The sequence below is a fragment of the Chanodichthys erythropterus genome, chromosome 5, assembly GCF_024489055.1.
Source record: "Chanodichthys erythropterus isolate Z2021 chromosome 5, ASM2448905v1, whole genome shotgun sequence".
Classification (NCBI taxonomy): domain Eukaryota; kingdom Metazoa; phylum Chordata; class Actinopteri; order Cypriniformes; family Xenocyprididae; genus Chanodichthys; species Chanodichthys erythropterus.
This window is the reverse complement of record NC_090225.1, coordinates 14,613,959-14,842,397: the sequence shown is the minus strand read 5'-3', so window position 1 is coordinate 14,842,397 and position 228,439 is coordinate 14,613,959. Positions and strand designations below refer to the sequence as shown.

Below are 228,439 nucleotides of genomic sequence, written 5' to 3'. Positions count from 1 at the left end.
TATTTATCCAGGACGTATTATATTAATTAAACCTGGTAGTAAATATATTTATAATAAATAAATGCTGTTTTTTTTTAACTCTCAGTTAATAAAAAACAATCCTGAACAACTGCAGCGAATCACCATATAAAAGATTTCTAAAAGATCATGTGACACTGAAGACCGGAATAATGATGCTGAAATTTCTGCTTTGCCATCACAGGAATAAATTTAAAATTTCAATTAATTTAAAAAAATATATTGAAATAGAAAATAGTTATTTTAAATTGTAATATTTCACAATAATTGCTGTTCTACTGTATGTTTGATCAAATAAATGCAGCCTTGGTGAGCATAATAGACTTCTTTCTAAAACATTAAAAGAAAATGTACAGATCCCAAACTTTTGAATTGTATTGTATTTCTCCAAGAGGGAACCTCAGAATTTACATTTACCTTCTATTTATTTTGCAGATGTTTTAATCAGATGTTACTTTGTGTATCTATACATTTTATCAGGATGCATTCCCCGAGAATCAAAGCCGTGACCTTGATGTTGTTAGCATTCTGCTGTACCAGTTAAGCTGCAGCGGCAGAAATTGATCTAGAGTGTCAAGTAAGTATGCAGCCACTCATTTGGCCACAAGGTACTGCTGCATTTGATCGTACATAAAGAAAATAAACACAATACATTAGGTGGTCGAAAATTTAGGTGCCAATACTTTGGGATTTTCAGACTGAACCAGCTGCACTTTTTCATTTAAATGACAAATCTGAATGTAAAATAGATTATTTTGGGAATGGAAAAACCTTGAAATCCTCTTTCTTGCTCATCATGCCAGAGGAAGAAGTAAAGCAGAGTTATATTCTATTACAGCAAAATCCTCAAGGACATGAAGGATGTTGATTTTGGCCTCACAGGAGGTGCTTTCCATTCAGCGCTCACATTAAAGCTATCTGTAAACCCTTCATCCTCACTTCTGACTCTTAAACATAATTGCGCTTGAAATGAACATTTATTTTGAATGTCAAGCATCATTAAGTAGAGCAGCATTTGTTCTTTGTACGCCACAAACTATGTTTCTAAATGTCTGTTGTGGTAGTGCCATCTCTATGGAGTGTCACATTATTTTATTTTTTTATCTAAAAATGTCCTTGAACATTGAAATATGCCCTTCGCATGATCAAAACCCTCCTCCTCGTGTTGCCTTACTTCTCCCTCCCTCTGTAATGGTTTAGTTCTTGCCTTCTCTTTCTTACCGTGTACCCTGGACAAGCCAACATGCTAAATTTAGAGGCAATTAGAGGCACCGTGGAGTTAGACCTGCATTGTGAATGCAAATACGTCCCCTTGGTAGGGCAAAGACAAGTAATAGTACCATTAAGGGACAAATTTAATGAATGCTCTTGCCTTTGAGTGTGCATATGGTTTCAGCCCAATTGTTATTCTCCAAATGTGTGCGCACTACTTTTGTTATTCTGAGTTAATATATATTTGAATCACTAAAATGTCCCATGGTTTCTCCATCCTGAAGTAATGGTCTCTTAGGTGAGACTAACACTCTGATTACAAAAGAATAACCCCCCTCTAGTTCAATGCATCTCAAAGCATAATGATTAATGTTGTAACATCTTTACCTCTTTCATTTTGAATTGTAGGCAATACAAAAGCTCGAGCGTTGAAAACTTTGTATTGCTGCGTTCAGTCTTAGACAACATTAATGATGTTGAATGGAGGAAGCAAAAGAAATTTCATTTCCATGCTTGATGACAAACTGACTGGATATGAGGTTCATTTTCTTCGACCTCAGGCCATAGTGTTGGGCTATGAAGCATGTTGTGACAGTGGAACTGCACTGCCGGCTTTGCTTCAATCCTTCACCACGTCACACTAGCAGAATTAAATTGGCTTTGGAGTTTAAAAATGGAGCTTGGCAGACAAGGGATTAGTGCAAAATAATGTGCATCTGGATATAAGCAGTGCACAGCTGGGGTATTGACAGCAAGAGACCTTCATGTTTTATATTTGGTTGAGCTTGACTGCGTTTGACAAAGCTATACCCTCCTCACACCATTGTACTGGTGTTGCTTTCAGCCGATGAGGTTGCTGTCCTTAGCTGTATTACAGCAGTTTGACCTAAATTCAAAATTTAAATATGCATTTCCTGTTCGTTGATGTTTTGGAATTTGCCACAGGATTCAACAGTCGCACAACAGAAGTCTTAATTAGTTCAACATAGGTTTTGTAAAAAAAAAATAATAATAATATTAATAAAAATTCTGACCAATTATTTTGCTATGAAACTGTCCACCATATTGCATCTAGATAAATATTATCGATATTATATAAATATACATCGAAAGTTTATCAGTTTATTTCAATCTATTGTATTTTTATACGTTCACAACATCGCTAAGATTTTTTTTTTCTTTTAAAGGTGCCCTAGAACCAGTTTTTACAAGATGTAATATAAGTCTAAGGTGTCCCCTGAATGTGTCTGTGAAGTTTTAGCTCAAAATACCCCATAGATTTTTTTTAATTTTTTTTAACTGCCTATTTTGGGGCATCATTAACTATGCACCGATTCAGGCTGCGGCTCCTTTAAATCACACGCTCCCTGCCCTCCGAGCTCTAGACTATAATATAGTGCATTTACAAAGTTCACACAGCAAATAGTATTTGTTTGGATGTTTACATTTGATTCTGAATAAGTTTGATAGTGCTCCGTGGCTAAAGCTAACATTACACACTGTTGGAGAGATTTATAAAGAATGAAGTTGTTTATGAATTATACAGACTGCAAGTGTTTAAAAATGAAAATGGCGATGGCTCTTGTCTCTGTGAATACAGTAAGAAACGATGGTAACTTTAACCACATTTAACAGTACATTAGCAACATGCTAATGAAACATTTAGAAAGACAATTTACAAATATCACTAAAAATATCATGTAATCATGGATCATGTCAGATATTATTGCTCCATCTGCCATTTTTCACTATTATTCTTGCTTGCTTACCTAGTCTGATGATTCAGCTGTGCACACATCCAGAACATGGGCTGGCATATGCAAATATTGGGGGTGTACATATTAATGATCCCAACTGTTACGTAACAGTCGGTGTTATGTTGAGATTCACCTGTTTTTCGGAGGTCTTTTAAACAAATGAGATTTACATAAGAAGGAGGAAGCAATGGAGTTTGAAACTCACTGTATGTCTTTTCCATGTACTGAACTCTTGTTGTTCAACTATGCCAAGGTAAAGTCAATTTTTGATTCTAGGGCACCTTTTGGCACCTATTGTTGAATCCATGATACATCTTTTTTCAGGATTCTTTGAATAGAAAGTTCAAAAGAAGAACAGCATTTATTTGAAAGATGTTGTAACCATATACATTTCTTTACTTTCACTTTTGGTCAATTTAAAGGGATAGTTCACCCAAAACTGAAAACTATATCATCATTTACTCACCCTTAAAGGATTAGTTCACTTTCAAATGAAAATTAGCCCAAGCTTTACTCACCCTCAATCCATCCTAGGTGTATATGACTTTCTTCTTTGCGATGAACACAATCTGAGATATATCCTGACGTATTCGAGCTTTACAATGGCAGTGAGCGGGATCAATGAGTATAAGCTGAAGAAAGTACCTCCATCCACATCTGTCCATCATAAACCTACTCCGGTACCATCATAGCTCTGGGGAGTTAATAAAGGCCTTCTGAAGTGAAGCGATGTGTTTATGTAAAAAAAAATAAAAAAAATCCATATTTAACAAGTTATGAAGTCAATAGCTTCCCCCAGATCGCCTTCCATATTCAAATTACGGAATGAACAGAATTGGCGTCACGTCAGTTAAGCTTTTTCCCTAAGTTGAATACGGAAGGCGTAGGATGCAGCGTAAGCTTTTTGAACTGCGAGAGTTTAACACTTTCTTAAGTTGAATACGGAAGGCGGTCTGACGGAAGCTAAATATTTTACTTCATAACTTGCTAAATATGTTTTTTTTTTTTTTTTTTTTTTTTTTTTACACAAATGCATCACTTCGCTTCAGAAGGCCTTTATTAACCCCCCGGAGCCATGTGGAGTATGTTTATGATGGATGGATGTGGATGGAGGCACTTTCTTCAGCTCATACTCATTGATCCCACTCACTGGGATCGTCGATCTTTATCACTGTTCCTGTAGCTCGCGAAAATAACAGAAATATGAGTACAAAAATACATTACATTTCTCCAGTCTTTGTACTGTATTTTTGTATTTATTTTTATGTTATTTTCTGGAACTACTGGGGCAGACAGATAAATGTAAATAGCCCACATTACGTCTGAGTCTGTAAACGGCCGTTAACAAGAGGCCAGAGACGCTGAAGACGGACGCGAAGAGGAGAAAATTCTGTAGCAGGCAGAGCAGCTCACTGTTCACGATGCTCGAAATATAGGAAGAAAATATAAATGTTGAATTGGGGGTGAGGGATTAGGAATTCATCTCTAAAAGGAGATCGGTCTTCAGGAAGATTTCGATGGCAATGGCATTTTATTTTCCTCTTCCGAATAAAGTAGCTAATTATTAGCGCATTTCAGCTTTGTTTACAGCGGTAACCAAGGAAACACTGTATCACTGCTGCTCCATAAGCGCCACCTGCTGTCAGAGAGTGAATCTGCGTCTCATTCAGCCTGCTGTTTTTTTTTTTCATGCCTTTTTTGTGTGTAGCATTTATAATTTCACAAAGATAAAGTCAGACCGTACTGTTTTTGCTTTAAATCTTGAAATTAAATCTAATTCAAATAAAAACCATGCTGAAAAATCCAGCTAAAACCAGCCTAAGCTGGTTGACTGGTCTTAGCTGGTTTAAGCTGGAAGTAGCTGGTTTTAGCTTGTCTCCCAGCCTGGGTTAGCAGGTGTTCAGCTGGTTTAAGCTGGTCAAAAGTCAAAACCCCTCTAAAACCAGCTATGACACTGACCAGGCTAGGAGACCAGTTAAAACCAGCTAAGCCAGGCTGGGAGACCAGCCAAAACCAGCCTGACCATCTTAGGCTGGTTTTAGCTGGATTTTTCAGGAGGGAAAACAACTGCTCATGCAACGTGCGTAGCATCTTTGTTTGGATTGTGATTAAAAAGCAGTGGTTCCCTCTAATTTGAAATGGCTATATATTTTTGTTTATTATAATAATATTAATAATAAATATCTGCAACCAGTATCAGAATCGGCCAATTTGCTTGTAAAAAAAATAAATAAATAGGCTAAATAAATCAGAATCTACATTGACCACGAAAAAAATACTAAATACAATCTGGGCTGTCTTTTTCTATGAAGTAGATCTTGTCTTTCAAAAAGGTCGAGGTCAGGGATCTTGGGCTTAAAAAGGTTGGTGACCACTGCTTTAGGATATTTATTAATATATCTCAGATTGTGTTCATCAGACAGAACAAAGTCATATACACCTGATGGTTTGAGGGCGAGTAAAGCTTTTCATTTGAAAGTGAACTAATCGTTTAACATGTTTATAGAAAAAGAAAATAGTTACAGCAGTGTATATGAATTCATTTTTACATCCTGTTTGCAACCTCAACTTAATTCAAATTTAAAAGGCATTCTCAGTTTTATTTCTGAATGGTGAACGTACCCTGAACTCTGTATTATCAAGCATAAATTCTGCACATAATATGCTTCAACTGCTTTGTGGAAGTGAGGCCAGTTGAGGATAGTGCATTTGGTGGAGGAAGAGAGAACCTGATGTATTCAATGACATGCCTGACCGTGCTTAGAAGCAATGATGCTTTTTACCTTCCTGCGTGTAAGGATAATTTCTGTCCACTTATCTTGGGTAAGTGAGATTAATGGGTTTCGTTGGTTTACATGTATTTACTATGTAGTGTATAGAATGAAATGTAATTTTTATAGAAGCACAGTCTTTCTGCTATGCTTTCACATCTTTTAGGTATAGGTATTTAAGTCAATTTTCACTCATTTGAATAAATCGGTGCAACGGACGTTTCCATAATGAACCCTGCCCAGTGGTTTATATAAAACATGACCTTGATGAGTTGAAGGGTGCAGAGCGTGCGGTCCTCCTCTGTGGACACCAAGAGGTCTCATGCCACAGGATGGTAATTAGTTCCATTTGTCAGTCTTTCATGAGGTTAATATCTGAGAATGGCCAGCCTGAGACTGGGACAGATGCAGTTGGCTGCATGGGGTAACAGAAGTACTTACCCTAGCCTTACACATTTAGAACACGAGTTGCCAGATCTGAATCTTTGATATGTTTCTTTAACCTTTATTTCAGTTGCTTTAAAAGGATAATTTACCCCAAAATGAAAATTCTGCCATCATTTACTCACTCTCATGTCATTCCAAACCTATATGACTTTCTTTCTCCAGTAGAAATTGGAAATTAAATTATGTAAATGATGACAGATTTTTGGGGGCACTGTCCCAAAGTATCAAAGTATGTGGCGGTACTCACCAAGAATTTTGTTTTGCTTTCTTTGGAATATTTTGAACAGAAATAACTGTGAATCAAAACAAAATAAAAATATTATCTCTGTTCCATCCAAAACTGTCAAAACTTGTGATTAGACAAACTAGTTCAGGTGTCTTATCAAAAGGAAAGGAATGTGCTTGGTGAGACACAGTTGTGCTTGTTTTGTTTAAAACAATCAAAATGAATAAAATTAATAGCATGAGATCAGTTAAGAGACATTTCTGTTGATGGTGGAGTTCTTGAGCTATACTGACAGGACTGTGGTGTTACATGAGACAAAAAGGTCTGAAAACACATCTCTGTTCAAGCCTCAGGGGTTTTGTCAAGTTTGGAAATGTTTAAATATTAATTTAGTAGAATCCCACATTATATCATTTTAAAAGGCTTTTGTTTTTTTAAATACCTTTTTTCTTTTCTCCAGCTCAAGAAGGGGTGTGAAACCGTAATGATTAAACCTGTCTGTGCAGTTGTTTACTTTGACCTCGAGCCTCTAACTGTGGCTCAATCATTTGAAATATTATTTTGCATTCTGTTGTATACATGGACAAAGCCCTCTATGGTTTCCTGAGCTCTGCCAGCAGCAACCTCCCTTATCTTGATGTGTAGGATTCTTTGTGTTAGCTTTTATCGACTCGAAGTGTAATTTCTCCAACTCTAATCTTGCCGAAAGTAAGCTTGAATGTCATAGATAAGCACTTTTTGGAAGTTGTTTGTGGCCTAGAGGGAATAATTTGGTATTCGCAGGCATTCCACCTTGGTGTTAGAGATGAAGTATAGACACTGGAATTTGTACAGAAGTGTTTTGATTCACTTCTTTAGCCGTGCTAAAGTATAGGATATTCGGAAAAGGGTACAGCAGTTTATCATGTAGGTTTTTGTGTTTTTGTCTTTCAAAAGAAACCATCCTAGATCTATGAATAATAAATATGGGTGTGTAAACATTTCCGAATTGGAATGGGCTGGAAGATATTTGGCCCTGTTTTCCTTATCTACAGTTTCAGGGTATGGAAGGAGAAAAAAAAAAAAAAACAACAACGAACAAACAAAGGAATTTTCAGATGACAGATTCAGGCCCATTTTTTTCCCCTCATTACATTGGTGTATTTTCACAGCTAAATTGCTTTTACTGGTGCATGAAATTTATAGACGAATCCTGCCTTGTCGGATCTGAGGCCAAATATATCCATATATGCTGTATATAGTGTTAGTTTTTGGAGGGGAAAAAATCTATTACACTGATGTGAAATATCCTGCAGCCACTTCTACACTCCACCTTGTACCTAATCTGTCTGGACATTGACTAATTAGCACAGGCCTCCGGTGCATTTTCCGGTCATGAATGAATTGTACGCATCCCGCTGATGTTCTTTCTCTTCCTGTGGTTCCCCATAAATTTATTCACCTTTTCTCTGCTCAGAATCCATGCATAACAATAAGTGTGCTGTGAGTTGCATCTACTAATCTTTGGTTCTTTGACAGTTTGTCTCAATGTATGTGGGAGCTAGGAAGAGAAGTGTGTGTGTGTTTCAAGCAGCAGAGTGGAAGAGTATTTGATCATGTCTTTGACAATGCCTGTGACAGTGACAGCCTGCACTGCTGGTGGAAAAGCCACTCTGACTAGAGCCTCTGCCAGCAGTTCTCGTTGCTGGCGGTGGGGGTGGTGGGTTAGGCGTGATGCTCTGATCTGCACAGCACATGGATGATGAGTCTAAATCTTTGGAACGAGCTTAAATGTACTGTAGCCCATTTCCTCAGCTGCGCTGAAGTCTTAACCAGCCGTTGAGTAGGCATTAAAGAGCTGAATGTTACATCTGAACCACTGTAGATGGCCTTGAGCAAGTTATAGCTGCTGGAAGTAAAACAATCCAATATGTACAAGAAATGATTGTGCTGCAGTCCAGTTGTTCATCTTTTCTAATTTTAGAACATCTTATTTACAGTACCACCACTAGAGTAAGACCAAATTTCATATTTTTCCATGCTATATAGCAATGAAATGCAAGTCAGTCATTATTAAAGCAATAAGCCCCAAGAAGCCATGGTTTACAGTGAACTCTGCTCCACGTCATGCCTAACAACGCCCCTTAGCTGTTATAAATTCACTGTAAACCACAGCTTCACTGGGCTTATTGCTTTTATAAAATGGTTACCACACAATACAAATATAAACTCGAAAAAATATGTACCAATGCAATTTTATGAAAAATAATCATTAAAAGGCTTTCTTCCAATGGAAAAAAAATAGTCCCTGACTGTTAACAGCAACAGAAGTTACATTATTACGCCATTATGATGGCAGTAAAGATTGGCTGCATCCAAAATCGCAGGTAGGTACTACATTTGAATTTAAATTTACTTCACAACCATTGGAAAAGTATGTTCTATATAGTACAAATGCATGTAGTATGAATGAATTCGGACGTACTACATCCACTATGTTTTTACTGTCACATGACCTACCAGCGTCAGTTACGTCCCCTTAAACTCAGGTCACAAATCCTCTCCCATGGCCTCATGGGATAGTAAAGTGTCCATCATATGCACACTTCAGAATCTTGCTGGAAGTAGTAAGTCATCTGGGTACTTTTTGCCTACTGTTTTTCGAATACTATGAATTCGGACATACTACTCTGTTCATATACTGTTTTTCGCGTATTATATAGTAGAGTAGTATTCAATTTCGGATGCAGCGATTGTCTTTATTAGCAAGGCACACAGTCGCAAAGACTTTTATATTGAAACTTGTGAACACGGAACAAGACGCAAATGACAAATGCTTTGACTAGCGCTGTCAGTGTCAGCAGGGCACGGGGAAACCCATTGACCTTTAAAAGGACAAGATATCGCAGCGGACATTCAAACTGATTTTTATTATGAACATAGGACTGACCTGAAGGAAAATGCTAAATTTGAATGCAGGTAATACACTATATCTCTTTCACAATACTCTTCTACATAAGTTTCAATGAACTAAATCAAGAGTGGTTTCTAAGACTGACGCAGCAACATACACATTCAGTGGCGCAGCGATACTTATGTAATGCGGTCAGCTGTATGTTTTCAGGAATTTTACAAAGGCTTCGAACGTGGCTCAACCAATCAGAATCAAGGTGCTGGAACTATCCGTTTTATAATGCAAAATAAATACACACCCTGAAGCGAATCACACTTAATGTGTCTACTTATCAAAGAAATAAATTCATGACATGAAATATTGATTTGAGTTTAAATTGTTTTATAATTTTACCTGTTTGATAATCTCCACAAAAATATAATCCATCATGTACAAAATTGGCTTTGCAACAATATTACAATAATATTAACTGAAGTTATTTTCACTACAATCGATAACTGAGATGCAAGATGGGGCCAGTTTTGTTTCTATGCAACAAGTCAGTGTGAGGCAGTGATGTGATAGAAGAGACATGAAAGTAGTCACGTTTTTTTTTATATATATATATATAAATATAAAATACAGCATTCCCATAGACAACAGCGAATATTTGATATCTATATTAATATCTGACCAACTCCATCTTGAGGTATTTTAAATGTTGGCAATTTTGTATGAATTTGTTTGAAGACATGATTTTAAGAAAAGAAAAAAAAAAAACATGAAGGTAAGATACCTAACCTTCAGTGGGATGTAAGCAGATATTTTTGAAAACATACGAATGAGATTGTACAAATTCACCAAAATGTCAAATAGTTATGAACTGCCACGAGTGTGAGCATCTGACCATGAATTTCACACTTGGTCAATCAGTATTCCAGACAGCTGTAGAATAAACAACGGATATCAAAGTCCAGCAATAGAGGAATCCATTCAAAGTCTGAATCCAAACTTTCCAGCTACGTGACTACAATGGAGGAGTTTAAATTACATGCTCTTGCTAAGCTGCATATTACACGCTTCTCTCTAATCTGTTTCCTCCTGAAGAGAGATCAGTCCATGGCCTCTTCTTTCTTTCAATAGTAGCAGCATCATCTCACTGCCTCAAAACAAATACATGCCCAAAGAATATCCCATTTACTTTGATTTACTGTATGAAGCGCATTATGAATTTTAATGCAGTGTTGTTTGATGTCATTATCCATGGATGCACACGCGTTTCCATTACCAGTTATTGGGAAGAGATGCAGGTATTGTAATAAGCAGCTGTGTACAGTAGCTGAAAAACAGAAACTTGCTCAATGTGTACTTAAATAGAAACACACATTGAGAGACTGAATCAAATTGAATGAAATGCAAGCATAGAAACAATCATTTTAGGATCTTTTCCATCATTACTCATTTATCTGTGATTCCTGAGTTCTTTCCTATTATATATATATATAAAGCTGATTGTACATTTAATGTTAAGTTAGTGTGAAAACACTTTAAATTAATTTCAAAGAGGAGTAATTGTTTTTTCTACTTGCCATATCAGCTTATTCCATCTGAGGTCTTAAAGAAAGTCAGATTGCAAAATCCATGCAAGGAGATTAATGGGTTCCTCCAAGCACACAATGTATGATCTTTCCATTAGTGAACTGGGGAAGTGATAACATTCTATTTACAATGATGTAGATTTCAGAAGGTATTGTCCTGCTTAACAAAATCCAAACAGAAGGTGAATCAAAACCCATTTATTCATTTCGAAGCCTCAGTCTTCCATGAAGACAAGCTATTGTAGTGATTTCCTTTGGATTTCTTATGCTGAATAGCAGCCCAGAGGGGGCCATTTTTCATCAAGTCTATAATATGGACAAGGCTTTGCTGTGGCTTCTGAAAATTTCTACTTTCGACCGTAGGTATTGGTTTAATTTTGATGTGCGTTGTTTTAATATTGCATTATCTGACTGACTAGTCTAACACAAATTGAATGGTCCCTAAAGTTTGCTTGACGCTTTTGACCCAAAGACGTTTATTAGACCCCCATAGCATGGGAGATGGTCTGCTAAATATAGTGCATTGAGATGCTCTTCATGAATTGAATTTGTCAGACTAGAGCTTGGGGACTTGATTCTCTCGCATGCCAACTAGCTCTCAAACATGCTTTGCAATTATGTCCAAGTCCCTGTCCAAGTATGTCAACAAATGCGTGATTGCGTTCACCCGTATTTAAACATTCCATTTAAAATGAGTGCCAAGATGTTGGTGAGAGGTAGTCTGTTTTTTCAAAAACCATGTCTCTCAAAACCACAGTGCCGTAGCCATCCATACTCATTAATCACGCTAGCTCGTGCTAATGTGGCGCCATCCCACCGGATGGGCAGTTCAAACTCTCATGAGGGAGAAAAGTGCAAATTTACAGTCGCCCCAATTTATTAATTGTACAATGTCATGACCTTTTCCCTTTAAAGCGCACTTCAGCTCAACGGACAAACGCAAGCCAAAACTTTAGCGCAGCACGGACAGATTACGCGTCTCTATTTGGAGCCCAACTGTGTCTGAAAATTAGTTTTTGACCTTGTCATGTGTTTCTTTTTTAATCTAGGCCTGGACTGATAGATTATTGCACTGCCTGCCAAGAAAGGGGGTAGTGTGTTTGTTTAGAAGGGCGGAGATGCGTGCCAATAGCAAAGTTCACCATCTCCCATGGCACTCCTTGTCTTTGAAAAATATTGCTGAAATTATAATGAATTATGGAATAAAGGAGGAGTAGATTTCACAAGGCCAGACTTCAAGATATGTGACCTCCATCAAATGAAGCGCAACTGAAGATTTCATACAAAACCAACCATCCTTAGATCTCCTTTTCCTCTTGTGATTTGAAGTGTGTTGTTTACATATACTGTAAAAGAATATTTGGGAGTTTCTTTAACTTTGTGCTCTTTTATATATCAGGAGTTGTTTTTTATTAAAGCTAAAAGATTTCAGATGTTTTATTTTTGTTGTATGATCGCATTAAATCTGCCACCTTTCAAAAGCCTTTTATGTAGCTATAGATTTTGTTTTACCCTAGAAAGCTAGACCCAGAATTTTAATCTTAAAATTAATTACAAATCAAGTTTTTAATGTTGTTTATATGTGGTGTTTTTAAAACTGCAGTGAAATAAAGACTCAATCCCACGGTTTGAAATTCCTGGTGTCTGTGACGTCACAAACTACCTTGTAACCAATCACATCAACGTGCAGGCGTGCTTTAGCATATCATTAACAGCGAACTAGCAGGGGAGTCTCGAGAGAAGCCAGGTTATCCAGGTATATTTTTCTGTTGATGAGAAAACAAAATTGTGTAGATTTAGCAATGGTGCATGTATGATGTATATTACTATGTTATGATGAACTATATGCCTTTCTCCACTTACATACTGAGTTGTTAAAGCATTTGTAAGGGTACTGATTGTTAGAAGCCATCTGTCTGACTCTGACATGGCGAACGGGAACATGGTTTGTGTAACATTAGCAACACATTATTAGCTGTTTGATACCATTATCAAGAAAAAGGCTAATCATGTTAATTATGTGTTCGATGTTGTAAAGAGCGATATAGTTGTGCAGCATTTACCTCAGTAAGTTGACTGAGCGGATCTCTGAGCTGACATGAACGAGTGGAGGCGGGGCTAATTTGCATATTCATTGGCCTGCATATAGAGGGTATGCATCGACGTCACTTTCCCGATGAAAACGCGCTCCCTCAGCTGGACTGAGTGGCAAAAGAACCTGCTGCGTAACTGGATTAATAGGAGAAACGGCGAAAACGCAAGTAAAACTAACGAATTACCCTAAAGGTTGGACTCGAAAGTGTTTCTTACAACTTGTCAAATAAACCTATTCCATGGATATTGACATGCAGCCAGGAGTCGTGTTTCCTGACATTTAACGTTATACGTTCCTGATTTGACGCTGGGGAAATACATAAAGCAAATCTGGCTGTGAATATTTTATATAACTACAACATAGATAGGTTTAAATCTGCTTAATCACTTATATCAATGTTATATCGTCATATTGTCCAGCCCTAAAACATATATAGTTTTACAGTATAGTTTTTGACAGTGTTGTTTATTTAAAAACACCCAATTGTGCATAATATAAGATGGAAAATATTTAATTCATGAGTCGTCAACATAATATATAACAATACAATATATAAGGTATGATTTTACCTCAAAATCCAACAATTCGACACAAAATGATAACTGCAAATCCATGTTTCTCTGCTGGAGTCCAGCTGTTTCTGTGAATTGCAGTGATCCATTTGCTTCTTTTTCTGTTGCTTTCTCTAGTTTTTAAATATATACCTCAGACTTCAGGAGGACTTCAAGAAAAAAATTATGGTCATTCAAACTTTAGCAAAATCCTTCTCCAACTACAAACAATTAAACAAAACTAAATGCCTTAACAAGAGACCAGTCATTGTCAACCTTAGCATTTTTTGACTCCCAGCTGCACTTGTTTCTACTTTGTGAAGTGAATGAACAACATGCACTCAAGTAGGAAGTAGGCCATTATGGTGGCTAGCTTTTTTTCCCTGACAAAGAAAAGCCAGTGGGAGTTTGAAGCCTTGGTAATACTTCAGTCCTCTTTGTGTATCACAGCACAGGGTTTTTTTTTTTTCTTTTTTTTCGTTCCAAAAATGCAAATGAACTTGGGAGACAGGGGCATTGGGAACTTATTAACGCCCTGGATTTTTTTTTTCCCCTTTTATGTCTCAGAGGATACAAATGAGTGGTTCGGACAGAAGAGGAGAGTGTCAGTAACCTGTACTGCTGTAAATGAGTCACTTATACGTCTAATGGGAGAGCTCTGAGCTACTGCCTCGTTCCTTCCAACTCCCTCCTGGCACCTCCGAGTAACACACTCAATTTTTCATGACATCCGGGACGATGAGTTCATCAGTTTTAAATGGGACATTTCCTCAATATTACCTCTTTTAACTAGGCTGTTTTTGGCACTCTTGCCTTTTGTGAAGAGAATATTTGAAGAAGAAAATAAATCCACAGTTTTTGGCTATCAATGAATATTCATTGTTGTTATAACTTGAGCTAAAAATGCTAAGATTCACTGTTTCAGAAATAAGAACGACTGCCAAACAACTTCCAAATAAGAAAATACCAATTTGAGAAGGCAATCTCTTACCTGTCCTGTTCAGACCTTTAAGAAATGGTACCAGTGGACAGGAAGTGATTGTCCTGTTCATCAGGGGTCATAGGCTTCTGGGCTAGTGTGATCTTTTTTTAGACTAGTTTGATGTCTGGGTTCACAGTGTTCTTTCTATACGTCTATATCATTATTCCCACTTCAAATTATTTTTAACTATTGAGGCCTTTGCAATTACCTTTATTGCATGCAGCTTCTGCTGTCAATTTGAAAATGTATTTATCTGAATAAACTCATTGAGAGTGTCATTACATGCATACACTATATTTGCTTTCATACTAAACAGAATGTCTTGTTACTATGTCTTATTGCTTTCATTTTGGTCAGAATCTAAGGTTAATTAGAAATGCAACGGGTTTTCTGTTAGACTAATTCAAAGAAAAACAAGATCATTTCACAAAAATGCATGTAAAATGTAATTTTATATAATGCAGCATTTAGGTCTGAAAATTTCTGCAGTGTTATGAGGTACAGTGTCAAATTTACTTTCTATAGCTTGTGTTTAGAATTCTTAATTGCATTAATTAGCATTGCATTTCAGGCATAACGGGCATTCCTCACAATGAGCAGCATAAAAATTTGATATTATTTTGCGCAATGAGTGATGAAAAGATATTTAGCAGTTATTTTTCATCACAGATAATGTTCATGTGCAACATTTAATAGGCAGCTAACGCTCAATTATAGGCTCAGATATGCTAATGATGAAATAATTAGTTTCAAAATGACAGGGAAGTCGTAAATTCACAGGACAAGTTGAACGGAACGATTCGGATTCTGGCGGCAGTTTGTTTCTTAATGATAGTGCAGATTTCAGAAACATAAAAGACTCTCATTTCATCCTCAGAGGTACATTTCAAAGTTTTCCAGTGAGATTTATGTCTGAAATTACTCCTGTAATAAAATAATCAAGGGATGTAATTAGATTTCCTCATCCATAAGCATTAATGTTCTGCACATTTTGTGCAGAACTTGTGGCATATTTTGTGTAGAGTGGCATGAGCAGAGGTCAATAGGGCACAGAGTGTATTCTTAGGAATGAAAACAAACAGCCACGCATCCACCATAACCCCCCGGCACCCACAATGCATCAGGCTGGCAGTGGTCTCCTCTCTCTATCCTCCCACACGTTTCTTTTTCAATTCGTCTTGCAGGCTTAGAGATAGGCACTGGCAATTCATTGCAGACTAGCATCATTATGCCAGTTGTACATGCCTCAAATACTTCTTAATAAGTTGTGTGCCAGTATCACTGTGACGTTAAGTTCAGAGTAGGGGGTTTCTGCGATGGGCCTGAATCCCCAAAGATGTCCTGCTGTAGCTGCAGGAACAAGAAAACAAATGAGCTACTCGGTGTTCCCCCATTCATCAGGAACATGTGCATTTCTGTTCTCTCTGTGTTTGTCTTTCTTTCCCTCATCTTTCTTTCTCATGGGGTTTGGTTTACACATCATCTCAAAACCAGCCCTGCAGACACACTTCTCCCATGGGAGACTTAAAACTATTTTTTTATTCAGTGGCACAAACAGATTTTTGCACGTTTCCTGCGGTTCTGGTCCAATAAAGCAAACAAACATTAGCTTGCTTTAAACTGAAATTACAATCACACAACCTATATGATTTTAAGTGAGCCAATGCTATTTTATTGGCTCCTTATTTTGTTTTGGAGGTCTCATACAATAGCTTTACATACATCCGTTTTAATTTGATCAAATACATTGTGGCATCACCTCTTTTCTTGTTTCAGCAGTTCAGAATTGATTCTTTCTTTTAGAAGACAATAACTTTATTTGTTGTGCATTCACAAACCGCTATTTTACACACTGCATGAATTCGAAAAAGCCTTTTAGGGGCACTTTAAATTTTCACCTAACTGGTTTTGCTTGCATTAATGTGTCAATGCCTTCATGTATTGTTCTCTGCATCAATTCAAAGGTTGGCCTCAGGTGAAGATGTAATGTCTGAAAAAATTTACTTTTAATAGTGTACTCTCTGTAATAACATACACATTTTGAAACCCACCAAGGTTGTACTTATTCATCACTTTCAAATTACGCCAAGGATATTCCAGGCGAAATCAGACCCAGCTACCAACTATGTCATTTTGGAAACAAAGCAATGAACATCTTCACTTTGAGGCCAGTTTAATTCAGACCTCAAAGAAGTAAATTTTTTAAATTGAAACAACATCTTAAATAAAACACACTAATTGCGGCACAAGTGGCTAAACGTATCATGTCCATGCATGAAATGTGAATGCTTTTGATTATGATTAATTACTAAATTTGAAGCATTCGTAAAATTCAATTTGAAATTCATACTGTAATCGACTGTAATCTTTAACTTGAAAAGCAAATTTGAATGTTATAGATGTCATTTAAATTCTAATTCTAATTCAACTTCTTGTGGTTTGTGGCCAGTTCGATTCAAATTCCAAATCATGAATTGAAAGGGGGCTGCCAATTTTAATATATATATAAATATATATTATGTAAAAATGATTTCCCAACCCTATTCACAATGCTCAAAAGCATTCAATTCAAACAATTCCAATACAGTCCAACTGAAAAAAAGACAACTGAATGGCACTGAACGATTATTTCCGTACCAGATAAGAGCAGAGGTCTGATATGAATCTAATCCACCTAAAAAAAAAAAAAAAAAGTTTTTTGCTGAGCTTCACTTTATTTCATTGTTAAAGGTTAATTATCTCTACCCTTGATTTGATGTGGTAAAGTACACTTGCTCATGCTGATTTATGTATGATTGTCTGCTAATCGACATCTCTGTATCGTTCATTATAGGAGCTGCTGGTGTTGTTTTAAACACCTCTCATTTGACAGAACAATTTCCAGGGACTGTGGTGTTTAACAAAATTTCATACATGTTTCAAAAATAGATCAAGCTGTCAGTATACTGCAAAGAATATACTACATGTCAGTAGTTGTGAAGCAAACTAAGAGGAGGTCATGGAGGGAGATTATTTGAAGTATTTGAGTAGCCTAAAAGCAAAAATTATTCAATTATGTTTTGATAATACATTTTATTTATTTTTTATTTTTTTGCTCATACTAAAAAGCAACTAGCAGAGACTTTTAAATCACAAGTAATAAACACACAACAATATAGTGTTTTACTACGACAGGCAGCACAGTTCCTCAACAAACCGTACATACCGGCGTGATGAATACGATCCTCAACTCAATACTTTGAATGTTGTGATCCTATCAGATTTATGATAGCAACCTGATTCGCAACAAAGCACTGTTCGCCAGAGGAGAACTGGCCCCCCGACTAAGCCTGGTTTCTCCAAAGGTTTTTTTTCCCCTCCATTTTAACACCTATTTGCTACGTGTTTACCACCTGATGTCACCAGTTGAAGTTTGGGTTCCTTGCCGCTGTCGCCTTTGGCTTGCTTAGTTGGGGACACTTGACATTTGACTTGACATTCGATATTCAACAGTATTCTTGACATTTATTCAACAGTGCTTTGATCTGCCTGCATTGACACTATTCTTTAAGAGCTGCTGTGCAGCAAAAATTATGTACCAGTTATCAATGTAAAGCTGCTTTGATACAATCTGCATTGTAGAAAGCGCTATATAAATAAAGGTGACTTGACTTGACTACTAAAATAGTGTTTTACTAGCATCAGCAATTGTGCATGCGTATAACTAAGGCAGTGAAACTCTTCAGTGACCCAGAGTAAACAGTGCCTGTGAGCCGCTCTGAAGATGATCTCTTCAAGCCCAATGGGCCAATAACATTTCTCATACATTCTGCTCACCTTTAGACACTGCTCTGGGCTGTAGAGACAGACTGCTGTGATTTAACACAAAGGATAAAGAAATGAATAACTGCTCCAGCCAAAGAGCACAGCCATAATCCTCACTAGCAAAACAGATGTTTGTGCTGCATTCAGATTAATGACCGTTACTGTACGTCCTACTGCAAGATCATCTGCTGTTACCTCAATAAGAGCAGCACAGTTCACCTGAGAAATCTACCTTTCTTTCTTTCTTTCTTTCTTTCTTTCTTTCTTTCTTTCTTTCTTTCTTTCTTTCTTTCTTTCTTTCTTTCTTTCTTTCTTTCTTTCTTTCTTTCTTTCTTTCTTTCTTTCTTTCTTTCTTTCTTTTAATATTCATTCATTCCATACTTTAATTCTATAATTTCTTTTCTTTTGTTCTATAGATTATATCTGTTTTCTTTAATTGTCTTTCTAAAATATAGTTCTTCCTTCTTTTAAATCTTCATTCATTCATTCATTTGATTTATTTATTCCATACTTACCATTCTATCATTTCTTTTGTTCTATAAATTCTTTTTCTATAATTGTCTTTCTAAAATCTCCATTCATTCATTCGATTTATTTATTCCTTCTTTTGTTGTATAAAATCTTTGTTTTCTATAATTGTCTTTCTTTCTTTCTTTCTTTTTAATCTTCATTCATTCATTCCATACTTAAATTAATTTCTTTCATTTCTTTCTTCATTCTTTCATTTCTTTTGTTCTATAAATTCTGTTTTCTATCATTGTTTTTCTAAAATGTCTTTCTTTTTTCTTTCTTTCTTTTAATCTTCATTCATGTAGCGACTTAACTCAAAGAGGGAATATTAATAATTATCCATAACTCATTATGATTATTAATTATGGTCAATTGTGAATATTTGAATCATTTAATCAGATTAACTTGATGTAGCTATCTTAAAATTACAATCAATAAATCAGTTAATTCTGTGAACACTGAGTATTGATTATTAATTAATTCTAAGAGAATGATATTTTTCATGGCCACAGAAAAATAATTCTTTCTTAGCATTTACAGTGCTTTGTAATAAGCATTTACAGAGCAGGTAATAAGATCTGATCATTTAAGAGGCAATCTATTGCAGACACAGAGTCAGAACCAAATATAAGTTTTATTAACTAAATCACGAACACATATCTAAACTAACAAACACATAACATACACACAGCTCACACACATGGGTAAAAATGAGCAACGATAGAGTTGAACCGGAAGTGGGACAGGAAATTGAGCAAAAACAATCTGGAAAAGACCATCAGTTTTCTCAGTAATGAAGCACCTTTGCTAACAAAGGTGGTTCACAAATTAGTACTAAATCGTTGTTTAGTGTTCAAATGTACGATACTTACAAAATGCCTTTAGGTTGAGGAGCATCGTATTTGCAGGCTGAGGAGAAATCCTTAATGATTTGGTCTGAAGTTGTAATCAATATCTTCTGCATTGGATGAAGAAATATGAAACAACTTAAGCTGTTAATTTGACTCTTAGTGGAGGAAGAGTTCTTTCTCTCTCTAATAGATGAGCACATGGCTGGGTTGCAGGCCTCGGGTTACAGGCCGTGGCCTGCTGAGGCCACACAACCGGAGATTCCTTGAGTCCGTCCAAGAAGCAAGAGCGAGAGGGAGGGGCATTGTGCACCGGCTTTTAACCTCTGGTCAAAGTCACACCTCTTAGGGTTGACCTGATCAATGATAAGGTTGAATTTCCGGGCAACAGCATTCCTCCTGTTGGGGCTTTTACAACAAGCATGATTAAACTGGCTGAGTTGTTAAAGAAGAACTATTAGAATCTACTAAGATTCTTGTAATACTGATGTTTTGCACAGGTATCGACATGTCGTATACACAAGCATTTAAATCTTCTCGATACGAACCCATAGACACTAAACATGGCATAATTGAAGTTACAGTACGTGTATCATAAAACATGTGAATAAAATACTGAGTACAATACAACAAACTAATAATGGATACCATTTCCTGTGGATATGCATGTTCATTTATAGAACAGTCTGTTTATAAATGAAGGCAGGAAAGGTCTGTTTTTAGGCTTTGTGTGCCTTTTCTATGGGCCTGACTCAAAATTACTTTTGGATGCCTGTAGTTCTGCATAGCTGCATATTTTCGGATCATAAAAGTCTTATCTGATCGTGTCCAAGAGGCCCTTGCCCAGACTGGTCTTCTCAGGGGATGGGGACAGAGTGAGTTTAAAGATTATTTGTTCAATATGACAAATAATTGTTGTTACAATTCATTCATTCCATGCTTTAATTCTATCATTTCTTTCCTTTTGTTCTATAAATTCTTTTTCTATAATTGTTTTTCTAAAATGTCTCTTTCATTCAATTTATTCATTCATTCATTCATACTTTAATTCTATAATTTCTTTTCTTTTGTTCTATAAATTTTTCCTGTTTTCTATAATTGTCTTTCTTTCAATCATTTTACACATTCTAAAATGACTCTTTCTTTCTGAATGCATGACGATTCCATTTTTTTTCTTCTTTGGACTCTATTTGTTTAGAATATTGCCAACACCAAGGTATTTCGGTGGTGGTTTGGAAAGTGAGAAACACGTTGGTAAGAATTTAGACACTTTAAGTACTTCTGTGTGCTTTATGCAAATGATTTCCACAGGGGAAAGGGTGAGACTGTCACAGATACACCACACCGTTCTGTCTACAGCTTGTGAGGCAGCAACAGATACAACCACATTCTGAGCCTCGTGTCATGAGGAAAGAGACATTAGCAAACACTTTGTTCAGAGTTTTCATCCAGCAAGACCGTAACGACTACAGCACAGTCTTTGTGTCAGAGAAACAAAAGCGGATTGACCAAGTTCTGAATGTCTGGCCCAGAAAGGCAGAAGACAAACTTACATTTGTAACAAGGTTAAGCTCAAGAGAGCAAACATTCATTTCAAGGTTCCTTCGTCTGCATGTTCCACATTGTTAAGGTCCTTCTGCACCTACTTCAGAGCCTCATCTGCATGTTCCAGATTTTAGGACCCTTTGGTGCTTTAGGAGATCAGCATCCCACAGAGCTTCACGTTCAAGGCTGCTGAAATGGATTTTGGTTCCTTTCCACACTGCATTGTCACCCAGAACATCCAGTGGAAGATATCACTGCCATCGGACTGCTCACATGACCATGTGGAACGTAAATATCACTTAACCAAACCTCTTTCCAGAGACCTTGGCATTGTTGTATATTAACAGTATATGATTTTCTAATTTACATTAGAGGTAATAATGCTGATGCTAGTTAATGATAATCTTTCTTTATTTGTTTGATGCATAATAAGGTTCTTCACCTTATTAGTTTCAGAGAAACAACAGTTTATCTTTCTATAAGATAATGTAACTCTATCATAGCCACACCCAGCTTAATCACTTGTATTTTATGCTTCTTATGCACTTTATGCCTTTATCATTCATGGTATTCATTTATTAGTTGTGTTATTTATTACTGTTTATCTTTTTGTTAATAAAATATATTTGATTACATCTGTGTCTTCCTTGTGTTGATAATACAGAAGAGGCTCTACAAGTTAACAATATCTCACCAATCTTTCTGATAAATCAGCTGACCAACTCCCTCCAGTTTACATTCATTCTAAATGATTGAACAGCCCCCGGTTGGGAGTGTTCTCATACTGCCAGGTTAAAAGTCCTTGACTGGTGCCCCAAATTAAGAGGGGGAGGTGTGGTCCTCTGATGTACTCATAACCATACATTAAGTGATGTGTGATCAGCGGTGATGTTCCTTCCTTCCTTTCTTCCTTCCTTCCTACTGTACCTACCTACCCATCCACCCACCTACCCAACCTACCTACCCACCCAACTACGTACCAACCTAACCATCCACCTACCCACCCCACCCACACACCTGCCTATCCAACCTACCTACCCACCAAACTACGTACCAACCTAACCACCCACCTACCCAACCTAACCAAACACACACCCAACCTAAGCAACCTACCTACCCAACCTGCCTACCCAACCTAAACACCCACCCACCCAACTACCCACCCCACCCACACACCTGCCTACCCAACCTACCCACCCAACCGAACCACCCACCCCACCCACACACCCGCCTACCCAACCTAGACACCCACCCACCCACCCAACCTACCTAACCACCCACCCAACCTACCTACCCACCCAACCGAACCACCCACCCCACCCACACACCCGCCTACCCAACCTAGACACCCACCCACCCAACCTACCTAACCACCCACCCAACCTACCAACCCGCCCACCCAACCTAAACACCCACCCACCTACCCAACCTACCTACCTACCCACCTACCTACCCAAACTAAACACCCATCCAACTTACCTACCTAACCTACCTACCCACCTACCCAACCTACCTAACCACCCACCCACCCACCCACTAACTACCCACACACCCACCTACCCAACCTAACCACCCACCCACCCAACCTACCTAACCACCCACCCAAACCAACCAACCACCCAACCTACCCACCAACCCACCTACCTACCCAACCTACCTACCTAACCTCCCACCCAACCAATCAACCAACCAACCAACCTAACCTACCTACCCAACCTACCTACACAAACCCCACCCACCCACCTACCTACTTACCAACCTGCCCACCTACCTACCCACCCACCCAATCTACCTACCTACCCACCTGCCTAACCCTACCTACCTACCCACCTGCCAAAGCCCACCTTCCTACCCACCCGCCTACCCAACCTACCTACCAACCTGCCCACCAACCTGCCCACCAACCTGCCCACCCACCTGGAATCTGTTTCATAAACAGGACTTCAGGAGCATCTTCATGTAGCACAGGTTTTCCCACAGTGCAGTACGGCTGTTTTCCTCCTCTGTCTGCTAAATTGAGCTAAGTGATAATTGATTGATAACAGTCCAAGGACCAAAAATGTCATTGTCACTATCAAATTGCACGAAACGCTCATAGCACTGAAGTCGTCTTGACAAAATTAGAGAAAAAGAAAAAAAGAAAAAAAAACTGCTGGTAGTAAAAGTGGGAGTGGACTTCTTGAGGCTGTATGTAAACTGTTCATTATTCCGCTGGGGTTCACTTCATTAACCTCTCAACCATATGACCTCCACAGCACATTTGATTAACTTCACTCCCTAACTCTCTCATTTCAGTAAGCCTCACCTGCAGCGCTGCTGTCAGAACCCATTAAACCTGCAGAAGGAGACGACATCTGGAATAGAGATTTGAAAGGAATCAAACTTAAAGGAAAGGTTTAATTTATTTTCATTATTGGGGAAAGCACAACAGTTTATATCCACCTTATTTTTAAAGTAAGAGCGGACACAGCCAATTGTTTCTTGCTTCTGGTGTCAGTTGTTTTGAAATCTACAATGGCATGTACAAAGAGTGCTATTGTTACAACCTATCAATGTCAGTTGTAACACTATAGAAAACATGGATATCTTGATAAAAAGTACTTATTTTTATACCAACCCCCTAAGAATTTTAATTCAAAAAGGCAAAAATATTGAAAATAACTATATATATTACTCTAAAACAGCAAACAAGTTTTAAAATTCACTGAACAAATACATAAAACATGGGCTGAGTATTTAAAACATAACAGAATGGGTGTGTGTGTGTGTTGTCACAGTTATGCCAAAATTGGCTTACACTGTTCCCTTTTTATTTAGTCTTTGTGGGCCCAGTAAACTGGAAGCAAACGGGCCTCCAAAGTAGTACGTAAATGTTAGGCTATATCTCACATTAAACGAGAGAATCTGCTGATTCAGGTGATACCAGATCGGTCCTTTAACATCCATTATCCCAAATCAAATTATAACCCACAAGTGAAATTAATTTTCTACCTCAGAATAGTTTTTTGTCCTTTAAATCCTTTCTATTTTTGCTCCACTGTGCCATATTGCTCTCCAGTGTTTGCAGACATTAAATTCAAATGAACTGCTTTTTTCTTCTTTTGCCTTTGCCATATTTTTACATCATGAAACCGAATGAAAATACGTTAATTTGTAACAGTCTGTCAGCAATACAAAGCTGCACAAAGGAAAGTTCCTTTCACTTTGTAGCCGCTGGAGTTCCACAGCTCAAGAAAGGACATGTGAAATTGATTCCATTTTCCCGTTACTGGCTCCTTTCCCTAAAGATTCACTTTTGGGCATGTAATTAATTTTAATTGGAATGTGATGTGATGCACACAGAAATAGCAGTGGAAGAGCGGGAGATCTAGCGGCGGCAGCCTGTCTGTCCCCTTTTCTTAGCCGTGTGTGATGCATGTTCATTTGAATTATTCCCACCTTGATGATGATCTGCTTTTAAAACCATTTAGCCCAGTTCAAACAACTGTACACAGAGTAGATGCTTTCTCTCCACATAACGTTGCCATCCAAAACACCAGTATAGAAAATTTGATTTCCCTTTTTGAATACCGTCACATGTATTAAATCAGAGTGTGACATATCAAAAGGAAGAAAATGGAGGGCGGAAAGGTTCTTTTTAATAGAGTGAATTTCAAGAGTGGAGTCCTCAGAGGATGCTGGGAAGACATAATGGCACTGACAATCAACTGGCTGAGTGCCTTCCTCGTTCTCTTTTCATCGGCTGGGATTTGGGGGATGCCTGTGTCTGTGTCTGTTTGAACCCGACACAGAGCCGGGGAGTCAGCTCGACTTAAGTGGAGCAGAGATAAGCACCAGGAGGCCGTGTGGAGACCCAGTTACCCATAATCCCACAGACCGCCCTGTGACATTGATAGATTAAAAGAAAAAAAAGGAAATCAGTGCTCATATGTTCAGAGCTCAATGCTGAGCTTGTTGTGGCTGCGAATTAATACATCACAATATAAGTCTTTAAAGAAAAAAAAAAACAGTTCCATGGCAAGATAGCAACCGTCACAGCTCTGTCTGATGGAGGTGTGATTGCTTTTTTTCTTCCTCTCAGACCTTGCACCTTTAACAAAGTAAACAACGGATTTAAAATCGCTTTTCCTTTCTGGGTACTTGTTTATCTCTGTGAAGGAATCTGATTGCAGTGCACATTGCAAACATTCAGCTTTTTCAATAAACGTCACATCCACTGCATCTGAATAGATGCCTCATTAAAAAAAGAAAAAAAAAGTCTCCAGATAATTTTGTTATGACATGTAAAACATGATGGAACGCTCATAAACATGTCCAAATCCCCAGTTAAATGAAGGTTACCAGACATCCTACTGTCAGCTTTGATATTATAATTACAGGACAAACTACTGCAAATATGTACATATCTGTAAGGTTTATTTACTTGCTGAAAATGTTGAAACTAACAGCTTTAACGTAGGTGTCATCTGAGAGCATCTGTTGTGATATATCACAGGTATGGTATGTTCCTCTTGATGTTTTCATATTTAAATAAAACTGTAATTTGCCAATGTAAAAACCAACAGGTATAGAGATACTAAAATGATTTCTGCTACTATATCAACCTAATTCTACCTTCCCCTCTATAACTCTTTTATAACCCGATACATTAAAGAAATCTTAATAAAGAGTTCAGTACAAGTTAAGATCAGTCCACAGCACTGATTGATGTGTTTAAAAAAAAAAAAAAAAAAGAAGCCAATTCTGGGTTAAAGTGAGGCACTAAAGCCCAAAGTATAGTTAATTTTTTACCATAGACAGTAAAAGAAATTACGCGTATGCGAGGGTCAGCGTGCAATGACGCAAATTTCGTCATCAGAAGAGTACGCGCACGTATCGCACGTAACCGCACGTACTTTTACGCGCAGGTCGCACATGCATTCATTTTTTTTTTTTTTTTGGCAACCATGCTCTGGGGCATCGATTCACAAGGTAGTCAAAGAAAAACTGCACAAACAGAACAGACAGGAATGCATGCAACATTGGAACCCTACATAGAAAAGACATTGTGCGAAGAGGTTAGAAAGTACCCTCAGTAGTACAACTCTAGCGTGAAAGAATACAAAGATGTTTACATGGGTTATAACAAAGACTATAGAATAACACAATGTCACTCGTATTGTTTTTAATGGGAGAAAGTGTAACGCGCAATATGGCGGAATAAGTCCCGCCTTCTAAATAAGGGCCAATCGCCGACTGGTAAAGTCATCGCGTCACTTCAGCCGGCCGCTTGATGTGTCATCTCTACAGGGAATTTTTACATTAATGTACATACATTTAACATTAAACTGGTTTAACGGCTGCAGTTCAGACAGTGTTGAGAATAAACTCGTTAAATTATGAGAAAAAACTCGTTAAATTTCGAGAAAAAAGTCGAGATAAAATGTTGAGAATAAACTCATTAAATTACGAGAAAAAAGTCATTAGATTATGAGAACAAATTCGTTAAATTATGAGAAAAAAAGTCATTAAATTTCGAGAAAAAAATCGAGATAAAATGTTGAGAATAAACTCTTTAAATTATGAGAAAAAACTCGTTAAATTTCAAGAAAAAAGTCGAGATAAAATGTTGAGAATAAACTCATTAAATTATGAGAAAAAAGTCCTTAAATTACGAGAACAAATTTGTTAAATTACGAATTTGTTCTCATAATTTAACGACTTTTTTCTCATAATTTAACTAATTTGTTCTCATAATTTAATTACTTTTTTCTCATAATTTAACTAATTTGTTCTCATAATTTAACAAGTTTATTCTCAACATTTTATCTCGACTTTTTTCTTGAAATTTAACGAGTTTTTTCTCGTAATTTAATGAGTTTATTCTTAACATTTTATCTCGACTTTTTTCTTGAAATTTAACAAGTTTTGAGTTAATTCTCAACATTTTATCTCGACTTTTTTCTTGAAATTTAACGAGTTTTTTCTCGTAATTTAATGAGTTTATTATCAACATTTTATCTCGACTTTTTTCTTGAAATTTAACGATTTTTTTCTCGTAATTTAATGAGTTTATTTTCAACATTTTATCTCGACTTTTTTCTTGAAATTTAACGAGTTTTTTCTCGTAATTTAATGAGTTTATTCTCAACATTTTATTTCGACTTTTTTCTTGAAATTTAAGGAGTTTTTTCTCATAATTTAACGAGTTTATTCTCAACATTTTATTTCGACTTTTTTCTTGAAATTTAAGGAGTATTTTCTCGTAATTTAACAAGTTTATTCTCAACATTTTATTTAGACTTTTTTCTTGAAATTTACTTTTTTTCTCGTAATTTAACAAGTTTATTCTCAACATTTTATCTCGACCTTTTTCTCGAAATTTAACAACTTTAATCTCGAGATGGTTCTATTTTTTTATTATTGCTTGGCCCTAATCCTCTTGCGTACTAGCATCCCGTCCCCTACATTAGAAATAAACGCTGAAGCTGCGGCTGAAATCGGTCACTTGTTCACACTATATAGGGGTCAGGGAATGATTAAGACAGTGTAAATATGCTTTCCATTGAGGTCAATGTAGCCTGGTTTCACTTTAGTGTCACGCAAACTCCAGCAGCGCACACAGTCTGTTCCTGGTCCAGAGACATGAGAGCACAGAGCTGATCATAACCACGCATCGGCATGATTTTGCTGAGTTCAACATGTTCCTGGGTCAACATTTTTGTTGATCCTGGAACAACATTCAAATTAACCAATCAGATTTTAGGGACAAGTTTACAGATTATGTAAAGTTTAGGCTTAAAATCATGAATTGGTGCTTCTACATCAGTGTTATTCATCTATCATTTCCCTCTGATTTTTGGGATAACTTCTGGGTAAGGTTAGGGTTAGGTTTAGGGGTAGGAATAGGGTTAAGACTAAATTTTCAAACTGAAATGTTGTTCCAGGATCAACAAAATATGTTGATCCAGGAACACATCTAACTCAGCAAAATCAGGATGTGCCATCGGCGCACCACAAAACTTATTGGACCCATTTGAATTCTGCACAGAATGCTGTCATTTTATATGGAGGAGAAATGGTCAGAGATTCATAAGAAACTGAGACTTTACCAAGCTTAGTGGCTCAGGCTGAGCTGTGATATAAACAAAAGGCGGACCCACTTTATATTAAGTGGCCTTAACTACTATGTACTTACATTTAAATTAATCATTTGATACAATGCACTTATTGTGTACATACATGTTTTTACATTGTACTTCTTTTTTAAAAAACACCTGCATGTAATTACATCTGTAATTGATTTCTGTAATTACATTTATAATTACACTGTTGACCCATCCCTTAACCCTTGCCCCTACCCTTAAACCTACCCATACCACCAAAGCTTTCCCTAACCTTACCCGTATATTGCAATTCAATATGAACCCAATAAGTACATTGTACTTATTTTTTGATGTAAGTACATAGTAGTTAAGGCCACTTAATATAAAGTGGGACCAAAAATGCTATTGGCTATTGTAAAAAAGGGGGAGGCGCTGTTCGATATGTCCCGCCCCATCTTCCTGTTTCAGATGAAATTGTCAACACATTGAATAATGCTGCGTGTTCCAAGGCACTTCTGTGGGCCTTTAAATCTCTGTAATATGCATCACAGTTTTTGTATGACTTTTAATTTAGAGCATGAGACAAATTTGATAGAGCTTAAAAGACATGGTCACTATGAACAATCATACTGTATATTAAAGCTACATGAAGATTGTTGAAAAAAGCTTTTGTATTCAACAGAGGAGATGTTCCAAATCCTTTTCCTTATATATATATATATATATATATATATATATATAAGATAATAATGACAGATACTATTCCTTTAATGGGAAGAGTCAAGTAGGCTTAAGTCTGTAGAGGCACAATTCAGATTAAGATATTTGACCGAAGCATAAAAAACTGTGATTTTTGTGAGATTTGGGTGCATGCACCCTTCAACAAGCCATGCCCTCACCAAAACTACTGTTTCAGCCACTGTTGAGCTGCTCTCAACATTTCAGCATTGTCATAGCTAAAAGTGTGTTGCACCATAACTGGGTTTGATCCTAATGCCTATGGACTGCTGTGTCAAAACATAGAGGGCAAATGAATTCATGAGATATGTAGAAGGGTAAAAATAATGATTTTATGGGGTCTTTATAATGAAGGTCGTGTGCTTTTTCTCTCTGCAGCATAGCGTCACACACTTGAGTTCTGGCTGGAGGGATCAAAACACATGACAGCATGATGTATACCCCCATGTCACACCGCAGAGAGTTCATGATCCATCACAGTGATGTGTCCTCTGATACACCAGCCTTTGCTTACGGTTTGACAGGTGGGATTGTTGGATCCCTGCACTGAATCGGCTTCGGAGGCAACATATTTTACTGAACAATCAATGACCAACCAAAAAATAAGAGAAAAGTTTGGACAATTCCTGCACATTCATTATGATTTAGTTACAATTACACCTCGAGGCAGTTGTGGCCTAATGGTTAGAGAGTCGGACTTACCGGCAGGAAATGTAGGTGGGGAGGAATGAACAGTGCTCTCTTTCACTCTCATTACCCACAAATGAGATGCCCTTGAGCAAGGCACCTAACCCCCAATCACTCCCCAGGCGCTGCAGCAAAAATGGCTGCCCACCGCTCCCGAAGTGTGTTCACAGCAGGGAGTTCAATACTCCCTGCTGTGTGTGTGTATTTTAGTATAATCCTTTTAAATGGCACCAAGACTGCTGAATAGAAGCAAGTAAATGGGTCATGAACAACAAAGCTGATTTGACACACGTCAGTAGTCATTACAAATGTTGACATGTCATTTAGGTTCAGTTTGAGTTATTTGTGTACACACATTCGTTTAATTTGCTTTGCCACTACAGCACTTTGAATATGACATGAAGCAATATAGAAACTGAGAAAAGAATAGAACAGAATACTGAAACGAAACACATAGAAACTACATAGAACTACAGACATTTCAACTGCAATTATGGAAAGAATATAGTTAAGCAGAAATGCATTTCCAGAGAGTTTCAAAAAGATGAAGACAAAGGCCTGTATTGATAAATTACTTAAAGCACTCTTCTCTTTTTTAGAAGGGATTTGTTTGGAAACCATTTCAGAAAGCCGCTGGCGATGGTAGTCCCATGCCACAGTCCAGATATCAGCAGATTATTACTTGCTCCGCCGAGCTGCTTTTGTTGATATGTGGAAATTCCCAGAGGGCAAGCGCCATAAGCTGTTGAAGTCGATTATGAGCTTGCATTGACCTCACCTTATCAATGTGGCAAGCCCTGCAGCCGTGTTTGCTTGGCTTTTGTCTCTTGAGAAAACACTGCACCTCAATTTCTGCAAGGAACAGAAGTGAAATCTCAGGGACTTCCATAAAGAGACACTTTGACATTATCTAACATCTCTCCTTTCCATTTGCTCATGGACTTCAGATCTCAAAAACACATTTACTCTGATATTTTTAGCATTATATAAATGAGCAAGAGGTCAGGGAGTTTTCTTTGAGTGATGAAACTATGTGGTTGGCCATTTGGTGAAGTAGTTGTCCTTCATGAATCTCTCAAATTTTAAATTAAAAATCTAACCTGAAGAGTAATGCTTTCAAGTCAAATATTTGTCACAAAACTGATGTTATGATGGCTGAATTCACCTTAAAATGAAGTGGAATTCCAGTGAACCCACTGGATATAACTTTATTGAAACCATGTCCTTGATTTTATAAGTAGCTGTTTAGGCAAGTTAGACTTCAGATATGCCTGTCTAAAAACTGGCCTGAAACAGTCCTTACAAAAAAAAAAAAAAAACATCTGAGAGATTTGTGCTGAGAGATTGCACTCTTATTCTGTTGCATATATATTATTACATTTATTTTAAACTTGGAATAAATGACATGGAGAAATTTTTCCTTAAAAACTAAAAGAACACCTGCAAGGATGAACAATTAACTCCTTTGGGGGGCTCATTTTGTGAAAGAACTCGAGAGTCGTGCGAGATCCGGCCATGGGAATAATTGACTCATTTTGAACCGAGCGAATGAAACTCAATTGACCGGTAATCTTTTCTGCTTGAACTATCTTCTTGACATTACCAATATTATTCATCTAGCAATGTCAAGAGGACAATTACCAGCATGAGTGAAACTGGGCTCTGTTATCCAAACCGCCAATGAGGACTTTTCAACAAAAAAAAAAAAAAAAAGTGAGCAAAAATTGAACATATGCTATATGCAAATTGCAAAATCACAATCAGAGATTCTGAAAGAAAGGGGGATGTGGATAAGTCCAGAAAAATATACAGATGTAAGGCTATTTTCTGTCCAAAAAGATAATGATATAAAGGTTTTTCTCAGCTGTTATTCATTTTTATCTGCTCAATATAAAGTGTTACCCAGGAGGATGAGCTTTTCTTTAGCTAGACAAGTTCCTCATTATTATTCTTCATACCAGCGCCGCTTGTGTCCTTGTATAGACACAGAACACATGTCAGGAGAGGAGTGATAAAGGCCACCTCCCAGAGAACATGAGCATGAGATCCAGGGAGAGAAAATGTTCATTTCCGCATATACACCACAGACGGTGCACAGGAACATTTTTGCTGTTTAACAAAACATATGAATGACTCGCTGATATTTGATACGCTAGACTCAGTTCTTCAAGTGTGACTCCTGTGCTTTATTCAGAGCATATTTAAGGACATCCATGAGATCTCTCAACAAGATTTAATCACTATATGTCTTCATATTTCAAACTAAACACAAGACTGTCTGCACAAGTTCCCATGGTAACGAGAAAGGGATAATGAAGGAAAACAATTCAGATACAGCTACTGATATTTTAAATTACAGGCAAGAATAAAGAAATAGGTTTCCTTCATATGACAATTGTCATTCCCACATGGCAGTTATAAAGATGAGCTCATTTCAATCAACAGACAGTTAAGTTACATAAAGCAGTGAGGTTATTTAGGAACCGCGTTCGTAGGTGTATTAGCACTAATTTGTAGACTGAGGTGCATTAATACAGTTCACGATTTAATTAGTGAGTCTGTCAATCAACCTAAAAAAATATGGAATCCGTCAATCTGCTTTCTAGTGCTATTTTAATGATGCTAGTTGCTACAATTTGTCATGTGTTATTGATACTAATTGTTTAGATTTTTTTTTTTGTACTGTTTTGTGTTTGCTTTTTTATTTTTTCATTTACTTTGGCGTCTAGATGGGGCACATTTCTCCGAGACGAGGAGACAAAATCCAAATGTCGTTATTTATCTTGTTAATTGGAGCACTGGCACTCTTGTGCAGTGTCTGTAATGCTGCTTTAATTGGTTGTTGTAAAGGTCATGAAGGTGATTTTCTCCATCTGTAATGCAGCTTTTAAATCACCAGCAGTTAGTGAAGATTTGGTGTATATTACAATATACTTTCTCAAGTATTCTTCACCCTCACAATGTCCGTTACCAAAACTTTTCTCAAAACTTCTTGTACTTATTTGTTTGAAACTGCAGAATTAACCCTTTCGCACGTAAGTTTCAAATATTCTGTCTGACCCCCCAGCGTGAGTTTTTTAAGGCGACCGTTATTTAGAACGTATCACTTTATGGTTTCCATGGTGACGCGTCATTGCTTGTTACGTGACACACCGCAGCACTGTATGACTGATGATCTGCTTTCATTTAATTTTTCCTTTTTTATTCAAAATATTCACAAATTTGTTAACTATAGCATGAAATATCTAATATTCCGATTGCCAAATATGTGCAAGTGGATGTGTTTTGCTGTTTAAACACCTTCATAATGATCGCGTTAGTTGAGCCATATGAGCGATGGGCGCCGCCATGTTAGTTTGCGCCGCACAGAGAATCGGATCTGTTGGATTTACAACCCGTGAATTTATCCACTTCTCCCGAAATGCATGAAAGTAAGTGTGCCGGTGAACTGGGGAAGAATAGAGTAAGCTTTTAAGTTACTTTCACAATGTGTATCTGATATGAATTAAACGTGTTGTCAAGTTATAATGGAAAGGGTTGTTATTTCCGCTTCTATAGACATCATTGTGTATTTTACAAACTCTAAATATATTGTTTTGTTAGTACTCATGTGCATCTAAATGTCTGAAACCTGAAAGGAACATTATTTGGTTGAAAACACTGCATATATGTGATATATGAAAAGCGCTGCGCGTGTCCGTCTCTGGTTTAGCGCCCGTTAAAGCGCGCACGCACATTTGAATTTGGCAGTTGATCACATAATGCACTGAACGTTCTAATCACACCGGTGTGATCGTACGCTTCTGGGGCCAGCCAAGACTGATCACACCGGTGTGATCGTACGCGTTAAAGGGTTAAACAGTGAACTTTAAAAAACAGTCTGGTGTGATACAACATCTTAATTTGTGTCAACATTTGTGGGATAATGTTGATTACCTTATAAAAATAAACTGGACTCACCCATTTTCTTTGAATTAAAAAAAAAAAAAGCAAAAATTAAGGTTGTTGTGAGGCACTTACAATGGAACAATATGGGGCAATTTTTGGAGGCTTTAAAAGTTTGTAGTTGCAGTGCTTATTCACCTGTTAAAAGTCTTTGGGGTTTTAGGCATTATATTATCATGTCAACAAAATTGTAAGTCTGATAAAACTAAAATCATGTTATCATGCGTATTGTTTACGTTTGGTTGCTATACTGTTGAAACAGTATTTTAATGTTTACCAATTACCCACATTCACTTCTGCAAAGCCCTGGGTATACTTAGTTTTTGTACACATACGCTAGTGTACGCACACAATCGAACGCACAGCCTTGGAATGTATACTTAAAGGATTAGTCCACTTTTAAATAAACTTTTCCTGATAAATTCTTCACCCCCATGTCATGTTCATGTCTTTCTTTCGTCAGTCGAAAAGAAATTAAGGTTTTTGATGAAAACATTCCAGGATTATTCTCCTTATAGTGAACTTCAATGGCCTCCAGACAGTTGAAGGTCAAAATTACAGTTTCAGTGCAGCTTCAAAGGCTTTAAACGATACCAGACAGGGAACAAGGGTCTTATCTAGCGAAACGGTCGGTCATTTTCGAAAAAAATACAACTGTATATGCTTTATAAACACAAAAAATCGCCTTGCATGTACTTCCGCTTTCCGCATTCTTCAAATGCTTCAAATTCGTTTAAAGCCCTTTGAAGCTGAACCACGAGTTATAACCGAAGTCCCTTTAGGACAAGTCATTTCACTCGGCGGCCATCTTTGAAACGCCTCTCGGGCATCCTGGGCATCATGCAGCTCCTATCTCTTTGAATGGGGAAACATCAAATTCTCCAAAACTGTTCGCCAACCTTACGATTAAATTTGATATTTGAAATCACAAATGAAATCTAACAACAACCGTCTCATAAATTTAGTCTCTAAATGCTCGAATCATGACAAAAAAACTATCTTTCAGGCTGGATCAAGCTAATGCGCAGACCTTAATGCAAGTCTCTTGGGAGGCGCGCGTCTGACTGTTTCTATAGTAACCGGTGATTCTAAAGGTGATGATACACGGGGCAACTTTTTGAGCAATGTTGCTGGGCAATGTTGCCGTCAACGGGCAACCTGATGAGACACAGGGCAACTAATTAGGGCAACAGACAGTTGGCAACAACCAATCAGAGAGGAGCAAATCTATTGCCAACTCAATAAATACTTTATTATAAACACTTGTTAGGCACATTATTTCAACTTTTCAAATATTTTCTTCATTTTTATTAAAAATAAATGCCTTTCCGATCTGATTTGTGACAGGAAAAGGGAGAAGAGCGAGTTCGGCAAAAGGCGGATTCGAACCCGCGTCGATCGCATCAAAAGCTATTCAAATGTCAAACGCCTTACAGCCTACGCTACTACAGACGTTGAAGAATCCCGTCATTTTAGTATTTAACTGAAATCATTCAATAGCTTCATTTCAGCATACACACATTACTTTCGGACAGTTGTTGGTATTTTAAGCAATATATGAGGTAAATTCCGTTTTGGGTTGACGCATGACAACTTACTAGCGTAAAAAGATAAAAGTTCACACTCCTTTTCTCCGCTCCACTGCCGCTGAGAGGCCGCCATCTTGTTTGAATTTTTTCTGAAATCTCCGAACCGGTCACGTGATCGGCTGCTAACATTCTGATTGGAGGATCTCAAAAAATTGCCCACAACCGATCTAACGTATCCAGTTATAAATTTGTTGCTCATTCTCAATGGGAAAGTGCCCAAGCAACGTTGCTCGGCAACATTGCCCGGCAACATTGCTCAAAAAGTTGCCCCGTGTATCATCACCTTTTTAGGGCAATTCGGTTGTGGGCAATTTTTTGAGATCCTCCAATCAGAATGTTAGCAGCCGATCACGTGACCGGTTCGGAGATTTCAGAAAAATTCAAACAAGATGGCGGCCTCTCAGCGGCAGTGGAGCGGAGAAAAGGAGTGTGAACGTTTATCTTTTTACGCTAGTAAGTTGTCATGCGTCAACCCAAAACAGGGAATTTACCTCATATATTGCTTAAAATATCAACAACTGTCCGAAAGTAATGTGTGTATGCTGTAATGAAGCTATTGAATGATTTGAGTTAAATACTAAAAAGATTTTTCAACGTCTGTAGTGGCGTAGGCTGTAGGGCGTTTGACATTTGAATAGTTTTTGATGCGATCGACGCGGGTTCGAATCCTCCTTTTGCCGAACTCGCTCTTCTCCCTTTTCCTGTCACAAATCAGATCGGAAAGGCATTTATTTTTAATAAAAATGAAGAAAATATTTGAAAAGTTGAAATAAAGTGCCTAACAAGTGTTTATAATAAAGTATTTATTGAGTTGGCAATAGATTTGCTCCTCTCTGATTAGTTGCTGCCAACTGTCTGTTGCCCTAATTAGTTGCCCTGTGTCTCGTCAGGTTGCTCGTTGACGGCAACATTGCCCAGCAACATTGCTCAAAAAGTTGCCCCGTGTATCATCACCTTAACGTATCCAAATATAAATTTGTTGCTCATTCTCAATGGGAAAGTGCCCAAGCAACGTTGCTCGGCAATATTGCTCAAAAAGTTGCCCCGTGTATCATCACCTTTATATCTCCTAAATAGAAGCTTATTCATAACCTTAAGGCTAACATATTCATACAAAAACCTAAAAAACTTACATTTTGATTTCAGTTTGACTTTTAAGTAATTAATTACTGCTTAAAGTCATTATAATTCAAGTCTTTAATAGTATAAAGTCTACATTTAGCTTTTTACCTCTGGTGATTGTATTTATGCTTCAAATAATCCAAAAGCCAATGGAAAAATTCTATTGGGGATTTGTTGAGGGAACCAGGGTGATGCTAACTTTCCAAAAAAATACGTTATCACTGAAGCACTCTATAGGTATGGTTCAGAATTTATTTACTGCTGCTGTCAGATAATGGATTTGGTGTTTAAGTCGAGATCACAAGAAAGAAAAACTATGCATGGCCTCTAGATGTTTAACGGCGGGCATAATAAAATGGCTCACCTGCACTTGAGCTGGACTGGCTGGCCTTGAGACTAAAGAATGAATTGGAGACGCCTAGTCTTGAAAAGTGCTGACGGAGGGGTTCTCTCATGGCCATGAGGCTGATTTTTCTAACGCATAACTACACGACTGGATGGGTGAACACACAAACTCACCAGGTTAAGTATGGAAAAAGTCATTGGGGCCCATCAACTGTTTGGTTACTGTCATTCTTCAAAATATCTTTTGTGTTCAGCAGAAGAAAGAAATTCATACACAACTGCAGGGTGAGTAAATGATGACAGAATTTTTTTTTTTTTAAATACACAAATATCAGAAAACAATCCAGGACAAGTAAACTACAGTCAGTATAGGCTTTTAATTAGCAATGGATAAAGGCATGTTAATGCGTGATGCTTACGTGTGTGAGTGTTGGTTCATGTGGTGTTGCTGCATATGAGAAAGAATCCTTAATGACGAACAGCTGGTGAAAATCTCACTGAATCTCATTACAAGGTTCTTCTCACTTCAGAGGTGCAGCAGCGCAATATACCTCAGGAAAAAGGGGAGATTTTCACATGCAGCTTTTCTTAATGTGTTATAAAGTATTCCATTCAGGAAACTTTACTATGGGTTTAGAAGATAACGTGTGTCGGAACTCACACCGTGCTCGTTTTAAATTTTTATCTTCTTCTCACAGAAAAGTGCATCACTGGTATGAAGGTGTGAGCCAAAATTTTTTGGAAATTTATGAAATTACCCCTGTCAGTGACATGTTTGAAGTTTTGCTTTTAAATCACTGGAGTGTCCTTGACTACAGTGAGATTTTAACAGCCTATTTTTAGCAGCTGTCACCACAAACCAGAGAAGGTTTGCCTTCAAACTGCTAAGTGCTCTCCATATGAACAATTTGCAAGCAACGTGGTGCTGGAAAGCCATATTGCGGCAGCTCTAAATACAAATCATGTCTGCCATTTGTGGGTTGTATTATCATGTGAAAAACAAAATGGCAAAACTAATATATTAATAATGGATGATGTGATTTATATGCTGTGGGATTTTAAAAGGAAGAGGGAAGTGTTGTTGTATTAAACCCCTGCATGTTCAAAGGCAAATTTAATACAAATCTGATCATAAAGTGCTATGTATGCATTTTTAAAACAAATCTCTGTCCTGGGTGTGAAACCTACTAAATAATTCATTTATTTGATTAACTCAAAAGGAAAAAGGCTGAGTAGATCATTATTAGAGAAGATAAATTCATGACAGTGTGAAAGAGCTTTATAAGATTTTGAGGAGGAAATGCTTAAGCTCCGATGTCTCTATTTGATAATTAGACACTTAGCCTTGTGCCAATATAAGTGACTAAGCATTCGTCACAAATTATAGTACACTACATATTTTGAAGTAAGCATTTGTCAAGGATTTACTGAAGGATGACTGAAATGGGCAGCTGGCATTCGACAGACTTGTTGAACCAAGATTACAGGTTACAATTTATGTAAGTGAAAGTGTATCTTAGGTTCATTCTGCTTAAGTTTTGTAGCACATTTTGATCTCTGCAGTAAAAACAAGTATTTCTCTGAAATGGTAGAACTTTAGAAATATGCTCTGCTCCAGCTCAGGCACTTCAAACTTTTTAATTATAAAGTGGTTAATTTACACAGTGACGAGAAAATTAACAGGATGCCTAAGATGATCAAAGATCCAAAGTTGCTCAGTGAGAATTAAAGTGAGAAATAAAGTTGAGCACTGAGAATTTGTCTACTTGAATTAGTCTCGTTTTGATATTATACCCATTTCAGTATCTAAAAACTAATTCAGGGGACCTTTAGTCATATATATATATATATATATATATATATATATATATATATATATATATATATATATATATATATATTGTTGTGAAATAAAAAATCAAGTTCTGAAATGCTGTTAGACTTTTTACTTGTAATTGTTATTTTATTGAGCTTGGATGACACACAAATTATGCCTATTGATTCGATATACTATCATGACTTGTCATAGTTTAACATTTTCAGTTAATCAAAAATGTATTTAATTTTATGTTCTGTTAATGTAAAATACATTCTGATGACGTGTAAATGTGTTTCATTGTTGAGTTGTATGAACACTTCTTTTAACTGCCTGGATTTATATTTCCCATCATGCTTTGCCCATGGCACTTGAAAGGGAGAGTAAATGCTAAAATTAAGTGTTATATAATGTTTTTTTTTTTTTTTTTTGCACAAGATTAATAGTAAGGGAGATTTAGCATTAATTAGGGTTTTGTTGTGCTAATTTAGAAGAGTTAATGTGTTAATGTGGGTTTTTGGAGAGTCACCATCATGGTGACAAGCGGTGCTTGGTAAGATCATGTTACTTAGAAATGCAGTTTTATTGTGTCCAAAAAGCATCTTCACCTTACTTAAAACATCATGTTGGATCAACTTAAATAGTTGCATTCATGCTGACAATTATTAAGTTCATGTTACTTAGAAATGTGTTTTATTGTGGCAAAAAAAATGTTTTCATCTTACTTAAAACATTATGTTGGATCAACTCAAAATATTGCTTTGAATTAATGTAATTCTCCCAATTGGCTTAAGTTAAAAATTCTAGTGGAAAAAGTTAACATTTTTTTTTTTTTGTTGAACCAATGTTTTATTTTTTAGAGTGTATTTTTATCAAATGGGATGGAAAGTTTTAAAGTAAGAGCAACAAACTATCACTACAAAATATCAGAATTCATAAAATCCACAGCTATTACTTACTGATGCTTGTGCTGTTTTCCCACCAAAGTGATGTCACTTCCTGAGGGATGATGCCATTAAGGGAGTGGCTTTTGTTAGTTAAAGGAACAAGTGAACTGTAATGAAAGAAAACTCACTAATATGATTTACATGTATGAAGAGTTTATCATCCAATATATTAAGACTTGATGAAGACATAAAAACGTCTTGACTGCAGTGCAGGAATGACTCGCTAGGTCCTGTAACGTCTCCATTTAAAGTTTTTTTTTTTTGTTTTGTTTTTTTGCCTTGTTCATTTTAAATAGTCCTGCAGTGTGATGGAATGTGAAACATTGCTTATAGGACACTGCAGTCTGGAACATTAAAATTCACTCTGAGCTCAACAGTTATAAATCGCTGACATTTGTGCTGGTAGCAAATAGTACAAATCCTGGAAAGACAGATTTGAATTTGATACTGTCAGAATGTGTGCAGGTAAGAACCTGTTTGAGCTGTCAGCTCATCCTAACATCCTCACATCCAGCCTGGTTCCCTGCCGGACCAAAAAAAGAAAAAAGAAAAAAAGATGAATTCAGTTTGATCATTGAAATTCTAATTTTAGACTGTTTAGAGATAAGACTACAGCTCATCAAATGACATTGTTTAAGCTACCTGTCTCCATCCAGGAGGAAGTATGCTGTTTGATCTAGTGCATTGTTGTTTTATCTCTGGGAAAGCTTCCACTCTAAAAGTTTAATTTTTAGATCAGTATTCTGAGAGCTGATTAATTTTTTGTCATTGCTTCTCTTCTCACTTTAATCATGAAACAATAATGTATATACTATGTAAATGTATTTTGCAAGGCAGTCATATGTTACCGTAACATTGTCACTGAAGCAGTTTTCTCAAGAGCACGACAGCAAAAAAGAGAGACGTCCAGAAACATGTCTGTTGGGCACTGTTGTCCATATCTTTTTGGGCATTTAAAGGGATCATATTCCTCACCACATTTTATTGTTTTTTAGCCCATTGATAATGTTAAAGAAGGTTCCTTGTAACACAACACGGTAATTAAATTTTAGTCACCATCTGCTTTTCTTTCTCTTTAAAGGTGCCCAAGAATGCTTTTACACAAGATGTAATATAAGTCTAAGGTGTCTCCTGAATGTGTCTGTGAAGTTTCAGCTCAATATACCCCATAGATTTTTTTAAATTAATTTTGGAGCATCATTGACTATACACTGATTTTGGCAGCACCGCCCCTTTAAATGGTGTGCTCCCTGCCACATGAGCTCTCGATTATATTACAGTGCATTTACAAAGTTTACACAGCTAATATAACCCTCAAATGGATCTTTACAAGATGTTCGTCATGCATGTTGTATTGTCACAATTATGTGAGTAAAGTATTTATTTTGATGTTTACATTTGATTCTGAATGAGTTTGAGGCTATGCTCTGTGGCTAACGGCTAATGCTACACTGTTGGAGAGATTTATAAAGAATGAAGTTGTTTATGAATTATACAGACTGCACATGTATAAAAATGAAAATAGCGACAGCTCTCGTCTACGTGAATACAGTAAGAAACGATGGTAACTTAAACCACATTTAACAGTACATTAGCAACATGCTAACGAAACATTTAGAAAGACAATTTACAAATATCACTAAAAATATCATGATATCATGGATCATGTCAGTTATTATTGCTCCATCTGCCATTTTTCACTGTTGTTGCTTGCTTACCTTGTCAGTGCACAGATCCAGACGTTAATACTGCCTTTCCTTGTCTAATGCCTTGAACATGGGCTGGCATATGCAAATATTGGGGTCATACATATTAATGATCCCAACTGTTACGTAACAGTCGGTGTTATGTTGAGATCCGCATGTTTTCTGGATGTCTTTTAAACAAATGAGATTTATATAAGAAGGAGGAAGCAATGAGGTTTGAAACTCAGTGTATGTCATTTCCATGTACTGAACTCTTGTTATTCAACTATGCCAATATAAATTCAATTTTTGATTCTAGGGCACCTTTAAATTTGCTTTATTTGATCCTTCTTAGATTTAAACAGGCAGCTTTTTGCAGAGTTAAAAAAGCCTGTATCTTTAAGACCACATGTAAATAGAGTCCCTCAGAGATGACATGTTTTTGTAGGCAAAACCCGGAAGCGAGTTAGCATTTTAGGACTTCCGGTTCCATCACCCTAAAGTCTGTGGGTTTTTTGAATAGGTTTTTGCTAAATCACCTGAAATAAGGTCTGTGGTTAACAAAGCCTTTAAATATTTTCATGTTTTGATCTATGACATAAAACACACCAGTTATTTTGTGATTTTTTTTTAAAAACCTTTATTGTATCTTAAAAATGGCAGTTGCTAACAAGGACTTCTTCCTTTGGCAGGGAATTTAGACATCATCATGACATACAGGACATGTGGACAGCATTTCTCATGAAAAAGTGGATAAGTATTCATACACAGCACAGATCATAATCAGCGAGCATGTTTATAAATAAAGTTGTTTTCTAAATAAAGTTTGAGGACGCTTGGTGATTGTGACGACGTTGATCCGCGACCATGGTGTGCTGTAGTCCTTTTATAGCCTACTGTTAGCTTTTTATATCTGACGACTTTATTCAGGCTTCAAAATGTATAAATGTTGTGTATAAGATAAGATTTTCTTGATAAACAAAATGTGTGTGTCATATCCCTTTGTTAAACACAGAGCTTATTTTTTGCGATTTTCCAAAAGTCTATGGGAAAAATGCATAGGCTTTCGATCGAGGGAACCAGTGTGCCGCTAACTTCCAGTTTGGCCTACAAAAACACGTCATCTCTGAGGAACATTTGTTCAGATTGGCTGGTAAGTCATACACTCCTAAAAACCAAAGCTCTTTTTTTGGCATCAATAGTTCCATAAAGAACCTATACCATACATGGGACATTTTCATTGCACAAAATATTATTTATAGTGAAAAAAGGTTGTTTAGATTAAAATGTTCTCCACGTTAAGAAAAACAATGGTTCTTTTAAGAACGGTTCACTGAAATGTTCTTTGGGGCACCAAAAATGGTTCTTCATGGCTTCACTGTGAAAACCCCCTTTTGTAACCTTTTTTTTTTTTTTTACCTTTATTTGTATGGTAATGTCCTGATGGTTGTGGTGTCACTGGCATAATGATTTCTTAAAATTCCCTCTTTTTTGTATTTCATAATCAGTCTAGGTAGAGCTTTACGCTGTGATGTTCTCTTTTAAATATTTTTTTTGAATGAGACAAATGAAAAGTGAAATGTGTTCTACATAGCGATCTGATATCATACAATGAAAACTTATGAATGGTGACCGCAGTGCATATACAGCTGAGCCATTTAAACAGTGAATATGCAATGCAATACAACTAGACGTTCAGACACAGATTTCCCCCCTTGTGGTAATAATACAGACATGATGAAAATCCCCAAACATTGCAGTTGACAGAGCGCCTCTCAAAGCTCCACTGCAGCCTTTTCCATGTGTTAGCTCCAACTTGCCAGATGCCAGACATCAGACACGCTTATTCACTGTCACAGCGACGGCCCTCAGATGCAGCGTAAGACAGGGGCTTTGCATTTTGTCGGCATCTCTGCTGCTGGGGACAGATTTGTGCAGGAAAGAACCCCTGTGACATCTGGCCCTTATGTCGGCAGTGGGCCTAGCTGCCTAATGAAGGGACATGCTTGTGCTTGGCACTGCAGTGCACACCATTTATTAACGTCAGAGAAAGTCACACCAGGGTCTGCTGCACTCTTTAATGATGGCACACTCAAGCTCACAGAGTTTGTGTGAGAAAGCTAGTCCTCTCAGACAGGCTTACACTTCATACATACTCCCCTGTGCTTGTAAAATGTGTTCCTAACTAATAGAAGATACATTCAGTATATTATATGAAATGATGCAAAGTTCAAAATATAGATCCAACATCAGATTTCTAATTCTACTTAAAACAGGCATTTGCTAATAGTAAAGGCCTTGGGATCTGCTTTCAAGCAGTTTACATCTTGCTCCAGCACACCTGCCAGTGATTTCCATTTGAAACTGTAAAGCCTGATGGGGTTCAGGTGTATTTGATTAGTATTGAAGCAGATAAATGCATGATGGGAACAGTTGCACAAAGATCCCAGCCCAAAGACATAAAATTTTCAGCTAAAAAAAGGAAAGCTTTTTATGCATTTTTGCCATTTATTTACATGACAACAGTGTTTTGGGGGCCTGAAAATGCAAACTTTCAAAAATGGGTTTCATAGTTATTATTTTTGAAACCGATAGAGTTTTCGTACAAAAAAAATGTGAAAACGGTGACGTCATGCGCATGCTTATTACATGTTTAGTCTATAGGCATGTAGTGTTTCTTTACAAAGTGACATCGCCAACTACTGGCCTGGCATGAATACAGCATTTTTAATCTATTTGCGGATCCGTATGAATGGAAACTTCCATTTTTAGTACATTTTAGTACATCATTGCTGTGTAAGGTACCCTAGAACTGAAGACTTCATGAGACATCATGCATTGGTACGCTGTGAAGTTTTATTATGTTCTGTGAAGTATAAAACTGTGTTGCCGGTCAGGATTTTATCAGTGTTACTTTTATGCATTACATTACCTGAGAGAATTCGCTTTTTACTGTGGTTCATATGAGTTCATACAGAATGTCGCACTATTGGTACAAGTGATGAGAGTCTCATTACCTGGTCTGGTGAGTGATGAAAATTAATTAAATAAAATCACTTTTATCAATTTATTCTCTCTATCAGCACATAGAGAGATGATAGAACTGCTAGATTTGCTGACAACAGCTGAGTGAAATTGGCAATAAACTGGTTTGAAATTGGTTTCAGAAATAAAAGGATTAAAAAGATCCTGTTTATATATGACTATAAAAACAATTATAGTTTTATTGTATCAGTTGAAATGCATGCAAAATCTTTGACAAGCCTACAGACGATTCTGTGCAAACTTTTGATTGGTTTCAGGGATATGCGTTGAATCCTACAGGCTTTCCACATTCTTCAAAAAGATGTTTCATTCGTAGTCATAAGAAAATTGAATTTTAAAATTCTGCCTGAGCTGTGCTGATAACCTCAAGGGCACTTAAGACGGCGTTAAAATGCCACTTAGAAAAACATGATTGGATGTTTTGAATTTTCATTACAAGGAGAAAAAGCTCAAACACATTCAGCTGAGGAACTCAAAGCATTAATGAGAATATGTGTTTGTCATAAGAGTTTTGGGCTGGATATTGTGTGAAATTCTTTTACTGTATGTTTTGTTTAACTGTTAAAGAATCTTTAAAGCCTCAGGCTTTGAAAGCACAGGTTCTGATGAGTAATGCTGTATTCTGACTTTGCTAGTAATGACATTCGGAGAGCAAACTGAGTCATTTGATCACAGATGTTACAGTGGCAGAAAGCACAGAAACAAGCTGCTTCTATAACCCCCAAAAATACAAGCAAAACTGTTTGTGTGGCATAAAGATATTTATAGGTGTTTAGTTGCAAGTAGCTGTATATCAAGATTTAATGCACCATGTTAAACCCTCCCATTTAGCTGTCATTGAGGTGACATAGCGTAGACAAAATATACTCCATCTTCAACAGCCATTTAATCCAATTATGTCCTTTTTTGTCCTGTGGGATAAAAAGATTATGCTAAAAGAGGATATATGACCAAAAAATGCAAGACCTTACAGTGCAACATTATACATGAGAAAGGATTTAGCTGTTATTTAAACCTGAAAACAATGTCAGGATCAACACAGCCTTATGTTACACCACAATATGTGGCATGCCTTATGTTAATTTTAACACTGTATTACCATATCTCTGAAGAATTCAAACTGGATTTTTAGATGTGATACAGCTTAAGAAAGGTATCTTCTTGGTGGTCTGAATAAGCCAATCCAGGAGTGAGGTCAGCCTCATAAGATACTGTTCAGCTTTGAATTTGCTGAAAAACACAATAAAAACATGCGTCGCAACTTAGTGTCACTCAAAAGACAAATTTCTATACATGTATATTTTTAACAGGGAAAAACAAGCACAAAAGCAGATCAGCACTGTATTCTACATCACTAAATAGCAGACACCTGTGCTTTTTATTTTAAGTTACTGTAATTTCTCATGCCGTCCTTTCCCATCTGTCACAAACCAAGTGTGTCTGTACAGTGACTTACACAAGATGTATACGCAGTGGTCATCTGTGCCCTGCAGTGATGTTCTGTTGAGGTCAGCTCTATTGAACGGCTGGGGGATCCATAGAAGTGAGAAGTTCAACGCTGTTGGGGAAAGAAAAGAGAGAGGAAAGTAATATATTTCATGGATTCTAAACACCAAATAATTCTAGTACACTTTTACATCTCCCAACAGAAGAACATTATCACATACAAGTAAGACAGCTCAAACACTGTGGGCTGAAACACATCTCGAGCAATGTTGGCAGTGACCTCGAGAAAGCACAGTTACATTGACAAGCGTCTGTCAGTTGGAAGCTGTTGTCTACAGCCCTGCAATTATCTTTGGTTTCCAGAACAAATCCCTCAGTTGACTTGCCAAGTGTGTAGTGTTACCATAATGGCAGAGAATAAGAGAGTGCAAGTGCACTCCTGCAAGCAGATGGTGTCATTGTATCACTGTCAAACCTCTGAATTTTCAGTCCGATTGAATTAATTGACTCTTCAATCTTCACTGATTTTGGTGCATAGCAAAAAGAAAAAAGAGAAAAAAAAGAAGAAAAAAAAAAACTAAATGAGACTAAGTTAAATTTGTTAAAGTGAATCATGAATACAAATAGTATTATGCATTATGAGCAATACAACACCTTATTCAAATCAGGGGGCCAAGGTTTGGCTTGTTAGCATGTTAGGGATGACGTCACTACCATACCTGGTTCTTTTTTAACCTAAAAAGTCTCCTAAAACCTAAAATCTCACTCTTTTCACCATGAAATCAAATGGGACAATTTTTTTTTTTTTTTCCTTTTCAAATGGAATATTGCAGTATTTATTATAAATGATTTATCTGTGCACATTACTATAACACTTTATTTTGATGGTCCTATTTAGACATTCTGTTGACTATGCAAGAATATTAGTAGACTGCTTAATATCTGCTAACACTTTATTGTGATGGTCCTCCAACAACGTATGTTTACTTGATTTTAACCAAAATGTTGACTTTACTACAAATTTGTAATTGTTGCTGAAATTTTTGAACAGATAGTTCCCATAACTAATGTAATTTGAGTAAAATTACAAAAAATTTTCAAGACATGCCAAGACATCCCTCCACACAGTGCAGAATCACACGGATTCAACGTTATGTTTGCAGAGTGGATCTACTTCGGTGAAATAATGGCTTGTTTACTCAGAAAACCCAAGTTAAGATCAATTAGTTTGATGTTGATTTTCCTTAAAAAAAAGTTTTTTTAATTTTTTTTACTTACCATGATGGTGATTCATGTTCCCTTTGGTTGGGCACTTGGAACTTTGTTAAAGATTTTATAATTCTCTCCATTTTGCTGCAGCCATGAAATCATTGTTTGTGGTTTCAAAGGAAGAGAAGTAATAAAATATATTTTTTTTAAGAGATGATCTGATTTCTAACTGAATGTTGTTTAGTTAAATGTTTAATTTATTGAGTAGTAATGTTTTAAAATGTTTGTGCTAATACTATGTTATCAACATCTTGTTAAACTTTTAATTGAGTGTCTGTAACAGTAGCTTACAGCTGACCACTTGAGCCACACACAGATCTCAACATTCAGCATGCAAACCACAACAATGGTGACAATAACATTTTATTTAAAGTAAATTAAGTACTCTCTACAGTTCTTCTTTCAGTTAGTAGTACTCTCGTGTAAGTGAACTATACTAACAAAGCTTTTGTCAGTACAACATACTATTCTTCTTTCATTTTACTTGAAGAAAATGTGGAAACCGATTGCACATAGTTTTTAAAGTCTACGTAGCATAAAATGGCAGATTAAAGCCATGTTGAGAATAATAGTATTTAAGATGTTTGTAGAACACAATGTAACACTGTTAGTTAAATGGAATTTCTCGTGTAATCTTACTATTAAATCTTAAAGTAAGATTAGTAAATATTCTAGAGTGTTAACTAGAATTGACATTAAACTAACTTGATATTTATTACTTAATTTACTTGGGAAGAGTTAGATTTCTTTACTTTTAATAGATTATTAACTTAACTTCAGTTTTCCCTTTAAGTTTGCATTGCAAAAATAAGGCAATCGGTTTCCAAACTTTTTTTAAGTAAACTGAACTTGTTAGAATGTACAGTGTACTAACCCTAACCCTACCAGTCTACTAATGTTCAACTAATAATCTAATGGGAGTTGGTTGACATGTAAGTGCAACCCGCTAGAAATTTTATGTTCCCAGAACATTCTCAGAACGTCCCCAGTGGTGCTAAGGACATTACCTAGTAACGTTCCCACTATGTTCAGAGTTCTTTTAAGGTTTGGGGGATGTTATTTGCCTTCACAGAACATTCAGGACGTTCTCTGAAGGTTTAGAGAACCATATTTTATTTGTGATATTCCCAGAACATCCCTGCTGCCCTTGTCAAAAAACTGAATTGAAAATTAGAGCTAAATTGACTAAAAAAAATGTGGCTGTTCAAACAAAAAGTCTTACAAAAAAAATGCACTTTGCCGGTAATTGCTGGATTATTATGAAACCTTTCTCTTTAAAATGCAAATCTCTTGCAGTAAGTCATTAACTGACAACAGCACATGCATGAGCTAATGTAACTGCTGTATCACAGCATCAGCAACTACACAGTTACTGCTTTAAAAAAAGCAACAAGCAGCAGAACATCAGTGTTTCTGGATCATCACTGACTGAAGCACAGATGCTACTGTTCAGCACAATGGTGACCCACAAAGCTCAGACGACAGAAACAACATTCAACACTAAAACATCTCTCTCTGCATCTTCATTTATTACAAATCCCTCTGACTTTATTTCTTTAATTCAAAATGTATTAATGGGTTGTTGATGTTTTATTGAAAAAATAAAGTTTGAAGTCACCGTTATGGAGGTAAGCACTTGCTTTTGCTGGGCTCCTGACCCTTGACATTTTAACTGTAATTTTTCTCCAACTGTTGTAACTGTGATTTAAAGCACATTTGTTACAAAACAAAATTATGAGGAAACAAAATCTGATCAGATGTATTTGGTTGGCTATAGATGATTTCATCATTGTCATATAATGGCTTTATTCCACTGATCTCTGAATATTGTATTCTTTTTACATGATTATAGCTCTATAATACTGTATAAAATCCTGTCCTGCTTTGATATTTTGAAAGTTTTTGTCATTATGCAGAAGTTATTCAGACAGGATCAACTCACACAGACATCAAGATTCAGCGTTTGAATCTCAACAATGGTGACAATTTTCAGATTAACCCTGATCATCACAAAACAAGCTGCTAAAGTCACAAAAAAGATTTTTGTTTATTGTCACCATTGTTGAGGTTCGTATGCTGATTCATGATGTCTGTGTGAGTCTAAAAGACACCGCTCAAAACTCTGTATAATGAATTTAAAAAAAAACATAAAAAAAAGACAAAACTAACAATGAAAAACTAGCAGTTAACACACTCAGAGTTTAGACTCAAGAGAAAATCAGGACACTCCATAATGCTTGAATCACCATCATTATATAACCAAAATCATCTGAATAGAATTTCTTTTGCAATTTTTACCGTAACAAGCGTGTTTTGGAAACACAGTTAAAGCAGCCAGAGAAAATCTAATGTTAAATGTCAAGAATCAAGAGCCCATCTAAAGCAAACACTATCATCCATAATGGTGACTTCAAACTTTATTATTTTCTATAAAACCTCAACATCTAACCTGTCACCTGGTAACGTTCCCAGAATGTTCAGAAACGGTCACGATGGGGGATGGGGGACATTATTTGGTGGACCTTCAGGGAACATTCAGGATGTTCTGGGAATGTTTAGGGGACAAAAATTACTATAGGATGTTCTGATAACTTCCCAAATGTCCTTTTTGTAACGTTTTCGCGCAACCATAAAATAACCAGAATAGAACGTCCCCCTAAACTCATATCGGAAACATTATAAAATGACCACAACAACGTTCTTATCTGACCATAAAATAATATAAAAAAATAATCAATATGGAATGTCCCCCTAAAGTCATATAAGGAACCTTGAACTGCAGTACTTTCATTACCAAAAGAGGACGTTGTAGGAACATCCCTAACGTGCTGTAAATGTCAGTAATTTTCGTCACCTTTAGAGAACTTTTAGGGAACATTGCGCTTGAGAACATCTCCTTCTACGTGGGAATTTACTTCTAGTCAATATAATGTCTAAATAAGACTTTCAAAATGAAGTGTAACCCATCATTATTATGATTATTTTTTTAATTCATGTGCCCTCATAATCTTTAATCATGACATGTTTGCTGGAGTGAAAGCAACCTGTCACTCACATGAGATCACGGCAATAGCGTACAACACTGATCCAATGATCCAATCAATTCCCGATGGACAAAATCAAGTCCTGCTCTGCATTTTTTCTTGTTCAAGAAGACATTACACTTGGATATATGTCACAACAGGGAAGAAAAGACTATCGCAACTTCTGTTTCATGCCAACATTCAAATTATTTGCATTTTCTGAAAAACAGTATATAATATCAATGATATACAAAATCAGTATATCACTTATACTTCATTACAGCACAGCACATGCAACTGCCTTTGAGAGGCTAATGGATTGATTCGCACAGTCATTATTGACCTCCTTGATACAACCATCATTTTCTACAAAGATTTCAATCAAAATTGTAATTAATCACTCATTGTCTTGTTTTCAAATGTCCTTGAATCACTGCAGAACAATTAACTTCCTAAAAAGCTATAATTTGTGAACAATTAAACAGATGAAGAGATGGGTGAGTGATAAAATGATTACATGAAAACAGGCGAAAACAACAAGGCTCGCTGCATTCTGAATTCACAAACAGGCGCTAGGCACTCTGGGAATGTGGCCCCTGGCTCACACAGTTATAAGCTCAGCATGAGAATGGCTCTGTGCAATGTGTCTGCCAAAAGAGCACCAATAATGCTGGAATCCATTATACTCCTATAATACTAATCAGTCTAACACCAAAACTAAACAGAAGCTATGCAAACATGGCTGCACTTTCCAGGTGCTATGTTCAGGAGGGACTACCGGAGTGTGATTTTCACTAGAGGAGACAGGATAAGCCACAAATGCATGTCTTCCTAAAGCATATGGAGTGTTTATTAAATGAAGAGGAAAGTTATCTATAATGAGAAGAGTGGGACTACAGCTAATTGAGATTCATTAAAAACTAAAGGATAATTACATTGTGTCTAGCATGCTGAATAGAATATTTCATTATCACACGATCAAGAGTGCTGTGGTTTCGAAGCACAGCTGTGATTTGGCTGTGGGTCGTGCTGATTCAGACCGACAGAATGATTGCGAGTATAATATTTTAACAACAATTCAGTATTGTTGATGATGATATTGAGTAACTCACATTTTACACACAATATTGCCAGTTACTTTGTCTATTCTTACTGCGACAGCTAAAGAGTCAAAGCAGTGCTTGAACTAATCACTTGAGTGATTCATTCAATGAAGCACTTACAGACAGACACTTGTTTTGTTCCTGAACGAATCGATGTTGTTGAAACAAATCAGTTTAATAAATGATTCACTCCTATTGGCGTATCTATGAAAACTACAGAAAGAGTCGCTGAAAAATTCACACCATTATTGCACAGAATGACAGTCTGTCTACTTGGAACATGCAAACATGGACAAATGAAAAGTGCTTCAAAGTCCCAGGGCTGTTGGGATGTTTATTAGCCCTCTTGGAATGCCACATGGCAAATCAAATTCGAGGAATGGAACTAAAGGCCTCTTTATGCCAAGAACTATAACTATAAAGTTTTAATAGTTGTTCTAATTCTTTGAGACTCTATAATGATAATATCATTGGAATCACTTTCAGAGCAATTTTTCCAGCTGATGAAAGATAAAAACATTGACAACAAATCAGAATCTACCTGAATGAGTTTAAACATTTAACAGAATGTTATTGTGCATTGGTGTGGTTGAACACCAAAAATGATAACTATAACAATAACTATATTAGAGTCCACACAAACGCATGATAATGTTATGTTTATTGTAAGCATGCGCTTCAGTCATGCCATTTGTCACTTTAAATGCTTGATCAACTTAAAGTTTGGTGAATTCTGATTGGCTATCAATGTTTTTATCCTTCATCAGCTGAAAAAAAGTTCTGAAAATGACTCCAATGATCCGTTATAGTAAAATCTGATTAAAACTTCATAGTTATAACCCACATAGAAGGCGATGTTCTCGTGACCTTGCGCAATGTTCCCTAAAAGTTCTCTAAAGGTGACGAAAATTCTGAACCTTTATAGAACATTCAGGACGCTCCTAAAACGTCCTCTTTTGGTAATGAAAGTGCTGCAGTTCAAGGTTCACAATGTGGAGTTCTTTTAAGGCTTGGGGGACGTTATTTGGTGGACCTTCAGGGAACATTCAGGATGTTCTGGGAATGTTTAGGGGACTATTACTATAGGATGTTCTGTTAACTTCCCAAATGTTTTCTTTGTAATGTTCTCACGCAACCATAAAATAACCAAAATAGAACGTCCCCCTAAACTCATATCGGAAATTAATTATCAGTTATTAAATGACCAACGGAGGACCGTGTGGGAACGTTCAGTCATGTCCCAAATATCCTCATTGTAACGTTTTTATGTGACCATAAAATTAACCAAACTGGAACATCCCCATAAAATCATATAAGGAACCTTGAACTGCAGCACTTTCATTACCAAAAGAGGATGTTTTATGTCCCAAATGTTCTGTAAAATGTCAGAATTTTTGTCACTTTTAGAGAGCGTTTAGGCAAAGTTGCGCAAGGTCACGAGAACGTCGCCTTCTGCGTGGGTGTTTTATAGAAAATAATAAAGTCACCGTTATAGAGGTGAGCATTTGCTTTAGATGGGCTCGATTCTTGATATTTAACATTAGATTTTCTCTGGCTGCTTTAACTGTGTTATCAAGACATGTTAGTTATAACAAAAAAATACAAGAGAAACTCTGATCTGATGAATTGGGTCGTATAGTGACTCACTGATCATCACCAAAGTCTAAACTGTGAGTGTATTAACTGTTAGTTTTGCATTAATTAATGCTTAGTTTTTTTTTTATTCATTATACAGAGAGTTTTGAGCAGTGTCTTTTAGACTCACATAGACATCATGAATCAATGTATGACCCTCAACAATGGTGACAATCTTTTTTTGACCTTAGTAGCTTGTTTTGTGATGTTCAGAGTTGATCTGTTTATCTGAACATTTTGTCACCATTATTGAGGATCATACACAGAATCTTGAAATACATGATCCTGTCTTAATAATTTCTGCACAATGATATAAACTTTTTTAAAATTTCAAAACAGGACAGGATTTTATGCAGTATCACAGGACTACAACAACATGAGAGAAAATACAATATTCACAGATCAGAGAATAAGACCACTGTATGATGATAAAATCATCAACAAAACCCATTTGATCAGATTTTTTTTCCCTCACATTTTTTTTTGTAACAAATGTTTTAGGACCACACAGTTACAACAATTGGAGAAAAAATAAAGTCAAGGGTCAGGAGCCCAACTAAAGCAAGCGCTTACCTCCGTAACGGTGACATCTATAAATTTGATAAAACAACAACACCTCATTAAGAAGATTTGAATGAAAGAAATAAAGTCAATACTGGTTTGTAATAAGTGAAGATGCCTGTTAGTATTTAATGTTCTGTTTCTGTTGTCTGAGATTTGTGAGGTTACCATTGTGCTGAAGAGTAGAGCCTGTGCTTCAGTCAGTGATGATCCAGAAACACTGATGTTCTGCTGCATGTTGCTTTATTTAAAGGCAGTAACTGTGTAGTTGCTGATGCTGTGATACAGCAGTTACATTAGAAGAGTTTGGTTCCAAAACGCAATAACTCCATTTTGATTAATTTGAGTAAAAAGGTGTTTTCTTTACCAAGAAAGTGACAAGATGAAAACCACTATTTTCTGTTTCAGACTTTCACATAGCATCTTTTGGTAATTAAAACATTAAAAATTCAAATCTACATTTTAATTTTTAAAAGTTTATTATAAAAACGTATTATTTTTTTTCAAAATGCAATTAATCCATCAATATAAAAGTTATTTTTCAAATTGAAAATACACAACAAAGAAAGTTGATTCACATATATGACAGAGTCTAAACTTTGGCAATATTTATCTTATATACAGACATTTTACTAAAATACATTCAGTCGTCGCTCCCAAAATGAATTCAATGGGTCATCTTGTTAATGTCATAAATTATTTGTCATTACCGATTAAAGAGTGTCTGGCGCCACCGCACGGTTAAATAAACACATTTGCCGAGTACATTGGTATTAAAAACGGCTTTTTAAAAAGCCTTTAATGTTTACAATGCGTGGAATGGTGCGCTGTGATTGGTTGAGAGCGGATATATCGCGTTCTGCAGAAAAAGGAGACTGGCGTTTGTCGCGTTTTGGGAAGAAAGGGAGAAAACATTACAGAATAACACAACGGATATCGCATTTTGCGCAAAATTAATAAATGACTTTTCAATACCGACCAGATACAATACTGATTTTGGCGGAAACTCATTTTTTTTGAAAATGGCGTTTATCGCGTTTTGGAGTCTTTTGTAAGACATTTAAGAAAAAATAGTTTTTGTTTGAACAGCCACTTTTATTAGTCAATTTAGCTCTAATTTTCAATTATTTTTTGACAAGGGCAGCAGGGATGTTCTGAGAACATTTCCAAATAAAATATGGTTCCCTAAACATTCAGAGAACGTCCTGAATGTTCTATGAAGGTCCGCCAAATAACGTCCCCCAAACCTTAAAAGAACTCCACATCGTGACCGTCTCTGAACGTTCTGGGAACGTTACTAGACAACGTCCTTAACACCAGTGGGGACGTTCTGAGAATGTTCTGGGAACATAAAATTTCTAGCGGGGTAAATAGTTATATAAATAATTGTTGTATAATATGATATACAGTAGGCTATTAATACTGCTATTATCTATACAAGTAAAGGCAGTCTATTTATTTTTCACTAAGCTTCTGTACACTTGTAAGAGGCAAGTATAATCTACAGTATATGTAACACGAATTACCTGGCATACAGCATCACAAAGACTGTTTATAAGCACTTCCTCAGCCAAATGAGACGGAGCCCCCTCACTTCTCACTGATTGGTTTTATCAATCCACATATCAACTGCAAAGCACCTGCAATGACAGGGAAAACATGTTACTCTGGTTAAACAGACACAACGTTTAAGCAGGGATATCCTACTCTTGGCAGCATAAAAGGCTGAGACTAGAGCTGGATATGTGGGAGGACTTTGGTTGGGGAAGCAGCTGATGATAGTCATACCCTCCTCAGCGATAATATTTGCGTCTAAAATCTTGCCTGAAGATAACATGAATATGACTAGTGTATTTTGTCTGACAGTAGTGGTAGTTGTCAAAAAATGAATAGCCTAAAATGCCTCAGAGGTTTCCTAGCCTCCAACTACATCATGTTTATACCCTGCTTATGATTCATGATCTACTGAAGGAGAAGCTGTATCTTCTTTCACTCTCCTCTACACTGACTGTCCGATGGTTTAAAATAGGTAATGATTACATCTCACATAACATTCCCAGGCTTAAATGAAAGCTACAAGCTTCATTTAAAAGAATTTAGTGGATTTATTTTTAAATCTCTTCATCGGCTGCGCTGATCATTGATTATGGAAAAGTAATGGAGGCTGGATTAACTGGTCTCTTTCTATTATCCACGTTCATTCCAAAAGAGTCCTCTGAAGAGGCTTAGGCTCAAACACCCATTCAGGCACAAGTCTTTTTAATTCTTGTACAATGGCTTTTATTGGTATTGTGGGATATCAACATCACAAGGGTATAAAATAATATAAGTCTACATTTGAAAAGATAAAAGGCCCAACAGACCCCTCATCTAACATTTCAAAGAACTGAACACTGCTAAGAAATCAGAGCTTGTCGATTTCTCATTTTGCACAGTTAGGAGCTTTGTGTTCTTAACATTTGTTTGTCTGCTCTCCCGCTGTGTAAAAAACCCATAGGAATTTAATTACATGACCAGCAAGTAACATCTTCAAGCACCACGCTGTCTGACAAAATCTTTTTAACTTATCCTTGTGTTTAAGATGGTTAAATCTGCATATTTATATGTTTGATTTAATATTTAGGTAGTTAATGTTGATATTTTTGATATTTTTACCCTTATGCTACTGATTGTTATGTAGAACGCTAAAGGCCTACAGACAAGTTATAAAGCTTAATAAAATGTACTGTAGTTAATCTTTAAAAAAATTGCCAATAGCTAAGGCAGGTGTTTTTATAAAAATTACAATTTTTGTTATTGTATTGTTGTGCAAGTGCCCTTAGTTTTTAATATCATAGGTATATTAAAAGTTGCTGTTTGGGCCACGACTTTACACAAACAAATAATTCCCACAATGCGAAAAGAAATGTGATGACAAGTCTAAAGCCCTTTTGTTAAAATGACTCTCCATCTCAGTCTCTCCACGTGAAGACCAACTGTCACAGAAAATGACAGTAATTTTCAACAGAGATGAAAATTCCACTAGTATTTGACAGCAAATTCAATGTCTTGTGTGTGAATACAGTCTCCCAGAAGAAAGCATCATGCATTAATCTGTTACTGTCACAGAAAAATGCAAAAAGATTGTATCAAATAAGACCAGATTAACAGAAAACTTATTGTAAATCCTGTTACTTGATACTAATGCTGCCTTCATGTGCTCTCGGAATTATCATAAATACAAGTTTCCTATATGTAAAAATTGCATATGAACACCCTTCCATTTTAAAACTCGAATGCGATGAGCTCGTAATCACGACTTCAGGGAATTATCAAATTTCCGATAGCCTGTGAAGGCAGTATAACTAACCCTGAATGCAACAAAGTGTCGGCCCAGATCCAGCCCACATCTGATCCGCATGTTATCCACATGTACCAAATGTGGGCCGGATCTGGGCCACACTATGTTGCTGTCTGGAAAGTCTCATTAATTCACAGCACATATGAGACATAACCCCTTTTTTCATGTTAAGCACCTTCATGTTTGCAGTTGAAATATCAGACCTCTTTCACTGTGGAACAGTGTTTAAGGACAAATGAGCTATATATCCAAGCTTCAAAATCCACTGCTGACATGTTCATGCCGCAGGTACAGCTGCAAAATCGCCACCTGCGTGCCACTGATTAGAAGATACTGCCCATTTTAATTAGCAAGCCTAAAGCCATTCAGTCATATCTGTCCACAAATCACAATAATATCATAAATGTTATTTAAATAATGCATAATCTATTTTTTATTCTATTTAATTATATGCTATTTTACAGAAATTAAATATTGCAGCTGAAGATTTTTATTCAAGCAGACCATTAAAGATTAAAAACCACAGCAGTGTTAATGCAGCTAAAACATCTTCACCATTGTTTCAGTTCCTATTACCTTTCCATTGTAAAATAAGCCATCTGATAGGCAATGTGATTTAATCATCCTTTGTTGCTTTACAAATGGTTCTCAGTGTGAAAAACGCATCTGTTTGAGCATGTTCCTGTCTTGTCCTTAATTAGACTATAAAACATGGCTGACCTCTACAAAAGACTTCCATCCATCAAGAGAACCAAAATAACATGACGATGGTCAAAATTAATAGATGAACTAATATATGAAGTTACAGCTTTGAATCTTTGAAAAAGCTTAAATTGATAACGAAAAGGTTGCGTTAATTGATTTTTTTTATTTGCTCATAATTGCTCTAGCAGAAAAAACCAAATGAACACTGTTTTAGTCTCTTGTTGCTGTTATGCTCCACATGTGGGGATCGCCTGCATCATAATTAATACAAAAATTGTTAATTACCCAAATGTTCAAAGCATTATTCCTGAAGGCCACATTTCACTCGAGGTCATACTGTTGCTTCTTAATATTTTAGTGGTGTGTGCAATTAATCTGTGCATAGTTTCACAAGTCTACTTCATACTGAGAGAGATTCTGTCTTCAAGCGATCCTAAAGGGATGTTTGTGTTAATTGCTAAATGGCTTATTAATTGTACTGTCACAACAAAACATTAATACATGCTCCTCACTCTGAAATAAAATTGTTTACTTTATTGTTTTCTCTTGCTAAAAGAACGCTCTGTGGTACATATAGGTACTTGGTGTTTCTGTTGTTACATGACAGATTTATGCTAAATGACTTTCATAATCCATCTGCCATGGGAAAATGGATGGACTTCCAAAATAATAAAACTATGTATCAAAGCAGGTAAGAGGTTGTAATAAACCCCACACAGAAAAGTCCCCAGAGTTAAATCAACTCTGCTCAGAGAACATATGGTCCCTCTCTACATAGAGTTAAAATAACACTGAAGCAGAGTTAAAGTTAATGAGATAATATGCTGTTTGTGGAGTTGTTTAATCAGATCTTGAGAGATTTAATGTCTTTTATCTTCAGTTGATTTCATCTAAGGCTGTTGCTGGAAGTCAGTTGTAGTTCTTGCGTTTCTCTTTAGTGATTTTGCTTGCTTGTTAACAGCAGGTGTTCATCATTAATGCTCAATCATCACTTAATTATTTCATTAATCAGTGTTACATTAACACTATATAGAGAGGGACCATATGTAATCTGAGCAGAGTTGATTTCACTCTGGGGGTTTTGCTGTGCAGTAAAAAGCAAATATATTCAACTAAACTATATTTGAATGCACCCGTTGTCATGCAGAGGCAATTTTGCAGCTTACCCAGTCTGATTCAATCCACTGCATCTCAGCTCACAGAGAGACTGGTACCTGTTGGAAGGATATACATACATATTTAAGATACAGATTTTGAGGCGATATTAGTACAATACACAAAATGAAGAAGAGACAATGAGTGAGACTACAAGTCAAAACAAATGTACACTCGCATGCACGATTAACAGATGGATTGAAAACAGTTTGACAAAGCATATGTTACTATCAAAAAAGTAAACCAATTTGTGGGGCTGGACAAAAGCTGTCAGAGCAGAATATGATTTGAGAGCAACCATCTTTTTCAGCGTTTCTGGTTAAAAAGCTTAGTTTAGCTGGTCAGGTATTAAAGATCAGTTTTAGCTTGTTTTAAAAGATGGATTGTTAATTGTTTAGGAAGTAATTTTTGATGTCACTAGTTAACTTTATTAGCGGATTTAGAGGGCCGAGGCATTTATTTGGGGTTAGTGAGGGCAGGTTTACTTTTTGAAGTATAAATAACTTAATTTATGACTGGCATTCGCAACATTAGAGTTATTATTAGGGTTACCTGCTTAACGTTTAGTCATCCTTTCGAAGTCTTAATACGCGTCAGCATTCAGTTCTAATAGTCACAAAAAAGAGTTCAGGTCTCTATGGGGCCTTCAATAGTGCTGATATTTAAAAGCATTGGTATTACAACACAAATGCAGCCTTCTGATGTTCATTAACATAAATAGCAGAAGAAAATATACTGTAGGTAGCAGAGATAAAGCAGTTTAACTGGATCCCATTCACTCCTGTGAGTGATGAAATATGAGTGTGAATATCAGCCATATTCACATTGGCTACAGTGGTTAACACCAAAGGCTGAAGGCACTTAGAACATCTTATTGGAATATGGGGACGTTCTTACCTCCTGAATCTCCATATCATTCTCAGAGTCACGTTAGTGCAGAAAAGTCAGTCCGACTTATTGTTTAATAAGCTGAAGCTTAAAGAGTGTGTTAAAAAAGATTCAATTTATTGATCTAAACAGTTGATTTCCATTAACATGTTAAACATTTAAATGACTAATCAAGAGTCAATGAACAATTTAGAGCTAAAGTTAAAAATTATTTAACAAAGTTTAATTCTATTAATGTAGCTTATCTATTATTACACAAAATGACTTGACAACGTCTCTACGGTTCCTTTTTGTGGCTTTTCTGTTAAATATATATATATAAAAAAACATATTAGCCATTTCCTCAGGTCAAACAGGCATTTAGTACTAGAGACAAGTACGTACCTAATCTAATTTTACAAAAATGATCTCATCCTTATTAACAAATTATAGCAACACAAGTTTAACAATTATAATCACCTATTTAGTGAAGCTTGCACAAGGCGCTTTACATCCTTTTTATTACATTTTTATGTACAAATACAAGCTACACACAAAGCAAAGCACTTGGATGTGGCTACGTACATAGCCAATTGCTTTCAAACCCATTACTGATATCAAAATTAAATATACAAACTCAGTATTTACCATCATCAAATCAAGAAGTATTAAGAAAGATGTTATGTACAAAATGAGTCTTTTCACTGTGGCGATACATTTTTTCCTTAGCGCAAAGATTTCCCAAAATCAGGGAAGCACAATGTGTAGTTAATTCCATGCTTTACATTTGGGGGACAAACAATGGAAAACTAAAGGAAGGAGCATTCAATGACAAAAGTACACTGCCAAATTCTGGCCAGAACTAATTTTCATATGGTATCTTACAAAGAAGTCAACAGTTTCAGATAAGAAAAGAAGGGACTGTGTAGCTTTTTCCCTCCAAGGTTAGGATGAGTTTAAAAACATGGTTGACCTATCACTTAAAAATCCCTTTTTAGATTATTTAGCCAATGCGGTTTGCATTGTATGGAGGTCACGTGATCTGGAGCACCTTTAATATCTACCATAGGGGTGATCTCTGTAGCCCCCTCGATTAAGTCTTGATGCTGGAGCTTTGAGGTTGGGCCGGGATGATATCCAGTCCTCTTCTGCTAAAAGTAAGATGATTAAAAAGGTAAAAAAATGTAGAAGTAATAAATAATCAGGTAAGACAATCTTCATTTAAAGTATCTGACAGAAAAACTGAATTTAACACAAGTGATATGTAGATGTTACAAAGTAGAGAAGATTCTTTAAATGGCTGAAATGCAATGCTATGACGATTTATCAATTAATGGATATCCCAAGGCCATGTAATTCCATGTGACATTAGCAATTTTTAATGCTTTTTTTTTTTATCAAAGCATTACAAAATGATAAACTGAGCACCAGCTGATCATCTTACACATACATTTCAATAATTAGTTTCAAGCTCCAGTCACACATCTCATCTTGGGCATGTTCACCTCGGTCCATTATCATAGATTTCAGAAATATACAATGTCACTTTGCCCTAATTATCAGTTACCAAAGGCAGAGCAGATGAGGCATGAACTCCTGGCTGAGCTCACAGTATGACCCTGCTGTCATTTAAATACAGTATGTGTTGGGAGCCGATGCTCCATTAGGTTCTCTGAGTGTGATCGCTGGGCCATTGAGGAAACAATCAGCACGCCTTCGGGGCAAAGAACCTTAACCTTCATTGTTGCTAACTACCGTTTCACCGAGAAAGGAGGAAAAACCATTATACATCATGACAAAATCCCTTACATTCCAGTACTTTGTGTAATGATCACTAACACACAAACAGCCCTCCCTTACTCACATTACACTTAATATGTTTTCCCCTTACATCCTCCTCACTGTGAAAAACTATCTCTGATCTTGGCAACTTACAATGATCCTATGGAAGTCTGTTTCTGCCTCTGAGTAAAAAACAAAACAAAAAAACAAATATAACATGTAATTGTAAGATAAAGTTATTTTTTTTTTTAATAAAATCACAATGTGAGATATAGAGTCAGAATTACAAGAAAGTCAAATTGCAAAAAACAGTCATAATTGTGATACATAAAATCACATAGCAAAATATAAAGTCACACTGCAAGAATAAAAAAAAAATCACATTTTGAGCATAACTTCTGAGATATAGTCACGTCACGAGAAGTCAAATTTTGATACAGTTACATTGTGAGAAAGTCACTATTGTGAGAAATGAAATTACATCGCAAAAATTAGTCTTAAATAAAGTCACATTCTGAGATATAAAGTCACATTGTGACAAATAAAGTCACATTTTGCGATATAAAGTCAAAATTGCAATATTGCTAGAAATATTCACAATTGTGATAAAGACATCATGAGATATCATAATAATAATAAAAGGTTGCAACTGAGAAACAAAGTCACAACTGGGAGAAATGAAGGTGCAACTGTGAGACTTAACACATTGTGCAGTATGAAGCCACAAATGCAAGACGTAAAGTCGCTATTGTGAAATAAAGTCACAAGTTACCTTTTTTTTTACTCTGAGGTGGAAATCCATATGATCCTAACTGACTAACAAGCAAAACCTTTTGTAACACACACAAAAAAAATCTTGGTTGCTAATCAAAAGGTGGCAAAATATCAAATCATTCCTTTTAACACAGACACTCCACTGCACAATTTGACACAATGCAAAATGGATGAGCAGGCACATATACAATGGGAAACTGGCATCAGTGGAGCACAACAGTCCATGCCAAGAACAGAGGGAATCCTGCATCAAATATAATCCAGAGAGGGCACATATTCAAAAGGCAAAGTATGGGCTGAAAGGCCATTCTGTCTCTCTTGGTGGGCCTCAGCAATGCCTCCAGCTCTCTACTGGCTCTGGTCCATGATTTCAAGTGCATCTTAAAACCCAGCCCTGAAGCAGGCTAGTAAGGTAAAATGGCAGCTGCTGTGCCCTGGGCCTCTGTGATTTAACAACTGGCAAATGCCGCTAGGTGTTTTTCCTTACCTTTAGCTCTGAAACATTTAACAGCAATATGGAAAATGAATGAGGCAAAGAGGTTTCTCACTGGTGTGGGCAATGTGCCATGACTGAGTTTCAGCCTGCCTGCTACGCGAACTACTGTTATGCATAGAAGATGTTTCTCTTTGTGGTGCACTATTCAAAATGGTTCACCTAAAATCCTAATAGTTTCCTAGTGTGCTAAAAGGAAAAAAAAAAAGTCTGAAATGAAAGTCATGTTGCTTTTAGCAGAACTGTAGATCAGATAAATTCCTTACCATAATTGTTATAGGTTTCATCATTATTGCCATGTCCATATTCATAATATTCTGAGACGCTGTAAGAGGAAAAGTATTTGTTATGAGACATTTTGACAGATTCTTAGAATGAAAGTACACATTAATTAGCTCATGTTGTGACAAAATGTCTTTCAAAATTAAATGTGCACCTTTTCGACTGGTTGCTGTAGTTGTCATCATAGCCCTCATAACTCTGGTCATCATATTCCCCGTCATAACCATCATCATATCCCTGAAATCACAGAAACACAAAAGAATAATTACAGAGGGAGACGTAAGAGGATTGAATCCGTCTCAAAGCAGTACTCTAAGTGTTTAGGGTTGAAAAATCAATGTTTAATTACACTGCAATAGGATTTCTCTAATAAATATACTCCCAGAGTGGTGGACTGGCACAGCTGAATCATGTCCAACAGAAAATATTGATCAGTAAGCGACAATTGTCTCATTTGCCACGTCTGAAGACAAGTGGATAATGCCTAGATCGATTCAGTATTACAGACAAAAGAAACAATAAACAGATAAAAAATGTATACTGAGATGTTCGAGATCCTACATGACTGGTGTCATCCATACATTTATTATTACTCTTTTTAGAGCTAACATTGATATTGAGAGGAATTATTAATTATTATCTTTACTGATGAGCAGGCAACATAATGAATGTACACATATTTTATGGTCTGGCTATAATGTCTGGCTATATATTTTGGTCTAATGGAAAAAAAAAAAAAAAAAAAAAAAAAAAAAAAATATATATATATATATATATATATATATATATATATAAAAGAAATTTACAAACATTACGACAAATACAATAGAGAAACAAATTAAATTAACCTACTGTATCTGAAAAACAAGTTTATTTACCATGTATACATTTATTTTACATATTTTGTGCATGTGATCGCGTGCAAGAGAGCGTGATTCCGCTTATCCCACCTTCACTAACTGCAAGTTAATCGATAACAAATTGTGATTGGATGGTAATTTTTGTTCTATGACTAATTTGATTGGACAAAACATGCTTTTTTTTTTCTTAAGTCAGGAAACTAAAAATAGAGCTGAAATTCGGGACTGCCCCAGGAAGTATGGTCACCCTATGAAGGGATTTTGTTTGAGGAAAGATGAATTTTCATTTTATGATGCTGTATATCTACTACAGGCCAAAAAGTCTTTAGACCAGTGGTATCAAACTGCCGGCCCGCGGGCCATTTATGGCCCACCCTCCCCCTCTACCTGGCCCGCAACTAATCTCAAAAATAAAACATAATCCGGCCCGCTAAATTATTATTATTCCCTAGTTGCTACCTGACTGATATGCAAAGAAAAAGTCGCCGTTCTATGGGGGCATTTACATATTGCGTCACATAAGCGGCCGCGCCGCATTCTCCTTTCCAATGCGCTTTCGCTCCAGTGGCGTCTGTCGTTGCTATGCAACCATGAGCCGCGCTCTCAACCGCGTCACTTCTATTATGAACGCGCTTGCGTAAATTATAGTAAAAGCACTCGACTTTAAGTCACGAGCGTCGATTTAAAACCACCGAAACGCATCCGATGCAACCATTAAAAGTTACAGATGTTCAAACGGCATCTTGGACAAATGTGTCTCAGCTGTGTGAGCGCAAGCGCTGCAGGTGTCTGTCAAGAAACAGAAGAGTGTACAAATGTATTCAGGGATTGTATTTGTTCAGTACAGTGTTGTTCAGTGCAAGATTTTAATGTTATTTAAGCTAACATAAAGTAAGGGAAAATACTATAATAATGTATGTAACAATGAGAGATTTTTATTTTTTGACAAAATAAAGTTGATATATAGGCTATAGCTCCAGTTTTTTGTTTATTTCTGACCCCACGCCACAAGTGTTGCTGGTTTTGTTCCTTAATTACACATTTTTTTTATTCCATGCACCTTGTTGGATGTGAGAAGTTGCACCAGACTATTGCAATTAATAGTATTATATTAGTAAGCTATATTAGTAGTATTATATTAGTAATAGTATTATATAATTATATTACACTCTGTAACAATGAGAGAGACACTGCTGTTTACATTTAGTATGGTAAATAAAATATTTATGGTATAGGTATTAAAAACATTTTAGTAGGCCTAATGCAAGTAAATGAGAAATAATGCAAAGAATGGGCTTCCTTTTTATGCAAAATATAATGTCTTATTCTTGAAGTATAGTTTCCCTTTGAAGTTCACCTTTGTGAACCTCAAAAAAAAAAATGCTGTATATCATGCTGTTCAGTTTATTTAAACAATTTATTTTGATTCAACACCATTGTATCAGGTTTCTGGTTTTGATTCATGTTAAATTGACCTGAAACGATTACTCTTTGACTTAACTTGATGTTTTCATTGAAATAACATGTTTCAATCAAGTAAACCCAACCAGGACTAAATCAAACAGGATTTTCACTTCCCTTCATGCTTTGCAAAGGGGCTGAACTAGGAGTGTAAATGTTGAAATAAAGTGTTATTTTAAGCAGTTTTTAGGAAAATGAGAAAATGGAAAGACTTTTTTAATGTTAATGGTTCTATTATGTTGGTATTTAAAAGTTTCTGTTAAGTAATCATTTTAGGGTTACCACTGTGGTGAATTGTTGCAGTTGTGCTTGGGTTGAGGACCTGCTAACAAACTTTCAAATTACTTTAATAAGAAAGTAATCATTGTGGTAGTGCCCTGGGTTGTATTTCCCAAAAGCATTGTAAGCCTATGTTGATTGTAAAACCATTGCCACCAATGGACTTATGATCAATTTAGGCTTTACAATGTTTTTGGTTAAGGCAGTTTAGGATGAATCCAGTATCACATCTAGATTTCTAACACAGAACATCACAAAAGTTATATAAATCATAAAATTAAACAAGAAGAATTAATTGTAAAAATCAATGTATATGAAAACTATTTTTTATTTATTTATTTATTGCTTTTTATTTATTTTCCAAATTAGTTGGGCTGACACTATTAAATTAAGCTGTGCCCAACCATAGTAAATAAGTTGAATCAACCTTAATAAATCAAGTTGACCCAACGTATATACATTAAATTGGAATAACATAATTGCATAATGCTGAAATAAAGCAACTTAATCATGTGGAAATCCTTTCCATAATTTTTTCATTCAAAGAGTTATTTTTTTGAGTGTAAGGACTGAGAGGTCCCTATTAGACCACAAAATGCCATCAGAAACACTATATTGCATTGATTAAAGTACCAATCTATTAGGTAAACTCCAAAGAATTTATAAATGCAAACTCTTAAGTGTTACCATTTTGTTGTTCAGATCCTTTATTAGGCCTAATCTGTCAGAAAAACCTGGGCGAGCTATTTTGACCCTGCCTATTCCCTTTACATTAAAATTCTGCACAAGAGTCTGGTTTTATGAGTATGAAGAAGGATTAGACTAAATTAAAGTCATGGATTATGCCAGGGATTATGTTGTTCAGGAGATCTAACACACAAGTTTCCTTCTATTAGTTTTTCCTCATGCTAACAGGGTCAGGGTTCTGTCCTCTCCCAATTGACCGGTTTGTTAACATTGTCTCTTGATAGAGTGCTATGCATATCTTAAGCAGCAGAGTATAGAAGAGGCAGCATGTTTTACTATTTAATGGCATATTTCAGAATATGTCAATCACACTAATACCAACAGCTCTCTAAGGAAATACATTTTAGTAGTACAGTGAGAGGAAGTGGCTGACCTACCCATTTAATAAGGTCATTTCATCAAGAGCAGTAAGAGTAGCTTCAATTTCAACACTCATGAAAATGAAGATGTGTCCTTTTTGTCTGCTATGACATTTAATGAAAGAACAGAATAGTTCGCCAAAAAATGAAAATTCTGTCATAATTTACTCACCCTCATGTCATGTTATGATCTGTTCAATGAACTGTTTGATCCAGAAAGAAAATCAGAAAAAAAGATATGAGGGTGAGTGAACTATTCCTTTAAATCTACATAATACGCCAAAAAGAAGTTGATTTTATGAACACATAAAAAAACACATTTATACCTCTACATGACACTGCAGTGCAGATATTAAAAATATTTTGGATCTTACAGTATGCAGAGGCCTTGTACTATGCAAACATTGTGTGACCAGGATATTAGTATAATAACAAAGTGCTGTTTAAAAGGTCCTTGTGCCTGACCTTTCTGACTTTACCATGCACTTACAAGCCGCTGCGTATAATCCGAGCAAGCTCTAGTTAATGGTGCTTGATCGTTACATTTCAACACTCATTTGAAAGAGCAATTAACTCTGGTCCTATTGAGCAAGCTAACAGGAAATAAATCAAGTGGTAGAGAGCACTGCAAGAGTAATTAATACAGCAGACAGCCAAAGGTCTTCAATACTCAGCTTCATTATCAATTGACAACCACCAACACCTCTTGACAGTGACTGATCTCTGTGTGGGACGGCAACTGAATATGATTCCTCACTGGAGAGCAGCAAAAGGAAATGAATGGTTGAAAATGATTTTTGGCTGTGGCTCCGTCTGCTTATTGAATGAAGTCTCTTTGTCTACCCTTTATTTCTCAACCAATTTTTCTGGCCTAATATTTTCAGTTTGAAGTATGAGCAAACATGGGCTTTAGGCCAATCTGCAGTCTGAAATATACTGGCATCCAACAGGCCATATATCTATTTAATGGTCCGTTCTGATTGTTGCAAACGGTGAAAGAACACATAATTCTTTCATAACATAATCAAAATGGGATTTCATTGCACATCAATTTTATATAAAAGGGAAACTGCATTTCATATCATGATGTTTAGTGACTAATAGGTTTAATGATGAATTAGGTATGTTCAGTTGACAACAGTTTTTAGGAATAAGGAGAATGAAAACAGAAAGACAAGTTTCCTTCTATTAGTTATTCCTCATGCTAATAGGGTCAGGGTTCTGTCCTCGTCCACTAATTGACTAGTTTGTTAACATTACTTCTTGATAAAGTGCTATGCATATCTTAAGCAGCATGTTTTACTATTTAACTCCGCGGACCCTTATACGGGTCCGGAAATACTTCATGTTATAATGTTTATGCATCCATTTAAAAGGCTTCCCTATATGGTATCATCCCATATTTGGTATCATTTGAAAGCTTAGTATCTAAACTTTACAGAGAACACCATAAATAAGAATGTTTTTATGATACATAAAGCAGTAAAATTGAGCTTACATATGCATTGGTCCCAGACACGAATTTTCGCGTGATGATTGCGAAGAAAATTTTCTATGATTTTTTTTTTTTTTTTTTCACAAAACAGTCAAGTCATATATCACAAGAAAGCTCATGTAGTTTGTTTCATTGTGTGACAATCATAGATTGAATGAACGTCCAAAGAATCAAGCAGTGAAATATGATAAAAAAGATAAGCGTCACATTTGAACTCCGATGACTGCTTCAAACTAGCCTGACTTCGTCATACTCATATTCTAGGCAGAATGTGAGTCTGATACTGCTCCATTGCACTTGAATTATGGGGCGTGTCTTAACCGAACCAGTAAAAAACAACAACTCTGCACTCAATTGGATAGACCTACAACCAATCAGAGCAACGCAGTAAGTGACGTATGTTGAACTTGTACTTAAACTTTTGCCGAATCCCGTTGGAAGGACGGCAAACACATCTTTCCCATCGACAAATGCCTTGATTGCGGTTCTTTGTTCGTCTTTTAAAATTAATGCACTGTCGATTTCTTTTATTACAGACGTGATAGCGGAATCTAAACATCTTACTTCTACAGCTGCAGTCATCGTTGGTGAAAACTAATTCAACCCAAGCGCTCTTTGATGACGTGGGTGGTTACGTAACCGCAGATAGCCTGTACATCATCGATTAAAGCCCGCCCTGGCAATTTGATTGGCTCGGCCTTCTGGGAGCCGAGCATAATTACTCCACAATGGATCGAGTCCAGACTGAACTTTCTGTCCAAAAAATGTTGTGGGCGGGGTTCGGGCTGGCACCCAGGCTAGCTTCAAACAGCTACAAATAGACAATATATACTATAATATTTATCATTGTCATGTAATTTCAAAGGGTTTTCTGTAAAATGACACTGGGATATTGCATTTATACCACTATATATGGGTATGGTATTTAGATTTGGGTAGGCAGAAATTACATAAAGTAATATTCTTCCCTTTAAGTGCATTTGAATAACTCAGGCAAAATTCCATGAAAACCCCATGATTTATTCAGCCTCAAGCCATCCTAGGTGTATATTACTTTCTTCCGCCAGACCGCCTTCCGTATTCAACTTACAAAGAAATTGTAATGCCTCTCGCAGTCCAAAATGCTATGCTACGTCCTACGTCTACGCGTCACTTACGCTTTTTTCGTAAGTTGAATACGTAAGGCGGTAAATTTTTTTAATATAACTCAGATTTTATTAGTCTGAAAGAAGACAGTAATATACACCTAGGATGGCTTGTGTTTGCATTCATAGCATTAAGGTAAACATTCACTAGTCAACTGCTCGACCAACCTTTAGAAAATAAATAACCACAATTAGGTAGTATATTAAATAAATTTGGATCATGAGTATCATTGGAAGTAAATTCTTTGTAAAATAACTATATGAACAAGTGTAATTTTAAATTGCTTTCTGAGTTTTCCCATACATTTCCATGCAAATATGTCAATTACCATGTGTTGTTTCATATGTGGAGAAATCATCACATATTCAGGAGCACATATTTCAAGAGAACAGATTTCACAGAAACAGATTTCTTTGCTTTAGGCAAACAAAACACCAAATAATCGAATCAAGAAAAATATTGTCTGTGGCCAGGAGTCAGGTTTTAATTTATTTAAAAGAATTCAAATATCTTACTACTTACCACCTGGAAATGCAAATAATTGATATCTTTATTCATATATAATAACAGCTCACTGAATTAAGACACTTTCCACCAACTCAAGAACAACTACATGAATATTTATAGAGCTAAAATAACAATTTAGAGAATCCTGAAAGCACAGGATTTGCCTGAAAGCACAATCGTTTGCAAGTACTAAGAAGATGGCAGCAGAAATGTATGGAGGCAGCTCTGTAATAAAGTAGGACTGTTTATTGCCAAAGATCTCACAGTAGAAATATAGGAGCACTTATTACTTGTTATATAAATTTTTACAATCACCCAAATAAAAGAACTAATTCAGTAAGATGATGACAGACAAGTAGGCTATAACTTCTAACCTTCAGAAGCCGCAATTCATGTAACAGAGTAATCTGCAGTGCATTAGCGAATCATGTTACAATAATTTTTAATAGGAGTTATTTATGCATGACAAGGAGCTCCGATTCAGTAATCACTGACCAGTAAATATACTGTTGCTCACAGAAAGCATAAGGATACAAAACAATTTAACCGCCACTGCAAACCATATAGCTCATGATATTTTCACAGCAAAAGCACAAATGCTACATTTTCCTATTTTTTATGCAGCTCTCAGACCTGAAATAATATGCAGAGCCTCTAGGCATTTCACATGCTTCTCTTCAGCAGGAAATTATTAAACTTCTTCTCGAAGGTGTATGTCGTACATCTGTTTTATTAAACGAGGGAGTTCTGCATGAAGAATTCCATTTCAATAATTAGTTCACCTCAAAAATGTCAAGTCAGCGGTGTAAGCGAGCCCATTGTTAAAAAACAATTACAGCCGTGGTGAGAACCTTGTGAGAACCGTGCGAGTCAAGCCTTTTCGCAACATTCTATTCTGCATGTTGAATCGGCTCTTGCCATGTGAAGTGGTGTGTGATTGCGTGTCTAAGAGGTTTACTGTGATATCCGAGACACTCAAAGGCTTCTTTCACAGTCATTGACCCTTTTCATTTATTTATCCACACTAAGCTGGTTGTGACCTTAGAATGAATTCTGTATGCTTTTTAATTGGGTTTTTGAACAGTTTGTACGTTAAAACAGTGACTTATAGATGGAAAATGGCCGTCATGTCATTCCAAAGACTTTTGTTCATTCTCAAAACAGAAATGAAGATATTTATATATAATGTATATGCACCCATGCATAAATTAAACACTTTTTTGCATACACAGTACAAAGACCATATCAAATATGGTAAACAGATGGTGAAATTGCTAACATTTCGGTGGAATGGACTTTCAATGGTGGGACAGAAATCAGATTGCATTAAAAGTATCCTCGTTTGTCTTTCAAAGATGGACTTAAGTCTTATAGGTTTGGAAGAACTCAAGGGTGAGTGAATAAATACAATTTTCATTTTTGGAACTATCCCTTTTAAACTATCCCTTTAAATTCGGAGTAGTTTGCGCACATCCAAAATTGGGAACATGCTTGTTCAGAAAAAGTCAAAATAAAAAAAATCATCACCCTGCTTTATCTGCTCTGATGAAACGTGCATAACTTGCAATGTTTCAACTAAACAAGGTCTTTGTCAGGCAATAAGAACAACATATATTAGGGGATTTTATATTCACATAGTAAACGCTCACACCCAACAAAAGATAAGGGCAATCAGTGAACAAGCCAAACTACCCCTTTAAACACTAATGTTTTCCAACAATAATTATTGTTCTCAAACATATTTCCCCATCTGCCATTGATCAAGATAAGCACATAGCTCTGCCCCATTCTAACACCATTGGTTGAGACCCTGTTGCTATGCTTGGCTGGTCGGGATAATCAAACAAACAAAATGTTTGTTGATCCTCAGTGTTTACACTTTGCAGCATATGCAACCTACAAATGACTTATAGCTAGTCTGCATATTAAGATGGGATGGGAGAAAGTATTTTAACATCAAACAACATACAAACAACGGCCAACAGATAAGAAAAACCGGATAATTGCAAATCAACAAGCAGCTTTGAACATTATTTTAAAATGTTAGAGCACAGATATCTATCTATGTTTCTGCTAAGCCACATTCAGAGGTTTGTTTATTTTGTGGGAAGAAAAGGGGTGTCAGCTCATAGAGGAGTGTCGAACTGGTTTGTAGAAGAGCGAAAAGCCCTCTGAGAAAGCACTTGTGATCTTTGAGTAAAGCTGTTGTGCTGAGAGGGGAGGAGGAGGCAGTCTGGCACGGCTCAGCTGATGTACATAAGAGCTGTGATTAACTGGATTCAAATGCTCACCAACAAAAAGAGCAGAACATTGCCACACAACAGTGGATATTCATGTGTCTTTTATTTTATACATTTTAAACCTGGATGACAGTTACGTTTTTGTAATGAATGCAGAGAGCAAATGCATCAAAAACTGCCTGACCCTTTCTATTGAATATATATATATATATATATATATATATATATATATATATATATATATATATATATATATATATATATATATATATATATATATATATATATATATATATAGTCTAAGCCCTGTCTGTGAAACCAGGCCTCTGTTTCATTAAAGAATATAACTGGCATTGCATATTATTTTAAGGGTTTGGATAAATATACTTTACATTAATGCAGTTTTTTTTTTTTAATCAAACAAAAAATCCTCTCCAAGTTTACCAAGCTTATATATTAATAATTATTGTAATATATGAATAATGTTATATTTATTTATTTAATATAAAAAAAAAATACATCAAAAAATATTTATAAACCAACTTTCCTATAATCCTTCAATACTTTAATGGCATTCAAAACAAAAAAACTCAACTTCATATTCAAAACAGGTTTGGTCTTTGTAAATTTAGCTTAATGTAGAAGAATTTTAATTATTATGATTATGCAATCTACAGTGTTTTCATTATCTAGTATATCAGCACCAAACTTCCCAAGATTGTTTGATATTACTGTAATATAACTTTGCTGTTATGTTAATCGTGCACATGTTACGTGATTCAGAAAGATATTCAAACCTCTAAAATGATACTTATCAATGAAATGTGAATACAATTTTCAGATTCAAATCTCTCTCGCTCTATGTGTTTTATGTATATAAAATATTAAGATATACATACTCGTATACACATATTTCCACAAATGTATATATAACTTGGAACTCCCAAATTTTCTAGGGAAAAATCCCTGAGGTTGAAGATGGGCAAGGTTAGATTTCCTAGTGAATTACTCATTTCTTAGTCCACTTTCCTCTACCTGTCTACCCAAGACCCAATTACTCACAGAAATATGTCCACGTTTTCCATGTCTCCCGTAATACAGAGGCTCTCCAGCAGAACTCAATTCACGTTGGTAATGAGTCTGTACTCTAACATTTCCCCATGCAGACAGACCAATCTGCCACAGCGCTGCACATATAGGACTTTTGCATTAGGCAAAACCTCAGAGGGAATCGAATCCATGAGATATTGCTTTTTTCATTAGGTTGGAGTTTGACGTTCACTTGGCTGAGAATTTTCAAAAATAACCTTGTGCACACCTGGGTGCAAAAAGTCTGCAGTGTGGAGGTGTTGTTCTACAAATGGGGAAAAGGATCCACTATTATTTGATAATAATGATAATAATAATAATAATAATAATAATAATAATAATTTAGAATCTATAATAGTCTATAATACTGATAACCAGGGCTTGAAATTAACTTTTTTGCTCACCAGCCACTGTGGCTAGTGGTTATTCAAAGTTACTAGCCACTCAGCATTTTCACTGGCCACACTTTCGACATTGATACCATGGTGGAAAACTGCCACATAGATATTTTTAATATTATCTCATAATTTGGCAGCAGATATATTAGGCTGCTGTCACTTTATGACCTGACACACAGATCAATTATACTGTTAGTACTGAGAGGCAGCTTTATGTGCGCGCACTTTAGGTGTGATCACAAAATCACAAAAATTGCCCAATACACGCAATCCCACGCCAAAATTCAAGCCATGTAACAGCAACAATATTCAGCAGGAGCAAGTGAAACGAGTGAGCGAAGGGAGGCGGGTTTGTGTGTCAACTCTCTGTCGGAGAGATGAGAGAACGAGAAAGAGCAGCTGGTATCGTGTATCTATTCTGCGGAAATTGGAAGCGTTTCAGATATATTTCAATTTTGATTTGATATTTTTGACAAAAATGTATATATTATATATAAATTTCAACCCACCAAGGTGGCTAGTAGGAGTGATTGCATTACACTGCTGAAATCCACCTGCATTTGGCGGGTGTTAATGTCATGCCCTGCTGATATTGATAGTCAGCTACTGACCGTGATCGCCAAATTCATCACCACACCCAGATAATAGTTAATGGAGTGAGCAGATGTTTTTCTTTTTGCACCATATGGATTTTTTTTACAGTATGTCAACATTGTGGACTAACATGTGGACTAGCTTTCAGTCTGTCAGAATGGGTTCTGTCTCCACTGATTTATTCAGCCTTTGGTAAATAGAAAGGCCATTCCTGTGAGTTCTTGTCCAGTTGGATTTGATTTAAGGATTCATAAACCTTTCTTCTGTCAAGCCTTTTATTTTGTGAGTGTGTATATGTGTTTGTGTGGGTGTGTAGGCAAGACTTTCAGGACACCAATTCAACTCTAGTCATGCAGTATAACATCAGCAATTGTTTACCAAGTTCTTGGTGTATAAAATGCACCACATTTAACTAAAACACATAAACACTCCCAAAAAAATCATTGTCATTAAAAACACTGAATCTTCACTTACATAGTCATCATATGATTTGTGTGTGGCCTGCAGTAGCGAGGCTCTGTATCCAGGGGTCCCTGTAGTTCCTCTGGTCCGGGTTGCAGAGACTCCTCTGGCTAGTGTGGGTGTGGAGACGGAGGTGCGAGTGCCCACAGTTCCTCTGGGTGCTGCTGCTCCTCGTCCAGGAGGAGCGGGTGGAGCTGCCCCTCCTCGACCACTAAAAACATAAGAAAATGGAACAATATGATTTTTAGCACAATTTTTCAGTTATATATATATATATATATATATATATATATATTACACATTTATATATTTAAATAAATAATAAAATACAACAAATAATAATGTCAAGAATTTAATGCCAACTAAGAATTTAAAACTCAACTTTATATTCAAACCAGTTTGTGTCATGTACATTTAACTTTGCCAGCCACAGCAAGAATTTTTGATAATTTTCACAAAAATTTCATGGCACCCAGAATATTTGTTGAATGACTATTTGAACATGCGAAATGTCAAAAGAAAGAACAGAGCTTCTGCTTTTAAACTAACAAACAAACAAAAAAATGTTTTATTCTAACATTCTTTTTTATCAGCATTGGAATGTGGGTAAAAAAAAAACAAGATTTTGAACAAAAAGCTGAGAAAAATAATATTTTTGTCAAAGACTACATTGTGAATAAGCAATGCTTTTATCGCTTGTGTCTGCATTTTGCCTGTGTTTTGATTCCGGAGATTCTTTCAGAAGATGAGTAATAGCGCCCCTACCATATAACAGTAAAAACACGGAAAGCCAGAAAATTCTGTCAGTAGCGTTGTTTCATAAACGACAGAAAATGCCATCAATGGTGGAGAAAGAGTTAATGTGAAACAATTGTATTTCTTCTGAATATGTAATATACAGTATAGCCACTATCTAGGCAGTTCAGTAAAAGTGTTAATTTGACTGTAGTCTATCACCAAATTTACCCATAATTGACATTACTGTAATATAACTGTTCTGTGGAACCACATGCAGTGACAGCACTATGCAAAATTAGTGCAGCACAACTCCAGTGTTTACAGATGAAAAATTAGCATTTTGTGTGAAGTCATTTGCTGCAGTGCTATAATAGTGGGCTGCTGTTAGCTAGTGTTTTCATCACAGACAGCCTATTAAAGCCCTGTGAACCATGAGTTTTCAAAGCTATTGCAATATTCACTGCCTCAGCTCTTTTCTTTCACAGAATTGCTCTGGTTATACACTATAACAGTGGCAGTGAAGCATGGCATCAAAAACTGACCTGTAGAACACATTGTTTCATTCAATACAATGAGAGACAGCTTTATTTTGATCTATGGTTTTGCTCCCTTGTGCTGCTACTGTTTTTTTTTTTTGTAGGATGAATCAAGGGGTAAAGTCTGTTTCTGGAGTAATATTCGACCTGATTAGAGCTGCAACATGGCAGATGGGGTTGGCAACACGGGTGAATGGCAGATGTTTCAGTCTGTCCAGATCCACATTTTGCCTATCCAAATTCAAAGATCCTACAGAGACTAATGGCCTCATCAGTGTTGTTTTTGCCATGCTGATTTGTGGTAATGACTTCTCAGGGCACCACAAGGAGCACATCAAGGGGAAGAGGCACTTTATAGCTGGCTTTATCCGTCAGGAACGGTAAACAGAAATATCATATTTTGAATCTATTATTACTACCTGAGGTAATGCAAGCTGTCGTTGTTGTGGGAGAATCCTAGAGGGATCTTCAATGGCTCCAGCAAGCCAGAACAAGGGCGGTGTGGAATTTATGAAATAAACATTAAAGACGGTTTAAATAATGTATGATGGTATATATAAGTTATGCTTTTGATGAGAACAATTAAAGCTTCACCTGCTAACCTGATTAATAACACTGAGCCTCAAGGCACTTTCATGATCCAACAGAGCGCAGATGTTCGGGAGTGAAAATTGAGCGTCTTTTAGAGTTGTTAACAGTCAGAGTTAAAGCGTTAGAGTGAACTGGATGGCTTCGGTTTCTTTAGAAACACGGACTGAGATTTTTTTTTCTTAATAATATTTTATTATGTGATATTGTATTGTTTTAATTACATGAGATCAGATTTCTCTATCTTTAAGAAATCTTAAAAATGTCTTGTTCCTTGGAAGAAATTAAGTCATTTTTGAAACGAAACGAAGATGAATAAATTATGTCATATCTGGATGTGCTATTCGCTTAAGGTTTCCATGATTCTTCAGAGGGGTGGAGAGGTGAAGCGACTGTACCGGGTGGAGGCTGTGGAGGTCAGACGTAAGCCACGTCCTCGTGCGGTTCTTCCTCGGCTCGGGTCATCTGAACCGTTTAAATAGGAGAGCTCACGAAGCTGCTCCTGCCTGATCTCATCATTGTAATCCTGTGTGAGGAAAAAACAAACCTGCCATAAAAATACATTTATATACCAAGGAAAAGGTGTTGTATGTGCATCTCATCTGACATGCCTCTCTTCAACCACTGCAAAAAGAAATGATCCAGTTGGATGCACATCTTGCAGACACCAGCAACCGAGCTTTAAATGCATTGCCAGACAACCAGAACGTTGGCAGGGAATGTTAAATATACTGCCAGAAAGTTTTGCTGACTTCAAACAAAAAATAAGGATAAAAAATGAAACATATTTTTGCTTGTTTTTCAGATGTGGAGGACAAGAAACATTTTGCATACATACTGACAAAACAACACCATGTGACAAGCACTCCAACACACACTGAAAATATGGTGTACAATGAGGTACCGGGATGCACACATATCTTTCATTTAGAGTAAGAGGAATGGTAGAAGCAGGAGAAAAATAGAGCACTGGCTTATTAACTTTGTTTGACATCAGCTATCAGTGCATTGTTGTGAAAGAATAATTCCACTTTCTGCATTTATAAAGTCCCTCTCTCATTTGATTGAACATGACAGGGCCCTGAATCACAAAGACGATTACAGAGTGGATAGCGCTTATTTTATTATCATGTCGCTGCCACAGGCAGATAAACAGAGCCTCATTTCCACCAGCCACTTATTTCCCTTCCTGTTTGGCACAACAGCTGTGTACAGGCAAATATCAGACTTGGCAGCTAAAGGAGAGTGGCCTTTCCACGGAGGTATGCTCAACAATCAATAAAGACTGCATTAGAGCTGCTTCTGTGTCCACTAAATGGACATTGTTATAAAATAAAAGTTTATAAAATATATACTAAAATATATAAAAATAAACTTTTGAAGCGACTCCCATGCCGGAGACCCAGGTTTGAGTACAACCTGAGGTTACATTGGTGCCGTGACCCGGATGGGAGTGAGGTTTAGGGGGTCGAGTGTCACGGAGGCCAGCTAGTAGTCTCTGTGCGAGTAGACCTCACTCCTCTGATCTCAAGAGATACTCTAGTGATTGACGCTAGGGATTGCAACCTTTAGCCTCCTTGTTAGAGCGTCCGACTTCCACGCCGGAAACCTAGGTTCGAGGCCCGTGCAGAGCGGGGCGGGCAGGACCTGGTTAGAGGGGTTACAAGTTTGTATGAACTAAAGCACTACATAAATATCCATCCACTGTTGTTGACCAAGCAGCCACAGTGCTAAATGGTAAAACTTTTGGAAATAGGACGAATGAGACAAGGGGGCGATCAGTCCACACAGTCCTCTGAAGATCATCTTAGTAGCTACAGAGACAATCACCAAAGAAATCCAAGACCCAGGAATTTTGATAGCTTCTGTACCGAGTTGAAAGGTGGGAGGTGTGGGTAAGTAAGGTGAAGTGTGTGGAGATTGTGCTTGGATCAGCACTAGCTAGGTTTTCCCTGTTGCCACGGCAGCCTGTGTCGTAGCACCTAAACAGTCTGACTGCATTCCTTGCCTTGAGAAATTAGGGCAACAGACAGATAGAAATGTATTTTATACTCATGAGATGTAATGAGCATTCTGATGGATTCATTATGTAGAGTGTCTCATGGTGAAGCTAATTATGTTCTGAATCAGATTTAATAAGAGCGTTAATGCATTGATTCAGGATATAAACAGGGAGTCTTAGAAACACCAAGTCAAATTGTGGACAGTCAGCCGGTCAAGCTGGAAAAAACAGAAAGAACTTGTTTTTGCTTCTCAGTCTCCATATGAGTCTCTACATCATCTCTGTATTAATGGTATATGAAAAAGACTTCCTCCTACAAAATCTACCCAGTTTCCCTCTTAATGAGACTACAGTCAATAGACATACAGTGTTGCAGCTGAGGAAAACCCACTCACACCTACTAAAGATGCTGCGTTTTGCATGATTCACTCTTTTCCTGTGGCGATGTGTGAGGTTGCGTAATCGTATTCACATAATGGGCTTTCTGTAGGCCTTATCAACAAAGGCTTGGGCCTATCAGTAGTCTAGGATGCTTTGTATGTTTCTTTTTTTAAAGACACATTTATACTATGTTAACCACAGCTAAACTGGAATTATAAAATTCATTCAATGGAACTTCACAATTCATAGTGGGATTTAAGCCAGAGCTACATGTATTCTGTGTGCAGCTTTATTGTATGAGAATGATATAGATTTACAAGCAAATCATCCTTAAAGTCTTTATGGTCTATCGTCTAAACTAGACAATAAAATGTTTGAAGTGATTAACTGAAATTACACCATATGGCCAAAAGCACCCGGACAAGCACACATTTAATGCCGCATTAAATGTGGCAGTAGAGAAATGTTACAAAATATTTCAATTTCAAATGAATGTAGTTCTTTTGAACTGTCTATTCATCAAATAACCATTACAAATGGTTTCCACAAAAATATTAAGCAGCTCAACGGTTTTCAATATTGATAATAATAAAAAAATGTTACGTATTAGAATGCATATTAGAATGATTTTTGAAGGAGTAATGGCTGCTGAAAATTTAACTTTGTCATCACAAGAATGAATTACATTGCAAAATATATGACATCAGAAAAAGGTACACCATGTAACTTTTGGCGCTTTAGCGGTTAATAAACAAAACTGCATGCATCTTGTGGAAGAACATTGTAGCTGATTATGTATATGAAGGGCCACGAAGGTACAGCAGTGGTGGATAAAGTACTCGAAAGCCATACTTGAGTAAAAGTATAGATATCTTACCAGAAAATTACTTTAGTAGAAGAAGAAGTTAAAGTCACTGTTTAGAATATTACTTGAGTAAAAGTTTTAAAGTATGTGATATTTTATACTTAAGTATGAAAAGTATTTTTTTTAAATTAAATGTACTTAAAAAAAAATAATAAATCGAATTAATTTCTGATTTGTTATGTTTCTGTCACTGCATGAGGAGGATACAGTTTAAATATACAATTTCGGTGGATAACGAATGCATAAAAGCGAACAAATGGATATAAACTAATGCAAATAAATGGTAACAATCATGACATTAAAAAGATTGTGTTTTTATCATATTGTTTTAACCGTTTGAGGTACTACTAATGTTAGCATCCTCTAAGCCTCAATGGAAAACATACTACTGTTCTCCACTAATGCAGCATCTAGTCAACAAACTAATTACTTTATAATGATATGAAAACGTACTGTAGTGTACACTGTATAACATACCGTTTTGTTATCTATGTTTTAAATCCGTTTTTGAAGTGTTCCGCTCTGTGCAGCGCACAGCCTCACGTCACGTGTCAAAACAAACTCCACGAGACATCAGCGATAGTTTTTATTTCGCCTCTAGAGGCCGCTCTCGTACTGTATAATGACAGCGCACTCTTCTCAGCCGCTACTGCAACGGACGCAACGCGGAAAATGAAATCAACCGCGGTTGTGCGAGCACTTGTTTGCTTGCTTGCAATCTGTGTTCTTCCGACTTTATTTTGCAGTAAGTAACGAAAATGCTTTGGGAAAATGTATCAGAGTAAAAGTATACATTTTATTTAGGAAATGTATTGGAGTAAAAGTAAAAGTTGACAGAAAAATAAAAACTAAAGTAAAGTACAGATTCTTCCAAAAATACTTAAGTACTGTAACAAAGTATTATTACTTTGTTACATTACACAACTGTCGCCCTGCCCGGTCTAAAATAGTCCAAATATAAAAACTTATTATAGGTGTAACATAGTGATTCAGGAAAAGACGAAAACATGGTTTGGAAGATGGATTCATGATGATCTCACTAATTTAAATTATAAAAAAGTTACATAGTGTACCTTTAAAATTGTAATAAGATTTTACAATATTACTGTTTTACTATAATTTTTTATCAAATAAAATTTATTCTTGGTGAGAATAAGACGTCTTTCAAAAACATTAAAAATATGTGCTTGTTGAGCATTTAATTTCATAACCACAGGCATCATTTGGGATTTAGGTCTCCCCTTGCTAACAACTTTCACTTTTCTGGGAAGCTTTTCCAGCAGATGTTAAAACATGGATGCTGGGATTTTCTCCCATCCAGCATCCCCAATGGCAGGTAATGATGTTGAGTGAGATGGTCTGGCTCACAGTCTGTGTTCCATTTCATCTCAGTGGTGATTTTAATAGCTGTTCAGGTCTGACCTTGGTGCAGATCAGTCGAATCACAAGTGATGCTGGAACAGAAAAGTGCTTCCCGATGCTATTGAAACAAAGTCAGAAGCAAACAATACACTAGAATGTCATGTGTGCCATAGCATTAAGGTTCATTTTCACTGGAAATAAGGGGCCTAGCAAAATTGTTAATTACAAAGGGGCCATGTAGTGAATTTGTAATGTCATGTCTCTATAAAACAAATGCTATGAAATATCAAGAAATATATTAATTCACATGGCTGCCTGGATACTATTAACACTTCAAAGTGCACCATCTTGAGATGCCAGCACACTCCTTTAATCCTGACAGGAATCAAGCGTTCTGACAAAGATAAATGTATAAACACATTCAAAGAAGGAAAGACGTCAAGACATTAGCTTCAAACCCTAATGGGCAGCCTACATATGCAGCTGCTTTTATGGCAGCATCCTAACTGAAATGGATATACACAGTTCCTTAAAATTGGGCTAAAAAAGGAGGCATCATAATTATGTCAGAAGCTTGCCTACAGAGGTAGCTCACTATGTTTTGGAACAGAACTATTGAGACTGAAAAAGTATCTGCTTGGTATTCCGCAGTGGGCATAAAGATAAAAAATGGAACACCACTTACAGAAATACATATGGAAGATGTGACCAGATCAGAGCTATGGATGATGCAAAGATGTGGCCCAAGAGGCTAAGAGCCTGCATAAGGTCCAGGGTGGGAAAGGTGAATATAGGGAATCTCTCCTTGAATGCTTCCTTCCTGAGGCCAAGACTTCATACTGCTACATTAATATTTATAGTCTAGACTTTATAGAGATATTCATTTGACACATTAATCACCTTTGAGAGCTCCAGGACTGGCTTTTTTCTGTTGAACATGACTCATTATTTATATTGCTAACAAGTAAGCTAGTGTATATACACTACTGTTCAAAAGTTTGGGTCTCAGTAAGATTTGTTTTTAATGTTTTGGAAACAAGTCTCATATGCTCACCAAGATTGCATTTATTTGATAAAAATACAGTAAAAACAGTATTATTGTGAAATACTATTACAGTTTAAAATAATTCTGCATTTTAATAAAATGTTAAAATGTAATTTATTCCTGTAATGAAAAAGCAGACTTTTCAGTATCATTACCCCAGATCCTTCAGAAATCATTCTAATATGCTGATTTGCTGCTAAAGAAATATTACTTATTATTATCACAGTGGAAAATGGTTGTGTTGCTTTGTGGAAACCGTGATACAATATTTCATACAGAATCGTATCAGATGGAATGGAATCATACAGACCCAAACTTTAAAATGGTGGTTATACATAAGAAACAAAATTAAAAAGAAAATTTATAACCTAGGGTGAAATTAATTTTGATAAGATACTATCAGAAACTAGCAACATTTTCGGCCAATTCCAACACATTAAACATTCAATTTTGTTAGGCTGATCTCCAATGTATATATTTAATCATATGCACATCTCTTTTTTCCCTTGCAATAAACATAGGCAAATTTATGCATGGAGGAGAGCACTAGAGTTCAGTATCGGTTGGTGCACTCATCTCATCTTTGCTTCCAGCTCACCATCTCTTTCAAGGAATTCAAGTATATAAACTTACTGGAACAAGGAATTTTTTAATCTCCTCCAGGGCATGGCTCATGCGGGAATAGGCTTCTCCAGGTGGTGCAAAAACTTCAATTAAAACATGAAGATCATTGCTCAAATGGGCGTATTTCGCCTCTCCACTTTTTCTCAGCTCTTCCTCCTAGAAATGGAAAAGCATCAAGTCAGGAATTCTGTGTGAAGAATTAATCATATCATTAATGAATTAAATAAAGAGTGCTTTTCTTCCCCCAAACCATATTATGCATATTTTGAACTGAGAGTGAACTGGAAAGGAATTAAAGGGATAGTTCGCCCAAAAATGAAAATTCTGTCATCATTTACTTACATGTATGTCTTTTCGAACCTGAATGACTTTTGTGGCACAATGATTGATTGACTGACTGACCTACTGACTGACTGCCTGATTGATTGATTGATACACTAGACCACATTGGTTTCCATTGTATAGCCAAAAAAAAAAAAAAAAGATGGGACATTTTTCAAAATATCTTTTTATTCCACATAAGAAATAAAGTCACACAGGTTTGGAACAACATGAAGGTGACAGAACTGTCATTTTTAGGTGAATTATCCCCTTATAAAAGAAGCTCTTTTTGAGATGATGTTCTTGTAATGTATTTTGACAAAATGTCACAGACTTTTTTTCTGGTGAATAATGGAACCTATCGACACCCTTACTCTGTAACAGAGATAATGGGTACGTACATACTGCAAATCATAATGCCTAAACCTACCCAAGGGCTTTTTGTCAGAAATAAATTGACACTGTCACCTTTCTGATTAAATCCTGTCATCGAAAGAACAGAAAAGGGTGATATTTCACAGATGTATTCAGTTTCTCAATTCTCTCTGATTGCTGAAGGTGTTCTGTGGCTCTTCACAAAACTTGAAACTTCAGAAAGCTTGTAATTACAGCAGCCAACATTTCTTTTTTATGTTGATTACCGTTCGGCTGTGGCTTCTTCTTAAAGACAGGAGGACTTTGATGTAGGGGGCCATTCATCGAAGCCTGATCACTGATGCAGGCCCTTGTAACCCCTTCAGCTTTAATAAACACTTACAGATTCCATCTCTCTATCATGTCAAAGTGACCCAAGCACTTTTTCCATCATGCTTTGCATGGACAAAAGGTCAGGAGACACTTAAGCTTTCATAACATTTCTGAGAGGTGCAATCATATTTTGTGGGGCTCCGGTATACACGAGCTGACGAACTGTGCAGATGAGATGGATCAGACGGTAATTTTGTGAGTAGACACAAATATATCTGTGTAGGCGCTGGCACTGTGGGTGTCTCCAGATTGACTTAAAATGGACAGACAGACAGAGGAGGAGGTAGGAGATGGTAAAAAGTCTGCCGCTCATTTCCAGTTTTTTGGAAAACTGTTCGTCAGATGACATTTGTTCTGTTTCAAGTCTGAAAGCTTTAACTTTCCTTTCATGTCAATCCATGAAGAAAATGTTCTGTTGTTTCAAAAGGTAGGTCTGTCTCCCAGGATTCATTTCAAAAGGCACTCAAGTAAGCATGTCTAAGCACAGTAGAATCCTTTTCAAATATGACAAAATGAAGGGTTCCTCATATTTATTCCGAGTAAAGTACAAATAGTGAATCTGACACTTATAAGCTTGACAGTTATCCAGTACCCCTATGGAGTTAAAGAGCTCAGTTTTGAAACATTCAAACAAAAGCTTAAGCTAAATAAAATCTACTCATAAAAGACAGTGCTGTTGGACATAATAAACACTGGATTTTATTTTACTTACATGAAAAATTAAGGATATGTGTTAAATGTTTGTGCTGTAACATTTGTATATATCCCCAGATTAAGATTTGAAGTACACAAAATGTCTTTCTGCATGGGGGTGAATGTACTTTCCTGAAATGAATTTTTGTTTCAGCCAATTCCCTGCCCTCAGACACATGCTGTCCTTTTACCTGCTCATGGAATCATTCCGAATGCAATATTTTTTGCTTTGCTAAACCCTGGATGTAGAGAGTCTTTTATAAGAAGACCTCAGTAGGACTCTCAGATACTGCACAGACAAATGGCCATAAAGATGCAAGGCAGACTCTTAATTTCATATGTATAACAAGCCTGTACCAGCTCAAGGTGACTCTTTATAATGGAATATGTTTGCATTAATGATTGCCTTTGGGATTTAAAACAATCCAACAGTCTCTTGTTTGAGTTCTGCCATAAATTTAAATAGATTTCAGACCACAGTTCATCTGCATTGTTAAAAGAGTGTGAAATTCCAGTGAAACGTGCGTTTATAAAACTTAAAAAACAACACTCTGCTTGTAGAAACTTCCCACACAGCTATTTGGAAAAAAAACAACAATGCATATTCCTGTCTCTTTTTTGTTTCTTTTGGAAACCCTTTTAGCATTTAACAATATAACACTGTAAGACCATAAGACATTGGTCTGGTTTGTTTATATGAAATTATTGCAGTGATGACAATATGCGTATGTTTAAAATCTGAGGGGGAATTCATTAAGAAAGGATTACGGCCTTAAACGCATTGTTTGCTATCTGCATTGTTTTAGCACACAATTCACTTAAGGAATTATGTAAATCAGATAATGGTAAAATTGGGACTATGTGCACAATGTGATTGCAAAGATGCAAATGTATAAATGGATGCAAGGCCACAAATACACAGACACATACATGTATCTATGTGTGCATGCAAAAGAGGAGATAAAAAAAATAAAACAACTGGCACAATTTATAGAGCTTAATTTATATAGAATGGAGTTTTTTTGTGCTGAAAAGAATCACAGCGCTAAAGCATATTTGTAGCACCTGGTTAAAACAGATTGCAGGTGCTATGTGAACAAGGCAAGGGTTTTGCACTGTGTACTACATTTCATTCCTCTAACAAGTTCTGAGCACTTTTCAGAGACCAAATGAGGGCAAAGCAGCTTTTGTGTAAATAATTCATCCTACACTCTCAGGTAACTGTAAATACATTTACAGAAATTTTCTGGTGACTTTGTAGAAATCTTCAGAAACAATTCTTCAGTTAAATTCTTATATTTGCATCATAAAAAAAAAAAGTACTGTTCTTGGTTGAACAACATTCAACACTGTTGTAAATATGCACGCATCAACCGAATGCTATAATATGCCACGTCTCCATGATTCATTTGTGCTTAACAACACCCCTTAATAGTGGTAAAAATCACATACTCGCTTAATGCATTATTCTATTTTATACTCTACATGAAAGAAAACTAATTTTTGTTTGATATGGATGTTTTTAATTCAATTACATTAAGTTACATTCAATAAAATGACATTAAAATGAACAATTTATTGAACTGGGGAATTCAGGAAGGTCTATTATGAGATGACAGGAGCAGCAAGCCGAGAAATATTACATTTGGAACGATTCTCTGGCTAGGTAAATGACCAGCATGTCTCTTAGGGCAGCTGTTTGGCTGAACATTTCACTCACCACCGCTCAATCCAAAGCACATGTTTAAAACAGATCCACTGAGAAAGATCCATATTGTGAACAGCTCCTTTATAACCTAGAGATATTGTTGATCCTCCAAACACTGATCATTTTTTTCCAAAACAAAACATAAGTTGTTAACAAGAGTCTGAGGAGTTGTCATATGAACATTCAAAGACCCAATGAAATCAAAACATGAATTTTGGGGAATGTCCATTCTGCGCCTACAGTATATGCGCTCATCCATCATTATGACTTTACATTGCGGATCTATTTTAAAAGTGGCTTTTCAACACAGTCCACGTTTGTATTTGACCAATTCGACTCTGGCTTTGGAATTTCAGCATCATTTCAGATTGGTCCAATGATTATTCCAGTTATGAATTAGTTATTGTCACAGACTTTTTTAATGCACATCTTTTATTCCTAATAAATTTACAAGGAGTTTCATCTCTAAATATGTTTCCATCACGTTTTATGTGCAATTTATTTTGTTGAATAAAAAGTATGCACCTCAGTGAGTGACATTTATTCACATCTTGTGCAATATCCTAAAATGTGCAAACGTAGCCTTTTTTTTCAGAAACGCATAGGCCTATATGCAACTAATTTAAAATACTGTTCTACAGTATTACATTATTCCAACCAGCCAAACTGCATGAATAAGTTTCAGAAACTCACTTTAAAAAGGACAGAGAAGCAAATACAGGTCAAATCCAATAGTTTATCGCTAAAACATGGCATTGACCATTTTGTAGTGGCATTTATTCAGCTTCTTATTGATTTTTTATTACATTTAGCAAGTTATTTACAATATGTAACAAAGATCTTTCATTGGTGTATGAGATGGGGGATGCCCTAAATTAAGGGCCCTGTGGATGTTTTGCAGACGTGCGCGTGAGCCTTTGAAAGTATACTCCTTGGCCGTGAGCATAGAAAGATGCATTCAGAGTGTGTGCACTGTCTAGTGGACTTTTGTTTCCAAGCACTCAATTCACTCTCGCATGGGCTGTTGTACACTCACTGTCCGTGCAGTCACAAAAATTTGGGTGCACGTGGGCAGGGCCCATATGCACGTGCATACCCTGCATAAAAAGATGATATGCCACTGTTGCAATGTCCGAACTAAAGCCCTTCTATATGTCCCCAACTTTCTGTTTCACTAGGAATTATGTCAACACAAGAAAGAAAACTGTGCTCAAACCATTTAATTATGTCTCATGGCTTTTGAGCTGAATGACAGAGAACAGGCTTTATTTTCAGCCAAATTACACAATTTGTGAGTCCATGTTTAATCATTTACCCACTCACTTATGGGCGAAAGACATTGACAATTAAATTTGTAAACTGCTCTTTTAAGCAAATATCATTCAGTTATTGTGCTAGACTGCTAGTCCTACTATGTGCTTGCTTCTTTACACAGGTCAGTGCGGTATTATTTGTGATATTGTTTGTGATAAATATTTCTCTTTTCAAGAATGTACAACGTCAGTAAATGCTAAAAACAGCAGTTCCTCCTCTATATGAGGGCATCTTCAGTCTCATCATCATCTCACACTTTGCTCTGTCAGCTCTGATGCTTGTTAGACTCACAGAAATGAAAGGTTTAAAGGACTTAAGGGATAAAGCACTCTGTCCTGGAATAAATGCAGTGTGCATAGCATGTAGAAGGTTGTAGAAGCCCATTTTCCTCCACATTTGATAAATCATAATTACATAAAATGTAAAAAATTATGATATACTAGGTAATAATATTAAGATAAAAAGTCACAAAATACTAAGATATAGTTATGAGATAAAAAGTAATTACGAAAAAACTCATAAAAATGACTTATTTCAACAGTTAACACTTGTTATTATTAATATTGTCATAATTATAGATGTCAACATTTTTTAATAATAAGTATGACTTTTTAATTATTTTTAAATATCATATTAATGACATTTTATCTCATAAAAATTACTCATCTCATTACTTGTCTCACTTTTAATGTCATATTATTTACCAAAGCAAGATTTATTTTTTTGTATGTGGTACAAATAGGCTCCATATAAGCTATTTTAGTTTCTTATAGACAGAAATCAACAAATGATTTAACACAGTTCAAATCAAATAGTTTTTAATCGCAAAGAAAGTTTGATCAAAAAGATTGTTTGCTTTAGTTCATAAGCAGTCAGGTTAGGTGTTTAATATCTGAAAATATGCTGGTTTAGTTATGGCATTTATGTTTACGAAAAAGTCAATGTCAGTAATAACAATTCCCAAAGTATTAATGAAACATTACATTTATCCAGTACACGGGGAGAAAAAAAAAATAAAGAGTTGCCTTACCTTGCCTTTATCCCTCATTGAACCCTTGCCGAGGATGGACATCTTTGCTCCTGTTTCCTCTTGTAATCTTTTCATGGAATTGCCCCTGGGCCCCAGCAGTTTCCCAACAAAATTAAACTGTAATAAGGAGAGAAAAGGCAATACTGTTGGTCTCTCACACTGCCTGCTTCCTAGATGGTTGCCTCAGTTACCTCACAGTCAATAAAAAAACATTCGAAATTAAGTTGGTTTTTCTCATCATGCACAAAACCAGTTACAATGAGAGAATGAAAAATTATTTTTTGGTTTAAAATTAAATCTGTGTCAGCCGTCGATCATTTTTACAGCTTTCACTTTTCTTTTTTTTTCTCGAAATTTGTCAGAAACAATTAAAACAGATGTGAGAGTCTACACCTGTTTCTGTAGGGCACTGTAGCCACTCATGTGTCTAATCGATGTTTGGGGTCAGTGGTTGGGCTCCGCTGCTTTCAGAGATATTATAACATGTACCAAATGCCAAAAGGGATCTTCAAAACGATCCAGGAGTCCATGCTTGAATGAGGCATAACATAATGAGTTCATTTCCAATGGGGATTCAAGTAATACTACCCAGATGATGAGCTATCTAGTAACTGCCTTGGGGCAGCAACTAACATTTCAGTCACATAGCAGATCAGCGGTCATTGAGAACACTTGGCCCTCAACATTTTTTTTTTCACCCTCTGTTGTTTTACAGCAACATTATAGAGTCTTACACATTGCAATCAGATTTGGGCTGCTGAGGATTGTCTAATGCCCATGATAACAACAAATCTTAAGTCGTCAATAAATGCTGCCATTGTAAGAAAAAGTGCCCTTGTATAAAATGGTGCATCAAATTCCCTTTATAACAGTGTCACTTCATCACTGTCTGCTCATGTTCAGTGTTCATCACTTTTTCTGATGTATTTCCATAATATTCTTAGCCAGCAGCCTCTCTAAATTCACTTTAGATATAATATGTTTTTGCGAAACTTTTTAAAACACATTTTTCATGGTATTTACTATAAGGACAATAAAACAGAGTAAGATAGTGACCTTTTGGATGTTGAAAACTACGGAGCCCCTAAAGGGACATGGTGGTAGAAAAAAAAATGGGAAGGAAGGAAATTTTACGTGGTGGTGGAAAAAAATTTGGGATGGGAGGAATTATTTTTGTTTTAATATTTTCCGTTCCCTCGCAAAGATGTTTTGCGTTCCCTCGCAAAGATGTTTTGCGTTCCCTCGCAAAGTTATAATCGTTCCCTTGCTGTGAGCTCGGACGAACACTTCCTCTTTAATGTCCCGCTGGCTGGCAGTAGTGTTTCAGTTAGTAACATACGTTAATAATGCACACAATGCGCGGCTCATAGAGTTTGAACTTGACTCAAAAATGAAGAAATGCAGTCAGTGCTTATGTCAAGCAGTTCAGTTGGCAATATATACACAGATTCGAGCTTCCCGGATTAATAACTCGTGTGCTAAACGTTATTAAAACACAAATGCAGCTACTTCCAATCATAGTAACCTAGACAACAAGCTACAACAACCCAATTTTGAGCAGGCAGGCAGCGGAGATACACGCCTGAAGGGACTGTCTGAAAAGTGCAAAACCCGAAACCCCTTTTGCTCATTTTATATTACGAAAAATACTCAGTAACGTCACTGTAACACACTGTACTGTCACCGAATTCAGTTCATACATCACTGCCCTTCTGCTGGTTATAGGTACACTTAGTTTGGCAAGTAGCACATAAAGGCCTTCTTTACACAAATGATGTTGGTAACGTTACACAGCTTACATTCCTACAACAGCTTTTGCATGATAATTGCTTACTGGATTTGATGGCATTACAATTTATTTAATATTTTTACCAATAACAGTGTAGTTATTATTATTTTATTTTATTTAATAATTATAATCATAAACGTTATGCTTTTTAAAAAAAATCAAACTAAGTATTGGGTTTTGCACTTTTCAGACGGTCCCTTCAGGCGTGTATCTCCGCTGCCTGCTCATATAGAGACATTTATTATAAAGCACATTTGAGGAAAATTGGGTTGTTGTAGCTTGTTGTCTAGGTTACTATGATTGGAAGTAGCTGCATTTGTGTTTTAACAACATTTAGCTAACGAGTTATTAATCCGGGAAGCTCGAATCTGTGAATATAGTGCCAACTGAACTGCTTGACATAAGCACTGACTGCATTTCTTCATTTTTGAGTCCAAGTTCAAACTCTATGAGCCGCGCATTATTTGTGTGCATTATTAACGTATGTTACTAACTGAAACACTACTGCCAGCCAGCGGGATATTAAAGAGGAAGTGTTCGTCCGAGCTCACAGCAAGGGAACGATTATAACTTTGCGAGGGAACGCAAAACATCTTTGCGAGGGAACGCAATCTTTGCGAGGGAACGCAAAACATCTTTGCGAGGGAACGCAAAATATTTTAAAAAAAAATTCCTCCCATCCCAAATTTTTTCCACCACCACGTAAAATTTCCTTCCTTCCCATTTTTTTTTTTTACCACCATGTCCCTTTAGGGGCTCCGTAGAAAACACACCTAAACAGGTCATTGTTTCTGATCATAATTAGAGAGTCCATGTACTGTACATATATATTTACAGGGGAGAATTTCGTATATATGAACTATATTAGCCTATTTGTTATATTTACCTGTTAGTAATGTCTTGATTACCTAATTCATGTTTAAATAAATTTATCATGAAAACAAGTTATGACAGTAACAGTGTAAATGATTATATTTCAAAAATGAATTGGAGTAGAAAATTAACTTTATAATTAGATTTAGAAGCTAATGCAAAACCTGCCTTATGTGCAGTTTACATGCTTTTTTTTATTTAATTATTATATCTAAAAATAGTAGCAACTGAATTTAGTAATTTGGGCTTTGTTGTTATTGTAACCTTTAAAGGAGACCTATTACCCAGCTAACCAAAATACGTGACTGTTACGTAACTGCAACGTAATTTGGTGACCAAACTTTCGTCGTGGCGACGTAACTAGTTACGTTGTGGCAACCGGAAAAGTGAAATTCCCGGATACGTTGCCACAACGTAACTTTGTGACGTTGCCAGTTAGTAACTGCGACGTCGTGGCAACGTTGTGTATCAATAGTTGTGTGCTGGTAATCAGTTGGTAATTTTTATATTTATTTGTTTTTCTATGGGCGGACATGCAGTAGTTTAACCTAATTTATGTCCTCATTTGCCCAAACTAATTTAAAGGCTATTCCAACAGCTGTGAATGATGAATGCAGACCTCAAAATGAATTAAATTCATTTATTGTGAAAAACACACATAACATGATCAAAACTCTAAATAAAAATAATAAAATACACTCAAACTATAAATAAAAACATATAGCCTACAGCGAAACATAAAATAAAAGCATTCAAGACATTTTGCACTCAGTATTATTAAAAACATATGCTATGCTAGCGTAACATTTTGCTAACATATATTTCAGACGATCAAGGAAAGATACCATATAATCACAGAGGTAAAAATATTAACAAAAGTACTTAGTAGACTGTGGGTAATGTTACTTAACTAATCTGACGCAGTTGTTGAACTTTATTGCTATAAAACTGACGAGAAACACGGAGAAACGTTGATGCTGTCCTCTCCAGCAGCTTGAATGTTTTCCCGGTTGCCATGGCAACTCTAACGGCCACCAGCACTAACGTAAACATAACAATAAAAAAAGGTTTTGTGTCTTTCCAAAGTTAACTTTATACATTTTTATAAAAGCCATTTATTCGTTGTCACCTCGGAAAAATAAATTCTTCTCTCAGAAAAATTAACTTCACTCATTTGTCAACATACTATGGGCGCGCGCGCACTCCATTTGTGGAGGCGCGCGCTGTATGTCACGTCACTATATAAAAAGCAGTCATCCATATTCTGACTTAGAAGGGACATTTCAGTCTTGTGTCTGACGTTTAATTACACATTTTAAATGGCAAATTCTGTTAATAATAACATATAAAGAAGGTGTAAATGATGGTGGTAATGAAATTACCAGCACATGACGTTGCTGTTACGTTGCCAGTAAGTCATGGAATGACCATTATATTACCAATATAGTACGTATCTGCAACGTCCTTGGTTTTCTTATAACGTTAGGAGAGCGTACTGACGACGTTGTGATATGGTAATTTGATGGTAATAATATTACGGGTATACAACGTTGTAGTTACGTTACTGGTAAGTCATGGAATGACCATTATATTACGAATAGAGTACGTATCTGGAACGTCCTTGGTAATCTTATAACGTTAGGAGAACGTACTGACGACGTTGTGAGATGGTAATCTGAAGGTAATGAAATTACTGGCATGCGACGTCGTAGTTACGTTGTCAGTTAGTAAGTCATTAAATTACCAAAAAGTACGAATACATTACGTAACTGTTACGTCGTGTGTTAGCTGGGTATGCCCCTTTTTACAAGAGGTAATTTAAGTCCCAGGTGGCCCCAGAATGTCTCTGTGAAGTTTCAGCTCAAAATAACACAGATTATTTATAAATCCATGTTGTAAATACTCATTTCTGAGTGTAACCAAAAACAAGCAGTTTTCATGCATGCGCCTTTAAATGCAAATGAGCTGCTGCTCTCCGCCCCCTTTCCAGTTCCTGCCTTCCTGAGGATACTAAAAAGACATCTGCTTGGTTTTGATTATCATCTACAGTATATCACGGTCACGCTAACGGACAGTGCAGTTCTTCTTCTTCATCATAAAACTTTTATTTTCTGCATGCGTTTTAAAACTATATCAGTTCAAACTTCTAATTTATCATTTTCTAAGCGCACACATCTCAATCACACACAGATAGCTGGCTGTCAGACAGCACATCTCGTGAGTATTAAACTAACTTCTCTTCAAACTCACATTTTTTGTTGTGCTTGAACTGTAAAATCCACATAAGGTTATGTCAAAAGCACACAAAGTTCACATAAATACAGTCGGTTGTTTCTGTGAACGTAAACAGCAGGGACAGAAATTGCATACATATTATGTTGTCTTCACGTGCTATAGGAAATTTGATAATTCCCACTTCTGAAATCGTGATTATGAGCTTATCTCATTCAAGTTTTGACATGAGAGGGCGTTCATGTGCAATTTTTTACTTGGGTAAAGTTGGTTTTATATTCGCACATTCGGACATTTGTATTCAATAGCCTTGTTAATCACACTACATTGGACATTCACAAGTAAATATGCCATTAAAACAATACTTGCCTATTTTGATCGACGGTGAAAAATGTTGTAAGTTGACAATCGTTGGTTGCCAATATCATGTCGCTGCTTAAAATTCGCAAACATTAATTTATTGCACATTTATTGGAAAGTCTGAATTTATCAGAAGTCCGAATGTGCGAATATAAAACCAACTTTACCCAAGTAATTTTTACCAAGGAAACCGAGAGCACGTGAAGACAGCATTAGATCTGTGGTGCATTCCCTTAAAAAACAAAACTAATCCACTGCATATTCAGAGGCTCAGATGTCAGGAACAAATGATGACTGTAATGTTCACTCTTACATCCAACAAAAAACCTTGTCGAAAAATTCTTGTCGCTACAGCTGCTCTGGCGTAGAGAAAATGGCAGACATTGTGTACAACTAGCTCGGGAAGGAAACTATAGGTGCGTTCACGCGGCATCGTAATTCCTGTAGTTACAAGATTATAGCTTTTAAAAAGTGTTCACGTCCTCGTAGAGCTCATAATTACAGTTTGTGAGCTGGGAGTTTTCTGAAAGCTCCCAGATGTACCACGTGGCCGCTGTAGATTCATAGGCGTTGATAGCGGTGCCATGGAAAAGCATAATTCCCAGTCCAAGGACGTGACAGAGATTGTATATAATGGGGAGATAAGAGGGTCTGTATCTCTTAACACTGGAGAAAGCTTAACGGCTAACTTAATCACGTGCGGCACCTATCGTGTAATGGCAGTGACGTCAGTCGCAACAATCTCTAGTCTGCCTTCTCTTAAAAAAATACATTTTTATCAAGCTAAAATCTGCATATAGTTCCCAACTAAAGTATTGTTTAGTGTAAAACATTCTGAAGATTGGCAAACAGGCTGTCCATTAATTAATTGATTAGCTATTTCCTCACAAAAGCTGTTTAATCAGCATAGTGAAGCCTCTCATCCATTGACTTCCATTCAAAAAACAACCTCTGGCGGGGAGCGGAGTGTTAGCTTTAGCCGTTACGCTTTTTTGGCTAAAGGTTGCAGGCTTGCCTTCCAGTAGCTTTGGACGTGACAGCTCCGAATTTAACGTCACGTGTTGTCATCTCGAGATTCCGGTAAATATGGTGCGTTCAAGTCTTCCTGGGAAGTTCGTATTTACGAGGTGGGAAATCGTGTGTACGACGGTAGGTGCGTTCAAGTCACTTTCGTCGGAGTATGATGGCGGTGTGCCTTCTCTAAATTAATTACACAAAATTACAACACTTCTGCTTCTAGAAAATGTAGAGCAAATAATGTACATTAGTTGTATGTTGCTTTTTTATGTTTTTTAATTAATTTATGAAGCTGTTGTAAACTTTATTGTTGCATATTACATTTTTATACTGTGATGCTATTGTATTTTTTGCTGGGAATCAGCTTACTTTGTTGTAAATAGAAAAGCCTGACAATTCACTGCTAAATACCTGTAATATTGTGGTATTTCGCCATGTTTCTGACTGACACGCCCCCAACTCGTACAGATCGGAGCTTAAAGAAAATTACGAGCTTCCCACTGGTATTTACGACATTGTGGTGGCATTCATGTCAGTTCTGCTCGTAAATACGATCTTTCCGACATGACTTGAACGCACCAATAGAGTACCCCAGGGATGACGTGTTTTTGTAGGCCAACCCGGAAGTTAGCGGCGCACGGGTTCCCTCGATTGAAAGCCTATGCATTTTTCCCATAGACTTTTGGAAAATCACAGAAAATAAGCTCTGTGTTTAACAAATGGTTATGACACTTACACGTTTTGTCTATCAAGATAATCTTTACAAGTTAACACAACATAGATTTTGAAGCCTAAATAAAGTTGTCAGATATAAAAGGCTAACAGTAGGCTATAAACGGACTACAGCACACCATGGTCGCGGATCAACGTCGTCACCATCACCAAGCTTCCTCAAACTTTATTTAGAAAACAACTTTATTAATAAACATGTTCGCTGATTATGATCTGTGCTGTGTATGAATACTTATCCACTTTTTCATGAGAAATGCTGTCCAAATGTCCCGATTTTAATGATGACGTCTAAAGTCCCTGCCAAAGGAAGTAGTCCCTTTTAGCAATTTGTTAGCAACCGCCAATTTTAAGACACAATAAAAGTTTAATAAATCACAAGTGGGTTATAACTGGTGTGTTTTATGTCATAGATCAAAACGTGAAAGTATTTAGAGGCTTTGTTAACCACAGACATTATTTCAGGCAATTAGCAAAAACCCATTCAAAAAACCCTTAGACCGTAGACTTTTACGGCGTTGGAACCGGAAGTCCTAAAATGCTAACTCGCTTCCGGGTTTTGCCTACAAAAATGCGTCATCCCTGAGGCACTCTATATGAGGTCGCGTGAACACAGCATGCCAGCAGTCGTGGGCGGGGCTTGAGCAGTATGACACCATAGGCTACTGCTCAGAAAATCAATCACAGCTTGTTAATGGACTATATGCACGGGTTACTTCCTGGTTGTCGTTAAGCCAGCTCGAGCACTTCCGGTGAAATGTTAGCTGTTCATTCTGTAGTCGTTGTACATCGACACAAAACCATCTATGGTTGACTTTTTAATGTTGTATTTATATTTTAATGTAGTCCTCACATTTACCTAATTTGCCAATAAACCAGTTTTATTGATTGCAATAAAGACGAAGCTATTGGGACTGTTTAAAAATGCCCTGTAATTAGACACGCACACACATTTTTTCCCAGCACTTCAAATGTTATTTTTAATGTGATGACCACAAACATTATTTGTTCATCCTTCTGAGATTGTCCCCATTGTAAAACCGAACGTTTAAAAATATAGGAAATTTAACATTTGATAGAAAACACTTATCTAAAAATAAAAAAGACAGTAATTAGCATTTTAACCACCAGATGGCGGCAAAGTAATATTTATTTGCGCACATATCAGCCATTTCCTCTAAACGTTTTTCACTTCGTTTTTGACTAAATATTAAACATTATAAAATAACTAGGTTTAAAATACATTTTGTCAATGTGAAGTATGAAATACTCACAAAATCTTATGAAAAACAATAACTTTTATTGGGAATTACACAGAAAGCGAGCACCGTGCTCTCCCTTTGTAATCACAGCAGCTGTCAGTCAGTGCAGTGCAAGATCAATGATTTCAGCACACTTGTGAAAACACACATTTATTCAATTAATCTAACTAAAGTGCACAATAAATATTTAATTTTTGAAGCTTTTTTCCACATAAAAGTGTGAAAACTAATGGTCGAATTGAATTTAGCCGAGGAGGAACATTGAGGTACGTCTTTATTTATTTTTTATGCTGTCTTGCGTTTGAATAACTAAATTAATGCTATGCCACACTATTTAAGTGACTATATTCTGATTATAAACTAAGTATTACACTACCGATGCTCAACACACCAGCAAATGACATCTCACCGGAAGTTTTCGAGCTGGCTTATATTAACGCGGAAGTTCTAAAGAACGCTCCGTGCATATAGTCCATTGAAACTATTTTTGGGAGAGATTTTTAAAAAAGGAGTGAGTGGATTTTTATCACACTGCCAACACGTTTATGTTCAAACACTATATAAAAGTGAATTTTGTATAATAGGCCCCCTTAATATTATAGTAATGTGTAATGGCTCCCTATATAGTTTGCATCATTAGCCATTTTAACCTTAAGAAAATTGTCATTATAATTGAATGTATTTAAACACAGAGGCACATTTTCAAAAAAACAGTTTAATAAAAAAGCAATTTTATGTTTAGGTTTCTCCCCCCTGCTGTACTGAACCAGTACCTAACCGTGACTTCAAAACCAAGGTACGTACAGAACCGTCTTGTTTGAGTACCATTACACCCCTATTATATAACAGTCTTTGTGTGCATGGCTGTAGAGATGTAAATTCTCTGCAAGAGTTTATTTAATTTTACTAACTAACTATATAAATGTAAGCGGTGTATGACTAGTTAACAATCGTGATGATCCCTAACTATATCTTAAATGAAGCATTCTGTGTGGAACACATTTGTCCAGTTGCATTATTTTGGAGAAATGGCTGTTTACTATTTGTTAGTTTCCAGACCAGTAAGTGAGACATTACTAAAGGAACAGAATTTGCCCTTCAAATATTTGCAAAGGTTAGCTGATTTGTGGTGGCCAGAATGAAACAGTTGGCCATAACACATGTTGACATACCCTGCCTAGCACATGGCTGGAAACTCCTCAACACATGCTCGTCCCAGCCAGGCTGTAGATGCAGCTGTAGGGAACTCTAGCTGGCAAAACACAGAAGAACCGTCACTGAATTTGGCCGGAGCCACAAAGCAAATGCAAACCGTTTCAGGTGAAAGGGTGAGGTGTGGGTAGGGCAGTATATTTAGCAACACTGCAGCACTGCGCCAAAGTGTGATGACCATCTCTCTCGGAGTGGAGGTGTGCCGCTTGCATCCTCTCCAATGGGGTGTGTATGACAGGAATACTCTGCAGCTGGCTGGGTGCCTCGGAGCAGATGGTTGCCTCAGCTACAGTGTGAAGATGCTCACTGGGCGGCTGCAGTGGAGTGGCCTGTTTTCATTAAGCTAATGAATGTCTGGAGTCACTCTCCTGCTCCATGGTGGGCAATTTAGGCTTTATTAGGGGGCACAGTTCAGTGCTGGATGAGGTTTGAAGCGATGCAAGCTGTCCCTCGCAGTCCCCGGCAGAGGCAGGCCGCAGAATGATGGGCATTATGCAGCACTGACAGGCTGAGGATGATAAACCTGACAACCGGAGGCATAAGTGTCAAACCGCATTGGCTTATTATGAGCAAATGTGGCTTCTAAGAAAGTACACATGGTGTGCTGTTGTGATGGAGACTAGATCACTAACCCACACTTCCAGAGCCTGGATCAATGTGTACGTCTGGAAACACTGCAAAAATCCTGTGAAAGCATCCACTGCAGTGTTTATTGATAACTGAAAAAGCCTGGATGGCTATTCACTGTGCTGTCATGCAGAATCACTTATTTTTGAAGCCCGCAGGTTTAGAGTGTGTGTGGCTGGCTGAACAAATGACTTTTCACACATGAGTCCCTTTGACAGGGACCTTCACCTGCGCTTGGCGCCCACTGATGTGCATTACATTGATTTCTCTGTCAAAATCTTTTCAGAAGCCATTCAAGACCACTGAGCTCTTGATCAGCTTCATATTGGCACGATCACCACCAGACACATTTTACCATCATCGCATACTGGCAGTCATCCTATCGGAGACATTTTTGTTGATTCGTCATGTATGCTGTAACTACCAAATATGCAGACAAAAAGCATATTTCACCCTATCTTTCTTTTTCTTTCATTCAAGGAACAAATATAATCATTAATATTTAATTTCCCTGCAAAAGCATAGGTGAAATTTGGTATGTTGGGTTTGGTTTAAACACACACACACACACATATATATATATAAATATATATATATATATATATATATATATAAATATATATAAATATATATAAATATAATAAAATGTAATATTGCCATAGACATTAATGGAAATGCCAGTGGATACCTACTCCATGTATCATAAACCTTCTTTTTTGCTGGGAATTAAGCCTGTGAGATCATCAAATGTCTTAATTCTCTGATGTGGGGTTTCAAAAATTTTGGAACTTCAAAATGGGTCAGACCAAATAAGGTTGAGAATCCCTGCACTAAGATCAGCTTTGCTTGTTAATTTAAACTTCCTCAGAAAGAGTCTTAAGAGTTTAAAATCTGTCTCCTACTCTCTTGTGTTCAACAATATCATTCTTGTGTACTTAATTTCATTTTGTGGGGCACTAAGAATGCTGTTCTAGAACATTTCTCTTCTGCTGTCCCAATCTCAACAGATGCAAATTGATGCAAATTGTTCCTCTATAGTTACCTAAATCCTTTTTTATTCTGCACTTTCATTCAGCAAAGGTGCTTATTCTTATTTGTCATGAAAAAACAATAGTATACTAATTTATTTTTGGTGCATCTCATCACATCAAAAAATGAGATCTTGAGGGGCACAGGCATAGTTTCAATCTACTGCAAATTTACAATTACTGAATATAATCTACTGTTTCAGCTAAAAAGACATCTGCTTGGTTTTGATTATCATCTTCAGTATATCATGATCACGCTCACGGACAGTGCAGTTCTTCATCATAAAATTTGTAATCTTCTGCATGCATTTTAAAACTATATCAGTTTAAACTTCTAATTCTCTTCACGTGCTATGGGGGTTAAAGGGGTCCAATAATGCTCATTTACAGGTTCATAATTTTTTTTGTTTGTTTGTTTATGGCATCTACTAGAATATGTTTAAGTCATTTCATATTCAAAAAACTCATTATTTTTCTAATAATTTACATTGTTGCAGCACCTGTTTTCACCCTCTGTCTGAACGCTCTGTTTGAACTTCTTTAAAACCTGCCTTCCAAAAGCCGGCCCTAGTCTGTTGTGATTGTCTACCACTTAAGGTGTATCAGCTGCTGTAAACACTACTATATATGCTAATTATGGCGTCAGTTTCGCTACATCAGTTCGAGTCTGATAATGACAGTTAAGAATATCAAGCTGATCAACCCAAAACACCTTAACAAGCACGACTTGTGCAGGGTCTTTTGGACATTGCGACAACACAGTACTAAGGCAACTCAACCAGACTTCACCCCTTTTTTTGTGTATGCCTTGGGCAGGAATTATTTAAATGAGGGAAACCGTGATGTGTACTGTACATTCCCAGAAGAAAACTGAAGACTACAATCTAAGCATTTCAGGGAGTTCAGAAACAATGCTTACTGATATGGAGAACGACTCTCTTTTGAGTGGACTTTGTGCTTTGTAACTTTGCAGACATGTTTGATGCTCAAACTGCAACATTAACTAAAAATTCAAAGTGTAAAAAAGCATAATAGGACCCCTTTAAGCAAAAGACATGGCTTCTTGTGTTATTTACGGATTTGGGATTCAGACTGTGCCAATTAAACCTGTAATTATAGACTCTACAGAAACAGCTACAGTCTGAATCTTATGCAGTATAAATGACTATGATGTCAAGGGCCAATAAACTTCTAAATGTCCTCAAGGCTGTTTCAGCAAAAATGGCACAAAAATCCTCCGGCTTCACATCAAAATGTTCTGCCAGCCAAAGCTGGCGAAGGGAACACTTAACATAACCATTAGTGCAGTTTGAGTTGGAGATTGAAACATAGCACCCTTGCCATAAGCTGTGAAACCAGATAAGATCCACAGATGGGGTTAGATGGCTACTGCCAGTGTAGCCAGCTGTGCTGCTAGCGAGGTCTAGCACTGGCTGATAGCAGGATTATTGTTGGGGACTAGGACTGGGAGATATGTAATAATGGCCAGGAGAGATGGCTTGGCCACAGTCAATGGACACAGGCATTAGCAGAGAATGGTTTAAACAGTGGCAGAGTGCTATGGTGTTAAATAGAGATGAGAGTCAAAGAGCCAGTGCTGGCTGTTAGTGAAGGCTAATGAGCTAGCAGAAAGAGGGAGAGCTTTGATACTGGACACTATTCAACAATCTTTACTACCAGAATAAGCCAAAGGGCTTTGTGATAATAACTAATAGAGTATTTGAATATATATATATACAGGGTGCGATTTGTGAAAAAAACAGAGGGGGGATGTTTTGAATTTTTTTGTTGTTGTTGTTGTTGTTGTTAAAAACCACAGTGGAGCTGTATACAATTTGTTACAGAAACATTTTTACAAAAAATCTTCTGATTTAAAGGTGCCCTATAACTTTTTTAAAAAAAGCTGTAATATAAGTCTAAGGTGTCCCCTGAATGTGTCTGAAGTTTCAGCTCAAAATACCACATAGATTTTTTTTAATTAATTTTTTTAACTGTCTATTTTGGGGCATCATTATAAATGAGCCGATTCAGGGCTACTGGCCCTTTAATTCTCGTGCTCCACGCGCTTGCCTTAAACAGTGCGTAAACAAAGTTTACACAGCTAATATAACCCTCAAATGGATCTTTAAAAAGTGATCGTCATGTATGCGGCATGCATGCGTCGGATTATGTTAGTATTATATACATTGTTACATTGTTTACATTTGATTCTGAATGAATTTGAGGCTGTGCTCTGTGGCTAACGGCTAATGATACACTGTTGGAGAGATTTATAAAGAATGAAGTTGTGTTTATGAATTATACAGACTGCAAGTGTTTAAAAATGAAAATAGCGACGGCTCTTGTCTCCGTGAATACAGTAAGAAACGATGGTAACTTTAACCACATTTAACAGTACATTAGCAACATGCTAACAAAACATTTAGAAAGACAATTCACAAATATCACTAAAAATATCATGTGATCATGGATCATGTCAGTTATTATTGCTCCATCTGCCATTTTTCGCTATTGTTCTTGCTTGCTTACCTAGTCTGATGATTCAGCTGTGCACAGATCCAGACGTTTATACTGGCTGCCCTTGTCTAATGCCTTGAATGGCTGGCATATGCAAATATTGGGGCGTACACCCCGACTGTTACGTAACAGTCGGTGTTATGTTGAGATTCGTCTGTTCTTCTGAGGTCTTTTAACCAAATGAGATTTATATAAGAAGGAGGAAACAATGGAGTTTGAGACTCACTGTATGTCATTTCCATGTACTGAACTCTTGTTATTTGACCATGCTAAGATAAATTCAGTTTTTCATTCAAGGGCACCTTTAACCTTGAGATTTGAAGTATTAGATAGCTTAGATATTTGCACCACTATTTACAATGACACTAATAATTTGTAATTTCTGATAGGAATGCAAAATCAATCGGTAGTTATTAATAGAATAACGAGACACAACCCTCTACATTCAATTTTTGATCACAGTGCATACACATACAAACCTTTAGTCCAAAAGTGCGCACATTTGGAGAAATACACGTTTACCTCAGATTTCGTTAGATAGAATATAAGCCTTGCCGTACACAGGGTTTCATAATTACTGAGGTCAGAAAATGTAGTTTGCTAGGGGTACGGGTGCACGCTCCCCGAGAAAATTTAGATTTCCCTGGTGTACATATGTGCATTTTTAATACGTTTTAAGGCCACACAAACACACACACACTACTGTTCAAATGTTTAGGGTCAGTACAATTTTTAAATGTTTTATTTTTTTAAAAGAAGTGCTCACCAAGGCTGCATGTTGTGAAATATTATTCCAACTGAACCTTTCTATTTGAATAAATTTTACAATATAATTTATTGTAACTGTCAATAACTGTGATATATTTTATCAGGATTCTTTTATGAACACAACATTCAAAACAACAGCATTAATTTGAAACTTTTAAGGTCTTTACTGTCTCTTTTGATCAATTTAATGTGCCCTTGCTTAAAAAAAGACTATACCTGAAAGCAGTAAGCTGTATGCCTGACTTACTTTACAACATTATTATATAAATATTTAAGCATATTTATGAGACAATGAGATGCACATACATATGTTATGCATTCTGTTTATGATATCCAACTAAAAATTCATGTTCCAACATTCTGAACACTGTGTTCAATGCAGCTCTAGAAAAGGTAACAGCCTGAGGAAAAGTTGATGATGGATTCCCTGCATTACAGAACCCATATTGAGCTCTGACACTCTGGGGCTGACAGCACAGATGCAGGGTAAACAAACAGCACATTAAGACCATCTCGGAGTCAGGAGGCTGACAGGTTAAAGACTGCTACCCATACAGATGAGAAGCATCCACTCTTCCCCAGACTACATTTCCCATGTTACTTTGGTGTTAGCTCTTAAAACGAACAAATGCCGTAGAAAGTTGGAAAGAAAACTGGAAAGTCACACATTTTTCACACAAGTTTTCCAAGCGCAAAAATATTTGTTTGCTAAAGATTATGGCACCAATATCATTCCGCTGGCTGCTTAGTGAGTGTGTTATCCCATGGGGTGTTGGTCATTTGAAACATACTGGGATAAGCCTTATAAACCGATTAGGAAAGAAGCCATATTCCCATAGGCTCAGTGTTTCTTTCTGTGACTTTCCGTCTCTCTCCAAATCTTGAACCAACAACTGTGCACCACAAGAAAACCATGTTATCTGAGCTCATGTATACAATTATATAAATAACCTTCCTGAAAACAAACAGAGGTGCCTCAGCAGGCTTTTAATTCATTAAGAAGATACAAGTTCCTCACTATTGTTGATTTTTATTTTTATTTTCCACCTCTGTGTTCTGTTCGATTTTGAATCTGTTCTGCGGCTTATCTATGTTAAACACCTTTGACAAGGTTGGTCGGCCTTTGGGACTAGGGAATTTTTTTTAACAAGACAACAATTTGATTATCTTTGTGTGCAGAGCTTGCCTACACCTCCATGTAAAGGTCATAAAACTGGAGACAGATAAGCCACAATCTACAGGGACAACAACCACCGGCGTTACTATTCAACGGATTAGTCATGTTTTCAGAACTAAGAAGGCAAACCTCAGTGGTAGATCTGTTAGCATCTCTTCTTGTTGCTTGGTTTAGACGAACGGTATAGGTAAAGCTGGATGTTTACCACAATAATAAAACAACATTGTGAATTCTTAATGCAACATTAACATGGTTTTATGAATCTTCAAGATTTCTGGCAAAACGCACTACAATTCTTGCCATTTAACGCTTAAAAACATGTTCACTTGCTTTCATTTTTCGCAGGCCTGACTTTCTTTACAGCACTGTAAAATATACTGTATAATGTAAAATTGATGGAAAATTGTAATGTTAAATCCTTGAAACCTCTGAAATATTTTAACATTGATGAATAGATCTCATCATATGTAATTTAGCATATTAATTTTATGCTAAATTAGATATATCCATTAATCAATGTTAAAAGATATGTGGTAAATAATAAATCGTTTTGCTTTATGTTTAAATAAAAAACATTTAATTCAGCTGGATAACGGTGGCCGTCGCTCCATATTTACAGAGTATGCGCGATCACTGAAAGTGAAAGTAAACATAAGAGCGCATTCAAACGCGATTTCAATACCCGCATTTTGAAAGCGGCTCCCTCATGAATGCAAGTATCTCTCAATATGAAAGCTATGTTAGGCTGGGCAGTGTAGTTGTAACCATCTCTTAGCTCTGTATCAACGAAAAAATTGGTCTTATTTGCACTTTGAATATTGAGAGTGTGATTATGGTTGTACTTATTGTAAAGTGCTACCTTAAAAATTAATAACAGTTTTCTAATCTTATTAAGCACAAACAGTAAGGTTTGATTTGTTAACATTAGTTAATGCACTGTGAACTATCATGAACTAGCAATGAATTACTATTTTTATTAACTAACATAAACAAAGATTAATAAAAACTGTAGCAAATATATTGCTCATTGTTAGTTGATGTTGGTTAATACATTAATGTTAATAAATGAGACCTTATTGTAAAGTGTTATTTATACTGTTTTATTTGATCAGTTTGTGGAAAGGAGTTCAGTTAGGAGGTCAAAAGTTGTAGAAGCTCATAAATCATGTACAGTAAGGTCTGAAGAGACTGAAATCATACAGAAGAGAAGTCAGTCAGTTGAGTTGGTGGCAAAACCTTTTACAGTGCTTGAGTATTGTTGTCTTTTACTGTATATGATAATTCATACTCAGAAAGTAGAACTGAAATGACATTCATTACAAGATGATTAGTTAAAACATTTCAAATACACCTGCACAATATTTTTTTCTAACCATGTATTTCACCATTGAGGATTTCTTAAAAATAGTGTGTAAAAATCTTGTCTCATTCTCGTCTCGTGAACTCAATCTCAAGTCTCGTCTCGTCTCGTGAGATACCTGTCTCGTCACACCCCTAATAAATATATATATGTGTGTGTATTATCATTATATTATACTCTATATCATTATTATAATGAACATTGTTATATCCTATATCTATAATATTTCTTCAGATATTTGTGATGTTATTCCATTCAACTATGACAATACAATAGTTCTACCTTTAAAGATTTCTTTATAACATGATTTGACATAGTGGCAGTTTACGTGCATCATTAAAATCAGAAAACGGGCTGAAAATATGGGCATTGCAGCAACTGCCTTGATCCAGGTGCTGATGATGCAAGTTTTTTTGCACCACTAGCATGTGCTGCTGTCTGAACATGTGTTTGTCAATTTAATGTTCAGCCCAATGGAATCAGGTGAATGATAGCATAGCTTAACATACACTCCGCTCTATTTTGATTCATCAGTGTGCACTGCACCAAAACAAGCACAGCGTTAACTGCGCCTCTAATGAGTCTCTGCACAAACAGATGTACCCATAGGACATTTGCTAAGTCTTAATTAGAATCCACTGACAAATCAGATGCCAATGCGGTCTGGCTACCTTATAAACCCACGCAAACACAATGAAGTACACTACAGTGTAAAGCAAGATGTCCCAAATGTTTATGCACATGTCTCAGTTATCCCTTCTGAATTTTGTTGATCAAAATAACCCCATTACCTATGTGAAAAAAAAAAAAACCATGGATATTCATAAAACAAATCTGTAGTGATGCTCAGATGTGCAGATACGCCCTTTGATAGATTGCCCAAATCCATCTCTTAAATCTAAATACAGTGGTTTCCATGGCGACCATGTCTTTGACTTTACTAGATGGTAATGTAGGTACCCCCATTCATCTCTTGGCTTCCCTGTTGGTCTCCCTCTCTCTGTGTGTGTGTGTGTGTGTGCGTGCATGTGTGTGACGCTCCTATGATTTCTATCAGTGCTCGCAGGTATCTGAGCTCTGTCAGCAGGGACTATATTTCATTGCAAACCACTGACTGCCCTTTTGTGCAAGTTATGGTAAATCAAACACTTTATTTGCATACAGATAACTGATGATAAATGAAAACTGTGTGTAGTTTTGTGATGTCACAATGAAATATATACAGATCTGTGCAAAGAAATAAAAGGAAGAAGAGTTGTAGGAGTAATGAAAACCAGGATAAAAATATCCAGTGATTTGGTGGACACCATCCAAAACACATCATCTAAGCATATTTGCTGACTTTTTCAATACAGTAGCAGAAACTGGACTCCAAACAAGATGAAGGAGGTAATGTAACACATTAAATTTCTCAATCACATAACTTAATCATGTCTGATTAGCTACAATGCTCAGCGCTACAAAAACACGTAAATAGAAACCTTTAGCCACTTTTCCATTGTTGGGCCGAATGATTCTAAGAACAGTAAGGAACGGTTCCAGTTATATTTCACTCTTGAGCTTGGTTTGGCAGGCATGATTACAAACTGTTCTTGGAATTCTCAGAATTCTTAATGAGCGTAGTGACGTCGCAATTCAGGATTGGTCACTTGTCTGTTGTCAAGTTTCTCTGTAGCTGAAGCAAAGTTAACGCAAGTTACTAATAAAATTGAAAGAAATATCTGATCATTAACATGGTCACTACTTACTGTACATCTCATATCGTCTGTTAACTCTTGCATTACCAAGGCAAAGACTGATGCATTTGTATTACATTCCAAAGAGCTCTGTTATCAGCCCCACAGTGGAAAATCAGATTGGCACAGAATGGAACGGTTAAGCAATGAGAATGGTTTGGTCCATGGAAACAGTGGAAAAGCAGCTTTTGACGCTTTCAAGAACACAAACACCAAATCTCTTTCATCAATATGCTATTATTATAGAGAAAATTGATCCTAGACCATCAGTTATGGGCAGCTTTTCCCTCTAAATGCAATCAGAAGCAGCAGCACTCTGTGGTTTGAGTGAGAAAATTCTTGCCCAGCCTTACACATGGTCCACTGATGCTTTTATACTTTAATCAGCTTTTTTTTTTTTTTTTTTTTTTTTTTTTTTTTTTAAGTTGCCAGCCAGCACCAGCAACAGATCTCTTTCATCAACACCCCCAAACCCAGTCCTATACCTCTTTCTGGGTTGACATTTCATTCTGTAATGTTATGCAGTTTTGATTTATATGCTGTTTAATATTTGATGATTGCGTTACTTTACATGTGCATAAGTAATGATTCTATCGTTGTTTCTGCTCCTTCTTCGCCTGTTGTTTGATCCCGGAGATTTTGTGCTATTTCAGAAGATGCGCCCTCTTCTGTATAACAGTGAATACATGGATTGCTGGAAAAGTCCGTCAATGGCCAGGAAAGAGCTACATAGATTTGAAGGAAATTCCTATGTACACTACCAGAGGACTACACAAAAACTCACATATTCAGAACATATTGTTTTCTTTATAAATCAATATTTTCAAACAATGTAAGTTTATAAGACAGTATGTAAAACTATGTGAAAAAAGTATTTAAAAGGCTACTCAATCAAAAGTGTAAACACTACAAGCCAAGTATACTTAGAATACTTAATTATATTTTTAAGTATATCTCGATCAAAAGATTGAGAACAAGTATAGGCCAAATATACTTTGTGACTTTGTGTCAGTATAACTCAAGTATACTTTAGTGTAATATTTCCAAGAAGTAGCCAACATAAAAAGTAGACAAAGTATATTTTCTTATTTTTTGTATTTTTATTAGAAGTATACTAACAGCAAACTTGAATAAACTTCTTTTTTTTTATTCAAGCTTGCTGTTAGTAAGGGAAGCATTGCTTAAATAATGCAATCATCAAAAATTAAACAGCATATAAAAAAATCTAAACTGCCTAACGTTACAGAATGAAATATTGACCCAGGAAAAGGTATAGGACTCATTTACATTTTGGTCATCATTCTGAATCCAATCCAGTGTTGTGTTGTGGGGGCAATTAAAGATTTTGAGAAAATGTTCAAAAATGCTGGCTGGCAACTTTAAAAAACAAAACAAAACAAAAACATTGGCACGTAAAGAGTTAATAGGAAAAAGCTACATTAATTCAATAACTGACTGTATTAAGCTGAACTTAAACTGAATGATTTGCAGCAGATTTATAGTTCCCAGCATGCTTTGCATCAGATTGTATAAGGAAATATATGTTGAAATTAAGTGTTATTTTTTGCACAAGATGAATACAGGGAGAGATAAATTAATGTTCTGCTACAGTATATTGGAATTTATAGGGACTTTTGTTATGTTACTTTTTTGCAGAGGTTACCATTCTGCAAAACCTCAAGGCTATATATGTTTCTTAACTGTGTACATGCAAATAGTCAGTTTTTCTCATAATAAGTTTATTAATAGCACAGTTATATTTAACATAATGTAAATGTTTTGTGCACCAAAAAGGACATTAGTAGTGGTCTGTGAATTATGAAAGAAAAAACTTAAATTGTTACAGTAGCCCCATGTTTCCCATACGTAATGTGGTGTTTTAATCAGTAAGATGCATACTCAATCAATCAATCAATCAATCAATCAATCAATCAATCAATCAATCAATCAATCAATCAATCACCATGACAGAGCCAAGTTGTACTCTCCCTTCATAACCATGAAGGGGATTGTGGACAATATAGGTTGCAATTATTAGAAAACTAACAGCATTCTTTAATAAGAATTAAGTTTTATATCCCCTGTCTTCTATAACTTTGTCAACCTCTCTCAGCACAAAGAAGCCAGTGAATTTAATATTCACTTAATAAAATCATTTAAACAGAGCCTGCTGTCAGTGCCACTGTAAATTCATGAATTGTTCTTTCATATTTCTCAATCGTTAGAGAAAGTGATATGTGATCATTTGGAGGAAAAAAATAACATGCCATGAAAGTATATTAAACACGTCATTGCATTATAGCACAACAGTGATGTGCAATTAATATCTTGTCATGAAAAACAAAGGTCTTTGAAGCAGTGGAGCAACGCATAAAAAGTCTCAATCTGAAATGATGCAGAGGAGTAAAGACTCAGAACAAGGAATTCATGTCAAGGTCAATATATACATTAGAACAAATAGCGAAAGGGCACACAAACTGCTATTCAAGGTACACAAGGCCTATTTTTCATTATGCAAATATATAAACTAAAGTTAGCCTAATTTAAAGAGAGGATCAAAGAAAGCAAATATCGACTACAACTCATTTATTCTGAGCTGCAGAAGAGATGCTCTTCCTTGGAGACGGTCTCATCAAGCATGATTAAACAAAACTCAGAGACAGTGCTGTCGTCACACACGGATTAATTAACTGCACGTAGATAAATCCTGGGGATTTGTAACAGAGAGCATAACATAAAGTCTAGACTATGTAAGCTATTATCTGTTATGGTCCACAAGTTCATTGATTAGCTGATTTTGAGGTTAGATGGTGTGGTTCTGAGTGTTAAGCTAACCATTTTTTTCTTTTTTTTTTTTTGTTGGCCATGTCAGAGAAATGGCTTGTAAATGCAGGAAGCACTATATTAAAGGGACAGTTCACCCAAAAATGAAAATTCTTTCATCATTTACTCACTGCTGAACACAAAAAAAAAATATTTGGAAGAACGTCCGTAACCAAACAGTTCTCGCCCCCCATTTACAACCATAGTAGGAAAAATGAATACTACAATCTGTTTGGTTATTGACATTCTTCCAAATATCTTTCTTTGTGTTTAGCAGAACAAAGAAATTCATACAGGTTTGGAACAACTTGAGGGTGAGTAAATGATGACAGAATTTTCATTTTTGGGTGAACTATCCCTTTAAGTTCAACGAAAAGTAAAAAAAAGTATACTTGTAAAATGTTTTCTTAGCAGGACTTATTTTAAGAGATGCACTGATATTAAATGCGCTGACACAATTATTTTGTTGTGTATTGTATTTTGTTACGTAATAAATGTTTGGTTATAACATTTATATTACGGCAGATAACCGATTTATATGGGTGATATTAAACATTTAAAACATTAAGACATTTGTATTAACTGCAAGTGAATTCAGCATCACAATATTATAACATTCAGTAAGAAAAATTAATATTCAATCTGAGATTTGCTCAATTACATTTTTAAAAAGTGTGTTATTAAATTATTAGTGTTTTAATGATTAAATTTAAGTGAGTTATGCAAAGGTAATCTAAATGTAAAAATAGGAGAATTCAAAATAAATAAATAAATCAACCAATACAGATTAATTAAAAGAAAAACATATACTGGCCGACTGTCTCAGATCCATAATAACCTAAACTTCTAAAATGAGATTCCAAAAAAATATTCTGGCATCTGAAAAATATAACTCTTCACAAAAACACATCTTTGATCTGCTTACATTTATGGGGAAAATACACCCTCTTATCTAGTAACAGAAACAATACGTAAGGTAAAATCAGGAAAAGCTACATAAACGACCATTAATATTAATCAATGCAATGACATTTTACAGATATTTCTCACATTCCAGGAATATCACAAGAGAACTTTCCCATAAAATTACCATAACTACAAAGCAGCCAAGATCCTCAGGAAAGAGGGATTTGGGAAAAACAAAAAGCCATTGTTACAACTTGAACAAGACATGTAAAATCTAAACCTAAGGCGTGTTCTTTGTACTCGTTTTTCGACAGCACAAATCTACTAAACCCATCAAACAGTCTGCGCATTTTAGTGCTCCAGGGATTCATTTCCTAAAGCAGAAACAGTAAAAAATGAGGGAGCATATGAGAAGCTCAGAAGCTTTATGGATCCGTCTGTGTGATGCTCATGGGCTTTTTTCCACTCATTTTCAAAGCATAATTTTAAAGCAGCACAGTGCTGAATAAAAGAGTGCAGTGTGCACTGAACGTGATAACGATAGAGTAGTCTGAAGTAAATAACCAGTTACCTAAAATAAAAACCCTGTTTCCACCTAAAATAAAGCACTGACTTTACTATTACTGAAAAAAACTGTGATTTTCAACATGTAATATTGTTTCCGAATGAATCAAACCAGGCAGTTCTGGCTCTTTAATGACTGAATAACTATAATCAAACTATCAGCAGATATCAAACTTAACCACTCAGCGCCAAATACGCTACATGTCTCATTTATGGCACGTTTAAATACCTCAGCTGTTGTCTGTGAATAAAACTGATCAACATAACAAATACAATTCTGCCTTGTGATGCAGCTTGAATCATAATCACACCGTGTTCATTCATTGACCGGAGGAGAACTGGCCCCCTGACTGAGCCTGGTTTCTCCCAAGGTTTTTTCTCCAATCTGTCACCTGATGGAGTTTGGGTTCCTTTCCACTGTCGCCTCTGGCTTGCTTAGTTTGGGAACACTTAAAGGTTTAGTTCACCCAAAAATGAACCTTCTGTCATTAATTACTCACCCTCATGTCGTTCCACACCTGTAAGTCCTTTGTTTATCTTCAGAACACACATAATATATATTTGATGAAATCCGAGAGGCACGTGACTCATCCATGGGCAGCAATATAATCACCACTTTCAAGGTCTAGAAAGCTACTAAAGACATTCTTAAAACAGTCGACGTGACTGCAGTGGTTCAAACTTAATTTTATGAAGCAACGAGAATACATTTTTGCGCAAAAACAAAACAAAAATAATGACTTTATTCAACAATATCTTCTCTTCTCAACTTCTCAATCTCATACGTTGTTTATGTCTAGAGCTTCCAGGTTCTACGTCAGAACGGCAACTCATTATTGGCTGTCTCCTGCGTCAGCATCACATGTATGGGTCATGCTGCTCACGTGTGCACCTTTGGCCTTCATTGTGCTTACTGTGCTTATTGCATAAACTGTGTAAGGATAATGACAGGGAAGAGAAGAGATTGTTGAATAAAGTCTTTTTTTTTTTTTTTTTTTGTGCTCAAAAAGTATTCTCGTCACTTCATAAAATTAAGGTTGAACCACTGCAGTCACGTCGACTGTTTTTTAACTATGTCTTTAGTAGCTTTCTAGACCTTGAAAGTGGTGATTATATTGCTGTCTATAGATGAGACCTATTCCTTTTGGATTTCATCAAAAATATCTTAAAGGCACAATATGTAAGATTTTTATATTAAAAGGGTGGTTAAATGCGATTTCACTTTTTTAACTTTAGTTATTGTGTAATGCTGCTGGTTGAGCATAAACAGTATCTGCAAAGTAACAGCGGTGAAAGTTCAATGCAAACGGAGATATTCTCTTTTAAAGTTATGGCAGTTTACTGCCTACAAAAACGGCCGGTTTGGACTGGTGACATCATAAACCCTCAAAACTCGCCCCTAGAAACGCGCAACAAAGTGGGCGAGGCCATGTGGTGCAGCATGTGGAAACGAAGAGTTGTGTACACCGGACGCGAGCGGCGCGGGGCGACGCGTCAAAAGATAATAGAACCCATTATAATCTGTGATATTTTCTACACTGGAAGCAGCACTGAAGACAGCTTCCAGAATCTACACGAGTTCAATGCTGGATTTGCACAAAAGCTATTACTGAAAGATGAAGCAGTTCCCACTTTAAAAGCAGAAGCTGCTGTTTATTGGCTTCAAACTGTAAGTACATTTTATTGTTTGTACATGTCTTTTAAACCTATAGTTCTGTTGCTATTTTTGATTGCATCAAGGACATATACAAAGAGCAACTCGTTTTTGCTAGCCAGTTAGCTAAATTCTACAAACACCAAAAAACTTCTATGTTCATAGACAAACAGTTGTTCATGCTATAAATTAAACGCTACCTTTACAAAAATGCGACTCGGTCATGTATTCGGCTACAGTAAAGCTTTAATCAGGATAAAACTGTATATTGAAAGCTAACAAACAGCAGTGACACCTTATCTAAACACTTTGACACAAATACAAAATGAAATACCATTCATAAACGTCCTTTAAAAGCCGCGATTGCGATTGACCCTTTTCATCTGGCTCTAATTCGGGCTCAATTTGATACAGCAATATGGACGCCATTATTTACATTTTGACTGAAGCAACGGATGGTAAGGGGCGTGTCGTTTCCGGACGCTTCAGCAAATCATGATACACTGGGCCAGCTACCAACCTGCTGACCAATCTGAGCACACTGCGTATTTCAGAGGGAGTGGCTTCATAGAAGCAGGAAGTCAAATGAGCCTTTCATATGACAGTGGAAACAGAGGTGTAGAATAAACGTAAAATATATGAAAAATTCGATTAATTGTGTACTTACACTGTACAATACTGCCGTTGCATTTTCGAGATGGCAAGGGCCTTGCAACAAACTTTGTCTTGACACCACTCAAATGTACATAAGACGAATCAATGTTATATAGCTAACATTAACATTTCATCATGTTATAGAGTATCCTCAGTATGATATTCTAATGTGGATCTAGCTTACTGTTAGAGTGCGTTCACACTTGTAGTTCGGTTCGTTTGGTTCATTTGGTCCGGACCAAAGAAGAAAAAAAAAACATTTAGGGTGCGTTCACACTTGTCATGTTTGGTTCGATTAAAACGAACCCTGGTGCGATTGCTCGGATAGTGCGGTTCATTTGAACATATGTGAACGCTGCCATCTGAACCCTGGTGCGCACCAAACAAGCGGGCTGAGACCGCTGAAAAGATGGGTCTCGGTCCGCTTCCAAACGAACTCTGGTGCGGTTCGAATGATATATGAACGCAACCCGGACCAAAGACATGTAACCGAACCAAAAACAGGAAGACGAGACCCTAAAAAGGACAGAATCCTCACGCATGTCGGTTTTTCTTGTCATAGTCGCGAGTTTGCCCATCACAGGCATCAGACGCGCATCTCCATGCAGCAGATCATTTGTGTGTGTGACAGAGGGATTCCCGCCGGTGTTTTGACTACTTTACACATTTTATAAGCTCTTCACGAGTTCCCAGCTGGCCAAAATACCATCACATGCAGGCTACGCACTGCTACGCACACACAACGAGCGCATTTACCTCAGAAAACAGCATTGTTTTGGATGTTCGGTAAGTTCCGTCTGAAAATAGGCAATACGTCATAAAATCCGACCAATCACGTTGTGAATGTATCCCTATGCCTGAAGGTTCGGTATCTTTTGGTTCGGTGATAAAATTGCCAATGTGAACGCTAACCGGACCAGGACTAAATGTTTTTTTTTTTTCTTTGGTCCGGACCAAATGGACCAAACGAACCGAACTACAAGTGTGAACGCACCCTTAGTCCTGGTCCGGTTAGCGTTCAGATTGGCAATTTTATCACCGAACCAAAAGATACCGAACCTTAAGGCATAGGGATACATTCACAACGTGATTGGTCGGATTTTATGACATATTGCCTATTTTGAGATGGAACTTACCGAACATCCAAAACAGTGCTGTTTCCTGAGGTAAATGCGCTTGTTGTGTGTGTGTTGCCTGCATGTGATGGTATTTTGGCCAGCTGGGAACTCGTGAAGAGCTTATAAAATGTGTAAAGTAGTCAAAACAGCGGCGGGAATCCACCCTCACACACACAAATGATCTGCTGCATGGAGACGCGCGTCTGATGCCTGTGATGGGCAAACTCGTGACTATGACAAGAAAAACCGACATGCGTGTGTCCTTTTTAGGGTCTCGTCTTCCTGTTTTTGGTTCGGTTACATGTCTTTGGTCCGTGTTGCGTTCATATATCATTCGAACCGCACCAGAGTTCGTTTGAAGTGGACTGAGACCCATCTTTTCAGCGGTCTCGGTCCTCTTGTTTGGTGCGCACCAGGGTTCGGATGGCAGCATTCACATATTCAAACGAACCGCACTATCCGAGCAATCGCACCAGGGTTCGTTTTAATCGAACCAAACATGACAAGTGTGAACGCACCCTAAGGGGTCTCGGTCTGCTTCCAAACAAACTCTGGTGCGGTTCGAATGATATATGAACGCAACACGGACCAAAGACATGTAACCGAACCAAAAACAGGAAGACGAGACCCTAAAAAGGACAGAATCCTCACGCATGTCGGTTTTTCTTGTCATAGTCACGAGTTTGCCCATCACAGGCATCAGATGCGCGTCTCCATGCAGCAGATCATTTGTGTGTGTGACGGATGGATTCCCGCCGGTGTTTTGACTCCTTTACGCATTTTATAAGCCTTTCACGAGTTCACAGCTGGCCAAAATACCATCGCATGCAGGCTACGCACCGCTACGCACACACAACGAGCGCATTTACCTCAGGAAACAGCATTGTTTTGGATGTTTGGTTGTTTCCGTCTCAAAATAGGCAATATGTCATAAAATCAGACCAAACACGTTGTGAATGTATCCCTATGCCTGAAGGTTCGGTATCTTTTGGTTCGGTGATAAAATTGCCAATGTGAACGCTAACCGGACCAGGACTTTTTCTTCTTTGGTCCGGACCAAATGAACCAAACGAACCGAACTACAAGTGTGAACGCACCCTTAGTCTCATGCAGCCAACAGACTTATACATAGAATACCATTACAACTTTCAACACACTCAAATGCAGTTTAGTTTGATAATGTTAGACCAAGTGAAACAGCGCAGTGTTACCTCACTATTTTAATTTGTCAAATAAACTGACCTGTATGAGTAGTTTTTCAGCACTTGGTCGGTAGAACAAAATGTCCTTATTCCTTTATATTCCCCGGGACTCGTGTGGCACTGATATCTGTCTCTCATTAGCAAACGTGCCCTCGATTCTCGGCCACGCTCTGCTTCATACCACAGTCATGTTAAAAACATGAATGCATTCACTCACTCACCCATTATTTCTCCATAAATATTATTATCCATTGGCATGATGACAAGTTCCATGATTCCATGCTCATTGACTGCGTCATCAATCTGTATAAAGCACTATATCAATAAAGGTGACTTGATAATTGCTGGAAGCCCCCATAGGAAGTCGAAGAAGTCGAAGCCCCCACGTTGAAGTTCAATCAATCAACAGACTTGGTGCAAAACTGATCATGTTGCTGAATAAAATGCAGCTCTGTTGGCGATGAGAAGCTAAAATTTCCTAACAGATGCATGAGATGCCAGCTGGTAAAACATAAAAAAAAAAAAATAGGAGTTGGAAAAAAACAAGAATAATTTCCTGATTACAAAATTAGGCAGAATAATGTTTGAACAGCTAGAAACAGATGTGGCATGCCTGTTACTCTGAGAGAGCCAGGAACCTTTTCAGCTAGGACAGAAATATAAGGTGTAAATAACAGATCTGCAGTGCAGCACAAATCAGAATCTGACACCATCTGGTTTGCTCCTGCCAGATACAGAATGCATTAAGTCATTACCAAAAGCACAGCAATGCCATAAAACTGATGAATTGCTTTTGATTCTCTTTGATCTCCATATGACTATACATTGATTTGGTTGTCACGTCATCACTCCTTTGTACGTTATATGGAGCGCTGAGGTCTTACCTTAGGATACTGCTGCACCGGGATCAGCACGCGCTCTGAAAGTTTGATGTTTTTGTTGCTGATGATATCCAAGTATTTCTTCACCTCACCATCTTTTCTCAACTCATCTCCTTCGAACTTTTCAATCTCTAAATAAGAGGAAAAAAAAAACGTTGAGGTCAAATAATGTCATGCTTTGCCTCGATCGACCCAGAAAATCAGGAAAAACTCAAAAAAGGCTTTCAGATCTTCTCAGCTTCCAGTGGAACATTTATTAACAACAATTAAATAAACACTCTGCGTAGAACGTAACTTGTCGGCGTAAGCCTACTAAGCCCTTATTCGCATGACAAACACAAATTGAAAAGCTGCTGCGCAAAACTGTAATATTTTGTGCTTGAGGAATTTTATGGTGCTTTTGAGAATTGAGCCGGAGACTTAACAGCCACACAACATTAAAGAGGCTTGAAATGAAGCTGTCACCTGGGTTCCTCCAGGGAACCCCTTCTGTCGCTGCTAAATTAATGCTCAGCAGAATTGAGAATTATGAACCTGTGCAACTCGTGTAAAACATGGAGTGGGAAAAGAAGGGAAGAGAAGTCAGCAGGTGAAGGGAGGCCATTATTTTTCACCTCCCCTCTGGAGAGACTCTCAGCTGCTTAAACCTACAGAAAACCATATTCTCTCGCTTTCATTTCTTACTGTATGTAGGAGCGAGGAGCAGCATGAAATTCATCCCAATGACTTTTCAAGTTTTAAGTTGTCCTGGAGCGTGTAGTGGTCATTTGTGAATACATCACAGGTTGTCTGTGGCAGTTATACAGCTCTTGTCCCCTTTATACATTTAACAGAAACTTAATGCTTCCTCTGTAATGATCACCTTTTTTCTAAATAAACTACTTATTGTCTTAAAGCTTAACAATAAAGTGCTAGAAAGCAATTATTTGCAGTTTAAAATATAATCTTTTAGAATTATGTGCAAAAACAGAGGATGAACTCGCACAGAAAAATAAATAAAATATGAGACAAGTTATTTTGAGTTTTTTTTTTTTTTTTTTTTTAGCCAGCTGGTCTCAAGGTGATTTTTAGAGGATGTATTGAGTTAGCTCCCCTCAAGTTCACATAGGCATCCTATCAGAGTAACCACAGGTGTAGTTCAGCACATCAAAAATGAACATGTTCCAGCAATTTTTGAAAATCAGAAGGTAGGCCTACTTTGTGCCTTTTAAAAATACCTTTTTCCTTCATTTCGAACAGAATATCGATAGTTTTATCACTTTAAACCAGTGGTTTCTCAACCTTTTTGACTGTTATCCAACACAATATTCAAAGATATTTCTGGTCTTATGACAATGTTGCTTGGTTTTAAACTTTTTTATTGATATATTAAATTAATTAACAAGGCCCTGTTGCACCTGGTAAGATGCATTTTGGTTGATCGGATCACAAGTGGACGAGGGAGACGCATACCCGTTTACACCTGGTATTTTATTCCATCTCCTTTGTCCAATTTCACCCACGTTTTTCCTAATTTTTTCAAGGGGAGGGTCTCTGGGCAGGTAAATGTATGGGCTTTTCAGATCTTTCAATCTAATGGACAAAATAAACCTGTGCAATTTACATATGAACATGCCCAGAGATCACAGAAAAACATACGGAGAGCATGAGCTTTCTGCTTTTGTTTCTTCAGAGAGTAGGTGGTCATTTGCGATGTTCGAACACATTCAACCACATAAGCGTTTACACTATGAAAGCAATCCAGTCGAATGCGTTTTCGACTACCTCTGGAAGTGGTTGAAAGTGGACAAGCTCAAAACGTTTTAACACCCCATTTACACCTGTATTTAGCGTCATCCACTTCTTAGCGTCATCCGTATTTAGCGTCGTCCACTTCTTGCATCTTAATACCAGGTGGTTCCAGAAGATATGTTCTGTATTCCAGAACTGTTTTCAACAGAGAGAAAATAAAAAGAAATCTGATCTCCGTTTACATCTTGGTTTTATGTATTTATTTTTAGCATTTTCATTTAGATTAGATTTTATATATTTTACTAATTATTAATTATTATTTATTTATTTAAATACTTGCGACCCACTTGCTTAGGCCCCCCTAGTGGAACCCAAGTTGCGTCCCAAATGACGCACTATACACTATGCACTTATACACTATGTACTTGTGCACTATGCACTCATCTTTGTAGTGCGTGAATTGTATATGTTTATTTTGTCATTTAACAACGGAGTACGATCCTCCCTTCCCCTCCACTATGTAATTAAAGCTGCGACAGTTGAGTGCATGAAGTGTCCAACATTCCACACTTAATTTTTTCTGTTAATTTAGTGCATCATCCGGGTATTTAAAGTGTACTTTTTCTTTTTGGAATTTTCAGTGTGAACACACTTCTGCACCATTTGTACTTAAAACCGTCATAGAATAGTGCACAAGTACGCGAATTGGGACGCACCTCCAGTCTCCTGGTTAAGAACCACTGCTTTAAACCAAAGACTATAGAATAACACAATGTCACTCGTATTGTTTTGAATGGGAGAAAGTGTAACGTGCAATATGGCGGAATAAGTCCCGCCTTCTAAATAAGAGCCAATCGCTGATTGGTAAAGTCATCACGTCACTTCAGCGGCCGTTAGAATCACCGGTTTCTATAGAAACAGTCAGACGCGCGCCTCCGAAGAGACGCGTATTTAGGTCTGCGCATTCGCATTAGCTTGATCCAGCCTGAAAAATACTTTTTTTTTTGTCATGATTCGAGCATTTAGAAACTAAATTTATGAGCCGGGTGTTGTTAGATTTCATTAGTGATTTCAAATATGAAATTTAATCGTAAGTTTTGGCGAATTTGATGTTTCCCCATTCAAAGAGATTGCATGATGCCCAGGATGCCCGAGAGGCGTTTCAAAGATGGCCGCCGAGTGAAATGACTTGTCTTAAAGGGACTTTGTTTAAACCTAACCTATTTTCACTTGAAAATCTTCTTTACTAACAAGAGTTAAGTTCCCGTTTGAGGCAATTCATGAACTGGAGAGTCACAGAGGCCTTGCTTCTTTGTGTGCCCTTCAGCTTAACACTTACTCTCAGGCAGCTTTAAGCAAATAATGGCAAAACATCAACAACAAATGACAACAGTAGGAAAAGGTGATATTTCTATCACAAAAGTAAACAATGACACGATTTAATTTAGTTTGATTCTGATAATTGAGTTTTGAACCTTTTTTTGCTATTCTTCCTGTCATCTTTCTCTTTTCTCTGGCTGAAAGATACAAAATAAATCAAACAAGGCTGAAAATGAGGCATGTTTGGGACCTAACAATATGTAATGCTGATAAATTATTTTAGGAACGCAGCAATAGACACATCCTGAAATAATATTTATTTCTGCAAAAACAGACATAAATTGTAACATAAAAATGTAAGAAAAGTATAAGTTCTTTGTGCTCTTGCTTATGAATATATGTTCATTTTAAACATAAAAAGCACTTCAGTACAGACTCGGTTGGCTGCAAATGTATCTCACTGTAATCCACAGGGAATAGACTCATGCTTTGTTTATTTCTAATGCTATTTTATTTGCACAGAAAAGATTTGATCAGACAAAAGCTGCTGTATTCCTTTGACATTTTGCATCATACAAACTGCCAGAGAACTAAAAAACAAACAAATTCAACATGAAACTAACAACAGTGCTGTAAGACCTCATGTGTTTTTGGATTTCATTGATTTTGGATGGCCCTACACACAAGGACAGACACCTCTTGAGTATGGCATGCATGCATGCTTGACAACCCTAACTAACAAAAGTCTCTAGATGCTATTTAGGAGATGGTGATCTGATCTTATTGAGTGAGTAAAAGACCAAAAAAATCCACAAATGGGCTTTTAGTTGATACATATAACAATTTCAAGGGTGAGTGGTCCTGTGGAATGAGTATCACAGCATAATAAGGGAAGATTCAGGCTTATATTCTGGTTTGGCTTCTATAAAACATTTCAGCCCAGCTTGTTTAAAGAGTGCCCTATACGGTCACCAAGGCATTAACAATTGATGGTTAAAAAAATCTATTTAAAAAATCAGCAAAATCTACTTGCTGCACAATTTGTTCATTTTTAAATTCCATCCTCTTGACATTACAATAAGCAGGAAAAATGTGCATATCACAGAATGAAACTGAATATCAAATTTATTCACTCATCTATGGGCTCTGTGAAGTTTCTCTACGGTTGTAATTCACAATAAGATTCTAGGCTGAATTCTATGATCCTTCTTCAGCTTGAACCAACTGGGTACAATTTAATGGATGCTGGAAACATCCAAATAATAATGTTCTCAAAGACAAAAGAAAATGTGAAAAGACATTTGGGCCTAAACAATCTGAGGTCGATCCATTACCACAAATTGACCAAAAAACAGGCTGGCATGGTTTTCCGAATATTATTTGGAGTACCACAGCCCACAGTATTGTTCCCTGATATATAATACATTTTGCACCCCCTGATTCACCTTTTCTAACAATCCATCAAAAAGACAACAATACTAAACTCTGAAGATTTGCAGATAACCTCCTGTTGACTGGAAAATGAAATTTCTACCTGAAAATGACTTTCACATTGTAAAATACATAAATCTGACCTGATCAGGTCCGCGCAGATATTCAAAATCACCCACATTAGGATAATACTGCTATGAAAAAGGGAGGTAAATCACCCTTTTGTTCTAGTGAAATACAATTTTCAACCTAAAATCATTTCTAGGTTATTCATTACAATTCCTTCTTGTCATTCCCATTTTGTGTTCACTTTTTCTCTGTAATCTGTAACAGAATCAGTGCATAATTTTTTTGCTCTCCCCTGACACACTTGTACACACATCTAAAGCTACAAAGAAAGATGTATTTTAAAAATGATTTCATCCAGCTAAAGGCGATGACTCACAGGATATGGAGGAGGCAACTGGCAAAAGTGAAAGATGTGTAAATTAGTTTGGGATAATTGTATGTTACTCAAACCAGCCTAGTGTGTAATATTTCTTAAGGTATTTCTTAATGTACCATGGATAATACCCATCCCATTCAGAAAAGACAACATAACATGTTTATAACATAAATCCCACATTGAAGGATATGCTTGATGTGTAATAAAACCCACACTAAAAAAATGCTGGGTTAAAAACAACCCAAGTTGGGTTGAAAATGGACAAACCCAGCGGTTGGGTTAAATGTTTGCCCAACCTGCTGGGTAGTTTTATTTAAACCAACTATAATTTAAAAATTGCTATATGGCTAGCTTAAAATGAACCCAAAATAGTTGGGAAATTAAAAACCAGATGCAATTAGAGGCAACAATAATAGACAAAAGGTGAATGTTTATTAATAAGCTTTAATATTTTATTAATATAAATTTAATAGTTTAATAGTTTATTAATATAAATGTATTAATAAGCAATTTAATAAATGTTTATTGTTTAATAATTATTCATTGAAGATTAATAAATGTTCATTTCCAACATACTTTGGGTTAATTTTAATTAAGCAATACAGTAATTTTTAAACAATAGTTGAGTTAAATAAAACTACCCAGCAGGTTGGGCAAACATTTAACCCTATCACTGGGTTAAAACAACCCAATTGCTGGGTTTGTCCATTTTCAACCAGACTTGGGTTGTTTTTAACCCAGCATTTTTTAGAGTGCAATTTGGACACTTTCAGTCAAGAAGATGATTTAATATTACAATATTTGGTAGCCCTTACGGAACAAAAATATATGGAAATATACTGCAAAATATAACACAATATAATACATAATACATTTCCATGACTGGAAAGGAGAGTAAATGTTAAAATTAAGTGCTATTTCATGTGTTTTGCTCAATATTGATGTAGTGGGAGATCTGTTAGTGTTAAAAGTTTTATTATTTTGGAATTTAAAAGGTTTTCGTGTATGTGTGACTTTTTGGGGGTTATCATTGTGCTGAAGAGTACAGTCTGTGGTTAGGTTTATGATTGGCTGAACACCATTAAGACTAACTTGAAAATATGGAACATTTAAAATGTAAATTATTATAAAATATAAGAAATGTGTTACATACAGTAATATATTTTACCATATACGTGTTTATACTGCATGAGTAAATATATCTGCAATATATTATGCATGCAGTACCATATCTGATCAAATATAAGTATATTACTGGATATAAAATTACATATATTCTGATGTATTAGTAAATATATTCAATATATCAAAAGCGGCAATTCCTTATGTATTATTCAATATATTGTAATATATTTAAGCAATCTATTTTTCTGTATATTTTCAAATATAATGTTAAATCATGTAATATATTGATCATTCCTATATAGGGAAATATATTTTCTTTCCATAAGGGAGTGCTTGTGACTACACTTGTTCACTACTAACTAACTGCTGTTGTCTACAGTACTACTTTTTTATCTACTATTCATTGAGCAATGACCACCTTTGTGAATTTTAGATTAAGATTTAGACACTACTTAAACTTTTATTATAAATCTTGTTTAGAATTCTAGAAAACAGATTTTGGTTTAATCTGGTTAAGAAAATCACACTTACAGTAAAACAGTGTTTCACCACTGGAAAAGATAGGCTATATATATATATATATATATATATATATATATATATATATATATATATATATATATATATATATATATATATATTGTTACAGTTCCCTCGTCTCCAAGACTCCATTTCCCATGATCCTCCTGTTTCTACACCTGCACTCACTTCCCTCGTCAGCTCCTCATCATCACCCATCACCATCACCTGGACTTCCTCGTTTGCACTCCCTATATATATGGACTCACTCCCTTCACTCCTTGTCTGTTATTAATGTTATATTGTAGTGTTTGGTTGTGTGTTATGCTCCTGCTTTCATTAAATACCCATTAATTGTGGATGTCCGTATACGACTCGTCTATTGCAACCAGCACCCGTAACATATACATATATATATATATATATATTTTTTTTTTTTTTTTTTAATCAGTGCTGCATGATGAAAAAAGCTGTCTGTGAAGAGGGATTTTTAAAAAATGTACAATCTGTATATTTCACATAAGCCATGGAGATGTCAAAAGTCTTAAGCTGACAAATAAACTGGGAGATATGGGTGCAGGTTACATGGAAAAGGGTACACTGTTCATTTACATATACTGAAAATTCATTAAAATGTCAAAATATGATCAAATTCTGATTGATATCAATATTCTTGTGCATGTAAATGCAGTCAATGAACAAAAAATACAGACACAAACTATTCACTAAACAAGGCATATTCAAAGAGTGAGACTGGTATTTTTGAATATTTTGCTATTTAAAACTTTATGCTTTGAAATGTTTGAATATGTCACTTCCCAGCACTATGATTTTACAATAGGCTTTATAATATTTGTTTTAGATGACTGAAACTCATTTCAGTTTCTGAATATTAAAATTGTTCCATCTCAACAAATATAACCCAAGTCATTACTATTAGAAACCTCTTCTCTTTTCATTTCTTTCCCCATCATACATCACCTTTCATCATGCATCACCCTAATTTACATTACTTAATTAACCTTAGTGGCCCAGCGGGAATGTACATATTTTTATAGTTTAGTCAGAGGTAATATTTACATATCGTACAGCTCAAGACACTGAACCATTAAAACAGTGTAATCTTCTACATAAAAACAGAAATAGATGCTTCAAAGTCAAATACACTGATATCAACGCTGACATTAAGCATTCATATCTTTGCAACAAATGTGTTGTAATGATAAAACAACAATTCAGAATGAATGATAATGGTTTTTCCCAGATGTTTCTTAAAGGGCAGGAAAAGACACTGAACGGTAATGTTTAACCTCCACAATAAAGAACATCCTGTCTTGCTTCCTAATTAGAATAAAAGTGAGCCTGACGTGTGCTGCATCACTCCTCTCACCTGCTCTCTGAACTTCTAATAAGTGGGAAAATAGACTCTCAGGAAGGATAGCTGGTCGACAGATGTCAGCACAGTTGGTTTCCGCACCTTTCAGGCAGGCCATAACAAAGTTAGAGTGCCGCTAAATGAATCAGGAGAGTTAATATATTACAAAGGGTTTTTTAAATGTAATTATCATTTAATCATGTTTTAAAAATATCAGCTGTAATAAACAGACCTGTTTATACTAGAATATCAAATTTCACCCAGCAGGTATAATCTACAGTATATATGTTTTTAAAAGACGTCTCTTATGCTCTCCATTGATACAATATTCTGATTAAAAAACTACAGTAAAACCAGTAATTTTGTAAAATATTATTACAGTTTAAAATAAATATTTTATTTCTGTGATAGAAACCACAATTTTTTTTGTTTGCATGGACTTTGCATGGAACCAGTAACTAATACTGTACAGATGCTTTTATTTTGCAACTGTTTATGTTCGCTATGTTTATGTTTACTAGGATACTTGCCAAGATGGGCATTTTGACATCATTTTGCATGAATTTGTCTGTTCAAGTGCAAGATGACATGACAAAGAACACAATTTAGTATTTGCTCGCTGTCTGAGAAGCAACTTTCTATGAATGTTTGTGCACAAAACACAGCCTGTGAGTGCTGAATTGAGTTCTCTTTTGCTCTTCTTGAATATTTAAATATGATTTATTTGAGGTTTAAAAACACATGCAAATGATAAACATATAAATAGCCAGTTTTCCATTACATATTTGCGCAAATCTTTTGTGATATTTTCTAAATCTCAATTAAAAACTATTGCAAAATGATGGCTTTCCATTAACTGATATTAACTAATTAATAAAAAACTAAATTTTTCCCTCTTGCGATAAGTCATTCCAAAAATCATGGCATCAGATGTTAGTAGGTTTAAGTATATCACGGCACTGCATTAGCCATTCTTTTTAATCAAAGACGTAGGTGTGTTAATGGCAAGGAAAGCCTGTATGAGATGTTTCTCCATCATTTCTCCATCTGCTTCAAGGTGTTGATAAATTGTGGTATTTCTTTGTTGTTTAGAATTCATATTATATATATATATATATATATATATATATATATATATATATATATATATATATATATATATATATATATATATATAATATGTTTATGTTCACTTAAGACATAACCAACTTTATATATACACTCATACACACACACACACACACACACACACACAAAATACATACATACATGAAACCAAAGTGTTTTCATATTCATACATCAGTTCATAAAACATATATGTGTGCACATATTACAGACTGCACACAGTTAGACTGTATTCATGGCGCTTTTGACAGCTCAATAACAGTAACATAGAGACAAAAACACAAAAATGCCTAAAATCATTCTGACATGCTTTTTAGCAAATCTCATTTCTCCAACACAATTTAAATGGCTCCCCAATCATAAGAAGATTCCTTAATTGAACTTTTGCCGGGGGGCTCATATTATGCATGAATAAGGAAATGACTGTGTGGTTGTCATGCACTAAAAGGACGAAATGATGTCTGCTCCAGCTTTGCTCAGTCTCCTTTCACACAGTGCTACAGATGAGCAGAGAAGAGCACAGGGACAGAGACTGCAAGCTTTTAGATCCCACACATTTGCTTCACCTATGTAAAGCCCCCAACATATTTAAAAATTAAATCACACACTTAATTCTGTATCCATTTTGTTCTTTTACCAAAATGCACATTAACATCTGCCACATGTATAATGTTGAGCAAATACATGCAAATTATTCCGGGAGCACAAGGACAATTCCATTTGAATCAGCCACCACCCATTCTTCCCGAAGAGTGGTATTTCATCAAGTCCCCAAACATGCTCACATCGAGAGTGCTACTCGCTGGCTCTCACAGCAAGTGTATAGGCATCCCATTTTTAGAAGGTGTTGCTGTAACAGTAAGAAGAAAAGGAACCTGCCATCCAGCCAGAGAAAAAAATGGCACTTGGGAACCCTTTGTTCCAGCTGGAGTTTCAGGCACAATCTATGCAGTGTATTTCACTGTACGTATATCTCACAGCCAACACAAGTTGCCTGTGCCAGTTATGCTACAGAGAAAACCAAGGAACATGGTAAAAAAAAAAATCCTGGTAAAAATATCCTGGTGGAATATATAGACAAAACCTGTCATAAGTAATAAAAAGTGAGCTTTGTAGCTTATTTAGAAAAAAAATGTTTGTAACTATGTTCTCAGAAGAAATGCATTCAAACATTGAAAAAAATATTGTAAAAATAAAAATGAAAAATTCTGAACTATTTTCAGCCACTCCATTATTCTTTCCACCAACCGTGAGCCGCACAGGATTGTGGGATATTTTAAACAGCAAAGGATTTACATCTACACTGCCTTCAAAAACCAACTCGGATAAAAGCACTGTTACTCACTGGAGTCAGTTGTTCCTTGATGCCTTCTTACTTCCAAATACTGCCTCCGATGGCATCATTTTTTAGTTTTCACAGCCAATAACTCCAGAAAGGCAACATGCTAAGAATCATGATGCTGAGGCTCAAATATACAATGAGGTGTATGGCAATCATTTGTTCCATCAAAAAAAAAAAACTTCTAGTAGAGTAACAATTCTAGTATCTCACAACTACACTAGGCCTTCCTGTGGCCTCCAATGACAACAAACCATAAAAGAGACCTGGCACGTCCCTTATTATTTAGAACAGGGTATCAAGCCATCTATCAATTTCAGCTGTGGAACAACATCAACATATTTATCAAAATATTAAGGTACCGGGGTTAACCTATTAGCCTGCACATGATTACTCTGTGATAGAAAGCTGTGGCTTGATAAGTTTTCAAATGGGAAGCTGTTAGGAACAGCTGATCCTATCAACATACCCATTTTAAAAAGCTTGCACTCTACATACTAATGTCCAGAAGATTGCAATAGTTGGTCTATCAAAGTCTGTGGCTATGCAATCCGCAGGTCATATTTATACTAAATCAAGTTAAAAGGCTGCTTATGGAAACATATCATTAAACATTCATTTTATCTTGAGACACGTTCTCTGGCCTAATGATTTAGTTTTGTCAGGACAAGGTCACTGCTAGATCACACATTTGATCAACTGCATTTATTATCAGTAATTTAAGACATCTGGAAGCATTTGACCTGTCATAGATGTGTGTATTAAAAAAAGATTCACTTGAATATCCTGGTTAACTTGGACTGCAATCATTTGTAGTTATTCTACAACCACTAAACTGAATCTATGTTAGCCAGAAGCAAAGAAGGTTTATAAATTGCTGGGTAGTGTAGCTTGATTAGCCTCTGCTGGTATGTTGTAACTGGCATTACAAAACATGCATACACACACACACACACACACATGCAAGTGTACAATAGTACATAGTGTAATTTTTTGATGGTTCTTAAATGCATTCTTTGGCATCACACTTTAAGATACTTTCCAGTGAAGGTCTTTGGGACTATTTGTATTCTTGTGGAGCTGCCATGAGCAAAAATCTCATTCCATATCTCGTACTACGACTTGGTGATGCACCAGCTGAGCAACTGCCATTGAGGTGAATGGAAATACTAACAGATAGTATAAGAGAAAGACTAACAGCTTTCTCTATCTATTACGTCTTTGGTTATGATAGAGGGTGACTGATTACTGAAATATGGCACTCATGCTGTTCTATATAATTAAGGGTGTAGTGGTAGAATTTTCCCATCAGGCACAGCAATCCTTAAGAGTCGTATATTAGTGTTGTTTACAGTACAGTTGTGGAAAAGCTAAATATAATCTATGTACGGTAAAAGCAGAATAAAACTACTTCTACACTCTCAGATTAAAAAAAAAAAAAAATTGTACCACTTTTTACTTGTCACCATCTACCACAAACATCTGTCCAGCAACAAATGACCAGCTGTTTTAATCATATAAAAGCACTTTGATTTAAATGTTTTGTTTTCATCTCCACATTGAAAAGTTCTTCAGGGAGGAAACATTCTGCTAGAAAAATCCAGCTTGATCTTTAACACCACCTTGTAAAATCCATTCCTAAAATGTTGTTGCTAAGCAGATTTTTTTTTTATGTTTTACTTTTTGTCCCTATGAGGCCAAAGGCTCTATTTAAAAAAAAGGGAATCTGAAGTGGATGCCATTGCAGTCTGTCCTTTTCTAAAGTAAGTAGTTTGCATCAAGTCACCTCTATAAAAGCAATTCAGCAATGTGCTTTACAAGATCAAAATGACAGACTGGAATTTGAAGCATTCTCTTTGTTCCCCCAAGAGGAACAGCTTATTCCAGGTTGGTGGTTCTCTGAAGAGGACTGTCTAACCTGGAAATCAAAGCATCTGGATGGAGAAGACACATAAACTTTAAACAGTCTCCTTCAGTCAAACTTCCCTATCTCTCAGTTTCTGAGACAAACCTGTCAACCCATTTTGCTTATATCACTTATGTCATGATATATCATGCATTTTATTATTATATGTTCCTTGATGTTCATTTGTAATGTTAACAATGTTTTTTGCACAAATAAATATTATTCTGACCCTCATCTGAAATGATGGCTGGCTCAAGAAAATGGCCAACGTTATGATTGGCTAACATCATTGCAAAAGTATCAATGCTTTAAAAACATTATCCATTTAAAAACTGTCATTTACTGACAAGGCATTATCACAGTGTTTACTTACAGTTTGTGATGTAGCTACAGTCAGATCCAATACAGTTGGCTTTGTCTTTCAACAAATGTTTCTTTGCGAACTCTCCATTATATTGTGCCTCCACTCCAAAAAATGCTGGGTTGTTTCAACCCAAATTTGGATCAAATATGGACAAACCCAACCCTTGTGTTAAAAAAGTAATAAAAAAAATCATTACCCAATGGCTGGGTTCGTCCACATTTTACTTAAATTTGGGTCGAAACAACCCAGAATTTTTTAGAGTGTCATTTACAAAACAATTTGCAGTCAAATGCTCCAAACCAACATATAATCCTCCGGCGCAATCCAGGACACAATAAATAAAAATAAATCATCCACTTGTTCATTATGTGGGTGTCATTCTTCTTTCTTTTTTTTTTTTTTTTTACAGCGAGTAGGGTGTTTTAGTTATGAAACTGTAGGATGTTTTACTTTTAAATAAAAATACTGTAGTATTGATACCAATATACAGATTAACTGGAAAAAAGTCATCCCCTATTATATGTTGCACAGTTATATCTGTTGCAAGGCAAATGATCTCCTGGAAAACAGCCAAAAGTTGACCAGAATATCAAAAGCTTTCCCTTTATAATCTAATTTTGTGTAGCTCTAAAAAAAAAAAAAAAAAAAAAAAAAAATTGATTTGTTGCACTAAAATATATCTTGATAAGTATCGCTTCTTTTTTTCACATTATAAAAACAAAATGTAAAAAGAGCTATTCCAATCATTTGTGCAAGTTCTTTCCCAGTGGCTATATTGCACTGGAATTGCCGTTTCAGAGAGGTCTAGACGTTCAAGTTACGCAGCAGGCATGGGCCATTTGCTAAAGTGCTTAGTCGTCAGTTGTTTCCAGGCCGCCTGGTGTTTAGGATAAGTTACGCTTGTATTGATCGCCGTTGTAATATTAATCACTTTCCTCTTAAAGGGTGTGACAAATTTTGGACCAAAATAACTAAGCTGTGAGAGGCTCTTTGCCTGAACTATTCTTAAACCCAAAAACTTTGAAAGGGAAAGTATTTGATGTAAATTCCTGTAATATCCCAAAATGTACAGCAAACATAACGGTGTATAGTTTTTAATCTTTAACAAGAAAACACATGTTAAAATGTAACCTGAGCTTGGGTCAGAATAATTTTCTATCCATGTTCAGGTTGGCTGTACTGTTCACTGGCCCTAAAGGTACAGTGCCAAGAGGCTTGACTATCATACGACATTCTGAAATAAATAAAATATGTGCTTGGGTAAATAAACACTGGCAGACTACCAGTGGCTCAGCATGAAATTTAACGAACCACAAGGTTTGCTTTTTTAATCCTTGCCACTACTGAAACAGTCCTACTAATGTGCTACCAAGGTGAGAGATAATAAAGTTTTTTTTTTTCTTTTTATGTATTTTGGAGTAAATTTTATACTTTATATTATGATGTAATTACATAACTCTGAACATGACAATAGCTAAATAAGAAAATGAGATTCAAATAAATACAAAAACAAAAGACAAACTTTTTTCTTCATGTCTTGGGGCAAAGCACTACAAATTATTTCAAGTCTTTTAAGACAGTGGGTATCTACTTACATTAAATGTGACCCACAGGAGACTAAGTATCTTTACTAGACTGCCACTAATTTCCATTAATTCCAGTCCAATAAGCCTTTTTGGGCTAAGGCAAAATATTCAGACTGAATAATGGTGACACAAGCTGTATGCAGGCTTTCACAACCATAGCCAATTTAGTTCATTTGAAAGATAGCATGCAAATGACTTATTATCCCTTTTGTGAAGAGACATGTTATCTTGATTTGTTTTTAAGATTATGACTAATTATTTTGCACCATTTTGAGATTTTTACTGGACATGTTTGTTACCTACAGAAAACCCTGGTAGCATTTTCTCTTCTGAGAATGCACAGCCTGTTTTAGCTTCCAATTCTTCAGAATCTAAATCGGCTCACTCTTTTCTAGCTCTAAAATGAATAGATTACTAGCCTGGTCACATACATCTGAATGATCTGAATAATCCTTCCATATTATCATGGGCTTGAAGAATGAATTTTGTTTCTGTAAGAAGATGAATCTAACCTTTATGAATTAACACAACACAACAGATACATGTGCTGCAGGTACACTTCTAAGAAACAAACCAAAAAGGTATTCATGTTTTAATGCATGTTAAATCAATGTTGCACTTTATTTACAGTTTACACGTTATTTACAATTTCCTGATAACCTGGACCAGTTACAGTGGTTGTCATTTAATTACATGCATGCTTATTCAACAGCACGCACCCCACTGTGCTCCCCTGCACTTGAGATAATCTGAGCCAGTGTGAGTAATTTGTAATAGCCGTAATTGCCTCTTAATTACTCTGCTTACTATCTGATGAGCTGTCAAGGACTGCTTTTATCTTATCTATAATATTTTCAAATAGCAATGCTACCATGTTTGGCTGTCACCATGACCTTACAAACATGAACACTGGGGTTGGCAATAAAATATTTCAGCAACTCCCTGTGCTGAACATTACATCGATAGAGATAGGTTAACCCAATATTTGAACAACAGAGCACCATAAATATAATAAAAATTGAATTAAATCATAATTAGGCCTAAAGTTATTATTTTTCATACAAGTTCATATAGGGCTTTCAATTTGGTTTTAAAACGTGTCAGTAATGATTAAAATTAGGCAGTCAAAAATGACGCTCACGAACAAAATTCGCTCGTTAGGCAAAGGAAGGAAGCATATATCGCGAGATTTTCATCGCGATCATTTTTAGGCTGTAGTAGGTGAAGCATGACACCATATGCATGATATAAATAAATGATAAATAGCCTATATATCACAACTTTGTGATAATGTTTGTGTTTTGAATTTAATGTCTTGATCAAACAGGTAGCCTATTTAAGATGTGACGTTTTGGTCGAGACGATCATCGACAGATGCGCTACGTAAATAACTTTTACATTTAATAATTTAGCACGTTTCATTTCTTAAGAAAAAAAAAAACTAAATTTCTTTAAAATACTCGACTGCCCTGAAAGTTATGTATAATTAACATACAGATTAGGCTATTAAATTAATTAGAATGAGAGATAGCAAAATGTTAATCTGAACATCAGATAAATTGCAGTAGCCAATGCAATACACCTGCATCTCGAAATCAGGGTTTAATTTCTGTGATAAAATAGCAAGCGACACATCGTTGTAGAACATGAACTTTTTGAACGGCAGAACAGCCGCATATTTGTTGTGGTTTATGTTGCACGAAAAGGTGTTGCTTCTAATTTCTAATCGGACGAAGTTGAGTACCAATTACTGGAGAAGCCAACCCTACACACAAAAATTATTTCTAAAGACCAAAACTGTCTGTGAACAATTCCCTTATTTTACAATACAAATTATCACCTGAAAACATAAACGAAACACCTGACACGCCTGATTCATTCTTACATGGTTCAAGAACGGACGTCCATATATCAAACAGGATTAATGAATATTTTATACGCGATAACGGCACAAACAATGTACAGCAGCGTCACCACACCAAACAAATACGATCCTAATAATGATGGCATGAAGAAAGCATAGTTTACTTACCTTCAGCGAGAAGGCGCATCGCGTGCACGAACGACGGGTCCAAGCTCTCCTTCTCGGCAACGAGCTCTGGCAGGTACTTGTCCTGATCCATCACTGGATTCCTCTCCTGAGCACCGCGAGTGCAGGTGAGACGACCAAAGTGGTGAGTGATGGAATGGGTGTGCTGTTGTTGCGTTTAAATAGACTGCGTAATATCGGGGAGGGATCGTGTGGTTTTCGCGCACAACGTGGAAGATATCAATGCAGTGTACCCATCTCCTCGAGTCTCTCATGTAAAACCTCCCACCTCAGACTCCGAATCTGTACTCTCACTCCGCCCATCTATATCTGGATTGGTCATGGAAAAGAGCAAACTGCATGCAAATGTCAGATATTGTCTATAGGATCGAATGGGGGGACATTCTGTTAGTAACCGCTGATCTGTCACCCCTGTCCATGGTTCTGAACACCAACTCTTCTATGTAAATCTAGTTTTTTTTTTTACTATCCTCCAGTAGTTACATTGGATATCCTTTGCATATTCGCTTTGGAAAGACATTAGACAACAAATGTATGTGAACAGGATATGCAAGTATGGCTACTGAATCCAGCATGAAACGATGATAGTAATCATTCTCCATATGCTTAATGAAAATAGTGGTAAAGAGAATTCTGTCAACTGGACATGTGAAATAATATAAAATCCAGGACAAACATAAGTTTTCCCATTGCAGACGGCATAGTTGGAAGGGAAATTTGGTCACGGCCATGAATACTAATCAGTGGATTTCCCATTTGCCTCAGTTTGCCAAGATGGATTAAGCTGTTGTGACAGACAGTCACAGATAGTGCAAACACACACACTAACACTTAGCCAAGCAGCTAAGCACATATGAGGGGGAAGGAGAGATAGCCACAGAGGAGAAGGAGAGAGAAGATGCAGAGGGAGAGAGAGGCAGTGAAAGGAGGAAGAGGGACAGGACCAGCTTGCCTAATTAATAACTGAATGGATTACAGTGCTGTTGGCAAACATCTGCACCCCAAGTGTCATATTTACTGTCTGCCTGTGAACTATGAACATAATTACAGAATACTGGACCATACAGAGAGAGTGTCGAGCGGTAGTGCTACAAAAGTAATCAAAAAGTAAAACATCAAAAAGTCTCATGTGAATATTGATTTATCCAGAATATTTCATAATATAAAAATGGGTTTATGAAAGTAAATCATGCTTATGCATAGATAAAATATTTTTATGTATTCAAAAATGATATTGTGTAATATTATATCACACAACAAGCCATGCAATCTGAAAGGTGTATGGTCAAAAAATATTTATAATGCGTTATCCATTTCGGTTCGAATTACTGATGTTTATCAAAATATACATTTATATCATGATTAAGCTCTTTCTTAAATCTTTTATTTCTAAAACCAAAGAGACACTTTCTGATTAGTCCTACTACCTTCTGTACATTTCTAAACACTTTAAATGACTTTTGCTGAATTTAAATGCAGTTTGGGTTCTCACTTTAGAACATCTTAATTTCCTCAAGTGACTTCCAATTCATGTATAGCTGACAGGTCCATGTTGCATTTTACGCTTTAACACTCCGGATGAAATCAGTTTGGCAATAGGATAATCAAATGGATTTGGGGTTTCTATATTGATTCTGAGGGAAGTGAATGGGAAGGGATTAAGGAAAAAGAAATAAGGGTTTGTGGAGGATCAACACCTTCTATACATCACTCACCACTCAATATAATGAAACCATTCTGAAGGGCAAAAGCAATCAGTTGCTATGATATACGCTTCTTTTGACTCATTTCTACAAGATGAAAAAGAGTTCATTGCTTCATCAAAAGATTGTGATGCATCAAAAGTCTCTCACTTAAGCTAATTTGTTGCTTCCGTGTTCTCATTTTTACAAAATGAGTCTTTATTTTGATATAGGTGGGAGAAAACATCAGTGGATGACAATTTATGGTGATACCACACCATCAGTCATTTCCTATCACTTTTGTGTTCATACCAGACACTGTAGAAATAAATAAAAATATAATAATAATGCTGCTAATTTTGAACTTCTGAGGCAATTGGTCAAAAAAATACAATTAGATCAATGTGGCATAATTGACTCTTTTGCTAGTAAGAATGGCTTTCTGCAGCACTCTAGTGGCCAAAAATAACACAACAGGATCAAGTAGATGCTGCTTCTAAAGACCCAGATTTTACATTGAATGAACCAAAAGTGTTAATCGTACATAAAAACCCTTAATTTTAAAGGGATAAACAATATGCACATTTATTAAACATGGTATAAGCTGAATCATTTTGGTTTCTAATTATTACTTGAAATTCAGTGGTTTCATGCTGTTGGCAGACAATAATTCACAGCACAAAAAAAAAAAACTCTGGCTAGCACACGATTTGTTGTTTGTGATTTTGTTTTTGTTACCTGCTGTCCTTTGCCTTATGCATCATCAAAACTAGATGGGACCGTTTTTAATTGGCAAGGTGACACATTTAACAAATATTAGCTTTCATAAATAATCTTTTAAAAACTAAATAAAAACATCTGTCATTAAAACTTAAGAGAAAGCTTTTAAATTCAATACAGTATATGACTGTCAACCATCAATATGTCTCCTGTGTTGTTTTTTTGCACTTTTTTCCTGATTTTTTTTTTTTTTTTTAAGATCCAGTCATTCATTATGGATTGATGACACATTGAGCACTGAATGATAATGAGACTTTAAAAATGCAGGGGAAAATACATGATGAATTGCAAGGCTGTGACAGCACCATGTGTTCGGAATAATCAATCTTTATTATACAGTCAAAATAAGTAGAGCTATAGTAAATTAACTCTACACCTCAGAGCAAGCTGCCTAACTAAAAACAAATAACATTTAGTAGTGAGCTGCACTTTCATGAAGCACTTTTGTGCTTATCAGAAACTTTGAGTGAATGTAACCAGCACAGGGATGATAGCTTTGGTATTTTAGCAGTCTCAGATAGTGGAAATGCAATAGCCCACAGTGTGAATTATTAAGCAGTACTATTGAGAGAGAAATCAGGAGAGGGGAGGAAATGGGGTAATGGGATATTAAGTTTTGCTCAATTTGAGGACTAAAGGTTCACATGGCATCTCAGGCCTTTGTGTCACATCAACCTCCTGCTTCTTTGCTTGAGATTTATGTATTATTTTTACAAGCTTTCTGCTTCACACAAAGCAATCCATTCTACCCTGACAGGTGGATATAGCTAGAGACAATGCTATAAAACGGCATACGCTGGTAACAACTGTCTTAGTTTGTAATACATTCTGTTTGTATTACAAAACTTTGTAGTTCAGGTGGGAACCAATGCAATCAAACATTCATAAAATTCTATCAGAATTAATCAATTAACTGTATATCAAAAATATGCCCTAATATTGTCATAATTGCAAATGTATATTTTGCAAATGTTAATGTGTGATCACATTTACCGTTACTTGGTGAAATTTCACGAGCCATTCCAATACGAATCTGCACAGTCAAAAAAGTTTGCCACACACATTTTGCTCATGTTCAAGTTAGTCATGCAAATACACTGCACTGACCAACAAAAAAGCTGCTTGGTTTGAAAGTGACTTCTGTGTGAGAAGTGCTTCATGCATCTCTACGCTATTGACAACGGACCTTATTTTTGTGATCGCACCTTTAGTCAAGTGGCTGATGAAACTCAAATTGATGCAGGACTGAACACATTCAAGCACTGTTTATTTGTGGATATCAATTACTAAACTTTGTTTTCAGGACTCCTAGGTCAAAGCCTGTGGCAATCAGAGGCCTAGAGGGACAGGTCACACTGGTTTTTCATACATATAGAGCACAATATGTTATGTCTATATCGGGCAGTAGAAGTGAGTGAGTGGTGGGCAAACGATTATTCGGAAGTATTTAAAGATTATGATTCATAAAGTCCAGCTTTCAGGCAAAATGTGTTAAGGCAATGTTAGGACAGCAGATCTAATTTAGGCTTATGATGGTTAAGGCCAGAGCAGATAATAGCTGGCACTGCCCCTGGCCATAGTAGTCCACGAGGCCAGCAGGGTTAAATAGTGAGTCTGCAGTATCCTGACAAGCCCAAACTCTTTGTCATCCACAATAATTTCCACTGTGAGCTCCCTCGTAAAGGAAAGTTTAATAAGAGCCTCTGGGCAAAAAAAGGGAATATGAAAGACCTTACATTACTAATTGAAATAGCTTTTTTGACCCACAGGGCATCCTAATATCAGCAGTTATTACAGTTTGCCTATTCTACTGAGGGCGCTCTCCATGATCAATTAAGATTAACTCATTTTATTGCTCCTCAGGCTACTTGTAAACAGTTCTGGACATGTCTTGTCTTTTGAGGACCACTACTGAGAAAAAGAAAAACAGTACCCCATAACTAAGAGTTTGCTGTATATGAAACAACATGTTTTCAAAGAGACCTAATCATTTGTCATGGAAAAAAGATATAGGCTACAATGCCAGTCAATCATTTGGTGATGGTAAGATTTTTTTAACGTTTTTAAAAGAGGCCTCTTATGCTCACCAAGGCCTAATTTATTTGATCAAAGATACAGTAAAAACGGTAATAATATAGTAACATAATATTACAATTTAAAATAATAGTTTTCTATTGTTAATATATTTTAAAATGTAATTTATTCCTACGATGGCAAAGCTGAATTTTTCAGCAGCAATTACTCCAGTCTTCAGTGCCTTATATCCTTCAGAAATCATTCTAATATGATGAGTTGGTGCTCAAGAAACATTATTTTATTAATGTTGATAAATATTTTTGCTGACCCCAAACTTTTGAACGGTATATACAGTAAGTTTCAAAATATAAACTTAAAAGATAAAAAGACATATCTAGCTTCATGACTATATTTAAAATGTATATAGAAAAGTGTTTAATAATAATAATAGATGTTGTAATTGTTGTAATGTAAAAGTGTCATGGAAAACAGATAAGCACATGTGTTTAGTGTGGACACCTGGTTAGATGAATGCTAGAATTAATGATAACAGTGATTATAGATTAACTCCACCAGACCCTCTATCCTCCAGCTAAAGCTTCAGGCATCATCATCACACTAGTCATGAGTACAGTTTGTGACATACCGGGTGCTACACATGGAATATGCCCAGGGAAAATGATGAATGAACTATTCTGTAAAATCACAGTGAAATTTACTGCACGAAGCGGTCGAAAAAATGACGAATGGTCATAATCAATTCAACGACATTACAAGAATCACAGCAGCTTAAACCAATGGAGTCAAGCAATGGTACAGTCAGCCATTTTTCTCATTCACTTGTGGTGGGGGAATCTGATATATTTAATTGCCACAAATGCACAACATACAGAATGTTTGTAGAAATATGTGGCATTGATTTTAAGAAACAAATGGTTCTAAGGTGCAAATAAATGTGTAAGTGGAGAGCAATGCATCACACATTTTATACCTCCCCATACATCACAGCGCGAGTCATTGGGAGTGTCTGGCATTAGTTTTGCCGTGTGGCAGAAAAGGAAATGAGCTTGCAAGCATTCTCAGGGACAAACAACAGCTAGTATTTCCCTTCTCATTAGTTGCAAACCACATCTAAATAAAGAATCCATAGCTTAAGTGTTTGATCTCCCAGTTGTCTGAGCAATGCTCAGATCAATATGCAAGGCCCACTAGGAGAAATATGATGCGTTAATTCATCATTAACCCAATGAGATTGGGTTAATATGTGCCCTTTAGCTCTAAAGTGCATTTTCTTTCATTTTTTTCCTGCGCTAGAGAAATCCGTCAAGCTCAATCTGAAAGACGTGAATTGCCTGATGATTCACTTCTAGACATGAAACATAGATCACAATCATCTTTTAGTTTTCCTCATGCCATGACTTGTAATGAACACATCTATTCAACTCAGTCACCATTAGTTATCATACACAATAATCTCAGATTCTTGAAGAATTTTCAGTCGGTTAGCAGATCACTGAGTTATGGTGTGTATTGTATTGGTTGAGAGATTAGAACATTATATTGAGTTCTATTTAGTAAAATATTAAAAGAGTTCTCTCTTTACAATAAAATGACTAAGTATTAACCTGTGGTGTATATATTTTATCAAATTCAAATAATGTATGCAAGGAGGTAAATGGATAATCAGGAGATGCTACGAAGCAGTCTGGACTCTTTAGGTCTACACATAGGCATAGATTTAACTGTATGATAGGAACATGTCCAGCTACCAACATACATTGAGACATTACTTAGAGGTGTAAAGAGTACCTGAAAACCATACTTGAGTAAAAGTACAGATACCTTACAGTGAAAATGACTCCATTACAAGTTACAAGTCACCAATTTCAGTACAACTTGAGTAAAAGTCTTAGAGTAACTGATTTTAACAGTACTTCAGTATTTTACTCATACTAAATATGGGCTCAAAGATGCACTAGACACCTGAGAGTCATGCTGGTGAAAAAAATAAATAATTGATTTGTAAGATGAGAAATCATGTTCATTATCTAAAATCAAAATAAAACTGAACATCTCAATACTGCAATAAATCAAGGTCGACACAACAGCCTCTTTAACGTCGACAAACTCTCAGTTAAGCTCAAGTGCACAAAAAGGCCATAAATAAACAATATCCTTCAAAACGGTCTATTCAATATAGCAGATAAATTAATTAATATTAAGTCAAATTAAATAGTCAAAGCCTACTTAAACTGGTTTCGACCTCATCATCGGCTGCAGTCAAGACCTCATCTCATAAATCAAACACCTGCGATACAGCAACCTGCTAATGCACTCGCATTCAAGTAAAGTAACCTTGTTGACAAGTTTGGGTGAGTAAAGGCAAAATGCACAAGATATAGTACCTTCAATGCCTTTACATGGTGATATTGCTTCTTTATAGCAGAAACAAACTGCTGCAGAAAAAGTAAGGTGCCATGTAAAATGTAATATGCAATTGCATTACTCATCACAAATGTATTGGAGTAAAAAGTACATTTACTTGTTCAAAAATGTGGTCAAGTAGAGAGTAAAAGTATATCTTTGATACAACTACAAAGTAGCCAAAAAGATAACTAATTACATTTACTCAAATACTTTACACCTCTGACATTACTGTACCTGTCTGAAAATCTGACAAAAATGTAATATTTCGTGATGGACTAGACCTAACAAAAAAGACTTGTTATGAGGGAATAATGTTATTTTCCCTAATAACAGACTTTTTCACTGTTCTTAGCACTAACAATTATCACTGATTTAATCACTGGTTATTTTTAAAATGTCTGATCTCTGGGTTGTTTCCTGCCTCCTTGCACAATGTTAAAACTTATGCACTTGTCTACAACAAGTGTGTGAAATTGAAACTCATGAATTAGCAGTATTAAGTAAATAAATAATTTACATCAGCCCTTTAATGAATGTCTCAGACCAGACTTGGCCTTTGTCCATAACATTATATAACACAACAGCACAATAAAAGACACGCAGATAACTTTAAAAATCTGCTTGGTCATCCTAAGAACAGATAATACAAAGGATTTGCAGCCAACGAAGACCCAAACAGTGAGTAGCTAGCCTACATTTAATTTGATGTTTAAGTGTTCGTATCAAGTAAAAAGGTATCTGACAGGGAAGCAGAATTATTTCAGATTAGCCATGTAGCCTGAATTGAAAATACCCAGATTGGTAGATTTAGGAGCAGTTTTGGGAGAGGGGTTAGGATCAGGTAGCGACTTCAACAACGGGGGTAGTAATCTGGCAGGGGGTCGGAATTCGGCACAGCACCGCACCTTGTTGTTATGTAGCGATTTAGCAGAAGGCTAGTCTACAAAGGTTTAACAGACAATGATTGTTGAACTTTAAAGTAATGGCAATAATAAACGAGTGTAAGTTCACTTCTAGTTTGTTTGGTCTAGTTCAAAGTAGCTACTACTGATTTACAGTCGCATTAAATTAACTGAATTTATCCTTTCTTTAAAAGCAGATGTTAAAATACAGTAGGCTAGTAAGCTACAAATACATTCATACTGCCTACAATGACAAAACAGTGCCGGTTAAAATGAACAAGTGGAGAAAAAAATGAGCAAAAAAGTGAACATTTTAATTATTTTGATATCAGTTTTCACATAGGCCTAGCTGAGAAAAACCCAGCGTGTCACAGAACATATAATGTGAGAAACCCAATTTTGGTCATAACTCATTTTCGCGCTTTGCCTTGCTCGACAGTGTACAGTAGCAGGTGCACTGTTGACAAGCTGTCTAGTTTCTACATGACTGGAGCACACTTAAAAACGTCCTTATGTACCAGAGTCCACCCGTATTTTAGTGTCATATACTTTTTCTAATAATCTGGAGACAGAGCTAATCAGCTGCAGCGCCACTCTCGCTTTCAGTTTAGATTTACAGGTAGAAAAAAAAACGAAAATATTTAATCTGGCACATTTCATGGTGTATTATGCTGCCTTCACAATTTGATAGTCTATTTTCCACTTCTGAAGTCGTGATTACCATAGACATATAATAAATGTTTATTATAATGTCTATGGCGATTACGAGCTGATCGCATTCAAGTTTAATCAAGAGAGGGCGTTCATGTGCATTTTTTTTTAACCTAGGAATCTCGCATGGATCATTCCGAGAGCATGTGAAGGCAGCATTATATCAGGTAATGAAAAATGTATATAGGTTTAAATGTTTAAAGTGCAACTTCGCCGATTTTCAACCCGCTTTGTATCGTTACAATGTCGGTAGTAAATGAACAGTGTTTAGTCGTTCTCCTGGACGAGAAATTCACATTTATTTTTATGTTTTTACGTTAATTGTGATGTCTATTTTTGTATCCCAGCCAACGGACAGTCAGATCGACAGATATGGTTATATTAAAAGAACAGTTATTGTCACTGAAAATTGTATCGTACTTTGTCTACTCTTTAAACATCGTTATGGTGAAAAAGAAAAAAATTAACACTAGCAATAGCTTTCTTACCTGCACGAGACGTCGCTTCTGGAGGAATTGACCGAACGACAGTTTTCCCCTCCGTTTGGCCTAAAACACTGTTCGTGGTCATAGTTTGAAATGTTGACTACAAACATGGAGGTTTTTCAGATCTTTTTTTGTCTCTGCGTCCTTCACACATTGCCTTCAACATGCTGGATCACTGGAAACAAATACTAAACGTTTACTTTTTGAATTTCTTGCTCCTGGGAACAATACAAGTTGATACCATTATAACTAAAAGTTTGCTAAGAAGTATAGTTCCTACTATTTGACACTGTTAAGGGGATCCATAGCAGACTTGTGGGAGCTAGTGGCCTTGGACGGCAACATGACCAGTGCATTATGGGTGTTGAAGTTTTCCTATTTGGCAAAAGGAAAGAAAACAGCCATATAATTTATTTCACCTTTCTTCTGTATAGGCAGCAATTTTTTTTTTGAAAGCCTATTTTGCCACTGGTGAACTACCTCTTTAAGTCCAGAAAGTAAAACTCATTGGTCGGTTGCTCTCCTCGGCATATATAAAGACAGCGTCGTTTCCATAACAACAAAAAACACACTTATGAATATTTTATCTTGTCGTACACACGACTTCCCACCTCGTACATACGAGCTTCCCAGGAGGACTTGAACGCACCAATATTTCATTTTCGTTATTGTACTAGTATTTACCGACAAAATGGCGAACAATTATTGTTTCTACCATTCTATACTAGTTTCTATACTACTTTTTACACTATCTACTATTTTACTATAAAAATGGAATTTTCTACAAAAAGTATAATAAGCATTTAGAATCTTTTTTCCCCCTTTCTCATTCTTTTTTGATGACCGTGATTTTTGCCACAGCTTTATTGTATAAAAGCAGTGGCATTTTGGCAAAGACCCTGGATACATGGTGCATTTTTGTAGTGGTTTTGATTTAGTCATGGTGTGGTTTTGGTAAGTAAAACATATGAAAGTTGTTTCAGGTAAACCAAATGGAATTGCTCCTTTCATCTCTCAGAACCCTCACTTTAATAGAGCTTGAGTAAACATGACAGGAGCCTGAGAACCTGCTTCCTGTAAACAACCCCAGACACCCTTCTCATGGAGATGAGCTGTGAAAGTTGCTTTTACCCACTCTGTCAGTGTTCATCTGAATAAATTACACAGCTCAGTAAAGTCCAAGGGCAATATATTAAAATCTGCTAGCTCTCAATATCCTCTCTCCTGACAGCACACACATGTTTGTTTCCTCAGGGCTAGAGGAAGGCCGAAGATGAAGACTGTGATTGTAGTGCATGGTGGCGCGTGGGCCATCCCGGACCTGTTAGCCGAAGCGTCCGTGGCTGGAGTCAAGAATGCTGCGCGGGCAGGGGATACTGTTCTGAAGAATGGGGGGAGTGCAATTGATGCTGTAGAAAAAGCTGTGAGGTCTTTGGAGGATGACCCAACGTTTGATGCAGGTATAATACATACATACATAGCCTACATATATATATGTAGATTGTACGATTTTTTTAATGTTGCTGAAAGAAGTCTCTTCTGCTCACCAAGGCTGCATTTATTTGATTAAAAATCTGTAAAACAGTAATATTGGGAAATATTGTTACAATTTAAAATATGTATTTTCTATTAAAATGTAATTTACTCCTATGATGGCAAAGCTGAATTTTCATCAGCCGTTACTCCAGTCTTAGTGTCACATGATCCTCAAATCATTCTAATATGCAGATTTTGTGATATACTGCCATTCAAAATGTGGGGTGAGATTTTAAAAAGAGATTTAAAATAAATAAATAAGAAATTAATACTTTTATTCAGCAAGGATGTATTAAATTGATCAAAAATGATAGTAAAGACATTTATAATGTTTTCTATTTTATATAAAAGCTGTTCTTTTTAATTTTCAGTTCACTAAAGAATCCAGAAAAAGGTATCTTGATATCCACAAAAATATTAAGCAGCACAACTATTTTAAACACTAATAATACAAAATGTTTCTTGAGCATCAAATCAGCATATTAGAATGATTTATGAATGATCATGTGACACTAAGACTGGAGTAATGGCTGCTGAAAATTTAGCTTTGCCATCACAGGACTAAATTACATTTTAAAATATATTCAAATAGAAAACACTTATTTTTAATTGTAAAAATATCTTACAATATTACAGTTTTACTGTATTTGTAATCAAATAAATGCAGCCTTGGTGAATATAAAAGACTTCTTTCACAAACAAATCTTCATCATTTCAAAATTTGGCTGGTAGTTTTATTATTATTATTATTATTTATTTTCTCTTTGACTCTCTATTGACTCTCTGACTCTATTCAAGACTTCAAGCAGAGGATGCACAGATTCAGTAGTTTGTGACTAGGCTCTGACTAGGACAGTATTTCAGCACATACCCTTGACACTTTGTTAATGATCATCTTGAGAGTAAGGTGAGAGGTTCTCCAATAATTATCAGATTACAAGAAGGAAAGCGGGGTAAAACAAGACACTTCATTAACACACCCAGCCTGTCGGTGCCAATCTCGTTTGTGATGGCTAACTGCCACCATAAGTGAAATGGCTAATCCTCCTCATATCAGAGCTGCACATTCAGCAGCTCATCAGGATCGTTTTATACACTGGGGTAGCCAGAAGCACAGACTGATCAATAGATGACTAATGCAATCCTGTAGAGTACTGAAAGGTAGACATCAGAGTGGATAACTGGAGTCTGGAGTATGTCAGGGTGCCCTGACAGAGATAAGAATGAGATATATGTGTGAGAATGAGATCATGTTGTAGTACTCTAGAGCAGGGGTATCCAATCTTGCTCCTGAGGGCCACAGTTCTGCAGAGTTCAGCTCCAACCAAACTAAACACACCTGAACCAGTTAATCAAGGTCTTAAGTAGGCATACTAGAACATTCCAGGCAGGTGTGTTGAGGCAAGTTGAAGGTAAACTCTACAGGACAGTGGCCCTCTGCTCTACCTACCTATCTATCTTTCTGACTGTCTGTATATAAACACACACACACACACACACACACATAAAGCACCTTAATGTTTATTGTGATGTCTTTTTAAAATATGCATCATATTTTCTGTTGTGTAAAAAAAAAAAAACATATTTAAAAATTAATAAACCCCACAATAATTTCTGCAGTCAGTAAAGCTAGCCAGTATGTGTTCTGCAAATCTATCTGTCTATCTATCAGTGTTCATGGGAAACGTAAATCTTTTCAGACATGCGGACTTCAGAATTGGAGTGTAAAATCTTTCATGTGCAGGTCATGGTGCAGTGCTCAATATTGATGGAGAGGTGGAGCTGGACAGTGTCATCATGAATGGGGAAACACTTGCCGCTGGAGCTGTGGCCTCTGTTAGAAACATTGCTAACCCTGTTAGTCTTGCTCGTGCTGTGATGGAAAAGGTATGTTTTCTTCACAAATTGCTTCTCGATTTGTCATCATCTATTGCAGCAGATCTCAAATTCAAATAAATTAGTTTTTTGGATGACTTTAATTTGGGTTTAGAGTTCTCTCTGGTGAACCTCCAACTCATTTAATTCAAGCCATTTCTCACTATACAAAAAAGTGCACTGAAAAGTAGGGGATGTGATACGGAAACTGAATTTCTGACATACAATTTACATACATTCCATACATTTCTATATACTACACTGCAATATGCTACAAAAATTAAAATTCAACAATCATTTCTCAATCATAAAGGCTTATTTCATTTAATTTTTCCATCAAAAAGACTTATCTAACTCATTAATTGTCCATAAGAGAATATCACATGGTTGCTATAAAATATGTCTGGTATACCTCTAAAATTAGCATTCACACTTGATAAGGAAATTATCTGAGAGCTAGTTCTTAATGCCTGCTCTTATCAAGGAGGTCTATATGTGGATCACTTCGAAGATTATAAAACCTAGAATTGGGTGATATACCCACATTTTTATATTCTTGTAACAGATTAAAAAAAGGAAGCCATGATGTTAACTTCAAAGGTGAAATTATATGACACCGTAGATTCAGGATTTTCCATTCCCTGCAAAGCTTTAACTTGTCATTTCATCAGCAGCTTTGTAATGACAGGCTCAAATGGAAATAAATGCTAGCTGATTTTCAGATTGATTTCAATCAGTGCTCTTTGTATTGACATAGATAGCGGTCTTATACAATGATTTATCTCCACATGTCTAAAAGACAAAAGCCTAGCCAGCCTTTTATGCTTATTATTTCTCAGGGTAGGTTTATTTAACAAAAAAAGAAAAAAAAGTTAATTTCTGTATTGACACAAACCTTAAAATCTTAGCTAAATATATATATATATATTAATTATTCAACTGTTATTGCCCAAACAAGGTATACTGTAGGTTATTGAACATGTTAACCTAAAATAGCATCGTAAGTTATCTCAGTGAATTTGACAAGTCTTATTTGTTTATGGAATATTGCAGTGTGATTTATCCATACACATCTTTTTTTTTTTTTTTTTTTAATTCATGAGCCTTCATAATCTTTGATACAAATAACTTTCCCTCCCACTTGCAATGACATCTCTTATCTTCTCTGATATGTTTACTGGCACATTGGGGTGGAAACTGAGGGGAAACAAATCAAAGCTGCTCACATAAGATCACAACACTAGCAAACGACAATGATTCAATTTTAATTTCAATGATCCCACAATCCAATCAATATCTAATGAACAAAATCAAGTCCCGCCTTCATTTTTTTCTTGTTTGAGAAGCTGTTTACTTTATTCACTCTATTTTAATGTCAGCTTAAGAAAGAAAGCAAAATACAAAGTTCTGGCATTAAACTCTAATGGGCAGGCTAATAGGTCCTTTAACACAACCTGAAAATCATCACATCATTATCTATAGGTCACAGATGATTGGTTCCTGCTGTATTAGTATCCAATGAGCTTGCGTGCTTAATCTTTAAATGCATGAGTTGGCATTGCTTAGCAGTGCAGCATGCTTCAGAAACCCTCCACCTTCCCAAGCTCCACCTGTATAGATCTGCTACGGTTATTCATGTACGCTATATTGTAATGCAGCAGCATGTCTTACTTGCTCAGAGATGCGTGTCGTGTATGTTTTGGCAGTAGCAAGTCCCGTACTTGCTCTGCAGCAGCAGCAACAATAATCAACAGCAGCAGCGTAGCAGATCTATTCCGCCAAGACCAAATATATCTACATTGTCATATCCATTACCATGCAAACACTCCGAGAGTTGTCATGACAGAAATACTGTAAAACATAAATAGCGATTAGTGATGTTAGCCATTATAGACATCCACCTTATTTAGCCGAATTAAGGACTGTTTACATTGATAACTATAAAGATAATGGTCTATAATGATTAGCATCCACACCAGCAGGTAATGATGTGCCATTTATTATAAGTGCATACTGCAGTTATGTTGTCTGCTGTCAGCTCTTTAAAGTAGGACAGATTCTGATTGTCTGCCAATATTTTTATCCTTCATCAGCTAGAGAAAAAAAATGATTCTGAAAGTAATTCCAATTATATCGTTCCTCTGCATTGTTATCTTTATAACTGTGGTGTAGACTTCCCTATTCGAATACCATTAGAATGATTATTAAAACTTTATACTGAAAAATTATTGTTATAGGAAGCAAAGTGGAAGAGAGAGAGGGGATGGGATCAGGAAAAGAACACAATTCAGGACTAGAACTCGGGTGTCTCAAAGTACTAGAGTACTATATGTCAGTGTGCCACCCACTAGGCTATTGGCATGAACTAACCAGCCTCAGTTTGATAAATATTAGAACCTCATTGTATACAATAGGTGGGGGGAACAGAAAATGACTGAAAAATTCAGCTGTCAGAATCTGTTCTCCCATCCCCATGATGAAAGATGTACTGGATTAAAAGATGCTGATTCTATTCTGTGTGTGGATGGAGCTTAAGCAGCATAAGTTTGATCAATATTAGAACCTGATTGTGTAAGAAACATGGGGGAACAGATTTGGCAAAAATCCAACTGTCAGAATCTGTTCCCCCACTGCCATGTTGAGAGATGTTTATATAGTGGCTTAAAAGATGCTGATTCTATTCTGTGTGTGGATGGAGCTTAACCAGCATCAGTTTACTTTTTTTTTTTTTTTTGTGCTGTTTTTGCCTTTTATTCTACAGTATGTAAGGAAGCAAAGACAGGAAGCAAAGTGGAAGAGACAGAGGGGGATGGGATCAGGAAAGTTACATGAGTTGGGACTTGAACTCAGGTCTCTCAAAGCACTAGGGCACTAAATGCCAGTGTGCTGCCCAATAGGCTGTTGGCATGAAGTAGCCAGCCTCAGTTTGATAAATATTAGAACCTTATTTTGTACAATGGGGGGAACAGAATCTGACAGCAAAATCCAGTTGTCAGAATCCATTCCCCCATCCCCATGATGAGAGATTTTGGATGTAGTGGATTAAAAGATGCTGATTCTATTCTGTGTGTGGATGGAGCTTAACCAGCAAGTTTCAAAATTTGTTTTTTGCCTTTTATTGTGATAGGACAGTATGTACTTGACATGACAGCCAACATGTTGCTCTTAAAGCACCAGGGCCATACATTTCTATGTGTGGCTATTGGAATGAGCTAGCCAATATCAGTTTGATAAATATTAGAACCTCTTTGTGTACGATCCATGGGGGGAACAAAATCCAATAGCAAAAATACAGCTGTCAGAATCTGTTCCCCCACCACCATATTGAGAGATGTTTATATAGTAGTGGTTTAACAGATGCTGATGCTATTCTGTGTGTGGAGCTTAACCAGCATCCGTTTAAAAGTTTATTTTTTGTCATTTTTGCCTTTTATTGTTATAGGACAGCATGTAGACAGTTATCATTCTTGGTGTTAAAGTAGGCATTAAACAGAAGTTGTGATTACCTACTGTAACGTAAATCCAAATTAAACAGCTTTTCCAATGAGAAAAAAAAAAATGTAGGGCAGACTTAATTTTGTCCATTGGGAAATGCTTGATTTATTGGATGGTTGTGGTTTTCTATTGCTGTGTGATCTCATGTGAGTGACAGGGTGTCCCACCCTTGCGGCTATAAACACATCATCAGAGAACACTTTGGAAGAGTGGGAAATTTATTTTGATTAAAGATTACAAGGGCCCATGAATTATTAATAATAATAATAATGTGCATGGATAAATCATTTATAGTAAATGCTGTAATATTCTATAAAAAATAAGAATTACATTTTGATTTCATGGTGACTTTAACAGGCTTTCAGACACCCCCCTTATTTCTACAACAATGCAGCTTTGGCGTAACCATTGTATTTTTACCTTTTAAGCCGAAGTAATCAAGTTCACCGTCTGTTTTCAAGTGATTCAAAGCTCTCACATCCCTCTAGCAATGAAATCTTTACTGATTTTCTCTCCTGTCCTGTAGCTTTCTGGTCTCTTTAAATGGGAAGTCAAACACATCAATGGAAGGAACAGCGCAGATGAGTAAGCATTGTGGTGCAACAGAAAATCAAACAAAAAATCATAGCCAAATTTACAGTAAAACTGGCTGTGAACGTACAAAATGTTTGCCAGAATGATATATGGTAGGAGATAGGCTATAATAAATAATTATTATGTCAAAGAGATTAAAATTTTCCCTTTCACTGAGTTCACTTTACAAGGCGTTGGACATGGAGGAAACAAAACCCAAAGAATACATGATAATTGATTAGCTGCAGCACCTGTCTTGACTGCCCCAAAAGACCTTGGCCTTACAGTGGATTGGCAGATCTCCTTAATAGCCAGTATTAAAAATTCATCAGGTCTTGATCAATGCTGCGATCAAGCTTCACTGACCTCATGCTCTTGCTTTGCAATCTAAAATGCACAGTATTTGACAAAGAAAAATGACATTAATAACTGTGTTAATATTTAAAAGTTTTCTAAATCAGAGTTATGGTTTAGTCCATTGTGATGTTATACAGAAAGTTACACAGAGAAATAAAATTGTATTATTAGAGACAGCAGAGTATTGTCTCAATAAATAATAGCAGTTCCACATGGAGATGTGCACAGCAAATATGGAAATAATGTGAAAGTGTACAATAGTTTAGTGTAGTTGTTTTATGCCATTTTTGTTGTGGTGTTTACGTGGGAGATTTTTAAGTAACACATAGAACACCCAAGGAAAGCAGAATGCAAAAGAAAAATTGTACTGATTTAGTCAGCACAAAGAACTAACCAAGACATTTAAAAATGTAAGGCTGTAAACCTGTCAAACAAGGCTAAACACAAATTGTATCATCTGCATTAAGGGACTGCTGTACACTTGCTATAGAGTTAAGGCCAAACTTAAGAGTAATCTGCCTTGGGTTCCCTCTGGAATACTGATTGGATTTTAGACTCAATTAGGCCTTCTAAACACAAAATGTTTGATTTATGAGGAAAATAAGGTATTTGGTTACATTATATGACAATACTTTGAAAAGAAAGTTACATTAGCCTATATGACAATGTAATTTCTCATATGATAAGAAGTCCTGTTCTGTAACATGAATGACACACAGTCATATCTCAAACATACATGAACCCATAAATGGAAAAGGCTAGTAGCCTATGTAAGCTGCTTTCTAATTCATGACTTATCGAATAGCCTACTCTTTCGAGGTCCAACCCTCTACTCCAAGGATTCTCAGCTCTGGCCCTCAAGGACCACTTTCCTGCAGAGTTTACCTCTAACCCTAATCAAACTCACCTGAACAATGAGCTAATCAAGGTCTTCAGGATTACTAGAAAGCTACAGGCAGATGAGTTTGATCAAGGTTGGAGCTGAACTCTGCATGAAAGTGGATCTTGAGAACAAGTGAGAATATCCCAGCAGCTGTTTGAGCACAAGGTTTTAAAAACTCACGGCTTCCCCGACACCACTGTTTAAACAATTCATAAAAAATTCATCACTGTCTTTCCAACTGAGATTTCAGTATGGAGATGAAGGTTAGGATCATTATTCTTCAGTAATACAGCACACTGTGAGTGAGTGTAAATTAGCATTATTTGTTGTTTGCTATTGGGATCTGACGCAGAAACGGTGACATGTGATGTCAGACTTAACTGGATTGATTAAAGCAGTGTTTCCCAATCCCAACTGAGGTGCCCATCTGACAAGAACAGGGGTGCCGTGTAAAACTTCCTTCAAACATTTTTAAATTGCGAAAATGTATAAAAATAATTTATTATGTACCATCAATCTCTGATATCTCCATCAATCTCTTATATCTCCAATAACAACAAATAACACACACAAATTTATAATAAAAATGCCAATCGTAAGAAAGGTTGGTCTGAATTTTGGCATGTTTCGCATGATTTCATTCCCAGTGAGTAGACATAAAGTGCTTACGGTTAATTACACATGAAAATATTAGGCTTGTTCGGCTTCATGCACAAAGTTCGGCTGCCGCTTGACAAAAGCTATGCATTCTGGTTAGAAAATTTTGATCGGCGCTGCAGCCGCCTTATGATCACATGTGCCATCAAAGTATTGTGAGAGCAAAATGAGGTCTTCCTAGGTCAGGTGCTGCAGTTGCTCAAAATCAGCTGCGAAAGCCTTGATGAGGACACACTTTATTCTCACCGATCGGATTCTGTGATGACAAGGACAACTTGTGTTGCTTGTTTTTTCTTAGAAATGTATTCAACCAATTCCTGTATTCAACCAATCTTGATATTGAACATCTGATATTCAAAACATGGGAGTTTCAATCTTATCCACTTCTTCAGCTACAATCAATGCAGCTGAGATGCATGCCGGTTAGAAATGTGTTTGAGTGTGGACCGCCTTGCTCTGATGTCATGCCGTGTCTAATCCACTATGAGAAGAGAGAACTGTCCGAACTGTTCATCAAGCTGGGAAACACTGACTTAAAGTAAACATTTAGAGAATTAATCATCTTTTTTAAACCCTTTTTTGTGCTTTTTACTCAGACAGATCATGTAATGTTGACAGACAGAGGGGCAAGCATGTTTGCAGAGCGCATTGGTATTCCAGTATCTCATGATTTGGTGACTGAGCCAGAACGCAAAGAGTGGGAAAACAGCAATAGCTTTGGAGCCGGAGTCAAACAGCTCTACAACACACAATGGTATGTAATTTCATGTTTGTTGCCAAAATTACTGTAGTTTGTTTCCTCTAAATGCTTCAAGATGTCTTTTATTTCCTGATTTCTTGACATGCTTGATTTCAAAGATGGATTTTAATGACCATACTGTTACGGAGCGGTCACATTAGTGAAGTTTTAGTGAGATTGCACAGGCAAAAAAAGGTCTATTGTCCATTGTCAGTTATGTAGTGATGAATGAACCAAGGATTTTAGAACCAAGGTCAAGTTTATTTATGTAGCCCTTTAAAACCGCATAAATGCTGACCAAAGTGCTGCACAATATACCAAACAAAACATCCTCATACAATACAATTTAAACACTAATAATAAAATGTCAAAAGAAACCAAACAAAAGTAATAAAATTAAGACAGGAACATCATGCAATATAAAACAATATTTAAGACTAAAAATTTACCAAAGCAGCTTTCTGTTGGTGAACGTGGCAAATTTGTGTGACCGCATCTTCAGAGTAAATAGACCATTTGAGATCAGACGTCACAGTTACACCTTGCAGTTGAGCACGCATTGTGGTGGCAGAAAAACACACATGACATCTAACTCCCCCTATCTTGACATAATTGGTGGAGCTTGACCTATTCACGCCTAACCTTTAATGGATGGAGTTATGTTTAGCCATAGGGTTATGGGTAGAGTAAGGGTTGGTTCCCCATCCAGCTGATGAATCATCCTTGTTGATCCAGGAGCAACATTTCAATCAACCAGTCAGATTTGAGGGAGAGGTTTACAGTTAATATCAAGTTTAGGCTGACAACCAGGGTTAGGTGCTTCTACATCAGTGTTATTCATCTATCATTTCCTTCTGATATGGGCAGGGTTAGATTTAGGGGTAGGGATAGAGTTAGGACTATGTTTTGGGGCAGGACCGTTGTTCCAGGAATAACAAAAGATGTCTTACTAAGCAAAATTACAGTGACCCTAGCTCTACCCATTGCCTCTGCAGTGAGCAGCCGCTCGAAAAACAGTGGTAGCAAATGAGCGAGATCCACAAAATATGGGAAAAAATGTCTTGTTGTGCCTTTGGACGTCAGAGTTGGAATCCAAAAAAAAAAAAGGTCTTCATTTGTCACAGACACCCTTTGAAGTTAAACACAACCTTTATGGTTGCAATCCATTAAATGGACAGACTGAATTGACAAAACCTGTGATGATTAGTCTAATTTTAAAGCATTTGATGTAAACAATAGATCTACATAATATTCACATATGCAGTTCATAGGGTCATAATGAATTACCCTTACAGTTACAGCATGAAATAATATTTAAACCAATAACATTTAAAGGAACACTCCACTTTTTTTGAAAATAGGCTCATTTTCCAACTCCCCTAGAGTTAAACAGTTGAGTTTTACCGTTTTAGAATCCATTCAGCCGATCTCCGGTTCTGGCGGTACCACTTTTAGCATAGCTTAGCATAATTCATTGAATCTGATTAGACCGTTAGCATCGCGCTTAAAAATGCTTAAAAATGCGATTTTCTAGGCTGATATGGCTAGGAACTATACTCTCATTCCAGCGTAATAATCAAGGAACTTTGCTGCCGTTCAATGGCTGCAGCAGTGCAATGATATTACGCAGCGTCTCTCACAAACGTCTCCATGGTTGCAAGGCACGTTCACTGTGCAAGCAGGGGCTCACAGGCGTTGCGTAATATCATTGCACTGCTGCAGCCATGGAACGGCAGCAAAGTTCCTTGATTATTACGCCTGAATAAGAGTATAGTTCCTAGCCATATCAGCCTAGAAAATCGCAACTTTTCATTTTCCGTCGGTCTTAGTACACGATGTAACTACAGAAGAGTCAAGTTTTAAATAGGAAAAATATCAAAACTCTTTGGTCATTTTTAAGCGCGATGCTAACGGTCTAATCAGATTCAATGAACTATGCTAAGCTATGCTAAAAGTGGTACCGCCAGAACCGGAGATCGGCTGAATGGATTCTAAAACGGTAAAACTCAACTGTTTAACTCTAGGGGAGTTGGAAAATGAGCCTATTTTCAAAAAAAGTGGAGTGTTCCTTTAAACCTATAAAACATTTTCAATTCTGAGAAAAGTCAGAATTGCAGGTGAATTTTCTGCCACTAGGTAGGCTACAAAACATGTTTTGCTGTTTGCAAACACCAAAATGGTCTACATCTTTGGAAAGAAGAGTTTTGTGTGCTCAGAGAGAACAAATTTAAAATGCAGAGTTTTTTTCAATAATTCCTCTCATGAAAACATCAAAGTCGGCATGAAATGAAAGTTACAGTATTTTTTTTTTTTCCCTATTGTGAAACTGCTTCTCAAATAAGAAAAAATGTAGGGTATAAGGTAGGACTTGATTTTGTCCATCAGGAATTTATTGGATCGTTTATCGTGACTGACAGGTTGTCCCGCCCTTAATGTGTAATACATACATAATGTATAATAAATCCTGCAATATTCCATAAAAAAGTAATTTCATGGTGACTTTAAATGATGATTCATGAGATCACCTGCCCATCTTTGCATTAATATATACTGTGGAATGTATACTTTGGTAAATCATTATCTACCCTCTTCATTCTTTTATCTTTATTTTATGATACTGATTCTAATGATGTCTTAATATAAAGTTCTTAATCGTTTAGTTTTAAAAGGGACAGTGGTTCTCCTTGGCATTGAGGCCATGAGCTGAGAATGGCAGCATATTCGCATGCTGGCCTGCACAGAGCTCAGGTCATTCCCTGAGGCCTTCAGGCAGTGCAGATAGAGCTGTGTGGGCTCCAGCAAAGCAGCCTTAACTGCCACCTCCACTTCCCCAGGCTGAGTGTTGAGTAGTAGTGGAGTCAGGGCCATGGCGGGGTGTAACCTCAGCCCCTGAGGGAGTCTGTAAAAATAGTGCAGTGGAGGTGCTAAGTGACAGTTGGCTGAGCTACTGCCTTTCATCCTGCCCCGCTGTGGCTTCATTATTGATAGCCTCCCTCTTCTCACCCTGTACCACCATCACTGGGCTTTTTAACACATAGGCCCTAGAACTCAATTACCCTCCACCTTTATTTAGGTGATTATATGGCATACCTCTGCCCTGCTGGTTTGACCATTGTTTTTACACAGATGTCACACGCCATAGGGGATCACATCAGATTAAAGCATTGGATAAATCTAAATGATTTTATGCATGAAAAGAATTGATTGTTTTCAAATGATCTCCATCTTCTATTGGTCACACAAACGAATAGCCCCACCTAAACTCACGCTATTGTCTGAGCCATTGTTGCTGTGCTGGGGTGGTCGGTATTCCAAAAAAAAAAAAAAAAAAAAAGGTTATCATAGTGCCACAGTGTTTAACTTTTATGTCTCACAGTGTGACTTTCTTATTTTAAACATCATCTCACAATTACCTTTATTTTTTACACCCTAGAAACAAGCTTCAACATACATCCATTTAAACACATACTGTCATTTAGTTTCAGTGATTAGTACTAGGGCTGGGTATTGAAACAAATTTCAAAATTCGATTAGATTTCGATTCACAAGCTTGCAATTCGATTAAATTTCGATTAAATTTGATTTAATTCAATATCGATTATTTTGGAAATAGGATCAGTACATGGCAAATTTTCTCAAAAAAAAATCTCTCAACTAATGCTGTAAACAATGTTGCCAAGTCCACGGTTTTACTGCAGGTTGAAGCTACCCCAAAAAACATGATATTTAGCTCCTCAAATGCGACTTTTACCTGGGGACCCCACCAAAAACGTGGATTTTACCCCTACTACAGTGGGACCCCCTACCCCCCCAGCTAATTTTGGGCTAGTTTTGTGTAGCAATTGGGCGGGTTTTTGTTGTGAAAACCTGGCAACCCGTTTGTATACACGATTTGTATACAAACACTTAAATTAGAGGAAGTTAAGGAAGTTTTTATAATAATAAAGTAAAATTAGTAACTTTACAATTATGTAATTATATTTCTACTCCAATTCTTTTTTTGAAACACATTATTTAAATGGTGTCTTTTATAAAAACTTTATTCAAGAATACATTATATATTGAAGAACATTAAAAATTATAATGAATGTGTTATATGGTGCATATATTTAGCAAAATCCTCCTCTCTATAGTTCATTTTTATAGTTGACAAACAAGTTATAGTCACTGAATATGGTTTTTCTGAGGTAAATGTGACGTTACGTGACATTGATTTCAAGCTGTTTTTATTGACGTCTTTTGCGGTTGAAACACGGATTGAGCTATTCCATGAGACAGGATACGGATTTCGGTAAGTTTTACTTTATCTTTCAACATACCTTTGGGTGTTCATTCATGTTTATTTTGCGCTGTAACTGGTATTAGCGGAGGAGATGATCAGTTCACGCGCGCTTCGCGTTGCCTCCTCTCTTGAACTGAGGCGCTACAGCGATCTGTCACGCCACATTAAACAGCACCAAAACAGTTGTTTTTTGAATTTCATAATAAAATTGACAGAAATTAAAATCTGAGACTTTGTTTCCTATCAAAAGTAACAAAGCACAAAGCTTATTGCTTTTTATTGGATGGGAGGAGCGCTATCATTCATCAACTGAAAACAGACTAGACTAATCGATTCTTGGGATTTAAGAATCGATATCGGTTCGTAAAAATGAGAATCGATTAAAATCGAGAAATACCCAGCGCTAATTAGTACTGTATATAGAAAATACATTTGCAACAAAAAGTTAAGACAGCCACTTGTTCTTCATAATGAGAACTCTTCTCATACCAACTTCTGTTCCAAATTTTGCACACTTCATTAGACTGTTTATGGATGTGTGAAGATTTACTGCAAAACTCTTGTGATCACTTTGAAGTGTGAAATACAGTCAACCGTCAAGCTGCCTTTAAAAACCGTTTTCACCTGAACTGATGAGCAAGATCCAGCCATCGCCGGTGATTTAAAAGAGCAATCAAGCGCCTGCCAAAAATGATTGATGCCTCGAATCTGGAGCCTGACAAGTGATTCTTTGCCAGCTGCTTCAGACAAATATTCTCCATGAAGACCATGTTTGCTCTTCCATTTCTGGGGAGAACGACTCAAAGGCTGTTTTCTTTAATTTCACCTTGAAGCATTGTCCTCCATGTGACTTCAAATTCATAACACACGCTTGTTTTCCACAGCACTGCCTTAATCAGAGTTTCATGGGATATGAAGCCTGTGAAATACAAGGGTCTCTGTTCATCCCACTTTCTGCTCTCTATTCTATTTCCTTTCAAGTGAACTAGCAGGGAAGACTGATGTGCACATCACAAGAATTGTGTTTTCTATTTTGAAGAAGAATGCATAGTTTCTCATATGTGTCTACAGAAATATCACAACTGATATAACACTTTCCCAGCAATCTCTCTGAGTGTACTTTGCTAGACTAGCGGCTCTGATTCAGACTGGCGGAGGGCACTTATTCTTGCTCGCTTCCTTTGTTGACAGGCAGATGATGATGAGTCATTTTCAGGTGTGTTGGCACTCATAAAAGCATGTGTGAGGTTGTCATTAGCACACTCCCTTTCAGACAGACATCTCTCACATCACCAGAACAGTACAACATGCATTTTTTTTGGACTGAAGTTCACATAGGAAACAATAGTAATTGCACAGAGACTAATTTTAAAAGGGAGGGAGGCTTATGAATGTAGCTTATTAACTTGAATTACGAGACAAAAGTCTGTCTGATGAAGAGAAACTAAGCTAGAGGCACATCTCTGAGTGTGATGAATAATAATGCTCTCTCTTCAAAGCACCTTTTGAAAATACCATGTCTGAGACCATAAAATGGAAGATCTGAGGAAAAAAAATCTCAGAGCTAATCTTTATTATTCAAGGTTATAGAATTTTTTTTTTTTTCATAATTATAGGGGCCATGATACCGTTGGAGCGGTGGCTCTGGACTCTTTCGGTAATGTGGCGTGCGCAACATCCACTGGAGGAATCAGAAACAAAATGGTGGGAAGAGTTGGAGATTCTCCTATTATAGGTGAGTCCGATCAGAGATAGAGGACAGAGATAATCTCAGTGTCACACCAACACTAATTTTGAAGCAGTGCCTCGATTGAATGAGCCATTTCGGTTTGAAGGTGTCAGCTCTGATCAATACTCAATTGTCAGTGTTTTCTCCTGAGGTAACACACATTAACGTCCGACTCTCTGTGTGCTGCTGTCTTTTCCTGTGCGATAAGGATCTGGTGGATATGCAGACAATAGAAGTGGCGCGGTCTCCTGTACTGGTCATGGAGAGTCTATTCTCAAAGTCACCTTAGCCAGATTAATCCTCTTTCATATGGAGCAAGGTATGAGACTTTTACACTAATCCTGATGAGTGTGTGAGTGTGCATGCATACTTGTTTACCTTTAAGGGGTACAAAAGTGTCCATATTTGCTTTATTAATTTTGTGCCTAATCCATTTTGCAAAAGAGGTAATTCAATATGCACTACCTTACAGAAACCTAAAGGTCAGTATGATTTAAAAAAATAAATAAATTTACAAATTTTATTCTGTAAAGATTAATTACAATGATCAAAAGTGAGAGTAAGGACATGTCTAATGTTACTAAAAACTTGTATTTAAAAAAAAAAGAATCCTGAAAAGAAATTAGCACACAAAAAAGAAGCTAAATCAGTGTATTAGGATCATTTCTGAAGGATCACGTGACACTGAAAACTGGAGTAATATCTGCTGAAAATGAAGTATATTTGCTATCACTGGAATAAATTACACTATTAAAAAAATACTAAAATACAAAACAGTTATTTAATTGTAATTAATAAAACAGTTATTAAATTGTAATAATATTACTGTTTTACTGTATTTTTTATCAAATAAAGGTAGCCTTGGTGTGCATAAGATAATTCTTTCAAAAACATGAACAAATCTTAAAGACCTTTAAACTTTTGAACAGTAGTGTATAATTTTTGTATTAATTTGGGTCCTAACATGTCTGTTTTGTACACTCCAAAAAAATTAAGATTTATTCATTTGTATAGTAAAATTCCATCAAATTGAATTGAATAGTCCTTACATATTCATATTAAGAATTTTAAATGAGTAAAAAAAAAAACTAGTGTAATAAAACATTTTTGTATAAATCTTAACGGAACAAGGGAATTAAACATTTAGTTTGTGTTTCATGTGATTCATAATCATAAATTTAAACATTTCCATGTTTTTTATGAATACGAAAACTGAAACGGTGCATTCCCTTGTTTTATTAGGATTTATACAAAATGTTTTATTAAGCTTTTTACTTATTTAAAATTCTTAATTCATAATATGAATATATGTAAGGATTATTCAATTCAATTTGATAGAATTTTACTATACAGCTGAAATTCGTAAATCTTAAAAAAGGCTTATTTTTTGGAGTGTATCAATTTTAGGTTAATATTTATATGAAAGTATAAGGGAATCTGTATATTTTAGGTCTTGTAACTAGACACTGTTTCTTTACAAGTACAGTATGTCAGCATTTGTAATCTTCACTTTTTGTCTTCACTATTTACACTTTAATTGGGCCTTTTTTTACAGTATAAATATTCCTTATCAAGGCAGAGGTCATAGAAGCTGTGCATAACAATAGTAAAATAATTATAGCAATTAAAATTATAATAGGTGTAGTAGGTGGAGTGTAATTTCACACTGATGTCAATTATAATACTTGCAATAAATACAATACAATCCAGTCAGATGCCAAAGAAGTCAATCAATATCTTATTATTATATAAAATTGCATAAAAAGATCATTATACAACAATGCCTAAATAAGTATTCATTTTCAATATTTTTTACTTTACTTTTATATTTTCTTATAAACGATTTGTTATGTCATCCCCTTTGTTTGCTTTTTTTTCCTGTAATGCAATTTGTGTTCATATTGTGTTGTCTTGCAAGGTCTCGATCATCTCTGCTCCTTTACCCTCACCCACATGTTGCTATTATTATCAGATTTTGTATAACCAAGCAGAATGAATGTCAAACCGCACAAAAATTGGATGCTGCTGTTGCCAGTCATTTTAATTGGTGTGTGTGTGCCTGTGTGTGTGTGAGCGAGACAGGAAGGATCGGAGGTGCTGCCACAGTAGGCAGATGATAATGAGGTGTGTGTTTGTCAGTGGAAAGAATGTAAAGGGGTCAGCAGGCTATTGTTCGCTTTGGCGTTATGCGGTAATGATACTGCAACCGCTCTTTATATGTACCATTTTTATATTCATAATATTTTCAATTATTAGATCAATGCAAGTTAGAATATTGGTAATACTGGCATATAAATATAGTGAGTATAAAAGCTTTGATAGGTGGCTAGAAGCCCATGAGTCCCAGTTAAAGCAAGAAAACGAATTCACTGCACTGAAGAACAAGGAATGAAGTGAATGAAAGAGAACTAAAAATAGGCATTACATTGTTGCTAAATACAGTTATTTCTAGTCCATATTGAAAAAAGTAATGTGCAATGCAAATAATGATGCTTGTAACAATTATATAATGTGTTAATAATGTTGCAGTATTTGTCTTGTTGCTAGACTGATGTTTTCTGTGTTAGACTTTTTTTACCACATAGTTACAACACTAAGACTGATGGAATGAGCAAACCATGAGAGCAACAAATATTGTTCATTGTGTGACCTGGACAGGGTCACCAAGGACACATACACTGTAGGTGCAGTGTTTCATCGTACGGCACAGAGATTTTTCAGGTTGTGCTGGAAAATATCAGGAAAATACAAGCACAATAAAAAAAGTTGTACACTATGTAAAAGTTTGGGGGGTTTATGTTTTTGAAAGAAGACTCTTTTGCTCACCAATGCTATATTTGATCAATAATACAGTAAAAACAATAATATTGTGAAATATTATTACCATTTAAAACATTTTTTTTATATTTTTTTTTGAAAATATAATTCATTCCTGTGCTGGCAAAGCTGAATTTTCTGCAGCCAATACTCAAAAATCATTCTAATATACTGATTTGGTCAAAAACATCTCTTATTATAATCAATAATTGTGTTTTGTGGAAACCATGATATATTTTATTTTAGGATTCTTTGATGAATAGAAGGTTCAAAAGAACAGCATTTATTTGAAATAGATATTTTTGTAACAATGTGAAAGTCTTTACTTTTTAAATTGCTTTTTTGAGCAATTTAATGTGTTCTTGCTGAATAAAAGTATTGATTCTTTTCTTATCAAAATACTTTACTAAGGCCAGACTTTGGAATGGTAGTATACAAACCCGATTCCAAAAAAGTTGGGACACTGTGCAAAGTGTGAATAAAAACAGAATGCAATGATGTGGAATTTTCAAATTTCAATATTTTATTCAGAATACAACATAGATGACATATCAAATGTTTAAACAGAAAAAAATAAGTTGATTTTAAATTTCATGGCATCAACACATCTCAAAAAAGTTGGGACAAGGCCATGTTTACCACTGTGTGGCTTCCCCTCTTCTTTTTATAACAGGCTGCAAATGTCTGGGGACTGAGGAGACAAGTTTAGGAATAGGAATGTTGTCCCATTCTTGTCTAATACAGGCTTCTAGTTGCTCGACTGTCTTAGTTCTTCTTTGTCACATCTTCCTCTTTATGATGCACCAATGTTTTCTATGGGTGAAAGATCTGGACTGCAGGCTGGCCATTTCAGTACCCGGATCCTTCTTCTACGCAGCCATGATGTTGTAATTGATGCAGTATGTGGTCTGGCATTGTCATGTTGGAAAATGCGAGGTCTTCCCTGAAAGAGACGACGTCTGGATGGGAGCATATGTTGTTCTAGAACTTGGATATACCTTTCAGCATTGATGGTGCCTTTCCAGATGTGTAAGCTGCCTATGCCACACGCACTCATGCAACCCCATACCATCAGAGATGCAGGATTCTGAACTGAGCGCTGATAACAACTTGGGTTGTCCTTGTCCTCTTTAGTCCGGATGACATGGCGTCCCAGTTTTGCAAAAAGAACTTCAAATTTTGATTCGTCTGACCACAGAACAGTTTTCCACTTTGCCAGAGTCCATTTTAAATGAGCCTTGGCCCAGAGAAAGCGCCTGCGCTTCATGATCATGTTTAGATATGGCTTCTTTTTTGATCTATAGAGTTTTAGCCGGCAACGGTGAATGGCACGGTGGATTGTGTTCACTGACAATGTTTTCTGGAAGTATTCCTGAGCCCATGTTGTGATTTCCATTACAGTAGCATTCCTGTATGTAATGCAGTGACGTCTAAGGGCCCGAAGATCAGGGGCATCCAGTATGGTTTTCAGGCCTTGACCCTTACGCACAGAGATTGTTCCAGAGTCTCTAAATCTTTGGATGATATTATGCACTGTAGATGATGAAAACTTCAAACTCTTTGCAATTTTTCTCTGAGAAACTCCTTTCTGATATTGCTCCACTATTTTTTGCCACAGCATTGGGGAAATTGGTGATCCTCTGCCCATCTTGACTTCTGAGAGACACTGCCACTCTGAGAGGCTCTTTTTATACCCAATCATGTTGCCAATTGACCTAATAAGTTGCAAATTGGTCCTCCAGCTGTTCCTTATATGTACATTTAACTTTTCCGGCCTCTTATTGCTACCTGTCCCAACATTTCTGGAATGTGTAGCTCTCATGAAATCCAAAATGAGCCAATATTTGGCATGACATTTCAAAATGTCTCACTTTCAACATTTGATATGTTATCTATTCTATTGTGAATAAAATATAAGTTTATGAGATTTGTAAATTATTGCATTCCTTTTTTATTCACAATTTGTACAGTGTCCCAACTTTTTTGGAATCGGGTTTGTAAGTGTCAGAGAATATAGTCAAACATTACAAGGATGGACAATAATAGTTTGTATATGATAGTAGCAGGTGTTAGCATATTAATAATGCATTTCACATTGCTCAACAACATTGACAGAAAATTCTTCTGAGGAAATACAGCAAAATGCTAACTACAGTAGATAAACTTGTGCTGGTAACTTTGCTGACACTGTCGCATATTTGAGTGTTGTGTTTGTGTAATGCAGGGAAATCAGCCACAGCCGCTGCCACCGCCTCACTCCAGTACATGGGTGAGAGAGTGAAGGGATGTGGAGGCGCCATTGTTCTGTCCTCCACAGGGGATTGGGCCGCCGGCTTCACCACACCACGCATGGCTTGGGCCTCCATTAAAGAGGAAGTCCTGCACTGGGGGTTGAATCCGAAAGAAGAGTTTACCGAGATGCTGAAATGTTAACGTTTTTAGTTTTAATCATATTTTTAATAATTTCTTGAGACTTTGAGCTAGTTCATCAGTTTTTCTTAATGGTTAGCTTCTATCAGTTTGTTCTGTTTAATTTCATTTATCCTTTATATAAACCTTCAAGTTATTTTACATCAATAGCTATGAGCTCTTTTTCACATCAAAAAGATAACAAATACTCCTCGATTCATTGATTTAAAAAAAAAAAAACCTTATCTATGACTATTGATAGATGTTAAACAAAATGAAAATACATGTTAGTAACATTTAGCCATTTACTCTGTATACACTTATTGTCCCCTACTGTTTCAACAGTATCTGTATTGAACAAACAATAGAAACATAATATAGTGTTGAAACATGTATAGTGTAAGTGACTAGATGAAGAATTAAGATTTCTTATAAGCTTAACCCACAATTATTAAAAAATGATAAGAGTTATCTAGTTAGCATTATATGTATCCACAAATCACATCTGAGTGCATAGACATCAGATATATTATAAAAAATACAAGACAAATGTATAACAGCCAGTGTTGGGGAAAGTTTTTTTAAAAAAGTAACGTGTTACAATATTGCATCAATTAGTTAAATCAGTTAAAAAGTAACTAATTGTGTACTTAGTTACATTTTATGGAAAGTAATGCATTATAATTCTTTTTGCATTTCTTTTTCTCACCTGGGCTGGGCTTGCTTGTTTGTTTTTAATTTTAAAGGTGCCCTAGAATCAAAAATTGAATTTATCTTGGCATAGTTGAATAACAAGAGTTCAGTACATGGAAAAGACATACATTGAGTTTCAAACCTCATTGCTTCCTCCTTCTTATATAAATCTCATTTGTTTAAAAGACTTCCGGAAAACACGCGGATCTCAACATAACACCGACTGTTACGTAACAGTCGGGATCATTAATATGTATGACCCCAATATTTGCATATGCCAGCCCATATTCAAGGCATTAGACAAGGAAAGGCAGTATTAACGTGTGGATCTGTGCACAGACAAGGTAAGCCAGCAAGAACAACAGCGAAAAATGGCAGATGGAGCAATAATAACTGACATGATCCATGATATCATGATATTTTTAGTGATATTTGTAAATTGTCTTTCTAAATGTTTCATTAGCATGTTGCTAATGTACTGTTAAATGTGCTTAAAGTTACCATCGTTTCTTACTGTATTCACGGAGGCAAGAGTCGTCGCTATTTTCATTTTTATACATGTGCAGTCTGTATAATTCATAAACAACTTCATTCTTTATAAATCTCTCCAACAGTGTAGCATTAGCCGTTAGCCACAGAGCATAACCTCAAACTCATACAGAATCAAACGTAAACATCAAAATAAAAACTTTAATAATAATTCATTAATGCTTTCATAATAATAACATAATTCAAAATAATTGCAATGTAATATAGTCGAGAGCTCGTGTGGCAGGGAGCACACGATTTACAGGGGCGGCGCACTGCCAAAATCCGTGTATAGTTAATGATGCCCCAAAATAGGCAGTTAAAAAAAAATAATTAAAAAAAATCTATGGGGTATTTTGAGCTGAAACTTCACAGACACATTCAGGAGACACCTTAGACTTATATTACATCTTGTGAAAAAGCATTCTTAGGTACCTTTAAAAAAAAGTTATTGGCAAATATAAAGGCCATTTCCCCCCAAAAGTGCCTCAGGCTGAAGGAAATACACACCTAAACAGTAGAGGGTGCAGCTCAAACAAACCTTTCAGCTGTGAAAGAAGAAAGTTCAACACTGTTAGTTCAGCAATAAAAATAAACACAAATGTGTTTAAATAGTCATCAAATGTCAGCAGCAAAGACACTGGTTAATAAAGTGAGAATAATACATATTATACATATATATATATATATATACATATATATATATATATATATATATATATATAAGATGTTTGCATTTAGTTCACAAGACAAAACAATAGCTGAATTTATTAAAATAACCCCATTCATAAGTATGTGAACCATTGATTCTCAATACTGTGTGTGGTTACCTGATGATCTACGACTGTTTTTATGTTTTGTGATGGTTGTTCATGAGTCTCTTGTTTGTCCTGAGCAGTTAAACTGAGCTCTGTTCTTTAGAAAAATTCCTCCAGCTCCTGCAGATTCATCAGTTTTCAAGCATTTTTGCATATTTGATCCCTTTCCAGCAGTGACTGAATGAATTTGAGATCTGTGTTTCCATACTGAGGACAATTGAGGGACTCAAACGCAACTATTAAAAAAAGTTCAAACATTCACTGATGCTCCAGAAGGAAACACGATGCATTAAGTGGTGTGAAAACTTTTGAACAGGATGAAGATGTCACAATTTTTCTTATTTTGTTTAAATATCATTGTTTTTCATTTAGTACTGCCCTTCGGAACAAACAGAAGATACTTGCATATTTCCCAGCAGAAAAATTAAGTACAATTTACCTTGATATTTGAATTCAAAAGTTTTCACCCCTCGGCTCTTAATGCATCGTGTTTCCTTAACTTTTGTTACTTATTTGAAAAAGTATTTTTTTGTGAATGTAAAAGTAATGCTTTACTCGTTATTACTTCGTAATCTGATTTCGTAACTCACGTTACTTGTAATGCATTAACCCCAACATAATAGCTCTATTTGGTGTTGATTTTGCTTTATTAAAGATGATGTCTTCTTGTCTTCAGTTGCTTCATTTGAGGTTTTTATGTGCAGGGTAATTGGTGGATCTTGAAGATAAAAAGATTATATTTATGTTTCTTTTAAAAAGATCACAATGTTCCCATGCACTGATTTGTAAGAAATATCCTTTAATTTTAGTTTGCTTCTCTTTTGTTTGTGAATAAAATAGTGACAATATTATGAAATGGAAATGAGGGAGCGCTGTTAAATTATTCCAGCCATGGGAATTGATGCATGAGTAATAAAATTAGAAAAGTTTTTGCAACTGCTCCTAGTTAGCGTCTCCTTAGTTGCCCTCTTCTCATTCATTTATTTATTTTTCAAATGAAGGTCTGGCTGTCTACTATATATAAAGACAAATACTATACAAATGCTGTACAGAGTAGAAATTTGCATACTTTTAACAATTAAAAACTTATATATTACTGTAGGTCTGTACTGCATTATAAAACATTAAAAACCCAGAGAGCAGAGCAAAGGCATGGAGAAATCTCAGAAAAAGAGTTTTCCATCTCTATAAAAAGTTTCTCTCCTTCTTTTAGCTTAAAGGGAGCCGATTATTCCATAGTGATTCCCAAACCCCCGCTGAGTGCAGCACCTCTACAGCAATTAACATTTTGACATGTTTGATCAATCATTCAGACTACAAAAGAAAAAAATAAATAATTAAGTAAAGATTATTAGCCCGGCTGCATTCACTGTATTTGATCAGCACAGCGCTGTTAGATCAAAGCTTCGCACAAAGTGTGGAGAGCCGACGTTACAACATCTACCCAGTGCCATGAAACAAAAGTGTGCTTCCTCAACTGAAAAAGATAAACATTATGCAGAGAGCAACTCCTCTGAGGTTTAAATGAACAATTCTGACTCCAGCGGAGCTGAAGTAGGTCATTATTTGGGATTCCTTGTTAAAACTTAACAAGTCAACATTTTTCCAAGATGCCGAGACATACTCTAACTTGAGACTTGATTAAGCTCTGTGTAAAAATAGATTTTATACTTTTTATTACATTATTTATTTTTATGTTTTTAATAAAATGCTTGAATATGCATAAGGAATAAAACACAACTCAAAAATAATCTTGTCTTTTTCAACAACTCCAATGTCTTTCTCTAGGCTATGTGTTAAATTTAGAATTGCAAAAAAAGTCCCCAAATCTAGTTAATTTAGTAGCAGTAACATACACATACAACATAAATATAGGTTTTCACAGGTTGCCTCCTACTGTTTCAACAGTATCTTTTGTTAACCAACAAAAGAAACACAATTGGAGTTAAATGACTAAATTAAACCAAATTTACCCCCTGTGGTTTGGGAAAATTAGTGCTAGTGTTTCAGTGTCACATAATCAGCACCCTAGTGACTGTTTTTTCCCCTCATCTCAATTTATTTTTCAAGTATACGTTAATTGCAAACATCTCAGACTGCAGGTGCTTTTAGAGTGGGCTATCAAACATCCCTCGTGTTTATGCTTTATTTGAATCAATTTGCACTGTATTGTGTTATTGGTAATGTAGGCCTATTATTGTTTTTTGATGGTGTTGTTGTGTTTCTATTAGATCGAAATGTCTGTTTGCTGTTCATTAGAATGTTTTCACTATATGACAGGTATTTAGATGAGGGTGTTTTTGCATTGTGACTCAGGAGGAGGCTACTCCCTTATCTGTGCTGCCCCTTAGTGGTACTACGTGGTATTGCAATAAATGAATAAAAGGAGGTGGGTTTTGCATATTTATACAGCGGGTTTAGAGACATCTACATTGAATATTTAGGATTCAAAACAATTTAAATGGTTAGTTCACCCAAAAATGAAAATTCTGTCATTTATTACTTACCCTCATGCCGTTCCACACCCGTAAGACCTTCATTAATCTTCAGAACACAAATTAAGATATTTTTGTTGAAATCCGATGGGCTCAGTGAGGCCTGCATAGAAAGCAATGACATTTCCTCCCTCAAGATCCATAAAGGTACTAAAAACATATTTAAATCGGTTCATGTGTTCATGTGGTTCAATATTAATATTATAAAGCGACAAGAATATTTTTGGTGCACCAAAAAACAAAACAAAATAATGACTTATTTAGTGATGGCCGATTTCAAAACGATTCGGAGCACAGATGAATCAGCGTGTCAAATCATGATTCGGATCGCATGTCAGACCGCCAAACTGCTGAAATCATGTGACTTTGGCGCTCCGAACAGCAGATTCGATACACTGATTCATTTATGATCCGATGCTTCATGAAGCAGTGTTTTGAAATCGGCCATCACTAAATAAGTCGTTATTTTGTTTTTTCACTGTACTCACATGATTTAAATTGTCTTTAGTACCTTTATGGATCTTGAGAGAGGAAGTGTCAATGCTGGCTATGCAGGCCTCATGGAGCCATCGGATTTCAACTAAAATATCTTAATTTGTGTTCTGAAGATTAATGAAGGTCTTACAGGTGTAGAGCGGCATGAGGGTAAGTAATAAATGACAGAATTTTCATTTTTGGGTGAACTAACCCTTTAATTTGAACTTATACTAATGCATTATTAAAATCAAAAGTTGTATCAGTTAATATTATTTAGTGTACTTGAACTAACAATGAACAGTTGTTTTATTAACCAACATTAACTACAAATTAGCAATACATTTTTTACAGTATTTATTAATCTTTGTTAATGCATAACTAATGAAACCTTATTTTAAAGTGTTACAGATGTTGTTTTGAACTGATGAGAAGATATAGGGTTTAAGCTTTAATTTCTCTCTATTGTTTCATCAATAGTGTCCACATCAAATGAACAACGGGTGGCATTTGCACAGGCAGTGCACATCATGACAATAAACAAACAGGATCCGTCAAAAGATGTAATATAGTTTATTAAATATTGCATAATGAGGCAATCACAGCAGTAAATAGTGTTTTAAATTCATTGTAATTGTAACAGCACTGCAAATAAACAAAAACAAACAAAAAAATGCAAAATTTCGCCTCTGCATACAGACCACAAAGTAATAATTAAACATTAAACATCTCAGGTGATGTCATCTCACACTCTTCAATAACTCATGTGATTGCGGTAATTAACCGATAACTCAGTAATTGTCTCGTATGACACACTCGGGCCAAAACGGTACTCTTTAAACATCCATGTTTACCTCAAGGCAAAATAATAATAATAAAATGAGGCACAGTTCAATGAAGCCATGAGACAGAAAGGCATTTCAATCCCAACACAGTGTCAGAATCACTCGTTCATTCATATGAGACGGCCTGTGTTACGCAAATCTCTGTGCTTTCCTAATATTCTTCATTTAATATAAACTGTAATATTTATAGAGGTTGCTGTAACTTCACTCACTTTCATTCACTTATACTTTACATATTTACAACTCTGACAGAATAGGAAAACTGTGAATTTCAACTTTGTTTACATCCAAGATAAAAGTTTCTCAGAGCACTACATTCAGATATGCTACGCTATCTCATAACGGTTCAAAAGGCCAAAACACGTCTTTTCAAGTTCATATTCAATATAGAGATCGCATCTACTTTAATTCCTTGTCGATCTTCTACGCGATTACTTCTTCACAAAAAGTTTTAGCAACAGCCACTGGTTTAAAAACTGAAAAATATGTCATCTAGATATCTTTAATTACTGTCCAAATGTTCTTTTCCTAATTCTCGTTTTGAACAGGACGGAAGGCCATGGTATGCGTAAAGAGTCTCAGACAAAGCGACGACCCTCATGCTCTCTAGCAGCACGTTCTCTGGCATTATATGGAATGGACCGTATATAAAACTAAAGGGGAGATTCAAAAACGCTTCATTTTCATCAGAAGAAAAATTTCAAATTTGCCGTTCTACTTCTTAAATGGAAGTAAAAGGTAGTCTACAACCTAGAGGAGATGTGAACTACATTCAGTTAAGGAAGACCACAAGCTAATCAAAGGAGACTACCGAATGAAATGAACAACGGTCCACATGTAGCATCCTCTACTGTGAATGGCACTTTGAAAATGAGGTACGGCGATCTTATATATATATATATACATATATATATGGATCATCGATTCCTACCACGCAACCATATTACCAGTCATAACACTACGTAAATGTCACTGTCAAATGGTACCTGGGTTAAGATGTTATCGAGGCTCATGTTAATGTTGGTAAATAGTGCGCCTCAGACTCATAATACACTCTTCAGAACAACCCATTCAAAAATGGATGACTGAAAGAGAAAAATATGCATCACTCAAAGCAAATAAATAGTACATTTTGAGTCAAAGCATCAAAATAAGTTTAGTGGGGTTTAGCTGTAGCCCTTCACCTCACTATGTTACATAGCGCTCAAACAAAGCTTGAAAAATTTTCGCTACCAATTAAAAAGCTTGTTAGATCTGGTTTCTTGAGTTGGTCACTCAATCGTAATCTTTAGTTAACACTTTACAATAAGGTTTCATTTGTTAACAAATGAAACGATAAACAATACTTCAGCCGAACTTATTAACCTTAGTTAATGTTTATTTCTACATTAACTACTAATGCATTATTAAAATCAAAAGTTAACATTAGTTAATGCAATGCTAATTAACATGAACAAACAAAGAACATTAATAAATATACTGAAAAAATATATTGCTCATAGTTAGTTCATGTTAACTAATGCATTAACTAATGTTAAAGGGATAGTTCACCCAAAAATGAACTTTTTCTCATCATTTACTCACCCTTTCATAGTATTTTAGTACTTTTCCTACAATGACTACTGTCAACTGTTTGATTTCTTTCATTCTTTAAAATATCTTCTTTTGTGTTGAGCAGAAGAAAGAAACTCATACTCAAGGGTACGTAAATGATGACAGAATTTTCATTTTTGGGTGATCTATCCCTTTAACAAAGCTTATTGTAAAATGTAAAAAATCTCAGAGAACAGTAAGTGCTGTGAAGTTATCCTCCCTAACAAGACTAACACTAACCTCAACATTTACATCATTTTGATGTCTACAAATGGCTTTGCAAATACTAATGTTGCTGTCTCATTGAAATCATACTCTTTATAAGAGTAGTCCATACATCAGAATTTCATTTTAAATGTAATGGGAGTGTAAATGGTAATATAAACTCTTTTTAAAATGGCTAAACCAAACTTCTAGGATCCTTTCACAGTTTCTCAGACCTGTAACCCTTAACACAGACACCTTCTGGTGCTTTCAACAAACTGTCGTCTCTTACGGCCACACTGAAAGTCCATAGCAAAAATAAATTGTAGAATTTCATGTTTTTCAGTAATGTCAGGTATGTGATGAAGTTAAAGTATTTTGCGCTGTACTAAAGTACAATTCGCAGCTGTAAACTTAAACACCTTTTCCCAGTCTGATATTTTATATTAATGGCTTTTAACTGAATCTGAGCATTTTCAAAAAGCAAAAACAATGTGAAAAAGACCTTCATTGTTCCTTCAGTGATTCAATAAATGCTGCCACTGTAGTACAGTTGAACTGCATGTTCTCCGCTGACATGCCGCACACCTTACTGATCACATACCTGGACATTCATCTTGGAAAGAGCAAATTTTGGAGGGGAGGAAAAGTCTTCATTTGATGTCAACAGGTAGAGTGTCCCAAACAGATCAGGCTGCTTAAGCATAGTACTAGAATCTCTTCATAGCTGTATCATGTCACAAATTAACAGCTTTTACATAATTTCCCGGGAACGTTCCGAACTGTTTCGTCCTCTTAGATGTACCTGCACAGAGAAAACAATACATAAGAGTCTGGATATAAATAAAAGGGAAACCCCAAAACAACAAAGCTCTGTAAGTTGAGAATAGCCTAATGTAGTAGCGCTGTAGTTTTGTATATATGGATTTAGTATGAGAGAGGTGACTTTATGGAGAATCAATACATTAATCAATAACACATACCCACAAACCAGCCATCATCACATTTCTCCATGACATTGACCAGGTCTCCTTCCTGTAGCTCCAGCTCATCGTCATTCTGAGGCATATAATTGTACAGAGCCTGAAATCTACAGCAGAACACAAAACATAATTACACATGGAAGAGGAGGCCACCGCACAAATAATACTTTATTGACTAAATGTAAAAATGTCTTTCAGTTCAGTTTAAATAGAAATAAAGTTAATGGGCTTAAATTTAAAGCACTGCACTCAGTTTTGTCTATCTGACACAATTATATATGTTTCAGTATATAAAAATGTAATAAGTCAATTTTTTATTAAGCAAGGCTGCATTAAATTGATCAAAAGTGACATTAAATAATGCTACCAAAGATTTATATTTTAAATAGATGCTGATTATTCTATTCATCAAAATATCCTGAAGAGTGGAGTAATGGCTGCTGAAAATTCAGCTTTACCATTACAGGAATAAATTACATTAAAATAGAAAACCATTATTTTAACTTGTAAAAAATGTATTAAATTGTAATTTCACAATGTTACTGTTTTTTAATTAAAAAAAAATTGTTTACTTTCAAGATTGTAGAAAAAATATACGTAAGCAATAAGGTACTCGAGGTTATGCTGTATCGTGAATAAATCACGGCTGAAGGGTATTGTTAGAGTGCCTGCAACCCCTTTCAGCTGTGACTTATTCACGATACAGCACTAGCCTCGAGTACCTTATTGCTTTTATAAAATGATTACCACACAATACGGTCCGGTCATTAAAGCCAAAAATATGTATCAATGCAACTTTCATGAAGTAAATTTTCACTGAAAGCCTTCCTTCCGCCAGAAAAAACAGTCCCTGACCGTGAACAGCAACAGAAGTTCTCTTATTGCACCATTAGATGGCAGCAAAGATTGTCTTTATGAGTGAGTCAGTCAGTAGCAAAGACTTTTACATTGAAAAGACTGAACTGTTGTGAACACGGAACAAGACGCAACTGACAAATGCTTTGACTAGTGCTGTCAGTCACAGGAAAACCCCTTAACTGTTAAAAGGAACTATATAATACATTTAAACAGATTTTTTATTAAGAACATAGAACTGACCTGAAGGAAAATGCTAAATCTGAATGCAGGTAGTAAATTCGCTCTCTCAATCTCTTTCTCACAATACTCTTCTACATAATACAGTAAGCTTCAATGAACAATATCAATTGAGAACAAACGTTTACGTTGCTAAGAGTGGTTGCTAAGGGTGTTGTGTAGTGAAACACAGAACTGCTGAGTGAAGCGGCCCTGTTTTATCGTGAATAAAACCAAAGACTATAGAATAACACAAGACGTGTCACTCGTATTGTTTTGAATGGGAGAAAGTGTAATGCGCAATATGGCGGAATAAGTCCCGCCTACTAAATAAGAGCCAATCGTTAACTGGTAAAGTCATCGCGTCACTGCAGCAGCCGTCAGAAGCACCGGTTTCTATAGAAACAGTCAGATGCGCGCCTCTGATACATGGCAGAAGAGACGCGCATTTAGGTCTGCGCATGCGCATTAGCTTGATCCAGCCTAAAAAATACAGTTTTTTGTCATGATTCGAGCGTTTGGATAAAACATTTATAAAACAGCTGTTGTCAGATTTCATTGGTGATTTCAAATATGAAATGTAATCGTAAGGTTGGCGAACAGTTTTGAAGAATTTGATGTTTCCCCATTCAAAGAGATAGGGCATGATGCCCAGGATGCCCGAGAGGCGTTTCAAAGATGGCCGCCGAGTGAAATGACTTGTCTTAAAGGGACTTTGATAAAACACAGCTATTGACCAATCAGAATCAAGGACAGGACCTAACCGTTTTATAAATTTTAATATCATTATCAACAAGTACTTTGAAGACTATAATACTTAACATTTACCATCATTCAAAACTCATTGTTACGCATCTGTAAATGTGGTTTCATAGTGCTGTTATGAATGGTATGTCCTGCAATTTTTTTAAGGTGCCGGTCAGTGAAAAGCACATCTACACAGAAATACACCGAGGTACATCATACTTACATCCCACAGCTCATGCGTCCAGGCTCAGGACTGCTGCTCTGGGACAGGGGTTGCTGGGAAATGATGAGAGAGTGTTTACTGGGAGGAGGCAGGAGTCGGTGGGCGGAGTCTATAGGGCGTGACAAAGTGCTGCAGTACCTCACTGAGGTCTCTGCAATATTCATGATCTCATTACACACTGCCTCCTATTGGTGGAAGAGGGTCGGCACACGAGATGGCCACAAACCAGGAGGTAGGGTCAGTCATTCAGATGGAAAATTGAGTTTGAGGAAGGGGCAGTGTGGTTAGAGGAGATAGTAACAGGGCAGAAAGGAGGGAATGTCCATTAATACCAGGAAAGCCGGAAGAGATGGTAGTGTCCAGAGGATAAGCATGGAAGAGTGAGACAACAGAGTGAGTGCATGTGGAAGGAGTGAAACATATGCCACAATCATATAGGACAGGCTTACTTGCAGGGCACAGAGATGTCATGCATTATGTGGGTGAGTTTCAGGATTAGATATCACATAAAATAAAACATTGAGATGAGCCTAATGATTGACTGTGATGTGCCTGATAAGGGCCAGTCAGTACAGAATATGAAACTGCTCATATTCACCATTCATAATCAATACAAATGACATCAAGAAAGAAGTATGCAGCAATATGCGCATCTAAGAGTAATTATAATGTCACGAAAATTAATTTACCGTGAATGAATTGGCATTCATGTTGTTGTCTTGGATGTCAAACAGCATGACAGGACTTCTTGAAGATCGCCCGTAATATTCTACATCATTTCTTAATGGCTGTGGGGAAAAAAGAACATGAATGAAATCATCTGCCTCTTTTTAAAAGACGTTCATGTACATCCCTGAGGTCTGGGTTCAACTTTGAAATAAGTATGCACAAACAACAGTACGGTTGGCATATAATCAGTTCATTTATTTTTTCCTCTGTGCAGAGGACGCCAGTACAACCTTACAGTACATCAAACACATAATGAACTGGAATAAGACTGTGAGTTAGTAGCAGTCAACACATTTCCTATAAAACGTCAAACAATCATTAAACAGTGTCAAATCATGCTGGGATGCTTCTTCACACTATAGTCTTTAGCATAGCTTATAATTTTAAATATATAGCTTATACACTAGCATTCAAAAGTTGGGGTTTGTTAAGTTTTTTTTGTTTTTAAAAGAAGTGTCTTGTGCTGCATTTATTTGTTGAAAAAATATAGTAAAAATGTTTTACTGTATATTATAAAACAGTTAGTCCCTGTCCTTGATTCTAATTGGTCAATAGTTGTGTTTTATTCACGATAAAACAGGGCTATGACCATTTCACCCAGCGGTTCTGTGTATCACTACACAACATTCAGATTTAGCACTTTCCTTCAGTCAGTCCTATGTTCATAATAAAAAATCTGTTTAAATGTATTATCTTGTCCTTTTAACAGTTAAGGGGTTTTCCCGTGACCTACAGCGCTAGTCAAAGCATTTGTCAGTTGCGTCTTGTTCCGTGTTCACAACAATTCAGTCTTTTCAATGTAAAAGTCTTCGCTACTGACTGACACATTCATAAAGACAATCTTTGCTGCCATCTAATGGCACAATAATGTAACTTCTGTTGCTGTTCACAGTCAGGGACTATTTTTTTCCGGTGGAAGGAAAGCTTTTAGTGAAAGTTTATTTCATGAAAGTTACATTTTTGGCTTTAATATTTGTGTTGTGTGGTAACCATTTTATAAAAGCAATAAGATACTCGAGTCATCAAAATAAATATTTTAAAATGTAATGTATTCCTATGATGGCAAAGCTGAATATTCAGCATCATTACTATAGTCTTCACTGTCACATGATCCTTCAGCAATTATTCTGTGCAGATTTGGAGCTTAAGAAATATTTATTACTGTTATTAGCAATGTTAAAAACAGCTGTGCTGATCGTGATACAATCCATGGCACATTTTTATTTAGGATTTGTTGAATAGAAAATAAAAAAACAGAACTGATTTGAAAGAGAAATCTTTTGTATAAAGTCTAATGTTTTTTGTCACTTTTGATCAATTTAATGTGTCCTTGCTCAAATTAAAATAATAAAATAAATAATAAAATAAAAACTTACCGACCCCAAACTTTTGAACGGTACTTTAAACATAGCTTTTTATAAGCTAACATATTTTCATTTGAACACAGGTAAAATACTGGAATTCTTCAAATAGTTACAAAGAATTAACCAAATACTACTAATATAAAGTAGGTTTGTCAATCAATATCTTTTAGTTTGATTAATTACATATCAAGTAAATCACAATTAATCACATACATCAATATTCCCTAAGAAAAGCCTCCTAATTAATCATTATAGAAAGTGGCTTTAAAAGTCAAAGTATTATTTATTTTATTATCAATGAATATATCCTTTCACTGGTCTACAGTCAACAGCAATGCATCCTTCTAAGTGTACTTTTGCAAGGTGTGAAGGCAGGATTTATTACAGAATTTATGTTTGGTTCAGGATGCACAATTAAACTAAAATTTACCTTCTTTTTTATTTAAATTTTTTTTTTAAAAAATTTTTTTTTCTAAATTAGCATATTGCATTGTCTTAATAAATCCATTATTTTTACATTTCTCTTCAATTTTATTTCATTTCGACGTGCCATTTGAGTTTGACACGGTAATCAAGTCGGTATACGCACTGTTATCTCTAGATTTGTATCAGACATGCATAATTTCACAATAGACAACACAAAACAAAATATACATCCATGCTTCATGCTAATCATGTTAGGTTCATGCAGCTGTTCCTTTTCAACTGCGTTTCTCTCAACAGCGTGAAAGCCTCAAAAGTGTGATAGAATTTAATAACTCAATAGCATAACCAGATCCCTGTTCCCTATTTCAGCCTGTTAGATCTACAACTCGTGCCAGTGGAAACGGTGATCTCCCTTGAGCTTAGTCACCTTATGATGGGCACCTTAAACAAACACACCACACCATGCAGAAGATACCTCTGCTGGGCTATTGTTCCTGCTGTAAGGAGCCTTGCGAAGGCTTCCAGCCCTGTCTATTTCAGCCCCATCCCCTTCCTGAAACTCTTGATCCAGCCTGTTGCCCCTAGTAAGCCAACCCTCAAGCCCAGCACCCCCACAGGGACTCAGGCTGCGGGAGAGGCGGGGAGATGGTGGAGAAAGAAGGAAGTCCTCGCCTTGAGGTGGAGTGAAGGTGAGGAACGGGGTGGCCGAGCAGGGGCGGGGTGGATAGGGTGGGGGTAAAGGAGACGAGGAGGGAGAAGCCATGGGGGAGATGCAGTAGGGGCTGCCGCTGATGGGAGGCACAGGACTGGCTGACATGGAAGGGGGCAGATATTCGCCCAAGCGGTATGAAGTGCTTGGCAGAGGGGGGAGGGGCGGAGTGGGTGCGGCTGGGGGGCTGCTGCTGACTCCGCCCACAGTGAGAGAAATCCACTCGTTGGAGATTGCATGGACCTCGGGAGAGATCGAGCGGCGGGGAGACCGGGGGAGAGGGAGAGGGGAGGTGGTGAGCCGATTACGAATGGGCTTTTTGAAGGGCAAGGCCGGGTGTCAGGAGGAATGAATGAGGAAACAATAAAGAGGAAGGGGGAAAGGTAGATGTGAAATGGTGAAAACAACTGTATGAGATAATCAATAAATAAAAAATAAATGGGAAAATGAATGCAATTCATATAAGTTAAATAAAAATGATCCAAGGACCATGGATTTTGTCAGGTCTTTACCTGTGGAGAGGCATTAGTGCTCCGATGAGGTGATTGGCTGATAGGGGGATCAGGGTAGTCCACTCCATTTTTCACTCTGGGTCTCCTGTGCACCTCTATGTAGGTGACCGGGAAGATGCCCTGCCGGTTAGTGCCAGAAATTTTGCCTTCATACCAGTTCTCATCTACTCTGCGAATTAGTGTTATTCGCTCCCCCTACAGGCAGACAAAAGAATGAATTAGCTCCTGCAGTCATGACAGACAACAAACACATGCATATATTTATTTATAAAAATAAGATTTTTTTTTTTTTCATTTTCTGACATTCATAATCTCATATTATTAATTTACATGCAACAAAATCTGCAAAGCAAAGCATATGTACGGAAGAGGATTAGGGCCAAGCAATAATAAAAAAATAAAACCATCTCGAGATTAAAGTTGTTAAATTTCGAGAAAAAACTTGTTAAAGTTCGAGAAAAAAGTCGAGATAAAATGTTGATAATAAACTCATTAAATTACGAGAAAAAACTCATTAAATTTCGAGAAAAAAGAAGAGATAAAATGTTGAGAATAAAGTAGTTAAATTACGAGAACATTTAGTTAAATTATGAGAAAAATATTAAATTTCGAGAAAAAAGTCGAGATAAAATGTTGAGAATAAAGTCATTAAATAAACGAATTTGTTCTCATAATTTAACGACTTTTTTCCTCGTAATTTAACAAATTTGTTCTCGTAATTTAACAACTTTTTCTCGTAATTTAACAACTTTTTCTCGTAATTTAATGACTTTATTCTCAACATTTTATCTAGACTTTTTTCTTGAAATTTAACGAGTTTTTTCTTGTAATTTAATGAGTTTACTCTCAACATTTTATCTCAACCTTTTTCTTGAAATTTAACAAGTTTTTTCTCGTAATTTAATGAGTTTATTCTCAACATTTTATCTAGACTTTTTTCTCGAAATTTAACGAGTCTTTTCTCGAAATTTAACAACTTTAATTTCGAGATGGTTTTATTTTTTTATTATTGCTTGGCCCTAATCCTCTTCCATACATATGTGAATCCACATGCATCTATAATCATCTTGTTGATGAGTTATATTCACTGCAGTCTTTAGCATATTTTTATTCAACTGGCTGAAGTTTTCCTTAAAACTTAATTTTCTTCATTTTTTTATTTTCCCTTTCTAAAAGCTTTCTACCTGGCTTGTTTCATCATGTTTAAGAGCGTTTGGCTTTAAATTCAGCTCATAATTAAATAAAATAGGCTGCTGGACACTGAATGACTACTCCATATTTCTGTTCCATATTTCTAAAATAAAAACATACAGAAATACTTATTTCTCTATATCTTGTTGTTCGGATATCAACAGTGGTGATCGCTGGACTAAACAGTAAGCTTGATTAAATTGCTGAAATAGTGTGAATTACCTTTCTGAAAGACATTTCAACAGCAGTGTCGCCAGTGAAATTAAATCGAGCAATAGCCTCTCCATATTCCAACACCTGGACCGGAGCACTTTTTTGGGGCTGAGCCTTTTCTGTTGGCGGCAAGAGCTGGAAAAGCAGCATAACAGAAGTAAGACGTGTTACTGCACACCAGAAAACTCTTTTACATACAAAAAAAAAGCAATACTAAAGGATAAAAAGTATGTACCTCAACGTAGCTGCGTGGAAATATCCCAACTCTCCCATGATGCTCTCCCTCAAACCAGTTCTGATCAACTTGCCGGTAGATGTATACAATATCTCCCTTTTGAAATGGTAGTTCCCTGTTAAAGGGGGAAACAAAATGTGGTAAGATTTGTATAATGTAGAACCATTCATTTACATGTCAGAGACATTCTGGTATTTACAAACACATGATGATTTGGCATCCTTAAAAACTGAATTATGAGACACTTACTTTAAACTTTCTGCTCTGAAGTCGAATCGTGCCAGAGCAGGAGTTCTCTGCAGACAATAAGAGGCCATTAGCATCATTTTCACAGTACTGAATCCACTATATCACAGCAACTCTCTTCATCTCATAAAAAGACAGTTAGCATCAAACAAGATCATTTGAAGCATAACAAGAGAGAAAATATGTCACCTCTATGGTTTTTCTCTTCTCTTTCTCATTAATAACCAGCAGGTCGCCAAAGCGGTCATTGGTAATGAACTGCTGATGAGTCACAACCAGCCCAGCGTGTCTCCGAGCAGCTGTATCTGCCTCTTCCTGTTCTCGCTTTAACCGTCTCTGCTCTTCCAGAATTTTCTTTAAAAAGAAACAGGCTTTTAATTGACTCATTATGCCTATTACAAATTTACCACATTGTACAGCAGCAAAATAAGTCTTCAAAAAACATGCTTTAAAATCCATCATATATCTGAAAATTACTTGTAATCATATATTATATTATATTATATTATATTATATTATATTATATTATATTATATTATATTATATTATATTATATTATATTATATTATATTATATTATATTATATTATATTATATTTATTATATTATATTATATTATATGTGTATACACACATTTATTTTTCTCTTATTTGCCAGTAAAAATATCTAAACACTCTTAAAACAAGATAAATTTACAAAAATTGTGTAAAATAATGAGCCTTTTTTCCTTCTCAAGTCAAGTTATCTTGTTTTAAGGATGTTTATATGTTGTACATAAACATAGCAATTAAGAAAATGATTTGTTTGCAGTGTGAAGAAAATGTTTAAACAAATATGGCACCTCTTTATCTCCATAGCGTTTCCGGACAGCCTCGTCTGGGTTCTCTCCATGGTCTCCCTGGCTTAATGGATGTGAGGATTCGGAGTCTGTTTGAAAAAACACAGGATTCACTCTCTGTTGCCAAAATTACATAAGTGTAAGAGTAAGTGCAATGATTCAAGTCAGTCTTGGATCAAGCATTGCACAACACTTCATATCTCTGAAAAATCCATTTATAGAGCATGTCAATGGGGATGATATAGACATTCTGGAAAGATCACAAATACACCAAAAGATGATAAATAAACAATATAAATAAAATTACATGAACATACAATGGCTTACACATCTTACAGTTTAACATTACAATAGTTTATGCATAAAGCAGGTATTTTGAGATCTGCAGGATAAGCATAAGCCATGGTCAAACAAAATAAAAAGTTGCATGCATCCAAACTTAACATCATGACAAAGTATGGTAAAAATACACAACATTCTTACATTCCTTTCAAAACGTCTAGTATAATATGAATAATGTAGATATGAAAATAGAAAATTAAGTGACAAATGCATAATAATAAACAAAACACACACACAAAAAAAACATAATAGCCATTTGAATGCACTGGTCCTGAACCCTTGAAGTGAAAACCGATTCATGTTAGGTTAAACTATTCTATGGAATTTGTCTAATTTCAGGTCAAATATGTGAAAGGCTTTGCAGTATGATGCAAGTTTTATGTGCATGAAACAATGTTAAATGTCTGTTTAATGTACAAAATGCATCTGCTCAAGAATAACTTGGGAGGTCTGAAATATTTTTTCAAGCCGACCAAATCCTGCACCAAAATTCCTCTCAGTTTCCAGCTCTTATCATTATTCTATGGTAGGATGAAAACAGAACTGCGGGTATGTAGTAATACTCGATAATGGATTAGTGGAATCTGGCTGGGATCAACAGAATAGATTGCAACAGTCATATTACAAAAGTAACACTATACAAATGCTGTCATATTTTATCACCCTCATGTCATTCCAAATCTGTATGACTTTCTTTCTTGAGTGGAACAAAAAAGACAATATTTTGAAAAGTGTTGGTAACCAAAGTTGTAGTGACCATTGACTTCCATTTTATGGACATTACCACATTACTGAAAAACATCTTCTTTTTTGCTCCACAGAAGAAATAAGTCATACACGTTAGGAACGACATGACATTTTTGAGTGAACCATCCTTTTAAATTTGAAATATTTTTAATAAACTTCTTATATATGTAATTTTATAAATATATATTTGATTATATACCACTGTTTATGATTTGATTACATAAATATCAGTGTTTCATGGAATGCGTAGATCATTCCCTCACAAAGCAACTTAAAGGGATAGTTCATTCAAAAATAAAAATTCTGTCATCATTTACTCACCCTCAGGTAGTTCCAAACCTGTACGAATTTCTTTGTTCTGTTGAACACAAAGGAAGATATTTTGAAGAATGTGCAAAATTTAACAGTTCTGGCGCACCATTGACTTCCATAGTATTTTTTTATCCTACTATGGAAGTCAATGGTACCCCAAAGCAACCTGGTTACAAACTTTCTTCAAAATATCTTCCTTTGTGTTCAGCAGAACAAATACATTTATACAGGTTTGGAACAACTTGCGGGTGATGACAAAATTTTCATTTTTGGATGAACTATCCCTTTAAGTACAGTACCTTTGTTGTTTTGTCTTGAATTTCAAATACATTTTGCTTCAAATTAAACATTAAAAACATAAACAAATAAAAAAATGCTTATACTTTATTAAAGAATGCTTTGAAAGGGTCAGTCACTGTTGCATTCTATAGGGTGGTACTGTACTTTTTACCAAGACTTTACTCTTTGATCTGCTCTGTTTATATTTATGTCTTGTCATAGTTTGTGGCTAATTCTGGACAATGTATTAAAAAGGCAATGAAAAAAATAATACTAAATGGCTGAAGTAGAAGTCTTAGAATAAAAAAGTAACATAACACACTTAAACACAACAGAAATATGCCAATCTGGTTACAAATCACACAAAATCGGCCGCACACTGCACACTTAAGAAATGGAAAAAGTAAAGTCACTCGGTGATGACAGAAGAGCAGACAGGAGAGAGAAAGGCTGGAGGAAGATGAGTGATCACAGACATAGTCATGCCTGAACATGAGTGTGGACAATCTGACACTCATGAGACTCTCAATATAGCCACCTTCAGAGTGATCTTTACTGGCTTCTGAGCCCTCCACATCCATGAGGTCATCCGAGTTGCACCCCTCACAGGGAGAGCTCTCTCCGTTACTGAGCCTTTCCAGCACTTCCAAAGAGGACAGCCGTTGAGGAATCACAGGCTTTGGCCTGGCCGAGAAGAGGTCTCCGGCCATGGGCTTCATGGCGGAAAGAGTGCTAGTCTTTTTGGCCTGTTGACTGTGTAGCGACCTCCGTAAGGAGAAAGGGGCTGGTCCCATCAGAAGCAAGTTTCTTGGGGGAGTACACCTCTTCTCCTGCAGGGTGTTGGCCTGTTGCCGCTCATGCCTGAGGATTGTGGTGAAACGTGTGTAGGAAGCGGGGCAGGTGCCTTTACACTTGCTTTGTTTGGTGTGGAAGGGGAAGTGATCATGATGATGGTGACCTGTGGGTTCTGAGGTACTGCTGGAGGGCGTCTCTTTGGCAGCATCATGAATGCAACTGTTTTTCTCCTCCGATTTGCCCTCGTTTTCCAATTTTCTTGAGGTGTTCAGGCACTCGTCTGACACAGAAGCTTCCTCGTTGGGTGTTTGGGCCTCTGTATTCATGGTTGGACAGTCCTCAGTATGTGCGGGCTCTGGTATGACTAGAGTCTCAGCTGACAGAGCAGACTGGAGAAAGCAGGTCGGCACAGGGCTGTGGGAAGGGCTTGGGTTACTAGGGAGAATGGGCATCGAGGCGGAGCGAGTGGGCGCGCAGTTCGAACGCTGAATGATACGCTCAAACTCCATCACCCGAAAAGTAACGGAATCCCGGGGGATGATCTCAGTCCTCTCCAGGGTAATGTCGTCCCCCGGTTTCTCAAAAAAGGAAGCCAGGCAGCGGACACTACCGTGGGGGCTAGAGCCCAAGGAGCTCGGCCTCTGAATTTTGTGCATGTTTCGATAGAGGGCAGAGAACTCAGTTGTGCTCCTCACAGATCCCATAACAGGTCCATTTTTATGAAGGTTCCTGCTCTCAGGTGAACCATTACCCATGCAAGCTGAATTTAACCTGTGATCGGCATCCTGCGTATCTCCATTTTGTGAGCCACAGGCCTTCGGATGCAGATCCTCACAGCTGTGTGCTTTGGGCCGCTGTTGTGTAGGCTCGGTCCGTCTTTCCAGGCTCTCATCGGTAGAGGGTGATAGCTTGGGCTTAAACTTGGAGGGAAGGATTTGAGGGATGCAGGCTTTGGCGGCGGACAAGGACTTTTTAGTCTTATATTGAAAAGCTAATGCATTAGTGGCAAGAACTGAGTGAGTATTTACAGAAGAGCAGGGTGAAATCATACAGCCATTCCCACCTTTATAATCCACTGGCAGGCATGCAGGGTAACAGAACAAACAGTGCATTAGATTACAAAGCAACAAGAAATGTTACATTAATTGCTAAATAAATATTTCAACTCAATTTTGTCAGTCCATTTTATCTAAGCAGGTTCAACTCTTGAGTTTAACTGTGTAAATACATTGTATTTTTTTCCCAAACCAGTTAAAGGGTTAGTTCACCCAAAAATGAAAATTCTGCCATTAACTCAATTACTCACCCTCATGTCGTTCCACACCCGTAAGACCTTTGTTCATCTTCAGAACACAAATTAAGATATTTTTGATAAAATCAGTGAGGCCTCTATTGCAGCAAGATAATTAACACTTCCAGATGCCCAGAAAGCTGTTAAAGACATATTTAAAACAGTTCATGTGACTACAGTGGTTCAACCTTAATGTTATGAAGTGACGAGAATACTTTTTGTGTGCCAAAAAAACAAAGTAACAACTTTTTTCAACAATATCTAGTAATGGGTGATTTCAGAACACCGCTTCATGAAGCTTCGAAGCTTTACGAATCTTTTGTTTCAAATCAGTGGTTCGGAGCGTGTATCAAACTGCCAAAGTCACATGATTATGGTAAACGAGGCTTTGTTACATAATAAATGTTTCGAAATTTCAATGGTTCACCACAGGAGGGCGTGACTTTGGCAGTTTGATACACGCTCCGAATCACTGATTAGAAACAAAAGATTTGTTAAGCTTCGAAGCGGTGTTCTGAAATCACCCATCACTAGATATCGTTGAATAAAGTTGTTATTTAGTTTTTTTGCCACACAAAAAGTATTCTCGTCGCTTCATAACATTAAGGTCGAACCAATGTAGTCACATGAACTGTTTTAAATATGTCTTTAGCTTCTTTCTGGGCATTTGAAAATGTTAATTATCTTGCTGTCAATGCAGGCCTCACTGAGCCATTGGATTTGATCAAAAATATCTTAATTTGTGTTCTGAAGATAAACAAATGTCTTACGGGTGTGGAATGACATGAGGGTGAGTAATTAATGACAGAATTTTTTGGGTGAACTAACCCTTTAAGTGCAAACCTCACCCCGCAGCCGATTCTAAAGATTTCATTGGTCATGTCAATCACAGTGCTGATTGCCTTCACAACTTTGTAACAAATACTATCCACCCCTTAACACTCCAACCTACTTTTAACCATATTATGGCGTTGATAGTACATTCTGATAGACAGCAGCATTACTGAACTCTGAACTGAATCCATGAAGTCTGAACTTGACAGGTGACTGCATGATGGAGTTGGCCAATGAAATCGGCTGCTGGCCAGGGTTTGCACTTTGGAGTAAGAAAGGTATACATATAAAGGTAAAACATAAAATAATCAAATTAAAAATAAACACTAAACTGCTAAGAAGCAGAAATATGGAAGCAAAATAACAAAATACTTATACTAAAAAGAACAGCATATAAAAGAAGAGTATATTTGAAATATTTTATTGTGCTTATTTAGATTCAAATCTATCAGTATTCAATGGTGCATTTTTCTCTATGAGACTGATAAAGTCATTAATAAATCATATAACAACTAGAGATTTTACTTCTGGCAAACTGCAAAACAAAACCAAAATACAATCTCCTGTGTAAGTAGAGTTTCTAAGAGTTTTCTAGCTTACAGTTGACAATGAATCAAAATACCACTAAACTGCCAATTGGAACGTCTCTTCCAACATGCATGTGACTCCCATGATAATTCATGTGACCTGCTCAGTAACTCTTATGTTTAAAAACTGTTTTAAAGAGACATATGCACCGAAAGACAGTGCATCTAAAATTCAGTATTTACTTTACTTTGGTCCAACCATATGCATAATTTGTTTCCTATTGTGAAGATTTGTCCAAATGTGCCAATATGCTTTTCTCTTTGACCTATCATAGACTCCACCAAACCGCTCCAAGACAGGCACTTACTCCTACTGTGGTCATAAACTTATGAAAGCACTACTTGAGTGCTCCACAAGTCTTGGGATTTCTCACCAATGAAACCTCTTGTGTGCTGTGAAGTTACCAGCTATTATCCACAGGAATTACAGGCAGAATCTTAATAAATATTCACAGTATATTGCCAAAAAATGCAGCGGGATCATTGTACAGATATTAATGATTACTTACTCGATTATCCATTCAGAAACAACTTTATGAAGTTACAACAAGACACACTGCATTGTATGTTCTGTATGCAAAACATGTTGTCTTAGAAATTCAAAGCAGACAGAAACAATAGTTAAAAAAAGATCTTCACACAGTGGTCAACAAAGCCTCTGTCTAAACATGTGGCTCATGTTAACTATTAACGGATACAGTTGTCATCTTCAGCCCTCGTGCGTTCCGCTTTCCTCCCCCCTGCCGACCCAAGCGGCCCATCCTCTGGGTCAAATGTGCTCGCATTCCATTCATGACCTCACTCTGACAGCTGACCCCCTCATACCTGACCACCCCTGAACATGCTGCATGTTTATCTCCTCTGCAGGGTGAGTGTCTACCATCAGATCCCCCAATTAATCTCTGCGTCCACCCCCTTTTCTCACTGTCCACACCATGGCCCACTTCTAAAGCAGTTGGACACCCAACCGAGCCAAACCTCATGTGCCCATTCTGTCTAACAGACTGGCATCGTGTGAATGACTAAAGGTCAAACCGGACATCTGTTATGTGTCAACTGTGAAAAATGGCCAGCATTAACGAAACACAGAAAGACAAATGAGCTGTGTTATTTGTGTGGTATTGTGAAGGAAGGAATGTGGAAAATGCTAATGAAGAGGGCTCAACGGGCAACAAATGGATCGGCTTTACAATAATGCAGTATGATTTTAATCATATATCGATTATAATTCTTTAAATCAAAATCATTTCAAACCTGAATTACACTTGATTCTCAATCAACTTACATAAAAACAGACTGGAAGCCTACCTTTAGAAGAAGTGCTGGGGTGGCGCTTGTTTAACGCTCTCAGGCCCTGCAGTGGGATGTCGCCGCCCTCCAGGACACTCTTGTAAACGTGCCGATCACATTCTGAAGCTGCCTGCCCACTGGCAGACAAGCTGTCCTTCTCTGCTTCACTGTCGCCTGCTTTACAGGTTGAGCTGGGCACAAACAGAAATATGAGGCTGTGACTTACATAAATCATCATATTCACATGACATGAATAGAATGAGTCTGAATAGAACAGAATGCTAGTCTCGTGTATTATATGTAAATAAATGTATTTTTATTAAAAGCAGATATAGAAAACAGAAAATACTATGGAAATACTATATTATAGAAATAAAATACTTTGCCATGGATTACTTTTGAACACAGTAAATACAAGAATTATTTGAGCACAATAACTTAACCTTAGTGTTTTCAAATGTACCGGTACTTCAGTACCAAGTCAGTACTGAAATTTTAAAGATGTGACAATACCCTTAGCATTTTTGAGTGCTGTTGAGTGGATCCTGGCTAACTTAAACACCTCTGATTGGCCACTGTGTTCACGTGCTCAACAGATGTGTATGTGATTGGCTACAATGATCAACGCTTTAAAAACATGCCCAACACTTACAATACACAATTTCTTTTTTTAAAGAGTTTATTATTGCTATTATTATTATTATTATATGCTTTAAAGTGATTCATATTTACATCATTTTACTAATAAAAAAAAAGAAAATAAGAATATATACGTGATTGGAAAAAATAGGAATATTCAATTTACTTATAATGTTGCCAAACAATTTAAAACAGTCTTAGAAGTTTTTAGTCAGGCTGTGTTTGCTCTTTGATATAGATGAGACAGCACCAGCTGCTCTGACCCTTATCAGAACATTCCTCAGAGGCCTGTGTGGCATCATTTAAAAAAAACATGCTTGAAGGTTTCCACATGTAGCAGTAAGTCAAATAAACCTACAGTATGTGCTTACAGGAAAGTAAGAAGTTCTTTAGGGATGCACATCTTTAATAAGTTGTCTTGGGTCAGGTATGCCACATAATGAGCTGTAGTCTATGTTGGTATAGGGAAAGTTAAAGTATAACGTTTACTTATCAATATGACTCTTTCCTGTATGCAATAAAACAATGATATGGATTCCAGTAAGGCCTTGCTATGTTTTAAGCAGACTATTCTCTGCTGAAAAACAAACATGTATGATGGTTTTAGTTGTATTGAATTGGTCTAGCTAGTCTCACAGCCTTACTAGCTTACAAGTGCCCAAAACCCCAAACCAGACCAGCCTGACCAGAATGAGACTCCAAATAAGACATAAGGGTTAACACAACAGACTCACATGGGCTACATGCTAAGTGATTTGGGAGGGAATTTATCCATGACAAGGATTTTAAATGCGCAGACAATGGTCCTTTACAGCTGCAGCTCTTTTTCAGAGGGAATCATATTAACAGTTACTAGCCAACATGCCAATAAAATCCTAATGGCCCTAGCATACTTTCCTAGTTTTTCATAGCTGGAAACAATAAAATACCAATTATTCAACAAAAATTATGTGTGCGTACAAGACACTGTTCTTGTGACTCAAAGTTTTTGAATTATGCCATTATACTGTACACACAATAAAGTCCTCATGAATGACATGACCCTTGGGATGCTTTCCGCTGGAAAAGTGAGAAGAGGTGAGCACACGTCATTCCAGACGCCACTGGCTTTAAACTCAGGAACCTGAGCAGCTGCCTGACAACTGCTGGAGCGGAGATGGTCTTACCAGATTTATCTGACCATTAGAAAATCTGAAGTATTTCCATGCTTTCCAGCTCCTTTTCAAGGATCTGTTAGCCATAAGGTAAAACTATGTTTCTCTCAGGGTTACACTTACATAGGGTTTGTCTCTCAGACATTCCTCAAGTCATGAGAGCATATTTTTGGTTTAGTGTTTTGGCTGAACACTAGTTGGCCTCCTGGTTTATAACTAAACCATGTGCCTTTTGATAAAATAATAAACTCCTCATCCAGACATCAATAAGATCCTCACACCAAAGTGAAGACCGCACTAAAACCACGTGCCGCAGATTCTTAAGAGAAATGTAAATACCACAAAAGATTCATTCATTCCTTTTTATGTTTTACGGTTACATATTTGGCAAAGGAAGCACGGAAAAAAAAATGTTAAACTGATTTAACTAATGAATATGTTTATTTACTGTTCAAACACCCAGTTATGTTAAAGAATGCTTGTAAAGAAAGCTTTAAATTGATTGTATTTTTGTTGGGCATGCTTTAGATGATACTTCAGATGTTTTTCTGCAAATATTAACATTAAGAAATAAATCTTCAATCCACTAGCACAGTGAAATATTTGAAGAACTTTTCAAGCTCTTCAAGCTTCAAAATAATACAATAAAATAAAAAATAAATGTATAAAATGTCGGATAAATGTGTCTGCTAAATCAATAAAAGTAAATTAATAAATGTTTTCTTTGTAAATTATATATATATTTTAAATTGTATATTTTAAAAAATAAGATTTTAATAAAGATTTAATAAATAAAAAATGTATTTTGTTCAAATGCAAACGTCTTCAAATTCAAAGACATAATATAACTGTTACATCAGTGTTGTGAAGGCATGATCACGTCAATGCCACAGGGAAAGCTGTCAGTAAAAAAATGACACTTCGCTCTGTGCTTCACAAACAGCACATTAAGATTTGGGGGATTTCTGCTAACAGAATGGGCGGAGGTACGAGGTCCCTTATCTCTCTTAAAAAGACATCCAGGCTTTATTTTCAGACACTAGTTTCAGCACAAAAAAAAATCATCACACTATCAGTGGCCTCTCCTCTACAAACGCACGCACACATGCTTACAAACATGCATCACACGAACGCCTACACTGGGCAACCTGTACTGCAAATGGTCGTTCAGGAAACAGAAAAAGGAAACGAGGGAAATCTCCAGAGCCCCGTGACAGCTCTGCCTGAGAATAGATGGCTGGAGAGCAAGACAGACACACCAACACACCCACATACAACAAGGCTGTCAGAAAATGGTGGAAAGGAACATTTGTGAGGGGAAAAAGAAGCATGGACTTACTATTGCTGTAGGTCGGAAGATGTTTCCAATGGGCTGAAAGAGGGGGCACTCTGCAACAAACCAAACAAAGAAGTCATTGATAGCTCCAAAGGCTTGACTCTCTGGCAGCTGGAAAGGGAGAAGGCGCATTAGTCAGTCAGGCTTGCGAACGTCTGCCGTGTCCAAAGCTCTGAAACTCTTAGGTCCTCTGGACGAAGCGTAGCGTGGAGAAGTAAGCAAGTATTTTGGCCTGCATGCAAGTTAGGGGGGAAAACAAGCGACTGGGAGCGAGGGGTGGGATTAGAAGGGACTGTGAGGGGCGCCCATTTTGGGAGGGGGCTGTCAGCGCTTCCACCAATCAGCTGCTGTCTCTCACCGAGGCTCTCTTTTGTCTTCTATTGAGTCACTCTCATTACTGGCCGGCCAGACAGGGAGACAATTAACCAGCTGGTGCGGGAAGTGGGCCAAATTACATGGGCAGACACAGACACGCACACACAAACAGATTTACACACATATATTAAGAATATCATGAGCGTCGGATCGAACGTGCAATACAAAATCATAGGGCTGATATTAATAGTACGCCAAAGGAAGTTCACATAATGTGCGTCCAGTGCTGGGTAGTAACTGATTACATGTAATCTGGATTATGTAATCAGATTCCAAAAATTAAGTCCTTGTAATTAGATTACATTTTAAAATGCTTATAATCACAATACAGTTACCTTTTAATAGATTAATAGTAATCAAACATTATTTTAAACTAAAATATTTACTTGAAGTCTCCCTGAGATTTTAAGGTAATATTTCATTTTAACAACACATTCGCATGTTCTCACTATGCAGGGAAAAAATGTATTTCTTGTTTTATTTCTTGTTTTATTTTTTCGTTTAATTAATTAGCTTTTCACTCAACACACAAATCCACAGCAGTTCCCTCACAATCCCATGGGAAACCCTGACATTCAATGCATTTAAAGGGTTAGTTCACCCAAAAATGACAATTCTGTCATTAATTACTCACCCTCATGTCTTTCCAAATCCATAAGACTTTTGTTAATCTTCGAAACACAAATTAAGATATTTTTTATGAAATCCGACATCGTTAAAAAAGTCAACGTGACTACAGTGGCTTAACCTTAATTTTATGACGAGAATACTTTTTGTGCGCAAAAACAAAACAAAAATAACGACTTTATTCAACAATATCTTCTCTTCTGCTCACGTGAACAGCGTCGGCCAATGCGGAGTCGGCGTTATGACATAGAACCTGGAAGCACTAAACATAAACAGTTAAATTGCTGTCAGATACCTCTTGAATTTCATCAAAAATATCTTAATTTGTTTTCTGAAGATGAACAAAGGTCTTACAGGTGTGGAACGACATCATGAGGCTAAGTAATTAATGACTAACCCTTTATTGTTGTTGATAAAGAATAAAATATATTTTCTTTCACATTGTATTTTTATATCAATGTGGTACACGATCTTATTAAAACAGATGTGATAAACGAGTAAGGTCTAAAGTAATCTAAAAGTACTAAAAAAGTAGTCCAATTAGATTACCTAATCTGTGCAATCCAATAGATTACATTACTAATTACCAATTTTCATCATGTAATTTGTAATCAGTAACGGACTACAATTTGTAAGTAAATACCCAGCACTGCATGCATTGAGTCAATAAGGAGAGTAGCTGTTATTGCCAGGCAGCAACTCCCGATGGCAGATCAGAAAGAGCCATTCACTGGGACGGCCTGTACCCCCCTTGCATTTTGAATGGTTTAGAGACGTTTAATTTTAGGCCGCTGTTTCTGTTGCTTTTCCCAAAGTGCACGTCACAGATGGTAAAAATAGCATGACAGCACACCTCCAAAGAAAAAAAAGCACAAGTGGTGTTTGCAAATACGATTGCACAATCCCAGCCTGCTGCTGTCCCTTTAGAGGTATGCCACATGCGTGCCAGAACCCAACGGCCCCCTCTTCTGACCGACAAAAGAAAAGTTCAACTCCTGACCGCAACATGCTCATCCCATTGGTTGCTGGGTAAAGAGGATCACGAATAACCTTCGCGAATGAATACAGGCTTTGTGTGAGAATATTGCTCTATTTATACAGCGTCATGTTCTAGAAGTTTTGTTTCCTGAGGAACACCCAGTGACATAAGCTGCTATTACGTCTGCAAAGCAACCTCTAGTATTTTTGTCCCTTTTTTCCCTTCATCCTATTTTTTTCTCTCAAAAAAAAAAACAGCCGGCACAGCATCCCAAGAGGCTTTCGCACGAGACTTGGCACAGATGCGAAGAATAAGCAAACAGGAAACATGCATGAAAGCCTTATCTGAAGAGCCACGCATCTTAATCTAAATACTTGTGACAGCCAGTACAATACCTTAGTGTGATGCAGCTGTTAAGATGAGGTGATAAGAAAGTGAAATAATGCAATAAAGTTAGAACACTGTTGCTGGCATTATAAAGTGCAGGAAGCCTCATATACAGCAGGAAAAAAAGTGTTTTTAAAGTATATGGTATAAAAAACATTTGTAAACAGATGACTTTGTTATGTTTATACTTAAAGGGTTAGTTCACCCAAAAATGTCTGTCATTATTATTACTCACAATTGCTCACTTTGAAGCTTAACGAATCATTTGCTTCGAATCAGTGGTTCGAAGCACCAAAATCCCATGATTTCAGTAAACGAGACTTTGTTATGTCAAAAGTGTTTTGAAACTTCAATAGTTCACATGACTTTGGCAGTTTGATACGTGCTCCGAACCACTGATTCAAAACAAATGATTCCTTAAACTTCGAAGCTTCATGAAGCAGTGTTTTGAAATCGCCCATCAATAGATATTGTTGAATAAAGTCGCTATTTTGTTATTTTTGGCGTACAAAAAATATTCTCATCGCTTTATAATATTAAGGTTGAACCACTGTAGTCACATGAACTGTTTTAAATATGTTTTTAGTAGCTTTCTGGGTATTGAAAAAGGGAGTGTTATTGCTGGCGATGCAGGCCTCACTGAGCCATCGGATTTGATCAAAAATATCTTAATTTGTGTTTTGAAGATGAACGGAGGTCTTACGGTGTGGAACGACATGAGAATGAGTAATTAATGACAGAATTTCCATTTTTGGGTGAACTAACCCTTTAACTGTCTGTGAGAATTGACTAAAGGACCCTTCATTTTACAGGAAATACATTCACAAACAGCCACTACAGTAAAGTCAGGACTGTTGTAAGTGAGATTTAAGCTGGGTACTTGAAATTCTTGACATGACCCACGGAGACGGTGGGTGAAAGTGACGTGCACAGTATGTCACAGAGGATAATGTTTCAAAGCCTTACGTTATTTGAAATGCCAACCAAAATAGCATTTCTCATATAAGGTGTTTAACTTTCAAGGAAATTACATCTCAGTCTTAAAAGTAATAATGCTGAGACAGCGAGACAGAGAATTTCCCATCGTCTCGTCTGGTACACGTCCATTTGTCACATCAGGGTATTCAGGGTCTAATTTCAGCATGTAGGCCTATATGTACAATGAAAATACAACACCAAAGTAAATTATCATTTTTTGGGTGAACTGTCCCTTTAAGATAAGTTACAGTGTGCTAAATGTTCTTCCTAAAGAGGCCAAGAGATGTTTACTTCAGTATTTCCTAGGATGTAAATTCCTTTCCCCTGATTGTTAAGGCTAGTCAGTGGAACAGTGTGTTAATAATGTTTGCTCATTTTCATGTGCTAGTTTCCTAAAAGGTGCAGGAGATGACTCAAGAAAATTTACAACTTTTCTATTATATAAATAGCATACAATGTGAATGAGGGTGCTGTGCAACTTAACCACACGAACAAATGGGGCTTATGTGTTCATTTGGGAAAATCTAACTTTATATGCAACCTTTTTTTTTTGTTCTTCGAAAAACTGCTATAATCAAAGCGCAGCTTCTACTGTACACAGGAATGTTGTTGTCTCTAATTGAAACAAACACATAATGGATATGGACTGCTGGTACAGTACATATGTCTCATCCATACACAGGATATAGGAGACGGACTGACTGTGTTTGTCACTGTCATAGAGTTTGGCGTGTCAATCACTGAGGAAGCCAGGTCACATGCAGTCTCCAATAACCTTCGACCCACTTAGACACGGACACACACTCAGCTTCATACTGAAACTTGCTCCCAGTTAGAAGTCAACAAGCTCAACAAGTCTATTACTGGAACTTTTTGTGACCTCAGTCATAGAACTTAAGATGGTATTTATGATGGATACTGTTGATATTTCTTATACTAACAAGATATCTCAACCCTTTTTGTAAGAGTGTTTACATAGCTTTAGAAATTTGTTTAATTTAAATTTTTACATCTGAATTTTTTGGCAATCTTACTAAGCCAAAGAGAATTTCACGCTGGCTCCACAAGTATTTTTTCATTGCCTCATCAACACAGCGAGACTGGGCCGCATCAGCAGACTCTCAAGGGAGGTGACACTTCACTTTCATCTCTAAACAAGGAAATCTGGAAAGAGACAGGAACCTTCTATCAACTTGTGCCATGACGCTGATGGTCAGATTTATGAGTCTACCCAACAGGAATGCAGCCTGTGACTCAGTGACTCATTCTCAAGGGTTTGGTTTCACTGTCAGAAGAACCAATTCTAAAGACTTGTCATACACAAGAGGCATGCATGGGCAGTAAGAGTAGATTTTCCATCCTGACAATTTTATTGTGCTTTTTCCCCCCTAAAGAAGCATGTTATTAGACTAGTTGCAAGATCCCCTTGTGAGAAATTGCAATATTGTGACATATACACAACCAGATTTTCTATTCCCGTGGTGGCAAAGCTGAATGCTCAGCAGCCATTACTCCAGTCTTCAGTGTCACATGACACTCCAGAAATCATTCTAATATGCTGATTTGCTACTCAAGAAATATGTCTTATTATTATCAATGGTAAAAAGTTTAAAGGGTTAGTTCACCCAAAAATGAAAATTATATCATTTATTTCTCACCCACTTGTCGTTCCACACCCGTAAGACCTCCATTGATCTTCGGAACACAAATTAAGATGTTTTTGATAAAATCAGATGGTTCAGTGAGGCCTCCATAGACAGCAATAACACTCCCTTTTTGTGATTACAGTGTTTCAACCTTAATATTATAAAGTGACGGAATACTTTTTGTTCGCCAAAAATAACAAAATAGCGACTTTATTCCACAATATCCAGTGAAAGGCGATTTCAAAACACTGCTTCATGAATGTTCGAATCTTTACGAATCATAGGTTTTGAATCAGTAATTCGGAGCATGTATCAAACTGCCAAAGTCACGTGAACTATTGAAGTTTCAAAACACTTATGACACACTTATTTGGTGCTCTGAACCACTGATTTGAAACAAATGATTCGTAAAGATTCAAAGCTTCATGAAGCAGTGTTTTTTCACTGGATATTGTGGAATATTTTGTTATTTTTGGCGCACAAAAAGTATTCTTGTAGTCACATGAACTGTACTAAATATGTTTTTAGTAGCTTTCTGGGCATTGAAAAAGGAAGTGTTATTGCTATCTACGGAGGCCTCACTGAACCATCAGATTTGATCAAAAATATCTTAATTTGTGTTCCGAAGATCAACGGAGGTTAGGGTTAGGGTTGTGGGATGACATGTGGGTGAGTAATTAATGACATAATTTTCATTTTTGGGTGAACTAACCCTTTAATATTTATGTCGAAACCATGATAATTTTTTTTTCAGGATCAAAAAGTTCAAAAGTAGTAATATTTTAAAGTAATATTTTTTTTTGTAACAACATCTTTCACTTTTAATCAATTTAATGTGTCCTGGCTAAATAAAAACTTTAATTGAACAATTTTAACTGAACAAATTTACTACTGACTATTTTTTACTATTGTCACCCAGCCTTAGTGTACGTTTACACGACAATGATGTACTAAAAATGGAAACGTTTTTTCTTTGTACAGATGACAACGTTGTCAAAACTATCCCTGTTCACACGGATCCAAGCAAAAGACTAAAAACACCTTATTTCCATGTTGAAAAATAAGGTGGATAGACTAAACACGTGCATGTTTTCACAGATTCACAGGGGTTTTTTTGTGTGTGTTTTTTTTTTTTTGCAGTTTACACAGAGATGATAACCGTATCGTTTTCAAAAACTTCCACTTTGAAACCCGTTTCAGAAGTTTGCATTCTCAGGCCACCAAAACGCCGTTGTCATGTAATTGAACATCCAAAATGCATACAAAGTTTTCCATTTTTAGTTCCACTTTTAGTAAACAGCCCCTCAGAAGCAATCACAGTGAGTTTCAAAAAAAGAAAGGTGAAACAAGCCAATCACCTTGGGGTGTATCATGGTACGTGTCTCAAGTAAATAAGTGTGAACAAATGTGCTATTTACTCACAGGTGTTGAGTTGATGACAACGCTGCACAGGCTCTGTGCCACTGATAGCATAGTGACGGCCTTCCTATCCCTGACTGAACCGAGTGAAGGGACACCAGTGGTACTTTACGGTGTTTTACTTACTTACTGCGTCAAGGTCAGACAAAAAGTTTACAATGCAAAAATGTAATCGGCATGACTGGATAGACTAGGGTGTTATGCACTTTCACATTACTTGAGGTGAATGTAGCAAATCTGACAACCAATAAGCGGGTTGATGCAGAGGCCAACTTTTCAGTCAATGTTGCCAGGCAGTGCTGCTGAAAACAGGCAACAGGGTTACGCACAGTGGAAACAGTTTGGCCGATGTTGAGTGTTATCTTTACCAATCTAGCTGCATCATCACAGCTTGCTGTCCGTTTCCAGGCTGGGCACTACATAAAACTGAAAACCTTCCAAAATCATCTGTGCCAACACCTAGAATGACTGCCTTATAAATAGCAAACATATTGAGACTATTATATTGAGAATTACAGACAGAAAAAAACAAACAAATATGAAATGGAAAAGAAAGGTTCAGGCAGATCAAGGCTTCAGAAGATGATCAGGAAGCATCTGGGAAATAAATTGAGAGGTGGTGCTTGCAATGTTTGACTGCACCTTTTTATCATCTATCGCTCTCTGATGTGGCTTCTGAAGCACATTTAGATGAACTCTTCCACTCACTGTAATGTACTGAATGTCATTACTTTCTGTACTGTTTTTGAATTGCTATGCACTGAGCTACAATGGGCTGGATAAGGAACATACATATGAAAGGTCAGGACAGAAAGGAAGTGACGTAACAATGGTTCTAACAGACAGACATAAAAAAAATATTTAGGGTCCTGAACAAAAAAAAGGGGATGACATGCATTTTTAATATACTGCCAACTTACCGCTTTGCCAAAATCCATCTCAGAAAAGAACCTATACCAAGGCTCATTCTCTAAATCTACATCTTCTGGACTTAAGTCCTGAGTCTACAGAAATATGGCAACAAGGAAAGGAGGACATAGAAAGAGAGAGAGAGAGAGAGAGAGAAAGAGAAAGAGGAAGTTTCAGAATACAAAGACAATGAGACTAAATGATGATGTTACATGAACTCTCTCTTAATGTCATGATCTCAGACAGTAAAAAAGGCTCCAGGCTGAGACAGCAGAGGAAATATGAATTGGATTTGCAGCTTGATGATTTATTGCAAGAACATCTGGTTGATCAATCAAAGGAACAGGAAATAGGAAGTAATGATAATGGAAAGGGATCCATAAATCCAAGGTGATATCTTTTACATTGCATAACAAGTGAACAAGGAAAATAAACATATTCATATTATCTAAATCCATATTTTTAAAGTTCTGCTATGAATATCAATCTGTTTGCATTGTTGTTTAACAATAAAATACTGCAAAATATTTTCTACATTGTTTTAAAAATCTATAACACAATAATTATGTTATATTTAATATTATATTACACTACCATTTAAAAGTTTGGGTCAGTAGGATTTTTTAATACATGAATACTATTATTTTATTATGAAATGAATGTATTAATTTGATCAAAAATGACAATGACATGTATGATTATTACAAAAGATTTCTATTGGAATCTTTATTCCTTTTGAACTTTCTATCCTGAAAAAAAGTATCATATGCAATGTATCATATCAAAATATTAAGCAGAACAACTGTTTACAACATTGATAATAATAAGAAATGTTTCTTGAGCAGAAAATCAGTATGTTAGAATGATTTCTGAACGATCATGTGACCCTGAATACTGAATATTCACTGGAATAAATTACATTTTAAAATATATTAAATTCAAAAACAATTTAAATTGTTATAATATTTTACAATATTACTATATTTTACAATATTACTGTATATTACAATATTACTGTGTTATAATATTTTACAATATTACTGTATATTTTGTACTGTAATTTTACTGTATTTTTGATCAAATAAATGCAGCGTTCATAAGCATAAGAAATGTCTTACAAAATCTTTTCAACCCCAAACTTTTGAACAGTAGTGTACAATATCATTTAAAAAGAATTCAAAATTTTACAAAAACAAAGGACTGTTCTCTGCAGAGCTCAAATGGAGACACAAGCAGCACATTATCTTCTGCCCTAGATAGGACCTGACCTAGAGCCATTTTAATTACTTTCCCTAACAATTAGGAAAAAATGAAAGCCCTAACGCAGCTTGCACTTTCTCTGCTTCAGTTGCTTCATTGACAAGGATCCAACGTGCTTTGCTTGGCTTCTACAATAAACCTATTTCAGCGGTATGTCATCAGAAAGACATTATATAATACCAGCAGCTCCCAGAATGAGTCATGCTAAAAAGATTGAATCACTGAATGTCATAGTAACAAGCCTTCCTGAAAATGACCAGACTGCAGACACATACAAGCCCCTGTAGGAGTCTCTATTCTTAACTGGGTCTGGACAATGCTAGTGTCACTTATTGATGATCTTTTTATAGCTGAGTAAAAGGTCCTCCTACTTTCTATATGATGAACTAAACGTTACTGTAGTGCGTGCACTGTATGCATCAACAAGCTATGATCGTGTTATATATGCTACGCACAGTATCACTACATTGAAGACGTCACCAGCACAAGTCACCTACCGAGGTCACTTAATAAGACTAGCAAGAGACACAGCTGTGAGTGTGCTGTCCTTGTAAGTGAAACAGGCAGAAATCAGCTCTTGCAGCATCAAACGGCATGCACAGATCTCCACCTCCACCAGCAACAGCACTCAGAAAACATGCATGTATAAAGAGCATCATACCGGTCTCTCCAGCTTCAGCACTGAAGACTTTCCTGGCTCGTACTCAAATATGCTCTTGGGCTCGGCGCGGTACTTCCTGGTGTCTACTTTCTTGTCAGGGGGCTCCCACTCATTCCTGCAGGGATGCATGGGGGGAGAGATGGAGTGATAGAGCAAGGGAGGTGGAGAGTCACCATGGCAACCAACAAGGGCAAGTTTTAGTTAAGCGTTCCCATACATGCAGGTTGTGTTTTAAAAACTAGGCATACATCTCATATAAAAGCACTTTAATCATATAATAGACAATGATGTATTGGAGAAATATTCTGCAGTGTTATCCATACATATTCAGTAAACTATTTTGCATAATTCTAATTTAATACAAATTTTTCTTTACAAATTATTGTAACACTTTACAATAAGGCTCATATCTTTGACTTTAGTTATGCATTAGGTGCACCAACAATATTTACAGCATTTACTAATCTATACCACGTACATTTATACACATTTTTATAAACATTATAACAATAATATTCTATAACATTAGTTTATTTATATACATATATGTAAATATACTATTGTTCATATTATTAATTCATGTTTGTTCATAATAAAGTAATTAATTGCATTATAAGAAATAAAAAATTCACCTTGTTAGTTCACGAGATATTATTCATTGACTAATCTGAATTAATTTAACCTTATTATAGTTTAAAAATTAACATTAATTTCAGAATTTCTTTATTTATGTAGATCCTGACCCCCAAATAAAGCAGAATCTTTAATATTTCTTATTTATTTAATGTCATAATGTTTTGTTTTCCAAATTATAAAACCATACTTATCGTTTTTAACCTGTTTAACCTCCAAATTTAAATCACTGTAATTCAAGAATGCTTTGAAATATATAAGTTTGGTTTTGTTTTAAAGAAGACATTCAGCATTCAGAAGACATTGTTGCTGAAGTGAAAGCACTTCAAAAAATTAAAGTATGAAAAAGTTATATAAGTACGTACTGTAAATCAACTGTACTGTACTAAATATTTTATATTTTATATAAACTATATATTTTACAAAATAATTTTTACAAAGCCATATGTCTAAGTTGTCCAAGTTGTGTTCCAAATTTGAAGTTGATATCACAAAAATTGAAGTTTGATTTTGTTTAGGTGTTGTACCAAAAATAGCCACTGAGTGTCACCCACAATTAATTGAATTAAAAAAAAAAGGTATGCATTCTTCTGTAACAAATTAATATGTTTCTGTCCAAATATCACTTCTATCACAAATCAGATGCCAAATATGGAAGCTTGAGATTGAGACCTTTCCGACGATATGTGTTTTGTCAAGATTAGAAAAGTTTTGACTATAAAGTACTTAAAATAAACACCAACTAGAGGGAGGAGCCCGCTAAAAGGATTTAAAGTACAGTTTCCATGGTAAAGCAATGTCCAATTTCAATTTCACAGTTTTACAGGATGAATTCTGAGTTTTTTAAGCTTTTGAATGATACCTACTTTATGATGATCACTAAAATAAGTGATACAAAAAAAGGCAATAAATAAAAACAGCACCAAGCGCCCGTTAGCAGGACGGTGACAGTTAAGTGATATAACATTTTGAATCTCATATTTTCAGAGTGATCTCAGACGTTTAGGCCCTACTGTATATTTAAAACCTAAAATGATGAAATGAATGAAGGTATTTAATACTTAATGTATTTTCTGCTGGTGAACACTGATGACTGAAATAAACAGGTATCTATTATGATTTCTAACAGCAACATCTCTAAGCCAACACATGCTTGTTAAGGCCGCATGACAGATGCTAAAATACAGTGTTTCACATATTGAGGTCTTGTGAAGAAATGTCATCATCTCTATGTTGAGCAACACTAGCATGGTGCAAGAATTCACACTCTAATATGAAAGTTTCAGAACATCAGTCAATAAATGTGCTAGAATCCCCTCCATAATTCATAATATTTGTTTCATAGTGTCATCGCTCACCTCTGAGGTTTTAGGGAAGATGTGCGTGTTGGCACAGGCAGCTGTCCTCTTGAGCTTCCCATGTCTACTGCACTCTTGGAGCGAGGGACTGGCCGCACTTCAGAATAAATGCAAATAACAGGCACTAACTGAACTGAAACACAGCTTTCCTTTAATATTAAAAAAGAATGCATTATGTAGTTTTTATCATTTAGCTATTAACACACAAACACTTACCATCCTCAACACCATGTGCCGGCCTGTCATCTGAAAGAGTCAGAAAATACGTATTAGTTGTAAATAGTTAATAATAACCAGTGACAAAGCAATACAGCTGACATTTTTTTAGTGAAACTTGTAAAAAAACAGTGAAACTTACAACATATTGCATTTATTTCACATTTCAAATGTATTCCTGTGGTAGTTTGTAACCTGTTTTCTTATTGTGCTTATTAGTGTAGCCTGTGCTCTAATGCAGCATCTCCGGGGGGTATTCTAAACATCTGATATATAGTAGGTGAAAATTACAGGGATTAGTGTGACATATATAGCAGTCATTAACAACTAAACAGCAGCTCCGAAACAATGCCACTTTATTTCCTCAGACTAATCTAACCAGTAGATGGCACTATAACCACAGCAGTGTGTTCTTCTGATGCTGGAATATTCTATTAGCTGGTAAGTTACAATACAAATAAAACATTTTCACTAAAGAAATTAGGCATTTCAGTGATTATTATGCAACAAATACAAGCTGAAATGAATACTTCAGAGTCAGATCAGCCCATGGCATTGGTAACTTTGCATTCTTAAGAATCCAATGGATACACAACACCCATTCGGGGTGTTGTGACTGCTTTAATAATTCAGCATAATGGTTCTCTAAAAGCACAGCCATGAAGCACATCACAGAGGTATGAAAGCTCTTAAAATGGAGGTAATCAATCTATGAGTTTTAAATACATGGTGATGTGATCTTCTCGGTGTGTTGGAAATAGCTCCATTACCACAGCTCACCTTGAGTGTTATGATTGCCTCTTTAGGACAATCAATTTGTTGACACTATGTACATATAAAGCAGCATCTGTTGCACATAGGGATTTGTGAAAGAATTGACAAAAGATATTTAACATCTGACCTTATATATACTGCGGCTATACACAACCGTTCCAAAGTTTGAGTTCAATGAGTTCAGTTTGAGTTTCTTCCGAAAGAAATATGAATACTTTTATGAATACTCAGCGAGGATGCATTATAGCAATCAAATTTGATTTTTATAATGTCACAAAAGATTTCTATTTCAAATAAATGCTGTTATTTTGAACATTCATCAAAGAATCCTGAAAAATCATCACAGTTTTCACAAAAATATTAAGCAGCACAACTGTTTTCAACATTGATAATAATAAGAAATGTTTCTTGAGCAGCAAATCAGCATATTAGAATGATTTGTGAAGGATCATGTGACACTGAAGACTAGACTTAAGGTTGTTGAAAATTCAGCCTTGACATCACAGGAATAAATTTCATTTTAAAGGTGCCCTAGAATTAAAAATTGAATTTATCTTGGCATAGTTAAATAACAAGAGTTCAGTACATGGAAAAGACATACAGTGAGTCTCAAACTCCATTGTTTCCTCCTTCTTATATAAATCTCATTTGTTTAAAAGACCTCCGAAGAACAGGCGAATCTTAACATAACACCAACTGTTATGTAACAGTCGGGATCATTGATATGTACGCCCCCAATATTTGCATATGCCAGCCCATGATCGAGGCATTACACAAGGGCAGCCATTTAAAGGGGCCGCAGCCTAAATCGGCTCATATTTAATGATGCCCCAAAATAGGCAGTTAAAAAAATTAATTTAAAAAATATATGGGGTATTTTGAGCTGAAACTTCACAGACACATTCAGGGGGCACCTTAGACTTATATTACATCTTTTAAAAAGACGTTCTACGGCACCTTTAAAATATATTCAAATAGAACAGTTATTATGATCAAATAAATGCAGCCTTTGTAAACATTAGAGAGCAGTGCATATCCATTTTCATTTTGGTTTTCATGAACTGGATATAAAATGATCTAACACATACAAAGGGTTAAAAGGTGTTACTTAATGACGTAGACAGAAAAGAGTGGCATGGAGGAATGTTTAATTAAAGATCTGATTATAACTATAACCAAGGTACCTCTGGTTCTCAATGGCCTGTCATTGCTCTCTGGAAATATGTAGGTGGGACGGTATGGATTTTCTTCGACAGGCTCTGAGTATAAGGTGGGTGAAAGACAAAACATACTGACAAAGATGAATACACACATATATACATGACTGAGATGTGATCTGGACATATTCAGATTTGGAATCGATACACACAAAAAGATGGCATCTTTACCTGGGACTTTGTGAATCTGTTTGAACATATTTCTGTACCAGTCCTTTGATAGCTCTGTGTTCTAGAAGAGAAAAATATGCAGGTGGTCTTTTATTTATATAGGTTTTTGGATGTACTGTACTTATTTTAGTCAAAGTAAACAGGTGCATTATGAGAACTACCCATTTCTTACCCGTACTGGGACTCTGGGTGCCTGAACAGCTGAATATTCAGACAGTCTCACTGTCTTTCCTTCCATGCTTGCTGGACTCTCAGAGGAAGATCTATTCTGGCTGAGAGCAGGGCTCCGATTAGGGCCAATGCCCTGCTCCGCAAAAGCTTCTGAAACACATGACCACGAAGTCAGATCATACACGACCACACTGATCTGTTATTTCAGCCGAGACTTATCTAGGACGATACCTTCAAAGGGATCACTGAACGATTTAATGTTTAAATGAATAAGTCATGGCTACAGATCTATTCAAAAAGAACATTTTTCCTAAAAAGGTCAAATCCATTTGCATTTCTTGCAACACATCTCAATTATTTTGACCATTGCTGAATACCGTATACTAAAGCTACATTTCTCGTGTCTCTGAATGATGCACCTTTATTATGGATTTAGACCGTTTTGCTAATTTGACGCTTAAAAGGACGCTTGATGCTTGATGCTTCAAGTGCTGTTGGCATCCTATCTGAAAAAGAAAAAGTAATCAATATGAGGAGTCCGATGTCAAAAACTGCTGAGAATGATCTTTGTGGTAGCAGCTGATTAATATTTTTGTGGAAACCTTGATACATTTCAGAATTCTTTGATGTATAGAATGCACTGTCACTTTTGATCATTGCTAAATAAAAGTATTTGTCATGAATCCTGTCAAGTTCCGGACTACATCTCCCATCATCCTCTCTGCCACTCACCTGCACACACTTAACACTAATCACTAATCATCACACCCAGCTGCAGCTCATTACCAGGACTATTAAAGACTCTTACACACATCACCTCACTGCTAGGTCTTGTTTTCCCAAGTGTTGCATTTCCAAGCGTTATTTCCTGTCTGCCTGTCCTGTGTTACCGTTCCTGCCTGTTTCCTGTTTGTTGACCCGTTGCTGCCTGTCCTGACCATCGCCTGCACCTTGACTACGATTCTGCCTGTTCCTTGTTGTTCCCGTTTGCTCCCGTTTGACCCTGCCTGTATGACAACGCTCACTGTAAATAAAGCTTTGCATTTGGATCCCTACCTGAGTCCCGCCTTCGTTACAGAAGACCTAGCCATCCTCAGATCCAGCAGCTTGGTGAGTGTTCCAGTCTCAGCTATCATGAATCCGTCTGCTCAATTAATGTGTCTCCGTCAGGGAGAGAGAACCATTGAGGAGTATGTCATGGACTTTATAGAACTGGCACCGTTAACTTGTTTTAATGAGGTGTGCCTCATGATATTCTTCCGCGGTGGACTATCTGACCTGCTCAGTTCCGTCATGCCATTGCATCAGCCTGAGGGGTCGTTGGAGCAATATATTGTCCTCGCATTGCAGCTGAGTGGCTCTAGTTTTACCGTGGGTGTCGCGGAGGAACACGACACCACGTTGCATCACATAATGGCTGCCGCTAAAGAGGACATTCACAAGATGGCGTCTACAACAACAACAACGCCAGTTCATACCCCCGCTGATCGCCCAGAGTCAAGTCACGTCTTCGCTGATCGCCCAGAGCAATGTCACGTCGCCGCTGATCGCCCAGAGCACCGTCATGCCTTCGCAGATCGCCCAGAGCACCGTCATGCCTTCGCAGATCGCCCAGAGCAACGTCACGCCTTCGTTGATCGCCCAGAGCAATGTCACGTCGCCGCTGATCGCCCAGAGCACCGTCATGCCTTCGCAGATCGCCCAGAGCAACGTCACGCCTTCGCTGATCGCCCAGAGCAATGTCACGTCGCCACTGATCGCCCAGAGCCACGTCACGTCTCTAGATCAGTCAGAGAACGGCAAGGATTACGTTCCAGTGTGGTTGACCCACCGCTGATTTCAGCACGGGCGGCTGGTATTCCCAAGCATACACCAGCCGTCTCATTCTCAATCCCGCCGGCCGCGCCGCTCTCAAGCCAGCCGGCCGCTTCGCTCTCAAGCCAGTCTGCCGCTTCGCTCTCAGCCAGTCTGCCGCTTCGCTCCTCCAAGCCAGTCTGCCGCTTCGCTCTCAAGCCAGTCTGCCGCTTCGCTCTCAAGCCAGTCTGCCGCTTCGCTCTCAAGCCAGTCTGCCGCTTCGCTCTCAAGCCAGTCTGCCGCTTCGCTCTCAAGCCAGTCTGCCGCTTCGCTCTCAAGCCAGTCTGCCGCTTCGCTCTCAAGCCAGTCTGCCGCTTCGCTCTCAAGCCAGTCTGCCGCTTCGCTCTCAAGCCTGCCGGTTGCTACGCTCTCAAGCTCGCCGGTTGCTACGCTCTCAAGCTCGCCGGTTGCTACGCTCTCAAGCTCGCCGGTTGCTACGCTCTCAAGCTCGCCGGTTGCTACGCTCTCAAGCTCGCCGGTTGCAACGCTCTCAAGCTCGCCGGTTGCAACGCACTCAAGCGCCCTGGACGCGATGGACAAAATGGCTGCTTTGCCAGTGCCCACGGGCAAGATGGCCGCCCCTTCGGTGTCTGTGGACGTAGGGGTCGTTCCAGCCGTTGAGTTGGCTGCAGCCAGTGAGTCCGCTCCAGAGCCCACTCTCCTTGTTAGTCCTGCCATGGCCAAGAGGGCTGTTTTCACTTTTTATGTTCTGGCTGTCCTACGTGCGTGGAGGATGCACTCGAGCGCAATTGACTTTGAAACTGTATGCCAGCCCGAGCTCGCTGCCGTCCCAGAGCAGTACGAGCCCGCTGCCGTCCCAGAGCTGCCCGCTCTCCCTGATACAGACACGGAGGTCGTCACCGAGCTGCCCGCTCTCCCTAATACGTCTGCCCTGCTGCCGGCGCCACCGAACTCCTTGCCCACGCGCCCGTACGGACCCCGCTCAAAGCCCCACCAAATTTTGGGGGGGGGGATTTATACCTGTGGGTGGGGAGCTTGTGGGTGGGGACCTTGCCTGGACACTGCCGTTTTCAGACTTTGAACTACTAGGGCCATTTATGGACTCATTGTTGCGGCTGCCCAAGCCGCCTAACCTACCGTGGCTGCCCAAGCCACCCGACCTGCCGTGGCTGCCCAAGCCGCCTACCCTGCCGTGGCTGCCCAAGACACCCCGACCTGCCGTGGCTGCCCAGGCCATCTGACCCGCCATGGCCGCCCGTGGCAACTGACCCGCCGAGGCCGCCCGTGGCACCTGACCCGCCGTGGCCGCCCGTGGCACCTGACCCGCCGAGGCCGCCCGTGGCACCTGACCCGCCGTGGCCGCCCGTGGCACCTGACCCGCCGTGGCCGCCCGTGGCACCTGACCCGCCGTGGCCGCCCGTGGCACCTGACCCGCCGTGGCCGCCCGTGGCACCTGACCCGCCGTGGCCGCCCGTGGCACCTGACCCGCCGTGGCCGCCCGTGGCACCTGACCCGCCGAGGCCGCCGGCCCACTATGGCTGCCTGAGTTCCTGGACCTGCCCTGGAGACCTCCGTACCCGCCTGCACATCCAGTATCTCCTGCCTGTAGGTCTCCAGGGCACCCCCCCCCCCCCAGTTGTGCCATCTACGGCGCGAGGACGCGCCTTCCGGGAGGGGGACATTCTGTCATGAATCCTGTCAAGTTCCGGACTACATCTCCCATCATCCTCTCTGCCACTCACCTGCACACACTTAACACTAATCACTAATCATCACACCCAGCTGCAGCTCATTACCAGGACTATTAAAGACTCTTACACACATCACCTCACTGCTAGGTCTTGTTTTCCCAAGTGTTGCATTTCCAAGCGTTATTTCCTGTCTGCCTGTCCTGTGTTACCGTTCCTGCCTGTTTCCTGTTTGTTGACCCGTTGCTGCCTGTCCTGACCATCGCCTGCACCTTGACTACGATTCTGCCTGTTCCTTGTTGTTCCCGTTTGCTCCCGTTTGACCCTGCCTGTATGACAACGCTCACTGTAAATAAAGCTTTGCATTTGGATCCCTACCTGAGTCCCGCCTTCGTTACAGTATTAATTTCTTTAAAAATCATACTGAGCACAAACTTTTGAACGGTAGTTTATATAATTAATATCCACAATGCCCAAAACCATACAAGAGACATTATGTTATTTTAATTATGCTATTTTAAAGGTTCCTATTTTGTGGTCTCCTACTATAGTTTTACATAAACACTTTAATTTCCTCATAATATACACTGCTGCAACACCTCTTTTCTCGCAGTGTCTGAAACAGTTCGATAAAGGATTCCCCTCCTTTCCTAGAGCATACTCTGCTCTGATTGGTCAGATGGCTCAGTCTGTTGTTATTGGTCTACAGCATAAGTCAGAAAACAAAATACTCATATCTGAATTTCGGCTCTGGAGGTTTCCTCAGCACTTGTATACACAGTGATACGAACAGTAACGACAGTGTCAGTTTTACTGTATCAAATCGAGCCTAAGTCCTCATCCATTTGAAGTGCGTGCAAAGTGGACTTGCTTTCGCAGTGCAGAAAATGGCGTCTTCTTCACGTCAACAACACAAACCGAACTCTTCCAGACTCAACTATACAACTAAAGTGTTTGAGGACGAGCCAAGTAGATTGCGGCCAATGAAACTGGCAACAAATCTGTTACAAACCTATGTAGGTTTGTGTATGAAGTAAGACTCGAATTACTGAAGACTCGATTCTGGCAGTTTCAAAATCGACTCTTTCTTTTGAGAGACAATAACTCAATTTATTGTGCACTTTGCAGGCCTTTTACATTCCCAAACAGCAATTTTACACACTACCTGAAAGTTAATACCCAAAACAGCATAACAGGGGCACATTATAAAAATAACTAGAGATTCTATCCAAATCAGTACATGAAATCATAGACGTCTGATGTTAATTTGAACTCAAACATAACTTTGGAAACTAATCACATGTGAAAGTCAGAGAATATTCTAATATTCAGTGAAAGCATTTTGCTCTTTAATTCGCTTGATACTTGATACTACTTTTGATGCCACCTGAAATATTGAGAGGCTGGTATTTACCTCTGCTGCGCTGCAGCAAGACGATTGTTGGGTTCACACTGCTGGTGGGGGGATATGAAGAGGACACTTTGGCTGATGATGTAATAGCACGCGGTTGATCAAGGCAGGATGTGAGCTGAGACTGACTCTCACTTACAGGTGAGACCACCTGAAGAGGACACACAAAAGCACTGAAATAAACAAATTGGTTGTGAAATACAGACAACTTTGAATTTCTCAGAAATTTGCATGGAATTTGCATTCACTAAACATGTCTCTCAAGCAAATGATTGTTGCAAGGATTCTTCTGCAATGCTGCTGAAGACAATGTCAATGACAATAACATATAACAGCACTTTTTCTTGGTTACTTCTAATTTCTGTCATGAAGAATCCATCTAAACCAGGACTATTCAACCCTTACTTTATAATAACTTTTATTAAGAATATTGGTCCCACTTTATATTAAGTGGCCTTGACTACTATGTACTTACATCAAAAAATAAGTACAATGTACTTATTGGGTTCATATTGAATTGCAATTGGGATACAGGTAAGGTTAGGAAAAGCTTTGGTGGTATGGGTAGGTTTAAGGGTAGGGGTTAGGTGTAAGGGATGGGTCAACAGTGTAATTATAAATGTAATTACAGATGCAGGTGTTTTTCAAATATAAGTACAATGTAAAAACATGTATGTACACAATAAGTGCATTGTATCAAATCATTAATTTAAATGCAAGTATATAGTTAAGGCTACTTAATATAAAGTGGGACCAGAATATTTATGCTTAACCAGTGTTTAGCATTTTTATACTTTGGAATTAATTTAAGTGTTATAATAATAATACTTTGTGCATTTGTTAGTTTTATTAGCTTAAAATTATTTTAGAATTTTCTGTTTAGATTTAAATTTTCTAATTGCAGTTTTAGTAATTTTAGTACTTCAGCGTAAACTTATTTTTCACTTAAACTTACATTTTCTAAGTTTTTTCATCTGATATTTTTATTTCAGCTTAACGAAAACATTTTTAATATTCCATTAACAATACAAAACTGTTAGTTAAAAATAAGTTAATAGTTAGAAATTGATTTTTATAGTATTTTCCCTGCTGACGCCCTTGCTTGTGAAATATTGACAACATATCAGTCGTTGCACTCATTTAAGAGTGCAGTGTTCGAAATTTTCCTCACTGTTGTCTCCGGAGATCTTGGGATCGAGCTGTTTAATTAGCACTGATATAAATATCTAAATGATATTTTTTGCAAGAAAGCAAAGCATCGCTAAAAAGTATTGACCTTCAGACATGGTGACTCACCTTTGTTGGTGTCTCATTGACTTGAGTTGAATTTAAATCAGCTCCGGTGTTGTTTGCACTTCTCTCAGCCAGACTTGTTTCTGTGGCATCTCCATTGACCGCACCAAGCCATCCACCTGTAACAAATCCAAACAGTTTGGATTCTCAAAGGATCAGGGAATCTCCAAGGAACTTTTTAAACCCCCAAAAAGGCATAAACATGAAACAGAGCTGCCTCTACTTGGCAGCAAACCTGTTTGTTTCCAGCGCTAACCACAATTTATGCCACAACAAATTCCTTAATCCTCCATTAAACGAATCACCAGCCAGAATCTGTCAGAACTGAACCATACAGAAAGTCTTCATCCACAGAGATGCTAATTTATGACTGGAAAAAAACGATTCTCTGAACTTTGTCATGAGAACAAGGAGACCATTGAACCCACTGTAAGAAGTGTTTGTTCCAATGGCCTTTTTATTCAGGCACAACAACAATTAAAGCATCTCTCCCAAGTGCTGGCAGTTAGCCAGGATAGTTCCAACATGGAGATGGTGAAAACGTCCACGCTGAAGGTCTCCGTTTCCAGAGCTCAAAGTGGGTGTGAACAATAGACGTCTTTGATTATCCCCTGTATGAGCATTCACTGAAAGTTATTTGAGCAATGAAGTTTACAGTCATACAATGTTGTATATGTTCCTCAACAAAACACTTTTTTTTCTGTATGATTTACTGCGCAATTGAGCTCAATTTAGCAAATAACCACATCATGCAAATTGACTGTCAAAATAACATATTGTGAAGAGGAAACTCAAGAATGCACCATTCCTGTAAACCGAGATCTTCCCAGTTAATGATTGCTCAAAAAAACAAAAGAACACTTTTTAGTGTACTTTAGCTACACATTTCGTAAGTAACATTATTTCAGCACACAACAGTTAGTCTGGCACTATACTGCTTGGTGCAATATATTCAGAGCACTCTCCTATTGACACATCCTCCATTTCCAACTCACTTTTGGCAGAGTTCATGGATAGCTCTTGGCCCGTGCCGTCCTCATCATCGATGTGCACTAGGGTGGCCCTCAAAGTAACAGCACCCTTGCCCTTGCAAACGCGGGTAGGGTCCAATTCTGCAAAAACACAGAGCAATGAAACTGATTTTATCTTATACACTAAATAAACTTTTATATTATTCAAAATGTTAGACCCCCAAATCCTAAAAAATACTGGTCTTACCAGTAGGCATGAGATCAGGTGAACTCTTCATGATCCTCAAAGGTGTTACTCGCACAGCAGATACAGTGCGCCGACAGGGTGGACGTGCTTCAAGAACACAAAGTAAAAGAATCTAAATAGAGCTAATATAATTGCACTGTTTGCATATATCACTGTTTTTCACCACGTCTGTGACAATTTTGGGTCATGACGCACCCGTTGAGAAAACTGCATTCGTTTTGCCGAGTTATTGTTAGACAGTTATTGAGAACAACAGCACTAATAATGGTCTCATAGAGACCCGAGGGCTTTTTAAGTTTTAGGAAAATTATAATCACAGTGTTCTCTGCTGGCTGGCACAAATATCAAGGAAAGATGGATGAACGGAAGGAAATAGGGGGCCTGGCAGTGAGAATACTGATTCAACAATGACTCAAGCCAGAGAGAAAGACAGAGAGAGTCTGTTTGTGATTGCTTACTCATGAGCCTCCTGCATTAAGACATTAGACTGTTATTATTCCTTTCTATTGCCTTTTATGTAGTACTTACTACAGTGTTTTGATTATGTGGTTCGACAGGCTTAAACAATATCATACAGTGCACTATAGTAGACTGCATGCGCAGATTTAAAACTGGCATGCTGAGAAAGGTGTTTAAAGTGTAATTTGCAGTTTCATCTTATTTTATGTTGTTTTCTATATCTGTGTTGCAACTGTTTTGTTTTGTAAGTTTCATTCATACCCATATAACTGTAAATAAAGGCCAGGGCAGCCGGTGAAACCTCAAGAAACTTAATGGGGATACTGAAAGTGTGGCATGCTTACCAGGGCCTGCATCAAATTTCCCTGTGCCCTCTGCTGGAGAGCCCTGCAAATGAAAATGGGTGAAAGAAGAGATGAAGGGAGATGCTAAGACAGAGAACAATATTGCTCAGCATGTCATTAGGAAAGAGACAACAACACATCATACTCATCTCTATATGTTCCTTAGCATGTTTACAACTGGTCTTTAAATTGCAAAAAAAGCTGGTGCAAAAAGTAGGGGTGGGCAATAGTTACAGTTACTGTGTATAGGAAATCAGTACCAGATAATTAAACTTAGATAGTTTAACAGAGCCTATATCTGAATAAATCCGACCACCCAACCCTAGTGACCAATAAAAGAAAAGTAAAACTGACCTATTTGTTTATTTGCTTTCTTGGCTTAGCTTTGGTATAAGTATATTTAGGCCTGATCTCATATTTAAGATCTGACAAAGATCTGATTGACTGGACTGTGACATTTCTACTAGAATAATGTTACAAACAATCCTTCTAATATGTTAAGTGTGAGGGTGCTGATGCATGAGGAGACTGATTATCCATCTAACTAATGTGTCACACCTTTGCCTGTGGTTCACACTGAAACAAGATACAAAGTGGCCTGTTACAGAACATTGGCTGAGTAAGAAAATATGGGTCAATGAAAAGTATATGTTTCAGGGTATCTCCCTTGAACATATGTTTCTGCCCATAATAAGTCGCTTTAGAAAAAAGTATCTGCCAAAATGACTAATTTGATACTGATTGGTATGTTAAACAAATGAGGGAATGTAAAGCAGAGCTTTCTTTAGAGATACAAAATAGCATCAAAGTCCTGGATGATTGCTGTTATTTCTGTTGCATTTCTAATGCATCTCAATGTAAACATTAACCATCTGTTTCTATGTGATGGCTCCTGTCTCATTGACTTATTATAGCCTACAGTTATAGTCTATAGGAAATCAGAACCAGCTAATTAGCCAGATAATTAAACTGAGATAATTTAACAGAGCCTATATGTGAATTTAAGTATGTGATATACAGATAATATTGCTAGAAGACTCTGTTTACAGAAAAATAATTGTCAGTATTGGATTTATCTCCTTGAAAATGGATATCCTCCTAAATTTAGAAGACTTGTGCAGTTATGTAACAGCAATTTTGTAATTCAATAATACACAAATATGCTGTTTATAGTAAACATTTATATTGCATACTGAATTGGATAAGTGGGAATCACTTTCCATTGTAAAATTACAAACAGGTCAAGCAATAACAGCTGCATGCATCAATCCATCAGTCAAGAGTCACACGGTTTGAGGATCCTTAATACTCTGAATTGCTCCACATGTTGCCTGTGTTGAAGATATGCTACTAATCCTGATTTAGCTTGAGCTTTGAAGCATTTTAGTAACTAAATCCAAAGCCAAATTAGTGAATAAACATTTGAAACCAATCTATTTCTGCATATTAATCTTATTAATATATCATACTGAAGCTTACCTGTGAGAACCTGCTTCAGCTGAGCTTAACTTGGTTTAGAGTCCTAACAAACACCCAAACAGGCAGTCTATTAAATGTCCTTGGTCGCAACCTATCATACAAATCCAGACTATCATGTCCTTTTCCTCTTCAAAGAACTGAACTTTAATCATGCTTTACCTCTTTCAGCCACCAAGATGGACCTGTCAGCACCTGACACCTGGGAATGTGGCACCCACTTAGATTGTGATGAACGAATTACAACATCCTGCTTTCCATCCACCTCTCCATCCCTGTCTGGCATGACAAGCACCTCATGAGGCTATAAACTATATTAAGATAACTGTAAGATAACAGACCAAATATGTTATAAATCTGGACGTTGTCATACAAATATGACAGTCTATTGATTGTGGTTTATTTTAAGAAGTATCAGAATAGGGCATGAGCCATACGGGTTGGACCAGACACAACTCTCTCACAGTAAACAGTGACCTGAGTGGTCTTATCATGGTCAAGGGCACGAACACTGGAAGTTCAGGCCACTCTAGTGTATTAGAGACACTTATGATGATAAAATAGTTCTAACATAATTCAAAAAGATTTAAATGCCATGCTAAAAATGTCCTAAGAAATAACCACAAACATCAAAATTCAGCCTCAAATCTATAACCTAACCTAGAATTACACAATAAAAAAAACAACAAAAATTATTATTTGTCCAAGCCAGCCATGACCACATCATTGGTACAAAATCATCATCTTTAATCAGCTGTAATTTTGTCATTTCATGCAGCAGTTTTGTGTTCAAACAAGCAAATCGTGTGAAGAGACAAATTGCTGGAAACTTGTTGCATTGTGCCTGGTAACTGCTGCACTCAGTCCAGCTGGCCTTCTCAGGGCAAAGCTGTAAAACTGAGCAACAGTGGAAAAGCTCATGTCAGACATGGATCCAAATCTTTGTTTCAGAATCAAAACACTGGCTCAAACCTCTGTCAAGGCCAGGCTGTAAACTCTCAGGTCCACAACTTTGGCTCATGTAGCCATTAGTGAGGAAAGGGGCCTCCTGCAGGGGCACTTGGTAGCTCAATAAATCAAATCCTTCACAGAGTCTCTTACATTTCTTAACAATTTAGCTCAATGAAAGCCCAATACAAAACATTAAAGATGCCCTAGATTCAAAAATTGGATTTACCTCGGCATAGTTGAATAACAAGAGTTCAGTACATGGAAATGACATACAGTGAGTCTCAAACTCTGTTGTTTCCTCCTTATATAAATCTCATTTGTTTAAAAAACCTCAGAAGAACAGGCAAATCTCAACATAATACCGACTGTTACATAACAGTTGGGATCATTAATATGTACGCCCCCAATATTTGCATATGCAAGCCCATGTTCAAAGCATTAGACAAGGGCAGCCAGTATTAATGTATGAAGCAGCACAGCTGAATCATCAGACTAGGTAAGCAAGCAAGGATAATAGCGAAAAATGGCAGATGGAGCAATAATAACTGACATGATCCATGATAACATGATATTTTTAGTGATATTTGTAAATTGTCTTTCTAAATGTTTCGTTAGCATGTTGCTAATGTACTGTTAAATGTGGTTAAAGTTACCATCGTTTCTTACTGTATTCACAGTCGTTATTTTCATTTTTTAAACACTTGCAGTCTGTATAATTCATGAACACAACTTCATTCTTTATAAATCCCTCCAATAGTGTGTAATGTTAGCTTTAGCCATGGAGCACTATCAAACTCATACATAATCAAATGTAAACATCCAAATAAATACCATGCTTACGCAATTAGACATGTTGCATGACGAATACTTTGTAAAGATTCATTTTGAGGGTTATATTAGCTGTGTGAACTTTGTTTATGGTGTTTAAGGCAAGCGCGAGCTCTTGGGGCGTGGAGCACAAGAATTAAAGGGGCCGCACACCCTGAATCGGCGCATTTATAATGATGCCCCAAAATAGGCAGTTAAAAAAATTAATAAAAAAAAAACTATGGGGTATTTTGAGCTGAAACTTCACAGACACATTCAGGGGACACCTTAGACTTCTATTACATATTTTAAAAACATGTTCTTTGGCACCTTTAATGTTTAATTTATAAAGACAAACTTTTTTTTTTTAAATGAAAAACCTTCTTTACAGTCATTGTAAAAAACAAAACAAAAAAACATTTTTAACATTAAAAGATGCTATGGTTAACAGTAAGTATTGCTTATAAGCTAAATTCATTTTTTATTAGTATGGTTGAATAGGATCATCTAATGTCAGCAGCAAAGACATTAGTTAGTAAAGAGAGATTAAATGCATAAAGTAAAAAAGTAATCCGATTACCCCAACACTGGTTATCAGTTATGTATATTATCATCTGGCAACCACAGTTTCTGATAATCTGATAAATGATTAAATAAAATCTGTGCTGTTATCACACATTTTGTGAGCTTTTTATATTATCTATAACTCACTGTATTTTAATATTATACATATAAAATTGTAAGAACCATTAACTTGTTACTTTTTCTTATACTGTATATCATTTTATGGTTGTTTCAGTGTAGAAAATGTATGAAAATAATTTTCCCTTTGGTAGGCATTGTTTGCTGACTTCCCTTCCATTGTTTTCTCCACAATTTTCTGCATGTCAGTAATGCTGCTGGAAGCATTTTATATAAGAACTTGGCAAAACTGAACTTGGCTACTCTGGATTTTGATGGCAGAACAACTGGCATATAAAAGACATTTCAAATAAAATCCCTCCAACCATCAAAATATTCAGAAAAGTTAATAAGTCACAGCATTCGATTCTAAAGCGCAGCTGAATGTCATCATGTACATCTTTGCCTGCTTTCCATTCCATTATGCCAGCCCCATTAAAATAATAAAGGGGGTGACACAAGAAAAAGTACCATGATATTCCACCCAAGAACCTCTGGGGATTGCTTCATTCTATTTCCATGACAGCTTTTAAAGAGTGCAGCTTTAATACACAAAGGAGATCTACAAGGGGCCTGCTGTAGCCAGAGCGAGGGGGCCGGAGGGGAGGGGGGCCGTTACATAACACAGTTTGACTTCTGCTTTGTCAACAAATGGCAGAGGGGGGCTGAGAGAGGGAGAAAGCTCACCAGGATCACAGCAAACAGCTCCAAACATGGCTCGAGAGTAGCGCAGTAGAAGAACAACCGTGGGTGTTTAATTGAGAATACCTCATCAGTACCGTAAACATCTTCAGCAGACACACTGGACAGAGGCCTAGACTGTCATACCCTCAACACATTTAAACAACGGCATCATAAAAGGAAATGTATGCAACTGTGGTATTTGCCTCAGCCACCATTCATCAGAACATGACATCACTGGCTGTTTCCATCCGAAATTGCGAATTTAACTTAAGCGCAAAATTAGAATATTGCATAAAATACTTGCAAATAAAGAAGTGTTTCCATCCCATGTAAAATTGCCACTTCATGGGAAATTGGCACAAAATATCTGTAATAAAAATGGAAGTTGCTGCAATCATGGAAGCCACTGTGGCTCTTTTATCCTACATTATAAATGGCTTGCTTCTCAGATGAAATGCAATAAACACTGTCATGTTCTCTTGTGTACAGATGCAAGGTGTTTGGGAATGCACTTTTTTTTTTTTTGGATATCCCAAAATATGCTTAAAAATAGGTGGATTGAAACACAGCTACTGTCAGAGAAACCTCTCAGATATATTCTGGAATAATGGGAAAGATGCCAAACAACTGAAAAGAGGATGCAAACAGGGAAATAATAACTCCCAACAAAACAATGGTGTAGAAAGGGAGAGTTTGTGTGCAGCATGATTCAGTTACACAGTGTCTATTGGTTTCACTGTAAAATGATGCTTAGTAAATAACGGTAAAAATAGCCAAAGATATGTGCACTTGTTTTGTTTTACTTACTATTCTGAACTCCTATGAACTTTTAAGAACACAAGTAATGCACCTCGAAGCAGCTTTTCTATTGTGAAAAACTTTGATTTTCGAAATTGGCCCAACAAGCTGTTGAGTTGGATTAACTAATTTCAAATAGGCCTACAAACACAAAATAGTTTCGTAGTTTACTCCCATTTGCCCTTTTCCCAGCAATGCACAAGTGTATGAATAATTATAGCTGCCTTGTTTGACCATGTTTATATATTATTAGTAACTTCTTGTCTTGCAGCATCAGAAGTTTGTTCCTCTATTAAAATGAGTGTAATGAATAATTTATTTTCACTCGGAGTGTTTATATAAGTGTTCATGTGATTTTAAGACAACGATCACTTTGCTCTTCATGACATGTACATTAATTTAAAGAAAAGAAGGGCATAACACTAAAAAAAATGCAAATAAGAGAACACTTTACATACTTATTTATAATGTATTTTTAATCTTGCATGCCCTACAGCTGAATTTATATTAAGTTATATTAAGTGATAAACACTACAGTTTAAAAGTTTGGGGTCAGAATAAACAAAATTAATACTTTAATTCAGCAAGGATGCATTAAATTGATCAAAAGTGACAATAAAGAGTTTTACATTGTTGTAAAAAGATGTATTATTTCAAATAAATGCTGTTTTTTTTTTGACATTTCCATTCACCAGAAACTGTATCACAGATTCCACAAAAAATATTAAGCAGCACAACTGATTTCAACATTGATAATAATAGGATTTTTTAAATTGAAATAATATTTCATAATATTACTGTTACTTTATTTTTTTAATCAAATAAATGCAGTCTTGGTGAGCATGAGACTTCTTTCAAAAACATCTCAAAAATTCAAAAAAGAAATCTTGCTCAGCTAGACTGTTTAAGTTAACATCATCAGGACATTTACTTATAATAATAATAATTAGGTGATGAGTATAATTAAATAATAATAAGTAATAAGTAAATTAGTAAAAAAGTAAATTAACTAATTTAAAACTCATTAAAAAGCCATGCTTAAAATTATGAGCACCTCAAATGAAAACTAACAAAATAATATATAAACGAATCATTTAATACATATTCTATGACATAACAGTAATAACTATTTTATTACTAATAAGAGTAATAATATATCAGTATAATTTTTATAACACTAAATAGTTTGTATTCTCCTTGATTAACAAAATTGTTCCACAGCAGAGACTACCAATTACTAATATTACAACCACAATCACCTGGCTTTATTACTAATTCAATATTTCCGTGCCACTACCGACCACTCATAACACTATTAGCATGGCTACTGAGAGCTATCTTCACAAACATACCGTTAAAACAGAGATCATGCCATCTAAAATAGAGTGACACTTAAAAAAACCCATCTGATATTACGTCACGGAATACAGAAGCTTATTATGTCTGGAAGATGTTCTAGTACACAGCTGTGTATAGATGAGTCAAAGTCTCCTGGCCTGGCCCTCACAGGCCCCTGGCATTTGCTGACCAGGAGGACAACAGGCAGCCACAGAGGGAGGGGCACATGGCGCATGCACAGCATCAACCGCAGCTCAAGCCAGGAAAAAAAAAAAGGCTTTGTGCGCAGCATGGATGTTCTAGAAGGACAGATGGGGTGATGATAATGAGTTTCACACTTGGGATACAAAGCAGTGCGTAATGGGGTGGCTTTTGATATTGAATGACTGACAAAGCTCATAGGGCATGAGGGATTTATTTTGTAGGTAATAAAATAAAAATGGACCAGACTGAGATTTGGGATACAGAATTTTGGCGCCTAAGTGAACAGCTCAGGATGTGACATTTAAGGGGTCAATGGCATATAGCTAAGCATATCCTTATATCCAATGAGCCTTTTTTTATACGGTTGTATCACCCTGACATTTTTTACTATGCACAAAAAAATAAATAAATAAATAAATAATTCAATTTACAAATTAAAAACATGGGCTGCATCCAAAATCGCATACTCTCTTGAGTAGGTACTAGACTTGTGCCGATATTCGGTAATGCGATAAATCGTGATAATGAATATGCACGATATTGTAATCGTGGGCACTTCAGAATACCGTAAATAATAATTTATTACCAATTATTAATTTTTTATATGGCAATTAAGAATTCTTTACCCATCAATCGTATAAAATGCACAACACCGCTGTATTCTGCGTCAAAAGGACACTTGCTCAGATGTAAACAATCCCAACGTGCACGAGAAGCACATGGCGGAACCAGTGAAGGAGACGAGCTGAATGAAAGTGCGCGTTCACTCTCTGACAGCAGAGGGCGCTGATGGAACAGCAACGCAGCGGTTACCATGGAAACCGTGCAAACAAAGTAACTGCGCTAGTGAAGTTTTTAAAATGCCTCAACAGCCATTCATTTTTTTGTAATCTCAGTGTTGTTCATCACAGCACCAAATACTGAATACTTAAAAAAGACTTAAAAGGATATTTATTTTCAAACCAAAACATTTTTATATTTTAATCTGGACTACAACATGCCCTAATGATTAGAAATGTTCTGATTATTTGTTATTGTTCAGTAAAACTTTGAAAACATACAGCTTCATTAGTTAACATGTTAATTCATTATCACTAAACTGACAATAAAAATACTTATAAAGTATTAATTATTATTAATTAATGTTAATTTCTTAGTTACTGTTTAATAACATTACTAAAATCAAAATAACTTATTTAATGGACCTGAGATAAAACTAAAAATGATCAGTTGTGTTTCTAAACTAACATTAACAAAAAAATAATACTTTCTGTGACAAATGTAGCTATTGCTCAATCTTAGTTAATGCATTAAATAAAGTGTTATCTGTTGTTCTTTTTAGCCTAATTCTTTTGCATTTTAATCTGTTTTTGTTTTATTACAAAAAGAGTTCTTAAACCTGTTAAACTATGCCAAAAATTGTTTTGCAACTTATTTTAATATCTTGATAATACCGTATACCGTGATAAAAGCTTCATCAATTAATCGCAACATGAAAATTTGATACTGTCACATGCCTAGTAGGTACTTATTTTGAATAAGTAAATACATCACAACAACCGCTAAAAAGTATGTTGTATATAGTACGAATGTAATCAGGACATGTACTACATTCATTATTGTGTTATTATCATGTGACCTACCAGCGTCAAATATGTCGCTCCACTGCCATACACAAATCCTCTCCCATGGCCTCATGGGATAGTAAAGTGTCCATCATATGCACATTTTAGAATCTCACCAGTAATAGTCGGTAAAAAAGCATAAAAAAGCAGCAATTGTCATTGTCCCTTAAATGTAGCTGTACAGTAACTGTATCTCTACATTAGTTGCTTTATGTTATGCACACAAGTTTAGCATTATGTACAATGCAAAATGCTCTAAGAAAAGTCTGTAAAATATGGTAAAAATAAATTATAGTGTTAATAATAAGGAACTTTCTGTCCTGATATTTCACAAGTGTTATACCTTTCTTTTGAATTATGTATTCCATTGTGTTGTGCTTTAGGGTTGATTCTGTTGAAATGTAAGCTTATAGGATTAGTTCACTTCTGAATTAAAATTTCCTGATAATTTACTCACCCCCATGTCATCCAAGATATTCATGTCTTTCTTTCTACAGTCGAAAAAAAATAAGGAAACCATTTCAGGATTTTTCTCCATATAGTGGACTTCAATGGGGTACAACAGGTGGAAGGTCCCAGACGAGGAATGGGGGTCTTGTCTAGCGAAAAAAATGTTAATCCCCCCCCAAAAAAAGTATATAGTTTAAGTTTAAACCACAAATGCACATCTTGCACTGACGCATGACGTAATCACCTTAGAAAGTAGGCGAAAGTACTAATCAAGTGTCTACAAAGCGAACGTGTAAAGATTAAGCCAAACGCCCTTTACAAAAACAAAAAGGTAAAACAACGATGTCGGACAATTTTGAAGTTGGAGGAGAAAACCTAACAAGGTACTTCCTCCTACGTCATACGTGACCTTTCTAACATGATTACGTCTTGCGTGGTAGATCGCAGAGCAGTGCAAGATGAGCATTTGTGGTTAAAAAGTATATAATTGTTTTTTTTTTTTTAGAAAATGAACGATCGTTTTACTAGACAAGACCCTTATTCCTGGTCTGGGATCGTGTAGAGCCCTTTGAAGCTGCACTGAAACTGCAATTTGGACCTTCAACCCGGTGAACCCTACTGAAGTCCAATATATGGAGAAAAATCCTGGAATGTTTTCCTGAAACACTTTAATTTCTTTTCAACTGAAGAAAGAAAGACATTAACATCTTGGATGACATGGGGGTGAGTAAATTATCAAGAAATTTTAATTCTGAAGTGAACTATTTAAACTATCCTTTAATGGCAATCCTGGTCATTTCTCACTGGCCAACAACTCGTCAATATTATTCCAACCAACAGAGATTTTAGGCATCCCACTTGCAATTCAGACAGAGACAACTGTTTCAGACCTCTCAGTTATGTGGCTGGTGCCTGATAATTTTGTCAGGGGATGTAGACTATTCAACCACACCTAAAAACGGCTCTGTGATAATCCAGACATTTCAAGTGCTTCCCTAATGATGGAGGACCCCAAATCTCAGTGTTGAGCAACACCACCAGGCACTGCCTGTATAAAGCAAGCCAAGCCATGCACATTCACACACACACTTGGATTTCACACTCTCTTGAAAGGTGAACAGTTCATAGCGATCTGAAAAACACAATATAATTACATTATCTGAAGGTCAACCATGTTCCAGCTATGTGTTACATGGCAAATAAATTAAATGCATAACGTTTAAGCCCTGACATATCATTGTCATATTATGTCTAAATATGATCTGCATTCAAACTCTCATCGGACAAACATCATCCCAACACTGACCTCAAGCCAGCTGGTCTACAATCTGTCAAAGCAGCAAGAGGTGAAAAGAAAAATCTGTCAACACAACACAATCTGAAGCAGAGACGGTCTGTTCAACTTCTTGTTTGTAATAGCGTGCTGCTTTGTGCACACAGACCTTGAAATTTGTAAAGCCAACAAAACATACAGACTCGCACACACTTCAAGTGCCACTCAAAGCCACACTGCAGTCAATGGGGTAAAAGGAAAATATGGGGTAAGATGAAGGTTGCTAAGCAACATGGCGAAACATTGAGACAGTTTGGATGGGAATGGATGTTATGTGTCATCTGTCGAAGATGCCTCAATCATTGTCTGAGGCCGCAGGAAACCACAAACATGCAGATATTCACACCAACAGCACAATTGCAAGTGTAATGTAACATATTTATACAACAATATGTTAATATTTACATACATTTTAGACAAAAATGCCAGTGACTTTATGTATTTTGTGTTTATAACCGTCCTTATTAAGCAACAAACTATTGTTGTTTCGTTCGAATCAGCTGAGTGAATTATTCAGTGACTCACTCACTTGTTTCATTCATGAATTAATCAGCATTTTGAACAAATCAAATCTATTTAGTGAATTAAGTCACTTGTCGCCACCTACTAACATAACAATGTAACTTGAAGAAAGGGTTACTTGACTTTAGCAAATAAGGTAACACTTTATAATAATTTTCATTAATAAATCATTAATAAACATTATAATGCTTAACGCATCATTAGTTATTATATATTCAAATAGCTAGAAATATAATAATGTGCTTGTTAATATTTACTAAAACATACTAAGGTACTAGATAATACACTCTAAAAAATGCTGGGTTAAGAACAACACAAGTTGGGTTAAATATGGACCAACCCAGTGATTGGGTTGTTTTAACTTAGCGGTTGGGTTAAATGTCTGCCCAATGTGCTGGGTAGTTTTATTTAACTCAACTATTGTTTAAAAATGACTATATGGCTGGCTTAAAATGAACCCAAAATAGGCTGGAAATTAAAAATCAGACACATAATTACAAGAGGCAACAATAATAATCAAAAGATGAATATTCATTAAAAAGCATACATGTTTATTATTTAATTATTATTAATTAAAAATATTAATAAATGTTATTTTCTAACCTATTTTGGGTTCATTTTAAGTGATCAATAAAGACATTTTTAAACATCAGTTGAGTTAAATAAAACTACCCAGCAGGTTGGGTTAAACATTCAACCCAACAGCTGGGTCAAAACAACCCAATCACTGGGTTTGTCCATTTTTTACCCAACTCGGGTTGTTTTTAACCCAGGATTACAAATGATGAATAGTTTGGTACTGCAAAACATGAACAAATAATTAATAAATGATTTGTAAAAATGTGTAAATAGTAGATGTCTGCATACACACCACAACAAAGTCCTTTACAGACTGTGGTTATGAGTTAAGGAAAAATATGTTAAACTGAATAGGGTGAAATGCTTAAAATGACTAATTAAAGTAATTTTTCACATTTGTAAATGCTAACATTTGTTAGCTTTTTATTCACATTCATTAATATATGTACTTTTTAGTACATTTATTTAAACATTAACAAGCATATTATTTCATATCTATCTGAATATATATTAACTAATGATCTGTTAAGTATTATATATTTGATATGTTTGATAATGATTTATTAATGTTTTCTTTAATCACTGTATACCATCTGTCAAAATCATTTTTAGAGTTTTATAAGGTGTATGATCATATAAATTGAAAGTTTAATGACATTTGTGAGCATTTCAATTTACATTAAATAATGATCTGTTGATCATTATTTATTGTTTAATAAGTTAATTAGTAAATATTAACAAGCACATTATTTCATATTTATAGCAATGTGAATATATATTCACTAATGATCTGTTAAGCATTATATAATGTTTGTCAAAGTGTTGCCATGCCATTAAGACTGTATCTCAACTACATCTGAAATGCTGCTCCATCAATCAAGTTTAAGGGCTGCACGAATCGTTGTATAAAATACAATACAACAAATAGTATAACAGAGCTAAAATTTCCATACATTTACTGGTGATTTTTACAGCCATTAAATTTCATCTGTGTCACTGACAAAGACAACATAACACATGACTTCATAATGGCCAAAGTACTTATAGCCACTTGTTAAAAAAAAAATAGGGGATACTATTAATACGGTAATCCCCTCAATCCTATGGATGTGGGTGAGTCAGGGGCTGAATGAATGGGAAGCTTGCGACTTTAATCCCACTCAGAGCACTTCCTCTCTCCACTACCAGAGCCCACTGCTTCATTCCATCGGCTGTCATATGCCTGCCCGCACTCTCTTGGCTGTTTGTATCCAATTTGAGTGATATGCAAAATTAAGAACGTGCCTAAAAGCATACAATGAGGGGAAAAAAAAGACTTAATTCAAGTGTTTGAAACAGCAGTGAAATGTGAAGTGGCAGCAAATGACACCAGGAGAAATGGAATAATGGCATGTTATTAGCAGTCAAAGCATGTCTGGGCATAATTGTAGTGCTAAAAAAGGCTTTGACTAATACTTGTATGGCATTATCAGTGCTTACAGAGCTATTTAAAAAAAAAATACTGAGGTATCATGGACTATAGATCTATTCTGAAATATTTAAAACGTTACGTAACAACCTGATGATCCTATAAGATCAGCCATGTCAAAACTATTACAGTTTGTCTAAACATTTGTAAATTTCAAATGAGAACTAATTTAAACAGTGTTTCACCACCAATCTTTTGGGTGCCTGTTCACCACTAGACAGTAACATGATTCTACACAAAGCTTATAAAATATTAAGCACCCAACACAAATTATTCATTATCTTTGTAAGGAGACGGCTTCCAAAGACGCTGGCAGGAACTTCACCCAAATGTTGCAGTCTCTCACCTACTTAAGATTTTAATGTTGTTCACTTCCTCTTTGCTGAAATACTATATACGCCTGTGCCAGAAGACAATGATAACATCACGCACTGTATCTCTGGCACAAGTGTTGAACGGAAACATCTATAAACACAGATTCAATTTTTTCAAAGGGTGTGAGTTTTAAGGAGTATGCTTCAATCGAATTACAACTACAATATAACAATAAGGAATATAACAGAACTTCGTAATATATATATATATATATATATATATATATATATAGTTATAACATTTTGGCTTGTGTTAACGATCGCAGTAAAACCTGCTGGTGATTTATTTAACATTTATCAAGAAGGGAAATATGTTGACATTATAGCAGCCTATATCACTTTAGTCTTTAATGCTGATAAACTAGTTTTAAAGCAGGAAAAGTATGTTATTAAGTTTAAAAATTAAGTCTATGTACCTGGATACCATAAGACAGCTCATACACTTAACAATGTTTGAACCAGGACTAAAAAGAAATTCAAAAATTAATTTGAGACTCAGTTTGGTGCTCCACTTAAATGTTAGTCTTAGAATAACACTGTAATACAGGGTTTTCAACCCATGTTAAAAATACAGTATTTGAACAAAACCTTTCTGGCTTTTAAACAAATCTCTAAAAACAAATATAAGGTAACTTAACCGGGTTAACTAATAAAGTTAACTTAATTTACAAATTTTAAGAATGCTTAAATCTTCAATTTAAATAATTAGAATTTTCTTTCAGGGAATTTAAAATGTTTGTTAATGTACAGTAATGCCTGTGTGGTGGACAGTTTATTATAGTAAGTTAGGGTTAGAGTGACATAAGCAAAGATGAGACAAAAAAATGTCACAATTGAACATCATCTTCTTAAATATAAGCCTGCATAAAGAATAGAAAACACCTTAATTATACTTTTAATGGGATTTTTAAAATGCTATTTGGAAGGTCAGTTACCAACAAAATATATTAGTCTACTAAAAAAACTCCCTTAAGCTGGATGATGCTGGGCTGCATTTCTCAAAAGTATCGTGACCTAAGCTGGTCGTATACCATTGATGCCGATACCATAGGCTTACAATGCTTTTGAGAAACACAGCCCTGGTCATTTATAGTCCAGAGATGATGCATCAGATGGACTACCAGCCGAGGTTGACCTGGTAGACCTTGATATAGCTAGTTAGAGGAGGTAGTCCACCTTAGACAAGTTCCAAAAAACATCTTAAGCTGCATGGTTTGCTAAGCCACTTTTGCCTTTTCATAAAAGAAAACTTCTCTAAATGCATAATTGTATTATTTAAACTTCAGCAAACACATTTTCTATCAAATCGTAAGCATAAAATCACTGTCCAACCCTTGTCTTAATTTACCTGAGAAACAAAGTTACCTTACTGTGTTCTTTAAGTCTTTAGAAATTGCATAAAATATTATTTTGATATATTTAAAGCCAAAGTAGGAGGGATACAGCATCACAAAAGCTCAAAGGCTGTGCTTCATCACTAATCTACTACACTGTCATTCAACATACTGTATACGCCTGCCGCATAAACCGCACTGCATTAGAACAACTCATCCTAACATTCATCTTCGTAAACACAGGCTGTTATATCATTGCACTCTGGCACTAAAATCTGGATAAACTCATGTGTCCCGTTTATTTTTTCAAGCCTTCTACGATGCACCGGATTGAACTCGTGAAGTCTCGTTTCACTGTCCTGCTCCCTCCGCATATCCAGGCAATCCTATTCCTTATTTGGATGTCAAGTGCAGCCGAAGTCAGAGCTCTTTTCCTGTGGAATACAAATAATCTCCATCCCGTCTCCTTCATCTGACACCTTATAAACGCCAGAGCTCTTCGATAAGAATGCAAATTATAATTTCACCCTTTATATCCGTCAATATAACTATAATTTTAACACTATTTGCTATATAATAATATCACTAGTGCTGAAGTAACTGAAACCACGTTGCCGCACTTCTGCACTGCACATTTGTCTGCATTGGATGGCCGCTGCGGTTTATTGTAATAAACCCTGGGCCAAATAATAGTGTACAAACGAAGTAAACACGCAAACTTTCCGTTTTAGTTTGATATGATATATCACTGAGGTATTCAAATACTGTGAATATAAGGGAGAATGTAGTCTGTGTTGTGTAATACTCACCTTTCTAAGGAAGCAGTCCAGGTTTCCGTATTGATAACGCTGCTGCACGCTGCACAACTCAGTGACGGTCACCGCACGCTGCTCGCCCGTGCGTGGAGGCTCTCACGCTCTCATCACAATATCACTGGAGTGGGTGGAGAGGGGCGTTCCGTGGAGCCACATACGTTTAATCAATCTCATATTCTAATTTAATTAAAGTGCGTTTGCATTGCACATTTTAATTAATAATAATACATTTAAACAAAACACCTTACATTTCGTTAATTATTAACTATTTTAAATTAGCCTACAGTTATTATACTAGTCTAGATGTTAGACATCTTCATTTTACTTCAGTTTTTGAGCTTGAATTAAGTTATTATTATTTTAATATAACTTATTTTAAATAATTTTAAGCCATCCCACTCTTGGAAGTTTGCTGAGGCCCCCTAGTGGTCCCAGGCCCCCTTGTTGAGAATCACATAGAGGAGCTAAAATATCAAAAACGAAAGTAAATATACTTTCATTTTAAAGAAAAATTAAAAACCACATTCCAAATAACATTCAGAGGATTTGGTGAGAATGTCATTGTTAAAGGGTTATTTCTCCTTAAAATGAAAATAATGTCATTTATTACTCACCCTCATGCCATTCCTCACCCGTAAGATCTTCGTTAATCTTTGGAACACAAATTAAGATATTCTTGTTGAAATCCGATGGCTCCGTGAGGCCTGCATAGGGAGCAATGACATTTCCTCTCTCAAGATCCATAAAGGTACTAAAAACATATTTAAATCGGTTCATGTGAGTACATTGGTTCAATATTAATATTATAAAGCGACGAGAA

The 228,439-nt window shown here is 36.5% G+C and overlaps 3 protein-coding genes across 9 annotated transcripts; 1 reads left to right on the top strand and 2 right to left on the bottom strand.

The window, feature by feature from the left end:
- Positions 1-60,397: 60,397 nt before the first annotated feature.
- Positions 60,398-133,144, bottom strand: khdrbs2 (KH domain containing, RNA binding, signal transduction associated 2). The gene is made up of 9 exons (XM_067385243.1): positions 133,054-133,144; positions 116,759-116,886; positions 88,267-88,383; positions 82,463-82,609; positions 76,573-76,700; positions 74,325-74,523; positions 62,830-62,912; positions 62,660-62,718; positions 60,398-60,495 (listed from the first exon to the last, which is right to left on the bottom strand). Exons 1-9 carry the CDS (start codon positions 133,142-133,144, stop codon positions 60,398-60,400), a joined length of 1,050 nt encoding a protein of 349 aa, XP_067241344.1.
- A 7,402-nt stretch (positions 133,145-140,546) lies between these two features.
- si:dkey-103j14.5 (isoaspartyl peptidase/L-asparaginase) lies at positions 140,547-166,556 on the top strand. 2 transcript variants are annotated; one of them, XM_067385242.1, is made up of 8 exons: positions 140,549-140,654; positions 141,707-141,756; positions 143,329-143,534; positions 145,355-145,497; positions 152,047-152,204; positions 158,088-158,206; positions 158,409-158,519; positions 163,242-166,556. In XM_067385242.1, the coding sequence occupies exons 3-8, from the start codon at positions 143,348-143,350 to the stop codon at positions 163,448-163,450; spliced, it is 927 nt and encodes a 308-aa protein (XP_067241343.1). In that variant the 5' UTR covers positions 140,549-140,654; positions 141,707-141,756; positions 143,329-143,347; the 3' UTR covers positions 163,451-166,556. The 2 variants fall into 2 exon arrangements, with proteins under 2 accessions (XP_067241342.1, XP_067241343.1); XM_067385241.1 differs by lacking the exon at positions 141,707-141,756 and having other exon boundaries at positions 140,547-140,654.
- Positions 166,557-168,974: 2,418 nt separating this feature from the next.
- On the bottom strand, positions 168,975-227,707 carry LOC137020518 (sorbin and SH3 domain-containing protein 1). Of its 6 annotated transcripts, XM_067386197.1 has the most exons (27): positions 213,660-213,784; positions 212,181-212,223; positions 211,378-211,464; positions 211,155-211,271; positions 210,163-210,278; positions 208,870-209,017; positions 203,954-204,102; positions 203,782-203,842; positions 203,578-203,652; positions 201,620-201,649; positions 201,404-201,500; positions 199,413-199,527; positions 197,503-197,586; positions 190,175-190,224; positions 187,061-187,233; positions 182,784-184,115; positions 180,569-180,654; positions 179,918-180,082; positions 179,732-179,778; positions 179,483-179,597; positions 179,257-179,382; positions 177,844-178,038; positions 177,098-177,646; positions 174,793-174,891; positions 174,104-174,288; positions 172,060-172,166; positions 168,975-171,881 (listed from the first exon to the last, which is right to left on the bottom strand). In XM_067386197.1, the coding sequence occupies exons 3-27, from the start codon at positions 211,406-211,408 to the stop codon at positions 171,814-171,816; spliced, it is 4,320 nt and encodes a 1,439-aa protein (XP_067242298.1). In that variant the 5' UTR covers positions 211,409-211,464; positions 212,181-212,223; positions 213,660-213,784; the 3' UTR covers positions 168,975-171,813. The 6 variants fall into 6 exon arrangements, with proteins under 6 accessions (XP_067242298.1, XP_067242297.1, XP_067242293.1 ...); XM_067386196.1 differs by lacking the exons at positions 182,784-184,115; positions 213,660-213,784 and adding an exon at positions 227,614-227,707 and having other exon boundaries at positions 168,976-171,881; XM_067386192.1 differs by lacking the exons at positions 182,784-184,115; positions 213,660-213,784 and adding an exon at positions 213,819-213,955 and having other exon boundaries at positions 168,976-171,881.
- Between the last annotated feature and the right edge of the window lie 732 nt (positions 227,708-228,439).

Coding starts and splice junctions, on each gene's coding strand:
- si:dkey-103j14.5 (XM_067385241.1), top strand. CDS start 143,348: ATGAAGACTGTGATTGTAGTGCATGGTGGCGCGTGGGCCATCCCGGAC. Junction 145,498..152,046: donor CTCGTGCTGTGATGGAAAAG/GTATGTTTTCTT, acceptor CTTTTTACTCAG/ACAGATCATGTAATGTTGAC. Junction 158,207..158,408: donor TGGAGATTCTCCTATTATAG/GTGAGTCCGATC, acceptor CTGTGCGATAAG/GATCTGGTGGATATGCAGAC.
- LOC137020518 (XM_067386197.1), bottom strand. CDS start 211,408: ATGAAGAGTTCACCTGATCTCATGCCTACTG. Junction 204,103..208,869: donor CTTGCTGCAGCGCAGCAGAG/GTAAATACCAGC, acceptor CATGTGTTTCAG/AAGCTTTTGCGGAGCAGGGC. Junction 171,882..172,059: donor TGATGATGGCTGGTTTGTGG/GTATGTGTTATT, acceptor TTCTCTGTGCAG/GTACATCTAAGAGGACGAAA.
- khdrbs2 (XM_067385243.1), bottom strand. CDS start 133,144: ATGGATCAGGACAAGTACCTGCCAGAGCTCGTTGCCGAGAAGGAGAGC. Junction 82,610..88,266: donor CAATGAGGGATAAAGGCAAG/GTAAGGCAACTC, acceptor TTCCATTTCTAG/GAGGAAGAGCTGAGAAAAAG. Junction 60,496..62,659: donor TGAAACCTATAACAATTATG/GTAAGGAATTTA, acceptor TCTTACTTTTAG/CAGAAGAGGACTGGATATCA.